The sequence below is a fragment of the Cupressus sempervirens genome, chromosome 5 (genome assembly GCF_028749045.1).
Source record: "Cupressus sempervirens isolate cs-2001-9-10 chromosome 5, ASM2874904v1, whole genome shotgun sequence".
In the NCBI taxonomy this organism is placed as follows: Eukaryota; Viridiplantae; Streptophyta; class Pinopsida; order Cupressales; family Cupressaceae; genus Cupressus; species Cupressus sempervirens.
The window spans coordinates 1,038,921,039-1,039,209,396 of NC_143122.1; the positions used below are offsets into that span (position 1 = coordinate 1,038,921,039).

The following is a 288,358-nucleotide window of genomic DNA, read 5'->3' on the forward strand; positions in this document are numbered from 1 at the left end:
TATTGAATGTTTGTAAATGTTGGAGGTTTTTCTTAGATCCTATTGCTGCATAAGCATCTTTGACATTTACATGGTGCACTTGTTATCTTCATGGTGTGTGAAGATGGTTAGATCTTGAGAACTCATAGGGTTCTTGGTTATCTTCATGGTGTGTGGAGATGGTTCTTCATGGTATGTGGAGGTGGTTGCATCTTGAGGACTAATAGGGCTCTTGGTAAAGGTGTAGTTTATGATTTCATTTGGCATAGTATCATTGGTGTGAGGATGGTTTAATTATTATGTCATGGTATACTCTTCATACATGTTTAGAGTTTTAACATGTTATATTATGTTCAAATGGAGCATGTTATCTATTTAGTTGAGATGGTTGGATCATGTTGCAATGTTATGTTTCTAAGGCCATGGTTGGAACTTTGACATTGATATTGGTTTAGTTTCTTGGTATTTAGTACATTGATCATAAGCTAAATAATTCATGATATTTCTATGTTGCATTTAGAGTTCGCATGGATTGATTGTCTATAGGTGCTCATGGATACTTAGAGATGGTGGTGATGTTGATTTCTCTTGGATTAGAGATGTATTTGTTGGAATGGTTGATGGTTTCAACAGGAAGTTCAAGGGACATTCACTTGATATGGACATGAGAGGAGATTGTTCTTAGATGAGTCTTGGTTGGAGACTTGGACATCTTAATGAGCATTCTCATTCCCCACTCTTGGTCTACTTAGTAGTTTTGCTACTTGAGAGGTATAGCCCATTGTTTCTCTTAGGTGCATTATATTTATGCTTATGGTACTTGAGTTAGTTCTAGAGGATTCATTTGAGAGATTGTTTACCATTGGTTATCTCCATTTGCATATATGTTATGCTGGCTGAGTTTGGGAGATGGTTTTATATTGGGCATATTCCTTGGATTAGGAATGGTTATTCCTTGATTTAGGAATGGATTATGAGTTTGATCTTCTTGTGAGAGGCTTACATCTATGATTAGTTATATGGTATTATTTAGGTGTTGTTGAGGCTTCTTGGTTGGGGTTTTATGGAGGAGATCATAGTTGCACAGTTTATATCTAGAGGTGTGTGTAGAAGGACATGATATAAGTTATGATTTGTATGGTTTCTCTTGGTTGGTGTCTTCTTGGATGTTCAATTTCTCTTCCATTGGATTTGAGATTGTAATCACTAGTTGGTGCCCATGTATTTCATGTGATAGATGACATGGTTATTCCTTTATCTATTTCCTTTGTTGGTTGTGGAGAACTTGGGGGAGTGTTGGAGATGTGTTATGAGAGTTGTTCTTGTAGATTATTGGTTTATGTATTGTGGATGTCCTTGATACTACATGGATTCACTTCTTTGAGATGTTGTGAGTGGATTGGTTATAGATTTGACATTATCTTTTACAGTGGAAGATTCTTGGTATATATGTGGCAGGTATTTCTCTTGAGGCTTGTGATTGCAAGTTACAAATTGGATATGTTGATGATGTGAGATTCACCTGGTATACTCTTGGAGGTATGGATAGTTGGATGGGTTTGGCACTTGATGTGGGTGTTGTTTCAACTATGGATATTTTAACACCTATGGATATATGTGATTACTTTTGGATTAGGTTTTTGTGCTTGGCATTTCAATTGGTACAGGATTTTATGATCTTCTGATGTGACAGGTTGGGTGGCTTTCTCTTTGGATAGTTTCTATGTATGTTTGGCAACAGTGGCATAATAGGAGGTGAGATCATTCATGTTTGAGATGCTAGATACTTTGATTTTGTTGCAAGTACCAAGATGGAGCACATGGTGTACTTGATCTTGCTGGGATAGATTATTCCCTTGTTTATTTATGTGGCTACATATTGACCCTATGCAATGTATACAAGTGGAAGACTATTGAGATAATGTGTGTTGCACACATTGCATAATATTGTTGTATAATTTTTTATTTTTTTTAATGTAATGTTGCACCTAGATGGACGTGCAACATGTAAATATTTCCATGGGATATACTTGATGAGTTCTATTGTAACATTGTGATAATATTTCATATAATTATTTAATATTGGGGAAAAGAATTAAATGCCCAATATTAAATGCGGGGTTAGTGGGTTAGGTAGCACATGGTTTATGTAATACCACTTGGTGGTTTTGTGGGACTTGCTACTATATAAGTATCCACAAAGGTAGTTGTTGGGATGAGAAGACATAAGGCAAAAAGGGAAAGAGTCAAGCGGGACAAGGCTTGATAGGTTAGCCAAGGGAGTATTTGTGAAGGTTGGAAACATGGCATGGGATGTGTGGATTCATGATTGTTCACATGGATTGCTTGGTTGTGGCTATGGCTTTGAAGGCTTCCATAGTTGTATTGCAATGGTGCTTTTTTCTGAATAATACATAGTAATGGATGCTTTTGGAGGCTAGATTTTTTTCCCTCAATGAGGGTTTCCCAAGGTATATCTTGTGTTACATATTTTGTGGGTATGTTGTCTATTCTCTTGAATGTGGATTTCAATTACATATTTATTTCAAATCAATTATGGGTTATGTGAAAATGGTTATATTCTTTGTTACAAGTTTTCTCACACAAACATCTAGGAACACCTTGGTTGCAAGCAAAGACAAAGGTTCAAAGACATCCTTAAAGGTGGATTGCAATGTATTGAAGCCTATAATGGTAATATGTAATGATCAATTTAATGTAAACATGAAAAATCCTAAAGTATCTAGAATGGTTAGAGGAATCAAATAGGTTCTAGCGGGGGGGTTTTAGAACAATTCCTAAGTGTTAGGAAGCAATAAAGTAAGAAATACCACCGTTAAATAAGGTTTCAAATTTAAATTTTGGATCCTAACGGCTATATCCTAGATTAGGAGGGAAACTATGTATTGAATGTTATAACCTTGTTAATTGATTCCAACCGATGGAATATGGTTGGAGAACTTGTAATATATCCATTATAGCATGGTAAAGGCATAGGATCATCAAGGAAGAGCATTGGTACATATTTACCAGCAAATGTACGAATTTGGCAATTAGAATGCAATAAGACTCCATTTTTTAGCATTTTTGTGTTCTCTTGATTGCATTGGTTCCTTAGTTATATAGTGATGTTTTGAATCTATTGGCATGATATCTAATCCATTTCTGGTGCATTAAGACAAGTAGGAATTCATTTTGCCAAAAGTGCTGATTTCAAACAACTTTTAGGCAATTTTTGCAAGTTTTGGGCACTTAGGAAGCAATTGGTTATTCCATGGATGTAGGAATCTGATTCCCATTGAATCAATCTATATTCTTATGTAAATAAATCTTCTAGAAATTATTGGACAAGAGTTTGCATGGTTGGAGGCCTCTAATGGAGTTTGGGTGGTTGTAGGTGTATGAAATGCATGCCTAAGGTGTAGCAGCAGAAGATCTATCCATTGGAGAGGGGTATTTTATGATAGACTATGTCTACATAGGCCTTAGAGATGGTGAATAGGCCTTCAATTGATTGATTTTTTCTTGGGAATTCACACATTGAGTAAGCCCTACGTTTAAGGGTTTGTAAGAGGCCAAATTGGGGGTTTCTTACTCGTAGAGGTTGGGAAATCAAATTGACCTAATTTTCCTTTGATTGGGTTCATTTGAGAAGATTTTTGAAATTATAGAGCATTGGAAGTATGGGAAGCATATACTTTCTTTGTAAAACCACCATATTTTATGCTTTAAAAGGGTGCCTAGCTTGGGGATCTTCTTGTTGGTCCAAAACAACCTATAGTGAGTTTGAGATATGTTAAAGGAGGATAAAATGGGTATCTGAAAACCTATTTTATTGGAGAATTCCTTTGGAGAGTTTGGGATAAAACTTGACATCTTTCTTGCTGGAGGCCTAGTTGGGGGCAATCAAACCTACTAGGCAATTTTGACCAATTTGAGTGCAAGGATTGGATTGAGGGTCTAAAACCACTTGAAACCTCTTGAATCCATCTTAGATAAGTGAAACACATCCACCATAGCCATTGGAAGGGTGTTGGAGTTGTAGAAAAGGTAATTGTTTTTTTGTGGGTTTGGGGAACCTTGCCTTTCTCTTACACATTTTCACATTGTGAACTTGGTTGGGCCCCATCACAATTTTGCATCACATCAATCTCATAACTAACTTCATCTTTATCCTTGAAAGTTCTTGAACATTCTTAATTTTCATCAGAAGTCAACCTCAAATTTAATCTTTTCTATAATTGTTCTTCATGTTCAAGGTCGGTGAACATTACAACTCACTCAGTTAGTACTAGACTCTATTAACGTTGAAATTGCTTGGTTAAAACTATGTTTCTTCATTTCTTTCTCAAGTACTCGGTGATAATTATAGTAGCTAGGTGACAATTGTGTTTGGTTGGTGTTACTTGACTAGCTCGGTGCAACATAACTTGAGCATACATGATTCCAACACTTAATCAAATCATGTAAAAAAACTAAACCAACATTATACTATCAGAGTCTAACTCATTCAAGTTCCCAGTGAATATCATACACTAGTCAACACTTACATCAACATAATTTCTTCAAATCCTCTTCATCAATCAAATGGTATGGCACACTACTGAATTAGCATAATGTCTAACCAATTAAGGCTTGAAATCATTGACAACATAACAACTAATATGAATCTTAAACATATATTGACAACATTATGATCTGGGGCTAACACATATTTTAATACTTAAAATCTTGGAATGTGACAAGGATTGTTACAATTGTATCACACACAATATTTGTCTAACTGTATATGTGATTGACTTGGTTTTCTTTTGATTTGTATTGTTCAACAATTTGTTGAAATGTGTTGCATTCAAAATATCTAACATTCCCTTTATGGAAATAAGAGTTCACAACACCTTTGTGTTCACTTGATTTATGATCATATTTATTGCATTTGAAGCACTGAACCAAAAATATGAACCATTCATTCCATGTCTACACTAAACATCTTCATGAAAAAATTTATTGCATATAAAGAATCTAGCATTGAATTTTTTACCATTAGGTTGTCTTACTAGAGACCTTTTAGGTTTTTCCTTACGATTGTCTACCATAGGATTATTTTGACTAGATTCAAAGCTCTCTTCTTTGTTAGATGCAATATCTTTCTTGTTATCCCCTGATCTTTGGATTTAAAGTAGCATATCAAGCATGGTTGAGCCACTATAGCAAGATTGTCTTTAGAATATCAACCTAGTTTTCAAAATGTTCCTCATTGAGTTTGGGTTCTTCGAGGTCGAGTTGTAATTGCCCAATCTCATAATTTATACTATTTCATTAGTATTACCTTCAAGGACTAATCAATATTTTCATCATTTATCTCTCTTCCTTCAATATCCTTGGTTAGATTCATCGTCTCAAATTTCATCTCATGCTTTAGGACTTCCTTCTCTTGTGTAAGTTTCTTACATTCTTTGGTCTTCTCCTTAAAAGATTGAACATCATCTATGCTTCCTTTCTATTTTAACTATTCAACAAGTTCCATTATTTTATCCATGGATTTTTTCAACTGCACTTTCAATGATTTATGATTTTTTTTAGCTTACTTAAGACTTCTCTTCAATTACAAAACTTCATCTTTAGATTGATCAGGATTTTCAAGTGCAACAAAGAGTTATTGTTGAACACTATCTAAATCTATTTGTCACCTATCTAGATCTTCCCTAAGCTGCTAAGATTCCTTTGAGGAACTATTCTCTGATACCAATTGTTGTAATTAAGACACACTAAGAGGAGAGGGGGTAAATCAATGTTTTCAAATTTTTAACTTCAGTGACTTGATTCTTTAATTACATACCACATTTAATGAAAACGAAGAAGCTAAAGAAAAACATAAACATCCACAAAACCATTTTTTTTAATCATAGAAACCCAATCAAGGGAAAAATAAGGGCGGAGATGATTCTACAAACATAAAATTCACTAAAGAAGTATTATACCCTATCAAGGGTTAACAAAATAGAATGCACATGCATTTAGACATGCTACTTGGAGCTCACTACTCAAATACAAAAAAGAAGAAGCTTACTATCTAAATGTCAAATATAATGTCACAATAGATAATCAACTAAGAAACATCCAATTAGGTACATTTAACTAATTTCATGAACTTCATAGCTTACTTCCCTATAGCTAGATCCTATTATTCAGACCTCAAATGATTATATTGTGCATATGTAATTATGCACAATTTCTATCTCCACATCATACATGCATCAAAATGACCAAAGATATTAATCTTGTATACCCATTAAAATGATTTCATCATCTACAAGTCATCTCAAGAATACTTAAAAAATAGTGAAACATGTATGATTAGTCGAATAGATCTGAGTGTAAATCTTAATGTGGACTAGAACAAGTTAACAATCACTATACCATAAATCGCCTAAACATCCTTGAAGATAAAAATAAATCATAAAAATTGATCTAATATATTTGCATAAGGATCTACTAAACTATATTATTGTCGATCGTTGTTAAACTAAAAATTGATATACAAATCTTTCTAACTCGCACACATGATAATGTCACACTACCAAAATACAAGATAAGATAGATTAGATATCCATGAATCTTCCCTATGATCCAAAATATGTTGCTTTGAGAGTGTGTATCAGACCAAAATTATGGATACAATCATATTCTCTCTTCTTCACCAGAATTAACCAAATCACTAGCCCAAGATTTGATCTAATGACATGTTTCAATGCAAATGGATGCAGTGAGATGGGCTTCTATCAATGATATGTAGTATCACTTTCACAAACACTCATGTCTCCTACTCAAAGCATTTTCAATAACATTCTCCTTACCTTTGATGTAATGAATATCGTACTCATATTTGCAAAGAAACTCCATCCAACAATGCTAAGATTACAAACTACAATGATCATTATGCAATTCAAATCAATAACTAAGAGGAAATGCCTTTAATGAACAAGTGTGTGGACAACTGTTGCTAACTCCAACTCAAGAGAGGGATACTTCAGTTCGTGGTCCTTAAGCTTACACAACCCATATGTAATTACTCATCCCTCCTCCATGAGAGTTGTCCTCAAATTTGCATGCAATGATTTGACCCTATTAAAATTAGTTCATGTGTCAAATGCACCTTAAGAGCCTGAAATACAACCTCACACCACTTTGATCACACAAACTTCTTCCCTTTCCTCTAGAATGAAGAGATAGGATGAAAAAACTTAGAAAAGTCTATAAAAATTTAACAATTAGAACTTGCTAAAGTCACAAAATTGCAAACCTCAAAGACATTAGTCATCCATGGTAAATAAAAAAGAATTTGAACCTTAGAGAAATCTATTGAGATATTCTCTCTTGAGATGATATGACCTAAATATCTCACCTCACATTAATGGAGTTCACACTCTGCCAAGTTTCCATGATGCTAATGGTCATGAAAACACTGTGAAACCTAACACAAGTGGACCTTATGCTCCCCCATTATCCTCAAATAAACTAAAGTATCATCATGGAATACAAGGACCATCAATCAAGGAAAACATGAACACTTTGTTCATCTAAGTATTGAATGTTGATGAAAAGGGACGACTATGAACTCATATTGCCCATAACAAGTGCCAAATGTCATTTGATGAATGTCAACCTTATGAATGTGAAGTTGATGATACTTTAGTTCCCCACATTTGGTTGAAAAAATCATCATTTCTCAACAAGGGATATTCAATTCATTATCAACTTATTCAATTGTCCATAATTAATACAAAGGCAAAGAGATTCATCCTTCTTCAAAAATATGACTTGTGCCTCACTAATGTGAAAAAATAGGACAAGTGTATCCCTTCTTCAAATCAATTGAAGTCACTCAATTCTTGAGTGGTCATATGATACAATACCCAAAGAATGGGTTTTGCTCAAGGAACAAGGTCAATGTGGAATTATTTGTCACTCTCAACCAACATGTCGAAAATCTTGCATGGAAACATATCTACAAACACAAAGAAATGGGTAATCATCAAGGACATAAGGAAAATAGACCGAGTGAAGGCAATTGTATCAAAGTGCAAAGATGTGTAGATCTTCATTTCCCACCATCAAACTTCACTTATAGTTTTTAGAAAATTTACCGTGGAGAGTATATATGTTAGCTAAATCATTTTGTTAGAAGATGCTTGATGTCAAAGAGGCTCTATAATCAATGATGATCAACATAGAGCAGGGTGCATGAGACAACAATATAGAGGTGTGAAATGAAAAATCCTTGATAACAAATGGTGATCAATAATGAGATTTTAAAAATTCTATTTTAATTATTTAATTTTAAAAATGTTAATTTAATCATTTGATATTAATTGTTGTTTGAAACTTGTGAAACATACCCACTCTTTTTGATAATTTTATTTTTTATAACTTGTTTGCATTATGAGATATGCTTGTTGCATCATTGAGCATATTGTGTGAGTGATTAGATATGTTGATACTAACTCTCCTAGCCTTGTTAAGATTTATGAAACCTTTGATAGGATGCTTGGACAAATCAAGCAATTCATGGCACAAACTTTGCTTCTAGATTTTATGAAGAGTGTCTTAGGCCAATTGTGATGTAACAATGAAACAATATTACCACGCCACTTCATATAGTAGTTCATATGGTCAATCCCAAATGGTAGTGCACATTCATCTCATGATGGAGAGATAACTAAAGGCTTCATAAAGGCCTTTATGAATATGTATACTAAAGATGAATCTACTTTACTTTGCACATTGTTGTCTACATTTGCCAATTTTCATGGTCCAACCTTCAACATATCGAGGCAAGGATGGATAGAGTTATATTGATCTAATCTATCCCATTGGATGGTTGGCATGGCATGACAAGGATGCACTAGAGTTGGGGTTACTTGTCATTCATCGTCTTTCATAAGTTGGTGTTTCCTCTATTGCAGAGAGGATTCGGTCCACATTAACTCCATCAAATCAGCCAAGAGGAAGGGCCTTACTTCTAGACAATCAAAGAAGTTGATGACTAGAAGTAGTGCTTTAATGTTGTATGATTACCAAAATCTTGAGTATCGTCAAAATCTGGTCTTACATTGGGATGTTGATTCTAAAGATCATATGCAAATCAATGAGGCTTTAATGTTGCAGGATCACTAGACTCATGTATCATCGGGCTCTATTTTTACATTAGGATGTCGATTTCAAAGATTCTATGCAAAGAGAGATTGGTTGGGGTTCCATTACCTAGGGAAGCCTCTTATATTTGCAGTGATTGAAGCTCAAGCTCCGATTTTGATGTAGACCTACCAACTACATCTTTTAATTAGGGAGACATATTTCATTAGTTCTATATTTATATCATTTCATAGTTGAGATTTGGAGATTTTGAGCATTTTTGCCAAAAAATATATATATGGATGCACATTGACAATGAAAGACTTTTACTTTTGTTAATTGTTTGAAAAATCCTAGTTAAATCTCAATTCAAATCTAATGCTATGTTAAGTTTTTACAATGTATATGATGAATCCTTTATCAATGTTACGATATTAATATTTAAATTTTCTTAATAGTTTTTGAAAAATCATTAATTCCCCAAAAGTAGCGTTGAACCATAAAACAAGTCTTCTCATCTCATGTTGCCCCTTCCCGGAAACTTGGGGGAGCATAAATTTACATTACATTTGTTTTGAAGTTACAATTTTAGGTTTAAATGCACTTAGCAATTCGTTAATTTTTTTGCCCATCTTTGCTTTATTTGTGCTTAATTCAAGTGTAGGGTCCTCGTTGCCTTTGTCCTGGCTATTGTAGCAATTGTACCTTTTAGTCCCTTGTGACCTATTCTTCGCCATTCATGCACAGCAATATACTCTCTCTCAGACCATTGTAACATACACGCAACTTTATTTTTCTTTGTATAACTACCAATTTGTAATCATCAAAACATGCCTACGAAATGGATGCTATTATATTTTCCAAAGAACTAACTGAAATTAAAACAAGTTCTTTTTGAAGACAATTTGTTACAAGATTTTTGCTTTGTTCTAACAACTCATGCGGTTGTCCATCTATTATTCTTGACAGACTTGAAACTACCAAGAAGGATATGGCACAAATGTCTTATACCAGTGACATTCTTCTACTCGAGTAAGCAAGGCCAAAAGTGCATATATATTACATTGTCCATCGAAATAGTTTTCCACCATCTCAGAGACTGAAGAGCTAAATCCAGCCAATTATGTTTGATCTCATTGAAGATCCATCACCCTGTTATAATCCAATTCAGCAACAAAACAGTTAACGGCATCATCATCGACGATAAGCTACCAGGATAAATGTAACCTGCACCATCCATTTCTAGTCAGCATCTGCTGGCGTATCAACATTTGCTCCATCTGTGTTAGTTTTTTTTGACTTGTCTCCCCATAGCTGAGATGATTGAATTATATCTTTTAGAACATGAAAAACTGTTTAACAAGAGCAGAAAAAGGTGTTTAAGAAGCATATTTAATGATATTATGAATAAAAAATGTCACTAGTGTAAGACAACTATATTTAGCACTACTAGAAGGAAACAGTGTCTTAATTAGCGGTTCAAAGCCTATATTTCATTCAAAAGCAACGGGGCGGTTCACAACATACCCCCCAGAATTAGCCTTTGAAGTGGACCTCTCAAAAATTGGATTTCACGTTGATGATTTCCCAGGAAATTATTCTGCAGAACGGACACCAGCAAACAGAATGAAGATTTTAGCAACTTCACATAGAAATGCATGTTGATATCCAGTGTGCCAAAGTGCACAGCCATATGCTGGTTCTGTACAGCCTTTCCCAAGTTAAATACTTGTGTTCCATCTTTCATTTTTCATAAGCACTATTTTGAAGAAACTATGTGAATATCATGACAATAAGATGGTTTTGCATGCTTATATCGAAATAAAAATTGAACACAGTAGTAAATTTCATACATCAGATACTGTTGCCACTTACCATCTCTCTGAAGGCTCCAGTCTCTATTAGATCAAGCCTGGGTTCATGTGTGGAAAGAAATGGCCGCAAATGTTTTTCATATACTTCCTTGGATCCCTGTTAATGCCTAAAAACAGTCATTATGGTACAAAAGACAATTCATATATTTCTTTGAATCCTTGTTAGTGTTTAGAAACTGTGATTACAGTAGAAGAGACAGTTTGAGAACGCAAATTGAACACCACAACAAGAGAAAAACATACTTGATTTGTACATGACTTTTTATGCAACTATTTGAAGAAAAATACTGCATATCTCAAGCATTTATGATGCAAATAGAAGAAAAAAATCATTTTTTGGGAAAAAACAAGGCTTATGACTTTATAATAAAGTGTACAGAAAACATTTTGTTCCAACAAGGGAGAAGCCATTAGTAGCCTAAAACCACACATAGTTCAAGAATTTAAAACATGACCAAGGATTGGAAAGCAAGAAGCATTATATGAAATTGAATTCAACTTAAATTTGAATTAAGTGTTTCCAGGAATAACAGATATACAGAACACAGCCAACCTGTTCATAAAGACAAAACTCTACATATATAGTTCCTCGAATGCCCTCTTTTACTTTTAATTCAAGTTATAATTAGTAGTAGCATGAAAAACAAGATCACATAGCCCCGGCATACATGAACACAGAAAACACCTGCATTTGGATGCATGGAGGCGGTGATATACTGAAAAGCACAGGTATCAGGGAATGTGTTCCTTCCAGAAGTTTTGAGTTAACTGTTTGTCAATAAATTCACTAGTTATTCTTGGAGACTACTTCTCGCCTTGGAAACTTGTTTGTGGGTTTACAAGTTCGATCATCAATTATCCTCACCAGATCCTATGATCAGTCACTTGAAGCGAATTATGGCATTTGATAATTTGCTAAATGTGATACATAATACCACTTCAGAAGACAATGAAAATGATTCATGAGATCTCATAAAAATTTATCATATTTGTAGATATTAAAAAGTGGTCTTTTGACATTTATTTCATTGTTAAAATTATTGCAATATAACCAATTCCATTCTAGAAACTGCAAATATTTCCCAACTTTCCAATAAAAGGATAGTATAAATTGATATGTACAATAGAGACAAAATGCTCTATTTATAAGAGATTACGTGACTATGTTTCTAAACGAAGAATTCATGAACAAAAACAAGAAATGTTAACTTGGTAAAGCAACTAAAATGATCCTTAAAAAAACATTACATTATTTTAATACCCTCTCTTAATGGCCATCGTTCTTACCCTACATAAGTCATAATCTCTAGGTCTTTTGGTCATGAATGCGTAGAAGGCTGCCCCCTTTTGGTCATGAATGCAGGAAGGGCTGCCCCCTTCTCTTCGAAATACTTTGCAAAATGAGTCTACTACTGAGAGCCTCTCTGATTCTGCAAAACTTCTGGATACAACCAAGATAGCCACAAAGTTACAAACCTTCCAACCTAATATTGGGAAACAAAATTGTCTCTCCTTGTAGCCAAAAATATCGAGTCCAGCATTGGAAACTGAAACTGCGATTATGAGGAGAAAATCATCAAACCCTTCACTACTTCAGAAAAGACAGTCACAATTTTGTTCAAAAAATCGTCAGAAACATTTGTAGATGAGCACAGCAACCAAAAAGAGACTGCAACAAACCATGATTTTTGGGGAAAAATTCGCCAAACTAATGGATTTTTTCAAAATAATTTAAAAAACCCTAGGACAAGCAACACAAGTCATAAAAAAAATGGAAAACCCAAAAAACATTCGAGAAGTTTGAAAAAACCCAACAATAGTTATTTAGAGAACAATAATAGAACTGAACAATAATTTTTTCATATTATAAGACTGAATAGTAATATTTTAGGAAAAGATTATAAAATCGAGAGGTAATTTCTTTAGGAAAAAAATTGTAAAATCCAGACATTGAAACAGTCAGAAAACCCTCCAACAAAGAATTAACCCATGATTTGTGTGAATAAGTCATGTAAAAAATGACAATGCGTGATCATGATTTTTGGGAAAAAACACACAACCCATATGTTGAAACAAACTGATGATCAGGCACTAAAAATGAAATCCACAAGAAGACAAAAAACCTTCGTTGAAATCATAAATCCTTGATTTTTGTGACAAAAACAAATTCTTCATGAAGCAGAAATACTGACCATTTTTCAAGAAAAAAAAAGTGAAATGTATTTCAAAACCCTAGGCTTGCAAAATATAAATATTTGCAGAGGTAGATTCTATGTCACAAACACTGCAAAGAAACCTTGGGCATGACAAACATAGGTGGCTCAATAAAGTTTCACTCACATTTCTGCAAAACATGCGAAGTAAACGCTGAAATGCAGTGTAATGTCCCCAAATTAATAGAGAGCAAATTAATTAAATGAATTTATTAAGTGGTCTCAAATTTAAATAATATCATATAAACTATTTAAATAATTAATTTAATTATATAATAAGGTAACAATAAATAAAGTAGTGTCGACAAATAAAGTAGTGTCAACCCATTGTAACTCTCCAAAAACTCCCTAGAGACCTTTACAAGGCATTGGTTGGCATTGTAGGTGGGGCAATGGAGTTTATTTTCGTGTGTATTTGCAATTCCAGTTGGAATTGAGTCTTTATTTGCAGTTTTGAAGGTGCAAGACCCTCCCTATTTTGTATTTGCAGTTTCAGTGAGAGTCATTCCTCACCCTAGTTTGATGTTGGAGATATCACTTCAGATATTTCACCTTGTACTTCATTGTCAATTTTGTGATGTTAGATTTATGAACATGCATGACAAAGGGCTCTGCTAGAGTTTATTTCTCCATACGGCTTTCCTTCTAAGTTTTCTCTGGCTGTGTCATACCGCATTTATTGCGGGATTTTTGCAGGCTTTATTATGGCTCCGGCTAGTTTTGGCACAATAGTTGATGTTGGTGTTGGAGTCACTGCTGCAGACATCAATGGCTCCTCTGAGCAAACGCCCTCGCAAGTTCTTCTTGAAGGCATTCCACGAGGTAATTCCTCCCCCGACATTGTTCTTAACATGGAAGATTTCGATAATGCCTATGTTTTGCTAGAGCAACATAACTTGATAGGTTATTTTGTGGGTCATACTCCTTCTGAAAGCATGCTTAAAGAGTGGGTCACCAATGCTTGGACTTTGCATGGAGTCAGGTTGGAAAGGTGTGCTAAACCTCACCAAGGGTTTCTTTTTGTTTCATTTTGGTATCCCTAGTCAGGCCGACCAAGTCTTATCTCGTGGTCCTTGGACGGTCAAGTCTTCCCTCCTAGTTTTCCAGAGGTGGTCTCAAGATTTTTCTATCTCGGATGATAATAAATTTTGTGTCCTTGTTTAGGTTGAGTTTGCCGGTCTTCTTGTGCCTTGTTGATCTTCCTGTGTCACCAAGGGTTTCATTTTGTTTTGTTTTGGTAACCCTAGTTAGGCCGACCAAGTCTTTTCTTGTGGTCCTTGGACAATTAGGTCTTTCCTCTTAGTTTTCCAATGGTGGTTTCGAAATTTTTCTATCTTGGATGTGTTGCCCGAATATTTTATTGTGAGAGTTAGCTAAATTAATTTCGGAAAGGGGGAGAGAGGCTAATTCCCAACTATTCAAAACCACCTCTCTCCCCATACTTTTCTCTCTCCCTGTACTCAAATCCATCTCACTACGTACTTTTCTCTATCCACGTCCTAAAAGCCATTCTCTCTCCATGTACTAAAAGGCATTCTCTCTCCATGTACTAGAAATACTCTCTTTCTACATACTAAAAACCTTTTCAAATGTTAAGGTTAGGAGGTTTGAGTTTGAATCCGAACTTCATCTAAAACTTTTCTTCCCTAACCCGAACCTCAATTGTATAACTACCTTGGAAGTGCCATTCTCAAACAAATCTAGTGCTTATTTGGAGGCATGTAATATTTTGACAAGGCAAGGAAAATGAACTGCTTGGCATTATATCTTCAAGCAAATGCAACGAAAAATGCAACTGGCAGGTGTAAAGTGTTGACATCCTTACAAACCCATGGTTTGATAGAAGGTAAGGAACATGAACTATTTTATGGTGATTTTAAGGGCTTAGACCACCGAATGTAAGTAGCAAGCGCAAGAGCCGAGTTTGATAACAGGTTCTATCAACACAAGACAAGGCACATGAACTGTTTGAATGAGTACCTTCATTCTTGTTACCTGTGAGCATCCAGAAGTTTAGCCGCCCTAAACTATTTGACTGAATATCTTGTTGGGAGCGATGCCTCGTATTCCAAATGTGGACAAGGCAATTGAGTTGTTTGGCTTTATGTCTCAACCGAACTGCAGCCTGATACTTCTCCTTGCATTGGGTAATGGGGGAGAACTTCGAGTCAATTACAAGAGAACCTTGGAGCATTGAGGCATACATATGAATATCCCATATAAGTTTTAAAGGAAATAATCATCGGTCCATCTAGTGATAGGACGCAATGTGCAAAGAATCGTGATAAAAACATTTCTCTCTCGGCTGGCAACGTGTCCATCTGATTTGGCTTAGTGAATATTGATTAAGTGAAGAAAAGTTGATCATTTTTAGAGAAGTAACTCATTCCAATCCCCATCCTATGGCATAATTCCATGGTAATGGAAGATTGATAACACTTTCAGAAATAAAATTGGTGAGATGGAAGGTTATAGCAAGGAAAATGCTTGTTAACTATTTGACATTAAGCCCAAAACCGAGCTGGAAATGCCTATGGATATACGCGTGTGCAGTCAACTACCACAGACCAAGCATATGAATAGTTTGATTGAATACTATGGAAGCTTTTCTCCTCCAACTCGTGCGTAGATGAATCGGTGTTGTATTCACATTCCTTGTCCTCTTCACTATGCAAGCTAAGTTGTAGATATGGTGAAGACTAGGCAGAATCAAGTTTGAAAGATGCAAGATGTTTGACAGAATGCCTAGCGTGCTTGAAGTCATTGCGAATAAATTTTATCATGCAGAGTCTCCCAATTTATACCCTTGTGGTCTGTTCAAGTGTGATGTGATTGTGCAATAACATTAGGAATACAATTTGAGTTCACCAAAGTGATTAGAAATCCAAATTAAGGCTTGCGATATCAATCTTCGAGGAAGGTGATGGAGCCCATTTTTGGCCAATTCATCAAGGAGCACACCTTGAATATGAAGTGCAAGTTGTTTCAGGATCATGTGATATCCTATGTTCAATAACAAATGAATGGGCTGTTAAACATCTTCAGAATTTCTGAGAATATGTGATAGTCGATATTCCTCGGCACACCAAACTGCTGATGATAGCAGTTAGATTTAAAGCTAAGAATGTAAGGGAGGTCTGTGAAGTTTTCAGTAAAAGTATGTGATCCTAGGATCATACACTTTATCCTGATAGGTGCAGGCAAATCTCAATGATCTATGATAGCAAGCAGTAATTATGAAATGTCCATTCCAGATGTCCTGTATCAATGATTCTTGATGATCTTTGTTATCATTTTGCAACATATACAAGTGAACGACATAAGCAGGAAGCTGCACTTTTTGAGGAGATATGGCAAGTGTCTGAAGCAATGAGGCCAGATCTTGTAATATTTGTAATTGATAGTAGTATTGGACAAGTGGCATTTGATCAAGCACAAGCATTTAAAACAGAGTGTTTCAGTGAGAGTTGTCATTATCACCAAAATGGACGGTCATGCAAAAGGTGGAGGTGCACTAAGTGCTGTTGCAGCAACCAAGAGTCCTGTTATATTCATAGGTACAGGAGAGCGCATGGATGAATTTGAAGTATTTGATGTCAAGCCATTTGTTAGCCGATTGCTAGGGATGGGAGATTGGTCTGGCTTTATGAACAAAATTCATGAAGCAATGCCCAAAGAAAAACAGTTTGAATTTCTGCAAAAGTTGTCAGAAGGCACCTTTACTCTGCGAATCTTGTATGAGCAGTATCAAAACTTCCTCCGAATGGGACCATTTAATCAGGTTTCTTCCATGATTCTTGGATTTAGTGCTGAGTTGAAACCTAAGGGCCACGAAAAGGGAAGTCAGCCTCACGCAAAATAGTTCATGACAATGATGGACTCCATGACCAGTGATGAACTGGATAGTACAAATCCAAAACTTGTGACAGAACCACGCATAATGCGTTTGGCATGGGAAGCAGGTTGCACTATAAAGAAAGCTAAGGAAATGCTTGAAGAGTATAAATGCTAAGATGGAAAAGTAATAAACTGCCCATATTCAGTAACAGCCATGCAGCCCAGCAGGTTACTATTTGCGAAGATTCAAAGTCTCTGCCCACCTATTGCTGGAAATATCTGCTGCACAGCTGACCAGTTTGACATTTTACGTGGACAAGTCCAGCAGGCCATCATTGAAGCCGCTTTTGCTCACTCAGAAAAAATGAGACAAAATTATCTCACGGGTTAAGACTGGTGAAATCTCTTTCTCGAGTGCATATGAATGCAGGTATCTTTACAGCGATAGGAGGAAGTGATGAGATTCAACAAGGGTGTATGCTGAAGGGGCCATCTTTGGAATCTTTGTAGAAAACGTGAAGCATATTTATAGCTGCACAGCGACTGATAATAGATTTACGGGCAAACCCTGAGTGTTTACGTTGGATAAACAGAGCGAATCTATAGCCATTATATTCCGCATCTGCACTGAAGATTATTTCTTTAATCGATATTTAATGTTTTCCTTTTTGTTGAAGATATGCAGAGAAGATAAGGCATTTGGCGTGAGGCGAGCAATCGGATGCTTCAGATCATCTCTACAGTCGCAGTTTTGAAAACGTTTGAAGGCCACTCGCGAGAGACGAAGACAAATTTCTGGATGCCCATACGCCGAGAATCATAAAGCCAAAGCATGATTAAATTCCCGACAGTGTTTGGAGATTTTGATAGCGGAAAGATCACCATGAAATGATGCGGCTTAATTATTTGTTTACTTCCAAAGAAATATATAGTTATAATTTAGTTATTCTTTATGAAGGGACACGATGCTTTGAAAAGGCACCCCCATGTCCTACGTAAAATTATAAATAGGGAATGTTTGATACAAGATAGATACAATTCATTATTCATATTTTAAATTTTGATGTATAATTTTTATTTTCGGCTCAATCTGTATGCGTATTGATTTTTATTTGCATTGGAGTTTTCTATTTATTTTTTATAAATATTTTAATATTGGGATAAGTGGATTAGGTCATTATTGCATTTCAAATTAGATAAATATAAATATTATAAAATATTTAATTATTTTCGTATTTATGTCTAATTTCTCTCTGCAAGAGTTAAAGTGCATCTTAAACTAATTTAAATTACGTTTATATAATTGATTCATCGCATCTGAATTATTAAAATTGTTTATAGTTTAATATATTGAACTTTATAAAGTTGTACGTTTCAACTAATAATATTGACTCTATTGCTCATTTAATTAAGCACTTGTCTTTTACTCCTGATTCATAATCCATATGCTAGCAATTGTTTCATTTCTTTCTATTGAAGAATTAGTATATTCATTTGTTGAAATCACTTGTAATAATCACTTTCATTTAAAAAACATTCATACAATTATTTACTTTTATTTTTAATTTACAATTTGCAATCTTAAAGCTTTCTATAATCCTTGTCATTTTGAAAGCTTTCATCGCATTCGCGTTCTAATTGATCTGTTTTAAGTGTCTTTGAGCTAAGTGTTTCATCTAGGATCAGGTACACCCACCTTGGTCTTGCAAAGCCAAAAGCGCACGGGATTTGGATTGCATCAATCAATCCCGTCAAGTTGGCTTTAACCAATTGGATATCCCAGCATTGAGCAAGCAAGGCTCGTAGGATTCCAATCTGCGGTTTTGGGAACCAACAAAAGGCACAAGATCATAAAACTTGGAATGCAATATACTTAACAAAGGATCAATTGGGAGCTTAATAACATGTTTAGCGATGAATTTGACATCCCAGGGATTTGAAAATTGTCCCTAGGAGTTCATATAACAACGGTGATGACGCATGATAAGTGTTTGATAGAATGCTCCAACTCCTAGTCTACGACATTTACATTGCAAAATTGATGAAGCTTGAGATATCACTGGGACTGGATTCAAGTGCTCAAGCCACTATGTAAATAATGGCCTTTCCTAGCTGTGGTATGTCACTTTTCAAATGTTTTAGATCCACCATGCCTAACAAAAAGAATCACCTTCACCATATTTACGAAGCAGTTTGAAACCTGGGCATTGCATGCAAATCAACTCATACATATCATTCTTCCCTTTTTGGTGAGCGCAGAAGGAGCATCCTCATTGGAGCAATGAACAGGTTGATAGAGAAAGGTGCACGTGGGGTTTCGGGTCACCACCTTGCGAGGCTAGCCATGTAGTGACATTTGGTTCAAGCACTTATTTTATGACAAGATGATTAGCCTCATGTTCATATTATAATTGTCAACCCAATTGAGTGGTAGAATACAATGTTAGCACGAGTTAAATGTGAAGGTTGCTTTGGTAGATCTGTGGCCATGAAGTGATCAAACAAGAGAGGTGACAAGTGTGAAGCTAACCTACTACCTTGCCACAATATGTGATTCTTTGAAATGAAATAACACAAGGACAAGTATTTAGATTTCAGATGCAGTGACTATGAATTCCATAAGGGACATGTATGGATGGAGAGTTGATGTTGGGATGATTATACAAGCACGAGAAAAGGATGTGAAGATAGAAGGCTACCTCTCAAAACCAATCACGTGAATATCTTTAAAATTGCATACTTTAAATTCATGACTTGCGTAACTTATTGTGACTCATAAGTTAAGATTTTCACTTTTGTTTTGTGAACATTGGAGTTGGTTGGAAAAAAGATTAATATCCTCCAACTCTAACGTTTTGAATGTTTACAAACCCAAAAAGTTAGTTAAGCTAGAATGATTATAAATTGTCAAATCTCATTGCAATAGGGGACTTTTTGGAATTTGGAAAAAGGGAATACTCACATTTTATTTTTTTATGATAAGACAATTTTTGAAAAGTATGTACAAATGTTGTCTTTGTAATCAAAGTTTCTTCTTATGTTCTTGGTGCAAGGAAATAAAAGAATGTGCATTTTGTATTCTCTTCTGTTCAAAGCCTGAACTATTTGGGTGTTGATTCTGGTTGTAATTAATGTTTTCATGGTATGGTATAGATGTTAGTGAACCACAGAATCATCACTAAGCTAATGCTAGCCTTCAAGCATAGTTCTTGATCATCTTATTAGCGGTTTAAGTTATTCAAGAAAGTTGTGAAGTCATGTGGTGCATTCGTCATCAATAGCTTTCTCTCTATCTTTAAAAGCTTTAATTCATTTTATTGAAAAATCAAATACACCCATCATATGAGGGAGCTACCCCTCTCAAATGCAGAGGAAGGTTGTGATATGATAGTGATTGTTTGCAATCTCTCCAACTGTTGGCATAGTTGTCACTATTAACAGGGCGAACAGGGTCATCTCTTAAAGATAATTTACAGTGACAAATTTGTTTACCAATAGGATGATAATAAACTTCATGTCCTTGTTTGGGTTGAGTTTCCCACTCTTCCTATGCCTTGTTAGTGCTTCATGCAGCCCATTGCTGAAACCCTCAGCAAGGTGGTGTGCATAGAGCCACCAAAGTTTTATAACTCTGGTCCTCAAAGAAGGGTTTGTGTTGAGGTAGACCTTTCTCGAGATCTCATGGAAACGGTTGAAATCTAGATCGGTAGTACCACCTTCACTAAGAAGGTTCTTTATTTAAACCTACCCAACACCTGTTATCGGTGTTCGTTTGCTGAGTACAAAATCAAGGATTGCCCTTTGAGCGCAACAAGCAGCTTCCTAAGGAGATCCGGCCGACTATAGCTTAGAAAAAAGAAGAATGGGCGATTGTTACCTGTAAGGTTAAAACCCTAACGGCTCCCAAGCAAGCAGCTACTGCCGCCACTCAAGATTCCACTCTGGTGGTTAACAGTGTGGTTCCAGTTTTCCAGCTAGCTCCTTGATCTTGCCCAGTTCAAACCTTGTCACTCAAGGGTATGGGAAAGCGTTTGCAAGTGCTCCCCAGATAGCTTGGGTCTACACGCCACAGGCAACTTCTATTGTTACATCCCAAAATTTTGACCTAATTTTAAATTTATTTATAGCCATTAGATTGATTGAACTTTCTTTCATAATCATGTGAAGAGGGTAGATACATATATCCATTGCAGTCATTATGTTAACGGTTTAATCAAGATGGTCATTATCCATTATCTGTAATGTGATGTTTAGTAGTTGCTTGATTTTGGAATTATGGTTAATAATTAAATACTTCTAAAAATGTTATTATGGAATTATTATGGAACTTGTCATTATCGTGGAAACAGTGCACGGGTGATTGCAAGAGAAGATGAAGGGGGGAAGCATTGCTAAATGGGATCAATGAAATGGGGTACTAGCTTAGTCCAATTATCAAGTTGACAGGTACGACCTTTAATTGCTTTGGTAAGGACCTAGCGACTTGAACATCAGGATAAAATCGATGGACCTATATGAGCTATTAAATAAACATTTAAAACATTAATTAATTTAATTAAAAATAATACTTACCTCAAATGGTTTTTTATTGATTTTTCCAAAAGATCGTTATAATGTATACCTATGTATGTGCACATAGATATAGGAATCAAGTGACACCATAATATTAATTTTATAAATAATATGATGCCATCTCATAAGTATATTTACGTGCAAACAAATGGATATAAATTATAATTATTCTCAATTTATAACATTCAAATCTTTTTCTATATTTATTCTTTTTCTTGCTAAAAAACCGAATGAACATTTGGCATATTTATTTGGCATCCAAGAGCCAAGTCTCTTCTTTAGGAGTTACGGCTTCTTGGAAGCCAAAGAGACTTAGAACATTCTTATATTATGAAGTCGAGTGAGATGGAAGGCATTAACTCATCACCTGACTTCCTTTTCTATCACCCGACCTCTGTTCTTTTTATTACCCGATACCTTTGCAGATATCACACGATATCTCTACATTATACCATTTGATAAACATTGTGAATCTCTTCCACATTCTGCCTTTTTATTAATATTTTACTGAAGATGTGATTATAAATCACACTAAGTTTGCGCCTAGAGATTTATCCCGAGGAAGAGCTGAATCATTAGCGTTTAGCAAGACTCCAATCTTTTCCAAATTATACCAGGTTATGTGGTTATCCATATTCCAAGTATTGCAATATATTTCATTATCAGTTATTATTGCATTTCGATTACTATAGTAGTAAGTTATAGTTTATATTAAGATGCAAATCATGTTACTTAAGTATCATTGGTTAGACTCTCTCTAGGAAGGAGTTGTGTATGACAAATAAAAGCCAAGTATCCATGACATGATCTCATAATTTGTTTATGGCATTGAAAGTCAAAATCAAATTATATTTTTTTGCAAGTCTAGAACACATTTTTCAAATCACAGATTGTGATAAGTTGGAAACATATAATATTCATGTATCAGTTGAGGATCAACGGACATAGTTGATTGCTTTGAGATTCGAGCACCTAGGAATCACCGATTGTATAGCCATGGAAAAGGTGAACAGGTGAGATGGAATCTACAATGACATAGAAATAAAAGTCAAACATGACACAACAAATCTAAATTAATTTCATTTAATAGCTCATGCTTGTTCATACTATTGTTTCCCTGTTGTTAAGTCGAGCGGTGGTGATTGAGTCATTGAACCCATTAGAAAACCTTGGCCAAAGTCATTTAAGGCATGTTTGAGATCTATGATCACTTGATGTCAATAGAGTCAGTTATTCAGACATGTCCATCCATAATTGTGCAGACATTCTAAACATCGGAATGCTCAGGTGGCTGGACTAATAAGTATCCCAAGCCTGATCTTGGGGTAGGGAGGGCCTTTCTATTCAATAGATTGTGTGGAGATAAATATGGTCTGAGGTTGGGAGGTTAAGCCAAAGTCAATGCTTCTCCTCTTACCGAAAGCTGAAGCTTGCACAACCAATTAAAAACTCATCGGATACTTGTCATATGTTCTTTCTTTTTCATGTTATACAATTACTTATATGCATGGAAAGATAGTAAATCATTATTTCAATTAATACAGTTATTATAATTGATCATTGTTACAGTTATTTCAGTTGAACATTATCATAGTTATTTCAGTTAATCGTTATTACAGTTGATCATTGTTACAGTTATTTCAGTTGAACTTTACCATAGTTATTTCAGTTAATCGTTATCACAGTTATTTCAGTTAATCATTGTTATAGTTATTTCAGTTGAGTTTTGTTAATTGTTGGTAGTTAAAAGTAGTTCATGTCTCATAAAAAGGAATTCAATATATTTGTTCGATAAATAGTTGAGGAAAACTCTTCCCAGATCATTTTTTATATTGTTATTAAAATTCATTTGTTACATCTATGATTACTACCTAGTCTCTCCGCCACTCTAGTAGTCTAGATGGATGGTCAGATGGCACAGATGGCGTGGGGAAACGGAGGCTATTCTCTTCTATGGATTATTCTCCTCAATTCAAATCCACACATCTTTCTTGGATAACAATTTCTCCTCCCTTAGTGATGAAGATAATATGCAAGAACTTTTATCATGAATTTCTATCTTGGAATGTCTGGGGTCTCAGAGACCTCCCCAGGAAATACTTGGTTCATGACACTAGAGAGTGGCTGGGTCACCTTGATATCCTTTGTTTGCAAGAAGTTAAATTTTTTGGGTTTCTCCTTAACTCAGGTTGCCATGTTATTTGGTCGGATAGTGCCATGTTTTCTTCCCAGCATGAAGCTGGTTGAGGTGGTGTAGTCACTCTTCTCTCTCCTCATTTACTTTCTTCTTTTATTTTTCATGACTCTAATCCCATGCGGAGATTCATTTGGATTTTGTTGTCTTTTCAAAATCATTCTTTTGCATAGTGTTTATGCGCCCAATGATGTGGAAAGGTCTTACCTCTGGCGTTGGATGGAAGATCAATTGCCTCCTGCCACCTAAGTTATGTGTGGGAATCTTAATATGGTGGAGTCAGCCGCTGACAAAGATGGGATTTTGCCATTTCACTAGACATATGGGGAAAGAGAAGCCTAGTTTCACATGTGTAATAAGTTGGACCTTTTTTATCCCAATGCTAAACACCGCCGCTCTGGTGGGGTTTGGTTACTTGGCGCAACTTTAGAGATGGCTCTAATAGAATTCTCAAAAGGCTCGATCGTGCTATGCTGTTAGCACAATCTTTTTACACCTTTTCTAAAGATCAAGACTTACCTGTTATTCCCCTTTTTGATGTGACCTTGTCAGACCACTATACCATTTTCTTTTCTATTGTTTGGTAGTCAATCGCCCTTCCAAAACACAATGTTTCCTAAATACGTCTCTCCTTCATCATGACTCCACTACAACTCATACTTTGCGTGTCCGGAACTTGGAGCCTTGGCCCCACACTCAACTTGGGTGGATTCAATGGTGGAATGACACTATCACCCGTACGACATGATCTCTTTGTATCTATGGTAGGCAACTTGACATCTACCACTGGAGATCCTATGAGACCACTACCAAAGAGCTTTGTACCGCTTTTGAAGCCCTGGCCATGAATCTGTTTGATGTTGAACTCCAACTCTGGATTGCCAAGGTTCGATATCAAGAGCAAATTGTTGATAGCTATGCTGCATAGGGAGCTCAAATCAAGGCTCACCTGCATTGGCTTAAGGTGGTTGATCAGGCCTTCAAAGAATTCTTTCAAGCTCTTTGGGTCCGTCATACTGCCGTAGGTATCAAGAGGATTAAGGAAGGTCAACTGACTCTCTATGAGCTTCCTGACATTCTCCAAGCCTTCATCCATCACTATATCAAAGAGTTCACTGCGAAGGTCCCCTCTGAGGTCAAAGATCAAGCCCTTCAAGCTTGCATTTCTGTTGTCCCCAATAGGCATCACAAGGAACATCATACCTTCTTTGAGCTGCTCATCATCAGTGACCTCAAAGAAGCCGTCTTTTCCATGGCCGATGACAAGGCTCCTAGGTGCGATGGATTCCCTTGTGAATTTTATAAGACCTTTCGAGAATTCATTGGCCCTAATTTACACAAAGTTTAACTGGAAGCTTTTTATTCTAATACGCTAGGCAATATTATCAACAAAGGAAATATTAAGTTCATACCTAAGGCTGGATATCTTGAAGATATTTGTAATTGGAGACCCATCATGCTGCTAAATGTCTCGTACAAAATCATTGCCAAGGCTCTAGCCCTCAAAATTTGCTACATCTTACCTTTGATTGTGCATCTTGAGAAGACTAGCTTCATTCAATCCAGATACATCTTGGATAATATCATTGGGCTCGACATTCCAAGTAGCCAACTCTCTTCCTCAAAATTGACTTTGCCAAAGCCTATGATTGGATTGAGTGGTACTTCATTCTTACAATTCTTAAAGCCCTTGGATTTGGGCCTGTTTTTCTCTAGTTTGTTCAAATGCTTTTTGGGGATGCCTCGGCCTACATCACCATTAATGGCAGACAATCTTTTGCTTTTGGTTTATTCAAATCCATTTGGCAAGGTTGTCCTCTTGTGCCGACCCTCTATGTCCTAGCGGTTGAAGGTTTTGGTTGCTTGCTAATGCCATCTCCTCTAGTTTGGTTCGTGGCATCTCCTTGCCAGAGTCTTCCTCGCAATTGGTTAATGGGCATTTTGCTAACAACTCCTTTCTCACCCTCGTTGAGGATGAAGAAAATGTTGCCAATGCACTTTAGTGTCTGGACACCTTCTGTCTTGCTTCTGGCTCAACTATCCAATGGCATAAAACCCTCTATTATAGGCAATCTTTTCTTTTGGATCCTCCCTAGTTTGACCAGTTTGAGTGGAAGAAAATTCAAAGTGGTGAGATTTTATGCTTTTTGGGTATTCGGTGCTAGCTAGAATTGAGAAAAAACTAGAATACTAGATTACCAAGCCTCTTTCCCTAGCTAGTTAGTTCCAAATTTGTTCCAAAATTTTGGTTGCTACCCATGTTTACTATTCTTCATATTGGGTTCCCTCTTAGGCTTCCTATTTAAAATTGGAATGCCTTCTGAGGGATTTCATTTGGGCCACGTATTCCGAGCATCATGGCTTTCACAAAGTGGCTTGGGAGTTTTACTATCTCCCTAAGGAGTCTAACGGCCTTGGACTCCTATCTACCTAGAAGAGGGAATTTCCTTATGTGGCAAATGGGTCATCCACACTCTCACTGGTAATGAGGCGTGGAAGATTTTTTCTCAGACATTATATCTCTTCAAGGTATCCTACCCATAGGCCAGCTTGGAAGGGGATTGGCTTTCAAACCCTTCTAATTTCCCTAGAACCTATGTAAATCACTAGCACATTTGTGGTCAAAGCATTTAGAAAGCCTTGGAAGCCCTCAAACCTTGGCTTTGCTAGGCTAGTGATGGCTTCAGGGATGGGCTTTCTATGAAACAACACAACATTTGGTGGTCCCCCTTGTTTACTATTGAAGGAATCCTGTTGGCTTAGGTTCATGGAGTTAGTGCTCTTCATATTTCTGAATGTTGCATTAGGACTCCTAAGGACCTTTTTTCCATAGCCACCATGAGTATTTTCTCTTGGGAAGACATGCACGTAAAGTTTTGGCTTGATTATCTAGATCGCTAGACATTTGATCTTCTAGTTTTTGTGATGCCTCCTCATATGCTTCACAAATTGGGAGTTTAGTCTGTTAAGCCATGGTGGAAGGATTGGATGTGGTGCCCTACCACTCCTATGACCAACTACAAACCCAAGTTGGGTTATCATTGGTTGGTTCCTCACCTGCCTATGGTTGATGTGCTCAATCAACGGTGGCATTTGCAGTCCTCTCACAAGAATTGGAGCCTTAGATTTACCACCATTTGGAGGGGCTATAACTGAGCCGAAGATTGCTAACTTTGGTAGGTGTATTCTTTTCCAGGGCTTGCCTCTAGGTTCTCGGCTCAAACATTTGGGCATCCCCAAACCCTAGGTGTCCTTTTTATGGCCAACCTCAAACTTTGCTTCACATCTTTTGGTTTTGTCAAAGGGCCCAACATTATTGGCTTTGGATTCATGATTTCTTCAAAACCTTTTGGCCAAACATTTCTCTTGGCATATGATCTTGTTAGGGGATTCGCCTAGAATGCCCTTCAAGTATACCCTGATAGAATGAAGATATTGTTTACTTTGTGGAAAGATAGAAGTGTTGATTTATTCACTCACAACTTCTTGGATATCAATGTATCTATGTACACTAAGGCTTGTACTTGTAATAATGTCATGATGCAGATTCAAGTACAAACTAACAAAGTTGCACTAGAGGTAGCCCACCTTCAAAAATTGCTCAACCATTGGGGGAACACGCCTTGTATGGTTGCCAAAGTGCCGCCGGATGCTATCTCCACAAAGCACACTCTGTCCCGTAGTCACAGCTCTTCTGCTCGTCGCTTGTAGACATCACATTCCCAGGTCCCTCGCTGCTCACCCTTTGGTGGATTTGCTAGTCGACATCACCGCTCTACTTCTTTGTGATGGGGTTCTGGTTGGTCCTTGGGTGCTCCTCCTACTACTCATACTGATGTTGGTTGGTCGTCTTCTAGTTGAGACCCCAAGTGGTCATTGCCCCGCCTAGACCTGGCTATTTCACCTCCTAGGATGGAGGGAGAAGATAAAGATAAGAATGATGTTGCTAAAAGATGGGTGGGCTCCTTCTAAGCCACCCACTAACCCCACTGATGTTTGGGTTTCTCATGATCGCCATGATCCTCGTCCCTTGGTTGGCACTGCTCTAGCCACCTAAGGCTTTACATTTTATTTATTTATTTTTGATGAATAGTTATTTTTCTTTCCAGCTTCGTTTTCAGGCCTTAGGCCGTGTAAAATCTTGCGGGGTGATCTTGTATCCCCTAGCCCATTTTTTGTGAATATGTAACTTTTGTATTTACATTAGTATATAAGGGACCTACTCATCAAAAATTTGTGAAGTCTATTATTTGAAATTCCAATAGTCCTATTAGTGTTCATTTATTGTTGTTATATTTCTTGTGGGTTCACTCATTGGCAATAACATATTCAATCTGTTAAAACGATAGTTAAATTCATCGTACGGTGTGAGTGAAAATCCTACCGTACAACATAGGGTGAAATTCATTGAGATGTATGCAAATCTTAGGTAGAATGTTGAGTCATTAATTAGAGAGTTGAGTTTTTTGTATTGGTGTATGAAGGTTGTTGTTGCATGCATTACTTGCATTGTCATTGGAAACATCACTCGCATTTCCGTCGAGCACCTCACTGTGTTTCTATTGAGAGAATCACTTGCATTGCCACTAAGCGCATCACCTAAGTTGTCATCGGGCACTTCATTGCGTTGTTGAGAACATCACTCGTGTTACCGTCGGGCACATCACTTGTGTTACCATTGGGCACTACTATTACCGTCAGACACATCACTTGCATTGTTGTTGGGCACATCACCCACATTGCCATCAGGCACATCACTAGCATTGCCATCAGGCACATCACTCGCATTGTCATTGAACACATCACCCATGTTGTCGTCAAGATCATTAACATTTGTGGTTGGGTACAATTGGTTGTTTGGTTACATTACATGCAAGCTTGAAAGGAGAAGAAAAAAGTGCAAGTAGAGAACACCCAAAAATTAGATGTACAGTCAGAAAAATGCCCCGAGGAACGCAAAACACGATGCTAAAAATCTCCTTCATGCAATATAAATTGTGAAAAGAAAATAACAAAGGAGCAATAAATTTTTTGAAATCATCATTGCGGCCCAACAAATGCAATTCTTCACCCTCGAAAAATACAAATTCCTTGATTTCAAACTCCACAAACTCACATGTAGAAGAATCAAGAAAATCTCTTAATTGTAGGGTGTGACTTTTCAAAGAAAATAAAAAATGGCTCTAGGAGAAAAACCCTAAAAATTTCCTTCATTTTAAAATTTAAAAAACTTTTGAATAAACTATTCAAGATTTCAACATTATTTTTTAGATCTGTGATGCTTTAGAAATAACCGTTGACCCCCTCAAATACCATGTATTATAAATTGAATATGCAGTAGAGTAGAGATAAATTTAAGAAACTCCCATTTGGAAAGAAGTATTAGATTTTGGCGTAGCAGACATTAGTGGAGGGGAAAATAATTAATTTCTATTGGCGAATTTTTTCTTTAAACTAGGATTTTGCTTAATTTGACTAACAATTTTTTTTCAATCGTATGAAAATTCTATAAAATCCTAGCAAATCTTTTATTATTGAAGAAAATCAAGGACATAAGTAAACATACCTAGAAAAAATGATTTTATTATTATTATTACTATTATTATATAAAGCCTAATAAATTATCAAACTTGAAAGTTAAATTTAGCCCACTTTTATCATTATAGTTTCCCTCCAAATTATTGAATGGTGGTTTGGAGGCAACACCTCTACTATTTATAACTTTTAGAACGAAACCAGGTTTTAAAGAAAGTCTTTGAAATAGAGGCATGTGTCCCCAATCCAATCTATTTTGGGCCAAAGTGAGAAAGGATAAAAAGTTTCATGGAAAATCTTAAGAATAGAGACATAAAATATACTACTTAACCTATAACCTAACTTAAATTCTTACCAAATATTGGCAAATATGACCATCAATTAAGACAAGCCTTGGGAATTTTAGGCGAAAATATTTAATTTAACATGTGCAAAAATTAGATTCCATTGGCGAAGTCATCACTAAAATACACATACTTCTATATTATTATTGGGATTCAGCCCAAGTATGGGACCCAACTTTTGTAAATTTTAGGTGACATAGCCACCCCAAAAGCACAAAAAAAAAAGCCAAATTTCGGATCCCTGATGAGTGATATCAGCCAATTGGCAAAGATTAGCCACTAAAGTTATCCTTGCAGTAGAGATGAGAGGCTCCATTTATAAGAGATTACATTACAATGTTCATAAATGAAAGGCCCGTGAAAAAAACAAGAAATAGTAACTTACCATTAAAGAAACATTACATTATTTTAATATAAAACTGATGATAAGATATGTTTGAAAAAATTGAATTATATAAATATCCTCAATGGAAATACTTAATACTGAATGTGGTCAAAAAGCATAATAGCATATGATTTACAACCAACAGAAAAATGTCTTAGAGCATGAGTGAGCTAATGCTTCCAAGCTAGAAAGGAATAATAATTAAAAACAGTTTGTCCTTATCATAGACAACTTTTCACACTTTATTGTGTACTATCATAGTAAGGTAAGAAAAGAGAGATCTTGCATATCTTGCCAATGATTCGATTCACCACAATATGATTGTAGGTTCCACCAGTAATGTTTCGAATGGTTTTGGTAATGTTCTTGAAAGTTTTGAAGATGCTCCCCAAAGGTTTTGGAGATGCTCCCGAACAGTTTCTGCTTTGATACCACTATAATGTTCCATTCTAGAGTTTCTTCATGAAGTCCTGTAGAGTTTCTTTAGGTAGTCTTGTCATGTGCTTCAGGTAGTCTTATCGTGTGTTTTAGATAGTCTGGTTGTGTGCTCCAAGTAGTATCCCTTAGTGCTTCGAGTGGCCAAGGCTTCAGGTCAGTGCTTCAGATAGTTCTCCCTTAGTGCTTCGGGTGGCCAATGCTTCAGGTTAGTGCTTTGGGTCAGTGCTTCGGGTGGCCAGTGCTTCAAGTCAGTGCTTCAAGTGGCTAGTGCTTCAGGTAGTTCTCCTTCAGTGCTTTGGGTGGCCAATGCTTTAGGTCAATGCTTCAGGTAGTATGGTATTATCTTGATGGTCGTACAATGAGTGTAATGATTTGTTCATCCTGAGTGCCTGATAGCGAGTTCGAGAATGCTAAATGTCCATACAAATGGGGTTGCAAGAAGACCATATGGTAGGAAGTATGGCCATACGATGTCTAGGGAAGGTGTACGGTAGGCAATTGCTGAAGCAAATGGTGTACAGATCTTCTGTTGTTTACCTTGGTGACCGTACAGGAAGGTAAGAAGTCCAAGCTAGAGGACCGTATAGTATATAAGGGAGTAGATAGGTACAGAGAGCAGCAGTGGATGAAGCCGTACGATAGAGATGGAGGCCATATGATAGGCTTGTGAGGTTGTATGATTGAACTTGAGGCCTTTCGAAATGTGGAGACCAAACTGTATTTGATAATCAAGACAACACATTTACCAAATATGCTATTAAATGATTCAATACAATTCCACACACACACACACACACATATATATGTATATGCATCAGCTACAGAGATTGTGCTCCGATGTGCCAAATATGAGCGAAGTGTTATAGGTGATGGAATAGGGTGAGGGTTGAATCCCACCAAAACCGAATAGGCCAAGTAGGGAAGATCTTTCACTTCCAAAATGGTGAACAACAGAGAATCCCAACGGGAATTTGCAATACAAAATCAATAATCAGAATGCCTACCTACAACTACCTACAAGCTGTGCTTAAATACCCGTTGGGGAAAACCTTTCCGAGGGTGTAGAAAGATAGCTGACAGCAACACTTACCAACAGAAACTAAAATAAAAATAGGTCCAAGATATATTAAACCAATCGGAACCACAAATAAAACTATTAAGGTGGGCCCCATATTAATTAATTAAAGTAACTAATTAAAGGTCCTTATATTATTTAATTTTTGGGACTAGTTAATTAATTAATTAAATTAAAAAATAACATTAAAATTTGGGGACATGACACCGCCTAGATTGTAAATAGGAATTTTCTACTATGTAAAACTTCATGTTTGGTGGGAGAAACAATAGCCACTTGATTTCTTTTGTTATTTCTATTAATTGAAATTCATCATATCCTTCGTTCTTGCTGCTATTATTGTTGAAAATGAATATCCTCTCACAACAACTATAAATGATGTTGACACCCCATGCTTGTTATATAAGTACCTAGTCATTAGGTATCGTGGGCTTCGGCTAGAGAGTTAATTATTATATTAATCTCATTAAAGTTTGCAAATGAGAGTCTCTAAGGACCTTAACTGCTAAATTATAACTGTATCGACCATACTTTGCATACCCAAAAACTTTTCACTTCGCAAGGCTCAACAACTTAAAACTAATAATTACATTTTTATTGATGACTTCCTTGCTATCATTCAACTGCATTTTACTTTTAGTTTGCATTTAGACCTCCCTTTCTATTTGAAACCCTTCAAACTATCGACATTCTATTATTGACACAATTCCATGCTGATAAATGTACATGTACTGAATTAGACAAATTTACTATTGTTTTTGGGGACCCTAATCACAAAATTCTCTGCCTAATGCCAACACAATGCCACCAGTCGCATGATTTTCATGTTTGTGAGAGTAAGAAAGTTTTTAACCATGCTCTACCATTTAAAACTATTATAGGCATGCAATTTGATGATATCGACTAACAAAATTGATGAATTGACACAATTCGAGTAATTATACCGCTATGTTTGTCTTTGAATGCACAATTATGTTTTCTTTTTCAGCACAACCCAAGTATTGTTCTTAGACTTGCTAACTTGTCACAAATACTTGCACAAGTTTAAATATAAAACTCACCAAATACTTGTAGAAAACTCAACAAGCAGTTTAGAGAACCTCATACCAAGTACCTTATAAGTATCTAGATTGTGGTATCAAGATGCCCAAAGGATCCTTAACTGTTTGAATATATATCAAAGAAAGACTTATAGAAATGAATAACTAAGCCTAGCTCAGATTCTCACAATGAATGTTAATGTTCTTGCCAAGATTTTATTAGAGTTAAATATCTCTATTTTTGTTTCTCTCTCTTCCATAGATTTACTTCTATTTCTAATGGTCCCTATTCTTCTATTTTTCAATATTCTCTCCCTATTCAATATGGACATTTCTATCTCTCTTTGTCCATTATAGAAACAATCTTGTTTATACCAATATATATAAATTATTTACGATCTCTGTTTAATAACACATTCATTATTTTTCCAATAACTTTGCGTAATATGGTATCAAAGCTTTTTTTTTCGAAAAGTAATAATTTCATTTTTGAAATTTCTTGAGTTATTTTTTCGAAATAGGATTTTGAAAATATTTAATTTCTTCATGAAAATTTTAGAATCCAAAGATTTTTAAAACCCTTTGGCTGGGTGTGTTAAAAAATCAATTAGACCTACGTCTCTTTGTAAAAACCCAACTAGGGTTTTTTTGCAAATTTTGTGGTCATTTTTTCTTTGCACAATCGCGTCCTTTATTAGCTTGTTTGTTGGTCTTCAATTAGCCTTTTGTTGTTGGCCATCATTTTTTCAAGAATTCACACCTCTTTGTTTGCAAATCATGGTTTTTTGAGGCCGTGATTTGTTTCTAACACCTGTGTTTGCTTCTGTCCTTCACAATAAACATACTTTGTTTGTGTCTTTTGTGATTTCTTAGTCCATTTTTTTCTTACCAATTTTTGCTTGCTGACGTTGCATTTTGTTCACATTTTCTATGATTTTCAACCCAAATTGTATTGTTCCCGTCATAAAATAATAAATAATCAAAGCATTGTTTATGGGCCGATTGATTTAGGATATCTCAAACCCATATTTATTTTAATTGTTTCTGTAGGTGTTGCCGTCAGCTATCTTTTTAAACCCTTGAGAGTTCCTCCGAAGGGTACTTAAGCACGACATGTAGGTAGTAGTTGGTATGAGATTTGGATTATTCTTCAACCCTCACCCTATTTTTGTCCTTGTATTACTTGCTCGAGTTTGGCGAATCTGCGCACTATCATTGTTTGTAATTATAAATATTGTTTGGTGAAGCTACATCAATTCCATTGGCAACTATCTTGGTTTACCAATTTACAAGGTTCTCATCTGTTCATTGGTGTAGGAGGAATCGGCAAACTGTGACCCACAACCTCCATCGTACAGACATCCACCTCAAGCTGTACAATAGACTTCCCTCTCCTCATCATACGCCTCTACAGTACGGTCAAAGAAAGCCCCTATGGTCAACCAACATCATCATACAGTCAGCCCATTCTCTACCATACAGTCATTCATCTCATGCTGTATGGCCCACATATCTGCCTTCCTCATCCCACCATATGGTCATCCATCTCAGGTCATACAGCCCACATATCTTCCTTCCTCATCCTACTGTACGATCAGCCTAAACACAACCTTATGGAAAACTTCGTGTTTTCAGAAACTTGCTTCGGGTTTGGGTACTAAGCCATGTGAAGCTGTGAACGAAACATTATAGTGGTATCAAAGTCAAAGATCTTGCCAGCGTATGGACAGGGAATGACAGTTTATAGCTAGAAAAGGAGATCACATTCAGTTTATAGAATGGCAGATCAAGAACCCACTCTTGCAGAAGTCATGCCACTATTGAGGGATATTTCGAGGAATCAAACATAGATCAATAACACTTAGCGACTTATGGAAAAAACTCTCTGGAAACTAGTAGAGAATGATATATCTGGGGAAAAAAATGGTCACAGTACCGACTTGGTTTTGAGAAAGGCGAATCCTCATTCAGCAAGCTCTCGACCTTCCATGCTGACTTTTCCTACACGGACGGTGGCACCACATGGAGGAAGGCAATCAACCTTTGAGGAAATTCAAGAACAGTTGAAAAAGATTGGAAGAATGCAAACTTGGAAGAAGATATCCTACAAAGATTACACAGAATTGAGAATGTGATATTTCGAACACGGAAACCAAGGGTATTTTATCGATGAACTCAGAAGAAAGTTGAGTAAAGTAAATCTGTCACCATTTGACAAATCCGGATCCATATCTGCCCAAGCATGGGTAATGAAGGCCGATACTTACTTCCAACTTAATCCAATGCCAAAAGAAGCAATTAAATTTGCAGCACTCCACTTGAAGGGAGTGGCGCATGAATGATGGCATCATGGAACCATTACACTAGGGCATGATCAAGTAAATACTTATGTAGAAATCACTAAAAGATTGATAGATTGGTTTGATGGTCAAAATCTGGAACTTAATTTCGAAAAGCAGGCACAATTGAGGAAAATTAGATCAGTTGACCAATACATCACAAAATATTAGAAACTATCTATTTTGGTTATGGGCATTTCCGAAAGGAGATGACAGTGCTCTTCATGGATGGATTGATAGAATCATTGAGGGGTTGGGTAAAAGATTTCATTCTTGCCACCCTTTCGGAGGCTATAAAGAAGGCATGAAGCATGGCATCATCATCAACATCATCTTGAGGTTACTCCCACTCCAAAGCGCCAATATTTCCAAGGGACAAAGATAACAAACCTTTACCGAAGAAGCCTTCATTGGACGAAGCTACCAAACAGGAGCAATGGTATCTCTCACTAATCTTCTATTGGAAGGCAGTCGTCGATTCAACAAAAAGAACTACAACGCCTAGAAACAAAGAATGATGATGATTTTTGAAAACCATTGCCTTGAGGTTATTGTTCTGGGCACCGAGTCTCATCCTACCACATTTGATACTGCTCAAGAGAAGTTTGATGAGCATAAGCATGAAGTTGTTATGTTCATTAAGCTTTTAATAACTGATTATCAACTCCCTTAAGTATCGTCCGACAAGACAGTTGCAGAGATTTCGACTACCCTGAAGGACCTCCACGAGACATTAGACAAAAGGAGACTTTTTTTCTAAAGAATCAACTATTCTCTATTATTATGGATGAGCACATGTCCTTATAAGAACATCTTTTGAAGCTTAAGGACATCATAGATCAGTTTGAAGCTATTGGACGTACAATGGAGGAAGAGGATATAGTAGTCGTTACTCTGAAAAGTCTACCATCATCCTATGAGCGCTATATTGACATGCTCAACATTAGTGCAACTAATGTTGACCTCAAATTTTCAGATTTGTACACCAAATTTCTGCAATAAGACCATTGGAAACAACAATTTGATAGTAGTGCTCCTTTGTCCTCCTCCTAACACGCATTTACAGCTCAATCCTTTTACACGGATAAAGGTCCATCTCATTCATCAACTAAATATAAGGATGCAAGCACAATCAGTGCAACTATTGCCACAAATTTGGTCATGCTATCCAAGATTGCAAGACATGCATTGCTTCTGAACAGTGGAAGTAGGGAGGGTCTTATCTACATGCCAATATTGCAGAACAAGCAAAGCTCACTAATCAGCCCAAGTCTATCTTTCATGCCTTCTAAGGATTCACTTGTAGTTTTTTGGTTTTGATGTTACATTGATCATTAAGTGAGGGTATTAGAGTAAAATCTCTCTATTTTCGTTTCTCTTCTATAGATTTACTTCTATTTCGAATGGTCACTCCTCTTCTATGTTTCTAGATTCTCTCGTTGTCCAATATGGAATCTTTCTCTTTCTCTCTTCAAAATGTTTCTATTTCTCTCTTTGTTCATTATAGAAACATTCTTGTGTATACTTGTATATATGAATCATTTTATGATCTCTAATAACACATTCATTATTCTACCAATTACTTTGTGTAATAGATATACCACAATAGGTTTAGTGATGGTTGTACTTCATTCCTCACCTTGAGGGTCTATTGACTCAATTATGGGTCTTCATACTCTTAGTGCTGAAGAGGCACTAATCATCATGATTAGTATCTAATTTCAATGCATGAAACTAAAGGTAAGAGGTCTGTAACAAGATGGAGCAACCTATTTTGTTTGCCAACTTTTGAAGGTGGTGAAATGGCTACTAACTACCAACTTATCTATCAAAACTCTTCAAATGTACTATTATGTCAACAACAATTGTGCTCTACTTTCAATCTAGCTTACCGGTGTGTAGCAGGCATGCCTGGAAACAGATGCTAGTGCATTCAGATGTTGGATGCAATATGGGTGCCCTGTGGATATGCGCAGGAAGTACTTCCAGACATGATTGCTATGCACCGGTAATTTAGGAGTTATCAAACTGTTATCATTGCAGATAATCGTGGTTCCTCTTACTCAAGATGCAGATTTACTGATTAGAATAACTTTCTTTTGCAGATAATATGGAATCGAAGTCTAGGGATGGGTGACATACCTTTCTTTCTTCAGATTAAGCAAATGATTAAGCATTACTCAACAGATGAAACAACTTTTTGAGCAAGTAGAGATTGAGCTCGATGATAGAAGGCTAGGGTGTTGTGACCATGCATTACAAACGAATGTCACTGACAACATCACAGATTCATAAATAAAATACAAATTCGTAGCTGTTATACAGATTCATAATTGCTATGCAAATTCATAATTGATGTTCAGATTTGCATCTGTCAATCTGATATGCAGACTCATTAATGATATGCTGATTCATCTATGAAGTGCAGATTCATTTATGATATATAGTTTCATATCTGAAATACAGAGTCGTAATGAGTATGCTGGATTTTGGACTTAATTCTCCGATTCAAAACATAGCATACGAGTATTACTGTAGATTATGTTTGATATGCAAGTCTGTGATTCTTAATTTTTATATTTTCATATGGTTTCCTATCTTGATTCCTATACTATGAAATGATTTACTTTTGTATATTTCTTGCTTCTCTTTGCATATATAAATAAACACATCCAAAATCCTAAAAAATAAATTGCTCATCCGTGCATCTGATTCTCACATCTGCATCCAAATCAGCAACTTAGCTTTCAATCAAATGAAAAATTATATTTACCTTAAAATAAAGAAAGACTACTTGATCATTTCTGATCTAATAGGACATCTAAACAATGTTACAATTTCATGAATTTAAAACTGAAATTTGCACAGTCCTCATATATACCAAATTAGCATTGCAGTAAATTGAGCATAATCTATAACTGTTTTGCACTAGTATGTTATACTAATCCAAGCATTAAGATGAGGCACAAGAATGTTACTATAGAAAAATAAAACATAATGAAAAGAAAATCCTAGGAAAAGAAAATAATTTACATTTGTAGATGGAAGTTGGAACCAAATAAGAAGCGCAAGCTTTATATGGTAATATAGAGGAATCCTGCAAATGTACGCCAAACAAGTGCAACATTAAAATTTTTGTAAACAAATAAAAAACAAGAAATAACACACCATTTGATGTTGAGCAGTAAACGTATAGAAGCTTTTCATAAATTCTTAGAAGACATCATTCCAAACAGATTTTGAAAATTTCTTCTAATCGAAGCTAGACTTTCCCAAGAAGACCCTTTACAACAAATATCATGAGATTGAGAAATCTAAGCATTGCTTTATCCCAAATGCTATTTCTACATTTTATTATTGATGAAGCAAATGCCAAATAGCCATAGTGGATCAAAAAGGATATTAAGCATGCTTGTGCAGGTAGACCTACTTAAATATCTTACTTTGACTATGAAACAAAGGCACAATTACAAGATATTGTGCCATGTTCCTACTAGTTTTGTCAATGTCCTATAGATATGATATCACTAGTGTAGATGCAATCTACCTCATCTGGATTGTGTTGGCAAAATGTTCAGTGCTCCCCTCAGGATTTATGACAAGGGCTTACCTGCCTCGTGTGTACTATAAATTGACTGGTTGTATTGAGCACTAACAGATTGGTCTTTTGGTGCAATGACAACCCCACTCTAACAAGTGGTATAAGAGCTTGGTCAAAGGTTCAAATCCTCAGACCCTTGGGTAACACCAAGGAGGAGATTGTTGGCAAAATGTTCAGCACTCCCCTTGGGATTCGTGACAAGGGCTTAACCGCCTCCTGTGTACTATAAATTGACCGGTTGTGTAAGCATGCTTTCAGCATCTGAGTTTTTAAACTTTGCAAATTGGTCCTATGGGGAAATTGTTTTAGTTCCTTCCAGTTTTTGTTACTAACCATGTCTTTTTAAGGTTTGATCTGCAAAAAGGCAGCGTCCTGATATTGTGTTGAACTCAAGCTTGAACCACAGGTTTCAAGTTCAAGTTCAAGTTCGAAGGTTCGAAGGTTCAAGTTTAAAGTTCAATTTGAGCCTGCAATTTTAGAGAGTTAGGATTCAAGGTTCGAATTCAATACAATTTAGGTTTGAAGTTTTGGAAGGTTCAAGGATACAACCTATTAGTTTAAATATGCAGGTCCATCACTGCAGAATCATGAGTTCAAGATGTAAGGTTTAGATTTGCAAGCCTGCAAGTACAAGATTGAAATTCAAGATCACGGCATGCATATTCAAAGACCAACATTCAAAGTTCAAGGATTGAAGTGCGAAAGCACAAGTTCATTGGTTCAAAAGGGTAGACTCGGACTCCATTATAGGTTCGATTGATTGGTTTATCAATATGAAGATTTGAAGCTATTGAATAGTGAGGTGACTTAAAGCATTTATAATCCATCTCATTACATGCCCAAAGTATAACGGTACATGTTCCCCAATTGTCGCTAATGCATCAAGATAGACTCAAGCTCAATCTTGAAATCTAAGTGCCCTGTGTTGTCAATCGGCAAGTCTATAAGGTAGTCAAACTTATCAAAAATTGGCATTCGATACATGTTTCATTGATCACACCTGAGACTCATGTGTCACAAAATGGAGTTCTTGTCACCATGGTAATGCAAGAAAAGATGGAATAGCCCACTAAAACTCTTCTAATATTTTGCTAAGGGAGTCGGCAACAATAAGAACTCATGAAATTATGTCATTCCCATTGCTCTCATGCGAGGTGACAATGATTCTCTACACCCCGAGTTTAGTCAACAACCTCATGAATGTGAAATAACATGGACTCCATCGGGATGTAAGAGGCAATGAGAAGAATATGCATTGAACTACATGGCTTTGTGCCTTAATTCAAAGATATAAGGGGCTCAAGTACCAAATGTGGAATCTTGTATGAGACTCACGATTGGGGCTGAAGCTTACAGATTGAAGTTTATTTCAGGCAACCCAATCTAGGGAATGGTTAGATTAATTGATGAGGTAGTTCATCTACATCATGCTCAGAGATCTCTATATTGCGGTAAAAGAATCAAGGAGCCAAATAAGACCATAACAAAGTATAAGGGAATCGACTACCAATCATTTGACAAAATGTCAATGCTTAGTAAATGCCAAGTGTGTGGTTGTGGACTGACAGAGGATACATTCCTAATCAAGAATTTGGGATCTATGGATATGCAAAGGACGCTTGTGAGTAGCTTATGAGCATGTGGCCTTCTCTAATTCTACTCAATCAACAATAATCATTGTCACTGATCAAGAATTACATCACAACTAGTGTGAAGACTGGCATATCATTATCTCTTTTGGTATTACAGTGGTTCCTTAGTTGAGAACCTATAAATTGAAGCCTTGAACGCCTTTGAATCAAACATGATGCTTCTTCCTTGTTTCACTTCCCATATGCATGGTGTCATAAGATAGTTGTCGTGAGTTCGCCTTGATTTATGGTATTAAAGATCATGTTGATTTCCTTACCTTTGAGTATGACAAAGCTAGAGGAGATTGTCTGATGGGATTTATAATGAGGTGTGTATGAGGCTAACAAAGAAACATGAAGGTATTTATATATGTGTTCGAAGGTGTCGAAAGGCCTTGAATAGTGTAGTGATACTCCAAAACCCAAGCATCTTGATGTTGGATGAGGCATATACGCATTGCACAAAAAATTGAAGCATTGGTGAAAGAAGCTCACATGATGCATTTTAATGATTTGACAAGTGCTAATAGGTGGGAATGCCAAGTTGATCTTTGGCTTGTGCATAGTTATTTATGTTGAAGTGGCACCAACTGTTTGACAAAATGCGGATATCACCAACCGCTTTGCGTGAACCCCTGTAAGAATTCAGAAAAGAACGAGGTGTTCAATCTTCAAGATGACTGATTTCCATAGATAAGATGCATGCCACTAAGCTTTGAAGCCCCTCTTTAATGTGTCAGATGATATTAGAAATGCAAAATGTCCAATCCATCCAGGCTATTTTCCAATGATGACTTGGTATAGAACAAGCCCGAGGTCAATGACAGTATAACTATCGGTTCCCACGAATGTGAACAAACAACAATAGAGGGATCAATACACTGGTCAGTAACTAAATTAAATAGATAGGTAACATTGGAAATGGGGGACAATATCAAGCCCATTAGGTATGTTTCAATAATGGCTCATAGTGTACAAATTGGGATTACCTTGCCTCCTAATCCTTTTTAGAGATGTGATACGATCATAATGGGTTAGTAAAAGCTGAAGATAAGGCATTGAAAGTAGCAGTGATAAAAGAAATAGGACACCTTGTTATAATCCCCTCCATAGATTCATTGAGATACAAATCGACCGTGTTGTGTCATGTCCCCATTTTGGAGGCAATTTGATTTAATTAATTTAATTAATTAGGTTGTACAAAATAATGAATATTTTATGAGGATGACTAATTAATTATTTTAATTAAATAAATAAGTGGTATTAAGTTAATTATTTATAAAGTTATCAAATAAATAAATATTAAAAGGTAACTTTATATTTAATTAATTTAATAAAGTGACTTGAATTATAAAATATTTTATAAAGTCACTTAATAGATAAAATAAAATAATGTTCTAGAAGTTTTTGGAGAAAGTGGAGAAAAAAGAATAAATAGGCACCCTGGGCTTCATTCTAATCATCCAGTTGTTTATTTCTCTTGACATCAAATTGTGATTTAGTCACATAGTCTATTGTGGAGCCAAGTGGTTTCAGATAGTCAGTTGATCTTTGGGAACGAAAACTCCCTTGTATTTGCATAACTGAGGAAGTGAAATATCTTTTAAAAGGTTGCACATTTGGAGGTGATACTTCAGTCACTTCAGCTAGGGCATCATTGGGCCTTAGGCCATTTTCAGCATTTCAGTAGGCATTTTTGGCAGGGCCGAAATTATTGGAGGTCATTTCTAGCAGGTCCGAAATTATAGGAAACCATTTTAAAGCAGAACCGAAAAAAAAAGCAGGCCGAAAAAGCAATCCGAAAAAAGCAGGCCGAAAAAGCAGAACCGAAAAAAAAAAGGCCAAAAAAGCAGCTCCGAAAAAAGCAATCCGAAAAAACAGTTCAAAAAAGTGGATCCGAAAAAGCAGTTAAAAAAAAAAGGATCTAAAAAAAGTAGTTCGAAAAAGCAAAACAAAAAAAGCAAATCCGGAAAAAGCAAGTGGAAAAAGTAGATCGGAAAAAAGCAAAGCAGAAGGGGCAGCATTGAAGAAAATTATTACAGCCATCTACAATCAGGTTCTTCACTTCTCATTTGGCATATTTTCTGAGAAATGTAGGTTTTCAGCTGAATACAAAATATAGCTTCAGCACTTCACTATTTCACATTGTACTTGTCTTTGTTTGCCATTTGGCATTATTGGTATCAAAGGAAGGCTAGGATTTGGCAATTGAAAGAGCGTTGTAATTTTTAGACTATCTATATTGCAACCCTAGAGTTGATGATCAGCTTATTAGTTTGCATTCCAATTGTTTGACAAAATATCAATTGGCTGTAAGTTCTCTTTTTGGCATAAATAATGTTATAATTTTGCATACTAAGTGTTTATATTAATGACACTTGGTTTTAAGTGCATTAATGCCATCTTAAGTTGCATCCAATGTATTTGTCATAATTACTAGCTGCTGTAGCTGCATATTGCAAGTAGTTAAGTCACATATTTGTATTGAATATTGTCAAAATTAGTTGCACATTCATGTTAGGTCATTATTTAGACAATCTGGAGTCTTTTTGTAAGCATTCTCTTTGATGCAAATCGAAACAAGAGTCATTGCAGCAATCTGAAAAGTTATATCAGTCATATGACCCCTTGTATGCAAAGTGTTTGACAAAATTCTTCGAGCCTTCAATCAGCATTTTAAGGTCGGAATTGAGCAGGACCATTACAGTGGTATCAGAGCTTGCTTGCAAAGTGTTTGACGAAATGTCAAACAATTGAAGTATAAAGATTTTTGGTGTTTGAAGGAGTTATAACCTATTGGGGTTATTACATGTTGCATTGCCTCACCCTTTCCATGAAAGGCACAATCGAGTTATCGAACTCAAAAAGAGATGTGAACAGTAGGAAACATATTGAAGGTTTCAGGCTGTGAAAATCAGAGGAATTGATCAAACTCAAATAGATTATTACATATTCTAAAGGTTTAAAGTTTCTTTATAGACAAATGTATCAAATCGGGGGGTGAAAATCAGAGAAATTGATCAAACTCGGATAGATTATTACATATTTTAAAGGTTTAAAGTTTCTTTATAGACAAATGTATTGAACATAGAAAACATAAGCTAGAGTGATACGTGGAATCTTCACCTCAACACAAATGTTGATCATTAAAGATGTATGACTCATTTCTCTAAGCAGTTGTACCTTCCAGTGGATCATCAGTTATAGGTTGAGAATAATTATCATTGGCCATCCTAAATTGTAGAAGTCGTGTTTCAATACGAACACAATGATCATTGGTAGAACATTTGAGAAGCCATGAAATAATGAAAGGATAATAATGAATCAATTTCAAGAAACAGTTACCATAACCGAAACACAACCCAGAGACATTATTTATTGCAAAAACTTAGATGTAAAATGGGGTTCTTCTTTTTCTGTTCTAGGAGTTCTGTAGCTGCAAGAGAAGGGGGAGAATAGTATTTTGATTGTAATAGAGGGGAAAGTAGGGGAGCTATTCTATTCTTTGCAAAGATTATGATAACAGAGATGAAATTAATGCTGTCATTTCATTATGTTTTTGAATTAAAGGGAAATATACATGCATGCCAGATCCTGAGGTCTGGGTACTTATTTTTCTGGTTGAATGTGATCTTATGATCTTTTTACCCTATTTCAAATGCAGTTTTGTCATATCATAGTTTGTAGAATGAGATATTTAACCCCTCTTTGTTTTTCTCTGCGTGCGGAAGGCTAAATAAGTGGTCCTATGCCCATCTGTTGATCTTTCCTTCTTTACCTTATTGTAAATCTATCATTCACATTCATTTCATGCTTATGAATGAATGTCAGAAAACCTTTGTGTCTTTAGGTTAAAGATACACATTGGTGTTTAACTCATTGAATATCTTCTAAGAGGGAGTTGTAGCTCTCAACTCCGAGTAAGATTATGAATGCAATGATAATCTATCCAACTGTTGGTAGAATTTGTGTCTTCATCCGGGCATTTTGAGTCATTATTTGTATTTCTTTTTTGAAGGACAAATCTGTTTACCAGTAGGTTCTATCAGGCACTGACGGATCAGTCTTTTGGTGCAATGAAAATGCCACCCTAGTAGATTGAAACCCAAACAAATATTGATTTTAAGGCTTCAACTATTCTGCAAGTCATATCTCTTCCTCTCAAAGACTTTTGTGCTTCAGATCCAGAAACATTTTTCAAATTTTGATCGCTCCAAAGTTGGAGACATAGGAAGAATCTGCCACATGCTAGCTTCCCACATTTACTAAGGGGTGAACAAATTGATTCTCCTTTGTGGTGCATGGGCATGCCGCTTGTCAATTTTTATAGAGAGAGGCATCATACAAGGAAGTGCAGCAGCCTTTTCTTGAAGCGATTTAAATTTTTGATGAGTGTCGGCTTAGCATATCTTCAAGGCTCAATCCAGAAGTAAGGCCCTCCTTGATGTGCTAGTGTTCTACATGTCTTCTTTTGGTTTTTATAAAGGAAACAGCATTTCCTTGTTTTTATGAGGTAAGAAGGGTCACGAACTATGCTACATGGCTTCTCCGTGCATGTTGAAACACTTCTTAAAGTTCAAAGAGCTTTGGGGAGTATTGTTCTGTGATTTTCATGTGTCTAATCCAAAGGCTCTGAACTTGGGCATTTTCAAGATTGCGCTTAGGTGGTTACAGTGGAGGGAGTGGACAGAATAGGTGTTGATGGCCTGCGTACACATGGAGAAGTAATAATGAACCAAGAATCATTAGTTGACAGGCATTTATACTGGCCATCATAATGGCATGGGCAAGCAAAGCAAGTGGGGGATCCTTTTCACTAAACCTCTTCCTACAATTTGGAGGTTGTGCATTGTATAAAAAGTAGTGGGGCTCTGCTTTTAGGTAGGTTCAAAAAAATTTCATCATGAGAACCAATTTGCAACACTACATTATAAAAACGTTTTATAACTATCAGAAACAGTAGCACATTTGGAGATCTTTGCATTGTACTTCGTTCTTAATGGAAACCAATTTATCAAATTCTGCTTCTTAGTCTTTGTTGTGTGCTATTTCTGTTATAAAATCATCTTAAGTCACTTTGCACTATATCATTTGGTGAATGTAGTTGGTTAATTGTTTTCAGCTTTTGTGAGGACTGGTATGAGTTTATAAGTAATGAAATCATGCTATACACTCTTGTCTTATCCTCTTATGCTACTGTTTTGAATCGCATTATGCTTTATAATATAAAAGAATTTAAAGTGATATAAAAGCTTTGTATCATAGCGCAATGCCTTAGCATAGGATTACTTCACATTCCCCTCTTCTTTTTCCATCTTCAAAAAATAGAAAGAGCTGGCTTCTAAAATCCCAGCTGTTGTTTCACACATCGCACCCAGGTCCCACATCGGTGAAGCTTTTAGATTTCCCTCAATTAAGCACAAATTTTGGAGGTCAACAGTTAGCATTTCAGATTTCAATCACCCTACAATCTTTCACTTTTTTTTTAATGTAGAAAAATATATTTTACTTCACTTGTAAAGGGCATTCAGAAAGTCCATGCAATTTCATCAGTTGAGATAGTTTCGAACTATGATGTGTTGGGTAACCATCAACTAGTAGAGCTGGTTGATTGTGAAGGGTTTAAGGTACAATGAAAAAGTAAAATTAATTGCAAAAAGCTATGGAAATGTACCACCGAAAATTACACTTAATGTGTGAGAATTAAAATAAAACAGTATGTTGTTGTCCAAAACTGATGTAGTCAGAGGCAGGTACCCAAATTAATGGTGGCCTTTTCCTGGTATCCAGAACTCAGATTTATTACATATATCCTTGACGCACAACAAGGAAAAAAAACTGTATGGTTTAAATTCAAGTTTAAAACATATAAAAAACCGTAAGTACAAAGATTTGAAAACTTATTACAGGCTTTAAAAAACTAGTGTCATTCACCTGATATCTTTTTACAAAATCTGAACTGAGTTTTTTCAAATCTCTTTCTTAGTTTTCAAATCCATTTATAGCAATCATTAGAAAACCAATGAAGCATTTGGTTTATCTTGACCCTCGACATTCTATAGTTTGACCATTTAACATTATTTTGTCTTTTATGTGAATGCTTCTAAAATTCAGAAAATAAAAAAGAAAATTTGAATTTTCTTATGGATGCTGATTGCCCTATTTTGAAGATGATTTTGTATCAAACTACTAAAATAAGTCAAAACAAAACCCCTGCTCACTAAGGGCTAAAATCTTGCAAGGTTATGGTTATACGTATCAGCCACATTTGATACGTATGTGACACTTCTTAATTAGTTGACTGTTCCTTATTTTAAATTTGTAGTGCTAGGGTTTATTTATTTAGTACTTTATTTCTGATTCTCAATCAATCTTGTAGGTGCTGCTGTGATATTTTCAATTTTTGGCTTTTCCTGTTTTGCCACAGTTTTATATCATCCTTTTAAAAAATCAAATGGCATCAACAAAGTATAAGAGATTTAGCAGTAAGCTACAACTTGCATTGAAAGGTAAGTACTGGAATCAAGGATGAGTCCGAGTTGACTATGCCAATTTTTGGTACTATATCTTTTTATAATGTGACTCCTCCATCAAAAGCAATTGATTAGTGCATTGACTGTGAGACACAAAGGTTTCAAGGCACATAGCCATTATTGGTATTAAAATAATAACTTTATATTTAGATTGTGATGGGCATGTTAACTGTTTAGTTTCTTTTTAGTAAGTTTCCTTTATCTGTTTCCGTTCTCAGTTTTTCCTGTTATGATAAGATCTTGTAATTTTCTTTATTTAAGTAGTTTTCATCTCCTTGTAAACTATTCATTACCATTTCTTGGTATCTAGGCCAACGAAACTTAGGAAAGAAATTTATCGAGAAAATTTGTGGTTACTTGAATTTTATTTCAGAAGTCTTTTGAAATAATTTAAAAAAAAAGAATGGGTTTCCTTAAATTTGGAAATCGTGTGTGTCATGTTTCTCTTGGCCAGTATTGGTCTGATGTTTGTGGATGCAACTGCAAGGGTTTTGAAGAATCATATTGGTGTTGTTTTCTGCAGAAACATGGCAGATGTTTGCACACAATGGAAGGTTTTAACTCACAGCATATGTGATCGGGGTTATCTCAAAATGCACAACCTTCAATCAAGGAACTCGTGCTATTCTCAGGCCGTGTGAACTATTATGTTTGTTTTCCTTAGAGTTGGCCAATATGACAGTAGGGTTTGCCATTTCATGAGCTTGCCTCAGAAGTTTTGTCATATTGTGTTTTCTGTTTACCTACATGCACGCCCTTTTGCACATTTTTTTCCAAAAATTATGGCATTATTTTGTGATGGATGGGTTTGTGGTGAATTTTTTTTCGCACCATTGGCTCTTAATCATGTAGGGTTGTGGTCACCAATTGATTTAAGTTTGTGAAGACAAATACGAGGCCATCCAAAAAGCACTAAGGTTGGAAGAACAAGTAGAGAGGAGGCGATAGCTACATAGAATTGTTCAAGGACTACCTAAAGGGAAAGAAGGGTTACCCGAAGGGAACCAAGAAAGTGTTTAAGGGTACAAAGCGAATGAGAGTACCAAAGGGGGGTCTGTTAAAGGTGATAAGGTAGTTGAATTGATTGAAAATACTCGACATCGGTTGGGACACCCGACCCTTAAATCACAAGGGAGTGGGAACTATAGAGGCATAGAACCAAAAACCGCATACTGCAGGGAGTCAAGCGAATCAAAGATTGGAAGAATATATAGTGCAGAGCATGTATATAAGAGAAGATAAGATAAAATAAATTTATTAATGTCAAACAAGAGACTACAAAAAGGGTCTAAGGGATTGAAAGCATACAACAAAGGAGACTAGCAACAATAGGACCACGAAACAGTATCCAGGAAAGAGCAGAACAAAAGAAAACAAGAAAGTGAAAGAGAAGCAAGAACAAGAACAAGAACACCACCAAGGTAGGGGCTACAGATCCTTCCTTGGTGCAAAGAAGTCTAGAATAAATGCATAGGAGATACAATCACAGTCGAGGGTATTGGGAAAACATAGTTGCATCGTAGTCAAAATGATATGTTCAGGTCAAGTGTACCGAATTCGAAAGTAATTCCAACCAGACCTAGTACTCAAGGTAGTACATAAAGAGCAACTAACATGTCTAAAAATCAGAAATTCTCAAAGTTTATGGGCAATGGATAAGGACTCTTGTACAACACTGTAAAACACGTGAAACGATTTGGTTGCCTAATGGGAAGACAATGATGATTTAGTATTACAATTTCCCGGCCACACTACGTGGGGTGGCAATTGACTGGTTGTTGAAAGTTGACAAAACCAAGGCGAGCACATTGGTGGAATTGAAGAAGCTATTAAGGCTGAGTTTAAATTACTTTAGGACATTAATGAGATTGTTCTTGAGATATATCACATGAAGCTGAGTAAACACGAATGTGTAAAAACCTACAACTAAAGGCTCAAGGAGCTATTTGAAAAGATGGAGAATCAACCAACAGATGGATTGAAGAAATGTTAGTTTGTGGAGGGGATGAAATCTTCCCCAAGAAAGAAGATGAAGGTTGTCCCTCCAATTTCAAAGAAAAACTCTTACAATAGAGTGATGGACATAAAAAGTGAGGACAAGACCTCATAGAAGAAGAAGAGTCGGTGAGAGCATGATGACTTATCTAAAGGGAGCAGTAGTGATGAGGAATTAAGAAGGTGCGAGCTTTACAAAAGGACATGCATCAAATGACAGAGGAGTTTAAAGCTATTAAGGGAAGTTGGAGCAATTTGAAGGGAAGTTGTAATGTGTATATTGTAAAGAAAAGGGTCATATAAAAGCTAGTGCCCTAAAAAGGCATTATATGACATTTGATACATACTAGGACACTCTGCCAGGGAGTTCCCATACAACATGAAGACATGGAATGCACAAGTTCTCTTCACATAAAAAAAAACTATCCACAATCACAACGGCCGCTGACACTACACAATATCTGACCAATACAACTGTGTCGTCTGGTGGTTGCAGAAATAATAGAAGGGGAGGAAAAAGCAATAATAATAACAACACTCGGAGTCAGATATATTATTACACCAAGGATCGACCATTCATTCAATGTCGGGCCTATAACCAATGGAGACACTTCGCTTGAGATTGCCTAAAGGAGGAGAGCCCCCAACATCTCTGTAGATAGTGCGGTCCTAACAACCATTGGGATGCAAGTTGCCCAAAGTCGAGAGTAAACTTGCTGAAATCAATAGATTGGGTGAATAAGGGGCATTGGCACTTAGGAGGGCACAAGGAAAGAAGGCCACATACCTAGACCCTCGTACGATACAAGAGAGGTTACGGGAGGCTAAGGCTGATTTTGAGAGGGAAATGATGACAAAGCAAAAAGAAACAAATGACATTGCAAGCACTTTGTTGTGTACGGAGTTTGAACAAGATATCTTAAGACAAGTGTTGTAGACAAAAGTGCCAATAAAACTTAAGGACCTCTTCGATAATATGCCTTGAAGGTTCAGGGGTAAACGTGTGTTGCGAGGTTTTCACACCACCGCCCCATTGCAAATGGGGGCCCCCTCTTTTGTTCATAGTCTTAAGGGTAGAGCAATTTTGGCAACAATTCAAACATTTTGCAAGCCTTCCAAGAATCAACTTGAAAAGGGAACAATTTGGACCAAGTGTCAAAAAATGGAAAAAAGGGAAAAATCCGATTGTGTGGACAATTTGAAATTTGATAAAATAAGACTAAAGTATTTAAAAAGGGGGGTAAAGGTTTTATTTGGCAAAGTGTAAAGAATTGAGAAATAAAAATAAAATTGAGCAACACAATGCATGTACTTGGTTAAGTGCATGGTGGTGTGCACTTCACTTTACGTGTACATGCCAAACTGCATGGTGACTACTATGTGTTGGTTCTCAAAACTGCAGATTGGAAATCCAAGAACCTGTCACTTCTTCAATAGGACTCTACAATCAGTTCTGGCCAACAAACGAGAATCACTTTGATTCCCCTGCACTTCAAGCTCCGCTACATCCAAGTAGGTAGACCTTCACCTCAAACATTGACTGCTTGGTTCAAGGCCTTTATATAGCGAATTTAAGCTTTGGAGTTCTTCGGTTGACAAGGTCTTTGAACTCAATTAATATGTAATTATGTGATAGTGAAATGAATGTTTTTGTATGAGGTTTTTAACAATGGTTTTGAAGTTTGTAAGAAGGAAGTTACAGATATTCTGACTTCAATTATAAATCCAATACTTCAATGATAAAAAGACTAGTGCTTTAATTTATTTGGGCAATAGAGTCAACTACAATGAAGATTATAATGTACAACTTTATAATGTTTTATGCACATAAACTATAAACAGTTTAATAATCAAGATGCAATAGATCAAATATAAATACGCAATTCTATACTAGTCCTGAATGCATTTTAACTTTTAACTCATATGGTCGGAGAGACAAACTGGGCATAGCTTTGAAAACAACTAAATATTACACAACACCTGCAATGATCAAGTTTAAAATTCCATAGATGACCTTGTCTACTTATCTGACCAAAATTCTTTACAATATTTTTTAAAAATGATCATAAAGGACGAATCAACTACAGTTTAATTCTCCATGCCGCAAATAAGAATAAACAACAAACATTTTGTTTTATTATTATAATAAAAAAATTGAATTTACATTATAAAGTCATATTTAAGTTCCTTATCCCACCTTCCAAATGTTCTTATAAAATGCTTGTCCAAGATGTCTTCTTGCAAATAATATAACTTCCTTTAAATTGTAATATAGCTTCTATAATTGTTCTATTCTTCCTTTCTGCTACCCCATTTTGTTGCGGGTTATAAGGAATAGTATACTCCCTGTTAATTCCTATTTCTTTACAAAACCTTTTAAACAAATCTGAGGTGTATTCCCCCCCATTATTAGTCCTAGGAGTTTCAAATTTATGTCTAGATAAGTTTTCAGTTAAGATTTTAAATTCTTTAAATCTCTTCAAGATTTCTCTTGACTCTTTGCATTTTAAGAAGTAAATCCAAGTTTTCCTAGAGAAGTCATCTATAAAATGTATATAGTACTAGAATCCTCTAAGAGAAGGAATGGATATAGGTCTACATAAATCTGAGTGGATTAATTCCAAAACATTGTTAATTTTTCTAGTGCTATCATGAAATGGACTTTTGGTGTTCTTACCCAGAGCGCATCCTTTGCATATGCTCGAGTGATCTTTATTTAGTTTAGGTAAATCAGTAACCATCTTCTCATAGTTGATAAAGTTTTGAAATTTAGATGTTCTAACCTTCTATGTCATATTTCATTTATATCCGCAGTTTCATGAATTAAGGCTTGAATACCTCGACTAGGTTCTGAATTTAATTCATACAAATACTCTTTTCTTTGACCAATCAATTTTTCTTTCTTAATTGAGGAGTTCTTAACCCAAGTTATGACTTTACCGTCCATGGATGCAACATTATGTCCATCATCTTCAAGTGTTGTAATCGAGATTAGATTCCTTTTTATTCCTGGTATATAAAGTACTCCTTTGAGATGAAGAGAACTACCTGACATTAGTTTCAAGGTGCAATTTCCAATTCCTTTCACGGAATATGTTGAATTATCACTGATGGTTACTTTTCCATTAACCTTCTCTAATATAGAGTCTAGTGCTTCTTTGCATTGTGCAATATGTCAAGAAGATCCACTATCAATCACCCATGCTTTACTTGAGACTTCATTTCATAGTGCCAAATACAATACACAATTCTCTAGATCATAGTTATCTTCTTCCCTAGTGATGTTTGTACAGTTCACTTGCTGTTTAGAATTCTCAGGGCAATTAGATCTGAAGTGTCCAAAGTTTTTGCATCTAAAGCATTTTTATTTTTGATAGATCCTTCTTAGATTTGTCATTCTTTTGGCTACCCCTTTTCTTCTTTAAGTGCTTCTTCTTGCCTTTATAGGAATTTGTATTAAGAACATGAAGTTCTTCATCTTCCGTTTTCAATTTCCCTCAAGTTTTTTGGATTCTTCTTGAAGACAATCCCCCTTAAGTCAATTGAAGTCAAGAAGATTATCTCTGGCACTTACTGCTTGTGCGAATGTTTCCAATGATTCTGGTAATTCATCTATAGCCATCCATGTTAGTTCTGTGTCATTTATAATGGTTCCTATACTTGCAAGTTCATCTCTTAGGCTGGCCACCCTTAGAAAGTAAGAATTCATCAATTCTCCCTTCTTTATATGTATGTGATTTAGTTGCCTTTTTAGAGCAAGAACTCTAGTTGCATTGTTACTGTCATATGCATTTAGCAATGCATTCATCATATCAAATGTTTGATGTTTCGTTAGCATGGGTACTATATCATTTTTCACTCCATCTAATATGATCTGAATGGCTTTCCTATTTCCTTTTCTCCATATAGTTTTATGAGGTTCAACAGTAAGTTGTCTGGTTGCTAAATCAACAAATTGTTTTACATCATTTTCTTCAAGAATCATCATGACTATGAATTTCAAAGCATCAAAGTGGTCTTTCCCATCAAACCTATCCTCGAGTTTGATTGTGTATGCCATTGAAGATGGGAGAATGATGCTAGATATGTATCAAGTCTCATTATTTAATTTGCAGAGCCCAGGTTCAACTACCAAAGCTCTAATGTCACGTAAAGTTTCTACAAATTCTGAAGTGAATCAAACTTAGATTTTATCTTTCTTCGTCTGTTGTAGATGATTTTCAATAAATAGTCTTGTTTGAATGAAATAATATAATTCTGGAAATGCTTATAATTCTTGCAATTTGTCTAGGGGCAGTATTGATTTAAGGAGCAGACTTCAATGTGTTGTGTGTCCTTAAACTTCAACCACACCCACCTCGTATATCATGACCAAAGCGTATGTCCCTTAAAGGGACATGACCCTCTCTAGGTTGGCCCACACTTCATTTATAGAAATCGGCACTCAAAGGAGATAACAAATGAAATTAACTAACATAACTAAATAGTTATAATTAGTGCATAACAAAGTTATTGCCAAGGATCGCTGCCCATTCTATTGCCAAGTGTAATGTATTTAATGCCTTAGAATGGTATACAAGGAGAGAAGAGTAATGTGTGGTCTGTACACTCATACCAGTACGAATATCAATGTTAGAAATTTAACAACAGGTACTTTACACATGCTACCAAATATTGTGCATACTCAATTTTATGATAGTAGCTCCAAAGATGTTGATGATCAAGATGGATAAAGTGAGGCTCTTGAAGCAAATATCTTTGATGATTGAGATCCTTCTACATTAAGAGGGAGTATGACACTTCTTCTAAGACAATGCAGGAGCTTAGAAGATTAATACTCAGAGGGAGTCTAGAAATACATATCTATGACTGCATGATTTTATTGGGCCTACTCTTGAGTACATCATGAGGAAGTATTGACTTATCACTAGAAATTGGAAGACTAATATAAGATTCAGAGTTAGTTTGACAAGAATCCTTGGGGGAAGAGATCCTCTAAGGAAGTAACTATTGGACCTAACTTCCCAGGATCATTGTTTAGAGGGAGAATTTTTGAGTTTCAATCCTTTGTGAATGATATCTTCTCTATGAGGAGAAGTTCTAAGTGAGACTCCTTACAATGCATTCTTCTCAGTGAGAGAAAATTAAGGTGAAAGCCTTTGTACCATCCTCTGACTAGGTTTATGGTGGTTACTATTTCACATATGATATGTAATGAAAGGTGGCGATCTTTCATTAACATATATAAACAAAAGGTAACCACTGTAAGGTGACGATCTTATAAAGACCTGTTATCATAATAGACTTCATTAAGTTGTCCCAGAGAGCTGGAAGTCATGATAACAAATGTATCAACCAGAAGGTAACTATTGTAAGGTGATGACCTTATCAGTAGTTGATCTATCTCCTAACACCAACATTGTTTTGGAGCAAGTGTTATAATGGTTCTTCAGGCTGGATTTTGCCAAACACCTTGATAACCAGCTCATCATGGTTCTTCCGACTGGATTTTGCCGGACACCATGAAGATCATTTTTTTATGGTTCTTCGAGCTAGATTTTGCCAGACACCATAAATTAAATCTATCATAGACCACACTTAAGGTGGTGTTCAAATCTTGTATTATAATTGTTTTAATTCTCTCTTTGCTAAAGAGGGAGTGTTGAGATATTTAGCCTTGTAGTGAATTGAATATCATACTGAGATAATATCTCTTCATATTTCTTGAGAGCATAATGTGTTCTATAAATCCTCCTTAGCTAAGAGGGAGTATTAAGTTGTAGCTTTAGTCGGATTAATTTGATCATAGATACATTGTTGTTATTGGTAAATCATCATTTTCTATATATACATATTCATGTAATAATATATATATTATAGTATATAATATATATTATATTATACATACATACATACATACATACATACATACATATATATATATATATATATGTATGTATGTATAATATATACTATAAATCAATTTAGATATCACCTAGCTTGAGATATCAAGGAGAATAGAGAACATCAAGTCACCTGACATTCTTATATCCTAGTTATGGTATGTGCATTGACATCATGTCCCATGATATCTACCATAACATATCATGCCATGTCCATAGATATTACGTCACATAATATCCACCATGATTATCTCATAAGGAGCATAATGACACAACAAATATCACGTCTCATGATATCTATCAAAATGTCCAAGAGATATTAACTATCATGACATGTATACAAATATTAAGTCACATGATATTCATCATGATAGTGAATATTGTAAAGTCATCACTTGTACAATGATAAATATAAGTGTATATTATCAGAAAGATTGTCACCTTTCAATAATGTACACAGGAGAGCCCATAAAGCCATAGAGTCACGCATATGACAAAAGAGTTTACACATTAAACATATAGATTAGTACAAAAACAATTTTGAGACTTAAGTCTCAATAACTTAAAATTCAACCACATCAGCTTTCTTTCTTAAGTGTTCAATTTTAATGTTGGAGAGAGGCTTGGTGAGAATGTGTGTTGTTTGATCACTTGTACCAATATACTCCAACTAAATCACAATCTTTCTACCATATCTCTCACATAGTGGTAAAGAATCTTTCTATGCTTAGATCGTTCATGGAACACTAGATTCACTAAGAGCTTAATACAACTTTGATTGTCACAATGGATAGTAGTAGGTTCCAAAGCCTCGCAAATAGTCCCACAATCAGCTTTTGAAGTCATACTACTTCTCTAGCTCCCGTAGAGGCTGCAATGTATTTGGCTTCTATAGAAATTTGTGCTACTGAGGACCATTTCCTGCTTATCAAAGAAATCGTGGCTGATCCCAAACTCAAACAACATCCTAAGGTTCCTTTTTCAACCAATCACTTCCAACCCAATCTAAATCTGAGTAACCATGTAGATCTACATCAACTTTTCCATATTTGAGACCATATCCAATAGTACCTTGAAGGTACCTCAATATATGTTTTGCAGCAACGAGGTGTATTTCTCATGGTTCACACATAAACTGACTCAAGGTATTCACTACATAGAGAATATATGGTCGAGTTTTAACTAAGTAGATCAGTGATCCAATATTTTGTCTGTAAAAAGTATATCTACAAATTTGGATTTTGTTGCACCTCTTTAACAATGTAGGCTAATTTCCATGGGAGTGGACATCGGTCTACAATTTAACATACCAAAGCTTTTCAAAATATCAATAGTGTATTTTCCTTGATTTAGAATAATACCATCAAGTTTTTCTCAGACTTCCAAACCTAGGAATTAGTGTAAAATACCCAAGTCCTTGATGTCAAATTTTAATGCCAAGTCCTTTTTATATTGAACAATAAGACAATCCTCTCCTGCAATTAGCAGGTCATCAACATATAGAATTAGTATTAGCATATTACTTTTAATAATTTCAAAATAGAGATTTGGATCTGCAACATTCTTTGCAAACCCTAGACCCATGTGAGATAATTGTCAATCCTTTCATACCACGCTCAGGGAGCATGCTTATGTCCATATAGGGCTTTCTTCAGTTTGCATGCATGAGATGTTACATTATGTATCACAAACCCTTTAGGTTGTTCTAGATAGACTTCTTCGATGGTCTTGTTCAAGAATACAATTTTGACATCTATCTAGTAATTCTTCCAACCTTTGGTTGCTGCAATAGCTATGATTTCTCTAATAGAAGTGTATCTGGCAATAGGTGCAAATTTCTCTTCATAATCAATACCTTGTTTTTGAGAGAACCCTTTGGCAACAACACGTGCTTTGTGTTTCTCTATATTGTCATCTACAACATGTTTAATTTTGAAGAGCCATTTGGAAGAGACTAACAAATTTCTCGAGTCCTGGGTACTATATCCCATACATCATTTTTCAAAATGGATTGATAGTCTTCTTTCATGGCATCTTTCCATTATTAATTTTTAAGAGCCTCTATTACACTAGTAGGTTCTGATTTTATGATTTCGCTCATTAAGGCCACATAGCTTGAGAATTTGTTTGGCCTCTTACTTTCTCTTGAGGTTCCTTTGAGTGCTGCAAAGTTTTCAGCTTCCTCAATCATTTTTCTAGCCCAAAGTGGTCTTTTCTTGTTGTTGTTATTGTTTTGACTTTCTTCTTGATGCTCCTAATAATTCTCAAGGTTTTTATTTGAGGTTTCTTCTAGGAACTCCCTTTGAAATGCAGGAGTTTTCTCTTTCTCTATGTTTGTGGCTGAGTTCTGAATTTCCAACTTATTTGAGTTCTTTGCCCTTTTGAAGGCAACATTTTCCTCAAATATGACATCTCTGCTCATTTCTATTTGTCTTTGTCCAAGTATGTAGATTTTGTAGGCTTTCAAGATTTCATAATAGCCTACAAAATTCATTTCCTGCTAGAAGGTTCTAGTTTTGACCTCTTCTCTTTAGGCACATGAATATACACAAGACAATCAAATATCGTCAAATTCTATATCTGGTTTTAGGCCAGTAAAAGCCTCTTTGGGAGTTTTGTTATCAAGATGTTAATGGGGACATATGTTTTGGATGTAAATGGTTGTTTTAGAAGCTTCTACCCAAAATGAGGTATCTAGGTTTTGATCATACATAATTGATTTTGTAGCCTCCACAATAGTTTTGTTATTCCTCTCAGCTATGTCATTCAGTTCAGGATTATAAGGTACAGTGAACTCCCTCTTAATCCTGACATTAACACGATTCTTTTTAAGATTTTTTTAGTGTATTTTTCCCATTGTCTGTTAGATTTTAAATTTTCTTTCGAGAAGAGTTTTTGATCAGGACTTTGAACTCCTTGAGCCTTCTAAGGATTTCTTCTGACTTTTTATGCTTAAGGAAGTAGATCAAGTCTTTCTGGAAAAACCATCCACAAAAATTACATAATATAGGGAACCTCCCAAGGGCGTAGACATGGGTACACATAGGTCAGAGTGGACTAATTCCAATATATTTTTAGTTCTACTCCAACTATTTTAAAAAGAACCCTTAGTGTTTTTTCCTGAGGCACATCCTTTACATGTTGCACTATGAGTTAGATTTAGTTTGGCCGGTCTTGTTACCAATGTTTTCATGGAGGTTAGGGTGCGAATGTAGTGTCTGCCCCTAAGTTACATTTTTGCTATCATTGCTAAACTCTTTTAGGCCAGTTTTATGATTGATTACTAGTAGTGTTGTTTTGAGATTATTAGATATTGATTTACATTCAGTTGATTATATGATGAGACTACTTGGTACTCTATATTTCATGTATGCATGATGGTTATTACAGTGCTTTCAGTTATTGATGATGATTAGTTAGATGGTTTATTATCCTGTGTTTTCTTATGGATACTTACCCCATACTGCATGTGTATGGTGTGCGTGTATGTTTTCTTTATGTATGGCATTTCTGATGTGGTTAAGGAAGGGAGTCGTAGTCACCTACTAGTTGGAATCTACACGATGCACCACTTCCTACCATTGCCTGTTTAGCTTAGAATATTGTGTTTGTACATGTGTGGATTTTATGTAGGTTACAAGTACCGGATATCGACTTCTCTGAATTGCCAAGATGAGCATACCCTATCGCATTATCTCAATGGTAAGAGAGGGGAGATAAATTCTTAAGTCCAAATCCTAAACTTTTAAGCCATTTGTCCTAGATGATTAGGACAAGTATCCGAGTTGAGTACCCTCCAAATGCGTCGAATGACATTAATTCGTGATTATGACCCTTTAGTTTGATTTTGTATGTGTTTTTCTTTGATGGATTTTCATATGTTGTTTTATGAGTCTTTGGTAAATTTTCTATTAATTAAATCAAATAAAAAGATTAAATTAATGATTTGATTTAATGAAAAATTATTATGATATTTTAATATTTAATTATATTTAATTAATTGGAAAATTAATTAAATAAAAAAATTAAATTTGAAGATAAAAGTTATAAGTTTAATTTTAGAACGTGATAATATTTATTTAATTTACTAATAATATATTTAGAGTTCATTTTTAAATAAATGCTAAATATTATTATTATTTAAGTTACTAAGTATTTTATCAATTAAGTTTCGAAAATAAATTTAAAAGTGAAAATATATTAATTTATTAAAAGTTTTAAGTTCGTATGAGATTAAAATATAAGAAACTAATAAAACAAGTGAATTTAATAAAGATATTTTAATTGCATAAAGTGCGCATGAGATTAAAAATTAATAAATTAATTCAAAAGAGAAGTCAAGTGAAAATTAAATAAAGTTATTTAATAATTTAATAAATGTGCAAAAGAAAAGATAAAAGAAAGATTAAGAAATGTTAATGAAGAGTTGAAGTTAGGTGAGCAGACTGTTCTCTCAGGTGAATGTACAATTAGTGCCCCTATTTTAGGAGAGAATTTCTTATCAATATTTGAGAGTTCATTTTCAAAGGACGGAAGTTTTTGGAAAGGGACCACGAATTTTGGAGAAGGAAGGAATTTTCGAAAAGGAAGGTTTTGTGAGGAGGGGTTTCTCTTCAATCTTTTTGGGCATAGCGATTAGCATCAGTGTAAAGGTAGATGCTTGTGATTATTCGCACAATATAATTACACAATTTCCTTTCCTGTCTTCTTCGTGCATGTGGATTGTGAATTCGAATTTCTCTGTGATGAATCCTTGAACATTTCAATATTGTAATTATTGAATGCATGCCAATACCTTCTGTATACGTGGAGATTAGAAAAGTAATCAAAGACCCTCGTTTCGTAGATTAAAGAATTTATTATTTTAAACCGGGGAGGGTTTTGAGATTTTAGAAAATAAATTAGAAATTAGAAATTTGATTGGTTAATTGGATTTTTCCTATCACACTAAAATTGCAAAGGTTTTAAAATATATATATATATATATAAATTATTATATTTGATTGGGGATTTGTGTAATAACCCTCCTCGAATCTGCCCTAAAAAATGCTAATGAAAGCTCAAAGAATTTCATCAAACAATTCACATGCAAGGGACGTTTGACTGATATAGTATTTCAGCAGCTTCAAATGACCTTTTTACAATGTGCATCAATGAAAATCTTGTGCTAGAAGACTACAATGGACTACACAAATGACCTAACATGAGTGTGCTACTAAATTTGACAATATTCAGTGCATATATATGATCTAAGCATGAGAAATGAACACCTACAGCCAACTGGCATTTTTACAAACAGTTGGTATGCAAACTAACTAGCTGATAAATAATGATATTAAATTGCTTAAATGACACCAATAACTATTATCTTCTTAATTGCAATGAAAATTACAATGCTCATGAAATATGGCCAAAACTTTGGCATTTACACGGATTACAAAATGATAATGCTGGTATAATGCACACTTATAGCTGAAAGCTTATAACACCCCTAAAACAATACTAACAAACGAACCTGCTTGTAGATAGCTGAAATAATTTCCTTCTATGCTGCCCCTTTTGCTTTATTTTTTTCGAACTGCTTTTTCGTATCCGCTTTTTCAGCCTGCTTTTTCGGTTCCGCTTTTTGAACTGCTTTTACGGATTGCTTTTTCCGCCTGCTTTTTCGGTTCCACTTTTTTCGGGCTGCTTTTTCGTATCTTCTTTTTTTAGACTGCTACCATGTTGAATCTCAAGACCATATCTTTCAATGGCGTCAAGATTTCTAGCTTGAAGGGATTTCGTCCTTCAAACTATTGAGATATAATCTCCAGAAAATTCTCCAATTTCTTTGATATTTTCAAGCCTGAATAAATGAGAGCTATCCTCTTCCTTTTAATCCCTTCCTCGCTCCACGCTTCCGTCTTGCCAATGTAGGATAATACATGACTTTTAATATTACTTCTTTTTTTCTTTTTACAAAGTCCATGTATGTACTCAAAAGAGGGACTCTTGATTTTTATAAAGTGACTTTATGAAACATTATAATATTTAATTTAAATAGTCACTTTACCGTTGTAACTTCAAACATTAAAATAATATACCAAATAAACTCGAAATCCCACATATAATAGCTCATTAGAAAGAGCCCAACAAAACGCATCTCATCCTGTCACTGAAAATTGAAGGCACTGCATCCCCCTATTGGCTTGCTAAAAATAGTAAGTCTTCCTGACGACCCAACAAACGAACTCCGTTTGGCCTGTAATTAAATTTGACTAGGCCAAATAACCTCAAGATCCCTTTTGAAGCCCTGGTTAGCCCTCGGGACCATACAAGAATGAGCTAACGACAACATACCTCCAAACTGGCTAAGTGGGGGACATTACAATCCGCCCCTCTTGAAATTGCTTGTCCCCAAGCAATCTCAACTCAGGATGCTGAATAATCTCCTCTGCCTCCCATGTCGCATCCTCAACTGGTAGGTTCCTCCACTTTACTAGGTACTCCCTGATAGTCCGCCTGCGAAGCACCCTCTCCCTGGAGTCAAGTATAGCCTCAAGAATCATGATAAGTTTTCCCTCATCATCAAGAGGTGGCAATACTACTGAAGGCACCACATTATGCCCCAATGCCTTCTTAAGGCGTGACACATGGAACACGTTATGTACTTTACTGTCTGCAGGCAGCTCCAACTCATAAGCTACCTCACCCACTCTCCTGATTACTTTGAATGGTCCATAGTAGTGTGGTTTCAATTTCTCTGCTCCACTCCTCTTGAGAGAGGACTGTCTATACAGCTGTAACATGAGGTACACCATGTCTCCTACCTCGAAATATCTCTCAACCCTGTGCTGATCAGCATATTGCTTCTGCTGATTTTGTGCCCTTTGCAAATTTTCTTTCAAGGATCACATAATGTCCTGACGCTCCTGCAATATATCCTTGGCCTTAGGCACCCTACTATCCCCAAATAACAAATCCAGAAAATTAGGAGCATCATACCCGTACAGTGCCATGAAAGGGGACATTTGAATAGACATATGGAAAGAGGTATTATAGCAGTACTCCCCTAGATGCAGCCACTTCACCCAAGACTTCTGCTCTCCTGCAATGTAGTTTCGAAGGTACCCGTCAACCCATTTATTCACTATCTCTATCTGCCCATCAGTTTGGGGGTGGTAACTGGTACTCGGAATTAGCTCTGTTCCACACAACCTGAACAACTCCTGCCAAAACTGGCTCATAAACCTACTATCCCTGTCGCTGACTATGTTCCATGGCATCCCATGTAATTTAAATACCTCTCGAAAGAATAGCTCTGCTATCTGTACTGCTGAATATGTGGACGAAATCGCAAAGAAATGTGCGAATTTCGTCAATCTGTCTACCACAACAAAAATACAATCCTGACCCTGTACCTTGGGGAGGCCTGTAATGAAATCCATGAAAATGTTATCCCACTTCTTCTCTGGTATGGGTAGGGGCTGTAGTAAACCACCTGGAAAGGAATGTTCCTGTTTGTTCTGCTAACATACTGGGCACTCCCTAACAAACTGAAGCACCTCTGTTTTGAGTCCTTTCCAAGTGAAGCACTCTCTCACCTGCCGATATGTCTTAAAGAATCTGGGATATCCTGCCAATGGTGAATCATGAAATGCCCTCAGAATCTTCTGCTTCATAGCAAACCCGGGTACTAAATAAATCCTTTCCTTGTAGATGATCAAATCATTTACAACAATGTATCGACTATCCTGAATAGTTCCTTCAATAACACTAGATGCCCAACTATCCTTGGCATACTTTGCCAAGATCAACTCTCTCCAATCGTCCATGACGATCCCAACAGCAAGCAAATGAGGCCTTCTAGATAAAGCATCTGCGACGATATTTTTCTTCCCTTTGACATAGACTATGTCAAAATCATAAGCCTGTAAGTTACTCACCCATTTCTATTGCCTGTCATTGAGATCCTTTTGTCCAAGGAAATGTTTCAAGCTGTTATGATCTGTTTTTACTGTGAATCGGCTCCCTGCTAAGTATTGACTGAACTTAGGTAGCGCGTGCATGATTGCTAGCATTTCTTTGTCATAGATGCTATAAGTTCTCTCAACACCTCGTAATTTCCTGCTCTCATATGCGATGGGATGTTTGTCCTGCATGAGGACAGCTCCTACGCCCTCTCCTGAGGCATCACACTGCAGCTCAAAAAGCCTGGTGAAATCTGAAATGACTAAAACAGGGCATGTACTCATCAGCTCCTTGAACCTGTCAAAACAATCCTGAGCCTTCTCTGACCACTTGAAATTGTCTCTCCGTGTCAAATCTGTAAGTGGTGCTGCTATCTGTGAAAATCCCTTCACAAATCTGCGGTAGAACCCGCAAAGCTCAAGAAATCCCTTGAGTTGCGAAATGTTCCTCGGCGGTGGCCAATCCAAAATGGCCCTGATCTTGTCTGGGTCAACCCGAACACTTCCTGCACTAATACTATGCCCAAGATAGAGCAACTTTGTCATCCCGAACTCGCATTTACTCATCTTAGCATATAATGACTCCCTCTCTAGAATGTTGAGCACTGCATCAATATGCTTCAAATGTTCCTCCCAAGTATGGCTGTATATCAGTATATCATCAAAAAAAATCAACACAAACTTCCTCAACTGATCTCTGAATACTCTATTCATACAGGACTGGAAAGTGGCGGGGGCATTAGTCAACCCAAAGGGCATGACTAAGAACTCAAAATGTCCATAGTGGCATCTAAAAGCTGTCTTCTCCACATCCACCTCTCTAACCCGTATTTGGTGGTAGCCGGATCTCAAATCAATCTTAGAGAAGTAGCAGGTACCGTGCAATTCATCAATAAGCTCATCAATGCGCAGAATAGGGTATCGGTTCTTGATTGTCTTCTTGTTTAGTTCCGTATAATCAATGCACATCCTCATTGTACCATCCTTCTTCTTCACCAATACTACTGAAGAAGCGAAAGGACTCTTGCTTGGTCATATGTGCCCCATGTCAATCAACTCCTTGATTGCCTTTTCTATTTCATCTTTATATCTCTTTGGATGGCAGTAGGGTGTGATGATGACTGGCTTAGCCCCTTCCTCTAACTCAATAACATGCTCAATTCCCCTATCCGGGGGTCTCCCTGGAGGTATCTCACCAAACACCTTAATATGTTTGGTTATTATTTTTTGTACATCAGGGGGATACTCCTGTTTATGTTGCTCTGTCACCTCAGGCATTACTCTGAACTCTTTTGTCCACTGCACCTGGTTGTGTCTGAAGAAACTCTACATCCACTTGAGTGACACCACTCGTAGTCTCCCATCTGACAAACCTCTGAGTACTATCTTCTTACCATTTGCCTGAAACCTCATTTCCATTTTCTGGAGGTTAAATGTAAACTCTTCCAGAGATTTCATCCAATTCATCCGAAGCACCATATCTTGATCACCAATGTTGACAACAAAGAAATCTCCCACCATGTCATAATCTCCCAAACGAAGCTGCAAGTTGAGACTTTCTTGGTACAGTCGATTTTGAAGCTGTCGGCAACCATCACCTTAAATCCCCTATGCTCTTCTATATGTAGCCCTCTACGTGTCACAAACTTTTCATCAATGAAGTTATGTGTTGCCCCTGTATCAATGAGTGCCACAAATCTTTGTCCATCCAAAGTTCCCCTAACTCTGAAAGTGACGGCCTCCTGTATACTGGACAACTGAGCTATCGTGCTATCACTGTGTGCTTCCTCATGTGACGAATTATCATCTCCATCTGATTCTGATGACTGCTCTGAATCTCCATCCACTGACTCTTCGGCTGAAAAGTACTCCATCTGCTTGGCTTTTGTTTTCAGTGGACACTTATGTGACAAATCCCAAGGCTCCCTGCAATGAAAACAAAGCTTCTTCTTCCTGAGATCATTAAATGTCTAATTGTCCAACCTCTTACTTTCCTCCTTAGGTGGCTGACCCTCTCTACGAAAAGGTTTACTGTCCTTATCTTTCCTCGAAGGGAAACTCTTTGCCTGGAATTTATTTTTAGAAGCTGAAGAGGAATCCATGTCACGAGCTTTCTTAATGGCTTCTTGCAAAGTGGGAGGGTTGAGAGCTTTAATCCACCCTCTCAACAGATCAGCTAACCCATCCATAAATAGAACCAGTATCCTCCGTTCAGATACATCTGTTACTAACACTGCAAGTTTCTGAAATTCTGAAATGTATGTTTCCAATGATCCCCATTGTTTAAGCTGAGCTAACTCCTTGAAATGTAGTTCTGGATCCTTCCTATCAAAACGTTCAATTAGTCTCTCCGTAAACTCCACATATGAGGTAATGTGTACATGACCCATAGACCATACCATGATGCCACCACTCGTGTGCTAACCCATCCAGATGAATTGCTGCATACTTAATAGCTTCTTCCTCAGGCATAGGGTTCAATTGAAAGTATGTATCAAGCTTTTGAACCCAAGCTCTTGCTGTAGACTTCCTCGAGCCATCATAATATGGTAACTGAAGTTTCCCTACTTTCTTCCGTAGCTCATAGCTCTGGTTCCTGTCATGTCCACGTGGCATATGTTTCATCCGCACATCCATATACTCCCTAAAGGTAATTGCAGCAGTAAAATCTGGACCTCCGGCTTCCCAATCTCTCCTCAACTGGTCCTGTATATCAGTGATCTGGGGCTCTGGTACGGGCTGCTCTGGAGCTCTAGGAGGAAATGTGGGAATCATGGGCCTCGAACTCACTGTCCTAGCTTGCTGGGGTGCATGACCGAAATTGTTCCCGACTTGTTCACCTCCATTATGTGTCCCATCTTGATTATTCACATTTTGATTGTCACCATTCTGATTATTACCATTCTGATTATTTCCTCCACCTATGTTAGCGTTCAACCCCATTTGACGAGACATCATCTGCATCATAACCTCCATTCTCTGATTTTGTTCCTGTGCCCTCTGCTCTGCTAATCGCTGTCCCTGTGCCAAGATCTCTAATAACTGTAAGAATCTTTCCTCTCCAGGATCCCGAGCATTCCTGTCATCTCGGTCACCCATATTGATGTCTTGATGAAAAAATACCTCCTCTGTGTCTGTATGACTGGATTCTATGTCCACCTGCATGGATGAACTAGACTGTTTGCTCTGCAGGTCTAAAGTCCTATTTTGTCTTGCTCTGGTATTGCGAAAATTATAAGGCCCCTATCGCATGCTCAAACAAAAAATGCTCTGATTTTAGTATTTTAACATTTCGTCAAACACTTTCCCCTCTATCTGGCTGTTCCAAATTCCCTATAAGACCTCCACAGGATGGCAAGACTTATAGCTCTGATACCACTATAATAACCCTCCTCAAATCTGTCCTCAAAAATGCTGATGAAAGCTCAAGGAATTTCATCAAACAATTCACATGCAAGGGACGTTTGACTAATATAGTATTTCAGCTAGCTTCAAATGACCTTTTTACAATTTGCATCAATGAAAATCTTGTGCTAGAAGACTACAATGGACTACACAAATGACCTAACATGAGTGTGCTACTAAATTTGACAATATTCAGTGCATATATATGATCTAAGCATGAGAAATGAACACCTACAACCAACTGGCATTTTTACAAACAGTTGGTATGCAAACTAACTAGCTGATAAATAATGATATTAAATTGCTTAAATGACACCAGCAACTATTATCTTCTTAATTGCAATGAAAATTACAATGCTCATGAAATATGGCCAAGACTTTGGCATTTACATGGATTACAAAATGATAATGCTGGTATAATGCACACTTACAGCTGAAAGCTTATAACACCCCTAAAACAATACTAACAAAAGAACCTGCTTGTAGATAGCTGAAATAATTTCCTTCTATGCTGCCCCTTCTGCTTTATTTTTTTCGAACTGCTTTTTTGTACCCGCTTTTTCAGCCTGCTTTTTCGGTTCCGCTTTTTGAACTGCTTTTACGGATTGCTTTTTTCGCCTGCTTTTTCGGTTCCACTTTTTTCGGGCTGCTTTTTCGTATCTTCTTTTTTCAGACTGCTACCATGTTGAATCTCAAGACCATATCTTTCAATGGCATCAAGATTTCCAACTTGAAGGGATTTCGTCCTTCAAACTATTGAGATATAATCTCCAGAAAATTCTCCAATTTCTTTGATATTTTCAAGCCTGAATAAATGAGAGCTATCCTCTTCCTTTTAATACCTTCCTCACTTGCTCCATGCTTTCGTCTTGCCAATGTGGGATAATACATGACTTTTAATATTACTTCTTTTTTTCTTTTTACAAAGTCCATGTATGTACTCAAAAGGGGGACTCTTGATTTTTATAAAGTGACTTTATGAAACATTATAATATTTAATTTAAATAGTCACTTTACCGTTGTAACTTCAAACATTAAAATAATATACCAAATAAACTCGAAATCCCACATATAATAGCTCATTAGAAAGAGCTCAACAAAACGCATCTCATCCTGTCACTGAAAATTGAAGGCACTGCATCCCCCTAATGGCTTACTAAAAATAGTAAGTCTTCCTGACAACCCAACAAACGAACTCCGTTTGGCCTGTAATTAAATTTGACTAGGCAAAATAACCTCAGGATCCCTTTTGAAGTCCTGGTTAGCCCTCGGGACCATACAAGAATGGGCTAACGACAACATACCTCCAAACTGGCTAAGTGGGCGACATTACAATTTGTTTTATTGAAATTTTATAATTGATAAAACTTAATAAAGCAAATTTAATTAAAATCGATTTAAAAAATAATAATAATTTAAATTTACATGTGGGAGGGTGTTTGAAACAATTTAATAAAATTTATATTAAAAAGAAATATAATGTATACAAAGGGGGAGGTTTTGTTTTAAAAATTTAATATAAAATATATATATATATATATATATATAACTTACCCCCAATGTTGGCATCATATGCTACTGACGCAGGCTGCGACAGTAGTGGTACAACGTACCACTGCTAGCGCAGACCCTGCAGTAGCAAGGTACATCGTGCGGCAACCCCTTTATGTGGAGGCTAGCAGCCTGTTAAAATAATAGTTATGTTTAAAGTTTTTTTTTTTAATAAAAAATTTTATTATTATTTTTTATTAATAATAATTGTTAATAGTTTTGTTTATTAATTTTTAATTAATTATTATTATTAACCAATTTAAATATTATTGTTAATTAATATTAATAATATTTATTAATAAGATTTTAATATTACTTATTATTATTTAGTGTTATTTATTAACAAGTTTTATTATTATTTATTAATTTGAATATTAATGCATTTTAATATAGTTAATTTTTAATTAATGAAATTTTTGATAATTTTATTAATTATTAAGATATTAATATAAATATTTATGTAATTATTAATTAATTAAGTTTAATTGGTAATTAAAGTTATTTGATGGGGTTTTAACTTATTTAATTATTGATAATATTGATTTTAATAAAATTGTAATTATTTTATTTAAAATCAATAATTGTTACTTTTATAATTTAGATAAATAAATGATTATCCTTCGATTATTTTTAGGGTAATTGTACAATCATTTAAAAATAAAAATCGGTTAATTGTAAGGGTTAACTGCGAAAACTTATTACTTGAAACATATATGAAACTAGAACTTAAACCCTACTATATAACTCATCTATGTGTTTAAAACTCAAGCCAAACTATTAGACTACTCTGTTTCTATGTGTTGTCTATGTTTGGGGTTTGGGGTTGACTAGAGTGTTGACCAGTTTAGGACATTTACCAAAGGCTTGGGAGTTATGTGATTGTGATGTTATGATGTCTTGATCTTGATTTTTTAACCCAACCATGGTAATATGATGGCATGCTCTATGATATGTTTGTATTTACTATTCATTATTGCTTTCTAGTGATCTTGTGCGACACTGAGGTGAATGTATGACTTACTTGACTTAACCATTTATGCGTCCTCGATCAGTTATATTTGGGTTGCTTTCTAGTTGCTTTGATAGGACTGAGGTGTTTGGTTTCTTTGTTCTTGGTAATGTCATGTTATGACATGTTGGACTTAACCATTATGAGTCTTCGATCAGTATTAGTTTTGGGATGCTTTCCAGTTGCTCGTGTAGAACTGATGTGATTATTATGATTATCTTTTGATGCTTTCCAGTCACTTGTACAGGGCTGAGGTGATTTTATATGATTATTGATTTGTGCTTTTATGTGCCTAGGGTAAGTTATCTATATGTAGTGTCGGGAAGTGGCTTGCAATGGGGGTCAGGGCCCTAAGTGGTTCCCAGAGTAACTCATTGTAAGTTGTTTAATAAGTGAAAACATTACACTAAATGAGAGTAAAATGAACCTAATAAGAGTCTTTGTATGTTCTCGCCCATGCCTCGAGTGCTAGTACAGACTAGGATGGGAGTAGAGAGAACGTTTGGTTGCGACCTTGTATTTCGTAGTATGCCTTGTTAGTACGAGAGGATACTAGTGGCCACGTAGGGATCACTAGGGACCTGGGGTCCTAAGAGACTGCCGCGGTAACTCCAGCGTGATTCATGCGATGACACTTGCCCACCTACATAGTAGGTTTCCTACATGTTTTGTGTGCCTCTGGGAATTAGATTTCGATCTATCTTAGAACCTTTGAGATAGAATACTTTAGGATTTCTTGGAATTAGAGAGTATTTTGATATTTGGTTTGATATCCTGTTTGGAACTTGAGACTATCTCCTCGGTGCGGTGGGAGTGGGTCATTTAGGTTCCACGCGGTCGGGTGGTAGTGCTTTTTACTCTAACCATTGAGATCCGTCCGTAGTCACCGTGGTTGGAGCTTTCTTCTCTGCATTTCTTTTCATTCTATCTACGTATCTTTACGATGGATGGTTATATTTTATGATGGATGTTTATATCTTTTATGATAGATGGATATATCATGTATGATGGATGATTCATTTATTTTATTGTACTTTATATCATGGATCCGAGGAGAAGGATGTATTTCTAGTTCATATATGTATATTCTTTTAGTCTTTCATACCCTGTGACATGTACAGTGGATGACTGAGCATTCTGAATTTCATTTGCTAAGAGGCATTTGGAAAAAATGTATATTATTTAAATGGACATTGGACTTTTCATTATTCTTTCATGTGGATGTGGTATTTATTAGACTTAGTATTAATTAAATTCAAATGTGACTCAATGTCTTGGGATCCTTAAGGAATGTAACCTATTATGTATGCTTTTAGTTGATTGTATGTTATTGCTTCCGCTACTATGTGTTTGATGTGTATGTTATTCTTCTTATTCAAAAAAAAAAAAAAAATGTTGGCAAACATAGTCAAACTTTAGGTTATTTCTTTTGGATCCCCTGGCAGGGCGTTACAACGAAAGTGTATATGCCCTAATCTTTGATGCTAGATCTCATTGGAGTTAAAAGTTTCATTAATGAGTGCTTGTTTAGATTTAGTGCATTGTTTGTATAGTTATCCTTGTCTTATACCACTAAGTCTTAGCTTTCTTATATGTTGAATTCTCTGGCCATGCCAGAACTTTCCCATCCATAAAGGTGACCCAATATCCATTATCTTCTAGGGAAAAGATTAATACTGAGTTTCTCTTAATTGTACATCTTTTAGTTGGATAGTGATACCTGATTCTTATTTGATGGTACAAGTTCCCACCCCTTTTACAGGACATGGAAAAATCCCCAATAGTTACCTTTTCATTAGTTTCTTCCACCATAGTATCTAGATGTTCTTAGAATCTAGTGATATGTCTTGATGACCCACTATCAATCACCCAAGTGTTGAATTTATTTGATAAATGATTTGATAGTGCTAAGTAGAATAAGAACTTCTCAAAATCATCCTCTGTATTTTTTTTCCAATTTTCGCATAGGATGCTTGCTTCTTTGTCCTGTCAAGGCTTTTTATAGCATAGTGTCCATATTGATTACATGTAAAGCATTGAACTTGAGAGACATCTCTTCTCTGCTTGGATGAACCCCTTCCATGAAAATTTCTTTTCCTTTCTAAGTTCTTCTTTCCTTTTTTATGTGAATTTTTGTTTAGGACTTGAAAAATCCTCATCTATAGGTTTTTGTTTATTTCCTTATAACATTTGTCTAGCTTTTTCTTGAAGGCAGTCAGATCTTAATCGATCCAATTTTGAAAGTTATGATCTTATATTTATGCCTCATATGAATGACTCCCATGAATTTCATAGGCCACCTAAAGCTATTAGGGATAACTCTTTTCTATCAATTTCATACCCAATAGTTGACAGTTGATCCCTCAGTTCGGTTATTCTCATGAGGAATGCATTGACTGATTCTCCTTTCTTCATGGTTATGTGATCATTTGTCTTTTTAGTGCGTTATTTATTTCAAACATCCTCTCAAGGGATTTGAACATAGGGTACACATTGTCCTATTTTTCCAGTATAGCTACTATGTGATCCCTAACTGCATCTACTATTAGTTTCATGGCCTTTTCGTTATTCACAATCCATTCAGATTTTTCTGGTTCATTCTCATGTTTTTATTCTTATTTTTCAAAAGTTAGCCTAATTTATTTTCTTTTAATATCATCATTATCCTTAATTTCTAAGAGGTGAAATTATTTGCACCCTCAAGGCAATCCTCAAATTTTATGATATTTGAAATTTTGAAGGATGGAATGTAACTGCAATATCAAGGTGAGTAATCTGTGTTTACCGTATAGGTAAAGAAATCAACGCATACAGACAATAGACACGAACAGCAAAATTATATTCGCAATAGTAAGTGATTGATGCTTTACAATGATCCCAGACGGGATATAAATACTACTGCCGAACCTTCCCGAAGGAGTCCGTCGGCCACAATTATTCTATCCGTTACAAACTATTTACCGCCGGACCATCAGCTACAGAATACAGAAACACCACCGGACCGTCGGCTACAGAATACAGAAACACCGCCGGACCGTCTACAGAATACAGAAACACCGCCGAACCGTCGGTTACAGAATACAAAAACACCGCTGGACCGTCGATTACAGAATACAGAAACACCGTCGGACCGTCGGCTACAGAATACAGAAACACCGCCGGTCCGTCGGCTAGAAAATACAAAATACCGCCAAAACCATTCAGTCGGCTAACACCATCCCCCCCAAAAAGAAAAGTCGTCTCCTGACAACTGACAATATCTGAGACAATTTAACAAAAAATACATTTACAGAGTGACTACAACAAGAGAAATCTGCTTCCGACACATCACTATCACCTTCGTCCCATGCCTATAGCCTCTGCTAACACAACACTGTCTCCTCAAGCTGACCTTGATAGCCACCTGTGCTGCTTTCTCTGTTTTCAATTCCTCGGTACCCTGAGCCAAGTGTCGCTGCACTGCCTCCAACTGGATGATCAGCTCCTCCCGAGCTCTCTACGCATCCACCAAGACAACCTCACAGCCAACACCTGCTCCCACTGCCTCTAGTACACAGAAAGTCCATGCCTGTAGCAACTTCAACTCTTCTCAACTGGTCAGACTCCCACGAAACACACCATTTCTGTCATTATCTGTCGATTCTGCACTCTTTCTGGCAACCACGGATGTGTCCCCTTCCCTTTGGCATCATCTGTCACTCATTCTGAAGAACTTGATTCTGTCGTCGTTTGTTTTTTTTTTTTTCCTTCTTTTTACTGCTTCCTCTACAATCCACCACAAATCCCTCTGCACAGACTCCTTCTGGCAGAACAAGAACTCTTCTTTATGTCTTTGTTTCCCCGCGGAAGTCTTTTCCCTTGCAGTGCGGAGGAGAAACTCTAACTACGGCCTGTGTGACGAAGACGTGATCGCTTGGGAGCCCGCGGGGCTTTATCTTCTTCTCTCGCAGACCGTTTGTTGCCCGCAGGGCTTCCAACTTCTACGCCCGCAAAGAAATTTTCAAACTGATTGCTTGATGCAAAGAAATTTGAAATAATACTTTGATCAGGACGTGCTGCTGAATCATTCAAATACTAGATAATACTATGGGGAGGAAGTTGGCCCTTGCGAAGGAGAGAAAGTGTAAAGTAGGCAGCGTCCATGAGATCAGCAATATTATGCAGAGAATCTTGTTCTGAACCGAGCTTGAAAATGGCTCGAGCTTCTGCCTTCTTCAGGTGCCTGGCAGACAATGATAAAGGCAAATCTCCAGAGTTCAATGTCCTCAAAATGTGACAGAACGGCAGGCTTATTGCGCACTAAATCCTCTGCAGTCGCCCATACTAGTCCCTTTGCCCTTTACTATTTCACATCCTCCTTGTCACGCCCCCGGTTGCAGAATTGCAAACCACCACAGCTACTCTTCAGTCTGCTATTTTACTCCATGTTTTTTGTTGCAAAAAAATATTAACCCGGCCCAGCTATTGCCTGCGGGGCTTTCAACTTCGACACTCACGGTTAGACTTGCCCGCAGGGCCTTTCTTTTGCTGGCCGCGGACAGTTGTTGCCCGCGGGGCCTCCAACTTCAACGCCCGCGGGTATACTTGCCCGCGGGGGCTTTCTTTCGTCGGCCACGGACAGCTGTTGCCCACGGGGCCTTTCTGTCCGCAGCTCTTTTTTTTTTTTTTTTTTAAAAGAAATCAACTAACAGAGGTACCTCCATTTTGCCTCCAGGCATCGCCATTCTGCAACAACGACGGAGTCAGCTGGCCGTCCTGTGACAGCGACGAAGTCTTCCTGGCACCATATATTTTGAATTTGGATCTGTTGACTACCGGAGGTATCTTCTGCCCGTCCAAAGTTGATAATCTGATCGCTCCATTGTTGCCGACCTTCCGAATCCGATATGGTCCAACCCATCTGCCCTTAAACTTTTTCACTTTGATTTTATTCTGACCGTCGTATGCCTTACGTTTGTTCTGTGCCACCCCCGTCACCCACCGTGCCTGCGGTTGTCGCGCAACTAGATTATTTCCTTGCTTTCGGTGCCCTTCTACTAATTTTATGCTGCGGTGTAACCTTTTCTTTCCGCGCGGTCCATTCACCATGTACTAGACAGTGGGATTTTTCATTTTTCTGTATTCAGACTGTATGTTCTTCCCCTCAGCTTCAGCCATGGCATCTTTTCCTTCTTCCACTTCCTTGCATTCCTCCGAACATTCGTTTTCCTCTTTTTTCTCATCTTCGTCGACCCTTAGCATATTACAACTCGGAAAGAGTTTGTAGTCTTCTATCTGCCAGTGGTAAAGGCCATTCACCGAGTCCAAGTCGTCGTCATTCGATCCTCCGTCAAGTCTCAATACTCCTTCATCCGGTTCCATTCTCCTCTTTCCTTCGTCATCACTCTCGCCTTCACTGTCAAAATCTGACAATGCTGCCTCCTCGCCAACCATTTGCGTGTGCAGGTCAATTATGAATCTTTTGCCTCCGCGCTCCATTGATAGGGTATTGCGTTTCCAATCATGTTTTACTTTTGCTTGCACCAACCAATCCCGTCCCAGAATAGCATCATAGCCTTTTCTTTTTAATGGAATGACCACAAAGTCCAATAAAAATGGTTGCGTACCAATTGTTACCGATTGCGCTTTCAGAATTCCCAACGGTTTGATTCCATGTTGGTCTGCCGTGAGCAACTGAAATGCAGGTGGCCACAGCGTCGGCTTTCCCAACTTCTTCCAAGTATCCTCCGGTAAGACATTCACGTCGGACCCTCCGTCAACAATTGTCTCTGTCAAAACATTTCCCAAAATCCCCATCTTGACGACCGCCGGATGCCGTCCGGAGGTGAGTGCCAGCAGCATTGGGTCTGTTGTCATCATTTCCCTACTATTCCTTCCTGTGTCCTCCGGTGCTTTCGAAAATGGTGTATGATTCAGAATGGCCGTCCGTAACTGGGGCATTGTGAGGTCACTTATCTTGACTGGTATCTCCGTTTGTAAGATCTGTCGTACAATGTTTTGTTCTGCAAAGTTCCTTGCCAAGGTGCCGGTGATATCTTTCAACTGAGATGTCCCCGCCAACGATGCCTTTGCAATGTCCGCCTGCGCTTCCCCCACTTTTCTCTTTTCCTCCACTTGCCTCCGTGTAATTGCCAGAATCTCCTCTACATCCATGCCAACAGTGATCAAGTTTACTCCAGCCTTTGGACACTTGGAATCTTCGTGATCGCCAGGTCCGCACCATCTACATAATAATTTCGGTGTGTGTGCCGCTGTACAATCCCACGCAAAATGACCCCACAAATTACATGCTCGGCATTGAACGATCGGCCGTCCGCTTGCATCATACTGAGTTCGACTTCGGCTCCCATTATTATTGTTATTATTGTTATTAATTTGCCCTCTGTTATTATTCCTGTATCCTCCGGATGTAGCACCGGCAGTATTCGTGTTTCTGCTACTACCCAACGGGGAAGCCTCCTGTGTGAGAAACACCTGCGGAGATCCTCTAGTCTTCATGTTAAGGGGACAGTCCTTTGTCGAATGGCCCATGACCTGACAGATGTCACAGAATTGGTTCTTCGGACACGATCCCTTAGTATGACTGTCAGTCTTACATTCCGTGCACCACAGTTCACTACCTTTTGGCTCCTTCTGCATGTTTTTGAACTCCTTCATTATTCGAACCATATCCTTCTGTAAGGCACGAAACTTTTTGCTACTACCTTCATCGTCACTACTATCATCTCCGGTAGGCTCGTCGTCATCAAAATCAGAGGAGCTAGTTTTCTTCTTCTTTGTCTTCTGTTCACTTTCAAGGTCCAGTGCTCTGTTATACGCATCCACATATGATGACGGTGGAACAATTTTCATTTTCCTCCGCAACTTCGAGCGTAGGCCATCTACAAACCATCTTTTCTACAATCTGTCCACTGGCTTGCTTTCCATTTTGTTTGTTAAGTCTTTCAATCTCCTGGCGTAGACACGAATAGTTTCGTGCTTCCCTTGCTTGGTATTGAAAATTTCCGCTACGATTTCATTATCATCCCGCAAGAGTTTAAATTCCGCCAAGAACTCCTTTTTAATGTTATCCCATGTATCCAGCTTCTGCGGATCCATATCCGAAAACCAATCAATCGCGACACCCCGTAGGGTTGCCGAAAATTGCCTGACCCATTCATCGGTATCTGTGATTCCATTTGCCCGCCAGATCGTCTCACATGTCTTACAATGTCGAAGGGGGTCGGCTGTACCATTGCCTTCAAATTTCGGCAGCTTTTCTTTGGGTCCCGCCATAACTCTGGAGTTCTGCACTCCTACACTGGTCAGCACTCCCACACCGGCGGTCGGCACTCCCACACCGACAGTCTGTACTCCCACACCGGCGGACTGGTCTCCCACACCGAAGGTTTGCACTCCCACATCGGCGGTCTGCACTCCCACACTGGAGGTGTCGACAGCTGCGAACCTTGGTGAAAACGAAGGATCCTCCGAAATTGTTTCCCGCGGAAGTCTATCCTGGACGAAGAGGTCACTCCACACTCGTGCTCCGTCGGCACTGCAAGCCATGCGAGTTGATGCTGTCCCGTCTAAATTTTCTTCCCTCGACGAACACAAATTCAAGAACTCCTCCCGTGCTTCTTCCACCAATTCCACCCGCTGCCGAGTCTCCTCCAACAATTCCTCCGCACTTCGGTTTCCGTCGGCAATCGTCTGAAATCTTCGTCAGCGTTCAGCTTGCTATGCCAGAATTAAATTCTCTTGCGCAGTACGGATGCCATCTTTTCCCTTCGCCTTATTTCGATCTTTGTTAAGCTGATTTGGCATTAATCTACATTCCTCCCACCTTCCAAATTCATAAGGCAACGGCGCCAAATGTTTACCATACAGGTAAAGAAATCAACGCATATAAACAATAGACACGAACAGCAGAATTATATTCGCAATAGTAAGTGATTGATGCTTTACAATGATCCCAGACGGGATATAAATACTACTGCCGAACCTTACCGAAGGAGTCCGTCGGCCACAATTATTCTATCCGTTACAAACTATTTACCGCCGGTCCATCGGCTACAAAATACAAAATACCACCGAAACCATCCAGTCGGCTAACAATCTGATTTCTCATGTTTAAGTTTTGATCCTCCTTAGACTGGCTCTGATACCATGCAAATGTAAATTAAACTTATGTCAGACCGGTGTACTTTTAGCACTTTTCAGTTTGGAGAATACTAATTCTTTTGACTTGAAGATAAAGATCAGATTATTCTAGTATGGATCAGAATTGCATTTACAATAAGGACTATATGTTAAATCTGGATATTAATTTTGCTTCCTAATCTGAAGTCGCTGATCTGTATGAGAAACATAGTTATTGATTTCAATACTTCTCTTGGTTTGATCAGTTATATGTAAGTATTGTTCAAAAAGGCACAAAGCCAATAGTCATGTCATGAGAGGACATGTCTCATGTCCTCGCATGACATGACTGTTAGTATAAACAATAGTTACCATAATTCAAACCAATTTAGTTAACCAAAACATGATCAAGACAAATCATCGGTCAATATAGCCATAGATAGATCATCTTGCTCGATTCTATTATGTTTTAATGGAATGCATCTGATCATTTTCTGGTCATACTATGCAAGGTATCATTACTTGATCATCAAGAGAAAATATAATCTAGAAGTACAGATTTTTACATACTTAGTTTGATATGAATAATTTTGATAATTGCTTGTGTGAATTCAAGGCATGGTAATTCTTGTATCTAACCGAAGCTTTAATATATCAACATTAAGAGTGCCTTCCTCAATGGTGAGTTGCAGGAAGAAACCTACATGTTGCAGCCTTGTGGTTTCAAGGTTGCTAGCAAAGAACACCAGCTATGTCAACTCATGAAAGCACTCTATGGGCTCAACCAAGCCCCTCATGCATGGTATATCAAGATTGATCGATAACTGATTGCTTATGGTTTTTAGTGTAGGCCTTCTAACAGTAAGCTGTATATCAAACACTTTGGTAATGATGTTCTCTTTCTTGTTGTCTATGTCAATGACTTGACCATTATTGGTAGTTTGACACTTTTGATTGTTGAAATGAAACAAGACTTATGCAAGGATTTTGATATGATAGATTTGGGGCTTATCCATTATTTTTTAGGTTTTAATGTTTGGCATACTGATGATAGCATTTTTATTTCCCAATCAAAGTATGCCAGGAACTTTCTTGACAAGTTTCGAATGCGAGATAAAAAACCTACTTCCACACCTATGGAGAAAGGACTAAAGTTGTCAGCCAAGTCTAGTTCTCCTCCTGTTGATGAAACCTCTTTTAAGCAACTAGTAGGCAGTCTCATCTATCTCACTGCCACTAGACCTGATCTCGGACTTGTAGCAAGCTAAATTTCCCGCTTCAAGGAAGCTCCCAAGGTTGATCATTGGGTAGCAACGAAGCATGTGTTGTGTTATGTGAAGGGCAACCCTGATTAAGGACTTATTTACACTAGGAGTCATGATCCTAGATTCAGTGAGTACAAAGGTTCAGATTGGGCAGATTTGGTTTGATGATAGGAAATCAACCTCTGGATATGCGTTCAATTTGAGATTTGGTGTAATTCCATGAACTAGTAAAAAGCAATAGATAGCACATATCTCCTTGACAGAAGCAAAGTATCAAGGAATAGTTAAAGCAGCTTGTTAGGTAGTTTGGATTCACCAGGTACTTGCAGTTATGCAAATGTCTCAAGCAGATCTGACTACTTTGTCTTGTCAAAATGAGGGAGTTCTCAAACTTGCCAGGAATCTGATCTTCCATAAAAGAACAAAACATGTGGAAGTTCATTGTCATTACATTTGACAATTGGTTGAAGATGAAACAATTCAGCTGCAATATGTTCCAACTATGGATCAGAGTACAAACATTCTCAACAAGCCTCTCAGCCCAAACAAGTTTGCTAAATTCAGGGGGTGGCTTGGTGTTGTTGACAGATTGACCATTAAGGGAGGGTATTAGAATATTATTAAATTACCTTAATGGTCATCTCTTGTAAATTATGTAAATTAGGTAGATAAGTTGTTCCTAAGATCATTAGTTTCTTATTACAAACTTTCTATTTTGTATATTTGTAAATTCTTTATTATGACCGTTTTGATCATTTGTTAATACCATCAACATTTTACCAATTAATTATTAGTAATAAGGAAGAATACATAGCCCTTTCACTTTGGATCTAAGATGAAAGTGTAAATATTTTTTGTGGCACGGTCCCTCAAAACCGTGTTTCACATAACAATCTAATGAAAAGAAAGAAACAACACAAGAAACTATTAACAAGGATTAAGTTTAGAAAGCACTTCACATTGCATGATGAATGTTCTTCTATGAAAACTTTTCTCTGATCATAATAACCATTCATTGAACTAGTTAATAAGTGAAGATGAATAACAGTTGTGCATGAGAATGTCTAGCAAAACAAAAAGCATTTATATACCTTATAATTTAATCAAAAGCCCCTAAATAGCTTTGGAAGTACCATATTGGTCAAGTTAATGGAGTACCAAATAATTGCACAAATCACACAGATTTGCAGTTGAACAAATTTCAAACCGCATACAAAATACTAACACCCCAAAGGGTAAAACTAATTATCTCATTGGACATAGCTAGCCCTCTATTGAGAACATAGAAGTAGAGTAAAAATTTTCTCATAATTAATCTAAAAAAATAATAGTTTGTTGATCCATGTCAAATACATAATTAAATGCTAGCCTACCAAAAGATTATTTTTCAAATGCCTTTGAAAGTTTATTTGAAAATAGTTATCTTCTCTTTGTTCATTATTTCCTTAATCAAGAAGCAAAACGCCAAATAAGATAATAAATTTTCTCTATCAAAAGAATTTCAACATTCCTATGCAAAGAAGAAGATAAGAATAACTCTTCTAGTATTTCATGTTTATTGTTAGTGTGCAAGGTACAAGTGATGAATACAAATATAGAGTGGGTTCTACGTATTTTCATGGGACACTAACAAAACAACTTCCCAAATATAAGCAATGAAATAAATGATACTCATTTTCGTATTCAGCTAAAATTACAATTGGAACGACTTGTTATGCACCATACACTCGTGTGTGTGTGTCTAAGGAACCACATTGCTCAAGCTAGGATGTCGATGTAGTCTATATTTTGTATATAAGCATTTGCAAAAATCAATGTTTTCCAATATTTTAGGTTTATATCCAGATGGTCTCATAGTTTCATGGACTCTAAGTAGCTTTATAATCTTCAATTGATACATAAAGTGGGTCTATGTTACATGATCATGAAATAGAAAAGGGGTAAAATATTACCATGATAGGAGCGTATCAGTAAACACCTCTGCATATAGAAAACATCCATAAACTGCAATAGAATACATGATACCCGTATTGAGACAGATTCTTTGGTAAATCCAACCATACTATGAAATAATTAATTAAACTAAAACCATATGTTGCAATTGAACCACTTCACAGTTGTAAGACTCGTCCTGAGTTTGTTTACAACCCTACATCATAGAAAAACCAACACTAAAGGAAAAAAATCAAAATAAATAATCCTAGATTAAAACAACAAATAAGATATATGAAGGAAAGAAAAAGAGAAATTAAAAAACAAGTCAAATAGACAAGCTACATCAACAAACTCTCATGAAAGTGCCAGAACATGCATAAATAAATGAAAGTATTTATTTATAAGCTATATCATATGATAGAGCATAGTTATAAGACTTGTTGAGGACCCAACAAGACCGACAAATTTGGATCAGGGGCACCGTAGACATGTCAGTGTATCAGATTCAGGAACACGGTGATTTCAGAGTCTGGGCTGCCCAAGTCTGTCAGCAGGTGGGTAAAAGAATAGTATTTTCTTTTCACGAACACAATTCATAGAAAGACATCCTTGTCTACCCTAAAAATCCACTAACACTTTACTCTTGCTCATTTTATGATTATTGTCAATAGCCCAATTGCTTTCAAAATATTTTCATAATAATTGCATAGAAAAGAATATGGCCAATTTTCAGAATCTCCTATATTGTGGGTAAACATTGCTTTTTATTATTAATTATATATGTGCATAATATTACAAATACTTGTACATATATCTATACACACACACAAATACATATATATATATGTATGTATGTATGTATGTGTGTATGCATGTTTGTATGTATATGTATGCATGCATGCATATATAAATGTATATATGTGTGTATACATACACACAATAATATGCATGCCTGCATGTATATGTATATACATAAATGCATAAATATTATGTACAAGTACACGTGTGCACATAAAATATGTGTTTATTATTTTAGATTATATTTATATATGTAAATATATATCATTTTTTATTATTTTAGAATATATGTACAGAATATAGATTTGTTTTTTTATTATTTTAGTTCAGTTACATCTATATTTATTTTAATTATTCTATTTAAGGTCTATGACACTTCTATAACCTTAATTTAGATTTGGTGGAAGAGGCTCCACATCTTGAACCTTCCTTGTATCATGTCAAGTTCTAGCTAAAGGTGTCAAACTGCCCACCAACAATAAGAGGGGGTACCACTTTAAAAAAAATTAAAAATAAAAATGAAAGTTGTGTTAAGAATGAATAAAGACCAAGTTCTGCAGGAGCTCAGCACTAGAAGCTGGTGAGAAGAAGAGACCAGGAGGCTGGTATGAGCAAGGGAATGAGTGCAGAGGCATTTCAAGATGAGATTGGATAAAAGGCATAACCATGGTCCAGGGCAACAAGAAGGCTGGAAAACATAGAACACTTAGATCCCCCAGATTGAAAACCAAGGGATGCCTACCCAATCCAAGCAGGGACAAAGACTGCTCGTCAAATCAATCAATGGCGATGCAGGTGAACAAACTTCTGAGAAACCAGAAGCGGCCTGCAATATGTGTGAGTTTCCACATTGACAATAGCACCCTCACAGACAACACTCAGTATCCGAAAGAAGATGGCATGTTCGTCACATGGCAGGAGAATGGCTAGCTAAAGATAGGCTTTTCCATTGGTCAGAGAAACAGCTTATAAAGACATAAAATAAAGACACTTCTGAGAGGGTTTCTCCTTATTGAATGTTCAAAGCAAGGGAAAAACGAACATATTCCAAATGGTGGGTCATATCTCATGGATGGTACAGTTTTTTTGGTCAAAGATTGGATCCTAGGGTTCAATCGTCCTTTACAATAAATGGAGATTAACCCAATGTGGTGTAACCTTTACAATCTCCCACTAGATGTAACGTCCCTATAATGTTCCCCTCATATAATAAATAAATAATCAAAGCATTGTTTATGTACTAATTGATTTAGTATATCTCAGAGCCATTTTTATTTTAGTTGTTTTCGTGGGTGTTGTTGTCGGCCATCTTTGTAAACCCTTAGGAGTTCCTCCCAAAGGTATTTAAGCACAACATGTAGGTAGTAGTTGTTGTGCGATTTGGATTATGTTTTCTTTATACTACAAATTCCAATTGGGATTCTCTGTTGTTCACCATTTCGGAAGTGAAGGATCTTCCCTACTTGGCTATTCCAGTTTCGATGGGATTCAACCCCCACCCCATTCCGTCTTTGTATTACTTGCTTGGATCTGGCAAATCCGCGCACCATCTTTGTTTGCAATTATAAATATTGTTTAGTAAAAACTTCATCAATTCTATTGACATCCATCTTGTTCTAACTATTTACAACATTTTTCGTCTATTCATTGGCGTAGGAGGAATTGGCAAACTGACAACTTGAGTAGTTTTTATAGACATTCCTTCTGGCATACCTCCCTATCATAGTTTTGGTCATACCATCGAGTTGGAAGATGGCACCAAACCAGTTATCACCATGCCATACCACCATCCCAAAAAGTTCATGAATGAGATCGAGAAGACGATTCAAGAGCTTTTTGACAAAGGATGGATCCGTCCTAGCTCTAGCCCTTTTGCATCATTAGTAGTATTAGTAAAAAAAGGATGGGACATTGCGCATGTGTGTGGACTACAGTGAGTTGAACAAGTAGACAATAAAAAATAGATCCCCTATTCCAAGGATCGATGAATTGTTGGATGAGTTGCATAGTGCGGTTTATTTTTCTAAAATAAATCTGCGTTCTGGATACCATCAAATCCACATGCAAAAAGATGTGGAGAAGATGACTTTTCGTTGTCACTACAGGCATTATGAGTTCCTAGTCATGTCATTCGAATTAACGAATGCACCAGCTACTTTTCAATCTTGCATGAATCACATCTTCAACAAACAATTGCATAAGTACTTGGTGGTATTCTTTGATGATATCCTTATTTACAGCAAAACTTGGGAAGAACACCTGAGACATTTGGATGAAGTCCTAGGGATCATGAAGGCTCAGTCCTTGGTCACCAAGCAATCCAGGTATGAATTCAGAATGACAGAAATATTATACCTAAGGCACGTTTTCAATAAATATGGAGCATAGGTCCACCAAGAAAAGATTCAAGCTATCCTTGATTAGCCCCCACCAAAATCTCTCTCTAAGTTGCGAGGGTTCTTTGGGTTGTGCAGCTATTACCCAAGGTTTGTAAAAGGATTTTCTTAGCTCAGTGCACCGTTAACAAATCTGACTAAGAAAGGCTCCTTCCAATGGAATGAAAAAGCACAAAACACTTTTGATAAGTTAAAAGAAGCAATGGGCACTTGCCCAATTCTCGTCTTACCTGACTTCACTCAACCATTCATTGTGGAGTGTGATGCATCTGGAGAGGGCATTGGTGCGGTATTGATGCAAGAAAGATTACACAAGTCAAGTGCCTATATTCCATTTATGATAAAGAGAGGTTGGCCATTGTGCATGCCCTGACGAAGTTCTAACAATATCTGGTGGGTGCCAAGTTTTTCGTCCATAGCGATCATAATAGTTTGACATACTTTTTGGACCAACGAGATCTGAACAAGAAGCAACAAGAATGGGTAAGTAAGATTCAAGCTTTTAATTTCAACATTGAATATGTGAAGGGAACGAACAATGTGGTTGCAAGTGCTTCAAGAAACCCACCATCTACTTACTATCTCAAATTTCAGCTAACTAGTAAGCACACTTATTGGTGAAATATTCCAAAAACACATTTGCATGTAAGCAAATGGACAGCGACACTCAAGACGACCAATACAAGGTGATGGATGACATCATTTACTATAAGGATCAGATTTACTTAGTGCCTGAATCCAAAGAAGCAGAAAATCCTAAAGGAAATACATGCCTCACCCTTGGCCGGACACCCAAGGCTTCTCAAAATTATAGACAGCTCAGGGAAAGGTTCTCGTAGAAAGGAATTAAAGATGATATTTTGTAGTACGTGCGGGAATGTGTAGTCTGCCAACAAAACAAATCTAAACATACCTTACCTACCAGGCTAATGCAACCCTTGCCAATACCAGAACAAAATTGGGAATGTATCTCTATGGACTGCATCACTAGACTTCCTAAGGTAAATGGAAAAGATTATAGCTTTGTGGTGGTTGATAGATTAATGAAGTACGCACACTTCTTCACCATCTCCTTAGATTTTGAGGTGCATAAGTCACCAACTTATTTTTTAGAGAAGTTTTCTGTCTGCACGAGTTACCCAAAACATTGTTAGTGACTGGGATGGTCAGTTTCTCATTATTTTCTAGACAGAACTGTTTCGGTTGGCAGGAATAGAATTTTTGCCAACTACTAGCTACCACCCTCAGACAGACAAACAGATGGAGATTGTGAACAAGTCGCCGGAAGGCTACTTCTAAAACTACATTTCAACACAATACCGGGGATGGGTCAAATGGATGTATCTAGGGGAATACTATTGCAATACAACTTATCACATGTCTATTAGGATGACACCCTTCAAAGCTTTGTATGGGTATGAACCCCTTTCATTATCGACATGGTCCTAGGTGACAACTGTGCACCTAGGGCAAGGGATTTGCTTCAAGAAGGGCAAGACATCTTAACATTCTTGAAAGAAAAATTAAAAAGGACACAGAATCAACAAAAGATCTACGCCCACAAACACCGAATCGAGAGAATTTTCAAAGTGGGAGACTTGGTCTATCTCAGGCTCTAGCCATACAGGCTATCCTCAGTGAAGGCAAAAGGGAAATAAAAATTGAAACCACGTTTTTATGGTCCCTATCATGTAACTTGCCGAATCGATGCAATTGCCTATGAACTGGAAATTCTGGAAGGCAACCACATCCATAACGTCAGGACAAGAAAATTTTGGAACAAAAGGACTGTAATTTTCCCGTCATTAAATAAATAAATAATCAAAGCATTGTTTATGAGCCGGTTGATTTAGTATATCTCAGACCCATTTTTATTTTAATTGTTTCAGTAGGTGTTGCCATTGGTTCTCTTTGTAAACCCTCGAACATTCTTCCAAAGGGTATTTAAGCATAGTATGTAGGTAGTAGTTGTTATGCAATTTGGATTTTGTTTTCTTTATAATGTGAATTCCAATTGGGACTCTCTGTTGTTAGCCATTTTGGAAGTGAAAGATCTCCCCTACTTGGCTATTCTAGTTTCAGTGGGATTCAACCCTCACCCTATTCCGTCTTTGTATTACTTGCTTGAATTTGGCAAATCTGCGTACCAGCTTTGTTTGCAATTATAAATATTGTTCAGTGAAAACTTCAGCAATTCTATTGGCATCCATCTTTTTCTAGTGATTTACAACATTTTCATCTATTCATTGGCGTAGGAGGAATTAGCAAATTGACACCCTAAGTAGTTGTATAGCATCCACCATACGGTCTCACTACACAACAATCTAGTCTCACCACACTCTCAAGCAGCACGTCCACCCAACATCGCAGTCTTGGCTACCGTTCAAACATCGTTCTTAGGTCGTACAACAAACTTATTCTCTCCTCACCATAACCCTCCACAGTACAGTCAAATAGTCCTAGCTACCATACGGACATCCTTCTCAGGCCATACAACAAACTTATTCTCTCCTCACCATACACCCTCCACCGTATAGTCAAATAGTCTTGGCTACCATATGGACATCCTTCTTAGGCCATACAGAAAACTTATTCTCTCCTCATTGTACACCCTCCACCATACGATCAAACAATCTCCCTGGTCCAACCATACAATCAACCTAAACATCACTATATGGCCAACACATCTCATACTGTACAGACATCATTTGATTTGTGTTTCATGGTTTCTGAAGTTTACTTCCGAGTTTGGGTACTAAGCAACGTGCAGCCAGGAACAGAACATTACAGTCCCTTTCTAAGAAGTAGTTTCAACTCTTGAGTCACTATTAGCCTATTTGATGGCCATAGGCTAACATTAGGATTAACGGGATTGATTTAATTTAATTATTTAAGATTATCCAACAAAGCGCACTTTATGGGTAATATTACTTAATTAATATAATAATTCATTAAAAAGTTACATAAGTGAGAGTATTTATAGGAGATCAAACAAGTCACTTTGTTCATAGGATTTAAATGAAGTACTAGAAAAGTGCAGGAAATTTAAAGGCATTTCCGAAAGCTTCCTAGGGTTAATATAAAAATATGTTTGAGGCTCATTTTATATGCTTGGATTATTTTCTTCCTTTTAGTTTTTGGGGAGCCTCTTTGGAATTGGAAACACTAACTAATTGCTAGTTTCCATAGAGCAAGATTTTTTCGTAGCTAGTTGCTGGAGAGATTACTCAAATTTCTAACAATGAACTTAACAATTTGGTTAGAAATTTGTGAAGTTTTTCAAAAGACAAATTTTGAGGTCCCCCCTAGCCAAATGGGCTCGCCCCCCCCGCCCCCCCGCCCCCCTATATAATTGAGGTAGATTAGTCGGATCGATCGATAATACCCAGCAATTAAGGATGGAACTCCCTACTATTCTATTTCAGAGTTGAATTACAGACATCCAAGTAACGTTTTGGGAGACCATGAAGAGTTTAAACTTATTACTTTGGGTGACTAGAATTACTATTTGCTGGAGATAGTTGTTTGGTTACTAGAAAGGAGAACTACTTGGGTAAGTGTGAGCCTTAGAGCAGGTTGAACCGCAGAATAAACATTGGTTGCTTCCTTTTTATTTATTTTCCTTGGGCCAATCATATTTTGGCATTAAACTACAAGAGAGCATTCAAGGTGTTGGAATTTACATTTGACCATATTCTTGCTAAGGTGCATTGTGCAGTGGGACATGTCTTTTGCTAGCTTCTCATGGAGGTCATTGTTGGTGGCATAAGGACATTCTAGATTGTAATATAGACAAGACATGGCTGGACCCTAGCATAGGCGTGTGAGTTTGCGAACTGGGTGTGATAATCACCACTGCAAAATGTAATGTCCGCAATTTTTAATGTAACAATTTAATTTAACTAATTAATTAACTGATCCCAAAATTTAAATAATATAATAAAAGGACTTTTAATTAGTTACTTTAATTAATAAATATGGGGCCCAAGTTAATATTTATATTTGTGGTTCCGATTGATTTAATATATCTTGGACCTAATTTTTATTTTAGTTTCCATTGGTAAGTGTTGTCATTGGCTATCTTTAGAACACCCTCAGAAAGGTTTTCCCCAATGGGTATTTAAGCACGGCTTGTAGGTAGTCATAGGTAGGCATTTTTGGTTATTGCTTTGTACTGTGAATTCCTGTTGGGATTCTTTGTTGTTCACCATTTTGGAAGTGAAAGATCTTCCCTACTTGGCTTGTTCAGTTTCGGTGGGATTCAACCCTCACCCTATTCTATTGCATGTAATACTTTGCTCGGATCTGGCAAATCGGAGCATCATCTTTTTGCAATTATTATTTGAAGGATTATTTGTGTTCAATCTCTTGTTTGACTTTATTTCATAAATTTGAATCTGTAAGTTTTTGTTATATGATTGAATCCACCTTCTATCAGTACACCATTCACTACCCTTGGTTTGGTGCAACACACAATACATCTGTCTGTGCTGCAACATTACCATTCTACATGGTCATCTCTACTCGTGCTATAACATTACCATATCATACGGACATCTTTGTCCATACTGCAACATCTCCGTACCATATGGCTCTCCAAGCTACCGTGCGGCCAATCAACACCACCATTCGTACTCCATTCCAAGCTACCGTACGACCCACCCCAAATAGTTTGTACATCGTTGTTCACTCCATTCAGCTATACTGTACGGCCATCAGGTAACTGGTCATCAGGCACACAGGACCAACAGGTAACAAGCCATCAGACACACGAGACCAACAGGTAACTGGCCATCAGGCACATGGGACCAACAGGTACCGCCCATTAGGCACACGAGACCAATAGGTAACTAGCCATTAGGCACACGGGACTAGCGGATAACTAGCCATCAGGCTCACGGGACCAATGGGTAGCTGGCCATCAAGCACATGGGACCAACGAGTAACTGCTATCAAGCACACAGGACCAACAGATCATTACAGTGATATTAGAGCCGGTGATTCTGCCAGACTGTTGGGCGAATTTAGAGCTTTGACTTGGATGACACTATGGCTTAATTTCAAGCCAATTGGAGAGCACATTTGTTAGTGGAATACTCCAAGAATACTTTTGCGTGCCAACTATTGGATGGACAAGTGCAGGATGACAGATATAGGGTGGTTGGCAATATCATTTACCACAAAGACAAAATCTATTTGGTACCTGAATCGAAAATGAAGAAATGGATTCTAGAGGAAGATACCGACACAAATATTGTCAAATCAACATCCAATGATCATCTTGATGAAAATTTGGATTCTATCAGCGGCCCTCCAAATGAGAAGGTTTCATCAATGGTTGTTCAACTTCCTGGAGATGCTGTGGGTGATTCCTTGTAGGAGCAACCACAGTGGATTTAATATGGAGTTTACCCTTCAATTATGCCAAGTTGTGCATTACTGCAATTTTTCCATGTAAAGTGTTTCCTCATAAAAATAATAGAATCTACATGTGTTGTGAAGTTCTTGAGGAGATCGATGATTCATGAAGATTATGGATCTGGACATCAATGTGTTTAATGATTGGCGCCCTTGGGATCCTGGTGGTTTTGGATATATTAATGTTTACATCAGAGTCACGCACCAAAGCCCAAATGGCGGTCTACTCATCTCAATTGAAACTGTGATCCTAAAGAAGCATGGAGCTTTTAGCCGATATGGCAATCTGCATCCGCGCATGGTTTGGGATCCTGGAGTTTGTGTATTGCTTGAGGACAAGCAATCTTTGGCCAGTGAGGATTTGTAGTGTCCCCAATTTTTAATGTAATAATTTAATTTAATTAATTAATTAACAGATCCCAAAATTTAAATAATATAATAAAAGGACCTTTAATTAGTTACTTTAATTAATTAATATGGGGCCCAAGTTAATATTCGTATTTGTGGTTCCAATTAATTTAATATATCTTGGACCTATTTTTTATTTTAATTTCCGCTGGCAAGTGTTGTTGTCAGCTATCTTTGTACACCCTTGGAAAGGTTTTCCCCGACGGATATTTAAGCATGGCTTGTAGATAGTTGTAGGTAGGCATTTTGAATTATTTCTTTGTACTGCGAATTCCCGTTGGGATTCTCCATTGTTCGCCATTTTGGAAGTGAACGATCTTCCCTACTTGGCTTGTTCAGTTTCGATGGGATTCAACCCTCACCCTATTCTGTTGCATGTAATACTTCCCTCAGATCTGGTAAATCAGAGCACCATCTTTTGGCAATTATTACTTGAAGGATTATTCGTATTCCATCTCTTATTTGACTTTATTTCATGAATTTGAATCTGTAAGTTTTTTTTGCATAATTGAATCCATCTTCTATCGGTACACCATCCACTACCCTTGGTTTGGCATGACATGCAATGCATCTGGCTATGCTGCAGCAATACCATTTCGCATGGCCATCTCTTCCTGTGCTAGAACATTACCAGACCGTACGGCCATCTCTGTCCGTACTGCAACATCTCCATATGGTATAGCTCTCCAGGCTACCATACGACCAATCAACACCACCGTTCGTACTCCATTCCAAGCTACCATATGGCCCACCCAAACAGTCCGTACATCACTGTTCACTTCATTCAGCTATACTATACAGCCATCAGGTAATTGGCCATCAGGCACACGAGACTATAGGGTAACTAGCCATCAGGCACACGGGACCAACGGGTACCTGCCCATCAAGCACACGAGACCAACAGGAAACTGGCCATCAGGCACACGGGACCAACGGGTAACTAGCCATCAGGCACACAGGACCAGTGGGTAACTAGCCATCAGGCACACAGGACCAACGGATCATTACACAAAAATTGAAAAGTACAATTTTTCTAATATGCAAATCAACTTCATGTTTCTCTTCTATTTGGACAATTTAAAGAGTTTACATTTCAATCTCCGTAACTTTGTCATAGTTCCACTTGGGACATAAATGCACAATAATCAGATTTCTTTTCAGTAGTATGGTACTTTCAATCATCTCTTAATCAGCAGAGGTCTGTTATAATTTCCTATTTATTGCAAATATCATGTTCTATGCTAAACTTGCACACTTTCACTACTAACAGATACACCAAAACAACATGCAAGTCTGAAATACATATCCCTGCAAACAATGATAACAAGATCGGATGCTTCAAAAAGGTTGATAACAAAAAGGGAAAAGGAGATTTCGGCATCCATGCATGAATCTGAGTTATGATGGATCCAAACGAGCCACCTTTAGACAAAACTGAAATTCATTCTGAATGCGAGACTTGAAGACAAAAAGTGGAGAAAGACCTAATGCAAATAAGTTGTACGATTGCCATGCCATTGGCCACCTAGAAGAGGGTTGTTGGGCTCAAATGGATGGGGCAAATAAGGGTTCATCTAACAGGGTAGGTCAAGGTCTTGCCTGGACCAAGATGACTTCTCAAGAAGTGAAGCAAAACAATTGAAATGGAGGGATTTGGAACTGAGCAAACTGAGAAGATCCTAAATGTGGTTGAGGTCACCGATCAGTATAGGCCCAATAGAGTGTAGGAGATATGCCCCAATAAATTCACTATCAGAGCCTTAGAAACAGGTTTCAGAAAGTAACACCTTGCAGGGCTGCCCTTGTTAACAAAGGAACACAGGCCAGTGTACAGAACAGTAATAACAACATAGAAGACCAACTTTCTAAGAGGGAACAAGATGCAGAAAGCAAGGAAGATGGCATATCTTCCCTAGAAGATAGATTCATAGGTCAAATGTGTTAATGTTATTGTAGCTATGGTCGGATTCCTTCAGACCTACATAGATAATATAAAGGTTGTGATACAATAATTATATTGATACTATTATTGTGATAATATAATAATCATATTATTGTGATAATATAAATTATAATAAATTATATTATTACTGATAATATAATTAATGGGGCCACATGTGAAGAGTGCTAACCCTTGGTGAAGGGGCAGCACCAATTGGTATAAATGAAGATTAAATCTTCCCTTTTTGGTAATTGGAAATATACAATACCACAGCAGATAAAATAATAAGTTAATCTGTAATGCTTGGGGTAAACAATAGCCATTTGTCTATGGTTGGGAGGCCAATGTCATTGCCCATTGTTAAACAAGCACAAAAAAAACATGGTATCATAACAGGCCCTCCTCCCAAGACTCTGAGGTTTCAAAAATATTCTACAAGTTATCTAATTTGCAAGAACTGGCAGGAGTTTGAGCAAGCAATGTGAATGGAGTTCTGCATGAGGAAACACTTGCACTTATGCACGTGAAAAGGATCGAGGGGGGAATTTTGGCAGGATACGTGGGGACCATGCATCCCTTCCATTTTATTCTAATCTTTCCCATCACCGCACTGGAAGGCAAGGAGAAAGGGTGTGTTCCCCCTATTTTGGCACTAACACAGAAATGGCAATCTCCAAGTATGTTGTAGGGCATAGGATATGCCCAAAATGTGTTTATCATTAATGATCCTTCTCGCAGATGGCACACAAGGTTGGCAGTTTCAAAGCAGGGTATTGATGTCCACCAAGCCCAACTATCGTAGGTAAATATTGTGTAGCCGACGGGTCTCGTCGGGAAGGTTCTTGTATGTAGCCGACGGGTCCCTTCAGGAAGGTTATTGTCATGTAGCCGACGGACCCCTTCGGGAAGGTTCTTCGGAAAGTATTTATACACCCTTCGAGATTATTGTAAATCATCATTCAATCATAATGTAATGTCTTTGGCATATGCGAATAATAATAAGAAGTTCTGCTATTCATATCTATTGTCTGTGCATTGATTTATTTTACCTGTACAATAAACATGCTTCACCCAAATCAAAGTGATCATTAACTCAAATATTTTGATTTCTCCCTTATAGAATCTATTTTGTTCATTTCCTATATGCACTGCAAACATTGCAAATTTTATAAGCTGTCAAATCTTGTGGGCACTTTGTTAAATAGTATAGTGGTTGGTGTCGGTTGTCTCAAGCTTTTCCAGGTGTCTTCAGGCAACACATTGACACCGGATCCTCCGTCCACAATCGTTTCTGTTAATACAGTCCCGAGGATTCCCATTTCGACGACTGTCAGATGGCGTCCAGATGAGAGGGCTAAGAGCATCGGATCTTCTACACTTGCGCCCCTTTCCTTCTCCTTTTTGTCCACTGTACTTGCTCCACTTTCTTGCTTCCTTCCATGTTCTCCTGGTAGTTGAGCAGCGGGAACAATGTTTGTGAGTGCTAATTGGAGCTGAGGCATAGTGAGCAATAGATCATTTATCTTGACGGGTATCTCGGCTTGCAATATTTGTCGTACGATGTTCCTTTCTGTGCAGTTCCGTACGGAGGTACCAAGCGTGTCCTTCAGGTGTGTCGTTTCTATCTACGTTGCTCTTTGAATCTCTGCTCATGCTTCCTCCAGTCTCTTCTTTTCCTCCGTCGGATCGGGGTATAGCTTCGCTTGCTTCCGAGTGATTGCCAGAAGAACACCTTATCACTGGAAGGTAAAGGCCGTCGATTCGTCATTGATCTGCATACCCAAATGGTAGGGGAAGAGGCCCTATCGTCAGATTCTGAGGGAGAGGAGGACGAAGGCAGACAACGGATGGAACCGGATCAGGAAGGCGTCCTCCGATTGGACGGGGGAACAACGGATGACGACTTGGATTCTGTCAACGGTCTCTACCACTGGCAAATGGAGGACTATGAATTATTTTACAGCTGCAATGTTCTGTCAATTGAGAACGTATATCCAAAGGAGTTTAGTGAAGTAAAGGAGGGGGAGGCACCGTTGGATGTTACACCCACCCATGCATTCAGTGAAGGGGAGACAATCAAGTATAATGAAGCTACGCTGCAAACGATGAATTTGGGGGATGAGGCAGAGCCGAAGAACATACTAGTCGAAGATAATTGGGATCCAGTACTCAACGCCGCGGCATTCAAGATATTTATGGACTACAAGGATGTGTTTGCATGGACATACAAGGACCTCAAGGGAGTACCGCCAGATGTGTGTGTGCACCGCATCCCACTGGTGGAGGGAGTTGTACCTGTACGAAAGCAACCCTACAGGATGAACAAGACTATGCGGCCTGGGTTACGGAGGAAATCAATCGGATGCTGGAAGCTGGCATTATCTTCAAGGTGCAGACCAGCAAATGGGTGTCGCCGATAGTCATTTCATTAAAGAACGATACTACTCAGATCCGGATATGCGTCGATTTTAGATGCCTCAATGCAGTAACAATCAAAGATCCTTTTTCGATTCCATTCACAGACAGCATTCTGGAGGAGGTTGCGGGACATGAAATTTACTCCTTTATGGACGGGCTCTCCGGATACAATCAGATTTCTATAGCGGAGGAGGATAAGTTGAAGACAACATTTGTCGTTGAAGATGGGGTCTACGCGTACAACCGGATGCCATTTGGGTTGTGTAACGCGCCGGCCACATTCCAACGGATTATACTGCATATCTTCGACAAGATGTCCGTAGGAAACTTCAAAGCCTTCCTCGATGATTGGTCAATATTTAGCACAGAGGACGGACACTTGGCAGCACTTGGTGAATGCATGGAGAGATTTCGCAGAGCCCAGCTAGCGTTGAATCCCAAGAAGTGCAGATTCATGGTTACGCACGGCAGACTGCTCGGACACATTGTCTGTAAGGAAGGATTAAAGACGAATCTCGACGAGGTGAGAGTCATTCTTGAAATGCAGCCATCTACTAATGTGATGGAGGTAAAATCTTTTCTCGAGCATATAGGTTATTATCGGAGATTTATTAAAAATTTTGCAAGGTGTCCCACCCGTTAGATAAGTTAACCTGCAAGGAAGAATCATTTAGATGGGATAAAGCGCAGGACGAGGCATTTGAAGGGCTAAAGGTACGACTGGCTATGGCACCCATCCTGGCATATCCGGACTAGAATAAGGAGTTTCATGTTCATGTGAATGCCTCCAACTATGCAATCGGCACGACCTTGGCACAGACTGGTAATCACGGACTGGATCATCCAATATACTTTGCCAGCCGGTTGCTATCAAAGGCCGAGCAGAACTACAACACAACTGAAAGAGAAGCGTTGGGAATGGTTTATGCTGTGCAAAAATTCTGTCATTATTTGCTTGCTACACCGTTTGTGTTCTATGTTGATCACCAGGCCCTATTGTACATGATTAAAAAACCCGTCATCCAGGGGAGGATCAGTAGATGGCTACTCCTGTTGCAGGAATTCACCTTCAAAATCATTGTCCGGCTAGGAAAGAAACATGTCAGTGCCGACCACCTATCGCGGATCAAAATAGGGGAACCAGCGAAGGGTGTGAATGATGACTTCCCTGACGCGCAGCTGTTTCAGATTGGGGTACTGCCGGAATGGTACAGGAGTATTGGCGAGTACCTGTCAACAAGATAGTTTTCCACGGGAATGTCACCGAATGATAGGCGCAAGTTGATAATCAGGAGTCGTACGTTTCAATTGATCAGTGGATTGCTCTACAAAATGGGGCCGGATCATATTCTTCGGCGGTGTGTGTTGGAAGAGGAGATACCGCAGGTGTTAAAAGAAGCACATGAGGGTCCCGCGGGAGGACATATGGGGCCCGACACCACTGCACGGAAGATATTACTGGCAGGTCTCTGATGGCCAATGGTGTACAATGACGCGCAGGAATGGGTGGTTGGATGTGACACTTGCCAATGGGCCGAGAAGCCGCTGAAGAGAGATTTCATGCCACTTCACCCCTCACACGCGTAGGAACTTTTTGAGAGATGGGGACTAGATTTCATTGGACCACTGAGGGTGAGCAAGACTCAACGGTGCTGGTACATCATTGTTGCAATGGAGTACCTGACCAAGTGGGTGGAGGCACGTGCGTTACCAAATAACTCGGCCATCAACACTACGAAATTTATTTATGAACAGATCATCACCAGGTATGGAATCCTGTTACAATTAACAAGTGATAGGGGAGGTCATTTTGTTAATCATGTTATTCAACTGCTCACCACTCAGTTTAAGATTTATCATTCACTGTCGAGTCTGTACTATCCAAGAGCAAATGGATAGGCGGAGGCCACTAATAAAATCCTAGTATCCATCATCTACAAATCCTGCGTGGTGGAAAGTGCTAATTGGGAGGAAAACTTACCCGCTGCCCTGTGGGCTTACCGCAAGGCATACAAGGTGACGACAGGGCACACACCATTCCAGTTAATGTTTGGACAGGAAGCAGTGGTCCCAGCGGAATTCATGATTCTGAGTATCCGAATAGCGTTGGAAAACAAATTGGATGACGATGGAAGCTTACAAGAGCGGTTGAATAATTTGAATAAGCTGGAGGAGAAACGGTTGTTGGCACAGTGGGCAACGGAAGTGGCACAGAACAAATGCAAGCTCTGGCGATAAGTATCTGAAACGTAGCAGATTCCAGCCAGGACAATTAGTATTGAAGTATGATGGTCGGAATGAAATCAAGTCGGGAAAATTCAAGGTGAGGTGGGTTGGACCATACTAGATCTGGGAGGTTGGCGACAATGGAGCAATCAAACCAGCAACCTTGGACGGACAGGAGATGGCTCAGTCAGTTAACGGATCTAAATTGAAACTATATCGCACAAGAAAGTTGTCGTCGTCTTTGAATCCTCCGTCGTCGTCATTAAAGGACTCTCTGGCGGCGACGCCATGTGGAGGGACCTCTGTTATTTGATTTGAAAAAAATATATATAAAAAGATAAAATAAAATAAAATAAATTATTAAAAAAAAAAAAAAAAAACCGTGGACAGAAAGGCCCCGCAAGCAACAGCCTGTCCACAGGCGTGAAAGGGAATGGCCCCGCGGACAATCTGTCCGCGGTTTAATAAAAGCCCCTCGAGCAGCCTGTCCGCGGGCATAAAACTTCTAAGTTCCTCCGCCAGAAAGGCCGTGGGTCAAAAACATTTCCGCCAGACTCCATTCCCTCCTCCAACCAGACTTCTCCGTGGGCAAACAGAGACATAAAGAAGAGTGCTTGTTTTGCCAAAAGGAAATTATATCGTGCAAGGGAAAGAAACAAAGAAGTCCGCATGGAGGGAGATCGCACAGGACTTTTAGACGGATCTGTCGGGATGAGGAGGCACTTGAACCCAAGCATCTGAGGCATAATCTTTATAATCTGAATGCAAGCATCTGAACACAAGTCTCAAAGAGGACTCTTCTTGAATGCACCGAGTCCCACCAGCACTGCAGCAGGCCATTTATGGAACTGAATGAAGGAGAGGCACATTTGAATGAAGGAGAGGCACATCTGTGACCTTCCCCAGACTAGTAGCAACACTTGCATCGACGAGATCGAGTTTTCCAAGGAATGAATCAGTGTTGTAGCGTATGAAGCATTTCTCCATTTGTGCAACTACTGAGCATGGAGGCAATTGCTTCCTGCGAGCAACTCATGCATTCCTCTACAGTTGTATCTGCCCAACACTGGAGGAGACCATAAGCTCTGTCTGGATCTCATCCGTAGGATGTGTTTCACCGGTTGAAGCAGGGAGGAAATTCGGAGGAGACGTTTTAATTGTTCTCATCTGGGTCGGACTCCTCCAGTGGTTATCTCGGCTACCGTAACGGTCCGTGGGAAAGGTGACTTCGACACATCCAGAGTGATATTTTGTGTAACGGACGGAGGAAACAAATATAAGGAGAAATAAACAATTTTTGCATGGAGTCAGCGGGCAAGCAGAAGCCGTGGAAGAGTCAGTTGGCAGCTAATATGGAAAAGAATTCAAGAGTTTTGGCATCAGGGATTCGAGTTGCAGGCCCCTCCGGTTCCAGTAGCAAGAAACAGAAGACCAAGGAGGAACTCACTTATCTCACCATCCAGTTTGAGAGTCTCAGTGGGAGCGAATGTCGAAAGTGGTGGCAGGAGACCTCGGATGCAGACCAGATTAAACAAATTTTGATGCAAGCACAGGTGCATTAGGCCATCTAGCTTCCTATCTTTCCATCCGGTTGTTCGAATCAGTATTGCGCACCATGATAAAGACATATAGCGCTCGAAGCAGAACAAGCACATTCCTATACAAGCAGCAACAGATGACGGTGTCCTTTAAACCTAGGGATTTCACTAGGGTTTTCGGCATCCTTAGCCCCGATGGGAGGAAAGTGGAAATCAAGAATCATAAACTCTCACGAGAACGGAAGGAGCATTGGATAGATCTAGTGTGCAGGGACCTTATAACCGTGGAGAGGGAGGCCGCAGTTCAGGGGACAAAATGCAGAGGACTTCACAGGGACTTTATTCGGGAGGGTCATTGGCGGTGTATCATGGACGTCATCAAGAGCGGGATGACAAGCACCACTCGAGCTTTGGATATAGCATTGCCGCAAATTGTGTTTATGAATGGTATCATACAGGGAGTGGTATATGATTGGGCCTCAGTGCTTGCCAACAGGATGGAGGAATTCATGATGCTCCAGTACCGAACATTTTTTATGCCGCACCATGCCATCGAGCTGTTTCTCGAGGCTGCAGCTAGCCAAATTCAATTAGATGATTTCGAGGCTCCTCCAAGGGCAAGTTGGCAGACGGGGAGCCTCCCATATTCTATTGGCGACACTTGGATACAGGAGGATCAGCAGCAGGTCACAAGAAAGTACTCCGTCAACTGGCTTCTTCCGGAGAGACAGATAGCGGACGGGAGGGCACTTCGATGAGTGACGGGGCTAAGTTCGTGGAAGAAGAGGTGAGCACATCGGCAGAAGTTGACAGTGAGGCAGCGAGTAGTGGGCCCACATTCTTTACCCCTCCTCAGCTGTCAACTTCGGCGCACTTGACTACCTTTTCGACAGTCATTTCGGCATTTGGTCAGCGCCATGCCCCGGTCCTTATGACTCCCCCAGCGGAGGCAGATGTCCCACGGACAATGACGGAGATGGTTCCACAGACAGCGGCAGCTGTTGTCCCACGGACAATCGCCGAGATATTGCTAACAGCTGTAGCGGAGGTGATTCCAGTTGTACCAGCAGATGTCACCGTCGTAGTCTCACAGAAGGCACAATTACAGTTGCCGTCGCCGGAGCCTGAGCCACAGGTTTGGTTGGAGGTCATTGATTGTGATGCAGTTGTCACTGTTTCGTCATCCTTTTTAGCAGAGGCCGAGTCAGCTCAGCCAGTACCGAAAGAGAACATGGAGCTCGCACAGTCAGACCAACCGGAGGTGATGGATACAGCTAGTGAGTTTCTGAGGCAGCAGTTCCGACTCACTCCTGCGAAGCGGGGTCCATCCATTCAGTCTCCTAGGCGTTTAGGAACATCACCAGCAGTACTAGAGCCTCAACTTTAGGAGGGAATGCCACATGCCGTAGTTGTGCCAACAGCAGAGAAGGCGACACCAAATGTGGGCATGGCTCTCGCTGATGAGGAGGAGAACAGTGATGCGGAATGGTCATTGGAGGACTTTGCCAAGGAGGATTACGGGTCGGATGAGGACAGGTGCCGGGATTACCTCAGGACTATGAAGTCTGCGTTGAAGAAGGGACACGATGTGGCAATTCAGGCCTTGACTCGGTAGAGGGAGTGGCATTTGATCAGAGCATATATCCGTGGGATTTGTCCTAGGCGATTTTAGACTTGTTTTGTAGACAGGGGCTGTCCGGCGGTGGAGACAGCTGAGATGTTGGCAGATTGGGCTACTGAGCCAGAGTTGGGACCCAGTGACACCCCTATGATGAAGCTGGCACATGAGATTATGGTACTATACAAGGATGTTTACTATGGTCGTCGGCGTGCAGAGGCGGACAAAGTTGCAGTAGAGAGATCATTGGCAGCTGAGAGCGAGGCTAGATAGAAGATAGCCGCCGACTTGGCCGACCAGCAGGCAGTATGGGCCGCAGAGCGGGCAGCACTACTGGCAGATATGGCAGCAGCAATACAGGAGAGGGACGTGGCTCGACAAGGTACAGAGGCGGCGGTTCGAGATAAAGATGCGGCTGAGCACGAGATGCACTTAGCTAGGAGGCAGGCTATGGATGTGGCGCTTCTTCTAAAGGAGGCCATCGAGGTTAATTCTCAGATTCAGATAGATCTCCACATCCGAACAGAGCAGGTGTATGAGTTACGTCGCCAGCAGCACACTTCTGGGATGCTCCCTTATCTCTAGTATTTCTTCTGTGGTCTGTAAGTTGTCTCCTAATTTTGTTAGTCGTCAGCAGACGATTGTTTTTTTGGGGGGGATGGTGTCAGCCAACTGGATGGTTCCGGCAGTGTTTCTGTAGCCGACGGTTTGGCTATCGTCGGTGTTTTATATTTTGTAGCCGACGGGTAAATAGTTTGTAGCGGATGTAATGTTCTGGCCGACCGACTCCTTCGGGAAGGTTCGGCGGTAGTATTTATATCCCGTCTGGGATCAGTGTAAATTATTATCATCTTTTATCACGGATATTATGAAGCATAATGTATGTCTGGCATATGCGAATATAATTCTGCTATTTGTGTTTGTGTTCCATTGTTTGTATATGTTGAATTCTTTACCAGTACGGTAAACAAGCTTTCTAGAAAGAAAATAAAAGTCTTAAGAACAGACAATGGTAAAGAGTACACCTTTCAGATATCTTTATAAATTATTGTAAAACTGTTGGGATCAAGAGGGAGTGTTATGTTCCTTATAATCCTCAACAGAATGGGATAGCTGAGAGAAAGAATAGATCCATACTTCATTTTGCTAAAGCAATGCTTCATGATCAAAATCTTGAAACTTTTCTTTGGGGAGAAGCTTCAAATACTGTTGTTTTCCTTCAAAATAGATGTCCTCACTCTGATCTTGAATTCAAGACCCCCGAAGAGGTATTTACCAAGAAGAAACCTGATCTTAAATACCTGAGAATTTTTTGTTGTCTTGTCTATGTACATATTCTTAAAGAAAAGAGAACCAAACTATAATCCTCGGGAAAAAAAGGAATCTTTGTAGGTTATAGTGAAACTTCCAAAGCTTATCGTACCTATATCCCTAGACAAAGAAATATTGAACTAAGTTGAGATGTAATATTTGATGAAAATTTGGCCTACAAAAGATCTAAAGATGAAAATGAATCAAATTCAGAAGAAACTCTAGAAGAACAAAACTCTGATAATGAGAGGGAGTCTCTAATGGAGGAAGATAAATCAAATGAACCCATGGACATTACTCACACCTCTAAGGAAAAGAAAAGACCACTATGGGCCAGAAAGCTAATTGAAGAAAACAACTCCATTCCCTCAGATTTCATTAGGGAAAAAAAAGTCCTAATATATACTCAAGTTACATTGCATTAATCAGTGAAATCTCCAAATCTGAACCATCTGATGTAAAAGAAGCTATAAAACATCAACATTGGAAAGATGCTATGACAGAAGAATATAACTCCATAAATGATGTTTGGGGTATTGTTCCTAGACCCAAAAATAAATCAGTTGTCTCCTCAAAATGCCTATTTAAAATTAAGCATGCTGCAGATTGAAGAATTGACAAGTACAAAGCAAGGTTTGTAGCAAGAGGATTTTCTCAAAAGGAAGGAATAGACTATGAGGAAACTTTCACTCTAGTAGCCAAATATACTTCAGTCAGAACTATTTTAGCCATTGCTACATCCAAGATATGGAAAAATCATCAAATGGATGTAAAGACTACATTTTTGAATGGTATCATAGAAGAGGAATTTTATCATGAACAACCAGAAGGATTTGAAGTACACAATAAACAATCTCATGTATGCAAATTAAAAAAGGCTTTACGTGGATTGAAACAAGCTCCCTGAGCTTGATATGAACGGATAGATCAGCATTTAATTAAACTTGACTTCTCTAAAAACATTGCATATCCAAATTTACATATATTACAAGGTAATATAGAGGGATGTGTTAATTAAATGCCCATATCAAGAGAAGATCATCTAATTGAAAAATGTAAAAAAGATCTCATAGCTGGATTTGAAATGAAAGATCTAGGAATACTACACTACTTCTTGGGACTAGAAGTATGGCAACATTCAAAAGGAATCTTCTTAAATCAAGGAAAGTACACTCTAGATCTACTCAACAAATTTGGCATGTTGGATAGCAAGACAATGAAAACTCCTATGGAAACAAACCTCCAGAAGCTAAAAGAAGCAACTGAAGATTCTGAAAGTGTTGATCCTACTCTATATCGATAGATAATTGGTTCTTTAATGTATTTGGTAAACACAAGACCTAACATTTGTTATACTGTAAATGTTCTTAGTCAATTAATGTTCAAACCTAAACAAACTCATTTAGTAGCAGCAAAACACATTCTTGGGTATCTTAGTGGTACAATTGGATATAGTCTCAAATACACTAAAATTGAACTAAATCTAAGAAGATATACAAAATCTGATTGGTGTCGTCGGTCAAAATTGTGTATCGGCCGACAGGTCCCTTCGAAAAGGTTCTTGTTATGTAGCCGACGGGTCCCTTCGAAAAGATTTTTGTTATGTAGCAGCATGTTGTATGTGGCTGACAGACTCCTTCGGGAAAGTTCTTCGGAAAGTATTTATAACCCCTTCGAGAAGCATTGTAAGGGGAGGATCAGATCATATCATTCAAGCATAATGTAATGTTCTGGCATATGCGAATAATAATAATAAGAGTTCTGCTATTCATGTTCGTGTTCATTATCTGTGTGCAATTCTTAATTAACCTATGCGGTCAACATTTGGTGCCGTTGCCCGATGGACCTGGTACGCAGGCAGGCGGATATGAATTAAATGCCGAATCAGTTGAACAAGAATAAGAATAAGTTGAAGGAAAAGGATGACATACGCATTGTGCAGGAAGATTTAATTTTGGCTCAGCAAACAGAGCGTCGAACAAGATTTCAAAAGATTGCCGACGAAAACAAGAGCGCGAAAGGATTGTTGAAGGAGACTCGACAGCGGCTCGTTTTGGTGGAAGAAGCGAAGGAGGAGTTTTTGAACCTGCATATGCCACGGGAAGAGAATCCTGATGGAAGGAGATCGACTCGCACAGCTCGGAGTGCCAAAAGAGCACAAGCGTGGAGTGACCTCTTCGTCCGAGATATACTTCCGGAATGAACAGCTTCGGTTGACGAACCCTCTTCTTCACCAAACAGCGCGGAAGCAGAGAACAGCGCGGGTGTTGGAAATAGCGCAAGTGTGCAGAACAGCGTGGGTGTCCAGAACAGCACGGGTGTTAGAAATAGCACGGGTGTCCAAAACAGCGTGGGTGTGCAGAACAGCGCGGGTGCTCAAAACAGCGCGAGAGTGCAAAACATCGCAAGTACACAACAAAACCCTCAGCATACAGTAATAATGGCAGGTCCGAAGGAAAAGTTGCCTAAATTTGATGGTGATGAAGCAGCTGATCCCATTCGACATTGTAAAACATGTGAAACCATCTGGAGGACAAATGGCATAACAGATACAAATGAATGGATCCGACAATTTCCCGCTACCCTACGGGGTGTTCCAATTGATTGGTTTACTGATACTGATCCACAAAAGTTAAACAGTTGGGATAACATTAAGGAGGAGTTCATCGCAGAATTTCAACTTTTGCGTGATGATAATGAAATTGTAGCGGAGATATTCAATACCAAGTAAAAGAAGAATGAAACAGTACGGGTCTTTGCCAGGAGATCGAAGGACTTAATCAGTAAAATGGAGAATAAGCCAGCAGATGGGCTCCAGAAAAGATGGTTCATTGAAGGCCTTCACCCGAAGCTACGGAAAAAGATGAAGATCGTGCCACCATCGACATACATTGAAGCATACAATCGGGCAATGAACCTCGAAAGTGACCAGAAGACAAAGAAGAAGAAGACCACCTCATCGGATTCAGATGACGATGAGCCTTCAAGAGAAGATAGCAACGACCATGATGAGGGAACTAGCAAGAAGGTTCGTGCCCTTCAAAAAGACATGATTCGGATGATGAAGGAATTCAAGAACATGAACAAGGAAACTAAGGGCAATGACCTATGGTGCACGGAGTGCAAGAAAGAAGGCCATACGAAGGGATCATGCCCAAAAGATCAATTTTGTGAGATTTGCCAGATTATGGGACACTCGGTAAAGGAATGCCCTTTCAACTTGAAAACAAGAACACCGCAGCAAGTGTTCCTGACATAGGAGGCATCCCCGTCAGGAGGGAACGAGAACACTAGTACGGAAGGTGCCACATCGGGCGGATACAGAAACAATCGGCGCGGTCAAAACAACAGCAATAACAACAATGGCGGCAGCAACAATACAGGCGGAAGGAATCGAATTCAGTATGATGCGAATGGTCGACCGATTGTTCAATGTCGGGCATGCAATCTGTGGGGTCACTTCGCCGGAGAGTGCACAACGACGAACACACCGAAGTTGCTATGCTGATGGTGTGGACCTGGCGATCATGATGATACTAAGTGCCCGAAGTCCAGAGTAAACTTGACTGCCGTTGGGACGGACGAGGAAGAAGTTCTGACTATCACACGGAAGCAGGCAAAGCTCTACCCTGATTCGGCAGAAGGAAAAAAGAGACTGGAGGAAGCACGGGCAGAGATCCAAAAAGCACCACAGGCAGAAATGGCACACCTGAAGGACCTGCCAAGTACCTCCGTCCGGAACTGTGCAGAACAGAATATTGTACGGCAAATATTGCAAGCTAAGATACCCGTCAAGATAAATGATCTGTTGCTCACTATGCCTCAACTCCGTACGGCCCTCACAAATATAGTCCCAAGTGCTCAGCAACCCGTAGAGCAAGACAAGGAGAAACATGGGGGTACAAGTGCAGAAGACCCGATATTGTTAGCTCTTTCATCTGGACGCTATCCGGGGGTTGTTGAAATGGGCATTCTCGGGACTATGCTAACGGACACGATCGTCGACGGAGGATCCGGTGTCAATGTGCTACCAGAAGATACTTGGAAAAAGTTGGGACAGCCGACATTCTGGCCACCTACCTTCCAGCTGTTAACAGCCGATCAACACGGAATCAAGCCATTGGGAATACTCACAGCACAACCAGTGACAATTGGAACACAACCATTCCTGTTGGACTTCGTTGTGATTCCTCTCAGGCGGAAGGGGTATGATGCTATTCTGGGTGGGGGGTGGTTGATACAAGCAAAAGCGAAGCACGATTGGAAGAAAAATACTTTCACTCGAAAGCAAGGGCCGGAAGTATGTCATCGATCTACACACCCAGATGGTCGGGGAAGAAGCCCTATCATCAGACTCTGAAGGAGAAGAGGATGAAAAGGGGCAAAGTATGGAACCAGATCAGGAGGGAGTTCTACGACTGGAAGGAGATGACGATTTGGATTCAGTAAATGGTCTTTACCATTGGCAAATAGAGGATTATGAATTGTTTCCAACCTGCAACGTACTGACAATAGAAGAACACAATACTGATGAATTTCCAAAGGAGTTTACTGAAATGAAGGAAGGGGATGTGTCACTCGATGTGACCCCGGCACATAAGTTCACTAAAGGGGAACCCATCAAATACAATGAAGTAGCGTTGCAGACCATGAATCTGGGAGACGAAGCGGAACCACGGAACATACTGGTAGGAGACAATTGGGACTCAGTACTAAAGACAGCAGCATTCAAGATATTTTTAGAGTATAAGGATGTCTTCGCATGGACGTACAAGGACCTGAAGGGCGTACCACCTGAATTATGTGTGCACCGCATTCAATTGATTGAAGGAGCAATACCCGTACAGAAGAGGCCCTACAGAATGAACAAAAATTATACGGCCCGGGTTATGGAGGAAATCAATCGGATGCTAGAAGCCGGCATTATTTTCAAGGTGCAGACCACTGAATGGGTATCCCCGATCGTGATCTCACTGAAGGACTCCATTCAAATCCGAATATGTGTTGATTTCCGATGCCTGAATGCAGTCACCATCAAGGATCCGTTCCCAATCCCATTCACGGACAGCATCCTGGAGGAGGTAGCGCGACACGAGATCTACTCATTTATGGATGGTTTTTCCAGTTACAATCAAATCTCAATCGCAGAGGAAGATAAACTGAAGACGACATTTGTCGTAGATGGGGTCTATGCCTGTAATCGGATGCTGTTCGGTCTGTGCAATGCGCCTGCGACATTTCAGCAAATCATACTACACATTTTTGACAAGATGTCCGTCAGAAACTTCGAGGCATTTATGGATGATTGGTCAGTGTTCAGTGCGGAGGACAAACATCTAGCAGCCTTAGGCGAGTGTATGGAAAGGTGTCGCCGTGCACATTTGGCCCTGAACCCGAAGAAGTGCAGATTTATGGTCCCACAGGGAAGGTTGCTCGAACACATAGTCTGTAAGGAGGGACTGAAGACGGATCCGAACAAAGTGCGGATCATATTGGAGATGCAGCCGTCCACCAATGTGACAGAGGTAAAATCTTTCCTTGGGCATATAGGGTATTACAGGCGTTTCATCAAAAATTTTGCCAAGATAGCATATCCGTTGGATAGGTTAACTTACAAGATAGAATCGTTCTGATGGGACAAGGAACAGGATGAAGCATTTGAAGGACTCAAGGTACGACTGGCTACAGCACCTATTTTGGCATATCCGGATTGGAATAAGGAGTTTCATGTGCATGTGGATGCATCGAACTATGCGATCGGAGCAACTCTCGTGCAGACAGGAAGCCACGGGTTGGATCATCCGATCTACTTCGCCAGTCGGTTGCTATCAAAAGCTGAACAAAATTATAGTACAACCGAACGGGAAGCATTGGGGATGGTCTATGTTGTGCAGAAATTTCGACATTACTTGCTGGCTACTCCATTTGTGTTCTATGTCGATCATCAGGCCCTGTTGTATATGATCAACAAACCAGTCATTCAAGGAAGAATCAGCCGATGGTTACTCCTGTTGCAGGAGTTTACCTTCAAGATCATTGTACGGCCAAAAAAGAAACATGTAAGCTCGGATCATTTGTCACATATCAGAACAGAACCGACAGACGGTGTAAATGATGACTTTCCTGACGCACAATTGTTTCAGATTGCTGCACTACCGGAGTGGTATACAAGCATCGGCGAATACTTGTGAACAGGACAGTTTCCAAATACCATGCCACCGAATGAGAAATGGAAGTTGGTGATATGGAGTGGAACATTTCAGCTGATTAATGGATTGTTGTATAAAATGGGACCCGATCAAATCCTGAGGCGTTGTGTTCTGAAGGAAGAAATTCCACCGGTATTTCAGGAAGCACATGAAGGACCGGCAAGAGGACACAACTGCACGAAAAATACTTCTAGCAGGATTATGGTGGCCAACAGTATAGAATGATGCAAGGGAATGGGTGGTTGCATGCGATACATGTCAACGAGCTGGAAAACCTTTGAAGAGAAATTTCATGCCTCTGAATCCTTCTCATGCTCAGGAGCTCTTTGAACGGTGGGGTTTGGACTTCATAGGACCGCTGAAGACAAGTAGAATCAGAAGAAGCCGTTACATTGTTGTCGCGACGGAATATTTGACTAAATGGGTGGAGGCGCGTGCACTACCGGACAACTCAACGGTAAGTACAGTAAAGTTTATTTATGAACAAATAATTACTAGATATGGCATTCTGTTACAATTAACAAGTGATAGAGGCAGACATTTTGTAAATCATGTGATCCGACTGCTTACCACGGAGTTCAAAATTTATCATTCGCTATCAAGTCCGTACTACCCAAGGGCAAACGGACAGGCCGAAGCTACCAACAAAATCTTGGTATCAATTATATACAAATCCTGCGCAGTTGAAGGGGAGGATTGGGAGGAGAAATTACCTTTTGCTCTGTGGGCTTACCTCATGGCGTATAAAGTTACAATAGGACACACGCCGTTTCAACTGATGTTCGGACAGGAGGCCGTAGTACCAGCGGAATTTATGATACCAAACTTGCGGATAGCACTAGAAAACAAGTTGGGCGACATGGAAAGCTTAAGGGAGCGGCTGTATAAACTGAACAAGTTAGAGAAGCGATTATTAGCACAATGGGCGACTGAAGTAACGCAGAATAGGCGAACGGCATGGCACGATAAGCACCTGAAGCTAAACAGGTTTCAGCCCGGACAGTGGGTATTGAAGTACAATGGTCGGAATGAGATCAAACCGGCCAAGTTCAAAGTTAAGTGGGTCGGGCCGTATCAAATCCGGGAAGTAGGGGACAATGGAGCAATAAAACTATAGACTCTGGATGGATAGGAAGTGCCTTAGGCGGTGAATGGCTCGAAGCTGAAGATATACCATGGCCGGAAGACTTCTGCATCACAGAATGGCCTTCAGGAGACCCCTTCGTCATTGCAGACCGATGGTGACGACGATCAAAGGGAAAACTGACTACTATTTTTTCTTTAAAAAAAAAAAAAGAAGGTACCATATGGTACCTTACGATTTCATATTTAAAGGAATTCATAGCCGAAGGGAAGTGCCGTACAGATTTCACACTGAAGGAAAGAGTACCGTACGGCTTCCATAAGCACCGTACGGATTTTTTAGTGAATGGAAGAATACTGTACGACTTCCATATGTACCGTACGATTTTCAGGGAAAGGGGTGCCGTACGGTTTTCAAGAAAAGTGTCATACGGCTTCATACTTGAAGGGGAGAAGGTAGTACCGTACGATTTTTCATAATTGAAGGCTTTGTACGGTTTTAGCACGATTTTTAAGACAATTTCATATTTGCAGTACGATTTTAAGACAATGTACGATTTCCATTTTGAAAGTTGTACGGTTTTTTCTTGCAATGTACGGTTTTTTTAAGAATTGCATATTGTAACACTAAGACCACCGTACGGATTTCAATAGCCTGAGAAGGTTAACATACGGAATTTGCAGCCAAAATTTGTTAATTTCTATAGTACGGATTTTCAAGACTTGGTGGGATATTGCAATACGGCTTTTCCAGAAGATTGAAATAGTGAAGACACCTTCAGAATTGTTTCATCAAAACCTGTGTGCGTGGCAGCTCCAAGAAGGAGGCATCCATATGCAATCAACAGACAGTGTCAAGTTTGAAGCCGTATGGATTTCATCACAGAAGAGTCAAGTTACCATATGCACCTCTGTAGGGCACTGTACGGTTTGTTAAATCATCACCCATACAAAAGACTTCCAGCATTTGAAGCGTACGGATTCCTTTTGAAGAGCAGGGTACGAATTTCATTGTACGGATTATTGAATGCAAGGTTCTCAAGGTTGAGGTACGGAATTCAACAGTAAGCAAGGCGGTATATCACTTCTAATCAGATTCGGCATACCATGATCAGTGAAGGGCATTAAAAATAAAACCGTACGAATTTGGGGAGGGAAACTATTGTACGGAATTGTGGTCTTCTGGTGGTACGGCTTTCTTATTTGATTTTCTTTCCAACTTTTCCAGAGTACGGATTTTCATTCCAAAGGTTGCAATTCACCGTACGTATTTGGAAGAATTCTTCACTGTACGGATTTGGGAGACCATTAGGAAAAGACAAAGATATAATTAATGGAGTCTGCAGGTAAACGGCAATGGAAAAAACAATTAGCACAGTCTAAAGTTGTGGAAGGCAAGAGCATGGCAAGTACAGGTAATCTGAATGAAGGCTCCAGCAGCAGCAAGGAGAAGCGTAAGACTACAACAGCTGAAGTCACACCACAGACTATACAATTTGAAGGATTGAATGGAATGGATTGCCGGAAATGGTGGCAAGAAACCCCTGATGACCATCCAATTAAAGCAAGCATCAGAAGAGCACAAGTTGAATGGGCCATTCAGATGCCTATTTTTTGCATTCGAGATTATGAAGGGTATCTGCGTACCATGATTAAGACATATGGCAAAGCTTCTCGGAGGAGCACATTTCAGTATTTGGGAAGGAACTTAGTGGTATCATTCAAGGCAGCTGATTTCACACATGTTTTTGGCATTCCAGGTCAGCAGAGCAAAAAGATTCAGCCGAAGAAAATTCCAAAGGATGGGAAGCTATTTTTAATCAGATTAGTATGTGGAGATTTGACTGAAGCAGAGCAGGCGGCATTAGCTGAGACATCGAAGGGAAGAGGTTTAAAGAAAACCGACATTCAGGAGGGGCCATGGCGGTGTCTAATGGACTTGGTCAAGAGTAGGCTCACGGGATCCTCTAAGGCATCGGATATCACATTTCCGCAGGTATCCATGATGAATGGCATAATGACTGGGAAAGTGTACGATTGGGCGTCTATGCTGGCTGAACGAATGCATGAGTTTATGACTCTCCAGCACAAGACCTTCTATATGCCCCATTACGCCATTGGTCTCTTCCTTGATGCAGCGGCACGGATGATTCCAACGGATGAGTTAGAGGCAAAGCCTAGACCACTGGCTCCGGGAGAACCTCCTATCATGCGATGGAAGCACTTGGACACAATCTCTGGGCAGAAGGGTTCGGCAGGCCAAAAGAGGCCCCGGATGGACATGGCAGGTGATACTGACAGCGGCCGACAGGAGACATCTTCTGAGCAGGACAGTGTGGAGGAAGGGGAAGGCGAGGATGATGAGGAGGTTCAGATTGTCACGGCTACCCCCTTGCTATTTCCGCGTGCTACAGTTCCTGTGACCTCCGAGTTGGTACCCCGAGGTCTACACATGGCTCACATTCCGGGGTTTGGACAGACTCGGTGACCGATATTGATGACTGGAGGATCCCACCAGGCAGTCACTCTAGCCGCACCATGGCAACACGGGGTACGGCCTTCTCCTGTCCGGCCGGGAGTTGGATTTGCGGTCGGCTTTGCCCACCTGACAATACCCGTCACCCAGAGACTTCTTCAGCCCTTGAAGCACTTCCGGTAGCAGCACCCGTGGCACCTGCCATAAGTCAGCCAGCAGCAGTTGTTACCGTAGCACAGTCAGCAAAAGCTCAAGCACTTCCAGTAGAGAACGTACCAGACGGAGGAATGTAGGAGTGTACGGACCCAGCGCAGCCCGAACAACCAGAGGTCATGGATAGAGCAAGTGTTTTCTGAGGCAACAGTTCCGACTCGTTCCTGATAGGCATGGCCCGTCCATTCAGTCCCCCAGCTATTCTGGAGTAGCACCTGTACCAGAGCCTCAGTCTCAGGAGGAGGGAATGCCACATGCCGTGATTGCGCCGATAGCAGAAGAGGCGGCACTGAATGTGGGCATGGCTCCCGCTGATGAGGAGGACAATAGTGATGCAGAATGGTCATTGGAGGAATTCGCCAAGGAGGATTACGGGTCGGATGAGGATAGTGCAGGGACTACCTCAGGACTATGAAGTCTGCATTGAAGAAGGGGCATGATGTGGCAATTCAGGCTCACTCGGCGAAGGGAGTGGCATTTGATCCGAGCGTATATTCGTGGAATTTTTCCTAAGCGATTTCAAACTTGTTTTGTGGATAGAGGTTGGCCGGCAGTTGAGACACCAGAGATGTTGGCAGATTGGGCCATTGAGCCAGAATTGGGACCGAGTGACACTCCGATGATGAAGTTGGCACATGAGATCGTGGGACTGTACAAAGAGGTTTACTATGTGCAGTAGCGCGCGGAGGCAGATAGGGCAGCAGACAGTGTTGCAGCCCAGAGATCTCTAGCAGTTGAAAAAGAGGCAAGAAAGAAGTTAGCCACTAATTTGGCCGACAAGCAGGCAACATGGGCAGCAGAGCGGGCAACACTATTAAAGGATATGGCAGCAGTGGTACAGGAGAAGGACGCGGCTATCAGGGATAAAGATGCGGCAGAACAGGAGTTGCAGTTGGCCAAGAGATGGGCTATGGATGTTGCGCTTCTACTGAAGGAGGCCGTAGAGGTTAATTCACAGATTCAGACAGATCTGCGCATCCGGACTGACCAGGTGTATGAGTTACATCGTCAACAGCACTCTTCTGGCACAACTCCTTTTTAGTATTTCTTTTTCTTGTTTGTGGGTTGTGTCCTAATTTTGCTAGTCGTGAGGAGACGACTTTTCTTTTTGGGGGGGATGATGTCGTCGGTAGAAATTGTGTATTGGCCGACAGGTCCCTTCGGAAAGGAAATTGTGTATCAGCCGACAAGTCCCTTCGGAAAGGTTCTTGTTATGTAGCCGACGGGTCTCTTCGGAAAGGTTTTTGTTATGTAGCCGCATGTTGTATGTGGCCGACGGACTCCTTCGGGAAAGTTCTTCAGAAAGTATTTATAACCCCTTCGAGAAGCATTGTAAGGGGAGGATCAGATCATATCATTCAAGCATAATGTAATGTTCTGGCATATGCGAATAATAATAAGAAGAGTTCTGCTGTTCATGTTCGTGTTCATTATCTGTGTGCAATTCTTAATTAACCTATGCGGTAAACAATTGGGCAGGAAATTCAAAAAATCGTAAAAGAACTTCAAGATGTTGTTTTACCTTGGGTTCTGCAATGATATCTTGGTTTAGTCGGAAGTAGTCTTCAATAGCACAGAGTTCTACACAAGCCGAGTCAGAGCTACATCTATGGGAGCAAGAGAAGCTGTATGGTTGAGGAAACTTCTATTTGGATTATTTGGGAAGCCACTTCCACCTACTACTATTTGTTGTGATAACTAGGGCTGCATCAAGCTATCTCTTAATCCAGTGTTTCATAATAGATCAAAACAGATTGAGATACCATACCACTATGTTCAAGACATGGTTGAGAAGGATGTAATCAAGTTAGAATATATTAGTACAGAGGATCAAATTGCAGACACTCTTACCAAACCACTTGCTAAGACAAAAGTGAAGCATTTTCGTAAAGAACTCGGTATGATTGTAAAATCTAAGGAAATGTCTTAGAGAAATTGATTATTGTACATTTTTTTTATATTATAAATAAACCTGTGTTAATCATTAAGAAGTGATGACTTCAAAATGATTTCACTTGTATCAGGAGAAGTTGTTGTAAAGTGACGTCCTTACAATAACTTGTAGCATGATTCATTTTTGAGAAATTGTTTCATGTAAAGGCTTTATCTTATAAATCAACAACTACACGTTTGATATCATTAACTTGATTATCTACAAGTTGCTTGTACACATATATTTTCAATACTTGGTGAATATCTTGCCCTGATATTCTGATAGGCCATTACCACACTGAGTAATTGGTGATCATCATTCAATTGATGATTCTGATAGGCCATTGCCCTAGAGAGCTTGGTGAATATCATGTGATTGATATTCTAATAGGCCAACTCTCATATTACATGATGTCAAATATAAGTTGATTAAATTAATGAATCAACAGTTATATTTAACATTGTATAAAAGAAGTCTTTTGATCAAAGACCTCTTATGTGTGTTTATTTTACTAATCTAAGAGGGAGTGTTAATGTATAGATTAGTTGAAGAGTTATTAATAACTCTTATATTCATATTTATGTTATTCGATATGTATAAGATATTTAATATACTCATATATGTGTGTGTGTGTGTGTGTGTGCAGATATCCTAATATACAAATACGAATACATAAATAAGTTATGAATAAATCTATTCACATCGATATATTATTAACTCATTCCATCAATTTATAATAATTTGATGTCAACATATAATCGGGCATCGATATATCATTATTGGGTGTTAGCATATAAACTGGTAACGACATTAGTCAGTCTATCGTTTATATTAGTCATGCCTAATAGACGTGACTCAAGTATAAGTCACGGCTATCGGTCATGACTCTTGAATATGACGCCCACATATAAGATATCACTCCTCTCTGTCTTTGTAATACAGCGAACAGATAAATAAGTCTCTAGCATATTACAGAGCAGAGAATGCTTCATATCATCTTCCAGTACATATATATATATATATATATATATTGCAAAGCAGCAGATACTTCATACCATCTTCAATACTATATTATATCCTTGTCTTGAGTAGTTATTCTAAATATTATAAGTCTTCAGTCTAATACTTTAACATATTGTAAATAAAAATATCATCAAATAAAACAAGCAAAAACGTTCTCAAGTGCTCATTAAAAATATAGTTCATACAGGATTGAAATGTGGCAAGTGTGTTAGTTAAACCAAAAGGCATAACTAAAAATCATAATGACAACGAAAAGTTATTTTATGCACATCTTGTTCCTGTAATCTAATCTAAAGATATCTTGATCTCAAACCGATTTTTAAAAAAATAAATTCTACCATGTAATTCATTTAAAAATTCATCAATTGGGGGAATCATATACCTGGTTTTAATAGAGTTCTTATTGAGATCACGATAATCAATGCATATTTGGAGAGGCCAATCCTTTTTTTTCCAGTAGCACTATTAACAATGAAAATAGACTCAAGCTTAGTCTGATATGTCCCATGTCTAACAAAGGGAGTATTTGAATCACTTGATTTGGATGTCCTATATTATTATTACCAATCTCTCGTAAGGTTGAATTGGCCATCCTTTTATTTGTGCAAGTTGTGGTTTATCTATTAAAATGTTTATAGTTTGTCCAATTGATGTGATGATACACAAGTAGGCTTTGGTATCTCAATTTGAATGTGCTGGACAAGTTTATGTCTTCGTATGTTTATTCACCATCCTTATTTCATTACCATTGACTTTCCAAAAATATTCTTGTGCTAAGACCGCTTTGCATTTATAGTCAGATATGAAATCCTATTTGACCTTTATATTTCTTCCAATAGCACTTTTGTTATTCATTCTATTTCAGTTTTATGCTTCTTCTTTTATGTACTTTCAGGTTAGAAGTACTCAAAAAAAACCCATCATATGAGGGATCTGCACCTCTCAAACACGAAGGAAAGTTGTGGTTTATCGCAATTCTCCAAATATTGGCACGATTGTCACTACTCACAAGGAAAACAAGGTCAATTTAAGATAAACAATTGATGAGACCAATCTGTTTACCAACAATATTCTGCTAAACAAGCTTAGATAAGGAAGGGTAGTCATTTTATGTACCTATTTACTGGTAAGTGTACACTGTTGAATAAAAGAGAAGTGATTGTGCTTGTGTAATTACACTTTGCCAAATAAGCAAGAAGTATTTGTTCTGAATGTAAATGCACACTCCACAACACAAGCTTAGAAGAGTTTTCTTTCAAGTCTTGAATCAAGCAGAATCCATCAAATAAGCATAAGATTAAGGATGGTTTTCCGCCTTATGCGCTTTGGTCGCTTCATGTTGCTGCATGTTATATAATTTGCTGCATGTTATATAATTGATGTGATGATACACAAGTAGGCTTTGGTATCTCAATTTGAATGTGCTGGACAGTTTATATCTTCGTATGTTTATTCACCATCCTGATTTCATTACCATTGAATTTCCAAAAATATTCTTGTGCTAAGACCCCTTTGCATTTGTAGTCAGATATGAAATCCTATTCGACCTTTATATTTCTTCCAATAGCACTTTTGTTATTCATTCTATTTCAGTTTTATGCTTCTTCTTTTATGTACTTTCAGGTTAGAAGTACTCAAAAAAACCCATCATATGAGGGATCTGCACCTCTCAAACACAAAGGAAAGTTGTGGTTTATCGCAATTCTCCAAATATTGGCACGATTGTCACTACTCACAAGGAAAACAAGGTCAATTTAAGATAAACAATTGATGAGACCAATCTGTTTACCAACAATACTCTGCTAAACAAGTGTAGATAAGGAAGGGTAGTCATCTTATGTACCTATTTACTGGTAAGTGTACTCTGTTGAATAAAAGAGAAGTGATTGTGCTTGCGTAATTACACTTTGCCAAATAAGCAAGAAGTATTTGTTCTTAATGTAAATGCACACTCCACAACACAAGCTTAGAAGAGTTTTCTTTCAAGTCTTGCATCAAGCAGAATCCATCAAATAAGCATAAGATTAAGGATGGCTTTCCGCCTTATGCACTTTGATCGCTTCATGTTGCTGCATGTTATATAATTTGGTGTGGTCCTATACACCTATTGCTCTCACCTTGACCATTTTGAAACTAGGTGATCAAAAAGTGAAAGTGCATTGCATTGTAGTTTCATATAAATTGAAATTTTCAAAAATAAAATAAAAAGGTTATTACAACTTCCCCATGCTACCCACTACAAAACCTTTCTAGTTATAGCAGATATAGATATGTGCAACATCACACAAAAGCAAGCAGACTCTTAACACAGCAAAAATTAAAAAGCAACAATACAGATAACCAAAAGCAAAATTTGCTCAATTTAAGAGAAAATATAAAACTGAAAATTAAGAATAAGTTTACAAAAGCAAATGCAATCAAATAAAAATGAAATCTCCAAAAATCAATTTTCCTTATATATATATACTGCAAATATTTAGAAATGGAAATGCAAAAGCAATTGAGGGAAAATAAGTATCTATGAAAAGTTTTACAGCATAGGATTGATAAGAATTCCATCAACATATAATGACACTAGGCAAGAAATTCATGGATATTTTATTTGTAATTATTCTAATAGACACATATGCTATACCTTCTTAATGCTGACGTATATTGTAGCAAGTAAATCTGGCTTTAAAGGTAAGAAATATTATTTTAATAAATCCAAAGCAGTATGTTATATTCAGTAAATTTTTACAAACATATTTATGTTAAAAAGATCAAGGAAAATGAATCACCTGCCCAATAAATCAGCATATGTTCTTGTTCTTCAATGTCTTTCTTCTCAATGGCCTTGAAAGAGGAGTATACAGGATAACCAATACCTACAACACAGCTGTAAAATGGAAAACATAAGTTTTGCAAAGTAAATATTCTCCATACAATAAGATATTGGGGTTTGCACACTTGCATAAAACATCTATGATGTGAACACGAAAAGCATACCATTTATTTCCTTCTTCAAAGCAGCCAACAATAATGTTAATCTTATATTATATCTACAGTTGTATGCTTGCTCTCAAGAAGACAGAACCAGATACAATCATTTGAATAAGTTGAGAAGATAATTTGTGTTGAATTTCTGTCCACCAATCTGTGGTTGTTTCTTTTACTGCAGAGGATTATTTTTAAAGATATTCTAAATGAAATAATTTAAGGAATATTCAGCACATAAAGCACAAACTCTCACATATACACAATGGAGTGCTTTTTTGCTCCATGCTTTGGAACAAATGCAATATCAGGACAAATTAAGAATAAGATACTGAAAGTATAAAACAATAAAAGTGAATGTTTACCGTATGGATTAATTAAGCAACGCACACAGGAAATAGATATGAACACCGAACAGCAAATAGCAAAACTATTATTATTATTCGCATATGCCAACAGTACATCATGCTTTTCCAATAAGATATGATCCTTACAATGCTTCCCAAAGGGGTTATAAATACTTTCCGACGAACCTTCCCGAAGGTATCCGTCGGCTAGATACATCATGTCCACTACCAACTATTTACCGTCGGCTACATAACAAGAACTTTTACCGAAGGGACCCGTCGGCCGAGGCACAATTTCTGCCGACGACATTATCCCCCCCAAAAAAGAAAAGTCGTCTCCTGACGACTACAGAACAAAACTCAAACAACTAATACAACAATATTGATTTGCCATATTACTTCCACATTCATCCCGTTGCATCTATAACCTTTGCTAACACAATACTGACTCCTCAAGCTGACCTTGATAGCACTTGTGCTGCTTCCTCTGCTTCCAACTCCTCGGTACCTTGAGCCAAGTGTCGCTGCACTGCCTCCAACTGGATGATCAGCTCCTCCTGAGCTCTCTACGCATCCACCAAGACAGCCTCCCGGCCAACACCTACTCTCAGTGCCTCTGATACACAGACAATGCATGTCGCAGCTCCAAGTCTTCTCAACTGGTCAGACTCCTACGACTGATATCCGCAACGACTGGGGGTCCAAGGGGCAACGCCCCCACGGGGTCCTGGGGCAGCTCGCAGTATAGGGCGGGGTCGAGGGGCATTGCCCCTCGTCGCCAAGACCAAATTAGCACTTCGTAACCCACACAGAAATGCACAGAACACACCATTTCTGTCATTATCTGCCGATTCTGCACTCTTTTTGGCAACCACGGATACATCCCCTTCCCTTTGGCATCATTTGTCACTCATTCTGAACAATTTGATTCTGTCGTCGTTTTTTTTTTTTAGAAAACCTCCTGTCATCCTTCTGTGATGAAATCCATACGGCTTCCAACTTGACACAATCTAGATTCCAATCTACTTTAAAAAACCGTACTACACTATCCCACCATCTGTACTTTGAAGGTGGAAACCGTACATTGCCTTAAAACCGTACTTCAAATTTGAAACCCGTACCTTGTCTGAAAAAAACCGTACTACACAAACCTTACACCATTCTTCAAATGTTAAAACCGTACGGTATTCCTCCTTTATTGTGAAATCCGTACGGTGGTGCTCCTTCCTGCATATATTGCATACCGTACAATGCCTTTTACTATAAAATCTGTACGGTATCACTAAAATCCGTACTTTTAACAATGAAAACCCATACGGTACTATGCAATCCGTACCTTACAAATGGAAAACCGTACGATGCTGAAAAATCCGTACGGCGCCAAATGTTTACCGTATGGATTAATTAAGCAACGCACACAGGAAATAGACACGAACACCGAACAGCAAATAGAAGAACTATTATTATTATTCGCATATGCCAACAGTACATCATGCTTTTCCGATAAGATATGATCCTTACAATGCTTCCCGAAGGGGTTATAAATACTTTCCGACGAACCTTCCCGAAGGTATCCGTCGGCTAGATACATCATGTCCACTACCAACTATTTACCGTCGGCTACATAACAAGAACTTTTACCGAAGGGACCCGTCGGCCGAGGCACAATTTCTGCCGACGACAGTGAACATAAAAACTATAATTATGTATCAGCAACACTAAAATAGATAGAATATTTTTAGTAAACTACAGTAGAAAGAAACATACTTGTAGCAAGAAAACTGCATCTGCACTAATTAATTGCAAAGCACAAAAATGATTGAATTCTACTTGTAGATAATCGATTTAGTGATATCTAACACCTAGTTGTTGATTTATAAGATAAAGCCTTTACAAGAATGAATCATGCTACAAGTTATTGTAAAATCGTCACCTTACAATAACTTCTCCTAATACAAGTGAAATCATTTTTAAAGTTGTCACTTCTCAATGATCAACACAGGTTCCATTAATTTCATATAATATATATAAAGTACAATAATCAATTTTTTTGAGACATTTCCTCAGATTTTACAATCATACCAAGTTCTTTACGAAATCGCTCCACCTTTGTTTTAGCAAGTGGTTTGGTAAGAGTGTCTGCAATTTGATTCTCTGTACTAATATATTTCAACTCAATTACATCCTTCTCAACCATATATCGAACATGGTGGTATGGTATCTTGATGTGTTCTGATCTATTATGAAACACTGGATTAAGAGATAGTTTAATGCAACTCTAGTTATCACAATAGATAGTAGTAGGTGGTAGATAATCCAAATAGAAGTTTTCTTAACCATATAGCTTCTCTTGCTCGCTTAGATGCAACTATGTACTCGGCTTCTGTAGAACTCTAGGCTACTAAAGACTGCTTCCGACTAAACCAAGATATCATCGCTGACCCCAAAGTAAAACAACATCCTAAAGTGCTCTTACAATTCTCTGAATTTCCGCCTAGTCAAAGTTTGTATATCCACTTAAATTAAGTTCAGTTTTAGTGCATTTTAGACCATATCCAATTATACCACTAAGGTACCTGAGAATGTGTTTTGCTGCTACTAAATGGGTTTGTTTGGGTTCACACATGAATTGACTAAAAGAATTTACAGCATAACAGATGTCAGGCCTTGTGTTTACCAAATACATTAGATAACCAATCATTTCTCAAAATAGAGTAGAATCAACATTTTCAGAATCTTTTGTTGCTTCTTTTAGTTTCTTGAGATTTGTTTCCATAGGAGTCTTCATCGCCTTGCTCTCCAACATGCCAAATCTTTTGAGTATGTCCAAAGTATACTTCCCTTGATTTAAGAAGATTCCATTTGAATGTTGCCATACTTCCAGTCCCAAGAAATAGTGCAATATTCCTAAGTCCTTCATTTCCCAATCAAACGTAAGATCTTATTTACATTTGTTAATAAGATGATCTTCTCCTGTAATCAAAAGATTGTCAACATATAAAACCATAATCAACATATCCCCCTATATTACCTTGCAATATAGATCACTGTCTACAATGTTTTTAGAGAAACCAAGTTTAGTCAAGTGATGATCTATCCATTCATACCAAGCTCGGGGAGCTTGTTTCAATCCATATAATGCCTTTTTTAGTTTATTGTTGGTACACATATGGACCCAGAATTTTAAACTTTCAGTTTCAAGTCTTGAACCTTTCAGTTTCAGGTTTTGAACCTCTTTGAACTACTTTGAACTTGGTTCAAAGTGGTTTGAAGCGGTTCGAATGGGTTCAAATGATTCCACAAACTCGATGGTTCAATGTGGCATAACAGATGTGTTCAAAGAATAGTTATCAAAAATGCAAGGTTATGGTCGGAATCTTCAATGCAATATTTCAGTGGTTCAAATGGTCCATCTTACAAGCTCAGTTCAAGCAAAGTTCAGAATTCATTGTTCAAAATGTAGATTCATTGACTCGAAAAGTTTATGATCTATAATCAGATTAAAATTTGAATTCAGTCGCATTTCATAATTGAAGGTCAGTGCAGAAGTTCGGAGGTCATAGTTTGGAGATGCACCTCAGTCAAGGAACAAAAATACCTTCATGGTGGATCTTCAAAGTTCCTAATTCAAAGGTTCAATGTTCAAACTCAAAGATCTAGCTCAAAGAAATCCAAGCTTCTTAAGATTGGTTAAATTTGGATCAAATAAAGTCGGTTGCACCAAATCTTAATCATGCACAAAAGCATTGGGAGAAGCTGAAACTCATCTTTATATTGGAAAGAGACCCGAGCACATGGAGGGATAAGAAGGAAGTTGTAGAGTGTTTGCAAAATATGTAATGATCATGGCACGATGCCCGACTCCCAAATAACATGCATAAGAATATCGAGGTAATTGCAAGTTGTTTACCGTACTGGTAAAGAAATCAACGCATACAGACAATAGAACACGAACAACAAAATTATATTTGCATACGCCAAACATTCATTATGCTTCATAATATTCGCAATAGTAGATGATTGATGCTTTACAATGATCCCAGACGGGATATAAATACTACCACCGAACCTTCCCAAAGGAGTCCATCAGCCACAATATTCTATCCGCTACAAACTATTACCGACAATGTCGGCTACAGAATACAGAAACACTGCCGGACATCACCCCGTCGGCTACAGAAACACCGCAGAACACCGACGACAATCATTCCGTCGGCTACAAGAACACCAACGACAATCATTCCGTCAGCTACAAAAACATCGCTGAAACCATCCAGTCGACCGACACCATCCCCCCCAAAAAGAAAAGTCGTCTCCGGACGACAATTACAAAATATCTAAGACATATTAATAAACAAAATATATTATCAGAGTGACTACAACAAGAAAATTCTGCTTCTGTCACATCACTTCCACATTCATCCCGTTACATCTGGAGCCTCTGCTAACACAATACTGTCTCCTCAAGCTGACCTTGATAGCCACCTATGCTGCTTTCTCTGTTTTCAATTCCTCGGTACCCTAAGCCAAGTGTCGCTGCACTGCCTCCAACTGGATGATCAGCTCCTCCCGAGCTCTCTACACATCCACCAAGACAACCTCACAGCCAACACCTGCTCCCACTGCCTCTGGTACACAGAAAGTCCATGCCTGCAGCAACTTCAACTCTTCTCAACTGGTCAGACTCCCATGACTGATATTCGCAACGACTGGGGGTCCAGGGGGCAGCGCCCCCGCGGGGTCCAGGGGCAGTGCCCTCGCGGGGTCCTAGGGCATCGCAGTACAGGGCGGGGTCGAGGGGCGTTGCCCCTCGCCGCCAAGACCAAATTAACACTTCGCAACCCACACAGAAATGCACGGAACACACCATTTCTGTCATTATCTGCCGATTCTGCACTCTTTCTGGCAACCACGGATGCGTCCCCTTCCCTTTGGCATCATCTGTCACTCATTCTGAACAACTTGATTCTATCGTCGTTTTTCTTTTTTTTTTTAATAGCAATTTCTCCTTCCTAACGAAATTAGTGTGCCTCTTGAAACTCTTGGTGGAAATCCTAATCCTCTGGATGGAAACTACCGAGCGCACAAATTGAGAACCGCCAATCGGCAAAAGAATGATGGCCAACTGCCCGAGAACAGCCTTCCCCTGTATGCCGACGCCAGTTACGTTGTTCAACTGAAGCACAGAGAAAACCCAAGAAAGTGCATCGAAATCTTGTATTCCTGCAGAGAAGTCTGCTGGCCGGAGGAGTTTTCTAAGTTCTATGCCCGTGGTCCTCTTCCTTTTACCGGCGGAGACTTCTGGTGAGACTGTTTTCTTTTAAGCCCGCGGCCTTCCTATTTACTGGCAAAGACTGCCTGCGCAGGAGAGGTTTTAGGAGGTTTCGAAGGAAAAAACAACAAAAAAAAATGTTAAGCCCGCAGGGCCTGCTTCGACGGAGGGCGTCAAGTTTTGAGAGCCCGCGGACAGGCTACCCGCGGGGTTTTTATTAACCCGCAGACAGGCTGTCCGCGGGGTCTTCCCTTTGTCGCCCGCGGACAGCTGTTGCCCGCGGGGCCTTTCTGTCTGCGGGGCCCTCGATTTTTTTTATTTTTTTTTTTATTATTATTTTTTTTCAATGTTTTTTTAATTTTTTTTTATTAAAGAAATCAAATAACAGAGGTACCTCCATTTTGCCTCCAGGCGTTGCCATTCTGCAACGACGACGGAGTCAGCTGGCCATCCTGTGAGAGCGACGGAGTCTTCCTGGCACCATATATTTTGAATTTGGATCTGTTGACTGCCGGAGGTACCTTTTGCCCGTCCAAAGTTGATAATTTGATCGCTCCATTGTCGCCGACCTTCCGAATCTGATATGGTCCAACCCATCTGCCCTTAAACTTTTCCACTTTGATTTCATTCTGATCGTCGTACGCCTTACGTTTGTTCTGTGCCACCTTCGTCGCCCATTGTGCCTGCGGTCATCGCACAACTGGATTATTTCCTTGCTGTCGGTGCCCTTCCACTAATTTTATGTTGCGGTGTAACCTTTTCTTTTCGTGTGGTCTATTCACCATGTACCGGACAGTGGGATCTTTCATTTTTCTGTGTTCAAACTGTATGTTCTTCCCCTCAACTTCAGCCATGGTAGCTTTTCCTTCTTCCGCTTCCCTGCATTCCTCCGGACATTCATTTTCCTGTGTTTTGTCACGTTCGTCAACCGTTAACATATTGCAACTCGGAAACAGTTCGTAGTCTTCTATCTCCCAGTGGAACAGGCCATTCACCGAGTCCAGGTCGTCGTCATTCGATCCTCCATCAAGTCTCAATACTCCCTCTTCGTCTGGTTCCATTCTCCTCTTTGCTTCGTCATCACTTTCACCGTCACTCTCTGAATCTCACGATGTTGCCTCCTCACCGACCATTTTTGTATGCAGGTCAATTGTGAATCTTTTTCCTCCGTGCTCCATTGATAGGGTATTTCGTTTCCAATCATGTTTTACTTTTGCTTGCACCAACCAATCCCATCCCAAAATAGCATCATATCCTTTTCTTTTTAATGGAATGACCACAAAATCCAATAAAAATGGTTGCGTACCAATTGTTACCGGTTGCGCTTTCAAGATTCCCAACAGTTTGATTCCATGTTGGTCTGCCGTGAGCAACTAAAATGCAAGTGGCCACAATGTCGGCTTTCCCAACTTCTTCCAAGTATCCTCCGGCAACACATTCACGCCGGACCCTCCGTCGACAATTGTGTCTATCAAAACATTTCCCAAAATTCTCGTCTTGACGACCACCGAGTGCCATCCGGATGTGAGTGCCAGCAGCATTGGGTTTATTCTCATCACTTCCCTACTATCCCTTCCTGTGTCCTCTAGTGCTTTCGAAAACGGTGTATGATTCAAAATGGCCGTCCGTAACTGGGGCATTGTGAGAAGGAGGTCACTTATCTTGACCGGTATCTCCGTTTGTAAGATCTACCGTATAATGTTTTGTTCTGCGAAGTTCTTTGCCAAGGTGCCGGTGATGTCCTTCAACAGAGGTGTCCCTGCCGACGATGCCTTTGCAATTTCCGCCTGCGCTTCCCCCAATTTTCTCTTTTCCTCCGCTTGCCTCCATGTAATTGCCAGAACCTCCTCTACATCCGTGCCGACAATGATTAAGTTTACTCCAGACTTTGGACACTTGGAATCTTCGTGATCGCCGGGTCCGCACCATCTGCATAATAATTTCAATGTGTTTGCCATTGTACAATCCCGCACAAAATGACCCCACAAATTACACGCTCGGCATTGAACGATCGGCCGTCCGTTTGCATCATACTGAGTTCAACTTCGACTCCCATTATTATTGTTATTATTTGTATTCTTGTTATTTTGCCCTCTGCTATTATTCCTATACCCTCCGGATGTAGCACCAGCGGTATTCGTGTTTCCGCTACTACCCGACGGGGAAGCCTTCTGTGTGAGAAACACCTGCAGAGATCCTCTTGTCTTCATGTTAAAGGGACAATCCTTTGTCGAATGGCCCATGATCTGACAAATGTCACAGAATTGGTTCTTTGGACACGATCCTTTAGTATGACCGTCGCTCTTACATTTCGTGCACCACAATTCACTACCTTTTGGCTCCTTCTGCATATTTTTTAACTCCATCATGCGAACCATATCCTTCTATAGGGCACGAACCTTCTTGCTACTACCTTCGTCGTCGCTGCTATTATCTCCGACAGACTCGTCGTCATCGGAATCAGAGGAGCTAGTTTTCTTCTTCTTTGTCTTCTGCTCGCTTTCAAGGTCCAGTGCTCTATTATACGCGTCCACATATAACGACAGTGGCACAATTTTCATTTTCCTTAGCAATTCCGATCGTAAGCCGTCCATGAACCATCTTTTCTGCAATCCGTCCGCCGGCTTGCTTTCCATTTTGTTTATTAAGTCTTTTAATCTCCTGGCGTAGATGCGGACAATTTCGTGCTTCCCCTGTTTCGTATTGAAAATCTCTGCTACGATTTCATTATCATCCCGCAAGAGTTTAAATTCCGCCAAGAACTCCTTTTTAATGTTATCCCAGCTATTTAGCTTCTGTGGATCCGTATCCGAAAACCAATCAATTGCCGCACCCCGTAGGGTTGCCGAAAATTGTCTCATCCAGTCGTCTTCATCAATTATGCCATTTGCCCTCCAGATCGTTTCACATGTTTTGCAATGTCGAATGGGATCGGTCGTACCATCGCTGTTGAACTTCGACAGTTTCTCTTTTGGTCCCGCCATCACAATTGGTTTCTGTAAACAAGCGTTGCTTGGTCCTACCACACTGGCGCTCTTCACTCCCACACCGACGATCTGCACTCCCACACCGACGATCTGCACTCACACCGACAATGTGTACTACCACACCGGCGGACTGGTCTCCCACACCGGCAGTCTACACTCCCACACCGACGGACTAGTCTCCCACACCGGAGGTCTGCACTCCCACACCGGCGGTCTGCACTCCCACACCGGCGGACAGCTCTCCTACACCGGCGGACTGCTCTCCCACACCGGAGGTCTCGACAGCTGCGAACCTTGGTGAAGAAGAAGGATCTTCTGAAGTTGTTTCCCGCAGAAGTCTATCCCGAACGAAGAGGTCACTCCACGCTCATGCTCCCTTGGCACTGCGAGTCGTGCGAGTTGATGCTCTTCCGTCTGAATTTTCTTCCCTCGGCGAACACAAATTCAAGAACTCCTCCCGTGCTTCTTCCACCAATTCCACCCGCTGCCGAGTCTCCTCCAACAATTCCTCCGCACTTCGGTTTCCGTCGACAATCTTTTGAAATCTCCGTCGGCGTTCGGCTTGCTGTGCCAGAATTGAATTCTCTTGCGCAGTACGGATTCCATCTTTTCCCTTGACCTTATTCCGATCCTTGTTAAGTTGATTTGGCATTAATCTTCATTCCTCCCACCTTCCAGGTTCATAAGGCAACGGCGCCAAATGTTTACCGTACTGGTAAAGAAATCAACGCATACAGACAATAGAACACGAATAGTAGAATTATATTCGCATACGCCAGACATACATTATGCTTCATAATATTCGCAATAGTAGATGATTGATGCTTTACAATGATCCCAGACGGGATATAAATACTACCACCGAACCTTCCCAAAGGAGTCCGTCGGCCACAAATATTCTATCCGCTACAAACTATTACCAACAACGTCGGCTACAGAATATAGAAACACTGCCGGACATCACCCCGTCGACTACAGAAACACCGCCAAACACCGACGACAATCATTCTGTCGGCTACAAAAACACCGCCGGAACCATCCAGTTGGCTGACACAAGTCGAGTGTGTGGTAATAGTGTGATAATCATCTAATAGAATATCCAAACCCACTTCCGAGTTGCTATGAAGTAAAAAAATGAAGTTTTCGCACTTGCCAAATCATAAGCCGCGATGATGGGTCAAACTAAGCATTCAAAATCATACTAAAATGACCCAGTTATATGAGTATTCGTCAACAACCTCCATAGAAGGCTAGCACCGAGCTCGATAAACTTGAAGCTCGCAGGTCAGCAGGATGTATTATTAATTGAAATTCCATTTATCTTAAACAGCCCATGCAAGTTCATTGGAGGGTCTCCTAGAAGAATTTTTTCGCCTTCAATGGCTGGAGCACCTGCAATTACAGGGTTGTCAAAAGCTAACATCATTACATGACAGTTTCGACAGTTTGAAAAGCCTGTGACGTTTAAATTTAGAGGTATGCCAGGAATTGAGGACATTGAGCATGATGAAGAAAAAACATAGTGCTCGAAGAGAGAATGTACAAGCTCGGGTTGTTGTTATAACCATTCATTTGAAAGTACACAATAATTGTGATGTTATAACCGAACGTATTCAATAATGCCATCAACAGGTGTACGTAGCCGTGAGTCCTCCATGAACATGGAAACTATTAAAAAAACACATGTATAGTTATATCAAAATCAGTCAAGCTCAATAATGATGAAAATATAAAGGATGGGCACTATGGCGAGGTTACTTCTTTGTGCGTGTCCTCCATAAATGATAGCTTTATGTCAAAATCAATGGACTACAGTGCGCGATTATGGGACCTCTGTGTTAATGCTTGCCAAGGATTGTTGCAACTACGTGGTAGGCCAACTGTAGCATATAATCAACAAAATCTTGTTTTTGCTATGGTTATGGAAGAGGCAGCGGTTTAGAGGTCACAAGTACGAGAAAGGAAAAAGCATGGACGTCGTCTGCACATGGTATCAACCATGTGGCAATCCTATTCTGCCCATCGTACTCCCACAGTCTTCCATGATTGCACATGAAACATCTGATGAAGTGCCTAGGATCTGGAGGTGAGTTATATATCGAGGAACTCGATGCTAAGTTATATGCAATTCTCATGTACAATGCAGCGCCCAAGATATACGCTTTCCATTTTTATTGTGGATGCATTTCGAGTGAGCTTGATGGAACACAAGCAGCAAGAAAAGGATAAAGACGACAGATCATCAAATGATGAAACATCATAAATATCGGCATCCTCATATATATCGACTTGCTGGCCCCCAATCCTCTAGAATATATACTCCATTATTCAAAGCTTGGAAAATCATAGTGTGGAGTATGCCATAGAGAATTCACAAGATCACCTTCCTTATTCACGGAGAGTCTCAAAGGCTGAAGCCTCTCGCATGTCTTCATAGAAGGTTGGTTTGATTGTGAGAGTTGAAGAGGTGTCAAATGAGCTCTAGTCATGATCAGCTCCAATCCATTCTTAATTGGAGTAGATAAAGATGAATACATGAACATCATTTAGTATGCAGAATCACAAACAGAATACTCTGAATTCCTAGAGCAATATTCTTTTAATTATGCCATAGTCCCTTATTGCAATGTGCATAACAATGGATACATTCAGAATGTTTAAATAAATGCCTTAATACAAACATTTGAACGCAACTAGCAATCCTTCCCAATAAAAGTTCTTACAAAATAATAAGAACAATGGTGCGTACATATCTAAAGGATAAAAGAGAAATGCAGACTTTCAGTTTCCAAGAATCAGTTATTAGAACTGACAGATGGGGGTTACAGAAATTGAAAGAGGACTTCCAAAATTCTATAAAAGAGGGAAGGTGTGATGTAGGTAAATAATGACATGTGGAGGCTCCTTTAAATAGGTGTTATTTCCTATTTCCTAACCGAATACAAATCTGAAGATGACTATCCATTCCTTATAAAAGAAGCTAATGCAATGCTAAAAGGGAATCATAATAAAAATTTTAATTATAAATTAAACATTACGCACATATGAAAGTATAGGAGAAAAGAGGGGGATGGTTTTCTTTCAAGAATCAGTTACCCAAACTGAACAGGAACCAACAACAGGAAAAGATAAATATGCCTCAGCAAGTATGAGAGGGGGTTCCACTTCTATTCTTTCCCAGAGGCTGCAGACTTGGTGCTACAGCAGAGGGAGATTTCAGTGTTTTCGGTTTTCCATTTTTTCATCCAAAGGGAAAGGAAATCAGACTTTGTGCTATGAGGAGCAGGGCTGTTATTTTTCTGAACTTTGTATCAAGGACAGGGGAAATCTTGTTTTCAAAATGTAATACAGGGAAGGGAATTTCAATTTTCTTTAGATAGTAATTTTTATGCAACTATGTAACAAGATCTTTGTATCTTTTGCACTTCAGAGAACAGAGGTCTTGGAAGATAAATTGCACATCAAAACTTGGAGTTTGGGCAATTTTTTTTCCACTAATAGTGATCTTTGTATCGCTTTAGTTTTCTCTAAATGCATTTTAATGTCACTGTTTCTTGAATACGTTTGATTGCAAGATATCTTCAGAGCTTTGTTTCTTCACTTTCTCAAGAGGATGGAAAATATGTTTCTTGTTTTCGTCCTTTGTAATCTGTCTAGGTAAATGGACTTTGTGTCATTTACTGTTTATATTCTTGTAGTCATCTAGTGTTTCTGCATCTACTTTGTGTTTATAGGTAGATGTTTGTAATTCTTTCGTGCTTTCTGGTTAAAAGCATCCATATTCAAATTCATTGCAAATCATTTATTGGGAGCTATATCCGTATAAATTCAGAGGGCGCTTACACTCTTCCAATAGTGAAATGACCCAACTATTAGTGCTGATTAGTCTTCCTACTTGGGCATTTAGAGTTAATTTGTATTTATTTCTTCAGAGGACAATCTATTCACTAACATTTACATACATAGGACTATTTATCTTTTACTTCAAAACCTTCAAGTTGTTCAGGATAAACTTCATCATCTATAACACCATTCAAATATTCAATCTTTAGATCCATTTGATGAATTTTCCATCCCTTGGATGCAGCAATTGCTATAACATTTCTGACAAAAGTATATCTTGCTACTGAAGCAAAGGTTTCCTTATAGTCTATTCCTTCCTTTTGAGAAAATCCTCTTGCCACAAACCTTGCTTTGTACTTGTCGATACTTCCATCTACAACATGTTTAACTTTAAATAACCATTTTGAAGAGACAAGTGATTTATTTTTGGCTCTAGGAACAATATCCCAAACATCATTTTTTAAGTATGGAATTATATTCTTTTGTCATGGCGCCTTTCCAGTTTTGATGTTTCATTGCTTCTTTTACATTGAATGGTTCAGATTTGGAAATTTCACTCAATAATGCAATATAACTAGAATATATGTTCAGATGTTTTCTTTCCCTAATAAAATCTAAGGAAATGGAATTATTTTCTTCAATTAGTTTTCTGGCTCATAGTGGTCTTTTATTTTCCTCAGAAGTGTGAGTAACATCCATAGGTTCAACAAAGTTATCTTCTTCCATTAGAAACTCCCTCTCATTGTCAGAGATTTGTTCTTTTGGTGTCTCTTCTGAATTTGATTCAGTTTCATCCTTGGATCTTTTGAAAGCTAAATCTTCATCAAATATTACATCTCGGCTTAGTTCAATATTTCTTTGTCTAGGGATATAGACATGATAAGCTTTAGAAGTTTCACTGTATCCTACAAAGATTCCCTTCTTTCCTGATGGATCTAGTTTTGTTCTCTTCTCATTAGGAATGTGCACATAGACAGGGCAATCAAAAAATTCTTAGGAATTTAAGATCAAGTTTCTTCTCAGAGAATGCTTCTTCAAGGGTCTTGAATTCAAGATGAGAATGTGGTCATCTATTTTGAATGAAAACAGCAGTGTTGGTAGCTTCTCCCCAAAGAAAAGTTTCAAGATTTTGATCATGAAGCATTGCTTAGCAGCTTCAACTATGGTTCTATTATTTTTCTCATCTATTCCATTTTGTTGAGGATTATAGGGAACAGAGCACTCCCTCTTGATTTTCGACAGTTTTACAATAATTTATAAAGATCTCTGAAATGTACTCTTAACCATTATCAATTCTCAAAACTTTTATTTTCTTCCCAGATAGATTTTCTAAAATGGCTCTAAATTCTTTAAATTTTGTCAAGATTTCTTCAAACTCTTTACTCTTTTAGAAATAGATCCAAGTTTTCCTCGAGAAATCATCCACAAATATAATGCAATATAGAAGACCCCTAATTGGAGAAACTGACATTGGCCCGGACAAATCTGAGTGAATAAGCTCTAGAATTTCTTTGGATTTACTTTGACTATTTACAAATGTGGTTTTAATATTCTTCCCTAGTGCACAACCTTTACAAGTTCCTTCATGGTAAGGATAAAGTTTTAATAGACCAGTTACCATTTTCCGTAGAGAGGGTATTCCTCAAAAATGAAGATGACCTAGTCTCTTGTGCCGTATCTCATTTTCTTTGAAAGAATCATGAAGGAGAGTTGAATGCATGAGGGAGTTTAGTTGGTAAAGACACCCATGTTTGGAGCCAATTTCGCAAGCATTTTTTATGTTAGTATTCTTAGGCCAGGCTAAGACTTTTCCCTCCATAAATATGACTCTATATCCTTCATCTTCAAGAGTGGAGATGGAGACCAAGTTTCTTTTTATACTAGGTACATATAGTACCTTAGTAAGTTCAATTGATTTTCCTATTTTCAGATGTATGGTACATGTCCCTATTCCTTTTACTAGATTGCTAGTATCATCCCCAAAAGTTACTTCGTCAACATAGTCTTCCTTGATTGAATCCAACTGTTCTTTAAAACCTGTAATATGTCGAGAGGCTCCACTATCAATTACCCAAGTACTTGATTTGGTTGAAGCTTCACTGGAGAGGGCTGAATAGAACGCATTGTTTTCAGAATTTCCATTTGTGTTTTGGGTAGTCACAAATGATGGTTGTTGCTTAATTCTATCAGGACATTTAGATGTTGGACGCCCAATTTTATCACATCTAAAGCATTGCATTTTAAAGAAATATGGTAGCTTTCTCTTTCCTTTGAACTTATGTTTTCTATTCTTCTTATTTACTTGACTAGAAAGAATTTGTAATTCTTCCTTAGATGAGGAGAGATTTTGACCTCGAGCTACTTGCATGCACTCTTCTTGTATACAATCAGCTTTTAGTCTTTCGAATTTAGGAAATTTAGATCGAGAGCACACTCCTTGTCTAAAGGTATCCCAAGAAGAAGGAAGGCCTTTTAAGGCCATTATTGTTAGCTCTTTTCTATCACAAACATGTCCTATAGAAGAAAGTTGATTTCGTAGTTCAGTTATTCTCATAAAGTAAGAAGAAATTGTCTCTCCCTTAGTCATTTTTATATTCAAGATTCTGTCCCTTAATGTAATGATTCAAACAGCATTATTTCTCTCAAACATATTTACAAGAGCATTGTACATCCCATGTACAGTGTCTAGTTCTGAGATTACTGGAAGTAGCTGAGTTTTTACACCATCCACAATAAGCTTCATGGTTTTGTTGTTATCATTCTCCCATTTTTTCAGTTTCTCATTTCCTTTGGGACTGGGTCAGAATTTTCAATGAATTTATTTAGGCAATGTTCTTTCAATATGAGTTTTAACCAAAGTTTTCATCCTGCAAAGTCAGAATCCCCTTCTAAGCTGTCTTCTAGTTTCATGCCGTTGACCATTATGAATAGTATTTAGAATAATATCTGATATAGAACCACTTCTCAAACCTGCTTATGAATAATATCTGATATAGGATCACTTCTCAAGCCTGCTCTGATACCATGTTAAAGTAATCATATATATATACTGTTTGATTGCTTCTACAGATAATATTGTCACAGCATTAGGATCAGAACTTGTAACTATTTTATCAATCACAAATTTGCACTGATATATATAAGGCAGATATATATAAATCAAACCTGTTATTTGTACACACTTGAAGACTCGAATATGTATGTGTTTGCTGTGTGTTTCAGTCAGGCAGAGATCCATATATGTATAAAGGTTGATAGAGTGATTACGGATCACGCCCGATAGACATGACTCATGCTTGAGTCATGTTTATCATGCGTGACTCAATAGTCACCACTGATAGACTACATTAATCTCCAATACATGCCATAACTAATTCATGCATACGATATATGATTTGATCACCTTTATTAATTCATATATATATCATAATATATCTGCAGGAGTAAATATATGTATATAAAATGACATAAGGAACAAAAGGTAGTATTGAAATATAATATCAATATTAGTTCCAATTAATCTATACTATAACAACCTGCAACTGCATTAGAGGGGTTCGTTCTGGGCATTTATTGCTATCATCTTCATTTGGGATATCAAATTTAATTGCAATACTCAGGTCTGAAAATGTCATTTTGAAGTCCAACAATCACTCCTCAAGGTTGTCTTCATTCCAGGGCTGCCATTTGCTGAATTGGGAGCTAGCATTAATTTCAAGAAGTGTTGCATTTCATCTGCAGGCAAGGCACATTCATATCTCAGCCTGCAATAAGTATTCATGCCCATGTGTTGGGAGTTTTCTATTTTCTAGGAGCTTGACAAGCAGTTGAGTAGCTGCAATATTTATCTGGAAGGCTGCATTAATAATTAAGGGTCTGCAAATTAGTTACAGGTGCGTGCACTTGGGAATTTAATTCTGTAAATTGGTTTTAGTATTGGCAATCAAGCTGGAAATATACTACAAACAGCATTGGAGGCATACAAACAGGCATAATCATCTATATTGAGGCACAATTGTACAATCATCATGTTTGAGGTAGATAGCAGGTTCCTCTCAAATCATATTTGAAATTTGGAAAACTATTCTTTTAATAGTTTTTATGGTCATTTTGAATTATGAAGTAAAAGTATTACTGTTGTGAATTCTTGGCATTTAGTTTCAGTAATTTTATATGAACTCATTTAGATATGTTATATATCATAAAGCCATAAAAGCAAATGTATTCCAAAACCATAATTGAAGCATTCCTTGGGTGGGTGTCAAGTATCAAGTGCCACATCTCTGAATTGCCAAGAAATTAGAGTTGTTAAAGTTATAATCCAAGCAGGGTTATTACACATCATTCACTTGCTATAAATAGTAAGTCCCTGAAACTGAGGCAACTGGTGAATGAGTTAATCGCTATGCATACCATGACTCTGGGTGCTCCTGCCAAAAATAGCTCTTATCATTATTTGACTTAGTATAAATAGTAAGTTCCAAAATGGAAAATCCATCAATGTCACAACAACTCCATACTGCTTGCAAACTATCCAAGTGCCCTGCTAAAGATGAGAACTCTCACTTACCCAAAATAGACAGTATTGATGGCAAAAGTGTCAATCTGACTCAAACAAAAAGCAATCCTGAACATTCCTGACCCCTAGAGTGGGAATTGGTCTCCAACTCTACCAATTGGACCATCTGAACAACTCCATTAGCTACGAGGGTCTAGAAATAGGTTAATCCTCTAAATGATGTCACTCTCGAAAAAGGGGACATTACAAGCTAGGTAAAGATTGAAAATTAAAGGAACCAAGGCAACATGTATGCAAAATAATAAAGAGACAATTTTAACATTCAATGCTTTATGAATTACTACGCAGAGGAGAAATGGTCAGAATACACCTTTAGAGGGTGAGATGATGGTCAAAAGTCACAAGGATTTCATCCTCATTCAAAACTCTCCAATTTCAGTTAAACACCTCAGTGTTAGTCATATATGTAACAATTCTCATAAAGGAGCTTGGACATATTATTAAAAGTAGTATCAATTGTATCTATAATCATGCTCACTCATGTCAATTAAATGAATAAGTATCTATTACATCTATAATCAACTTGCTATGCCGGCATTGGCATGGTGTCATGGTCAAATTGTGGTGTTGGTCTTGTCATCAATTTCAAACCCTGTGATGCAGAGGGTATGAGATTTTCTCAAATTTCAAAAGTTATCATAGAGTTCTTTCAAATTCGAAACTTTTGCTCTTAGGTCCCTTATAGTGCTCTCAAGGCATCAATTAGCCAACTTCAAGGTTTCCATTCCACAAATGAATTCTGATGTGTAGAATATATTTAGGATACCTAAATACACTTGACCCAACAGTTTCCCAAACCCCAACACTCTGACTTTATACTGATCCCACAAATTACCCTTCAACAGGCCTAATCACCAATTAGGACTCCAGAGACTGTTTATTGACCTTTTCTCCAAGATTCTCCAAAGCACTTGACAAAGTGAAAACTGATTTAGATACCCTTTTCAGCCTACAATAACGTACTCAAGAATCAGACACTGTTGTTTTGGACTCACAATGTGAAATCTGCCAAACTCTCTTTTTTTAGGAGCAAATTAGCCCTATTTTCCAAAGTAATTACCCTTCAATCTTAACCAAACTCCTCCAAACACTACATAGTGTATTAAAATGTCTCAAAACTAAGCATTTTTCCAGTTTATAGGGTTAGCCACCCTTCAGAAGACTCCAAACAATGAAACCGTCACCAAATGTGATCAAATTCTAGGGCTTTCTAGACAACCCACCAAAACTCACTTCCACAAACTACAACTTGCCTTTTCACCTTTCACTCAACATATTCAAATATAATCCAACATAAAAACATTACCTTATTAAGGCCAAACCTCTGCTGCTACATGATTGGCATCAAATTCACTAGTTTCCCACAGTCAACTTTGCTCCAACTTTGGTGTACACCCTTCAACTTAACGCTGCATCCTAATATGTTAGTACCATAATGTACATGTTGCTTGGAGCGCATTCTATGAGAAACAGTGATACATTCATAGAATGCCTCCTTGCTTCATGGGTCTGTCAAATAGTGACAGCAATTTTGACAAACACTTGCCTCCTATCAAACCTTCTTGTATATTTGTTTGAAATGGAATTTAAACAATCACAGACCAATGAAAATAAACAGATAAAATATATCCCTATCTCATCAATATTTCATGTAATGATCCAAAGGACTTGAACAATGAAATTGCAGGGAATTGTATTTTATTGCTTACTTCTGCACAGTCCATTGACTCCTTATGCCTCGGCGAGGCTTTATAGACTCAATACTAACTTCCCTCAACTGATTATGGTCAGCTTTCCTTATTACATAATGAAAACAATCCTAACTAGACTAAGCCTGCTAAGTCCTAACTAGCTGTTAGGAATTTGAAATTCAAATTCTTAAATTTTAAGATTTAACTTTCTAGACTCCTGATTCCTTTTTAGTTCATCCTTGCAGTCTAGGTAACCCATTTGGTGGTTGTCCTTCTGATGGAAACCATTTGTATGATCATTTACACCTTTTTTATTAGGAGATGATGTGTCTACATTTAGGGTTGTTTCTATTGCATCCTGTAAAGTAGTTGGTTTCAAAGCAGCCACCAATCCTTTTATTCATTCTTTTAGCCCATCCAAGAATAGATAGGTTAGTCTCTTCTCATCTAACCCTATGAAACCTGTTGAAGTTATTTGGAATCTATGGATGTATTTATCCACTATCCCTGTTTGTTTTTGCTGAGTTAATTCTTTAAAATTCTTTTGGGGATGATTACGATCATACCTTTTAACCAATTTTTGTGAGAACTATTCATAAGAGGTTATGTTTCTGTATCCTTGGGTGTGGACACTATAGTGCCACCAATTGTGGGTTGTGTCTTCCAAGTGTGGGATGGAAAACTGAATTGCATATTCTTCTATCATGAGATTGGGTTTCAAGAAAGTGTTTAACTTTTGCAACCATCCATGAGCTGCGATATTGCAACATCCATCAAAATTTGGAATGGTTACCTTATTTTCCTTGTATTTCAAGTCCTTATTAGACTGTTCCCTTTCTCTCCTGGGAGCTTCTAATTGTAAAGTTTCTGAAAATTCTATAGGTTCAGATCTGAGATAATACTTTCTTATTTGTTGCTGTTCTGATCTTCTTCTTCTTCAGAATATAGGAGGTAATTTTCAGAATATTAAATGCTATTTTGAAACTTGTTTGTCTCTGCAATAATTCGTATAGGGCAGTATTGTTTAAGGAGCAGACTTAAATGTATTGTGTGTTCTTAAACTACAATAACACCCACCTCTTATACCATGACCAAAGGGCATGTCCCTTAAAGGGACATGACCCTCTCTAGGTCGGCCCATACTTCACTTATAGAAATCGGCACCCAAGAAGGAGATAACACATGTATTAATTAACATAACTATTTAGTTATAGTTAGTGCATAACAAGGTTATTGCCAAGGATCGCCACCCATCCTATTTGCCAAGTGTAATGTATATAATGCTTTCGAAAGGTATACAAGTGGAGAAGATTAATGTGTGGTCCGCACTCTCAAACCAATATGAATATCACTGTTAGAAATGTAACACTCCCTCTTAACTTGATAATCATATTGAGAGATAACATATCTAGCATCATCAATTACGATGAATAAGCATAGATTGGTACTCTATATCTATCTGAATCTTTTGAGCAAATGGTATCATGGAACACATTATACTGAGTCATATAACCATCTTGCGATATGACTTATCACTTATACTAGTGATGCCAGTATTGCATGTAATGCAATACACACAGGATGAAATCCAAAGACTGATTAAATCCTTCATGTATCCAAGTTGTGACTCATAGGAACTGGCAATCCTATATCACAACTTGCTCTTGAGTTAAAATCTACCAGAACACAGGATAAAGTCTGAAGAATAAATTCTTCCTTTATGCAAGTTGTGATTCATAGGCATTGAAATGCTTATGTCACAACTGATCTTGAACTCACCTAGATCTAACAGTACTTCTCTATTGTTCAACACATTATCTGAGAGATCGTCATCTCTCCTAATGTCTTTTATACAAGTATTCATTACCTCAGAGATCGTCACCTCTAAAATAATGAATACAAATGGTGAAGCCCATAACAGTCAATAGCCTGACAATAAAATTATTTTATTGATAATTTAAAGAATACAAATGAATTACAATTCAACCATACCAAGTTTTTTCCTGAAGTGATCTATCTTCACTCTAGAGAGAGGTTTGGTGAGAACATCTACTGTCTAATCTGCAATGCAATTGTATTCTAATTTTATAGTATTTATGTCTAACATATTTCTTACATAATAGTAAGAAATTTTGATATGCTTGGACCTTTAATGAAAAACTAGATTCACTGAAAGCTTGACAGAACTCTGATTATCACAATGAATAATCATAGGATTCATGGCTTGACCAAATAAACCCACAAGTAACTTTCTAAGCCAAATTGCTTCCCGCAAGGCCATCATTGCTGCAATGTATTCGGCTTCTGTGGAACTTTGTGCTATTGAAGACTACATATCCAAGATATCATTCCTGATCCTAAACTGAAATAGCATCCTGAAGTACTTTTTCTATCTTTAACACTTCCACCCCAATCTAAGTCAGTGAATCCGTATAACTCTAAGTCAACTTTCTCATATTTGAGCCCAAGATTAAGAGTGCCTTGTAAGTATCTCATAATGTGTTTGACTGCAACTAGGTAAATCTCCTTTGGCTCACACATAAACTGACTTAAGGCATTAATAGCATAGCAAATATCAGGTCTTGTATTTACCAAGTACATAAGGGACCCAATAATCTATTTGTAGATAGTAGAATCTATGGAAGGTGATTCTGCTACGACTTCTTTAAGTTTATGTAGATTAGTCTCCATTGGAGAAGACATAGACTTGCAGTTCCACATACCAAATCTCTTCAAGATATCTAATGTATACTTCCCTTGATTGAGTATAATGCTGTCAAAATTTTGCCGTACTTCCAGTCCTAGGAAGTAATGAAGGAGTCCCAAATCTTTCATCTCGAATTCTCTGATTAGATCTTTCTTGCATTGATCTATGAGATAATCATCACCTGTTATTAGTAAATCATCAACATACAGTATCAAAATTACCATATCATCTTTATCTTTTTTATAATATAGATTTGGATCAGCTTCGTTCTTGGAGAATCCTAAGCTGATGAGATAATTATCAATTCTTTCGTACCAAGCCCTTGAGGCCTATTTAAGCCCATAGAGAGCTTTCTTGAGCCTGCAAACAAAAACTTTACGATCATGAGTTTCAAAACCTTCAAGTTGCTCCAAATATACCTCTTCTATAATCTTTCCATTCAAGAATGTTGCTTTTACATCCATCTGATGTACTTTCCATCCCTTCGATGCTGCAATGGCTAGGACTACTCTTACAAAGGTGTATCTAGCAACAAGAGAAAAGGTTTCTTCATAATCAATCCCCTCTTTCTAAGAGAATCCCCTGGCTACAAATTTGGCTTTATATTTTTCAGTGCTACCATTAGCAGCATGCTTTATTTTAAATATCCACTTGGAAGAAACAACATATTTCCTTTCAGGTCTTGGAACAATTTCTCAAACATCATTTTTCATAATAGATTGGTATTCTTCTATCATAGCATCTTTTCAAGCTGTATGTTTAATAGCATTTGAAACATTGGTTGGTTTTGATTTAGAGAAATCATTCATGTTTGTTATATAACTAGAAAATATTTTGGGTCTTTTGCTTTCTTTGATTGTTCCGGATGGTGCAGCGATCTTGTGCTTCCTCTATTGTCTTAATGGCCCAAAGTGGTCTTTTCTTAGAATTTTGAGTTTCTTCAAGATTAAGATTTTGAATTTCATCTTCAATTTCTTCAATGTTCTCCCTCTGAGACTCAATTTCAGTATTTCTTTTAGAACTAGGTAAAGAAGAGGGTTCATCAGAACTTAAGGCTCTTTTGAATGCCAAATCTTCTTCAAAAATTACATCACTACTAAGTCCAATATTTTTCTGACCAGGTATGAAAATCTTATATGCTTTAGATGTTTCACTATACCCTACAAAAATACCTATCCTCTCGAAGGATTTTAACTTAGTTCTCTATTCTTTTGGAACATGGATATATACAAGGCACCCAAAAATCCGAAGATGACTTATATTGGATTTAACCTTAGTAAAGACTTCTTCAGGAGTTTTATCTCTAAGGTAGGAATGAGGACTTCTATTTTGAATATAGACAACAGTACAAGAGGCTTCTGCCCAAAGATAATATTCTAGATTTTGATCAAATATCATAGCTCTTGCAACTTCTATAATTGTTCTATTCTTCCTTTCTGCTACCCCGTTTTGTTGCGGGTTATAAGGAATGATATAGTCCCTCTTAATTCATGTTTCTTTACAAAACCTTTTAAACAAATATGAGGTATATTATGGTGCAAAGCACCAAGGCACATGGTTTATATTTTGGTTTTCATGTTTGTTTTCACCTACTTAGGCTAAAATAAACAAACCTTGGATGAAAAGCCCATGGTTGTCAAAGACAGACACCATTTTGTATGCTTAAGGCACTTTATGCAATTTATAAACAAAAGTTGCTCATTAGGCAAATTTGGGATTTTTAATGTTTTTGGTCTAGAAAGCCTAGGATTAGGTGTTTTTAGTTGGTTTTAGGTATGTTGGAACATTTTCCAAGGCCAAGAAGTGGAATCAAATGAAAAATGTAAAAATTGCACTTTTTGTACAAAGTTGCATTGTTGAAAGTTGTAAAAGTTGCTCAAATTTGCGACTTAGTAGGAAAAAGGTTATAACTATTAAAATATTGGTTGTAACCATTAAAATGGACATAGGAGATAGATATACCCCATTTTTGAGGTCTAGAAGGCATTAATGTACGGATTGGAAGAAGTTGCAAAGAAGAAAATTCAGTTTTGGAGTCATTTCTACTGTTGTTTGCACGCTACACGAACTCTACAAACTATCAAACCAGATCTGACGGATGGTTGAGATAGAGTTTTGAATCAGCTTTCTTTTTCTTCTAGTCTCATCATTCTACGTGTTTTCTAACTCAAGTTATTGCATTTTTAGTGAAATTAGGTTTTTAGGACAGCATTTTGGTGCGCACAACAAAAATGGGCCTCTAACTACAATTTCCTTGGTTGAAATTTCATGGCCACTTGGGAAATGGTAGTTAGTAGGGTCCTTTTGAATATTCTAGTGTTTCAAAGCTGGAGGATTTTTTTGTGATTTTTCCAATCAAGCCCTAGGTCAAGTTCCATGAAGGATTTGACCTCTTGTAGTGTGTTGATTTGTGAATGGCAGGAGTTTGGGACTTGGTGAAGGGCTCATCATTTGGAAATAAGTTATTTTAGTGTTGCCAAACCTTCTTGAGCACTGAATTCATTTCCACGACACCGTTTCCTACTAGTTGCTTTGTAAACCAAGCCTAACTTGATCACTTAGGTCTGTGTTGCTTTGTGAAGGAAAGGGAATGCTGGAGTGGGGCTAGAACTTGATGCTTTGGGGTTTGAAGTAACTTTGAAAAGGGTATTCAAAAACCTAATTTTTTTTTGGGTCTTGTTTGAAACTTTGTGAAGTTAGATCCAAAAAACCATTTCAGGAGGGCTAAAAGGGGCTCACAGAACTACTAGGCCAAATTGGGGTTTGAAGCTTTGTGCAAGCATATGATTCAAACTAGCGGTGTAGTCTGTGGTAAATAGGTGCCCTAAGATCATTTAACCTCTTAGAACCCTTGGGACAGACTTCTTGGGTGTTTTCCTAGTATTGACCTATTTGTGGGAGATTGGTGCAAAACCCATAAAGTTGGCAAGTTTGGTTCTTTGTCATTGGATTCTTAGTGAAGTTTGAGAGTATGTTTCTTTAATCCATTGGAGGTTTGGAGTTTGTTGAAACCTTTTAATAAGGTTAAAGATTTGATAGCCAATTGGTTGATATAAAGAGTGGGAAACCCATTTGAAGCTTCTTAGTTGTGCTCTTTGCATCATATACCCCTCCATTATGAGTTCTAAGAGTTTTAATTTTATGTCTTGATAAGTTTTTAGTTAAGGTTTTAAATTTTTATATCTCTTCAGGATTTCTTTTGATTCTTTGCATTTTAAGAAGTAAATCCAAGTTTTCCTAGAGAAGTCATCTATGAACAGAATATAGTACCAAAATCTTCCAAGAGAAGGAATAAACATAGGTCCACATAAATCTGAGTGGATTAATTCCAAAACATTGTTTGTTTTTTTAGTGCTATCATGAAATGGACTTTTGGTGTTCTTACCCACAGCGCATCCTTTGCATATGCTTGAGTGATCTTTATTCAATTTAGGTAAGCTAGTAACCATCTTCTCCATGGTTGATAAAGTTTTGAAATTTAGATGTCTTAACTTTCTATGCCATATCTCATTTATGTCTGCAGCTTCATGAATTTAGGCTTGAATAGGTCGACTAGGTTCTGAATTTAATTCATAAAAATACCCTTTTCTTTGACCAATCAATTTTGCTTTCTTAATTGAAGAGTTCTTAGCCCAAGTTATGACTTTACCATCAATGAATGCAACATTATGTCCATCATCTTACAATGTTGTAACTAAGATTAGATTCCTTTTTATTCTTGGTACATAGAGTACTCCTTTGAGAAGTAGAGAACTACCTAAATTTAGTTTCAAGGTGCAATTTTCAATTCCTTTGATGGAATGTGATGAATTATCACTGATGGTGACTTCGCCATTAACCTTTTCTAACACAAAGTCTAGTGCTTCTTTGTATTCTATAATATGTTGAGAAGATCCACTATCAATCACCCATGCTTTACTTGAAACTTCATTTGATAGTGCCGAATACAATATGCAATTCTCAGGATCATAGTTATTTTCTTCCAAAGTGATGTTTGTACAGTTCACTTGTTTAGAATTCTCAGGGAAATTAGATTTGTAGTGTCCAAATTTTTCACATCTGAAGCATTTTATTTTGGATAGATCTTTCTTAGGTCTATCATTCTTTTGATTACCCATTTTTCTTCTTGAAACACTTATTTTTGCCTTTATAGGAATTTGTATTAAGAACATGAAGTTCTTCGTCTTTCATTTTCAATTTTCCTCCTTTCTTTAGTTTTTTGGATTCTTCCTGAAGACAGTCTCCCTTAACTCTATTGAAGTTAGGAAGATTATCTCTCGCACTTACTCCTTGTGCGAATGTTTCCCATGAATTTGGTAATCCATCTATAGCCATCAGTGTTAGTTTTGTATCATTAATGATGGTTCCTATACTTGCAAGTTCATCTCTTAGGCTGGCAAACCTTGAGAAGTAAGAATTCATCGTTTCTCCCTTCTTTATTTGTATGTGATTTAATTGTCTTTTTAATGCGAGAACTCTAGTTGCATTGTTAACCTCATATGCATTTAGTAATGCATTCATCATATTAAATGTTGTTTAATGTTTCGTTAGCATGGGTACTATATCCTTTTTCACTCCATCTAATATGATCTTAATGGCTTTACTATTTCCTTTATTCCAAATAGATTTATGAGGTTCAACAATAGGTTGTCTGGATGTTGAGTCAACAAATTGTTTTACATCATTTTCTTCAAGAATCATCATGATTCTGAATTTCCAGGCATCAAAGTGTTCTTTCCCATCAAACCTATCCTTGAGTCTGATTGTGTATGCCATTGAAGATAGGAGAATGATGCTAGATATATATGAAATCTCATTTAATTTGTAGAGCCTAGGTTTGACTACCAGAGCTCTGATACCATGTAAAGTTTCTGCAAATTCTATGGGTTCAAATCTGAGATAATACCTTTCTTATTTGTTGTTGTTCTGATCTTCTTATTCTTTAGAATATAGGAGGTAATTTTCAGAATATTAAATGCTATTCTAAAACTTGTTTGTCTCTACAATAATTCATATAAGGCGGTATTGTTTAAGGAGCAGGCTTCAATGTATTGTGTGTTCTTAAACTACAATAACACCCACCTCTTATACCATGACCAAAGGGCATGTCCCTTAAAGGGACGTGACCCTCTCTAGGTCAGCCCATACTTCACTTATAGAAGTCAGCGCCCAAGAAGGAGATAACACATGTATTAACTAACATAACTATTTAGTTATAGTTAGTGCATAACATGGTTATTGCCAAGGATTGCTGCCCATCCTATTTGCCAAGTCTAATGTATATAATGCTTTTGAATGGTATACAAGGGGAGAAGATTAATGTGCGGTCGGCACTCTCAGACCAGCATGAATATCACTGTTAGAAATTTAACACTAATTAGTTTGCTTCACAATAATCTCTCAAGGATGCACTTCTCCTTATTTCAGGATTTAAAGAGTAGGCCTCTACTAATTCTTTTGTGGTGCTAGGAAGGTGATTGTTTCCCTCTTCCTCCCTTAGAATATTCTATCTGGGTAGGAAAGATGGTTTCATAACTTTGGGTGTGGTTGTTTGGCTGTTATTTTGTGAATGATTCAACTAATGTACTTCCCACTAGGGTTCCTAAGGTCATTCATTGAATTGTTCATGTTTTACAAGGCTTTCATGAAGGCCTGGGCTCTTTCACATTGCTCCATTAATATTTTGGCCATTATGTCCATGAAGGTTCTCAATTCATCACTTATTGGTTCATCCATTACAATGTTTTTTTGTTGTTTTGTTTTTTTCCCTTTCTAAGGCTCTTTGTGGCATTTGTCTTCGCTGTATCAACAGGATGGCAGGACGAAAGCACTGATACCAAATGTAATGTCCCCTAGTAATTTAAGTTCAATTATTATTTAAATTAATTTCAATTCTTAAATCCCATATTGAATGACTAGGGAATGCATTGATTTCCATAATATATGATACAAGTAGGTACAATCATCCACTCCTATTTCATATTAAGTTAATTTCATATGCTATCTATATTTCATGTTGCTACCCTTGATGCATATTACTTTGTGAGAGAGGAGCTCTGAATACAATCCAAGGAACATAGAGACCATTTGATAAATTCCCTCAAAGTTTACATGTCCGAGTCCTTAATCTCGGGACTATGCCCACAAGGTGCTCAAGGTCATTGATCCCTACCCTATCTTGGGAACTAACCTTCTGGGATTTAGATTGTCATTCCTTGTTTTGCTTCAGCCTTCCTTCTTAATTACTAAAGCAATACAAAGATCTTAGCTATACTTCTATTATTATTATTATATTCAAATATATATTAATCACTTATTTAATCATGTTTCCAAGTTTCGGTATTACCTGATACAGTAGGATACATATATAACAGTCTGATCTTATTTGCTGTCAGGACTGCCAACTGTACTCAATGTAGAATCTTTGTTTCCTATTTCTCTCTAATATGGTTTGATGTTCATTCCTCACTGCAGATTGATATATACTGTCTTGTGTCTCAAGAGCTTCCTTTTAAATTTCTGTCATGATCTCTCTTCCTTAGTACTAATGCTCTGGTCTTTTATCAATTCATATATGCTCCATAAAATGCTGATATATATCAGACAGTAAATCTGAATGTGCGTGTGTGTATGTATTTTATTTTTCTTTACTCTTAGTACACACTCACTTTTGTTCCTTCTTCAAATCTTCAAAATAAATTCCTTATATATAGCTTTCATTTCTAAAGATCATGCCCTTTCAGAATGAAAAGAAATATCCCCTGTATATCTCAATTCTCTTAACCATAATTTTTATTTAATTGCACTGTTTCAAATATTATTCCACTTTGTTACCTGCTTAAAATATTATTACTCACACTTTATCTTGTACCATCTTCGTAACAAGTTATATTTTGTTATTATGATTCGCTCCCTTTTTTGCTTGAATCCTGACATTCAATAATGACTTCTTCTTTTACTAAATTAATTAATGATCAATTTAGGCCCATTAATGGGCTTCCAAGAGTTAATCCTTCAAACTCAAATCAAGTAATCAAGGAGCAGGAGTTGAGGGTGGAGGATGGATGGTTTAGAGTACACTTTGATGGGGCCTCAAAAGGCAATCCAAGACGAAGTGGTGCAGGGTGTGCTATCTTATATGTAGTTAATAATGTTTTGGTCTTAGGACTGAAGGCATCATCTGAGGGGACGGATAATGTGGCTGAATGCCAAGCAGCAATCTTTACTCTCAAAGTTGCCAAGAAATATGGGGGCAAGAAGATTCACCTCTATGGTGACTCACAAATTGCAATCAATGGAACTATGAAAGGAAAGATGGATGCTTGGAACCTAGATAAGTTTATTAGAAGGATACGAAGGTTACAAGATGGATTTGATTGTTTTTGAGTCTCCCAAACTAGATGGGAAGGGAATGAGTTGGCCGATAAAATGGCTAATGTTGGTGTTAACTTAAGTGAGCACCAAGAGGTGATAGAGGACTTAAGAAACATTTCTTTATTAGAAAATTGAATCATCTTTCCCTTAGTCAATCAGTTGAATGAAGCGACACCAATAATGATGGAGAGGAGTGGAAACTAGTTGGCGGCAATAGAACATCTATATGCACATGTTAAGGCTATGGGAAGAAGTGTGCACGAGTCATAATGAGTAGGCGTCACTCTTAGTGATGTAGGAGACAAAAGAACTTTCTAGATAAAGGCAAAAGTTAAATAGCTCCAAATTACAGATGTCATTGTCTTTCCACGGTGAACAGAGGGTAAAGTATAAGGGAAAAATGCAGGTAAACTTTTTCCTGATGCTGCCAAAGAAAAAACAAATGCTTGGTTGCTACAGTGAGATTTCGCCATCCTGTCTTGGAGAGGTGTTTCGCACCAATGAAGATTATTACGATAATAGATAATGATTATCTATATGTAATCTATTGTGAATATTTGAATGTCTCTAATATTAGTTAGTCTATAGTTATCTATTAGCTTTCTTTTAGCTAGAATAAAATGTTTCTATTATTTACGATCGTTTCCTAAGAAAACATAATTTTTTTCTTTTGTATATATTGGTCTCTCAGTCTGTTAATATCAAGAAAATATTTACCAGTAACTTCGTAATATGGTATCAGAGCCAATTCTTTGAATTTTTTTGAAAGTATTATAATTTCTTGTTTGAAATTATCAAAGCATTATTTTTCGAAATTATATTATGTGATATCAGCTTCTTACGGCCATTTTTCTGCAAATGTTGTCTATTTTTTCTACACATTTCTGCCATTTTTTGTGGTTTTTTGCAGCAGGGCCTTTTTTGTTCAAAAACATAGTTTTTTGTACCAGATCAAAAAAATATTTAAAGATTCTTCGTGGGTTTTTCGAGATCTCAACTGGGTTGTCTATTTTTTTGGGTGCCTCAATTTTTGTGCCTTGACTTTGAGCCAATGAATCCAAAAACTGACAACATATTCTTTCTAGGTTTCTCAAGCTCTCTTCTGGGTACCCTTTCAAATTTTCTCGGTCTTCCATTTTTCCTCAAAGTACAGGTCTTCACAGATTTTCATGTTTTTCATTGAAAAATGTGTTATGGCATCTTTGACTAATATTTTGTTCGAGAGCAATTCAAAATTCAATGGTCAAAATTATGGTACTTGGAAGCTACGGATAATTGCAATTTTTGAATACTAGAATACTGATCAGATTGTTCTAGGCGTTATATAGCGTCCAACTGCCCTTGGTACTGATCAAGATACATGGGATCTAAATAATCAAGAGGCACTAATGCTTCTCAAATTATCCATAGCTGATGATCATCTCTCTCAGATTCCATCCGGCAAGACAGCTATCGAGATATGGGCACATCTCAAAAATCTTCATGAGACTTCTGACAAAAGCAGAGTTTTCTTCTTGAAGAACACTCGGTTTTCTATTATCACTGATGAGCAAACATTGCTCCAGGCTAACCTGAATAGGATTCAGGAAATTTGTGATCAGGTGCTTGCCATTGGTCGCAAGATAGAGGAAAAGGGCATTGTGGTTAGCACTCTCCAGAGTTTACCCCAAGTCCTACGAGCATTAACATCACGTCTTCTGGTGTTGATCTAAAGTTCATTGATCTCTGCACACTTCTGCTTCAACAAGATCGGTGAATAAATCAATTTGGTAGCAGTTCCAACTCCACCTCCACAGAGCAAGTCTTTGATGTTGAATCCTTTCAAAAGGATAAAGGCAAGTCTCAACAATCTTCTTTGTAGAAATCCTCTATTTTAGATTGAGAAGGCTCTCAGAAGAACATTCAATGCAACTATTGCCACAAGTTTCGTCACATGAAGGTTGAATGTCGAAAACGCTTAACTACCCAATCTAAGAAATCAAGTTCACAACCCAATGGGAACAATGCAGAGCACATTGAGTAAACGAAATCTTCCTTTTATGTCTTATCTCCAAAATCTGCACCTTGAAAATTTGTCTTAAGTTCTAAAACTCGCAGGGATTTTGGGGAAACATGGGATCAGCCAAAAGGTGTGGGTAACTTATAACTTGGCTGAACCTTCGGATTCTAGGCCGGTTCCTATATGATATATCTTATACCTTACTTGTACTAATGGAGAAATGAAAAATTTAGATGGAAAAGGGTAAAAAGATAACCTTAAACACGAAAAACTTAAAGAAATAAGGTGATACACCAAGATTGATAACGCAAAGCACTGCTATACCTGAGACACAATGAAAGTTTTTGACAAGACAATCACAAGAAACCTTATTTGAAGGTCCGCTAATTCATATCAATAATTTAAGAGAAGGTTTATGAACTTGAAAATATACGAAAGGAATTTGATCACAATCGAATACATCAATAATGGAAACACAACTCAAAACCTATGAACAGCATTTTAGAAAAAGAAGATACAAGATAAGACATCATTCAGAAAGGTCTATTATTAAAACACAATTTGAACAATATCAATCACCTTAATGCATACAACTAAATCTGTCAACTCCAAAACTGGTTCCAATGAAAACTTTATTTCAATCAAAGGCCCCAAAAACAGTACATCTGCATAATGGATAAGAATCATGGAGAAAAAGGCACTAAGAATGAAATCACATAAGCGTCCTCTCTCAAAATCTGAACCCCTTCTTCAAAAATAAGAGGAGTATATATCAACAATACAACTGTCTCAAAACAGGAAAGCTGGGTCGAAATGATGAGTTAACTTATTATTAAGAACCTCTGAAAACTCCAAAAACATGCTCAAAATATCCCGAACTGAAGTTCCACCAACCATGCATAAGAAAAGTCTCAAAAAGACTCCCAAACCGCCATAAATAACTCCATAATGCACTCTGAAGTCTTTAGTCTGAACTCTGCCTCTAAAAATAATCACTAAAGTTGTCCCTTGAAATTTGGCATTTTAAAATATCAACTCCTCCTGTAACTCATTTTGACTCTTGACTTATTATTATTTTTCTTAATTGCATGAATATTATTATTTTAATAATTGATTTATAGAACATCAATTATAAAATAATAATTACAATTTTTTAATACTTATGCAATTAAGAAAAGTAAAATAAAGTGACATTTAAACATGAGTTTTTCCCCTTTTACTTGCATTATTTTATTTTATCTTACTCATTTTAAAAATGCATTTAAAATTTATTAACTTTGAGTCAATTATAATATAAATCAACTGAAGAGTAATAATAAATTTTAACAAATGTGCATTTAAAAAAAAAAACTAACACATTATGCAAATGCGTTATTTCAAATATATGAAAATAATGCAATCTCTTTAGCATGTGACCGGACCCGAAATTTTCTAAAATATGATAAAGGGTGAGTTTATGAAAATATGTAATGCAAAGAAAAGGCAAGTTATTTGTCTTTTATCTTTATCTTGGAGTTTTGCCTTCTACGTAAGAGAGAATGAGGGTTTCTTTCAACCCTAGCTGCCTGCATATCATGTGATTTTCCTCTGCTGAAGGACACAATTTGTTATCAGATCTTTGCTGTTTGGACGCCATGTATATTTCTGAGACTGGTGGCATGAAAAATGGAGGTTTTTTGGCTGCTGACTGGTATCTTCCATTATTTTGAAAGCCAAATTCGCATATTTGTTGTGGGTTCTCTTGTAGTTGGGCTTTACCGACCGTCTTCTTCATTTTTGCTGCTGTAGCCGACCCCCATGAAGTTTATATTCTGGTAATGTATGAAGGGTTTTTTACTGAGAAGCCGGCTGGTGTTATGGATGCCCTTCCTTGTTTTTGCTATAGGTTCAGTCACAGACTCATGGGCTGCTATTTCTTTTCTCTTGCTAGGTTCACACCATTGTGACACTGATATGATGCCTAGAGATTCACGGCTCATGGTATGCAATATGGAGGTTTTCCTTCAAATGTCGACTTTCCCATGGATTTTCTTTTGCTGTATATAAAGTTTTCATTAAGATATTTGCAAAAATAACTCTTAGAAGTAGTGATTCCTTGCTGAAAGTTGTCATAAATTGATCTCTGTTATTGCCTCTTAGTGGGTTTGAATCTTGGACGCCATCATCACTTATGACCTGTGAATTTCCTTGGACATCATTCACTAAGTTTTAAAGAGAATTTTTTAACTCAATGATGCAATATCTAGGCACCATATTTATTGATGTATTTGTAAATTTTTTCTATATAAAACTCCATGTTGTATACGAATCTTTGTCAAGATATTTGCAAAACTGTTGTAGACAATGATTGCTTTGCTGAAAGTAACTATAAACTGCTAAATTTCTCTGTTACCAGTTCTTCGCTGGAAGTTGTTATGGCGTCATATCTATCTCTTATCTGCTGCATATTTCCATGTTGGGCTCTATATTTTGCAAATTTAGGCTTGCTCCTCCATTTTATTTTTTTTCTAACTGTGGTTATGAATTTTGAGTATGTGAAACCCATGAATCTAATCTGTTTGTCTTTATGCTGTGAGTTTCTTGCATATAAAAAAAAAATGACTCCATATTTGAAGTGGTTCAAACACTGTTCAGCAAATGTCAAAATCTTTGTTTGCCTTCTTTAGAACTGTGAATGTCGTTCTATATATATCCTAGATACCAATATAAGCTCATGCACCTTCAGTTTACTAGACTGTCTCATCTCTTAAAATGGTCATTGCATATTGTCTGATCAATCCCTTGGCATGGCATATTGAATTAGGACAACTTTTCTTTCCCAGTTTACATGTTTGGAGCTACCTGGAAATAAACTCACACATTTTTTTTTTGTGGTTCCAATATTGATCTGAAATGATGCTTCTATTATGATGACTGAAGTGAGAAACAAAATGCTGATAACACCTTCATCAGTATCATTTCTGCATCCTCATATCACTTCTTGCTATTGCATCATACTAATTATATGTTGTGCTTTCCTTATTGGCTGAAAATGGTTATTTTTATTACGATAGATAACCTCTTACTGTAGCTTTCATTCTTGCTGTATGAGCGAAACAAAAGGTTTCAAAACTTTGAAAGTTCGTCCCTTTAATGTTTCATCTGCTGTTATTTGTATGCAAACCAATTCCATCTGCTACGCCTATCCTGTTTTCACCAGATTTTATAAGTAAAAGGTTTCAAAACAAAAAATGAATTGTCCCTTTAATACTTTTGTACTTCATGATCAACCTCTCTATCTGCTGATGTATGTCTGTATTTTACTGAGATGAATACTGTGTAGGATGATGAAAGTGAGATGAAGTGACCTATTAGCATTGCTTAGATCCATTTGATCTAACCCATTCTCTTTTATGGACGCAGGAATTGGAAGCACGGGAAGGGCGATATTCGGAACAGCAAGACTGTGGATGCAGATGGATGCTACTTCACCAGTCATTATAGGCAATGACTGGTGCCCATGACCTTTTCCTCCCTTTTCTCCCCTTTTACGTTACTGATTTCAGTATAGTATAGGTATATATCAATATGTAGGGACTACTCTCACAGTCAAATGTGTGGGAGAAATTTACTTTCAGCATTTAATTGCTGTCATGATTTGCTCCATCATGCAAATATTTTACATTATTTTCAAAATGAACAAAATACTTTTCTTTGATGCATTTCTTAAAATTATTTGAAACTAATAAGCATGTATTTTCCTTCATTTGAACATGTGTGAAAAATAAACAACAATGCCTTCATGGCTAAAAGACCAATAGATCAGGTAAAGTCATCTGCCTAGTACAATGATTTAGGTGCCTCTCATCATTTCACTCACCACTGAGACTGGATCACTGACTACCAGCCTTACTCAAATTCAGTTATTTTTGGTCGCAGAGAAGAGTACACCGTTGTCGGGAAAGGCAACATTTAGATTCAGTCTGCTAGGAGGAATCTCATTTTCCTTGATGTGTACTACGTTCTAGGGATGGAACTAAATCTACTCTCAATCAGTCAATTGCTATGACATTCTCCACAGTTCAATGTCACCTTCAGTTCACATCAGTGTACCATCACTAATAGGACGACTCAATCTATTGTTGCAATGGGTCTTCAGGATCGTGGTCTTTTCCGACTTACTGATTCTGGTGATTCTCGAGACTTAGCTATGGCTGCTCGGCAGTCTTTTATTAGCACATGGCATCAACAATATGGGCACTTAAATGTGCATTCTCTCTCTTAGCTTGTTCGGGAAGAGCTTGTCCTCCATTTGCCAGAGATTCAGACTCAACAGCTTGTGATGCATGTCATGTTGTGAAACAACATTGCACACCTTTCACCAGTGGTGATTCATGGCGAGCTTCTCAGGTACTTCAGCTTGTTCATGCCGATATTTGCGGCCCTATGGCCACTCCTTTTGTTCTTGGGTCCAAGTATTTTCTATTGTTCGTTGATGATTTCATTAGAAAAATGTGGGTATATTTTCTCAAAAAGAAATCAGATGTATTTCCTGTATTTCAGAGTTTAAACCTTTAGTTGAAAGAGTCTGGGAAATCTATTATTACTCTTAGATCAAACAATGGGTGGGGAAGGGGGGGGGAGGGAGGGGTGATTTCATTCTAATGCATTCTCTAGCTTCTTGGGTAATCATGGCATCAAACGCTAGTTAACCACACCCAACACACCACAACAAAACAATGTAGTTGAACATCAAAAACAAAACAATCACCAAGATGGCTCGATCCATGCTCAAACATGAACATGTTCCAAAGACATTATGGGCAGAAGCAATTAACAATGTAGTCTATCTTTTGAACGAATCACCCACAGTAGTGGTCAAAGGTAAAACTCCGAAAGAGGCCTGATCAGGTCACAAGCCCAGAATCAGTCACTTGAAGGTTTTTGGCTCGCTTTTGTTTGGATCCATGATGCATTCTACACCAAGTTGGATGTCAAGAGTCAGGAACTCGTGCTTGCTGGATATAGTAGTCTTCATAAAGCCTACTACTTGATTGACACTAAGACATCTCGTCTCCTGTACAGTCATAATGTAGTCTTTGATGAGCAGCAAGGACCATTCATGCATGTTTCTCCTGTTCCTAATCTAGTAGATCAGCCTATGAAGACTCATGATTTGGGAGTTAGGCTCCCATTAGGTCCATTGTTTACCATATAGGTTAATTAAGAAATGCACACAGAAAATAAACAGGAACAGCAGAACTCCTTTATTCGCATATGTCAACAGATTACATAACTGGTGATCAAAAGATCAGATATCATAAGATGATTTACAATGATCCCAGACGAGGTATAAATACTTTTCGCCGAACCTTCCCGAAGGAGTCCGTCGACCACATAATATGTCCGCTACAGACTTTACCGACGACGTTAGCTACAAAGTACAAAATCACCGACAACAACCAAGTCAGCTACACAGTTTCTACCGACGACATCATCCCCCCCCAAAAGGAAAAGTCATCTCCGGACGACAATTACAACATATCCAAGACAGATTAACAAAATAGAATACACTAACTGGTCTCCAAAATGCGTTGCATCTTCAGCTTCTGTGAACACCATACTGTATCCTTAATCAAGCTAACCTTGATAGCCACCTGTGCCGCTTTCTCTGCTTTCAACTGCTGGGTACCCTGAGTCAAGCGTCACTAAACTGCCTTCAACTGGATGATCAACTCCTCCTGAGCTCTCTATGCATCCACCAAGACAGCCTCACGTCCAACACCTACTACAAGTGCCTCTGCACACAGACACTCCATGCCTGCAGTAGCTCCAGGTCTCATCAACTAGTCACACTTCCCACAACTGATATCCACAATGACTAGGGGTCCAAGGGGCAGCGCCCCCAAGGGGTCCTAGGGCAACGCCCCTCGCCGCCAAGACCAAATTAGCACTCCAAAACCCACACAAAACTGCATGGAACAAACCATTTTTGTGATTTTCTTCCGATTCCACACTCTTTCTGGCAACCACTAATGCTTCCTCTTCCCTTTGGCATCATCCGTTATTCATTTTGAACAATTTGAATCTGTCGACTTTTTTTTTTTTTGAAAACCTCCTGTCACCCTTCTGCATCTACCGGTGTACTGCAATCTTCTTCTCCCTCTCTAGTTCCTAACCGTATGAAATGGCTCCCTTCCTGCTGCTTTAAGACCTATCCGTGGGAGAAATCTTCAAAAGTTGGAGCCACTAGCAGTAGGGAAACAAAGACAAGTCGTAGAAAGAGTTAGCCGCAGAGAAAGCAAGAAGAACCTAGTCACAACCACGCGAGAGGTAATCGCCAATACCCAACTGCTCCAGAGTCCCTCCAACACAATCTACTCCTTGACGCTGTGATCTTCTCGTGCAAATGGCCCAAATGCCAAAATGCTTTTTTTTTTTATCGTGGAAGGAGAACACATCCGCGGAAGGATTAAAATTCCACGGGGAACCACCAGCATCCGCGGGGACCAAGGCTTTACCGTGGGAGAAAGAAAAGAAACCTACAGAAGATGAAAGGCCCCACGCGGAAAAATAAAGAAGTCTGCGGAAGCAATAAAAGACCACAGAAATATGAAAACATGCTCTGCGGAAAGGAAGAACTCTGCGGGAAAAGACACGCGGGGAAGGACCTCTACGGACAATTGCCCGCGGGACAATCTGTCCACAAAACACAGTCCGCAAGGCAAGCTGTCCGTGGGACAGGCTGTTCGTGGGCTTGCTTTTTTTTTTCAATTTTTTTTTTTTTTTTTCCATTTTTTTTTTGAACAAGTACAATAACTCAATTTTGCCTCCTGACTTTGCCATCTTGCAACGACGAGGGAGATGTTTGGACTTGGCCATGTAGGGTCGACGATGGAGTCTTCCTGGCATGGTACATCTTCAGCTTCGACCCGTTGACTGTCTCAAGCACTTCTTGCCCGTCCAAGGTTGACAATTTAATTGCTCTGTTTTCGCCGACCTCCTAGATTTGGTATGGTCTGACCCATCTGACTTTAAACTTTCCTGGCTTAATCTCATTCTACCCACCATACTTCAGTACCAACTACCCTGGCTGAAACCTGTTGAGTTTGAGATGCTTGTCATGCCACGCCTTACGTCTGTTCTGTGTCACCTCCGTGGCCCACTGTTCCTGCAGTCATCACTCATCTAAATTATTTCCTTGCTGTCGGCACCCTTCAACTAATTTTATGGTGCGGTGTATTCTTTTCTTTCTGTGCAGTCCGTTCACCATGAACCGGACAATGCGATCTTTCTTTTTTCTAGGTTCGGACTATATGTTTTTCCCCTCAGCTTCAACCGCAACCGCCATTCCTTCTTCCGCTTCTCTATATTCCTTCGGACACTCATTTTCCTCTTTTTTCTCACCTTCGTCAACCTTTAGCATATTACAACTCGGAAAGAGTTTGTAGTCTTCTATCTGCCAGTGGTAAAGACCATTGACAGAATCCATATCGTCGTTTGTTGATCCTCCTTCCAACCGTAGGACTCCCTCCTGATCTAGTTCCATACACTGCTTCCCTTCATCTTCTGCTTCAAAATCTGAGGACAAAGCTTCTTCCCCCACCATCTGGGTGTGCAAATCAATGACAAATTTCCTCCCTTTTCTTTCAAGTGATAAAGTGTTTTTCTTCTGGTCATGTTTAACGCTAGTAAGCCATCCACGGCCCAGAATGGTGTTGTATCCTTTTCTCTTCAGCAGGATCACAACAAAGTCAAGCAGGAATGGTTGTGTGCCATTCGTCACCAATTGTGCCATCAAAACGCCAAGAGGTTTAATGCCCTGTTGGTCCGCTGTCAACAACTGGAATGTAGGTGGCCATAACGTCAATTGTCCCAACTTCCTCCAGGTCTCCTCAAGTAAGACATTTACGTCGGACCCTCCGTCGACTATTGTGTCTATGAGAACATGTTCAAGGATCCCCATCTCGACGATTGTCGAATGCCGTCTAGATGTGAGGGCTAGCAACATTTGGTCTTCTCCACTTGCAGCAATTTCTTTCTCTCTACCTTGTTCTTTGGGTATCCTCGGAGCTGGCACAATATTGTGAGAGCGGATCAGAGCTGGGGCATCATAAGAAGCAAATCATTTATCTTGACAAGTATCTCTGTTTGCAAAAAAATTCGTACAATGTTTTGTTCCGCAGAATTCCTTGTCGAAGTGCTAGTGGTATCCCTCAACTGAGATGTTTCCACCTGCGATGCCTTTTCAATCTCCGCCCATGCTTCCCCAAATTTCTTCTTTTCTTCCGCTGGGTCCAGGTACTCTTTTGCTTGCCTCTGTGTAACTGCCAACACCTCTTCTTCAACTGTCCCAACAATGATCAAGTTGACTCCAGATTTTGGACATTTGGCATCTTCATGATCGCCAAGTCCGCACCATCTGCATAATAATTTCGGTGTGTTTGCCATTGTACAATCCCACACAAAATGACCCCACAAATTACATGTTCGACATTGAACGATCAGTCGTTCATTCGTATCTTACTGAATTCGACTCCTCCCGCCATTATTATTGTTATTGTTCACATTGTTATTGTTGTTTTGCCCTCTGCTATTATTCCAGTATCCTCCCGACGTAGCACCAGCATTATTGGTATTTTCGCTACTACCTGACCGGGACGCCTCCTATGTAAGTACCTGCGGAGATCCTCTCGTCTTCATGTTAAAGGGACATTCCTTGGTCGAACGGCCCATGATCTGACAAATGTTGCAGAATTGGTTCTTTGGACAGGATCCTTTAGTATGACCATCGATCTTACACTCCGTGCACCATGGCTCACTGCCCTTTGTCTCCTTCTGCATATTTTTAAACTCCATCATGCGGATCATGTCCTTCTGTAGGGCACCGACCTTCTTGCTACTGCCTTCATCGTCGGTACTATCTTCTGTGAAAGGCTCATCATCATTAGAATCAGATGAGCTAGTCTTCTTCTTCTTTGTCTTTTGCTCACTTTCGAGGTTCAATGCTTTGTTATAGGCTTCCGTGTATGACGACGGTGGCACAATTTTCATTTTCTTCCGCAAGTTTGGGCGTAGACCTTCCACGAACCACCTTTTCTAAAGTCCGTCTACCGGCTTATTTTCCATTTTGTTTATCAAATCTTTTAATTTCCTAGCGTAGACACGGACAGTTTCGTTCTTCCCTTGCTTAGTATTGAAGATCTCTGCTACAATTTTATTATCGTCGCGCAACAATTGAAATTCGGCCAAAAACTCCTTTTTGATGTTATTCCAACTATCTAGCTTCTATGGATCTGTACTAGTAAACCAATCAATTGCCACGCCCCGTAGGGTGGCCGAAAATTGCCTCATCCAATCATCTTCATCAGTTATCCCATTTGCCCTCCAGATCGTTTCACATGTTTTGCAAAGTCAAATGGGATCGGCCATACCATTGCCATCAAACTTTGGCAATTTTTCTTTTGGTCCCGCCATCACAATTGGTTTTTGTAAATAGGCATTGTTCACTCCCACATCGTGGCTTTGCACTCCCACACCGGTGGTCTACACTCCCGCACCGACGAACTGGTCTCCCACACTGGCGGACTATTCTCCGACACCGACGGACTGCAATCCCGGACTATTCTCCCACACTGGCGGACTGTTCTCCCACACCGGCGATCTGCAATCCCACACTGGCAGACTGTTCTCCCACACCGGTGATCTCAACAGCTGCGAACCTTGGTGAAGAAGGACCTTCTGAAGTTGTCCCCTGCGGAAGTGTATCCTGGATGAAGAGTTCGCTACACGCTCGTGCTCCCTCGGCACTTTGAGCCGTGCGAGTCGATGCTCTTCAGTCTGGATTCTCTTTCCTCAGCGAACACAAATTCAAAAACTCCTCCCATGCTTCTTCCACCAATTCCACCCGTTGTCAAGTTTCCTCCAATAATTCTGATGTCGGTACACTCTGATACCACTGACGAAGGGCCACACCACCCTTACCAACTCACAACCAAGAATGCAACAATATGAAGACAATTTTATTATACTTGAAAATCCAATAGTAATTACAATAACATTTTTACAAGATCTCTCAAGATCCAATCCAAAACCCAAGCTAGTCCAGATCCACACTCTGGTAGAAACCTCTGAGATCTCAACTTGTGCTCACAAGTCACCAAGCAACCTCCTTATTTCTAAACCGCAACCACTAGCTCTTCTCACAAACTTAATCCAAGATCCAAGTGTAAACTGCCTCACATTCGGCGCTCTATCTACACACTCACAACTCTATCACAATCCTGCTGTAAGCTGCCTCACATTCGGCGCTCTGTCCACAGACTCAGGAAAAATCACTCTTCACTTCCTCTTTCTCTTTCACACCTTGAAGACTTCACACCTTCCAACTTTCCTTCCAATGCTTCTCCTTCTCGAGCTTCTCCTTCTCAAGCTTCCACTTCTCGAGCTTCTCCTTGAGCTTGATTAGAAATGCTCATATGCCTTGCTTAAATAGGCACTTACCACCCCATGCATGACTTATCCACAAGCTTCTAGAATTCCTCCACAACCTTCTATAACTTCCACAACCTTCTACAATATCCACAACTTTCTACAATATTCATAACTTTCTAGAATTCTACCCACACACCTTGATAAATGAAATGACAACCATTTATTTTTTTATTTTTTCTATTATGCCACCTATGCACCTCGAAAATAGAAATCCTCTTTTCCTTTCTTTTCTCATTTTTCCCTTTTTTTATTTTATTATTATTTTTCCTCTAATTTTCGTCACTTTCTCTCTCCACAATTTTTTTTTTTCAATTTTTTTTTTTTTTTTTCAATAATTTTCTCATGCAAGATGCTCCTACATCAGACTCCTCCGGTAGATAAAAAAGTGTGTCCCACACTTTGACGCCAAAAAGAAAGGTCTACAACCATCTTCATCTTCACCAAAGGTTTCCACCTCAACGGGGACAAGAAAACCAACGTGCAAATCTTCCACATCTACATTACTCTATCAAACACTAGAATCTCAACCATCCAATCAACATGCTCATTCCCAGGAACAAACTGAACATAATGCTTCATTACCAAACTCCCATTCACATCAGCAACTAGTGAATTCACACCCATAGCAACAAACCCCACATCAACAGCCACATGTAGATCTCCATCAACACATGCCAAACTCTCAACACCAACAACCTCATTGCTCACAACAAGATGCTCTACAATACATAACTCATCTCCAACAACCGGATCATCCATGACCAAGTGCTCTGCAACATTCAAGTCACCACCAACATCAACTAGATCATCCATGACCAAATGCTCTACAGTCTCCATATCAGACTCAACCAACTGATCATGAAAACCAATCTCCATCCCAACATCAACAACATTAGGAATATCTTCAGCAACAACCTCTAGTTGCTCTGCAGGTTCTGCATCAGACTCCACAAACTGATCAACAAAACCATCCTCTTCCACCTTGACCTTCTTAGCTTGATCAGCCAATCTAGCATCCAACCGAGCAAACATCTTAGAAAAATTCCTCTCCACTATATCATGGATTTTCGCAATCATCTTAGGGTCCAATCCTCTTGGAGCAATCTCCCAAGATCTTCGTAAACCCTCTGCAACAAATCCTTCCCACGCTCTTTGTGACAACCAAATTGTTTGCAAGTTAGATCACAACCTGCCACCTCGCACGAACAATCAGGAACCACATCACAAGTCTAGGACAACGAATTTGCAATCCACCAGCTCTGATAAACTTTGCCCAACCAAGGTCCTGGTACAAACTGCCTCACACTTCGGTGATCTGCTTGTACACTCGGGAACTCCTGCTCTGATACCACTTGATGAAGGTACGCTTTGATACCACTGACAAAGGGCCACACCACCCTTACCAACTCACAACCAAGAATGCAACAATATAAAGACAATTTTATTATACTTGAAAATCCAATAGTAATTACAATAACATTTTTACAAGATCTCTCAAGATCTAATCCAAAACCCAAGCTAGTCCAGATCCACACTCTGGTAGAAACCTCTGAGATCTCAACTTGTGCTCGCAAGCCACCAAGCAACCTCCTTATTTCTAAACCGCAACCACTAGCTCTTCTCACAAACTTAATCCAAGATCCAAGTGTAAACTGCCTCACATTCGGCGCTCTGTCTACACACTCACAACTCTATCACAATCCTGCTGTAAGCTGCCTCACATTCGGCGCTCTGTCCACAGACTCAGGAAAAATCACTCTTCACTTCCTCTTTCTCTTTCACACCTTGAAGACTTCACACCTTCCAACTTTCCTTCCAATGCTTCTCCTTCTCGAGCTTCTCCTTCTCAAGCTTTCACTTCTCAAACTTCTCTTTGAGCTTGATTAGAAATGCTCATATGCCTTGCTTAAATAGGCACTTACCACCCCATGCATGACTTATCCACAAGCTTCTAGAATTCCTCCACAACCTTCTACAACTTCCACAACCTTCTACAATTTTCACAACTTTCTACAATATTCATAACTTTCTAGAATTCTACCCACACACCTTGATAAATGAAATGACAACCATTTATTTTTTTATTTTTTTTATTAAGCCACCTATGCACCTCGAAAATAGAAATCCTCTTTTCCTTTCTTTTCTCCTTTTTCCCTTTTTTTTATTTTTTTATTATTTCTCCTCTAATTTTCGTCACTTTCTCTCTCCTCCACAATTTTTTTTTTTTCCAATTTTTTTTTTCAATTTTTTTTTTTTTTTTCAATAATTTTCCCATGCAAGATGCTCCTGCATCAAATTCTTCCGTGCTACAGTTCTCGTCGGCAATCTTCTGGAATCTCCTTCGGCGTTCGGCTTACTGTGCCAGAATTAAATTTTCTTGCACAATACGAATTCCATCTTTTCCCTTAACCTTATTTCGATCCTTGTTAAACTGATTTGGCATTAATCTTTATTCCTCCCACCTTCCAGGTTCATAGGGCAACGGCGCCAAATGTTTACCGAATAGGTTAATTAAGAAATGCACAAAGACAATAAACACGAACAGCAGAACTCCTTTATTCACATATGCCAACAGATTACATAACTGGTGATCAGATAAGATCAAATATCATAAGATGATTTACAATGATCCTAGACGGGGTATAAATACTTTTCGCTGAACCTTCCCGAAGGAGTTCGTCGGCCACATAATATGTCCGCTACAGACTATTTATCGACGACATCGGCTACAAAGTACAAAATCATCGACGACAACCAAGTCGGCTACACAGTTTCTACCAACGACATCCACTTGATGGGAGGGCTCCTACAGCTCCATTTATACCAATGATCCTTGTACAAACACCTCCAACTTCTCTTGCAGGATCACCCAAATTTGTCAATGCTTCACCTAAGTTTGATCTAGACTCTTCAAATGAGGAACTTGATCATAGAGCATCTCGTGATAGTAATGTTGGTCATTCTCCTCTCCAGCCTAAGTGGTGAGCTAAGACGCTGATCTTTGTGACAATGAGCTCATTCATTGGATAACTGCTCGGAAAAAGAGAAAACCTACAGAGTTTGTTCTCATGGCCAACGTTCACAGTGTTTGAACCTCAAACATATTCCGAGGCTAAAGAAATTCCAGAGTGGGAACAGGCCATGACATCTGTATTGCCCTACTTTTGTTTTCAAATCTATTGGCAAAAGTGAGTTATGTGTTTTAGATGAAGTCGATCTCTTTCCCAAAATGTTTGAGCCTAAGTCTAGATTCCTATAGGCTAGGCGATCTCTATCAGATTTTCCCAATACGCCTTCTTTTTCTCCATAGTCAGCGGGTGGTTGTTTTTATCTTGTAATTTGTCAGGTAAGTTAGTATCCAATTCAATAGAGATCAAATTTCACTCATTACAAATGAAGTATGTTCACTATTTGTTCACGACATATTAATGGTTGAGAAAATAAACATTGGTGGAAAATTTCATATTGCCTTCTCCTCAGCAGGTTTCCAACCCATGAAGGCAAGTTTCCATAAAGGCTCACTTGGAGGCGTGTTTAGGTTAAAAAGGTTCAAAGAAGGTACATTTTTAAAGTCAAATGATGTTTGAGTCTAAGATGAGACTCCTAAACATGATTTGGATTCATTATCGCTCAAATACTACGCCTTGGCGGAAAACATGAAATTGTCTTCTCCTCGGTGGGTTTCCAACCCACAAAGATGATTTTCCACAAAAGAGATAAAAGTGAAAAACAAGATGTTAAGTGACACCCAAGCAGATTTGTACACCTTAACTAAACATCCTTAATAGCCAGAAATACAGTTGTCAAAGATTCAACTAATAAAGGCGCGTCTGCCCAATCCTCCCCAGATTTAACAGCAACTCCATCTTCTCACAACGGTGTTTTAGGCACAATCCACCTCTCACTCAAGGAACCGCTCAACCAGTTGGTGGAGGTGATCAACCTCCTGACAAGAACATCCCACTTGATAAAACTTGTCAAGATGGTTCAATGGTAGTGATCAGGACGGAGACAGATGTCGAGAAGAAGAAAGCCGAAGAATTAAAAGATAGTGCAGTCATGGTGGCTCTCTCACCCTGCAACAGTCCAATCCCATCTATAAGTGCCACATTACTCCTACCAAGTAGCTCCCAAATACAAGTGGTTGACCTTGGGTATGGTGGGAGTAGAGAAAGTGAATCTACGGAGTCAAATGAAGCAGCAAAGAAAACATCTGAAGTGGAGAAAGTATCTGAAGCTCCAAAGCTCATTTCCTTGGCTCCAAAGAATCCTTTCTCTTCAGCTTCAAAGGCATTGACTCCTGTTAAGAGGAAAATATATAGTGTGGATACACTAGGGACTGCATCTAAGGTAATTGGCACTAAGTCATGACGCGAGAATACCTTAGACAGAAAGACGAAAAGGAAAGAAGAGGGAGCTCCAAACAAAGAGACTTTGTCCCTAGCCATCCATTTTGGGTCGGCATTGAGAAAAGTGAAGAAGCAAAAGGCTTTATCATCCTCAGTCGAGACCCAGATACCAGGCACCTAACTATGGAGATAGCCAAGCCTAAAAAAGAAGGTAGGATTGAAGACCCAACCACAGATGACTTCACATTACAGTCTCTGGGTCTTGGAGAAGTTAGGCACAACACCAAAGTGGGTCTGTGGAAATCAACAAATGAAGTGATAGAGAGACAGCTCGAAGGTCTCAAGCTTGCCAAAGTCAAGATGAAGGCAAAGATCCATGAACTTAACTGCTTCATCAGGCAACTAATTGCCCCGCTAGCAAGTATTTTGGGAGTGGCACCTACCAGTGACCCTACAGCCACAGATATTCAAGCTATCATCTCCCAGCTGCAAGAAGACAAACACTTTGGGCAAATTGGTAGGGAGTGGAGTGAAAAACTCAGTTCTAAAGGACTTGTAGTCATAGAGCAACTTGGTAATGCAGTGCTGAAGCTTGAAACAGAAAAGGATAACATCTTGGCCAACCGGGCTACTCTGTCAACAGAAAAGGAAAAGAGTGAAGATTGCATCTCCCTCTTGAATATGGTCATCCAAATGAAGACTAAAGAAGCAGTAGAAGCCAAGATCCTGCAGAAGGGCAACAAGCCCTTGTTTGAATGGCAACAAAGCTTGCAATTCAAAGCTGAGATAATCTTGATGGCAGAGGATAGACTACAAAAGACGGGGATCAAAGTTAAAGAAGAACAGGATAAGGATTATGAGTTGCTGAAAGGATTGCACACTGACTCCCAAACAAGTGGGCAAGCGAAAGGAGTAGTAGGAATTGCTCTTATGCAAAAGAATTTTTCTAGTTATCTGGATTACCTAACAGAGAAATCTACTGATCATCAAAACAGAGTGTCAGATCTCCAATGGCTCGGTGGGGATGTATACACGTGGCAATGGAGGAAATGCAAGAATGGTTGAGTGTCATCAAACACTTAGCTAGAGAGCAGTCCAAGTGGCTCTTGAGATACACCAACGTTCATGTCCACAGACATAGAGCTTATTCCGATCATCGTTGTTGCCAAGGCCTATAAAGCAAAGTTGGAAAAGGGAAAGCAGGCGAAGTGATCTTTGTCTTGCCCTTTTGTATTTTGATGTGAAATTGTAACTAATAATTGGCTTCTTGCCATTTGTCATTTTTGAGGAGATAAACTAGTTTATTTCCATTTTGTAATGGTCATCTCGGAATCCTATATGTACCCAGTTGAAAGATTAATGAAAGGTCGGCTAATTTTTGGTGTGAAATACTTCATGTTGCAAAGAAAAATTAGTGTTTTGTATCAATTATTTACTGTTCCATTGTTTATCATAGTTGAAGATATCTCTTTGAGTTGAATTGAGTTAATGAGCAAGCAGAGTTCTGTTCCTCTATTCAATACAGAAAACCGAAGATAATCATAGTATTATTAGAGGCTAAAAGAAATTATTTCCTGCATTATTTCTTTAACTTTTCTTTGCATGTCAGAGTTGAAAGCTTTCTATTAAGTATTTAATCCATAAATAGAATTCATTACTACATCATCAAATTCTACAGGTTCATAGGAAGTATGAGTTCACAAATTTGATTAGTGTAAAGACCCAAATCCAAGCTTGAGTTACTTCCTTGTTTAGGCCTAACTTGGTTTTCCTCTCCTGTTCTTTGGTCAAGAACAAACCCCGTTTTAGAATTAGGAACAAACAAATTCATTGCAAATCACAAACTCAAGGGAGTTGTACCTACAAATTCAGAGGGAAATCAGTCTCTTAGTGTCGTTTCCCAACTGTTGTAATCAGTTATTGTTCACAAGTTTTGGGCATTTAAGAGTTAGATTGAAAAGAACAATCTGAACACCAGAGCCTACTGAAGAATAACACATGGGTCCTTTCTGATCTTCCACTAGGTAAGAAACCCATTGGCTGCAAATGGGTTTACAAAATCAAACACAAATCTGATCATACTTTGGATAACTACAAAGCTCATTTAGTTGCGAAGGGCTTTTCTCAGCGTTAGGGCATTGATTATGAAGACACCTTTGCTCCTACTGTAAAGATGAGAACAATCAGACTAGTCCTAGCCATGGCAGCACAATTTGGGATCCTGTAACATAAAAGAATGAATGAACTGCAACATAAAGTTTGGGATCCTAGAAACTTCACTCATCAACCATGACCACGGGGTCATGAAGATTTTCTAGTTTGGGAGTCTCATGCAAGAGCATCATGCTTCCAAAGACATCAGACTTTTGGAGCCCAGAGTCCAGCAGAGAGGTCTAGTCATTCAAAGAAGTTCAAAATTCTTAGTATAAGCAAATTATGTTTTTGTGTTTCTAGAAAGGATAAGTCATAATCTAAAATATTTGAATGGATAGAGTTGGTTGGGTGAGAATCTACCTTTCATAGGCATAAGATTGCAGGAAGAACTCTTGGAGATATTCTAGGATCAGTTAGCAAGATGATGGGATCTAAGATAAATCTGCTTTGTTCCTAAATTCTATTTATTATTGTAAGCCTATGAGCATTAGGGAAGAAAAGAAAGGCGTAGATGAGATAATAGAAGGCAGAGGTCAGGTGTGAGAAGAAAAAAGAGGCAGGGCTGTGTATTCTTGTATTCTACATCAGGCCAAATGTTGTCTACTTAGTAGAGATTGATGAATATAAAGCATTTTACATGCTCTTAGTTATGAATGTTTGTCTCTGTATTAAATATCTGATGTGTGGATCAGGAAATTATGTGTAGTTCATGATAAATTAATTATATATCTAATAGAGCTGATTTCAGGTATTGGAAATTTCTATAGAGAAAATTTTTGTGCTCTCTGCTGCTGCACTGTCTCTGCACCAATATATATTAAATATTTATTACATACAAGGGCTATTACAGACCCATCGTGCTTGGAAAGTATGAGGAAGTCTTTCAATTTCTGAGGGGCATCAATTCAGACCAGAAAGGTGATAATAGCAATAAATATAACAGTCAATATCGAATCAGGAAATAAGGAAGATAGAAATCAACAGAGTTCTTTTGAATGTCCGTATAACAAGTGAACAAGAGGAAGGACAGGCATAATTAGAGGGGAGGTCTCAATAGAAAAAAAATACATAATGACCCATTATTGATGTGAGAGTAAATACTCATCTCCGAATTGCTGTTCCATCTATAGATTATGAAGATGAGAATAGCAGAGATAGATTACTATTGTGAATGGCATGAAGTATAGATCAAATCATTGAGCATTTACCTAACAGCTCAACCAGATCCATTAACAAATTGTTTTGCATAATATTATTATTATATATACATATCTATCTATCAATTACATAACTCGGACACTTAAGGATGCATAATAGATTGTCATTGGAAGTAATCACGATTTCAAAGAAGGGATTCTATTGCCGCATGGTGATCTTTGTAAATTCACAAGTTACATTAGGAAGAGACATTACATATAAAATGCTGAAATAACAGATCTGGGAAGAGCATACGTCTTCTGCTCTTAATCTGATCTGAATGTGGATGATAACTGATATGTTTGCTCATAGACATATGAAGGTTTGAATCTGAAGTCTGCTGCTTCCTTAACTTGGAATGCCTGCTTATTCGATCTGCTCTGAGAATGATTGTTTATTCATTTGATATTTTTCTGCCTGAATGATCCAATGCCCTCGATGTGCCCTGGCTGTCTCCTCCATTGTGGCTTTAGCATCCTCCTCGAGATATGTGAATTTCGGATTGATCACCCTTCTATGGTAGATTGGGTCTCTTCGTTAATGCTCCTTTGTTAATCGCTAATTAACATAATTGATTTCTTGCACCTGCACCCCTTCAAAGTCACTTGTCTGTAACCAAACACTTAGTGCTGTGTTAGTCAAGATCAAGCTATGTTTTAATCGCTGTTTTTTATGGATCCCTTCACTGTTTTATTATCAATGTTTTCTTGTTTTACTATTTGAAATTGACATACACAAATCAATTGCTGCTGTTTTTAACAGCAGAATCATTGCTTAATGAGGTCACTGTCCTGTAGCCTCTGAAATCATCTCCTATCTTTGTTATTCTTCTGATCCCCTTAGATAATTGCCTCTTTCTTCTTAAATATGCATCCTTAGTTTCTATTAAAGGGAGTCAACCCAAAAGGGCTTCATTCCCAATAGCCGAGATAGGGCCCTCCATCCTCCATAGAATTGATAGGTCATCCGGATTCCTTGCTTCGAGTCTAATTTAAATTTCATTTTTTTTAATCATGATGGGTCAGCTATCCTAGATAAACCCAATCGGACCTTGTGACTCTTCAACAATTTTTTTTCTGTATATATGGCAGGAGTGTGACTTTCAAGTCAATTTGAACACTTGGTGTTTTTGTCTTCTCATGTTTGGGAAATCGTGGGAAGGTGTTATCTCATTCTCCATGTTTGGGAGGGGGTTAGCTTCAATCTTTGGTGAAGAATTCCACAGCTGGACTACGCAAATATGAACAACTGGAAACCTTCTGCATGTGTAATTGAGTTGCAGTAAGCGTATCGGGGCTCTTCGTCGCTGCATAGAATTGTATACTTGTATAACAAGTTTTCATATTGAAATTGTGACAGTTATAGCAATTGAATTGTTTTGTGAACAACTCTAGAACATTAAATTGAGATGAAATCAAATCACTGTGGTAGCATTAATCAAAGTTTGTATAACTAGCACAGAGTATACAGTCATCCACATTGTTAATTATTGCATCACTGTTTACACAATCCAAAATTTAACTCAATGTTTTCCTGCTTATTAAACCAGGTTTGGGACATACCAAGCTATTCGAAGCACAATATTGGAACTCACAGGGCTCAGAAGCAGCCTGATCCCAATCTGTCAATATGGTAAAAATGATTAGGAACATTTAAAGAATCATTGAGATGAGACATAAGGCAGAATTTATTATTCCAACTAATATAGAATCTAATATTTTTAACAAAAATTACTAAACATAATAGTAACTTAGTGCCCAAAAAATTGTTTCTGGCTTTTCATTATAAGTTTATAATGACCAAAATGATGTATGTGAGTTAAGGTGGGCTATTACACAAACCTAAGCACATTTGCAGACTAAGATGACCACCAAATTTGTACAAATGCATGAGTAATTTTACCCAAAAGTTTATTTTAAGTGTATTAGTAGGAGAAAATATTCAAATTCGTTACTTTTCTTTAATCCATAAATTGATGAAAAGAGCTTCTAGATTTGATTGTGTATTATTTAACATCAAGGTTTCATATCACACTCTACGATCCATCACTGGAATGAAGTAGTGCAAGCACAAAAAACGAGTTAATAGCAGAATAGGAAAGCTTAAAAAGATGTGGGTGGTGAGAAAGTGGTGAAAGAAGGCACGGAATCTAAGTAAAGAAATTGAAAAGGAAAAAAAAATAATTAAAGGAGAAATGGTACAAAAAGAAGACAAAGAAAGCTACTAATAAGCAAACAAGAAAATAAATGAAAAAGAAACAATACTCAAATCCAAACAAAAATGTAAAATATTCAACAATCCTAAACCAAAAATTACAATAAAACACACACATATAATAAAATGTATATAATACATTAAAACATTATATATATATATATATATATATATATATATATATATATATATAGCCAAGGTCCCCATCTCAATTCCATTGAGATCATTGAGAGCAACATCAATTATGAAGTTGCTATTAGGATAATATAATGTTTCATTAATGGTCATCTAGTCATCTTTAGTTTGTTTAGTTAAATTTTGTATTGTCTTTTGTTAACGATTATTTCTTTTAGTAACATCCTCTTTGTAAATCTATATAAGGAGCCTTAATCTCCTCTGTTTAATACAACAATATGACATCAATTAACCATTACATGGTATCAAAGTGGGTCAATGAGATTTCATAAAATTTGGCGATTTTTTCAAGAAAAATTCAAGCCACTTTTGATCTAAAATTTGTTTCCAAAAAAAAGAAGTGCTTTTTTAAAACAAAAGTCATTGGAGGTATTTATGAAAATTTTGTGGTTCATCTTTGAATGATTTTGCTGAAATTCACAAGCTTGGTCAAGGGTTTTGATATTGTGATTCCCTAATTTGAGTAAAGGTCTTTGATTGTCAAAGGTTGCATGTTGCTTGCATGGGCATTTTGTGAGTTGCATTACTTGCATGTTCTTGCATGTACTATTTTACTGCACAAAGTCTTCCGTTTTGCACATTAAGGTTTCTCTTATTGGTTTTTAGAATTTTTCCCCTAAAAGATTATGTGTTGGGTTTTAACAATGCTTTCCTCAAAAATTATCTATTGGTTTTTAATAATTTTTCTGTAAATATTATCTATTGGGTTTTAATAGTTTTTTACTCAAAAATTATATGTTGGGTTTTAACTTTTTTTCCTTAAAAGAAAAGTCTTGTATTCTCTTATCCATTTCTCGGGTTCTGTGTTTGGTTTTGATCAACTTTTTAACCTCAAGAATCATGTCTAATTTTTCTGATTTTTTTTGAAATTTTTGCAGTTTGTAGTGAGTTGTAGTACTCATCTGCAAAAGGTTTTGGCAATTTTCCTTAAAATTGTGGTTTCAATTTCATCTCGGTGTCTCTAGCTGCAAGGACTAATACCTTTGATACCGAACATGAAGTTGGATGTCTTCTTGGTTATTAACATTTTGCAGATCCAAGGAGAGTCTTAGAAGCAGCAAAATGTTTTGATGAGAAGGGGGCAGCCCTTTTTGTATTTGCAACCAAAAGACATTGTCTCTTCTGCAGGGTGGTTAGCACAATGACCATTATGGGAGGGTATTAGGATAATAGAAAGTTTCTTTAATAGTCATCTAGTCATCTTTAGTTTGTTTAAGAAAGTTTCCTATTCTATATTTTGTTCATCTTCTTTGTTTAATACAACAATACATTCCCTCCTAGGTAGAGTTGTGCTTGAGATAGACTTTTTTCTCTTTCCAAGGGTCAATCTATGAACAAGTTGATAAAATAGCCATCAGTTCCCCCCCTCTCCTATTCTTGCAAACATTTACATGGAGAAATTCAAAGAAATAAACCTTTTCTCCTTTCCACTCAAACCTAAATAGTGAAAAAGGTATGTTGATGATACCAATGCTTGTTGGCCTTATAGTTAAGATAAACTAGAAAAATTACATACCCATCTTTACAGCCTCGCCCACAATAGCTCTTTTACTAAAATATTGAGTCAAATAACCAAATACAAATCTTCGAGATTCTGCTTATAAAAAGACTAGATGGCTCCCTAGCTTGTCACATCCATCACAAAGTGACTCCCACTGACCTACATCTCAACTCTCCCTCCAATCAAAATCCCACCCAAAAGATGAGTACCCTCAAAACCTTGGTCATCAAAGCCTTTTGTATCTATGATGAAGATAACATCGAGCAATAGTTTACCCACCTTCATAAAGTTCTAAAGTTAAATGGGTCCAACAATAAGTAAATTGCAAGGGCCCTTAACAAATCTATAACTCGTGTCCTTCCAACCTTAATTAGATCCAACATCCTCCCAATCGAACCCAAAACCCTCGCCTATCCTAAAGTTCCTAAGATATTCCATGAAAAGGGTTTCATTGTGCTTTCAAGCCAAAGTCCACCTTTAGGAATTGCATCCCACCTTGACGCAGTGCAATGCAAGAGAATCCCCAAAGGAGATGTTGTAGCCCCCAGCAATTAATCACACAGTGGAAACACAACACAAAATGCACAAGCTAATACCAAACTCAACTCTTTATTATGAATCAACTGATTACATACAATGTGTCAGGTTGTAAGGTCTTTCTAATTACGGCCAAATACAAAGCAAGTAATAGTTCTACAAGATCCCTCAAGATCCAATCCAAAACCCTAGCTAGTTCAGATTTGTAACAAAACAACACTCTAGTAGAAACCTGCAACAAGATCTAAACTTGTGCTCACAATCCACCAAGCAATCTCCTTGTTTCCCAAGCTGCAGCTACTAGCTCTACTCAAACTTCATCCAACGTCATGGTGTAAACTGCCTCACATTCAGCGATTTGTCCACACACTCAAGAAAACATTGCTCACTCAGCTACTCCATCTTCTCCATGTTGGACCCCACGCTGAATAATGATTCAAGACTCCCCCTAAACCCCCTACTTATACCCAACTAGGCCACAAGTAGGCCTAGTAAGTTACAAATTAAATAAACCCTTGCATTAAATGCATATTTAAGCCACAAGTCGGCTCATAGCAAACATTAAATACAAAATGTTAACCCTCGTGTTAACCTATAATAACCACACGAAAAATACTTAGGACAAGCCCCCAAGTTTACAACACTGATTAAATGCACATAGGAGAGATGACCAAGACCACACATAGGTCCTCACACACCCCCAGATCAATCCACGTCACAATGACACACTACATGCATTAAATGTACCAAGTCGGCCAACCAAAACCTCAAGAACTCCAATCGGCATCATCGCCCTACTAAGTGTCAGAAAAACAACCGAGCATTCCTGCCAAGCTCCCACAAGCATTGCCGAGAACAGGTTCTACCAAGCAACAGAAACTATGTCAAGTTCCTTCAGCAACCGAGCACCACAACGATTGAGCACCTCAATCAACACCATGCCCAGTAATGACCGAACACCAACCCTTCTTCAACCAAGCACCAAGGTTCTCCACTTAGCGCATTCAATCAAGCCTCCAGCTGAGAAATACCACAGAGATGGCTGAGCACCTTTTTTCTTCCACCAAAATGCCAAAATCTTCAGGAACCTCAGATGCCCCTACATCACACCTCTTCAAGAATCTAGAGACATCCTTTTAGACACAATAGTTTATGAGGTAGTTGGCTCCTATGGCGCTCCTTACATTGTTGAAATAGGTTGAGCTTTTAGCGCCAGGATCAAAGAGCCTATTGTAGTCATTAGGCATGACCGTGTCTCAAAATCAGCCTTAACCTGGAGCATTCCTCATCCACAAAGCACCACATATGTCTTGAAAACACCCAAATCTTGTTTAAAGAAGAGAACATCTTCAAGAGGAATCCCAAAGCAGCTATTGAAATCCACAACCTTCCCTCTAACCTCAACTACAATAAAGGTTGGCGGCTTAGCTCTTCACAGAAACCTCTTCTTTCCAACCTTAGGTGCCACCACAACCTTCTAGCCTAAGCTCTTCCCCCCATGTTAAACTCCCCCACTTTGGTTTTTGGTCTTTCTTCCACCTTTATGCTTCTTCTCCCTCTCTTACGCCCCTCCTTTCTCCCTCTGCCCTTCTTGCTCCTTGTCAAGGCTTCTAATTTGATTTTTCTCTCTTTCCTTTCCCTCCTCTTGTCATCTCATCTCCTTTAGTTTCTCCCCCCTCCCTTTTGTCTCACTAGGGCTCCTTGACTGTGCTCATATACTTGTTAGGCTCTTTTATCTTCTTTGGTTTACTTTGTTCTTTTTCCAATTCCTTTTCTCTGGTTTTCTATGTCTTAGTTTACTCTCTTGATAGTTAGTTTGAATTACGTTTTTGGGTAATTTTGGGGCTTATGCTTTTGGGTTGGTCTCTTTCTTCTAGTTCAGGCTCTTTGTTTTTCTCACTTGTGCACACATACACTTACTCCTTTTGATTAGTTTTTGTTGTGTTCCTATTCATTTTTTTCTCTAGTAGTTGCTCTCTCTTTGGTTCCTTTTTTCTCTCTTTTCGTTGGTCCTTCCAGCATTTATTTTAGCTTTTGTGTGTGTTGTGTGTATACATCCATATAGATTTGCACATACATTCATACATATACAGACATAAATATATACATTATATATGGATGTAGGTACGTAAATATGTGTGTGTGTGTGTATACACGTAGTAAAATGTATCCAATAATAATATTATTAGATGCATTTTGTTGGAGCTACACACACACACACACACACACACACACACACATATAATTAATCAGTTATACATATTTATTATATATATTGCAATGTCGTGAATTTCCAACCTTGTGCAATTTGCCATTACCCCATGTCCCTACCTTAGTATGAAACATGAAATTCCACATCACCCTTCACATCCCTCTATTTTGCCTTGTCAACCATCCACTAATATTCTAAGCCACATGGCCTAGTCTGTAATGTCCCCTCTTTAGTTCGACATGGCATTGATCATGGATTTGCCTATTACAGACTCTCGTAGGCAAATGGTGTGGAAAGAGAGTCAATTCTGCGGATCAGATAGTTATATCTTGCTCTTGAAGAAGTGTTAAGAGGATATATTTTATCATTATGTGATATTGGGGCCCACATGTTATAATTTTAATTTGAGTTGCACTTTTTATTTTATAAAATTACTTTATTATAAAAAAGTGCATTATAATGAGAAATTATAAAGGATGTTTCTAGAAGTTCTAGCAACTTCTTAGAAAAGTGAATAAATAGAGGGCTGGGCCTCTCATTTGGACATGCTTGGATTGGAGAACTCTTCTACTTTTTCATTGTGAAGACATTTGTGGACTTTGGATCTGCAAATTATTCGATCTTTGGGAACGAATCACTCCCTTGGATTGGCGACTTTGAGGGTGTGAAATATCACCTGAATTGTTGCATAATTGGAGTTGGTATTCAGCCATCTCATTGGAGCTTATTGAGAATTCGTTGTTAGGGTTTGTTTTTGGTTGGAATAAGGATTTCAGATTTGCCCTATTATTGGAGAAGCATTTGACAAGAGTTTGAAGACAGAATAAGTGCATTTTCAGAATTGGCAAAGCAGGGTTCGGAACCACATAATTGCTCATATCTCCTCAACCCCTTGGAGTTATTTTTTATGGTTTTACAGGGTTACTACCTAACCCTAGGCGCCCATTTTCCTTGCATTTGGGGGTCCCAAAACCCTAATATTATTTTATTTCAGCAGCCGTACAGGTACGGCCTGGTACGGCCCTGCTAGTTTGGGCAGCAGCAGCAAATTAAGGATAGTTTGGGGGTGCGGTTGGAGGTCTTCATCAACGATCTGCAGCAAAACGTGGTGTTCTTCCATAGTTCTTCAAACCAGGTTCTTGCATTCTGAAATATATGTCAATTTTTGGGTAAATTTGCTGTCATACAGTCATTGTAATAATCAGACCAGAATTGGTAATAAAATAATTTCAGAATTTATGGCATTGTAATTGAAATATAGTTCAATGGCTTTATATATATTGTAATTCTGTGATTATATTCTGAAAGTATCAAATCTGAAATTACCATATTCTGAATATTGTTACTGTTACACGCCAAGTGTTTGACAAAATTCCTAAGTTCAGTTTGAGGGTTTCTGTGGCCTTTATAGAGAGGGTCATTACAGTGGTATCAGAGCTATAAGTCCTGCCATCCTGTGGAGGTCTTATAGGGAATTTGGAACAGCTGGATAGGAGGGAAAGTGTTTGACGAAATGTCAAAACACTAAAATCAGAGCATGCGACAAAGGCCTTATAATTTCCGCAATACCAAAGCAAGACAAGATAGGATTTCTGACCTGCAGAGCGAACAGTCTAGCTCATCTATCCAGGTGGACATAGAATCCAGTCATACAGACACAGGGGAGGTATTTTTTGATCAAGACTACGACTACAATATGGATAGAGGCGGGAATGCCGGTCCAGATCCGCAAGAGGAAAGATTTTTACAGTTATTAGACACCCTGGCACAGGGACAGCGATTAGCCGAACAAAGAGCACAAGAACAGAATCAGAGAATGGAGCTTATGATGCAGATGACGGCTCGACAAATGGGGTTGAACGCTAACATAGGAGGAGGAAATAATCAGAATGGTCACAATCAGAATGGGAATAATCAGGATGAGAGACATAATGGAGGCGAACAAATTGGGAACAATTTCGGTCATGCCCCCCAGCAAGCTCGGACAGTAAGTTCGAGGCCTATGATTCCTACGTTCCTTCCTAGAGCTCCAGAGCAGCCGGTACCAGAACCCCAGATCACTGACATACAGGATCAGCTGAGGAGAGATTGGGAAGCAGGAGGACCAGATTTTACAGCTGCAATCACCTTTAGAGAATATATGGATGTGCGGATGAAGCATATGCCCCCTGGACAAGACAGGACTCAGAACTATGAGCTACGAAAGAAAGTAGGAAAACTACAGTTACCATATTATGATGGCTCGGGGAAGTCTACAGCAAGAGCTTGGGTTCAAAAGCTTGACACATACTTTCAATTGAATCCTATGTCTGAGGAAGAAGCTATTAAGTATGCAGCAATTCACCTGGATGGGTTAGCACACGAATGGTGGCATCATGGTATGATCACTATGGGTCATGCACACATTACCTCATATGTGGAGTTTACGGAGAGACTGATTGAACGTTTTGATAAGAAAGATCCAGAACTCCATTTCAAGGAATTAGCCCAGCTTAAACAGTGGGGCTCACTGGAAACATACATTTCAGAGTTTCAGAAACTTGCAGTGTTAGTAACAGATGTATCTGAACGAAGGCTATTGGTTTTATTTATGGATGGGTTAGTTGATCCGTTGAGAGGGTGGATTAAAGCCCTCAACCCTCCCACTTTGCAGGAAGCCATTAAGAAAGCTCGTGACATGGATTCCTCTTCAGCTTCTAAAAATAAATTTCAGGCAAAGAGTTTCCCTTCAGGAAAAGATAAGGACAGGAAACCCTTTCATAGAGAGGCACAGCTACCTAAGGAAGAAAGTAAGAGGCTGGACAAGGAGACACTTAATGACTTGCGTAGGAAGAAGCTATGCTTCTATTGCAAAGGCCCGTATGAGTACGGCCATGACTGTCCTATGAGGCCAAAAGGGAAGGCCAACCGGGCAATGTGGGCTTATTACGAAGGCTCAGATTCAGATGGTTCAGAACATCATGATGAGGATCCTGATGAAGCAGAGGGAGAGCAGGAGATAGACAGTGCAGGGCAAAGGCAGGAAACAGAGCTACATTTACAGGAAGCACGACTGTCTAGTATCCAGAGAGAGGGATCTTTCAGACTTCGGGGAGTCTTGGCTGGACAGAAGGTTATTACATTGTTGGACACAGGTGCCACGCATAATTTCATTGATGCACGATTTGTAGAGAAGCGTGGACTCATTACTGAGGAGTTCGAAGGACTAAGAGTCAAGGTAGCTGATGGATACACTCTTCGTTGTGACAGGATGGTACGAGACTTACCTTTGCGCTTGAACAACTATGAGTTTAAGGCGGATTATCATGTGGTCAACATGGGTGACATGGACATAGTACTTGGGATGCAGTGGCTACATTCCTTGAAGGTGGCTACCCTGAGATTAGAGGATATGGAGATACAATTCGAAATGAATGGTAGGATTCATGTGTTAAAGGCTATCCGTAATGGAGACATCAGGACTATCTCATTTAGGCGGCCGGAGAGATTAACTAGGCATAATGATATAGAGTGGGCAGCAGTTTGTACTTTGATACCTACACAGGAGGAGCAACATAAGGTGGAATATCATCCTGATATTCAGAAGTTGAGGATTAAGTACGAAAAGGTATTCAGTGAGATTCCACCAGGCAGGCCACCGGACAGAGGTATTGAGCATATTATTGAACTAGAGGAAGGTGCTAAACCTATCATGATCACACCATATCGACATCCAAAGCGACTCAAGGATGATATCGAAAGGACCATTGAGGAGTTGCTAGCTATGGGGCACATCCAACCTAGTAAGTCACCTTTTGCATCTTCTGTTGTTTTGGTAAAAAAGAAGGATGGAACGCTTCGGATGTGTATTGATTACAGGGCATTAAATAAGAGAACCATTAAGAACAGGTATCCTATTCCTCGCATTGATGAGTTGATAGATGAATTGCATGGGGCCTGTTATTTCACGAAAATTGATTTGAGATCAGGATATCACCAGATTAGAGTCCGTGAACAGGATATTGAGAAAACTGCTTTCAGATGTCATTGTGGGCACTTTGAGTTTGTAGTCATGCCTTTCGGCCTGACCAATGCACCTGCCACTTTCCAGTCCACTATGAACAGAGTTTTCCACCATCAGTTGAGGAAATTCGTGCTGGTGTTTTTTGATGACATTTTGATCTATAGCCGATCATGGCAGGAGCATCTAGAGCATTTGGAGACGGTGTTGAGCATTCTACAGAAGGAGTCCTTGTATGCAAAGGAGTCCAAATGTGACTTAGGGATGACCGAGCTGTTATATTTAGGACACATCATTAGTGCAGAGGGAGTGCGGATGGATCCTGAAAAGATACGCGCTATTGTTGATTGGCCTCCACCAGAGAACCTTACACAGTTAAGGGGGTTCCTTGGTTTATGTGGTTTTTATCGCAGGTTTGTCAGTGGCTACTCACGACATGCAGCTCCCATGATAGATTTACTGAAAAAAGGGGAATTTGTGTGGACTCAAAAGGCACAGGACTGTTTTATGAGATTTAAGGAGATAATGACTACGTGCCCAGTTCTAGCATTACCTGATTTCACGAAGCCATTTGAGCTTCAATGTGATGCATCTAGAGAGGGAGTAGGTGCTGTACTTATGCAGAATAAGCACCCCATAGCTTATGAGAGCAGGAAGCTCAGAGGCCCTGAGCGTTCATTCAGTATATATGATAAGGAGATGTTGGCCATCATGCATGCTTTGGCCAAATTCAGACAATATCTTGTGGGTAGCAAGTTTTGTATTAAAACTGATCATAACAGTCTGAGGCATTTCTTGGGACAGCAGGACCTGAATGATCGCCAACAAAAGTGGGTAAGTAAGTTACAGGCATATGATTTTGACATCTCATATGTCAAGGGAACTCAGAATGTTGTTGCAGATGCTCTATCTCGAAGGCCACACCTCACTCTTATGGTTCAGATATCAGAGGATTGGCGACACTTGATTATAGCAGAGTATGCCAGGGATACATGGGCCTCCGATATAGTAGAGGGAACAGTGATTGATACCAGATACACACTTGTGGATGATTTGATCATTTACAAGAACAGGATTTACCTAGTCCCAGGATCGAAGGTTAAGCAACTGATTATGAGAGCACTTCACGACTCACCGACAGCAGGCCATCCCAGGTACTTCAAGACTTACAAGTCAGTTCGAGAGCGGTTCACTTGGAAAGGGCTGAAAGCTGATGTTTTGCGGTATGTTCGAGAGTGTCTTGTTTGCCAGCAAAACAAACAAGAACACAGCTATCCGGCAGGGCTCCTACAGCCACTTCCGATTCCCGACAGGAAGTGGGAATGCATCTCCATGGACTTTATCACAGGTTTGCCCAAGGTACAAGGACGAGATTGTATTTATGTGGTGGTAGATAGATTAACGAAATATGCTCATTTCTTTCCTATCACCACTACACATTCAGCAGCTCAGGTGGCAGAGGTTTTCTTTCGGGAGGTTTTCAGATTGCACGGCTTGCCTCAGAACATTGTGAGTGATAGGGATAGCCGTTTCATGAGTCACTTTTGGCAGGAGGTATTCCGGTTATGTGGCACGGAGCTTACACCCAGCACTAGCTATCACCCACAAACCGATGGTCAGACAGAAATTGTGAACAAATGGGTGGAAGGGTATTTAAGGAATTATGTGGCAGCTCAGCAGCGAGCTTGGGTCAGATGGATATATCTCTGCGAGTATTGTTACAATACTACATATCATATGACTATACAGATGACACCCTTCATGGCACTTTACGGTTATGAAGCACCTAGTTTCTTGGATTTGTTGTTGAGCGACAGCCGGGTACCCAGTGCAGGTGAATTATTACAGGAGAGTAAGGATATAGTTGCTACCCTCAAAGACAATATTGCAAGAGCTCAGAACCAGCAGAAGCAGTATGCAGACCAGAAGAGAACTGAGCGTAGTTTTGAGGTAGATGATATGGTTTACCTCATGTTGCAGCCATACAGGCAATCTACTCTTGAGAAGAGTGGGGCAGAGAAACTTAAGCCACGCTATTATGGACCATTTAGGATTATCAGGCGAGTTGGTGAAGTGGCTTATGAGTTGGAGCTTCCCGCAGACAGCAGAGTGCACAATGTGTTTCATGTGTCACGCCTCAAGAAGGCGTTGGGTCAGAATGTGGTGCCTTCTGCAGTATTACCTCCTTTAGACGATGAGGGAAAATTGATTTTAGTACCCGAATCCATCCTGGAGAGCAGAGAAAAGCAGCTTTGTAGAAGGGTGATCAGAGAATACTTGGTTAAGTGGAAAGATTTACCTGTTGAGGATGCTACTTGGGAGGGGGAGGCTATTTTGCAGCACCCGGCGTTGAGATTGCTTGAGGCCAAGCAATTTCAGGAGAGGCGGACTGTAATGTCCCCTCTTTAGTTCGACATGGCATTGATCATGGATTTGCCTATTACAGACTCTCGTAGGCAAATGGTGTGGAAAGAGAGTCAATTCTGCGGATCAGATAGTTATATCTTGCTCTTGAAGAAGTGTTAAGAGGTTATATTTTATCATTATGTGATATTGGGGCCCACATGTTATAATTTTAATTTGAGTTGCACTTTTTATTTTATAAAATTACTTTATTATAAAAAAGTGCATTATAATGAGAAATTATAAAGGATGTTTCTAGAAGTTCTAGCAACTTCTTAGAAAAGTGAATAAATAGAGGGCTGGGCCTCTCATTTGGACATGCTTGGATTGGAGAACTCTTCTACTTTTTCATTGTGAAGACATTTGTGGACTTTGGATCTGCAAATTATTCGATCTTTGGGAACGAATCACTCCCTTGGATTGGCGACTTTGAGGGTGTGAAATATCACCTGAATTGTTGCATAATTGGAGTTGGTATTCAGCCATCTCATTGGAGCTTATTGAGAATTCGTTGTTAGGGTTTGTTTTTGGTTGGAATAAGGATTTCAGATTTGCCCTATTATTGGAGAAGCATTTGACAAGAGTTTGAAGACAGAATAAGTGCATTTTCAGAATTGGCAAAGCAGGGTTCGGAACCACATAATTGCTCATATCTCCTCAACCCCTTGGAGTTATTTTTTATGGTTTTACAGGGTTACTACCTAACCCTAGGCGCCCATTTTCCTTGCATTTGGGGGTCCCAAAACCCTAATATTATTTTATTTCAGCAGCTGTACAGGTACGGCCTGGTACGGCCCTGCTAGTTTGGGCAGCAGCAGCAAATTAAGGATAGTTTGGGGGTGCGGTTGGAGGTCTTCATCAACGATCTGCAGCAAAACGTGGTGTTCTTCCATAGTTCTTCAAACCAGGTTCTTGCATTCTGAAATATATGTCAATTTTTGGGTAGATTTGCTGTCATACAGTCATTGTAATAATCAGACCAGAATTGGTAATAAAATAATTTCAGAATTTATGGCATTGTAATTGAAATATAGTTCAATGGTTTTATATATATTGTAATTCTGTGATTATATTCTGAAAGTATCAAATCTGAAATTACCATATTTTGAATATTGTTACTGTTACACGCCAAGTGTTTGACAAAATTCCTAAGTTCAGTTTGAGGGTTTCTGTGGCCTTTATAGAGAGAGTCATTACATAGTCAACCTAGGATGCGTGCATGCTATGGAGACATGTGCAATGCACACTCATCCCACAAGTCTGAAGAAATGGAGTGAGTCATTGAAGCATTACAAAACGCAATCATTGAAGTGTAATGCCTCATACCACCACCTACCAACGCCAAGATTCATTACTCGGCCCTTATTCCATTGGCCTGTAGTTTCAAGGTTTTAAAGGGGGTCACTTCATCTCACTCATTTTTGTATTTTAATAGCATACCATAGTTCATCTTTCAATATCGTTTTTTCTATTATCTTTATCTCATCTATTCAACTATTGTGGATGTGGAGACACCAAAACTGGGACCTGACTAAGGCAGGTCTCCAAACAGCCACCCAATATTTCCCTTTTCTTTTATGTGTGCAAGTTCGTTGGAAGTAGAACTGCTTATCAATCCCATTGGTCTTCTTCATTTGTAAGCTTCCTTCACCTTACATCTCTTCATTTCATCTTATTTTTTATTAGTCTAGTTGTTCTTTCTACTTCCCACTACTTTACTTATTTTTATGTCTGCAATTTTTAGTTAGTATATTTATTTCAATTTTCTTCAAATTCATGCTTTGAAATCTATATTGTCCATATAGAATGAATGCATGATGCGTTGATGTCGTTGCAACCCATGTTGGTGTGCATGTAAGTGAGCTCATTGGTTTCAGTGTTCAATCTCTATGATCTGCATTTTCATTTTCCATAGTTAAATTATATTCATCTTCTATAGCATAAGTTATCTAGGTTTCCTACATTCTATGTCTTATGTTAAATATTTTATCATTTAGTTTTCTTGATCTCTTACCTCACTAGAGCACCAGTTAAGTTAGGTGACGCAAGGGAAAGTTCATCCTTCAAGACTTAAATAGTTACACCACCCTGGGGGACGGGGGGACGGCGAAACGGGGGGACAAGTTTCCGGGACGGGGGGACAGAGGGGCCTTAATTTGGGGACGGCGGGGGGACGGTGGGGGGACGGCTGTAGGGGACAAGAGGGGTGTATATATCTATGCATATGGTATTTAAAAATGTTAGTTATGAAAATATGTATTGCAATATAGGATGTAAAGGTGTAAAAGAGTGAATACTTGAAACATTGCATTGAATTGGAACATCGAACATTAAACATAAATAGTTGAATTTGCAAATAGTGAATAGTAGGATGTCCCCCATCCTCGGTGGAGGTGGTGGAATCTAGTGGCACCGCTGGGGACGGGGAGACGGAGTCCCCAAGTCTCCGGTGCGTTGAAGTCTCCGAGACGTCGGGCAAAAAGGGGGGGGACGCGTCCCCATGTTACTATGCAGTTAAAACAGTCTCGAGGTCGGTGAACTTTTCCTTCTCCACATATGTATTAGATAAATATATAATGTCATATATATATCTGATTAGAAATTCTATTTATTTGTAAACACAGCAAATATATATATATATATATATATATATATATATATATATATATATATATATTCATTTTGCTGTGTTTACAAATAAATAGAATTTCTATTATATATATGATTAGAAATTCTATTTATTTATAAACACAGCAAAATGAATATATATATCTATATTTGCTGTGTTTATAAATAAATAGAATTTCTAATCAGATATATATATATATATATATATATATATATATATTGATTTTTCTGTGTTTATAAATAAATAGAATTTCTAATCATATATTATGTTTTAATGTATTATATAGATTTTATACTATTATTAGATACTTTTTGTTGTGTGTGTGTGTGTCTCTATAGTTTCTAATCACACACACACACAAACACACACACACACATATATATATTAGATGTATGTTTTGTTTTATTTTTGGGTTTATGACTTTCGCATTTTTTACCTTTTTGTTTGGATTTGTGTATTATTTCTTTTTCATTTATTTTTAATTTTCTTATTATTGTGTTTTTTCATTTATCTTCATTTTGTACCATTTCTCCTTTACTTAATTTTTTCTTTTCAACTTCTCTACTTGGACTCGCACCAACTTTCATCTCTTTCTCAACACCCACATCTTTCATAGCTTTCCTAATCTACTTTTCACTCATCTTCTCTATTTGCACTACATGTTGATGATGGATCAAAGAGTGTCATCCAAAACTTTAATGCAATAATAGTAACAGAAACGAATCCAGAAGCTCTTTTCATCAAGAAAAAATATATCTACTGAAAGGAAAAGAATATCTCCTTAATTAGTAAAATGTCATTATTTATTATATTCCTTAGAACGAATTCTATAAAAAAATACAAAATGTAAACTCTTAGCTCCTAGTCGGTACTAGCTCAAACAATCCAATCCAAAATATCATGCTATAAAAATGATAAACCAGAAATTTTATGTCTATGGTCTCCATAAATAGAGTTCAATGACAAGTCTTGAAAATTCCATTTTGCCAAAACACATGAATAGTTTTGTTGTCGGTATAACAGTAACTGTTGGGAATGGTTAACTATGTTGTTAGGGAGTCGTTAGTATCCAAAGGGTAAGCCATTATGTTGCGACAGTTGAGTCGCATCCCTTTAGATGATATATGTACACTCGCCATAGACGAGAGACATCATCAGTACTGTGTCATATGTTATGGATGTACTTGAAGAACAGTAATGAAATATATGGTGGTTTCCTGACAAACATTTGCATTTACATTCTCTATTTTATTTCCATATTGCAGTAGCATGTATCAAACCATTTTACCATAGGTGGAAAACATTTGGTGTCGTTACTTTCAAGATTCTAGGAAAGAGTGAATGACGAAGAAAATCCAATGGGGCAACCAATAAATGTTTGCATTCTTTCTAGGATCAAGAGATTCTAGAAATATTTACACAACTGATCCCAGAAAGAATATATACATCGTTATGGATTGTGGAAATCTGATAGAATCAACCAATAGATTACAGCACTAGCAGTCAAGAAGACGAGAATCCTAAGTTGTTCGAAGGATAAAGAAAATTGACAACAGATTTCATCTCTATACTCCAAGCATCTATTGAGACACACATGCGAAGAGAAGTCACACGGGAAGGGATCCCCAAAGGTGTCGTCTGGAGCGCTCTCAAATTTAGTTCGACAATTGACCGCTTGATGTGTCATGTCCCACGACTGCTAGCACAAACATATCTTGCACTACAAAACCGTCAATAGAAATCAACTATGAGAACCGATGACAACAAGTTCTCAAGAATTTCTAATATGAAAGGGACGAATGTCGTCATCATGATAAAGAAGATGAATCTCGTCATAGGGGAGATATGAAGTGAACCCTGAAAGAGAAGATGAAGAAAGGAGAACATGTGTTATAACTATGTCCCTATAGTTGCATAAATTGTAGACAAACAATAAATGAATAAAATTGTTCTTTGACTTTATCATGTGTCATTTTATTGTGGGTATTTTAAAAAAACATGTATGCGAAATCAATTAAATAAAAATAGGAATACAAAAAATGAGATAGAGAAGCGAGAGGCTACTCAAAAAGTAATATTATTGCAGCAGCAACCCAAAAGAAGGAAAAGGTTCAAGAGAACTGTCGAGGGACTACCAAAGGAGGGGGCTATTGAAGGTGAGCTTGTAAGTATTGAACACGGGAAGGAATTTTGCCACGACGAAGAGCAGAACAGCAAGGTGAATAGAGAAGAGGAATTTATTGAGGAAACAAGAAGCTTACTTGGAAACTTAACGTTAGCCCCACATATGAAGGCAAGGGAGCCCCGAAGAAGGGACAGAGAAGAAGCTGAAGGAAGAGAAGTTGACGATACCAATGCTGCCATAAGTGTTAGATTAACAGAGGGGCATGTAATCAAAGCAGCCTACTAGGCTTAAACACTTCTAGTAGTTCGGGGACACCAAGTACAAGGGGCCAAATACTTTCAATTCTAGCACACCGAGTTCAACAATCCCAACACAACCTACACTACTGATACAACCCGTGGTAACAACACAACCAAATATAGAGACCAATCACAATAGCATAGAAGCAAAAACTACCCAAGTTCATAGGTGAGGGGAAGGAAGATCTCGTTTGACACTGCAAAACGTGCAAGATGATTTGGAGAGCCAATAGTGTAATAGACCAAGACAATAGGATAAAGTAATTTCTAGTGACCTTGCGGAGAGTAGTTATCGACTAGTTCTCCAATATAGATAAAACGAAAATGGCCACATGGGAAGACCTAAAGAAGGAGTTTCACATAGAGTTTCAACTGCTCAGAGATTATAATGAAATTGTGGCCGAAATCTATAACACCAAACAAGCAAAGGACAAGACCGTCTGAGGGTACGGACATATTGAAAGAATTAGTGGGGAAGATGGAAAGCTCACCAACAGATGGATTGAAGAAACGTTGGTTCATCAAGGGATTGAAGCCTACCCTTCGGAGGAAAATGAAGATTGTGCCACCAGCATCGTACGTTGATGCTTACAATAGAGAAATAAACTTGGACGGCAAAAGAAAAACAACAAAGAAAAAGAAAAAGAAATCATCTAATGATGATGATGAGGATTCTTCTAGAAAAAGAAGAAATGAAGAATCAAACAAGAAAATCCAAGCTCTCCAGAAAGATATGTTTTGAATTATGAAAGATTTCAAAATGATGAAAAGCAGCTCTAGCCGAAGTAACGAAGGGGACCTATAGTGCACAGACTACAAAGGTCACACTAAGGGCTCTTGCCCAAAGAAACAATTGTGTGACATCTGCCAAATAACTAGTCAGTCCACCAAGGAATGTCCATACAATATGAAAACTCAGAGCCATTAACAAGCCTTGTTGACGTAGGAAACATCTACCTCAACAGCAACGAGCACGAGGAATGGAAACACCAATGCAGCATCATGTGGCGGTTATAGGAATAACCAACGAGTAGATAGAGGCAATTGTAATGGACACCCCTGGATGTCCCAAAAAACTAAACCAAATTGCTGAAAGGAATTATGTCAAACAGTTTGCATTCAACTTCTTAAAACCCCTTATAACTTAATTACTTTAGCAATATTGTCATAATACTCCAGCCCATGCTTACGAACTTGCTGCTACAATAATTTGTCCTTCAATCAGTCCACTACCTTCATAATACCATTCCCTCCAAGCGGCATAAGCGTCGGACAAGTAGTGAAGAAGATATGAGCAAAATATCAAATCTGCCTATAGCCGGAAATGCAACTAAACTGCCTAATAATGAAGCCAATAAGAAAGAATTCCAAAGGCCAAACCCCAAGGGAATGACGTCTAGAATGTTACAAGAGAGGATAGACGTCCTCAAATGCCAAGAACAAAGCTGCAACTCACACACCAATTTCTTCTCATATTCAACCTGTCTAATGAAGCCACAAATGCTTCCTTTTATTCTATTCCCACGGGTCCCCTCAACTCGTATGGGCAATGTGGGATAAAAGATGTGTAATATAAAACATATATTAAAATACCCCTTATGTCTCCCTTGGGTACACATCACCATAAAATAAAAAATAAAGTAACTTTAATATTTTACAATTAAATTAGACGTTACTTTAATAAAACTTCGGGCATTAAAATGTATTAGCAATCGAACTCCGAATAATGTGAGTGATAGCTCATCGGAAAGCTCTCACCGAGGAGTATCGAATCCAATCACCAAAATTGACCTGCACTGTGTCCTGCCGACTTACTAAAAATAGTAAGTATGCCTGAAACTGAGTAAATCAACTTCGTTTTGGCCCAAATTGGAAATGACTAGGCCAAAACACTCCAAGATCCCATTAAACCCTTCGTTAGCCCTCGGGACCATGTAGAACAAGGCTAACGCACACACACTTGGTCAACTGCTAAAATGGGGACATTACAGTCCGCCCCCCTTGAAATTGCTTGTCCTCAAGCAATCTCAGTCCAGCCTGCTGAATAACCTACTCACTCTCCCATGTAGAATCTTCCTCCGGCAGGTCTTTCCATTTGACCAAATACTCCTTCACTGTCCTGTTTCTAAGCTTCCTCTCTCTGGTATCCACAATAGCCTCAGGTACTAACACAAGCTTCCCCTCCTCATCCAAAGGGGGTAAATCTGCAGAAGGCACTACACTCTGACCAATGGCTTTCTTAAGCCTAGACACATGAAACACATTGTGCACTCGATTGCCCTCTGGAAGATCAAGCTCATAGGCGACTTTGCCCACTTTGCGAATCACCCTGTAGGGACCATAAAATCTAGGTTTCAACTTTTCAGCTCTGCTCTTCTTGAGCGATGACTGTCTATATGGTTGTAGCCTCAAGTAAACCATATCCCCTACCTCGAAGCTACGCTCTATTCGGTGTTGATCAGCATACAATTTCTGTTGATTCTGGGCCTGTTGTATATTCTCTTTGAGCACTTTTAGGATGTCCTGACTATCCTGCAATAAGTTTTTGGCTTTGGGCACTCTACTGTCCCCCAAAACTAAATCCATGAAGCTAGGTGCTTCATAACCATAGAGTGCCATGAAAGGAGTCATCTTGATGGACATATGATAAGTGGTGTTATAACAATACTCTCCCATATGCAACCATTTGATCCAAGCCTTTTGTTGTGTAGTTACATAGTTCCTCAAATATCCTTCCGCCCATTTATTCACAATCTCTGTCTGCCCATCTGTTTGCGGATGATAACTAGTGCTAGGTGTAAGATCTGTACCACACAACTTAAACAACTCTTGCCAAAAAACACTCATAAACTTACTATCCCGGTCGCTGACAATGAATCTGGGCAGCCCATGTAACCTGAATATCTCTTTAAAGAAAAGATCTGCCACCTGTGCTGCTGTGTAAGTGGACGGAATAGCAAAGAAGTGAGCAAACTTCATCAAGCGGTCCACCACCACATAGATGCAATCCCTTCCCTGCACTCGTGGTAAACCAGTGATGAAGTCCATCGAAATACTTTCCCATTTCCTATCAGGAATGGGCAAGGGCTGTAATAAACCTGCAGGAAACGTGTGTTCTCCCTTATTCTGTTGACAAACCATACACTCCCTGACATACCTCTGAACATCATCCTTGAGCCCTTTCCATGAAAACCGCTCTCGGATCTGCCTGTAGGTCTTGAAGACCCCCGGATGTCCTGCTGTGGGTGCATCATGGAATGCCTTCAGTATCGCCTCTCTCAAATGTGATGACGGAATCAAATAAACCCTGTCCTGAACTCTGATCAATCCATCTATCACCTCATAGCGATCATCCTGTATGGTACCTGAAATCAATCCAGAAGCCCAAGCATCTCCGACATACTCTGCTATAATCCGATCTCTCCAATCTCCTGAAATCTCTGCCAAAGCACATAAATGAGGTCTCCGAGATAAGGCATCAGCCACCACATTTTTCTTACCTTTGACAAACTCTATGTCAAAGTCATAAGCCTGCAATTTAGTCACCCATTTTTGTTGCCGGTCATTAAGATCACGCTGGCTCATGAAGTATTTAATACTGTTGTGATCAGTCTTGATCACAAAACGTCCACCTACCAAATATGATCGAAATTTGGCCAATGCATGCATTATGGCCAACATCTCCCGGTCATAGACAGAATAACTTTTCTCAACTCCTCGGAGCTTCCTACTCTCGAATGCAATGGGATGCTTCTCCTGCATCAATACTGCTCCAATCCCATCACCTGATGCATCACAATGAAGCTCAAAAGGCTTCATGAAATCCGGTAGAGCTAGAACTGGACATGAAGACATTACCTGCTTGAAATGCTCAAAACACCTCTGTGCTGCCCCTGTCCACACGAAGGCTCCTTTCCTGGTAAGATCCGTCAAGGGTGTAGCAATCTGTGAGAATCCCTTAACAAACCTTCTATAAAAACCACATAAACCAAAGAATCCCTTAAGCTGTGTAAGGTTTGTGGGAGTAGGCCACTCTACAATAGCTCTAATCTTTTCGGGATCAACCCGAACGCCATCTGCACTAATGATATGCCCCAGGTAAAGGAGCTCAGTCATGCCAAACTCACATTTAGATTCCTTGGCATACAATGACTCTCTCTCCAGAATAGATAACACCTCCTCCAAATGATGTAAGTGCTCCTCCCAGGTCTTACTGAAGACCAAGATGTCATCAAAGAAGATCAAGACAAATCTCCTCAGCTGCTTCCTGAATACCTGGTTCATACAACTTTGAAATGTAGCAGGTGCATTGGTTAGACCAAATGGCATAACCATGAACTCAAAGTGGCCATAGTGACATCGGAAGGCTGTTTTCTCAATGTCCTTTGCTCTCATCCTGATCTGATGGTATCCGGATCGCAAATCAATTTTGGTGAAGAAGCATGCCCCATGCAACTCATCAATCAGCTCATCAATCCTAGGAATGGGATACCTGTTTTTAATTTTTTTCTTATTCAGTGCCCTGTAATCGATGCACATGCGCATCGTCCCATCCTTCTTCTTTACCAATACTACTGCTGAAGCAAAAGGGCTCTTACTGGGCCTGATATGCCCCATCTCCAACAAATCCTTAATCGCCTTCTCTATCTCATCCTTGTGTTTCTTAGGATGACGATAGGGAGTAATCATAACTGGTTTGGCTCCCTCCTCGAGCTCAATAACATGTTCCATCCCTCTGTCAGGAGGAACCCCATGAGGAATATCGCTAAATACTTTAGCGTGTCTATCAAGTATCTTCTGGACATCTAGTGGATGACTCTTTTCTTGTGGCTCTGGTGAAGTTGGCATAATGTGGCACTCTGCCGCCCACTCTATGTCATCATGACGAAAAAGTCTCTGCATTCTCCTCAAGGACACTATTCTGCAACCTCCATCTGAAAGCCCTCTAAGTACCACAATTCTCCCCTCATGCTGGAATCTCATCTCCAATTTCGCTAGATTGAGTGTGAACTCAACTAGTGAAGCCATCCATGTCATGCCGAGGATGACATCATAATCTCCCATGTCCACAACATAGAACTCATCCTCCAACTCGTAGCCATCTCCAAACCTGATGCGAAGATTAGATATCTTCCGAGTGCATAATAACTTATCACCGTTAGCAACCATGACTCTAAACCCATCATGCTCCTCTGTCTGTAACCCTCTCCTGGCTACCAACTGTGCATCTATGAAGTTATGTGTAGCCCCAGTGTCAATAAGAGATATCACTTTCTGCCCCTGGATAGTACCCCTGACCTTAAATGTGATTGCCTTTTGGGCCCCTGTCAAGCGTGCCAACGATCTATCATCCTTAGGAATGTTGCTCTCCTCTATAGTGTTACCCTCATCTGAATCGGAGTGCTGATCCTCCCCTTCTGACTCTGACTCTTCTGCTGAAAAATACTCCATTTGATTTGCCTTAGCCTTGAGAGAACATTTATGAGATAAGTCCCAAGGCTCTCTACAATGGAAGCACAGCTTCTTCTTTCGAAGTTCATTCAAGGTTTCATTGTCTAGTCCTTTTGATCCTTCTTTGGGTTTGCTATACTCTTTCTGAAATGATTTTTTGTCTTTGTCCTTGCGGTAGGAAGAATCTGTTGAATGGTTTTTTCCTTTGTATACCGAAGGGGCTAAATCTCGTGCCTTTTTAGTTGCTTCAGCTAACGTGAGTGGATCATGTCCCTTCACCCAACCTCGTAATGGATCAGCAAGACCATCACAAAATAACACCACCAATCTCCTAGGAGAGATATCAGTAACAAGTACAGACAAGCGCTGAAACTCGGCAATGTAAGCATCCACAGAACCTGACTGTTTTAACTGTGCTAGCTCCTTGAAATGTAACTCGGGATCCTTAGTGTCAAATCTCCCGATCAATGTTTCGGTGAATTCCTCATAGGATGTAATTTGATCATGCCCCAAAGTCACCATGCCATGATGCCACCATTCATGTGCAACGCCATCCAAGTGCATAGCCGCATACTTGATAGCCTCCTCCTCAGACATAGGATTTAGCTGCAAGTATGTATCTACCTTCTGCACCCAAGCTCATGCAGTCATCTTCCCTGAAGCATCATAATAAGGTAAAGAAAGTTTTCCAACTTTCTTCCTCAGCTCAAAGTTTTGATTCCTCCCTCCTGCTTTAGGCATGTGTCTCATCCTCAAGTCCATATAATCTCTAAGAGAAATATCCGCCTGAAACTCTGGTCCACTAGCCTCCCAGTCCCTCCTGAACTGATCCTGTAACTCGGTAATCTGCGGTTCGTTTACTGGATGAACCGGATCTCTGGGTGGAAAAGTGGGTAGAAGAGGTCTCGAGCTCACAGTCCGTGCTGGGCGTGCAACGTGTCTAAAGTTATCAGCCTCATTCCCATTGTTGTCGTGTCCATTATTACCATTAATGTTATTCTCAGGACCATTGTTGTTGCCTTGGCCTTCATGGTTATTGTTTCCCCCGTTGTTATTGTTTCCCTCGTTGTTATTGTTTCTGTTGTTGGCATCACCTAGATTAATATTGACACCCATCTGTCTAGCCATGAGCTGCAACATCATGTCCATTCGCCTATTCTGCTCCTGCTACATACGCTGCCCCTGCTCTAATGTATCCAGTAACTGTCGGAACAGTACCTCCCCTTGATCTGGACCAGCATTTCTGCCTCCGCCTAATCCTGTATTCCTGTCATCTCGATCACCCATATTATTGTCCTGATCACAGAATATCTCCTCTGTGTCTGTATGGTTGAATTCAATGTCCCCCTGCACGGATGTACTAGACTGTTTGCTTTGCAAGTCTGAAATCCTATTTTGTCTTGCTCTGGTATCGCGGAAATTATAAGACCCCTGTCGCATGCTCAAACATAAATGCTTAGCCTCTGTTTTTTACTTACTTTTTCCCTCTATCCGGCTGTTCCAAATTCCCTATAAGACCTCCACAGGATGGCAGGACTTATAGCTCTGATACCACTGTAATGGACACCCCTGGATGTCCCAAAAAACTAAACCAAATTGCTGAAAGGAATTATGTCAAACAGTTTGCATTCAACTTCTTAAAACCCCTTATAACTTAATTACTTCAGCAATATTGTCATAATACTCCAGCCCATGCTTACGAACTTGCTGCTACAATACTTTGTCCTCCAATTAGTCCACTACCTTCATAATACCATTCCCTCCAAGCGGCATAAGCGTCGGACAAGTAGTGAAGAAGATATAAGCAAAATATCAAATCTGCCTATAGCCGGAAATGCAACTAAACTGCCTAATAATGAAGCCAATAAGAAAGAATTCCAAAGGCCAAACCCCAAGGGAATGACGTCTAGAATGTTACAAGAGAGGATAGACGTCCTCAAATGCCAAGAACAAAGCTGCAACTCACACACCAATTTCTTCTCATATTCAACCTGTCTAATGAAGCCACAAATGCTTCCTTTTATTCTATTCCCACGGGTCCCCTCAACTCATATGGGCAATGTGGGATAAAAGATGTGTAATATAAAACATATATTAAAATACCCCTTATGTCTCCCTTGGGTACACATCACCATAAAATAAATATTAAAGTAACTTTAATATTTTACAATTAAATTAGACGTTACTTTAATAAAACTTCGGGCATTAAAATGTATTAGCAATCGGACTCCGAATAATGTGAGTGATAGCTCATCGGAAAGCTCTCACCGAGGAGTATCGAATCCAATCACCAAAATTGACCTGCACTGTGTCTTGCCGACTTACTAAAAATAGTAAGTATGCCTGAAACTGAGTAAATCAACTTCGTTTTGGCCCAAACTGGAAATGACTAGGCCAAAACACTCCAAGATCCCATTAAACCCTTCGTTAGCCCTCGGGACCATGTAGAACAAGGCTAACGCACACACACTTGGTCAACTGCTAAAATGGGGACATTACAGCAATGGAAATAAAAACAACAATAATGGAGACCGTAGTCACATTCAATATGACATAAGTGGATGACCAATGATAAAATGTTGTACGTGTAACCATTGAGGCCATTTTGCGAGAGACTACATAAGGGGAGAAGCACTGTAGTTACTTTGCAAGTGTGGTACAAGAGAACCCAATGACGCAAAATGTCAAAAGCCTAGGGTGAGCCTCCATAACATCGAAGGGAATAGAGAAGAGGTTCATGCTATCACCTAAAGGCAAGCGAAGAAAATGACTTACCCGAGTCCAAAGGCTGAGAAGAGGAAGAAAAGGAAGACATAGAAAAAGAGATGATGGCAGGAAGAAGAGAAACACATAACACCTCCAACACCTGGTTAAGAGGCTAGGTGGAACAAAATACAATACTACAGGTGATGCAAATGAAAATACCAATAAAGTTGAAAGACCTTGTAGCCATGCCCCAACTAAGAACAAACTTATTAAATTTGACACTATCCACAAAGGCGTCAAGTGGAACGATACTGTAGGGAGCCTACGGTGAAAGAGAAAACTCCCTTAGGAAGGAGAATACTCTCGGGAGGGGAACACTCTCGAGACTATCAAGGACCCGATGCTACTAGTGGAAAATATGGGTAAACGCCCAACTATGGTGGAGATGGGTATTCTGGAACCATCTTGACGGACACCATAGTCGATGGAGCATCTTGTGTCAATAGACTATCGAAGAAAACATAGAAGAGATTGGGGTGACTGTCATTGTCGCCGCCAACCTTCCAACTTGTAGGTGTCAATCAGCATGGGATCAAACCCATCAGGATATTCATGGCACAATAGGTAATGATTGGTGCCCGGCCCTTCATCTTGGATTTTGTGGTCATTCCACTAAAAAGAAAAGGCTACGATGCCATCCTCGAAAAGGGTTGGCTAGTGCAAGTGAGGGTCAACCATGATTGGAAAAGAAAAGCTTTATCTATGGAAAGAAGCAGTTGAAAGTTCACAATCGACCTACGAACACTAATGGACAGCGAAGACTTCACATCTTCATTGAAGTTTGAAGCCAAGGAGGAAGTAGATGAAGGAAAGCGGTGGATAGAGCCGAATAAAGAAGGAATTCTCGAAGTAGAAGGATATTCTAAAGAGGACCTAGACTTGTTAAATGGACTCTTCCATTAGCAAATGGAAGATTACGAGTTGTTCCACTATAACATGTTGCAAGTAGATGAAGGGGAAGAAAAACATTCATTCCCAATGGAGTACGGAGAATACAAAGCGGGGATGCTTCGATGATTGAAACTCCTGCACACCAATTCAATAGGGAGAAACCAATTAGGTACAAGGAGCCTTCCCAATTTGGGGAAGGAAATCAACCCAAAGAAAATCCTTCTAGGCAATGACTAGAACTGTGTCCTGTAAGTGAGGACATTTAAAAGTTAAATGGAATACAAGGATGTATTCACCTGGACCTACAAAGACTTGAAGGGGGTCTGGCCGGAGCTATGTCCATCAGATCGCATTGGTACAAGGAGTTGTACCTATACGAAAGTGGCCATACAAGATGAACAAGAACTATGTTGCACGGGTGAATGATGAAATTGAACAAGTGCTAGATGCAGGCATCATATTCTAGGTTCAAACGAGTGAGTGGGCATCCCCAATTGTTATCTCATTGAAAAAGGAAGCGAACCAAATCAAGATATGTGTGGACTCCAAGTGCTTGAATGCAATCACCATTAAGGATCCATTTTTAATACCCTTTATAGATAGCATTTTGGAGGAAGTCACGGGACACGAAATTTACTCATTTATGGATGGATTCTCTAGGAACAACCAAATATCCATCGTTGAAGAGGAAAAACTCAAGACAACCTACATGGAGTATGTTTACAATCGAATGTCGTCCAGACTATAATGCTTCGGCAACATTTTGAAGGATCATCCTACGTATCTTTGATAAAATGTCAGTGCAGAACTTTAAGGCCTTCCTAGACGATTGGTCCATCTTCAATGCTAAAGACACACACCTATGGGAGAGACTAGCACTTAACCCTAAAAAGTGTAGATTCATGGTACTATAGGGAAAACTAATGGGACATATTGTACACAAGGCTGGACTAAAGATGGATCCATATAAGGTATGGTTGATTCTTGAGATGGAACCTCCTACACATGTGACTAGAGTGAAATCACTTCTAGGGCACATTGGGTACTACCGGCGATTCATAAAAAACTTTTCCCAGGTGTCTTACCCACCAAATAGGCTAACCTGGAAGAGGGAGCCATAGACATGGGGAACAGAGCAGGAAAAGGCATTCGAGGAACTCAAGTCACGACTAGTGGGAGCAACTATCCTTGCACACCCCAACTAGGACAAGGAATTTCATGTCGATGTAGATGCATCAAATTTTTTCATTGGGGCAATACTAGCACAAATGGGTGACCATGGGCTACACCATCCCATCTACTTCATGAAAAGACTTTTGTCAAAGGCAAAGAAGAATTATAGTACAAAAGAAATGGAAGCCCTTTGGATGGTCTATATTGTACAAAAGTATTGGCATTATTTATTGGCAACCCTATTTGTTTTATATGTGGACCATCAAGCTTTAATGTGCTTGGTAAATACGCCAATCATTCAATGAAGGGTAAGCAAATGGTTGCTTCTATTGCAAGAGTTCATATTCTATATTATAGTATGACCTAGGAAAAGCCATGTTAGGGTAGACCACCTATCCAGAATCAATTCGGGGAGCCACCAGAAGGTGTCAATAATGACTTCTCGGATGCAAACCTATTCAAAATTCCAATTCTACTTTCCTGGTACGAGTATTGGAGAGTACCTTTCAACAGGACAATTCCCTTGGGAGATGCAATCAAGTGAGAGAAGGAAGTTGGTCTTGAGTAGTAGGACATTTCAGTTAATCAATAGATTGCTATATAAGATGGGGCCTAATCAAGTACTTCAACAATGCATCATGGAGGTAGAAGTTCCAAGCGTGTGGAGAGAAGCCCATGAAGGTCCGACAGGAGGGCATATGGGACCTGACACAACCACATCGAAGGTGTTACTAGCAAGGTTGTGGTGGCAAACTATATACAATGATGTAAGGGAATGGGTGGTGTACTATGACACATGTCAGAGAGTAGGGAAGCCCTTGAAAAGAGACTTCATGCCTCTAAACCCCTTTAATGCATAGGAGTTGTTTGAGACATGGGGACTCGATTTTGTGGGGCCACTTGTGAGTAGAGTACATCAGCGTAGGTATATCATGGTAGTGATGGCATACCTCACCAAGTAGGTCGAGGCATGAGCCCTTCCCAATAACTCAGCATTAAGTATGGCGAGATTCATATATCAACAAATAATTACAAGATGCATACCCATTCTGATTAAGAGTGACATTGGGGGACATTTCGTCAATCATGTTATAAAATTGCTCACTATTGAGTTCAAGATTTTTCACTTGTTCTCAAGTCCCTACTACCCAAGAGCCAATGGCCAAGCTGAAGGTACCAATAAGATATTGCTGTTTGTAATCTACAAGTCATGCAAAGTTGAGGAAGAAGATTGGGAAGAAAGTTTTTGTCAGTCTCAACCAGTATTGAGAGAGGGATGAATCAATACCATCAGTTGAACCGATTAAATTCTTCACAACTTTAAATATACTAGTTAACAGACACTTGAGAGCTAGCACAATTATGAATGTAGTGAAGTAAAAGCATATGAACTCATACACAAAAGCATTCATCAATGAACACGCAAATTTCGTACGTTGAAACCCTCGATGAGAGCATGAAAACCATGGTGAGGATAATATACACACTAGCCTTTTACTGTAGATGAAAGGTTTCTTAGTTAAGAGCTACAACTTGTTCCTTCTGATAACACATCCTGTTAGGAATGTTTGTAAACTGTTAGATTTACAATTAACCTGTTAAGGTTACCTTGTTAAAGGATTTAGCACTCTTTCTAAGAGGCACCTGATTGAAGGATTTAACATATGCTTATAGCTGAAGCATGTTGTGTTAGGAGCTTACAACTTGATTACAATAGTTAAAAAGAAAGAAAATGTGATATAAACATATAGCACTTCTCTGCTTAGTAGATCTCCAATGAATACCTTTGAGATGTCGTGATCACCCTTTGTTGATAGGCATCCTTAGTGATCTCCTTCGCATCACTCTGCCTTTCTCCCCTTTACTTGCCCTCACAGTATACTCAATTGCCTTTGGTTAGGTGTGGGTTTTCGTTCTACAGCTTCTGATTTTACTTGTGCAGTATCCTTCATATATGCGTACTTGTCCACACACACTTCTTTCACCCTTCAGCTCTATCTTTTCTCTGAATGCGTGAAGTAACCCTTTTAATCTATGGGTGTCAAAATCCTAGGGAAGTATCTCGCTCAGACCAATGAATTCAAAATTTGAATTCGAATTATTGGGTGGTTTCATGAGTGACCCGTAACACTTATGCTATAAGTTCTAGACTAGTAGCACTGTCAGTTTAACATGGGTCTCGTCTTAATTCATCCATCCTTTCTCTATTTCATCATTCTTGTCAAAGCATAAACTTAATTCAAATCCTTGTCATGCCTGTTCTGCCATGTCACTTCGATGACTCCTCATGCTGACTGGGTTAGTCTTTAGCCTGGTCTTATTCTTCCAAGCAGACCGGTAAAGATATCTACCATTACTCAAGAGGTAAGCATTCCTTGACCAATTGCCAATCAATGACAACATACTTATACCAACTTTACTTTGTAATCTGGATGTGACTAGTTGCTCAACAATCTCCCCCTTTGGCATTGATGGCAAAACATATACCTAGATGGGTTGGATGTTGATAGAATCTTTACCAATGATCTAACTTAACCATTTTCTTGCGCCATTGTGCAAGTTACTATGTTGTGATCCCTCTATGATGTGCTTACTTCTCTCGATTGTCTTGAGGACCAATTTTTGTTTTCATTGTCTTCTTTGCGGATGCTTCATCTCCCCTGTTCTTGTTTACATTAATCAACTCCCCTTTTCTTTGATCTTCCTCTTTTTGTTTTGTCAACTCCTCCTTTCATCATTTCCCTCATCACCTTCATCACTATTCATCTCCCACTTTCATTGTTCATTGTTCGTCTCCCCTTTACACTTCATCTCCCTCTTCACTATTCATCTCCCCCTTTTTGTCATCAATGGCCAAGAGTATGTAGCCTCTACAGTGTCCAACCATGTGTTCCAAGAGTCTGGAAGTTTGCAGAGTGCATGGGTCAAGCCAATGATCACTAGTAGGCATTGTTCCATTTCTTCAATTGTATCTCAGGGATTGGAGAATATCAACTCATCTGCTTCTACAATATGTTCTTGAATAATCCCTATTATGGGGAATAAGAAACATTGTAATTCAAATAAGGTGGACTTCCTTTGGTGTTGTAGTAACCTAGTTGACTAGAGGATGCTTCTTTTAAAAATTTGACCGTTGTATGCACTTTCTGAACTGTTCAATGCATCGAATGACGTTTGAGTGAACCTAGAGTGCCTGATGATTTTTCATTGAGTCATTCAGATCTATCAAAACATTTTGTGAATCTGAGATTTGTTGAAGGATTGGAGAGATGTCCTTCAATAATTCAACTGTAGTGATCTTGACTTCTACAAGTAGTTGTAAGTGATGCTCAATCAATTGCTCGAGCTTCTCTTTCTCTATCTACTTGTTGAGTGAACCTGTTCCATCACTGATGTTTTCTTGCTTCAAGATGTGGCTTAGTTGATCAATAAGATCAGTGGTAGTGTCAATTTGCACATCACTAAGTATACCTGTGATTATCTCCTTTGCTTTGATTATGTATGGGCACATGCTTTGCGTTGACTTGCTTTCTTTGCCTTAGCTAGCTTTCTCATAAAAGAATGTGCTGATTCCATTCTCCATTACTTAGTTCCTTCATTCTGTCAGCATACATGTCCAATGTACTTTAAGTTGTTTCAGGATTCTCTACTGCCTAATTGTGTCATTCAAACAATTCTCCTTCATCTTCAGAACTTGAAGATGAAGATGATGAGGATGTTGTTCTTCTCCTCGTCATTCATTTCCCTTTGGATTGTTCGGACTCTGTACTTCCCAGTTGTAGCATTATTTTCATGAGTTGGGGCTTTATAGTGCTCCCGGATTGCTCTAGTGCTTTACGCTGAACCAGTTAGTCGGCACCCTTCAGTGTATCCTTTTTCTCTTGTGTGAATGTTGTGGCTTTGTCCTCTTTTGGACTTCCTTGGCCTTTGCATCCTTCCTTTATGACCTCAGATGATGAAACTTTCTCCTTGTGTTAGATTTCTACTATTTTTCTTGGCTGAGTGTCACTTTCTTCTTGCCTCTCCTTGTGTTTAGTTGTGTGGGATTCCTTCATGTGTGCTACCAGTTGGTCCTTGGCTACCTTGGAGGCATCAACTGTCACATGTGTGATTGATGTTGCTTGTGACATCCTTTTTCTTTCTATGACTGTTGCACTGCACGCTTTAGCATATTTTGATTTTCTTGGTGACGTTAGAGGATTGAAGTTGACAGGTTCTTCATCTAGCTCCTCAACATATCCTTCAACTTCTACTGCTCGATTGGTTCCAACGGATGCAATTGTATTTTGCTTGCCCTTGTTGTTTTGATTTGGTCTGGTTACAGCTTTTAACTGTTCTGCCGACTTCCTTACACACAATATCTCTTCTTGCTCAGTTATCCGTTTCTAGTTTTTTATTGCTTTTTCAAACATTTCTCTTTCCCTTCTTATTGTGACTAGTACAACGTTGTCTTGTCTTATATGCCTCCATTTAGGTTTGTCTATCTACTGCTGCATATTCCAGTCTGACCTTTGTCAACGCATCATCAAGTATTCCCTGTAGCTGCGCAACTCTGGTTCGCCATTTCTTGACTATAACCTCTACCAATTCCTTTGATAGATCCTTCTTTACCATTTCTAGCTTCATGTTGTAGACCCTCATACTGACTAGTACTGCACTTATGACACTCTTTTGATCTTTCTCACTCTTAAGAGCATATTTGTACCTTATGGTGTTGCAGTTGTCGTTGTTCATAATGTCACTTATTATGTCATCAATTGAAAGTGGAGGAGTGGGTTACCCCTTCCTACCGGTTTGTCAATTTTTGGATTTGGTTTCTATTGTGCAAGTGCAAGCTTCTTCTTCAGTACTTCTTCCTTCTTCTTCTTCATGCTCTCATCATTTCAATGGACTCTGGTTCAGGTGAGGTTGTTTCTCTTCCTAAGTCATCATTTCCCTTGCCACCTTTCTGTTTCCTAGGGTTTGTGGTCTTGATACCGGTTTTTTGCTTCCTCTTGCTTGTTCTTTTAGCTTCTCTTATGTTCTCTTCCTTATCCTTTTCAATTCAAGTTTTAGTTCTCTTGCTTGTTCTTTTAGAAAGAGTTCACTTTCTAATAAAGATGATGAATTTAAAGCAAGTATGGAAAAATTCTTGAATGACTGTAATAATGAGCCTAAATTGGTTAATGGAGAGGAAGTAGTAGAAGAGATAGCTTTGGTAACTACTGTGGAAAGTGCAAATGTAAGAATTGATGAGAGATTCAGGATACAAGAAAGAGTGGTTGATTACAATTCTGATGATGAAAATGTTGTTACTAAACCAAGGAATGATGAAGTATTCTTTGACACTAACAATGATTTGCAGAATGAAGGAGAGCAAAGGCATGAACAAAACTTGGAACCTTCAACAAAGCTAAGAGTTGAGATAACAACTCCTACTTCTAGTAAGAATATGACAAAGAATCATCCACTAGAGCACATCATCGGAAGTAGAGATAAAGGTATGATAAAAAGAAGCAGAATCAATGAAGAACTATGTTTGATATCTCAAGTTGAACCAAAGAATGCAGATGAAGCATGTAAAGATGACTATTGGAAGCATGCTATGAAAGAGAATTGAATCAGATAGTGAAGAATTAGACATGGGAATTGGTCCCCAGACTAGCAGGCAAGAATGTGATAGGAACAAAATGGGTATTCAGGAACGAGGTGAATGAACAAGGTGAAGTTGTAAGGAACAAAGCAAGATTGGTATGTAAGGGTTACTCATAGCAAGAAGGAATAGACTATGACGAAACCTATGCTCCTATGGCAAGAATAGAAGCAGTAAGGTTATTCTTAGCCTATGCAGCACATAAGAAATTCAAAGTGTACTAAATGGATGTCAAGTCAGCATTTCTGAATGGAGAACTTGAAGAAGAGGTATACATAGTATGGCCTGAAGGTTTTCCTTTAACAAATGACAAGAACACAGTATGCAAATTGAAGAAAGTATTGTATGGCTTGAAGCAAGCACCCAAAACTTGGCATGCAAGGTTGGACAAGCATTTATCAGAGCTTGGATTTAGCAAAGGTATAGTAGACTATAATCTATACTGGAAAGAAATAGAGGATGGATTGATGATTTTGGTAATATTTTTTGATGATATCATATTTGGAGGAAATGATGATGAAAGTGACAAGTTTGCAAAAGAAATGAAGAAAGAATTTAAAATGAGCATAATAGGAGAAATGAAATACTTCCTAGGATTACAGATTGTGCAGGACAAAGAAGGAATCTTTATTTCTCAGACTAAGTATTTGAAAGATCTTCTAAAAAGATTTGGTTTGGAAACATGTAAACCAGTTGGAACACCTACGGTAACTGGACAAAAGTTATCTACAAAGGATGAGACACCTATTGTTGAGCAAAAGAAGTACAGATCTATGATTTGAGGGTTGCAATATTTGACTCACACAAGGCCGAATATAGAAAATGCAATTGGAATTGTTGCAAGATTTCAAGCTGATCCCAAAGAAGCACATTATGCAGCAGTCAAAAGGATATTTAGATACCTTAAAGGAACACCAGAGTTCGGATTGTGGTATGACAGATCTAATGATTTCACGTTATATGCTTTATTGGGCAGGCAGTATGGATGACAAAAGAGCACTATTGGTGGAGCCTTCTTTCTTGGAGGAAGATTGGTTTCTTGGTTAAGAAAGAAGCAGGACTATATCTCACAAAGTACACCAGAAGCAGAATATGTTGCAACAGCAAACAATTGTAATCAAGTTGTTTGGATGAACCAGATGCTGAAGGATATAAGGATAGAATTCAGTGAACTTGTTGTCATACATTGTGATAACACAAGCACAGTGAATATGTCTAAGAATCTAGTGTTGCATTCAATGAATAAGCACATTTCTATCAAATATCACATGTTGAGAGAGAAAGTTGCAGAAAAAGGAAATTAGATTGGAGTATGTAAGCACCAAAGAGTAGATTGCAGATATTTTCACCAAGCGTCTTCCCAAAGAGACTTTTGAGTATTTGCGAGGTATGCTAGGGTTTATGCCCCTTCCTACATCAAAGTAGATGATGCAAGAGTGCATCAGTCCAGTGTAACAGAGCACTATTGTTTATCTGGACTGAATGCTTATGCTTCCTATATGGGGAGTATCTGTGATTAATAGAGTCATCTAGGACTCTTGTTGGATGTTATTTTGGATAGTGTCTTTGGACACTTGAGCAACTCAAAGACAATTGTTGAGAGATTGATAGTTGCTGAAACATTTGACATTGATGCCAATGGGGGAGAAATTACAACATGAAAAACAGTTTGACATAGAGCACATTGTCATGTCCCCTTTCTAGCAACATAACTTCTACCGGGGATTTGCCTATCATTGACTCTCGTAGGCAAATGAGTTTAGAAAGAGAGTCATTCTGTTGACAGATGATTACATTCTTGCTCTCAGAAAGTTATTATCCAGTAAGTGGGGCCTACTTGTTTAATGTCGAATTGAGATTGTACTTTAACTTTATAAAGTTATTTATTTAATTTTATAAAGTTAATTAATAATAAAATACATTATAATAAGTTGTTCTGGAAGTTTCCAGCGACTTCTCAAAAAGTGAATAAATAGAGGACAAGAGGCACCCATTTGCACAAGCGGTTTTGTGGACTCTACTTCTTCTTCAGTTGGAGCAATTTGTAGTCATTTGGTCTGCAAATTCTCAATTTATCTTTGGGAACGAAAACTCCCATTGATAAGCAATTTTGAGGGTGTGAGATATCACCCGAATTATTGCAAAACGGGAGGTGGCGTTACAATCATCTCATCAGGGCTTAAATCTGCGGCCTAAGGCCAAGTAGGAGATTTCTTGACTTAGAGGAATAAATCGCCATCCTTCAAGTAATTGTAAGATGGGTGAAATTCGTAGTGAAAGCCAGAATATCGATTAGAACCAGACAAGAGTCTGATATGCATTTCAAATCAAGGGGTGGAATTACAGTCCATAGACGGAATTACAAACAGATTTCTTCTGCTAACAAATGAGTGCGAGCCAACTGATTTCCGGCGTCTCATGATTATCCAAGTCGCAGGTCTGTGGGTTAATTTGAAGGGTCGAAGATCGGCGGGTGCTTAAATCGTTCCTTGCAAAGGATTATAGGCAAGTTCTAGGCCAGATAGGAGATACTTTGCCACGCGACTTAAGACTCAAGACGTTATAATGTGCAAGACGGCAACCACGACCCTAGTCGGGATCAATATCGACGGGTGATCGAGGGCATTTTTGCGGGTCTGGACATTTTCACAACGGGTTACACATTATATAATACGTCTGTTAAAATTCCGCGGCAGGAACCAGACATTGCTTGATTCAATATCTACTGTCGACTCCATGCAAATTCGGCACTTCTATCTGTCCAGGTTCCAAATGTTTATTATGTGTTTTTGCTAATGTAATGTCAGGATTATATATATTGATGAATGAAGAAAATATTGCAGACTGCTTATTACATGCATTTGCCTTGATTATTAAATTATTTTTCCATGCATAACAGAGTTAGACTTTAATCCCAATTTCACAGATTTACTTATTTAGTCAAAGTATTTAACAAAATTCCCTAGTATAATATCAGATTTGATTCGCAAGGGTCACTACAGTGGTATCAGAGCAGTATTCCTGCCATCCTGTTGGGTAGAACATTTTTATGCAACCATATTCCAGATATTATATTCGCAGGAGAACAATACTTAAGGGTAGAGATATGGGTGAAAGACAGTCACAGAGTCCACCGAGATTTCCCAGAGTTGATGACGATGAAACCAAAGAGTTTTAAAGAATCATGAGTACCGGACAGCAAGAAATAGCTCAGTCACTACAAGTTTTGACTACCATAATGGAGAGAGTTGTTCAGCCCAGGATTCAGGAACAAGGTAGAGGTACACCTGATCATGATAATAGAAGTGTGGCAGGCTCACAGGGTGCTCCTAGGCGCAGATCATGGACAGCAAATAGGCCTACTCGTCCCACCTTCCTAAGGGAAGAGGCTCAGGAGATAGGAGAAGACGATTTGCCGGATGATTTTCAGGATGATCTCAGAGCTGCTACCGCAGAATGGCAGGCATTACCCCCACATGTGCGTGAACTATTGAACTTTGATCGCTATCTGAACCAAAGGAGAGAGCATATGAGGAGCAGCCGTCAGAATAGGAGATCTAGAGGAGGTCCTAATAGTGAATTGCAACGAGCTGTTAGCAAACTCACTTTACCATCTTTCGATGGTAGTGGTCAGATGACAGCACAGGCTTGGGTTCATAAGTTGGATACATTCCTGGCATTGAGGCCTATGTCAGAGATAGATGCCATCAAATATGCCACTTTGCATTTGGAGGGAGCAGCTCATGATTGGTGGTCACACGGGATGGTTACGTTGCAGCACAACCAGGTGACATCTTACCAGGACTTTGTGGATAGATTGGTTGAGTGTTTTGATAAGAAGGATCCAGAGATTAATTTCCGCGACCTCACATAGTTGAGACAGTCAGGCAATTTGGAGGTTTATATCAGTGAATTCCAGAGGTTGTCAGTTATGGTACAAGATGTCTCTGAGAGACGATTGGTTATATTATTTACAGAAGGATTGTCTGAACCCCTCAAGGGGTGGATTAAGGCATTTGACCCACCAACACTGCAGGAAGCTATGAGGAAAGCACGAAGTATGGAGCTTACAGCACCTTCTAGCAAGTTCACTACCGGGAGTACTACTTCTTTCAGAGACAAAAGGAAGTTTGATAAGAATAAAGGGAAGAGTATTGATACCAAAGGAAAATCTACTACACCCCTGGATGCAGAAGCATTAAACGACTTGCGCAGAAAGAAACTATGCTTTTATTGCAAAGGCCCATATGAGAAGGACCATGATTGTCCTTTGAGACCTAAGGGAAAGGCCAATAGAGTTATGTGGGCATATTATGAAGGATCAAATTTTGACAGTACGGCGAAAGAAGATGAACACAGTAGTTCAGAACCTGAAGGAGAAACAGGAAATTCAGAACAAAAGGAAGAAATTGAGTTACATTTACAGCAAGGGCGTTTGTCTAGTATTCAGCAGGAGGGACCTTTTAGGTTACGTGGTGTTCTAGCGGGACAGAAGGTGATCACATTGGTTGATACAGGTGCCACACACAACTTCATTGATGCACGTCTGGTTGAGCGCCAGGGAATCAAGACAGAGGAGTTTGAGGGTCTCCGAGTACAGGTTGCCGATGGATACACTCTTAAGTGCAATAGAATGGTCAGAGACATGCCTTTACGTCTGAATAATTATGAGTTTAAAGCAGATTACCATGTGGTCAATATGGGTGACTTGGATATCGTTTTAGGTATGACATGGTTACGTTTATTGGGTGAAGTCACTTTCCATCTCAAGGACATGGAGATCAAGTTTGAGGTAGATGGGAAGCAACATGTGTTGAGAGCTATCAAGAATAGTGACATTCGAACCATTTCTCTCAGGCAATTGGAAAGATTGGTGAGGCATAATGATATTGAATGGGCAGCCACATGTACTCTCATGCCCACAAAGGAGGAACAACAAAAGACAAAATATCATCCAGACATCCAGATATTGAGGGAAAAGTATAGTAAGGTATTCAGTGATATTCCACCTGGTACACCACCTGATAGAGGGATTGAGCACATCATCGAATTAGAAGAGGGTGCCAAACCAGTTATGATCACTCCATACAGGCATCCAAAGAGGCTCAAAGATGAAATAGAAAAAAACATCAAGGAGCTTCTCGCAATGGGACACATTAGACCTAGTAAGTCTCCTTTTGCTTCTTCAGTAGTTTTGGTAAAGAAGAAAGATGGTTCTCTTCGGATGTGCATTGATTACAGAATGCTGAATAAGAAGACCATTAAGAATAGATATCCTATTCCACGGATTGATGAATTGATAGATGAACTACATGGGGCATGCTACTTCAATAAGATAGACTTGAGATCGGGTTACCACCAGATTAGAGTCAGAGAACAAGACATAGAGAAGACTGCCTTCAGATGTCATTGTGGACACTTTGAGTTTGTAGTGATGCCATTCGGGTTGACCAATGCACCAGCTACTTTCCAGTCCACCATGAATAAGGTCTTCCATCATCAGCTGAGGAAATTTGTGTTGGTTTTCTTTGATGATATCTTGGTATACAGTCGGACATGGCATGAGCATATGGAGCATTTAGAGACAGTATTGAATACCTTGCAGGCAAAGTCCTTGTATGCCAAAGAGTCCAAATGTGATTTGGGCATGACCGAGTTGTTATACTTAGGTCATATTATCAGTAGAGAAGGAGTACGGATGGATCTTGATAAGATTTGTGCTATTGTGGAGTGGCCTATTCCTGAGAACCTAACCCAGCTGAGAGGATTCCTTGGTTTATGTGGCTTCTATCGCAGATTTGTTTGCGGATATTCGCGACATGCGGCTCCTATGACAAATTTGCTCAAAAGGGGAGCTTTTGTTTGGACAGCGAAGGCACGGGCTTGTTTTGACAGATTTAAGGAGATCATGACTTCATGCCCGGTACTAGCATTGCCCGATTTCTCGAAACCATTTGAACTTCAGTGTGATGCCTCAGGAGATGGTATTAGGGCTGTTTTGATGCAGGACAAACACCCTATTGCATATGAGAGCAGGAAACTCCGTGGGCCAAAGAAATCATTCAGCATTTACGACAAGGAGATGTTAGCTATCATGCATGCATTAGCTAAGTTCAGGCAGTATTTAGTAGGTGGTAAGTTTTGTATAAAAACTGACCACAACAGTTTGAGACATTTTCTTGGGCAGAGAGATCTCAATGATAGATAGCAAAAATGGGTAAGCTGCAGGCATAAGACTTTGATATATCATACGTTAAAGGCACTCAGAATGTTGTAGCAGACGCCTTGTCACGCAGGCCACATCTTAATGCGATGATTGAGATCTCTGAGGATTGGAAGCATTTGATTGTTGCAGAATATGTTAGAGACTCTTGGGCATCTGGGATAGCTGATGGGACAATTGTTAACACTAGGTATTCACTTGTGGATGACTTGATCATTTACAAGAGCAGGATCTTTTTAGTCCCAGGATCGAAGGTGAAACGGTCTATTATGCGGGCTCTTCATGATTCACCCATAGCTGGTCATCCCGGGTACTTTAAAACATATAGACAGGTGCGGGAACGGTTTACATGGAAAGGACTCAAGAAGGATGTATTGCAGTATGTTCATGAGTGTTCTGTTTGTCAACAGAATAAACAGGAGCACACCTTCCCAGCAGGACTCCTACAGCCACTTCCCATCCCGAGACAGAAGTGGGAATGCATATCCATGGATTTCATTACAAGGTTGCCCAAGGCTCAGGGATGCGATTGCATTTATGTGGTGGTGGATAGACTAACGAAATATGCTCACTTCTTTCCCATCACCACGACTTATACAATAGTACAGGTAGCTAAGGTATTCTTCAGAGAGGTTCTCAGGTTACATGGGATACCCCGTAGTATTGTCAGTGACAGAGATAGTAGATTCTTGAGTCATTTCTGGAGGGAGGTGTTTCGATTATGTGGCACTGAGCTCACGCCCAGTACTAGTTATCACCCACAGACTGATGGACAGATGGAGATAGTAAACAAGTGGGTGGAAGGCTACTTGAGGAATTACGTGGCTGATCAGCAGAAGGCATGGGTAAGATGGATTTATTTGTGTGAATATTGTTACAATACCACTTTTCACATGTCAATTCAGATGACACCTTTCCGAGCATTATACGGGTATGATGCACCGAGCTTTATTGACTTGCTATTGGGGGATGTCCGGGTTCCACGTGCCGGGAATTTGATTCAAGAGAGTAAAGACATTATTAGCACTCTTCGAGATAATATCGCTCGGGCACAGAATCAATATAAGCAATATGCAGATCAGAAGAGAACTGAGAGAAGCTTTGAGGTTGGTGACATGGTTTACCTCATGCTTCAGCCTTTTCGGCAATCCACTCTTAAAAGAAGTGGGTCAGAAAAGCTTAAGCCTAGATATTATGGGCCTTTCAAGATCACCAGACGAATAGGGGAATTGGCTTATGAGCTTGAGCTTCCAGCAGATAGCAAAGTGTGTAATGTGTTCCATGTGTCGCGCCTCAAAAAGGCGCTGGGACAGAATGTGGTACCTTCTACAGTATTACCTCCTTTGGATGATGAAGGGAAATTGATCTTAGTGCCGGAATTCATTTTGGAAAGTAGGGAAAAGCAGCTCCGCAGAAGGGTAATCAAAGAATATTTGGTTAAATGGAAAGATCTACCAGTTGAAGATGCCACTTGGGAAAATGAAACAATTTTGCAGCATCCAGCTTTGAGATTGCTTGAGGACAAGCAATTTCAGGAAGGGTGGACTGTCATGTCCCCTTTCTAGCAACATAACTTCTACCGGGGATTTGCCTATCATTGACTCTCGTAGGCAAATGAGTTTGGAAAGAGAGTCATTCTGTTGACAGATGATTACATTCTTGCTCTCAGAAAGTTATTATCCAGTAAGTGGGGCCTACTTGTTTAATGTCGAATTGAGATTGTACTTTAACTTTATAAAGTTATTTATTTAATTTTATAAAGTTAATTAATAATAAAATACATTATAATAAGTTATTATAATAAGTTGTTCTGGAAGTTTCCAGCGACTTCTCAAAAAGTGAATAAATAGAGGACAAGAGGCACCCATTTGCACAAGCGGTTTTGTGGACTCTACTTCTTCTTCAGTTGGAGCAATTTGTAGTCATTTGGTCTGCAAATTCTCAATTTATCTTTGGGAACGAAAACTCCCATTGATAAGCAATTTTGAGGGTGTGAGATATCACCCGAATTATTGCAAAACGGGAGGTGGCGTTACAGTCATCTCATCAGGGCTTAAATCTGCGACCTAAGGCCAAGTAGGAGATTTCTTGACTTGAAGGAATAAATCGCCATCCTTCAAGTAATTGTAAGATGGGTAAAATTCGTAGTGGAAGCCAAAATATCGATTAGAACCAGACAAGAGTCTGATATGCATTTCAAATCAAGGGGTGGAATTACAGTCCATAGACGGAATTACAAACAGATTTCTTCTGCTAACAAATGAGTGCGGGCCAACTGATTTCCGGCGTTTCATGATTATCCAAGTCGCAGGTCCGTGGGTTAATTTGAAGGGTCGAAGATCGGCGGGTGCTTAAATCGTTCCTTGCAAAGGATTATAGGCGAGTTCCGGGCCAGACAGGAGATACTTTGCCATGCGACTTAAGACTCAAGACGTTATAATGTGCAAGACAGCAACCACGACCCCAGTCAGGATCAATATTGACGGGTGATCGAGGGCATTTTTGCAAGTCTGGACATTTTCACAGCGGGTTACACATTATATAATACGTCTATTAAAATTCCGCCGCAGGAACCAGACATTGCTTGATTCAATATCTACTGTCGACTCCATGCAAATTCGGCACTTATATCTGTCCAAGTTCCAAATGTCTATTATGTGTTTTTGCTAATGTAATGTCAGGATTATATATATTGATGAATGAAGAAAATATTGCAGACTGCTTATTACATGCATTTGCCTTGATTATTAAATTATTTTTCTATGTATAACAGAGTTAGACTTTAATCCCAATTTCATAGATTTGCTTATTTAGTCAAAGTATTTAACAAAATTCCCTAGTATAATATCAGATTTGATTCGCAAGGGTCACTACACACATTGAAGGGAGAGATTGCAGCTGATAGAGAGCACATTGAGATATATCAATGGGGGAGAATGATTGATGAAGAGGATTTGAAAAGAAAGGTTAACAGTCTTTTACTGTTGATATTTTTGGAACTAGACGTTTTTCATCTATGTTGCCATCAACGCCAAAGGGGGAGATTGTTGGAAGCATGAATGCTGATGATACTTCTATGGGGGAGTATTATAAAAACATGATTAGATCATTATCATGATGATATGTTACATTCATGACTTAGTTTGTCATTGATGCCAACATAGCAATTTTTTGTGCTATCTGACTGAAGAACAGCAGTAAAGATCAAGTTGGTAGGGATAGATAGTTGAGCATTTTCACTAAGAGAGGTTAAAGGAAGACAATACTAAGTGTCTAGTATACGCAACTAACCTCGGAAACATAAGATAGTAAGTCTAGAAGAAGTTATGCAAGTTTCGGTGAAGACTGTTCTAAAATAGAGTTTACAGAAGTATGCTCTGGTAAACTTGTTATATCTCTTAGCAAAGTTGTTATTCTAAGAAGCCAAAGTTAAAGATGTGAAGAAGACATTCTAGAGATGATGTAGCTAAGCTTGCTCATCATAATGTTATGCATATGGAAAGTTATTCAAGTTACAAGGTGAAAAATTAATGTTATCGCTAAGTGTAACGTGTTCTTAATGAGGTCCTATAATAATGAATTGAGGTGTAATAGCCGACTCAGGGAATTGTTCTATGGATTTGGTATAAAGGAAGGACATTTTCCTTTATCATGTATAGAATGGATGAATGATTGTAAGAAGCACGAAGAGCAGAATGGGAAGATAAGCAAAGCGGAGCGATGGTGAGGAAAACTTCGTTGTTGAGCTTTTATTTTGAGATTCGAAGTTTGATATTTGGATTCAAGGTTCGTGACCTAGTCTTCAAGGTCTAACAGTGATTGGTTTAATTGACAAGATAGGGGAAAGATGTTAAAGTACAGTACAAACAATTATTCTGCAAGGAATGGTCGAAAGATCAGTTGGACAATGAATTCAGTAGTCTTGCCCCAGAAGCCGTTTAGACAGTGGGTCCTTTTGCCTTCTACAACTCCTAACAGGGTTGGAATCTCCTAACAGGGATTTAAAGTCTCCTAACAGGGACTCATATGTACTAAATGTTGTAATAGACTCCTAACAGGGTCCATCCTCTAAAAAGTAATATTTATATTAGTACATCATCTTGTGGGCATCATTCCCACCTAGGTTTTCCCTCTGATCAAGGGTTTCCCTAGTTAACAAATCTGGTGTAATTGTGTATGTGCATCTTTGTATGATTGTTGTTTACTTTCATTGAATGGTTAAGATTATTTAAGGTTGATAATTATTGGATAATTGATTCAACCGCCCCCTCTCTCAGTTATCTTGGCGGACTATTATTTCTAACATGTTTCTCTTCCTGAGTCATCATTTCCTTTGCCACCTTTCTGTTTCTTAGGGTTTGTGGTCTTGATACTAGTTGTTTGCTTCCTCTTGCTTGCTCTTTTAGCTTCTCTTATGTTCTCTTCCTTATCCTTTTCAATTCAAGTTGTTGTGCTTCTTCTCATTGTGTTGTTGCCACACACTGGTAGTGTGTTATCAATAGGCATAGACAATATTAGCTCTACAACTGCTCATGCCTCTTCATTAGTTACCTCATACTAGAATGTGGTGAACCAGTGAGTTTTGGGCTTCACTGTTTCTATCATGTAGTAGTCATTACTGGCTAGAAAACATAATTCATTCTTGTATTCTTCCACTAGGACAAATGGTATTTTGTTTCTTTTTCTCATTATATCCCTAAATCTATCAAAATATCTCTTGAAGTGAATATCTTTATCACTACCTAACATCATGTATGCTTTATGAATTTGTCCACAAATGGGCTTATCAATTAGCCACATAACTTGACCTTGTCCTAGAATTTCTCTCATAAAATAGAAGAATATACATGCCAAGAGAGCCCCGAATTCGAATGGAAGTACCTTAGGATTTTCTTTAATCTTTGTCAGGTTTATTATCAGTTGTTCATGCAACCATCTGCTTAAGTCAAGTGGTGCTCCCTCGTGAATGATTTGGTAGGCTGTGTACAACTCCATAGGCACACTGTTGAATTTGCTTGAAAAGTAAAGTTTGTAAACAATTTCCATTGCAACGAATCTCATTTTAGGGTCGAGGATTTCTTCTATAGCTAATGTTCGTCCTTTTTTCTTTGTTCCTGTCTTCCTGGCCACTTCATCAAGTGTTGCCTTTCCTGAATTCACCTTTGCTACTGTGCCATTAAGTCCTGTTACCCTAAGTATAACCCTCTTTGTGATTTCATAGGGTACCCAATCTTCTTGGATGAAGTCAGAAAATTCTAACACTTAGTGCAGAGTAGTGTTTAATGGGTATCGTTTCTCCTTCATTATTCTTCCATCTTTTAGAAATGTGGAGAATATTTCATAGATTTTATCCACTTGTAGTTCCACAATTCTCACATTTGGGTATACGCTTACATCCTTTACTAGTAGAACATTTGCAGGCAATGAGGATAGTGTTGTTACCTAGTTCCTTGCATTTCCTTTCAATGAGGCGACTGTATATGTTGGTTCTAACATTTCTTCGTTGCTAACAAGCATGGGCTTGTGAATGTTGTCCACCATGATACCCTTTTGAATTTCGCTGATTTTGTTGAGTATGATCTTGTGTACTTTGCAAGTTTGGACCTAGTCTTATTCTTATGTGCGGATCGGTAAAGATATCCGCTAGTACTCAAGAGGTGAGCATTCCTTGATCAATTGCCAATCAATGAAAACATACTTATACCAAGTTTACTTTGTAATGTCAATGTGACTAGTTGGTCAACAAGGTTGTCATCGGTACTATAGGCCTATTGCACCACATATAAAGCCACTACAAGACAGACCCTTTTTCAGTTCATGAACGAACAGGAGGTTGTCGTATCTATTGAGTTCATGGTGCCAAGTCTCTGAAGAGCTATTGATAATAGGTTGGGAAATATGGAGAGTCTAAGAGAGAGACTATATAATCTCAACAAGTTGGATGAACGATGTCTGACAACACAGTGGGCAACCCAGATAGTCCAACAATGACAGAAGGTGTGGCATGACAAACACCTCAAGTGAACAAGATTTACACTCACGCAACTAGTTTTGAAATACAATGGAAAAAATGAAATTAAGTTGGACAAGTTCAAAGTGAAGTGGCAGGGGTCATATATGGTGTGAGAGGTTGGAGATAACAGAGCAATCAAATTGTGGACTTTGGACAAGAAGTGACAGACCCTGTCAATGGTTCAAAATTGAAGATCTACCACAACAGGCAAGAACTTTGGAGAGACAATCACTCATGCCCAGGTAAACAGAACAACTTAGGTAAAAATTAATAAAAAGAAAAAGGAAAAAAAAAAGAAACAACCATACCGTACATTGTGCAAGCACAATATGGATAGAAGCACAGCTTGGGAGGAAACTAAATTGTCATGCAGACCCCTCGAAACACATATTAATGTATGGTGATAGGAGGGAAAAAAAATGCCATATGAAAACACATATCCGCAACTTTTCTACGATACAAGAGTATGCAAAGGCTGTATAACAAGTGAAAAAACATTGCACATGAGATTGGAAGGAGAAAGTAAAGTCCATATGGCAAGTAACAGGTATATTCTACGACGGAGAAAGGACATAAGGGGCATACAGCAAGTTTGTTCCACTCAGTGAAGGGAACAAAGTTATGGAGTTTGCAAACAACAAAGGGGAACACTGACACTAAGACCATTCATCTCCATACTACATGGAGTCCAAAAAACTTGTGGAGAGAAGCAATTAGTATCGTCTGAGGACATCGTACAATGTGATTGTGATTGATCAAGATTATTGCTTGTTTGATATACATAACTGTACAGGGATGGCCTAGCAAAATTGAAGTCTGCTACGTTAGATGATCACCTATAGAATAGCAAGAAAAGTAACTTATAGAGAAAACAAGGTATTGCATTGGCTTGAACAAATCACAAGTATTTGGAGGGAAGTTGTAACAATTGAGATATGTAGCACCCACGCTATTGGAAAACACAAAGAGGGAATATGCAACCAATCTTCCAAACAATGTACGAGCATAGGCAACGACACAAGAGTGTGGAATGGATGTTGAAGCAAAGAGCTTGCTAGCAAAAATTATGATGGTAGCAAATGACATACCTGTTGGAAAGGATTGAAAAGATCATGAGGGAGATTGTTGGAAACGATTGAAGAGATTATACATAAAAAGTAATGAAACTGGTAAAGAATGTTCTCAATCATTGTTTTGTCATTGATGTCAAACTTGCTACTTGCAGGAATGACAATTGCTTTAGTGATCCAAATACTATCAATTGGTTGATTGACAAGGAGGAGGCAATCAATAAGATGTAACTAGTACACCTAGAGAAAGGTTGAAGTTATGATGTTGTAATAAAGTACAAGGATCAACTAAGCCATTGATGAAAAAGTGTATTGACGACATACTCTAAGACACAGAGAATGGGCACACTGGAACATATCAAAGATGTAAGGTTTTAGCTAAGTCATTTGTAAAGCCTAACTACGTCTATTAGAGAGGGAGCCAAGCAAGCTAGTAAGTGCTGAACAGATTCCTACTTGAAGCCGAGCAAGTGATCTTCAGATGCCGAGTGATCTTCAAGTGTCGAGCAGGATACAAGTGCCGAGTAACATAGAGGTGCCAAGCATCAGTAAACCAATAATGCCCAATTGCTGCATTATTTCTAGGATCGAAGATTCGTCAGATCTAAGCCGACAAGGTTGTTATCTAGAATTCTGTGAATTAAATAGAAGATAAGAGTGATGAGCTGGTGGCACAGAACACCATGTAAAACGTTTTTGGAGAATACAACTGGACTCTAGACAAAGTTTCTAGATAAGAGCAAGATATGGGGTAGATACATTGTATCCTACCTAATCCATTTGAAACCCTAAAGTTGGAGAGGGAGAATCGAGCGGCAAAGGCAATCCAGATTTCTATTTAAGGAGTAACAAGGTCACGAAGCAGAAGAGAGGAGGTCAAGCATGAAAGCATAAAGTGTTGAAGGAGGTGCTAAGGAGTAAGAGAGCACAGATACTCTGCTTCAATAGATGACCACAGATATGGTTGCATTGGTATGATGAGTAAGAAGACTTAAGGAGACGAAGCTTGAGATGACAAGCTGTCAAAGCTGAAGTGATTAAAGCCAAGCAAAAACACTGAACTGAAATGTGATCTGAAATTTGCAAAATATGTTGTAAGTTGTATCAGATCAAAAAGCTATTATTGTTACTCTCTAACAGTTGTAACAGATAGTTTAAATCCTATGAACTTAGGTTGGTTTAATAGCCATGTTATAAATCCTTTAACAGGGTGACATTCCAAGTGAATGTTCAAAAGTCCTTTGACAAGGCCCATCCCTAACAGTATGGTGAAATCCTCTAACAAGGTCACATTTAACAGTGTGTTGTAAGCCTTTAACAGTGCAGGCTTTTAATAGGGCATCACTTTAGAAGAGTGAAAATTAAGTAGCATGTTACTGGTGGTTTTTCCCAAATTGGGTTTCCACATAAATCACTGTGTCATGTGTTGATCTTGCATGTTTTATCCCTGCATATTGATTTGTTGTAATTTGCTAAAATGATTGATTTAAGTTTGGATGGATGAAAAGTTTATGGGCTCACTATAATTAGAGAAAAAGTATTATTAGGGCATTTAGACCTTGAATAACTGATTCACCCCCCCTCTCAATTATTCTAAAGAATTCTAACAATACCTCCACCCTAACCTACCCCGATGATAGAGCAATAGGAGGAAGAAGCCAGATAGGGCCACCTAGATATTGCAAGAATGGACAAAGTGAGTCAGCACATGGGCAAACAAGAGATAGGGGCCACCAAAGGTGGCAGTGCGAAGAGTCACATCCCTCCATTTAGGGACTCAATTCAGCATTTCCTAGGGGAGTTAGAGACCATGGCATCAGCAACTCAAGACATGGAAAATCGAGCTAGAGAGTTGGATACGGGATCTCTAGTTTTAGCAGTAGAGGCATTATTGAGATTCATGACTGAGGAATGCCATACAGAATTTAGTGAGTTCCTCTCAAGGCAAAGGATGGCCCAACAAAGAGATGGAGAAAAAACTGTGAGCATGGAGTAATCCACAGACTGTGATAGGACATAAGGGGCATACAATCATGATGGCAGTCTCATCAAACTGGAGCAAACTTTCAAAGACACATACTTGTAACTACAAGAAGTTACATGGTGGGCTCACAGAGTAGAAGGAGAATAGGGTACCTTACAGAAGAAAGCGTAGGAGCTTGACACTGAGTTGGCACAAGAGAAGTTTGTACGGGTAGAATGGGAAGAGAAGTTGGCCACTATGAAGAAGAACCTCATGAATGCTTTGAGTATACCTAAGGCAACTAGGGAGAAGCAGCTTATGGTGTTTTTTGTCATTTGGAAGATGATAAGTTTTGGAGGGTGATGTAGGTGACTAGTAATACTTTTGTTAGTTAAGGGAAATATAATAAATTAATTGTCTTGAAATAATGCGATGGTTGTTATCCTTAATCAACTTGGAGCACTATTTGTAGGGGAATCAAGACAATTTTGGGTGTCAATGTTGGAATTATTATATTATGAATAGAATATCATTTTGCCTAGTTAATCTTTGCTTATTCATGTTATCGATTAAAATGTAGATTGTGGCATTGTTGAATGGCTAATATTGGATGCATTGCATTATCTAATTCAAGCTAGGCATCTAACAAGGGCCAAAATCACCTTCGGGATAGAAATATCACCTTGAAAACAAAAATTACCTTTGGGACATTACATGACTTTCTCAAAATGATTACTTTCAACCTATGCTCCCCAAGTTTCTAGGACAAGGATGATAGGGGACAAGGAGATGTGTTTCCGAGACAAATTTCTTTAAGGCCATCTTTTAGGGGAGAGCAAAGGATGACTATTAAAGAATAAGGAAATGTTTTAAATAAGGAAATCTCAAATATTCATATGATAGCATTGACCAAGCACTAACAGGAACATGATAGAACCTTTGTGAGGATGGGTAATTGAATAGGAAACACAATTATATGTACATGAGCATGAGTTAATAAAGACATGCTTGACTAGTGTGTCTATTCAATTGGGATTTGTTATGGAAGTTTTCTAGAAGACTTCAAGACTACATCTTATGTTGAAAAACTAATTAACAAAGAGGAGTAATTATATAACTACTAAAAGATAACTATTTAAACATTTGATGTCCTAAAACCAGCTGCATACTTTATCAAACCAAAAAATTGGCTTAACAACCAACCTTTTGAATGATGAACACAATAATATGTATCGATCTCCATCTTAGACATGTGACCCTAGAGAAGAAGCGTGATTGCTTTCCAATAGAGGGATCCCCCATGCCCTGACATGATCATCATCAGTGCCCTCATATAGAAATGACCCCATCAGGATGGGATGTGTTCCATGTGCAAGGTGACAAGAGCTTGCAAACACCACTAAAAGTTGCAAATAAGAGATGGTGTGAGAATCAATGGGGCTTGAAAAGTTTTAACAACTACGATAAAAGCAACATGGGTTGCCTTCCATTTTCCATCACTAGAAGTAAATGTAAAACTAGAGCCTTCAGATAAATAGTTGTTTTAGGGTGAGAAAACCTTTTTGAAGTTGTACAAGGTCAAATTGAGTCAATAGTGCTACTTGGGTTATCTAGAGAGGTAGGTGGAAATGAAAAATACAAAACGATGGAGTTTCAAAGTATTGAGGATTGAGGACCAAGAATACCTAAAAAGATCATAACCAATACCATTGTCATGGAATCAAGAATTGGCAATAGGGTATACTTCATGCTTAATGAAGATAGGCAAGGGTAACTTCGCATCCCCATCTCCAAAGGGAAATATAAAGTCAGTTATGAAAAATTTAGGATAAAGATGCCAAGGATTCTTCACTTTAAGTATAAAGACAATGTAAGATATTGAGGATTAGGGATTGGTAGTACCTCTTACAAGGTAACCAAATAAGTCATGTCCAAACCTACAATCCCAATCACATAATGTGTAAATGTAAAGCATCGATTTCTGGGCATAATGTGTATCTCGTACCACATTAGCAATATTCTTGCATCTCTACCTTTAATAAAAATATGTATAGAACGTGTTACCCCCCTACTTTTTCACAATGTGCAATATTGTTGGCCAAGAGTCCTTTTAGTAAATTGAAGTTGAACTTGAAGTTTTAATCTACTTCAAGTTCAGCTCCACCCACTTTTCGTCACCCTAGCAAAGTCTTTATCCATCGGCCCGAGTCCATACTCTCGAAGTTGAAGTTGAAGTAGGAGTTGATTCAAAACTTCAAATTCAACTTCGACTTCGTGATTTTTTGACGATTGCTAGTTTTCTCGCAGGTAATGTACTAGAAATCATGAAATCATTTACGAGGCAAGAATTGGGTCCCACCCAATGGCAATCTTGAAGACGTGAAAGGCAATAATTATGACAGCTATGAAAAATCGTGCCGAAGTACGGCTGGTGTTATGGGAAAAGGTGGCGTTGAGATTTTGTGATATCATGAGATGTAAATCTACGTGCAGATTTGATGGGCATTAATTGCAAACAACCTTGCAAGTCTTGTCAGGTACAGATGACATGCTTGTTATAAATAATTTCACCCACTAATATCTATCCTGAGATTTTCAAGAAATCATTTCCTAAAATTACCCATCCAACTAGTATAATTGCTCATTTAATCATTTTCAGCTCTTGATGTCAACTGGTAAGCAAAAGAGGTGGAAGGTTAAGCTCTACCAAGAATTGTAAGTGCATTATCCTCTACTCTATCATTTTTATTGTGCCTAGTTTTTGTTTAAAGTACTTCAGTTTATCTCTATCAATCTTCCTCTTTCAAATTAAATCATGACACTTTTCCGCCCTAAGATGCCTAAGCTAGAAAAGCCATGCCTCTTGAGTTCCCTCCCCGAAATTCAGGATACTTTCCTAGAAAATAAAAACCCAATTGATATAGTCGAGCGGGCAAAAAATGTTCAGTCTGGACCCATATACCAGAAATTGGCTAGTAGTAAGCTACTCGAAGCTACCACCTTCCCATCAGCCATAGTGTCCGAAATTGATTGTTGAATGTGTAAATCATTATGACCCCAACACCAAGTGCATAAAGAAGGTTTTTGGAGAGGTGTTGATCAGGATAAACAAGGCTAGTGTCAGTTCGGCTCTACGAATTTCTCACAAAGAACCTTATGAGCCCTGGACATTTGAGGAAGCAAAACACTTGTCTAGTGATAGAAAGAAAGACTATGATTCTATTATAGCTCAAACCTGGCTTTTAAAACTGGTTAAAGGAGGCTCTAGATTGCCCAAACCCTTGACTATTGAGCATTTCATTAGAGAAATTGCAGACATTGTGCTACCCTTAAACAAAACCAAGGGTAATGACCACGCCTTCCACTGGGAGAGCTGGATGTACCTCTTTATTCAAAAAATTGTCGAAGGTGAAAAATTCATTGATTGGGCTGATTTAATAGCTGAAAATTTACATAAGTCCTGATAGTTGTGAGTAGTTTCAGCTCATTCTTTCTGTATTCCTTCTTAATCTACATTTTAGAGGCATCTAAAGAATGGGAGGGATTTCCACACATGCCCTGGACCGATGAAATGACTATCTATCAGTACTACAAAGATCTCTAGGCAACTGAATTTTCCAAATAATTCAGGAGGGTGTCGTCGGTAGATTCTGCATTCTGTAGCCCACTAGGTTATGCCGTCAGAGATTTTGTATTTGGTAGCCAACGGGTTCATGTTGTCGGTAAAGACTTTGTAGCTAACGGGTAGATTAGGATTGTTATGTAGCCAATGGACCCCTTAGGGAAGGTTTGGCGAAAAGTATTTATACCCCGTCTGGGATCATTGTAAATCATCTTATCTCATCTTATCATCAGTTATGTAATCTCTTGGCATATGCAAATAAAAGAGTACTGTTGTTGCTATTCTTGTTCATTGTCTGTGTGCATTGATTTAATTATCTATGAGGTAAACATTTGCTACCGTTGGCCTATGAACCTGGAAGGAGGAAGGAATGAAGTTTAATGCCAAATTACCTTAACAAGGATCAAAATAAGGTAAAGGGAAAAGATGGAATAAGTACTGCGCAAGAAAATTTAATTTTGGCACAGCAAGCCGAACGCAAGAGGAGGTTCCAAAAGCTTACCGACGGACACAGAAGCGCAGAAGAATTGTTGGAGGAGACTCGATAGCTGGTGGAGTTGGTGGAAGAAGCAAGGGAGGAGTTTTTGAATTTGTATTCGCCAAGGGAAGAGAATCCAGACGGAAGAGAATCGACTCGCACGGCTCAAAGTGCCGAGGGAGCACAAGCGTGGAGTGAACTCTTCGTCTGGGATACACTTCCGGAAGGGACAACTTCAGAAGATCCTTCTTCACCAAAGTTCGCAGCTGTTGAGACTGCCAGTGTGGGAGAGCAGACCATCGGTGTGGGAGTGCAGACTGTTGGTGTGGGAGAGCAGACCGCTAGTGTGAGAGTGCAAACCACCGATGTGGGAGTGAACAGTGCCAGTGTTGCAAGACCGAACAGCACCTGTGCACAAAATCCAATAGTGATGGCAAGACCAAAGTAAAAGTTGCCGAAGTTTGATGGCGATGGTACAGCCGATCCAATCTGATATTGTAAAACATGCGAAACAATTTGGAGGGCAAATGGCATAACTAATACAAACGAATGAGTTCAGCAATTTCTGGACACCTTACGAGGTGTTGCAATCAATTGGTTCACCAATGGAGATCCCCAAAACTTAACCACTTGGGACAACCTTAAGGAGTTTACTGTCGAATTCCAACTATTGCGCGATGACAATGAAATTGTCGCAGAGATATACAATACAAAATAGGGGAAGAATGAAATAGTCCGAGTCTATGCCAGGAAGCTGAAGGACTTGATCAATAAAATGGAGAATAAGTTGGCTAATGGGCTACAGGAAAGATGGTTCATTGAAGGCCTTCACCTGAAGCTGCGAAAGAAAATGAAGATCATGCCGCCATCATCATACATTGAGGTGTACAATCGGGCAATGAACTTGGAAAGTGAACAAAAGACAAAAAAAAAAGAAGAAAAGTAGCTCATCAGATTCAGATGACAACACATCTTCAGCAGAAGATAGCAATGATGATGAAAGTAGCAACAAGAAGGTCCGAGCCCTGCAAAAGGACATGATTCGTATGATGAAGGAATATAAGAACATGCAGAAAGAAACAAAGGGCAGTAAGCTATGGTGTACGGAGTATAAGACAGAAGGTCACACCAAAGGGTCCTGTCCAAAGAACCAGTTCTGCAATATTTGTCAGATCATGGGACATTCCACAAAAGAATGTCCCTTCAACATGAAAACCGAAGGACCTCAACAGGTGTTCCTGGCACAGGAGGCTTCTGCATCTAGAGGGAGCAAGAACACAAGCACGGAGGGTGCCACGTCCAAAGGATATAGGAATAATAGACGCAGGTAGAACAACAACAATGCAAACAATAACAATAACAATGGCAGCTGAAGTCGAATTCAGTATGATGCGAACGGACGGCCAATAGTTCAGTGCCAAGCATGTAATTTGTGGGGCCACTTTGCCATGATTGTACAATGGCAAACACACCAAAATTGTTATGCAGATGGTGCGGACCCGACGATCATGAAGATGCCAAGTGCATGAAGTCTGGAGCAAATTCAATCACCGTCAGGACGAACGAAGAGGAGGTGTTGGCAATCACACGGAAACAAGCAAAACTATACCCCAACCCCGTGGAAGAGAAGAAGAGGTTGGAGGAAGTACGGAAGGAAATCGTGAAAGCAACACACACGGAAACATCTCAGTTGAAAGACATTACAGGCACCTCACCAAGGAACTATGCCGAATAGAACATCGTACGACAGATACTGCAAACTAAGGTACCCATCAAAATAAGCAATCTGTTTCTCACAATGCCTCAGCTCCGATCGACACTCACAAATATCGCGCCAACTGCCAAGTTACCAGGAGAACCAAGAAGAGGGAAGGAAATTCCCGCCCGTGGAGAAGACCTAATGTTGTTAGCCCTCACATCTGGACAGCATCCGACGGTCATCGAGATGGGGATTCTCGAAAGTGTGCTGACGAACACGATTGTCGATGGAGGGTCCGGCATGAATGTCTTACTCGAGGATACCTGGAAAAGGTTGGGATAGCCGACATTGTGGCCACCTACACTCCAGTTGTTGACAGTGGACCAACATGGCATTAAACCTCTCGACGCCCTAATGGCACAACCGATGACGATTGGCACACAACCGTTCCTGCTTGACTTTGTCGTGATCCCACTAAAGAGAAAAAGATACGACACCATTCTGGGCTATAGATGGCTTATTCAAGCTAGGGTTAAACATGACTGGAAGAAAAACACTTTATCACTTGAAAGCAAAGGGAGGAAATTTGTCATTGATTTGCACACCCAAATGGTGGGGGAAGAAGCTTTGTCCTCAGATTCTGAAGCAGAAGATGAAGGGAGGCAGCGTATGAAACCAAATCAGGAGGGAGTCCTGCGGTTGGAAGGATGATCAACAGACGACGATTTGGATTCTGTCAACAGTCTTTACCACTAGCAGATAAAGGACTATGAACTCTTTCCGAGCTGTAATATGTTAACGGTGAATGAAGGTGAGAAAGAAGAGGAAAATGAATGTTTGAAGGAATATAGAGAAGTGAAAGAAGGAAAGGCGGCTATGGCTGAAGTTGAGGGGAAGAACATATGGTACGAACCCAAAAAAAGGAAAGATCCCACCGTACGACTACGCAGAAAGAAAATGTTATGACGAACCATTGATATATTAGAAAGGTGCTGGTAGCAAGGAAAACATCGCACGATCTACACAAGAAACAAAGAGAACAGGCTTAATAAAAACTTCCGCAATACAGAGTAAAGGTTCTAAAATCAAGAATACAGTTATTGACAGCAAGGGATGGCAGTTGACGAAATTGCAGGCACAATGGGCCATAGAGGTGACACAGAACAGACGCAAGGCGTGGCATGATAAACATCTGAAGCTAAACAGGTTTCAGTCGGGCCAATTGGTGTTGAAGTATGATGGACAGAATGAGATCAAACCAGGAAATTTTAAGGTCAGATGGGTTGGGCCATACCAGATTCGGGAGGTAGGCGACAATGGAGCAATAAAATTGTGGACCTTGGACGGACAAGAAGTGCCTCAGCCAGTCAATGAATCGAAGCTGAAGAGGTACCATGCTAGGAAGATTCCCTCGTCGTCGCAAGATGGCGAGTCTAGAGGAAAAATTGAGTTGTATTTTTTTATCAAAACAACAACAAAAAAAAAAAAAAAAAAAAAGTTGGAAAGAACGAAAGTGTGCCCACGGGCACACCCGTGGGCAGCGGTTGGCTTTAAGTCCCTGCGGACAAACTCCTTCGTTTGCGGCTTCACTTTCTAATCTCCCGCAGCTATCTTTTTCCTCTTCCATGGCTTTGCTTCCTCCAGGTCCGCGGACATCCTACGGCGCATCTTCTTATTCCCCGTGGATTGTCCTTTGTGCCGCAGCTTAGTCCTTTTCCGTCTGCGGATTGACTGTAAGAGCCAGTGGTTGCCGGTTATAATTCTAAAGTACTCTTGTGGATAGTCTTTTTTCCCGCAGACAGTCTTATTGTCGCTCGGATGGTCCTACTCTTCCACGGCAAGCCTTATTCCCCCACGGGTTGCCTTTGTTGCTCGCACCCCTTCAGCATTAAAAGAGAATCAACGGGAAAGGAAATAAAGTGACAGAAACCCGTATGAAAAAAGGAAATCCATATGTCAAAATAGTGGGAACATCTTCAATGCAGGGAGCCATTCCAAATTGCAGTACACCGGTGGATGCAGAGGGAGGGTGTCAAAAGGTTTTCAAAAAAAAAAATGACGACAAATTGAAGCAGTTCGGAATGAGTAACAAAGGATGCCAAAGGGAAGGGAAAACATCAGCGGTTGCTAGAAAGAGTGTGGGATCAAAAGAAAATCACAAAAATGGTGTATTCCATGCAGTTTTGTGTGGGTTTCAGAGTGCTAATTTGGTCTTGGTGGCGAGGGGCGCTGCCCTTCGACCCTGCCCTATATCGCGACAGGGAGCGCGCCCGAGGCATTGCCCCGAGACTCCGCGAGGGCGCTGCCCCTCGACCTCGTTGGGGGCAATGCCCCCTAGACCCCCAGTTGTTGCAATTATCAGTCGTGGGAAGTGTGACCAATTGATGAGACCTAGAACTACTGCAGGCATGGAGTGTCTGTGTACCAGAGGCACTTGGAGTAGGTGTTGGACGTGAAATTGTATTGGTGGATGCATAGAGAGCTCGGGAGGAGCTGATCATCGAGTTGAAGGCAGTACAACAACACTTAGCTCAAGGTACCTAGGAGTTGGAAGCAGAGAAAGCAGCACGGGTGGCTATCAAGGTCAGTGAAGGAACCAGTATTGTGTTAGCAGAGGCTACAGATGCAACGTGGGTTGAAGACCAATTTGGTGTAGGCACAGGATGAATGTGGAAGTGATCTATCTTGTTGTAGTTAGTCGATTACTATATTTTGTTTGTTAATTTGCTCAGATGTTTTGTAATTGTCGTCCGGAGATGACTTTTTCTTTTTGGGAGGGATGATGTTGTCGGTAGATTTTGCATTCTGTAGCCGACTGGGTTATGCCATCGAAGATTTTGTATTTGGTAGCCGACGGGTTCGTGTTGTCGGTAAAGACTTTGTAGCCGACGGGTAGATTAGGATTGTTATGTAGCCGACGGAACCCTTCGGGAAGGTTCGGCAAAAAGTATTTATACCCCGTCTGGGATCATTGTAAATCATCTTATCTCATCTTATAGGGAAAATGATGTTTTCCTCGGAAGGTTAGTATTTGAGCTCCAAGGACATGAAAATCACAAGTTATCAGAAGAATCAATGCAAGCCATCAAGATTTATGGCTATTTCTATATCCAGTTCCCCAAATTTACGTATCTCAGAGTTGAAGGTTTTTCTGGTGAGCCTCTCAGGTTACCACGCAATTGTGTAGACAACATTGTCTTATCTAAGATATGTAGGCAGTTTGTTTCTGTGATAGAGTCTCTTCAAAGCACCAAAAAGCCATCTTCTTTCATATTTCCCATAGAAATTGGCCATTACAGATGCTCAAACTTCAAGCAAGTTGTGTTAACAAAAACTACATTGTCATGCTTATGCCTCAGACCCTACTCTCCTAGAGAAAATTTTGATTATACGGATTTTGCTGGGGATAATTTCAAGCATGCAACTTCACTAGTTAGTCCATATTCCACATTTGGAAGATTACTAGGCTAATTGTCCTGATGAATTTGAAGTTAGAAAAAGATTGTGGTCTAGGTTGACAGTTAGCCAGATTAATATGTTTAAAGTTAATCTCAGCACCCATGGGATAACAGAAGATGAAGTTGAAACTCAAGTAACCTTGCAGCCACTTCAACTTCAAGTTCATAAGTTGGTACCAAAGGTCAGAAGGGTAACTCGCTCAAGTACTAAAAAAGCAATGCCAAGCAAAGGAAAGGACATAGTGACAGTTGATCTAGATCCTACTGAAACAAAGTCAAATCCAGAGTAGTCTCCCAATTCTCCCATGGCCGATAATACATCAAAGCCTCAAAAGTTACCTGAAAGCATTGGTATTCAATTAGGTACCCTTGCCTTAACTAAGGTTTCTCCCATGACAGGCAAAGACCCTGCCACGCCGAAGTGGCTGGAGACTTCCATCAAGAAGAAAAGAAGCTTGGTGCCCTTGTTGATACCTATTGATGACCTGGTTAGCAAGTGTTTGGGAAAGCCTTTGAAAACCAAAAAGGCTAGAATTGAATCTAGGATTAAGTTCGATAAAAGCTCAAGGCATTGGTCAGCTGAGATTGCCAAGCCACCAGAAGGCAACTCACACGAGGATCTCACTCCTCAAGATTATCAAGTATCAAGGACTGATCTTGGGAAGGGGATTCGTGCAATGGATATGAAGATTTTTGAAGCTTCAAACAAAAATATTGGAGACAGAGTCTGGAAAGATGCTCAGGATAAGCAAGATATGAAAGAAGCAATGAGGAGCATGGCACAATACATCAATGCTATCTTGTACCTAGAACCTAAGCCTCTAAATGAAATATCTGCAATTGTGGATGTATCTTATTCGGCCAATTAGCAGTTTCTCAATAATTTGCAGAAATGTAAAGTTGTTGCAAGGACATTTGAAGAATGGTTACAATATGTCTTGAGTGAAACCATGAAACAGATAAGCCTTTTGGACAAAGCTTCAAAGGAAACTGCTGCCATCATCAAAAAGGTGGAGTCCAATAACGAAGGCTTTGAAAAAGAAAGAAACAATTGGGTAAAAGTGGTGCTCTAGATAGAGGAAATCCAAGGATTTGGATTGCAAAGGTTCCAAGTTGAATGCCCTGTGGCTGGCCTGGATGATAAGACTTTATATGTGATCAAAGATTGTATCGAATGGCGGAATGAGGCACTGGTGCAGGTAGTAACTAAGATTAAAGAAATCTTAGATGGTCTCAAGCTTGTGGATGAAATAATCCAAATTGATATAAAGTGGTTCAGCAAGCATTGCACGGGTAAGGAAAATGACTCCGTAGCCCCACTGGAAGAATTAATAAATGAAGTCTAGAATAAGTTTCAAGAGATTCTAGAGAAGAAAATGATATGTAGACAGTATTTTTCAAATGTCGCTCATACTGAAGCTATGTTGATAATAAACCTGAAACATTTGGAGATGTCTGAAGAAAATGTAACAAAACTGAAGAGGGAAAAGGAAGTCTGGAAGCACAGAATTGCATATATCGGCTTACCTCATCAGTCAATTATCTCTACATTTACCACTACATATGAGACATGGAAGGCCACAAGAATCGTGACTAGTGCAGACAATTCCTCTTGAAATGGCACGTGTTCATTGGGCAGCTACATTTTGTTTCCTCCTATTTATTTCTTTTTATGCATTTCAGTTAGCACAGTGGTGTTAACTAAGAGACAATTTACTCCTGGTGGGGTAATTTTGGATAGTTATCCAGCCCTATGCCGTATAAATATGTAATAGATAATATCTAATAGGGTCCATCTCTCCGTAGACTGAGATAGAAATACTTTTGTTTTAAGGTTCTGCACTTTGAATTTTGAATAGAATATTTCTTGGATTAGCAACAAGTTGAAGTAAAATTCTATAGTTTTATGTGCTGAAGCTTTCTGATGTAGATACTATTGTCTGCTTTATGATAATTTGCATTCTTGAGGGTGTATATTATATGTGGAAGTGGAGTTATATTTTCTCTGTATTTTGGAATTATTTGTTTTAAATCTTGAAGGTTGTGGGAGGTGGAATCTATATTATTTCACTATCTATTCTTTATTTTAACATTCGACCATGTGGATGATACTGATTGTTAAAATTAAATGATTTTTCAGTATTCACATTTATCTCGTATTCATAGGATGACTTAAAGCTTTTAAGTATTTTAAGTAAAATACGCATTGGGAAGATTTTCCCTCAATAGAGAACTTGAAGATTATTTTTTCATAAAAGGTTAGTTGGACCTACAACACAAAGCAAATCTCAAGTAGAGAATTCCTTATCTGTAATTAGGAATTCAATTTGTTAGATTACAAGTATCTTCCCTTCTAAAATTGTCAAAATCTTGGAAGAAATTGTTTACTAACAGAATGAAAATTTGGAAGTTGGGGATTGTGGATGTTACAGAAAAGGTACCCAAGTAAAGGGATGATCGCAACTCGGCCCTTAAAGGTAATTTACTGTAAAGGACAAGGAGCGAGGGTTTTGGGGAAAATGATGTAGGAGCATCCAGTGGTGTAAGGGCAATCCTATATCACCAAAAAATATGCTTAGTGTTGGTTTATGTTTAATGTGTTTGTATTTATGGATACCCATTTGGGCCAAATAGAGATTTCAACTCTCCTAGTTCCACTATTAGTTTTCTAAGTTAGTGTTTTTGAGCACCTCAGGATACGTTCAGTGTAGAAAATGGGTTATTTTGTAATTGAGCCATAATTATGATGATTCAAAGAGTGTAAGTTGAAGGGATGATTGTACTTGTAATTTCAAGCACTCCAAAAAAAGAATTAGGTCAAGACACTTTACTGTTTGAAAGTTATTACAAATTAAGTTGCTCGGAGACCTCCTAAGAATGCTTCAAAGTCAGATTTGAGGAACTAAACGGCCTCAAATGGGCCCAAAAAATGGGGGATGAGTGAATCTAATCCTCAAGAATTTAGAGCAATCATAGAGCTTTTAGGAAATGTAAACGGTTCGTCAATCGGAGCCAAGGATCAAAAGTTATGCCTCCCGGAAGTTGGACTACCATTTTTGGATACTTCTAATTTTGCACCAACTTTTGATGTGTCTTCTAGAACCTTCTGCTTTGGTGGTGGATGCCAAATGGCATATTCTAAAATGTATTCCTAACCCTAAACCTAATTCGGGTTACTTAAGGTCATTTCTTGCATTGCAAAGGCAATCTTCTGGAGTTTGGGAGAAGGTACTGTGAGAAGGGTTTTTTTCCTCCAGAACCTGATTATGTTGTAAGCCCGTAGAGCATATAGTTGAGTCTGTTTTTGCTGTAATGAATGTACTAGCATATCATTTCTGATAATAAAAGTCTCATTTCCTATTGTGTTAACTTTGTCTTGGCTTGTGCCCTCATCAAAAAAGCATGATGGCAAACAATAGTCCATACCCCAACAAAGGCATATGAAAAGAGCAAGGATTGGAAGAAATGGAAATCAAGAAGAAAAACTCTGAAATTCGGACAAAGAAAAGGAATGAAGGCAGAGGAATAGATTAGAAGTATGCCTGGATGACAAACTTTGTGTAATGTTCCCGTCATAAAATAAATTATTAATTAAACTTTTGTCAATGGGCCGATTGATGTAGTATATCTCGGACCCATTTTTTTTTTAGTTTCCATACGTAAGTGTAGCTGTCGGCTATCATTGTACACCCTCGGAAAGGTTTCCCCGATGGGTATTTAAGCACGGCTTGTAGGTAGTCATTGGTATGCGATTTGGATTATTTCTTGGTACTACAAATTCCCGTTGGGATTCTCTATTGTTTGCCATTTCAGAAGTGAAAGATCTTCCCTACTTGGCTCATGCGGTTTCGGTGCGACTCAACCCTTACCCTATTCCATTGCATGTAATACTTTGCTCGGATCAGGCAAATCGGAGCACCATCTTGTGGGAAATATAAATTAAAGCATTATATGTGTTCAAATCTTCATTCTTGTTTGTATTTATTTCATGAATTCGGATCTATAAGCTTTTGGTTGCAGGACTTAGCATTCCCCTTCGATCCACACATCATCCATCGTCATGGCTTAGCACAACTTGCTGTATGTATGCCCATCACCATACCGTACAGCCATCTCGGCCTACTATACAGCCATCCACCCTTCTTGTCTCCACCAAACGACAGACACTCTACTTCACCCGCTGTACGGACTGCCACAACAACCATATCGCCCACTCCACTAGCCGTACGGCCTTCCTGTGTGCCTAATGTCTGACACCGTACGGCCTAGTGCCTCATCACGCACAATCTTATCATTCCTTTCACCCAAGGACACGTTTTCACTTCTAGGATCATCAGACTCGATTTCTAAGGTGATTACTAGATAGGTACATTACACTTTGATACCAAATAGGAATGAAGAAAATGGTGAAGTTGGGCAGAAAGGCATGCTAGGAAGGGAAACTTGGACATTCAACATGTTCCCTTATTAATTTGAACATAAAACACCACACATTTAAAAACATTTGAAACCTTTCAACTTTGAACACATGGTTGGCACATGGAGGACATCAAAGTACAACACTTAGGGTAAATTGACTAATGGAAACCCATATGGAAATTTCTCAAATCTGTTATATGTGAAGGGCAAAATGGGGTCTAAGTGCACAAATGAGTTGGAACTGAAACCAAAACTGGCCCTACAGATTTGAGTCTGAACAGAGCATATGGAAAGAATTTAATTGATTAGGGATTTATGTACGTGCCAGCATGAGGAAATCATTTCTAGCTTCTATTAAGTAATAGCCTATTATCATAACTTGTAGTAATAAATAAATTGCAAAACATGTCACTTAAATTTTGAATTCATTTCTGATACAATCACTTGGGAAACTTATACTCTAGGAAATAGACAATTGATCTAGACAATAGAGAAAATATAGGTGAAAAATGTCAAACAGTTAAACTGAATTTAGAAACTTAATATAGCAATGACTAGGAGTGGATATTAGTATCCTGACCATCTAAGAAAAAAAGGCCAAAGTGACGAATCAATTTTAGTCCAGAATTCAACAAAGTCCTCCAAAACAATGAATTCAAAAAAGGATCATGAAGAGAAGCATCCAGAATTTGTCTAATAAGCCCTTGGAAACATTGAATTCAGACGGCAATCATGAGGAACAGAGTCTGCAAATAGATACCAAGGTTAGGCTGCCTAAGAAGCTAGAGCAGCAAGCTGGACTTTATGGATAAATAATATAAGTGAAAAACAATACGATTTAGAGAAATGAGATTATCACTCTCTAGTGTTTCAATAAGAACTTTTCCTGTTTAGGGGAATAGAGAGGTTTCAGACTAGCATCTTGTTATCAACACGAATCACAATATCCAACAGACTAATATTGATACCCGTCTCAGTGGCAAGAGCAAAAGTAAGAATGCATTGTTTTATAAGAATTTGCAAAGAAGTAGGTCTGTGCAGGTTATGACGCCCTTACTTATGCTGGGGTTGCTCAAGAATGGCATAGTTGCCTTGCAGGTTGAATACAATTGGACTGAGTTGATAATTTATAACTTACATACATATCAGGTTTATGCTTCAGAATAGATTTCAAGTAAGAGTATGTCTTGAAAATCCTTAAGATGTAATTGGTTTTCACAATGGAAACAATTTCAGTGGAATTTACACTACCACAAACGGAATAGTTGTTTTAAATGACCAGCAAAACGGAATAGCAAACAAGATAGCAAACAGGGAGCAATAAGTTTTGTAGATTGTAATAGAGGTCTCAGAAGATTAGATATTTAAAATGGGTGCTTTCTCATGACAATGGTAAAAGTGCGTTATGCTGAAAAGTTTAAGTAATACAAAATTGTGCATCTAAGATTTACAACTAGATCAAATTCTCCTAATTATTTATGAGCTAAATATTTATATTGACCTCCCATAGATGTTATTATACATTCAGATCCTTCCCATAAATCCAAATTATTCCCATTGTGTACAAGATTCAAGCTGCATAAAGAGGCCTCTCAAGCAGCTGCAGATAATTAGCAAGGGACGTTGTATATATTGAAAGATGACATTAGATATTTCTAATTTTAATTAGAACCAAACACAACGAACTAATGGCAAGAGATTATGCTGCATGCGAGTTCACTATTTTGAATCAAAAGGCGCGGAGATACTCACCAGGGCAGAATGGGCTGTAAGAAATGGTACAATCCTTAACCACAGTTGCCACAGCATATCAGGACTCCATAGTGATGGAGGTGTTGTGCTAAGTTCCCAAATCATACGAGGCAATGTGAAGTTCCCAAAATTAGACATGCTAAAAATTTGTAAAATCTAAAAATGCAATCCTGCCAAATTCAATGCCTGTTTACAGAACCACTATCTAAAAATGCAATTACTATAAATATGGGTTTTAAGCCAAAATTACTTGGATTACAAGGATTGCATAGATGCTCTTAAACATTTTGAATACTAATAAAGGCTTTTACAAACGGGTGACGTTGGATTTTATCAAATTAGAAGAACAAATGAGCTACAAAGGTTTAAAAATGCGTATACCCTTAAGCAGAGTTTTTTCCCGGAAGACTCAAACTGATTTGCATATTTGAAAGTGGGTATCGAAAACGTTTTCGGATTTTTTTAACTTGCTGGGAACAAAAGTTTTCGGCGCACTCTAGACCAAAAGAAACCCGCCATGATCGAAGTGTTTCGAATATACAAAACTTCGAGTGCTTTGCTTCCTCTGCAGTTTTTGTAACTGCATGCATTCTGCAGAGAATTTGAGGTGGCATCAAGTTCAATCTTTAATCCTTGCTTTCAAGTTAAAAATACGTGGGCTATGTGCTTTATTTCAGAAAGGGGTGTCATAGCATCTTTACATTATGGTACCAGTAGCATATCTAAATTTTAATTGATTTTTTTTTGTAAAATAAGCTAAGAGATAGAACATATATATAATTTTCATAATTGACATTATAAAATTTAAAATATTAGTAAAAAGATAAATTATTGTAAAATTGAGACCATAGTTGATTTTATTTTTTGATGAATAGTGACCACAATTGATTTTGACAAATTTTCTTTTTTTTTAAAAAATTTCAAAACAAGACTTATTTATTATGCACATTCTATATTTCTTTGAAGAAATGTAAATTAAATTTAAAAAATAATAAAGAAGAATTTTTATAAATCCTCAATAGTTCAGCCCCTGCCCGTCTTGCCCCCTGCTCCTGCAAAAAAAAAAGGCTTCTAATGTCTAAACAAAATGTCAAAGGAAAGTCTAAATCAACCCATATCCACATTGTTAGCAAAGGAAGGTTTCCATTTGAGCCCAAAAATGGAAGCTAGATTTGAAAAATAAATTAGGAAATTAGTTTAAGAGTTGAACAACCTACCAGATTCTTCAAAAAAAAATTAGTTTATCTAAAACAAAAATTGATATATTAGTGACAACTCTCATTTACTCAAAACAAAAAATCCATCTATGAAATAATGAGGAGTCATCATTTATTCAAAACAAGAAACCCATATATGAGATAATTAGGAGTCATGCGATAAATTTTTGAGTGTAGCTATTTATGTTCATTGTGTTCAGTATTAATTCTGCTACGCATGTATGGAAAGTTTTTGAATTTTTTTTCCAAAATGCAAGTTATGCTTCATTATGGAGAACGATATTTTTGGAATAAAATAGAAAATGTGAAAGATGATTTGAACCACCTTGAGTAAGTGAAATATATATATGTGTGTGTGTGTGTGTGTGTGTGTGTGTGTGTGTGTGTGTGTGTGTGTGTGTGTCAAAGGTTGCATGAACTATAGAGAATTTGGAGAGAATATAAGTGAAAACGAGAATTTGAAAAGTGTTTTGTGCAGTGATTTTTGAGTGTAGGATGTGTTCTTTAATTTAATATAATCACAAGTCTTTACTTGCAACCCCTTATTTGGAATGATAAAACATAGATAAAATGTTACAGTTAAAAATGTGGAAGCTCAAGAAAGGTACATAAAATTAAACGTTTTTAATCTACCAAAATCTGATCCCATTGTGCATAAGGAAAACATTCTATCTATTTATAACTCTCAAAATCTATAAAATAATACCTATGGATCCATTAAATTAACTAGGAGAAAACATACTATGGACAATACAAAGAAGCATTTCAATAGAAAATATTTGGCAATGCTTGCAGAGGAGGTGATGAAAACTAAACCTCTAGAAAAAATTGGATGATGTCGAAAGCTCGTCATGTACAACACTAATAGTTGAATCTCTTTACAAATCTACTATATATTTTGGATCAATCAGAAAACTCATAGGTTGTTAGTTCCATTCATTACCATTAAGTGGTCTCTTTAATTGCTCTGCCCATTATTATGCCAAAATCATTAAGTGGTAATAAATATGTCGATGTATTGTAGAGCAACATTTGGCATGTTTAATGTGGCATGGCATAGAAGTTTATTCAATATGAAATGTTTAATTTAATTTAATTTATTAAATCTAGCTCAATTAATTAATGAAAATTGTTGAACATAGGGGTTACTATTCTAAAAGTAGCATGTGACTCTTCAATGTTTGCGATTACAATTTGACATATCACAACAGGTGACTCTTCAATGTTTGCACTTATAGTTTGATAGATAGTAGCAGACAACTCTTCAATATTTGCACTTACTATTTAAGGAATCACTTGAAATATCTTGCTTTTATTAGACTATTAAACTTCCTTCTGCATCAATTAGTATTAGTTACATTCACAATGAACATATTTAAAAAGAATTATAAGATTCATGATTCTTAAATGAACGTCAAATTATTTTAAAGTGTTGAAATGTTTACAACTATGAATGATGTCATTGTAGAAAGCCTCTTGGCCTGATGAAGGGGTCTTACCTAATAAAAAATTAGGGATGGCATTCTAAAATATTTAGATTGGCATTCAAAAAAATTTAGAAGCCTTTTATTATTGGGTTGTTTTAGCATAAATAAATTTTGTCGACAAAATAATGGGACTCATTAATAGCAGACAACCAGCAACAACTAATTCACATTCCCCACATTTAATACCGAAAACATATCCCCACAAAATCTACAAAGCCATCTAAAGTACTTATCTAACTTAACACTAATATTATTCATAGCAGTAACCATCATGACAACCATACTAACAAAAGTAATCATATAGCTACCATAAAAAAATTTAAAACCATAATGGTTCATGCAGGGCTAATTTAGAGCATTCATAGCTAGATTATCCCAACAGATCCACAACATTAAAAACAAAACATAGTAAATAAAAGAACTAGTTTTTTTGCCAAATCCTTCATCGGGCTCTATAGGAGGATCTGTGTCCAATCATCTATCAAAAATTCATAAAGCTTCTTAAAATATACACCTTCTAGTGTTTCCTCCTATTTATCATGTTCTGGAGTTGCAATGTAGTTGTTGTCACATGCATAACCTTACCAACAAATTTTGTGAGTGTGTTGGATCTCTCATCTAAGGAGGTGACATTGACCTATAGGGAGTTAATATCCTTTAATATCATTTATTACTTTCTCCATAGTGTTCTCCAAATCCAAACAACCAACACACTTGCCCTTAGGCTTATAAGAATCATTGACATGTAAAGAAATAGAGTTAGAATCATTGACACTCAAAAGTGTCCCACTCTAAACCCTTCTATCCAAACAATTCCATGAGTTTGGAATTCTTGGATGCTGGCTTAGAGCTCCCTATCCACGGAGTGCAAGAGAGTGTATTTCAAGTTCAAGGGCTCTCAGCTGAGCCTTAGGAATACTCTTCTTTCTAGTAAATCATGCAATGGGAGGTTCCAAAGACAAGATGCAAGAATGCAAATGTCTCAAGGAGTTCCTCAAGAATGCAATGCAAGTATGGAAACTAAGCTAAGATGAGAATGCAAAATGCAGCTATGCTAAAACATGTATGAGAGTGTTACAATCCAAATATTAAGCTATGTGAGATAGATTATTGCAAAATAGAAGCTAAACTAACATGCAACATGAATCTAAGCTAGAAATGCTATGGTATGAGAGAATGTAGACAAGAAATAGAAGTTCTCCACAAAGCTCCCAAGAAACCTGTTAGAAAACCTGCAACATAACAATACTCAAAAGATGGATGGATTGAGGGAGAAAATTCTCTCCCTTTTAAAGTTGTACAGACGGTAGAGATCAAGATGAAGATGGTGGATGATCAACAATGAAATTTGAAAAGAGGACTGATCCATGTGTACACACAAGTCAACCAATAGAATATAAGTTGACTTGTCATATAAGACAAAATTCACAAAGCCTTTTCTTTTAATTGCAAAATAGAAAAAGGACTTTATTTGTGCACTTTAAGTGAGTTAGAAGAATGGGGTCTTTTATTTAATTAAAAGGGGACATGTTCTTTTAATCAAATAATGAACTTAGGATAGCATAGTTAAACTATAGGTTATAATCAAATAAATTGATTATTAGCAATTTGGTCTAGGTAAATGATTAAATTAATTTAGCTAAAATGTTGAAAAGGGGGCTAATAGTCTAGATGACCATTTTTAGGTGATTACATTTGCCCCTCTTTGACTAATGCATGATCGATCTAGGAACACATTATGTCAAAGAAAATAGAAAGCCAAGTAGGCGATGATAGATATAGATATCTGATTTTGAAGAACGAAATGTAGAAAAAGATAGCAAGTCCTAAATATAAAGCTTGATACTAGAAGTACTAAACACTAGGAAAAGATGATGTCAGAATTCAAGAAGAATGCTAACACTTAGCAAAGTAGATGAATCGAGAACAAGTGAGAAGATCAAGCAAATGCTCCTAAGAACTAGATAGTTGTAGAAATCAGTGATAGAGTATGTTTGCCCCCTCGGGATCGAAATTAAAATGAGCTAAGGGGATGCAGAAACTGGCTAGACATGAGAAAATTAGAATATAGAAATTTCCAAAATGACAGATAGATGATTAGAACCCAAGAATGACTATAAGAAATTGATAAAATGCCCCAGTTTGACTAGAGTTGACCTTGAAGGATATAGCATAAAAATTAGGTCGAAACAAGTAGAAAGGTGATTTTAGACATGAAATAGTGAATTGAAGTAGATATGAAGTATGGAAATGATGAAGACATGGAGAAATAAAGATGCCCTAGTGATGATTCGGAGATTAGACCTCAAAAGGTTAGCTAACTGCTCAGAAGAAAGTAGAATTTTAAAAGACAATTTTGACCATCAAGATGAACTCGAATTTGGATTTTGATCCCAAAAATGAATCCAGGACATCAAAATTATTTAAGAGGTCAAAACTTTATATAATGTGATGATAAGATAGAAAAGAGACGAAGCGAAAAATTAAGAAGGCGAAAAGACATGAACAAGAAGAAAGTAAAGAAATATATGAAAGGAGTTAGCCGATATGTCTACAAAAAGATGAAGAGAGAGCTCTCCCCATATGCAATAATGCAAGACTAAGCTAGAAAATGAACCTAAAATGCAAGCTAATATGAAAAGTGGTTTACCAACAAGAAGTGCATAATATTTAGACTCTTAATTTCATCATTGAGCATTTATTAGGGACATCATGAGATAATACAACCATCACTAATATAACTATGAGGATATGAATATGATCGATATCAAATAGGTATGTGGAAATCCAATCTAAGCATCAAAGACATGTAAGTCAAGATAACTACCCGATTAGATTCCCTAAGTTTAATTTAGCAAGATTACACCTGTATCAAGGCATAAGCGCTAGGATAAACCCCAAGTGTGGTCTTGCGAAATAGTCAAGGATGATACATTTGTAAGTCAAAATGTTAAATAGGTCAAGCATGAATGCTTACAACACTATAGACAAACTAAGTATACCCACAAGCAGAAATCAAGCAAACATGCCCCATGCCCCCAGTCTTCTAGTCAATGACATCCTTGAAAGACTATTAGGGATGGAACATATAGTAAAGAAATCATCATAGACAACACAAAAAGTAGATAAAGATCAGCATAGCTCATTTGTTTAAGTGTTAAAGTGCGTGTGTGTAAGTCACTTGGCCATTTCTTCAAGAATTGATTTTGATAGTGAGAAATATCGCGACATCGGAGACCGTAGGTAAACTATCTAAAAAGTGTTAAAAAAACACTTGATGTCAAGGTGGGGGAAGTGTTGAGAAACACTATTTTGTGAGTTGTAAAAGAAACCCTAATGCACAAGAATACCTCAATAGGCTAAGTAGCTATGCCCCCGAAACAAGGACAAGAAACAATTCCAAGCCAGGAAATGTGTAGCGAAGTAGGTGATTGAGACTGATAGACATAGGTGCAAGGGTTTCAAGTAGTGCCTATTTCTAGGTTTTCACCCCTTGACAAATTTTATTTCAAGACTTCTTTCAATTTTTTTGTATTTTTTTGTATTTTTTATTTTTTTCTGGTGATACATCAAAGTGCCTATTGCTAGGTTTTCACTAAGATGATCTTTTTTCAGGACTTTTTTTGATTTTTTAAGTATTTTTTTAGATTCATATATGATTTTTTGGATTTTTAAAAATAATTTAGAGATCACTAGTTCTTAAGAAAGATCACATCATTTTCTCCCAATGTCTAGCAAGGTATAGGACACGATGAAGAAACAAGCCGATGGATAAGCAAAGATGTATAAGAAAGGAATATGAAACAAGTGAAAGTGATCCTCAAGAACTAACTCCTCAAGAGTACCCAAGCTAGGGAAAAAGGTGAAATAGTCATATGAAGCATATTTTGGATAAGCAATGGAAGTAATGATAAAGATAGCATGTAGGATAAGCAATGAAGCCAATAAGTGAGATAGCATGAAGTGTGTAGTAAAAAAGAGTAGCCATGTCAAGAGACCTATGAGAACCATGTTTCATTTATTATGATCAAGACCAAGGGGTCAACTAGATAGGATAGCAATGGGATAGAGAAATAAAAATAAAGCTCAAGATGGAGGCTATGAGGGAATGAGAAAGCACAAAATAGAGAATCTCATGGATAAGATAGCCAATATGCAAAGATAGCTTAACATTGTGAAGATCAAAGAGAGAAGAGGGGATAGATGGATGATGGAAGAATTATGCATGACGCTTGTTTGCTAGGTTTTCATCATGGTACTTATTCAAGGTGTCACAAGAAGTAGTTTTCACCATAGGATAGATTTATTTCTCTTTACTTTTGCTACCAAGGTGCCAGAAGAAGTAGTTTTCACCAAGGCACATTTTCATTTTTATTTTATTTTGCATTTTTTCGTTTTCTTTTTTTAATTTTGAATTTTTAGAAAGAGCTCAAGCTTTTTGAATGTAGATAGTGCTCCTATAGGAAAGATAAGTCATGAAAAGCCAAGACCATAGAAAGGTATGCTCAAAGATGTTGATAGGGTGATGAAAGAGAAATGGTAGTAGGAAGAGTATATGGAGGATAAGAGTTCATGTATAGAAAGTAAGTGTAATCTTTAGAGGATTTCATGAGGGTAGTTGAAATATTGGACAAGATCAACGTTGACACACACCTTGAAGGGTATTGTAATGATGAAGGAATCATGGATGAAGTAACTTGAGGTTTAGATGTATGAGGTGATAGAAGAGATTTGGAAAAAAGTGGAGTGGAAGGATTTGGAATATTTTTAGAAAAAAAATTGGAAGAAGATGGAATGGAAGCCTTTGGAAGCTTGAATGTCAACTTTGAAGTATTTTCAATACTCAAGTCTTTTAAAAGAGACTTGGGAATCCATATAGCTTTAGATTTTCCTTTGGATACTTCAAAACACATTTCTTCAATAATAGGTTTAGGAACCCATATTTTCTTTGATTTAGCTTTTTTAATAGTGGACCTTTGCGGTCTCTTTTGTGCATTCTCCTTCTTAGTATTCACATGTCGATTAGATGGGACATAGTGATCTTTCTTTTTCAATGGATTTTTATGTTTATTCTCACTTCCAAAGGACTTTGGATTTGTGGATAAATAAGGATGATATGACTGGTTTAGATGTATAGATGGGTGAAAAGTCATCAAGGATGAGTGTCTTTGTTGATCTTGAGGTATGATGGGAGAGCTAGGGAATGAGCTAGGAGTGAATGTAGGAGATGGAGGAACATAAGGCCCCAATATGGATGGAAGGTTTGAATGCTTTAGCTTAGATGGATAAGGACCAAGGATAGATTTAGAAGATGCAAAGGGATAGTGGGAAGGGATATCAACATCTTTAGAGTGAGCAACATGGTCAAAGCCATCAATAATAGACTCATGAGTGCCTTTGATAGGAACAACATTTTTAATAGAAGTAGTTGAAGCTTGAGCACAATTTTGAAGTGGATATGGACAAGTAGAACATGAGGGGATGCTTTGATCTTGACAAGTAGCTTTGGATAGCATATGAAGAGAACTTTTCTCATAATTTTCAGTAAGCTCAAGGGAGATAATGGAAGTGGTATCCTCATCATACTTGGGAGGTCGACAAGATATAGGATATGGAGGGGAAAAATCTTGCTCGATCTTGATCTTTCTTGACATTTATAACTTTTTCTTTTTAAGGGTCCTCTTGACATGGAGCTCCTTTTGAGGACAAGGGAGAATGAAGAGTGAATGAAGTAGTGCATGGATTAAGCATAGTAGTGCATGAAGGTTGAGGATATTTAGGATTAGTAGCATGGAAAAGGTTTGCAGCCAAGTGAAGGTTAGCTTGAGTTTCTTTTAGAGGTAGCCCTTGAGGATACACGTAGTCAATGTGGAAAGCACTAGGTTCTTTATTTGATGGAGGAATGTTGGAAAGCTTTGAAGTGTTGGGAGATGCATGAGTGTTTGAAGAAGTGGAGGTATCAAGGAAACCATTACTAGACATAGGTTCATTAATATGATCTTTCTCAAGAAAAGTATCCTCATCACATGAATCATTAGAGGTATCAATAATTCCATCATCAATAAGATCTTGGATTTTATGTTTTAGCTTAGTGCAATCCAAAGTACTATGCTCATTATGTTGATGATAAGTACAATAGATATCCAAGAATGGGTTTCCATATGAGCTAGACTTAGGTAACATGATGATCTTATTGCCAAGAAGTTTTTGCAAAGTGTCATCTTAAGAATCTTCCAAGGGAGCAAAAGTTCTATTAGAAGTATGTCTAGAGTCCTTTTGTTGTTTCTCAAGTGAATGGTATGCATCCATGTCTTCATCATTTTCTTGGTCAAAGATAGGTCCATCATGATATCTTGGAATAGGCTCAAAGTAGGTATTACTTTCTTTCTTTCTAAGGAGGTCTTTAGATCTAGAAGATGAAGACATTTGATGTCTTGAAGTAGAGCGTGTAGAACTAGAAGAAGAGGATGACCTCAAAGAAGGTGACTCACATGCATGTAAAGACCTTAAGGAAGATTCATGTAATGATGCAATCTTCTCCTCTAACCTTTTCTCAAGTTTGGACTTCATTTCTGTCATGTGCTTAGAGAGATGAAGGTAAGAAAGATCATTTGTCTCTTCTAGTTCTTCGTATTGCACATATATATCTTGAAACTCTTTAGTGACATGGAGGATATCATGATCATCTAGATTTGGTTGAGTTTTGGAAGCACAAGCTTTGAATTCCATAGTGGTAGATAGATAATCAAGCATGAAGGAGACTAGAGGAGACTAACAAGGTGACACAAGATAACTTGATGTCCAAACTAGAGAGGTAGATTATTCACTTGCCAATATAGTAAAGATAGAGTAAAGTGGCTTGTCAAGAAAGTGTCCAAGTTACTTATGACACTAGTGACTCAAGTCAAGAGCTAGGCAAGAAGCCAAATAGCCAAGTAGATAGAGCAAGTGGGGTAAAAAGTGAACAACTTTCTCAACCCAAGAGTGTAGTCAAGAAATCAAGGTAACCATATCAGCAAAAGGATAATTAGCAAGCGGACATAGACCATGAAGACAAAATGACCAAGAGCACTAAGACCAAAGAGCCACTTTAAGCATGTTGAAGAACTAGAGACATAGAAAATAAAAATCAAATGATGAGACCCCCCTTAGCAAGCAACACAATAAAAATGTTAAGACTTGATGCTTTGACTTGGTTGAAAAAGTTTGACAATAGTTGATAGCATAGCAAATTTGATGTTCAAAAGCAATTTATTTCCAAGCAAGATAGTGACACATGGAGTAGTCTTCAAACAATCAAGCAAGGGACAAAGCAACCTTGCATGATACAAGCATATGTGAGGTCTTAAAAGAAATCCCTAGAAATATTGTCATGTGTATGTTCAAAAGATTTTCACAGGTCTAGCACATTCAAGAACACATCAAGAAATATCTACCTAGAAGTCATGGTTCATTACTCAACAACTTGGCCCACGCTTGATGCTCCTTCACCTCACACCAATTGGTTTCCCACAAGAGATATTGGCTTTGTCATGGAAGTTACATAAGCACAACCAAGGGAACACATATGGTGAGTGTAAATCTTGGGGTGATCTGGGTAGTCCACTAGGATCAATCCTTGCACCAAGAAGTTGAGTGGAAAAATAGGGTAGCTACTAACCTAGGGTGATTAGAAAGGGCTTCTGTTCATAGTGTTCCTCTTTCTCCCAATTATGGGACACCTCACCTTGCGATGAGTAACTGATCTTGTGACTACAAGAGTACCTTAAGCATTCTTGCCTAGTGATCTCCCTATGGTCAAAATCGCATAAGCGATCACACTAGGCGAAAAAAATACTACGTCTACCAAGGTTTTGTGTCCTTGATAGCCTTGATTTTATAGTGGGTTGGAAGAGCTGGGTAATCTTCTTGTCCCCACGTGGGTCGTTCCTCTTAGGTTGTCTGAGAGCAAGCCCTCTAAAGGATTCTAACACACCAAAAAGATTCAGTTGCCTCTTACTCTTGAAACCAAATGGTAAGTCAAGATTTCTAATTCACCACAAGGGTGAAGAGCATACTCTTCTATCACCAAAAGATTCCAATCGTAAGTTTTAATGTGCCTAAAAACAAATAAGATAGTATATGTTGCACATGTAAAAATTAAAAAACAAGAAAAATTAGGTTTTATGTGTTAGGCAGCTCTGCAAACAATCGTTAGTAGCCCTTGTGCATTTGAAGCTTTGACATGCATTCTTTTTATGCAATGTTTCAATTTTTTCACAAGGATGGCAACTTGAAATCACAACTTGTTAGCACAAAAAGTTAGTGTGAAATAACATAAAAATATTCAATAAAAAGTGGTTAGTTCTCTCAAAAATCCAATTTATCTTCCAACCAAGTGCATGCAAAGAAAGTGCAAGTTAATCACAAATGCTCTTATTTTTACTCTTTGATTTTGACCTAGTCAACAAGATTGGACTTGTTTGCTATGATTTTGGACCCAAAAATAGAAATGGAAAGTAAATACCCCTACTAAAAACTAGAGAGCTTTCCAAAAATGCAAGAAATTCAAAAAAATCTCTTCATTTGTGCCCTAGGGACCCATTTTGTCAAAAAAGGCCAGATTTATCAAATCGGGTTTTTGATCCCTAATACAACCTCAAAAGTCAAAACACAAAGAAAGTACCCCCCTTAGAATTCAAAAAAAAATTTGAAAATGTAATTTTTTCAAAAAAATACGTTGATTTGCAATCAGAAACAACTTTTTATGAAAAATAAAGAAAAAATCATAACTTTCACAAATCACATCAAAATGCTCTAAAAATTGGATTGAAACATGTTGGACACATAAGCAACTTGAAAAAAAAATTTCAGAACCAAAATACTAGTGGTTTAAAAGATATGATCAAATCTTTAAAGCAACTAAATTTTTGGTCTTCAAACCAATCTACTTATGGGTTGGCCTTAAAACCAAAGTGATAATTCTAAAAAAGCACTTTATTAGGTCCAATATATTGTTGTAAAAAGCCAAAGATGACAAATAAAAGAAAATGGAGCTAGAAACTTGATTCAAGCCCCATGGTGGGTGCCAAAAATGTACACTCAAAAGTGTCCCACTCTAAACCCTTCTATCCAAACGATTCCATGAATTTGGAATGTTTGGATGCCGGCTTAGAGCTCCCTATCCAAAGAGTGCAAGAGAGTGTATTTCAAGTTCAAAGGCTCTCAGTTGAGCCTCAGGAATACTCTTCTTGCTAGTAAACCATGCAATGGGAGGTTCCAAAGACAAGATGCAAGAATGCAAATGTCTCAAGGAGTTCCTCAAGAATGCAATGCAAGTATGGAAACTAAGCTAAGATGAGAATGCAAAATGCAGCTATGCTAAAACATGTATGAGAGTGTTACAATCCAAATATTAAGCTATGTGAGATAGATTATTGCAAAATAGAAGCTAAACTAACATGCAACATGAATCTAAGCTAAAATGCTATGGTATGAGAGAATGTAGACAAGAAATAGAAGTTCTCCACAAAGCTCCCAAGAAACTTGTTAGAAAACATACAACATAACAATACTCAAAAGATGGATGGATTGAGGGGGAAAGATCTCTCCCTTTTAAAGTCCTACAGATGGTAGAAATCAAGATGAAGATGGTGGATGATCAACAATGGAATTTGAAAAGAGGAGTGATTCATGTGCACACACAAGTCAACCAATAGAATATAAGTTGACTTGTCATATAAGAAAAAAGTCACAAAGCCTTTTCTTTAAATTGCAAAATAGAAAAAGGACTTTATTTGTGCACTTTAAGTGGGTTAGAAGAATGGGGTCTTTTATTTAATTAAAAGGGGACATGTTCTTTTAATCAAATAATGAACTTAGGATAGCATAATCAAACTATAGATTATAATCAAATAAATTGATTATTAGCAATTTGGTCTAGGTAAATGATTAAATTAATTTAGCCAAAATGTTGAAAAGGGGGTTAATAGTCTAGATGACCTTTTTAGGTGATTACAAATATCATTTATTACTTTCTCCATAGTGTTCTCCAAATCCAGAAAACCAACACACTTGCCCTTAGGCTTATAAGAATCATTGACATGTAAAGAAATAGAGTTAGAAAAATTCTTTTCTTTTTTTAATTTTCCATGGAAGCCATCAGGGGAGTAATAGTCATCAAGGAAGTATCATTTATAGTGGGAATGGCAAGGGGTGAAGGGGAAGTGAAATCAGCAGTATTAATGATAAACCTGGAAGAAACATGGGTGGAGTCAAGGTTGGGATCCTTCTTCTCCACTTCACCTTGATCAAAGTATGGGATCTCCTCTTCCACCTCATTTTCCTCAACATATTTTTACCTAAAATATTTATAATTCTTTCTTGGTTTTTTTTCTTTTCACTTAAAGTTTTGACCCAGACTCCTCTTCCTCCATTTCCATTATCTTATTAGCCATCTTCTTCCACCTCACTTTTCTTTTTTCTAGTCTATTAGACCTCTTACGACCACCCTCATCATCATCTTTAGGCTCCACTAGCTCAACATTTAATGGAGCTTTAGTTTTGGGTTTCTTCATCGAGACCTCAATTTTTGGTTTTTTAACATTCACTTGGGCCCTAACTGTGTCTTGTTTTTGATGCAGGAGCATCTTGGGTTGCCTTGTAATCTTGCACTTTTTTGTTCATTCTGCTAGTTACTTTTGAGTTCTAATTGCTATCGAGTTCCAGTTATTGATGAGTTCTAGTTACTGTCAAGTGCCAGTTGTTGCCAAGCTCTTGTTGCTGCCAGGTTCCAGTTCCTGTTGAGTTCCAGTTGTCAAGCTCTAGTTGTTGTTGACTTCCAGTTGCTATTGAGTTCCAGTTTCTAGTTACTGTCAAGTTCTAGTTGTTGTTAAGTTCTAGTTGCTACCGAGTTCCATACTATCAAGTTTTGGTTGCAACTAAGGTGTCCAGTGTTGGTTGAGTGTTCCTTCATGTGTTGAGTGAACATGATATTTGTTGATGGTCAGGTCCTTCTTTGACCAACTTGTCTATGTTTTGGTTCTTATTTGGAGCTGACTTTTGTATTTAATTTGGATCATGAATTTAATGATAGGATTTTACTTAGGGTTGAGTGTTGACTATTATGGGGTTGGCCTCTCTTTGATGTAATGTTCTAAAATCTTTTGTAAGTCATTTTGGAAAGTTTAAATAGAATGCTTAGGCTTAGGTTAAAGGTAAAACTTAGAGGGTTTCAAAAGTGAAATGCATGTGTCTGGAAATGTGAATTTGAAGCTAAATTATGGATCTTAAATGTATTTTGTACATGGTCGTAACCTAGAAAGCCTTACAGCTGGGTATGTATGTTGATTACTTAATGAATCAATAAAGTATTTTGTTCTCTCGCTCTCCTTGGTGTTGTTCTCAATTGTTTTCTTTCATTGTGTTTACTCTGTAAGGTGGTTTGGATAGCTAGGTGTGCCTTTGGACCTAGTTATTTATTCCCTCCTTGCACCAAGTGGTATTAGAGCTTGAGGTTCATCCTTGTGGAGATTGGATTGTATAGAACCCTAAGTAAATTTGGTTGTAGGGTTGTAGATCTGTGAAGTTGACCTATAACTTGTAGAGGGTTACGATCTTGCAGGAACCTAATTTGTAAAGATGGTTCAAGGTAGAGGAAATGTTGATAATGCAATATTAGATACATTGAGATGGATTGCAGCTAGATTAGATGTTGTAGAGATATCCCAAAGGAGAGGAGCACATCTTGATGATGTGAGTGATGATAAAGTAGTAGCACCAAACCATAATCCAAAACCTGAAGAAAATTAAGATGAGGCAAGATTGGTGAGAGTATTGTCTAGGGCACATTCAAATCCTAATGTAGAAATTGTTCCTTATGATGGAAAATTGGACACCAATGTTGTGTTGGATTGGATCTCTAATATGGAGAAGTTCTTTGAGTATGAAAATACTCCTAATAACAAAAAAGTGAAAATTGTAGTTACTAGGTTGAGAGGTCATGCTTCACTGTGGTGGGAGAATTTGCAAACTGATAGACAAAGGAAAGGAAAGAAGAAGATCAGAACTTGGGTAAAGATGGTGAACAAGGTAAAGAAAAAATTCCTTCTTATTGATTACCAAGTTAGCTTGTTGAGAAAGATGCAAAATTTAAGACAAAGAGACATGAATGTGAAAGAGTATACTAGGGAATTCTATAGATTCAACATTATAGATCTAGACATGTGGATGATGATGTTGAGAAAATTGCTAGGCATCTAAATGGATTGAGATTTGGAATTCAAGATGAGATAAGTTTTGTGAAATTGGAAAATGTGGAAGAAGCATATCAATATGCCTTGAAAGCTAAGGAGATCTTGGCAAAGAAGCATGAACGAAGACAAAGATGTAGAGGTGGTAGAATCCAGAGAGATAGAGGTAGGTCTTATGGAGAAAGTGGTAGATATGATAGTTATATACAAGATAAGGGAAAATATGAATGGAAAATTGATGAAAAAAACAAGACTAAATGGAAATGTGGTAATTCTTATCGAGGAGGCACTAGTTCTTACCGAGGAAGAGATCATTCTTATTCTAGAGGTGGTTTTCATGGTAATTGTTTTAGATGTGGTAAAGAATGGCAAAGATCCTTTGAATATAGATCCTCTGAAAGTGGGAAAGGTAATAGAAATGTTGTGATTCAAGGAGACATTGAGGGTTCATCAAGTGGACTTAAGGCTGGAGAAAATCTGATGGTGAGAAGAACCTTATGTAATAAGGGAAGCGATGAGGAACCTATCCTAAGGAGAAGTCTTTTCAAAACTAGATGTAAGATGGCTAAAAAATGTTGCAAGGTAATCATTGATAGTGGAAGTTCAATAAATTTTGCATTAGAAGAGTTGGTTACAAAGTTGCATTTGCAAACGCTGAAGCATCCGAAACCCTATCATGTTTCATGGATCAAGGATGAGCATACGATATTGGTAAGTGAGCAAAGTATTGTGAAGTTCAAGATTGGACATTACTTTGATGAAGCTCAATGTGATATTATGCCTATGGATTGTTGTCATATTCTGTTGGGTAGACCTTGGCAATATGATAGATATGATATACATGATGGAAGATTGAATCAATATACTCTTTGGGTGAATGAGAGAAAAGAAATATTATTTCCTTTGATTGAAAGTCCAGATGCAGTTAATTGTACTATGTGAGAGTTTGCATGGTTAATGGGAAGGAATTTGAAAAGGGTGAAGAAGAATAAAAAATGTTTTTCCATAATTCCTAGAGGATCGAGTTCTGGTAGTAATGATCGAGTGACAACAAAAGCTAGTAGCGACCGAGTGACAACAGAAGCTAGTAATGACCAAGTGATAGAAGAAACTAGTAGAGGTCAAGTACCAGCAGAAACTAAAAACTTGTTGAATGTGTATAAAGAGATTTTTATAGAGGATATACCTTATGGTTTACCACCAGTAAGGAGTATAAGTCATTGTATGGATCTGATTCCTAGAGCTAGTTTCTGAATAAATCACCATATAGATTGATACCTATAGAGAATGAAGAACTTAATAGACAAGCGCATGAATTGTTGCAAAAGGGATTAATCAGAGAAATTTTGAGTCTGTGTATTGTACCTATTGTATCAACACCTAAAAAGAATGAATAATGGAGAATGTGTACTAATTCCAGAGCTATTAACATGATCATAGTGAAATATAGGTTTCCTATGCTGAGAATGGATGACATAATCGATTGTTTGAGTGGAGAAAAGTATTTTACGAAGATTTATTTGAAGAGTGGTTATCATCACATCAGAATTAAATAAGGTGGTGAACAAGAGACTACTTTTAAGACAAAAGATGGTTTATATGAATGGTTGGTTATGCCTTTTGGTTTGACTAATGCACCTAGTACTTTCATGAGGTTAATGAATGAAGTTCTCAAAAGATTCTTGGGTAAGTTTGGGATTGTTTATTTCGATGATGTTTAGATATTTAGTAAGACTAAGGAAGAACATCTTGAGCATGTAAGAAAAGTATTGCAAAGATTGAAAGAGGAGAAGTTGGTGATTAACTTGAAAAAGTGTTCTTTTATGCAAGAAGAGATTGTGTATTTGGGATTTCAGATTTCATCTAATCGTTTGAGAATGGATCCTGAGAAGGTTAAAGCAATTTTAGAATGGCCTACATCTGAGAATGTGGGTGAGGTAAGATCACTTCATGGTTTAGCTAGTTTTTACAGGAAGTTTATAAAGAACTTTAGTTATGTTTATAATGTTAGGACTGAGACAATGAGAGGAGATAAAAAGGAATTGAAGTGGACAAATGGAGCTGATAAGAGTTTTGAGACTTTGAAACAAAATTTTGTTGAGTTACCTAAATTGGCTTTACCTTATTTCAATAAGGTATTTCAAGTTGAATGTGATGCAAGTGGTAGTACAATAGGAGCTGTGTTGAGTGAAGAAGGTAAACCTATTGCTTTCTTTAGTGAGAAATTGAATGGTGCTAAAAGGAAGTATTTTGTGTATGATCAAGAGTTTTATGCTATTGTTTAAGCCTTGAAGAAGTGGAGACATTATTTGATTCTGAAGGAGTTTGTGTTGCATTGTGATCATAAAGCTTTACAATACTTGGGAAGTCAACATAAATTGAATCAAAGACATATGAAATGGGTTGAGTATTTCACATTTGTGATTAAGCATAAGAGTGGAGTTACTAATAGACTTCTTGATTCATTGAGAAAAAGATGTTCTTTATTAATTGAGATGAAGGTTGAAGTTCTTGGTTTTAATGAAATGAAAGAGTTGTATGATACTAGCCTTGATTTTTCTGAGGCATGGAGAGAGTGTAGAGCACCAAATCCTTCAAATCACATATGTAAGTATGATGAATATTTTATTCTAGAAGGTATGTTGTTTAAAGGAATTCAACTATGTATCCCTAGCAGTTCTATGAGAGTTAATTTGATTAAAGAAAAGCATAGTGGTGGATTGGCTAGACATTTTGGAATTGATAAGATATTGAGTTTGCTAAAGGATAAGTATTATTGGTCACAAATGTATAAGGATGTTTAGAATTTTGTGAAGAGTTGTGGAGTTTGTCAAGTTGCAAAAGGAGTGAGTAAGAATGTTGGTTTGTATACACTTATTACTATTCCTGAGAAACCTTGGAGTGACATTAGTTTGGATTTTTGTTCTTGGATTGCCTAAGATAGTGAAGGGATATGATTCTATATTTGTTATTGTGGATAGATTTTCTAAATTGGCTCATTTCATACCATGTAAGAAGACATCAGATTCTGAGCATGTTTTTGAACTTTTCTTTAAAGAGATTGTGAGATTGCATGGATTACCAAGAAATATTATTTTTGATAGAGACAATAAGTTTGGTGGTTATTTTTGGAAGACTTTGTGGAAGAAGATGGGTACTGAGTTGAATTTTAGTTCTACATTTCATCCATAGATAGATGGCTAGATAGAGGTTGTGAATAGAAGCTTAGGTAATTTCCTGAGATGTTTAGTTGGAGACAAACCACATAATTGGGAGATGGTATTAGCACAAGCTAAGTTTGTAAATAATAATTCTATGAATAGGAGTACAAGAAAACACCTGTTGAGATTGTTATAGGAATGTAGCCTAGAGGAGTATCAGATTTGAGGGATGTTGCTGGTGAAGAAAAGAGAAGTGTTAAAAGGGAAGAGTTTTCTAATTTTATGGATTCTTTGCATAAGGAAGTAAAGTTGATTTTGGAACAAAGAATCAAAAGTATAAAGAGAATGTTGGTAAGTCTAGAAGACATCATATTTTTGAAGTTGGTAATGAGGTGATTATTCATTTGAAGAAAGAAAGATTTCTTGTTGGAACATATAGTAAGATGAATATAAAGAAGTTTGGACCTTATAAGATCTTGAGGAAGTTTGATAGTGGTAATGCTTATGAAGTGGAGTTACCAAATGACATGGATATATCTCCTATATTCAATATTTTTGATTTGTATAAGTATCATGTTTCAGATGATGAATTTATTGTATCAGATGATTATCCTAAGAAGTAGATTGAAGAAGTTGAATAGGTATTGGATCAAAGAGTTGGTAAAAGCACAAGACAAAAAGATTACTATGAGTATTTGGTGAAGTGGAAGAATAGACCAGTTGAAGATGTTACATGGATTTCTCAATCTGAGTTGGATTCACTTAGGTTGTAACACTTGCATGATTTAGAAGAATCATTTCTTTCAACCTTGGTTGTTTGATGTAGGAGCATCCCAAGTTTCCTTGTAATCCTGCACTTTTTTGTTCATTCCACCAGTTACTAACAAGTTCCAAGTGTTGTTGAGTTCTAGTTATTTTTTAGTTTGAGTTATTGTCAAGTGCCAATTGTTGTCGAGTTCTAGTTGTTTTCAAGCTCTAGTTGTTGTTGGGTTTTAGTTGCTCTCAAGTTCTAGTTTCCAGTTATTGTCAAGTTCCAGTTGTTGTCGAGTTTCAGTTACTATCAAGTTCTAGTTGCTGCTGAGTTTTAGTTTCTAGTTACTATTGAGTTCCATTTGCTACCAAGTTTCAGTTACTACTGAGTTCCAATTGCTGCCAAGTTGTCTAGTGTTGATTGAGTGTTCCTTCATGTGCTGAGTGAACATGATATTTTTTGATGCTTGGGTCCTTCTTTGATTGATTTGTCTGTGTTTTGGTTCTTAATTGGAGCCGACTTTTGTATTTAATTTGGATCATGAATTTAATGATAGGATCTTGTTTAGGGTTGGGATTTGACCATTTTGGGGTCGACCTTTCTTTGATGTAATATTCTAGAATCTTCTATAAGTCATTTTGGCAAGTATACATAGAGTGCTTAGGCTTAGGTTAAAGGTAGAACTTAGAGGGTTTCAAAAGTGGAATGCACATGTGTCTGGAAATTTGAATTTGAATTTAGATCGTGGATCTTGAATGTATTTTGTATCTGGTTGTAACATACAAGGCCTTATAATTGGGCATGCATATTGATTACTTGATGAATCAATAAAGTATTTTGTTCTCTCTCTCTCTCCTTGGTGTTGTTCTTAGTTATTTTCTTCCATTTTGTTTACTCTACAAGGTCATTTGGATAGTTGGTTATGCCTTTGGCCCTAGTTATTTCTTCCCTCCTTGCACTAGTTTTCTATTTTTTAGAGGTCGTAGGGGGAGTGGATGAAGGGAATAGCTGAAGAGTAGGGGTTGTATAAAGGGAATAGCTGAAGAGTAGGGGTTGTATGAAGGGAATAGTTGAAGAGTAGGGGTTGTAGAAAAAATTCCACCAATAGGACTCAAAGGATTAGGCAGGCCCTAAGAATCATGTATGGCAACACAACAGGGAGAACACAAGGCAAGATGAAAATTATAAAGGCAAAGAATGAGCCCTTGGTGAAAAATCACATTTGTTTCCTTTTTTCTTCCTATTCCTAACATCCAACATTGTGGCCTCTAAAATCATGCAACCAAAAAAAAGGGATAGAGATTTCATCATGGTGCCTAAAGTGGTTAAGTAATGGGTGTATCACCTACAAATTGTTTGTGTCAATGGAATACAATGGTTACAAAAATCACTCAACAAAAACAATATGGTTAACACCTATGAATGGAAAAAAGGAAACAAGGTAAAAGAGAATTCAAACCACGTGAATGACATTCCAAGCCTCCTTTGATGATTAGATGCATCCAAGATGGTGATATGTGTGCTCTGAGCTTGCTTCAAGCCTTCAATAGATGTGAACCTTCAAGGGATCAAGCATGGTTATGAGGTGAGTATGGATTTTTGCATGGTAGTAGTGAGGTTTAGTGATTCATTCTCCAAAAGGGCATTATAAGATTGCATAGGAAGTGGATGATGAATTGTGAAGGGATAGGGGTTCATTTATAGGCCAAGTATATGAGGATGGAGGGCCAAGGTGCAAGGATGGATGAGGGATGAGGGAAGGGTAGGATTCAAGGAGAGGGAAGCACATGGATTGTGCTTTCTCAAATCCATATCATTGTGACAAGTTTCATAGCGAGATTAGATGAGAGAGGATGGGTAAAATGGAGGGAAATTGGATGGCCAAAGGAATTATGAGGGAGATGGAGCATGTAAGAGAGATGTAAGAGGCTTTAAATGTTTATGTAAGAGCATTTAAGTCCATGTAAAATCCTTTAATGCATTTGGATAGGAATGTAAGAGGGATGGGATCAGAGTTTGACTTTCTTTTGGCTTAGGAATTCTTAACCCTTGCTTAAAGTTGTGCATATGTTTAGGGAGATGATTAGGCTTATCTTAGGAGGGGATATAGGATGCAAGTGGCATGTTAGTAAGATGCAAGTGGGTGACATTAAAGAGGTGGATTAAATAGGTTTCTAAGTTAGGTTAGCATGGGTGAATAGGTTGGGTTTAGCTAATGATAGGGATTTAGGAATAGTTATAGGTTGGGGATTGATTTATTAAATAATTTATTTAATAAAAGGGGATGTGGAATTAAATTAAATAGGCATAGTGCAATTATTTAATTTAATAGGAGGATAGGGATGTAATTGATAATTTAGACTTTTGTCTTTTTTAAATTTGTCAATTGGACTATAGTTAATTAAATGAATTAATTAACTAGGGGATGTTAATAAATTAATTAAATATTTTAATAATTTATTTATGATGTCTTGGGAGATGACTAAATAGGATTAATTAAATGTTGTAATCAGATTTAGGTGTCTACACTTTTCCCCTCTTTGACATAGTGTTGGGACAACACTATTTCAAAGAAGTTTGAAGACAGAGGACACAAAGAAGATTTTAAAAGCAACAAAGTTGCCCCAATCTTGAAAGGAAAGAGGAGAGACTAGATGGTGTGATGCTCCCTCAAGAAAGTGATAGGGAGAGAAGATGATTCTCAACAACTTCTTGAGAAATACAAGAAATTGAGGTGAACAGAGGAACTTAGATTGACTAAGAGGATGGGGGGAGGCATCTCATACTCACACAATGGGAGTACAACATAGGGGAAACCAGGTGGAAAAATATAACCATGGATTAAGAACTTGGGTAGGGGGAGGATAAGGGGGAGGACTATCTAAAATTGAACCCAGGGGGGTAGTGATGGTGGGATAAAGGGAGTGTGAAAACTTTGGATATTTTAGGGATGGATAGAGTTGTTGGGTCATGATTGTAGGACTGATTGGATTGGATGCTTGGATAGGATTATATTGTGGGATTATAAAAAGTGTCTTTTTTTTTGGTGGAATGGAGGGGAGATGGAATCCATTAAAGCTTGAGTGTGGGGTACTCCCAAGGATAGCACAACCATGTATTGGAGCACCAAGTTTGATACAGGAATATTGGAGACATGCCAAGGTTATGACGAAAATCAAGGCCTTTTCACCAATATTACATAGGAATGACTCAAAAAAAACATGCAAGGATTGCCCCAACATCACTCATGAATCCCAGAGGAATTAGAGTGGAAATGGCATGGGGTAACCCACATGCAAACAATATTTCCCAAGTGCACCATGTAACTGGAAATAATCACATGCTTGGAATATGCAAGCATCACATTGACTGACTCACAAGCATAAAATAAAAAAGAAGACTTGATCAAGACCTTTCTCTCGAATTGCACCATTCACAAAACACCATGATACAAAGGATCATGGTAACTTTGAGGAGGGAACAACCGAATCACTTGGAAAAGATACTTTAAGAACCAAACTTGAAATCCTAAAAAGAAAATAAATCAAAAGAAAATGTAAATCCATAAAATGGAACCTATTGGCCTAGTTTTTCATGTGTTAAAATATTTGAAATATTTTGCTAAAAATTAAGTTTACTTTCAAAAAAAGGGTTGTGTGCCATTGCATATTTGTTTTCCCTATATTAATCCATTATTTTGTGTTGTTGTTCCAATAATGGTTTTTCCCTAAATCCCTAAGCGATGTTTACGTGGTATGCATTTTAAAGAAATGCACAAGAAATTTTTGAAAATCATTTGAAAACCCCTTTTTATTTTCCTGGGTGCCTTTCAAATTCATTTGCATTACCTTACTTTACCCAAATCCTTACATGGGTTAGCCTTTTATACTATAAAATAACTAAGTCATAGAAGCCCTAAAGATCAAGGGTTGTCACTTTCTCGCCAACCAAAGTTGCAAGGTTTTTATCCTTGGTGACATAGAAATGAAGTGACATTTGTCCATAAGACCTTGTAAAAGGAAATGTTCAAAAGCAAGATCATCATTGTTAGATCTTTTCAAGATTGACGGATGTCACTTTGTCGCCAACAAAATTTGCAAGGCTTTTATTCTTGGTGACATAGAAACATGTAGACACGTGGAATATGGTGGGACCAGCCATTGTAGGAAGTTACCATAGGTTCCAGTCATGAATGGGTTTCCAGTTGTAAGAATTTCATTTGCCACAGAGTTGAACCTTATGTAGAAAAGGTATCTGGTCAAAATTGTCAAATCTTTTCAAGATTGATGGATGTCACTTTATTGCCAATGAAAGTTGCATGGCTTTTATTCTTGGTGACATATGTCTGGTGGTCCCATCTTAGTTGTAATGTGGTCATTTTGTTCCTACTATTAGATTGAGAGTTAATCGACAAATGTTGCTATGTCATTGTCCAGAGTTTCAAGGTCTTTACCTTTGGCAACATAGTGAGAGATTGACACATGGAATGGTGGCCCACTTTCATAGGGTTTTATAGTATCATCCATGATCATCTAATGCATAGAAGATCAAAGGTTGTCATTATGTTTCTAAAGGATACTTCTTGACCTTTATCCATAGTGACATAGCGAGAGCTTGACACGTGTCTAGTTACATATATGAGTGATATGTAAGTTGCCAACAAGGTGGAGAAAGGTACCTATGTCAAGTTTTTATTGGGTTGACTACCAAGTTAAAAGTTTGAAGCTAAGTTAGACTACATTTTATTTCCTGATCGTTGGAGTTTTATGAATCGGTGCCCCATTTTCAAACTTAAAAGGGAATGCCACTCTATTTCTTCTCTGCATCCATTTATGGGAATTAAAAGCTTCTCGTGCAAACTGATCCAAGGAATGTAGTGAATAAGGTCAAGAATTTTATTCTAAAAATAGATTTTCTAAAATCTTGGAGCTTGGTACCTATTGAAAAACCTATTATTTTGCTTTGCTGAGTTGAGAATTTTTTTGTGTCAACAATCCATTGCAGTGTTTAAAATAGAATTGAAAAAGGCCGAGTAAGTTTCTTCCTCTACATATAAATAAGAATTCTAGTATTTTCCTCATTATTGTTCATTATGCCTCCAAAGAAGGGTTTTTCTAGAGGTTGATTATGCCAGTAGAAATATTCATGATGATTTCTTAGAATGATTAAATGAATCTACCAATGATTCTACCCAAATAAAGAAATTAGTCTTCACAAACCCTAGGTTGCAAGTTGCAGGTGGTTTATATGATAAAGGGAATTTGACTCAGGATGCAACAATATCTAAAAATGAATTACAATTATTCAAAAAGTGGTTTTTAGAGAGAAAATTGTTCGCTTCCCATGGAAATATTTGGATTTTTGACCTAGGTAAATTGGTAGTTCCTAGAGTTTTCATGGATTTAGACCTCTTCACTATTGTATCCAAAAATTATGATACAGTACTAGGATGGTGAGAGAGATAAATGGAGAATGTTTGGTAAAGATTATCGCTAAAGAAATCTAGGAAGTTTTTGGGATGGATCTTGTTTCAGAATATCATGAGATCATTGATTTTTAGGGTTTGGAAAAGGAATATGAATCTTACAAAGATCAAATCAAGCAAGGGGCATTGAGAGGGCATTTAGCCACAATTGGAAATCTAGAATTTGTCACATCTTCAATCAAGGAACCTTTTAAGAAACAAAATTTCAATTCCAGAGCTATAGACATATACATGACTTTGTGTAAGGTTTTCGGTGATGACGAGCGTGAGTTTATACCCATAACATTCATGTATATGATGATACAAATCTCACCTTATGGTGTTGATATTGTTTTTGACTTTGCTTCATTAATATCTGAAGAAATTCATATTGGTATGATAGGGATTGCAAAAGGAAAGATTGAGAAGACCTTTGGTTTTTACTCTTTGTTGATGCATATATTTCTATATAAGGGAGTTACATATTTTGAGAGAGAAATGGTGTTAACAAGAGAGAATGATCGAGAGTCTCTACCAATTTAATTATGGAGTGTAGACATGACTTGGGATGTAGAGAAGGTGACATGTGTAAGATTTGATAGGTATGTTGCATCTAGGTTGAGAAGCTTGTTATTAAAAGATAATCCTAGGATACCTAAAGAATTGTTAGATTTCATTAGGCCTATGGATAACCCTAGAAATTTAAAAGTTTCCCATAATTGGGAAGATATTATACCATATCTAGTGTCAATCATTTTTAGAATATATGAATTTCAAGGTACTCCACATGTACTCCCCTATGAAGTACCTCTTAAGGTAGGGCTAACTGAGATGTTATGGTAGATAGGTGGTTTGAAGGAGACATAATTAACTAGTAGATCAAGGGGCTCCATTTTGCCATCTTGCACTGTGGCTCACCAATTCATAATTACAAAGAGTGGTTGGTTATTCTTGTACAAAGTTTTAAGCCCATACAAAATGGTAGTCTCCCATGCTAGATTTAATGATAGTGAGGGGTTTTTTTAAAGATTCAGATAGAGGGCTAGGACTAGTGCTCACAAGCATCAATTATATGTCCCTAAGGATGTAATAAGGAATGAATTTTCTCTCAAGAATAAGAAATCAAGAAAGAAAAGTGGAGAGTCTATTCTAGGGTTTTAGAATTCATTAATTATTTTGAGAAGGATTACAACCCATTGAAAGATGCAAAAACATCAGTAGACAAAGTGAACAAATTAATAATGACCTTCTCATAAATCATGGATGCAATGAATGAAAACAAGGCTCTTCTTATCAATACTTATCTTGATAAAGTAAGAGAGGTAACGAAGAGGTTGTCTTTTACTCCTATAGTAGGATCCAGACAATTGGTTATCCAAAAGAAGTATGGTTATAGCATAATCAAGAACAAAGAGCATGCAACTGATAAAGGAACGCAATTGGTTGGGGGTCAACCAATGTTGTTTTGACAAGGGGATTACAATTGGAAGAAAAGCCTGAAGAGCCAAGGACTAAGAGGCAGAATATAGAAGAGAAGAAGGTGTCACAAGAAAAAGATTACATAGCTTCTCAATCTCCTTTGCATACAGGAGAAGAATAGCTCACCAAAGAGAAAATTGAGAAAATGGGTCCCAAGGGGAAGTATTCATTACTACTTCAAAGTTGGAAGAAGGAAATCCACAAGAGCCTCCTATGCCTAGCCTTGAATTGAGTGTGGTAGATTTCAAAGGAAGAGACTTAGATCCTATGGTAGAACAAGCTAGCCAAGAATTTCTATCAGATGATAACTTTGTGAAATCAAGGGATTTCTATCAATTTGCTTGGAGGACAAACATGCCAAATTTTGAAGAAAGATGTAATAAAGGAAAGGTTGATCAGCCGAAAAAGGAAGATACAGTTATACAAGATGAAATGATGCAAGATTTCAAAAGCTTGACTCTTGAAGAAGGAAGAAAAATGATCAAATCATCTGGAGTTCTACTTTTTTCAAATTGGGATATTGCAAATGCAATGGTTTTCAACACTGTCACCAAGAAATTGAATGTCGATGAGAAAACAAAGAAAAGACTCAAAGGTGCCAAGTTTAGTGAAGACCATGCTACTCTAGTAATCTGGTCTCTAAAAAGAGGATCTAGAGCCAACTTTTCCCAATCTGATGATATTGAATTAAGGGGAAAATTGATTGTCTATAGAGTTGAAGACACTCAACATGATGAAGCAACAAAATTCAATATTGAAATGGCTACCCCTACTTTAGCCACTGCCTAGAAAGAGAAAAGACATAAAATGGAAAGACATAGAGGCTAGACAAGTAAACCCAAAATTACTTATCCTCATCCTCCAATGCCACCTTTCAACACAACAACAATTGTGGAAATGCCAGCTGCTCCACAAAGACCTCAATTCTATACAAATGAAGAGTTTGAGGAAGAAAATAATAAAATATGGGCCCTAAATGTAGAATTGGACATTTAATATGAAAATAATATTAGAAAAATAATTATATATCTAGTGGACATGATTAATTGGCCTGAATTTTATGCATAATTGTCAAAATTAATGGATATATGGAATGAGGTAATCTTGAAACCAATTATGAAAAATGGAATAGTAGGGACAGTGATGTCACAATTTTATGTTGTTTGGTCATTAGTCTTTCTTGTGAGAAAGTAGAGAGAATATTCGACATGAATAATGGCCTCTTAGATTTTGATAACAAGAGAATTATGTTGCAAAGGAAGATTATAAATTACTTTTCAAAATATCTTGGTGAAAGTTTTGGGTTGTTCCCCCATGCACTAAAGAATATGGATAGATTGAAAGACAAAGAAGAGTGGGCTAAAGAATTGGATGATCTAATATGTGTCAAACTAAATAATGTCATAAATGAAAAGAATCACATACGGTTTGCAAAAAATTCTAAGAAAATTGTCAGGGTGTAGATATTCTCTTGATTATTTTAAAAAGGATTTTGCTGAAATTGAGGAGTTAGGAGAAGAATTCCTAGAGAAGCAACAAGAAATTTTGAACTTTAACTGGCCAAATGATACACTTTTTAACAAGTGGATAGTAGATCTTTCTCAGAAAAATTAGTTGGTATCTGAAGAAAATGATGAAGATGAGGTGGACCCAGATGAGTTGCAAATAATTGATGCATCAGTTAAGGAAATAGAAGAGAAAGAGGAACAACCAACTGTAGTAAAAAATATGGAAGTTCAAACTGATGACATAACAAAAAGGAAACCATTTCTAACTATTAATTTGGTAGTCTAGCCTAATGATCTGTAGGGAGAGCCAAGAGTCAAAATTAGTTTACAAGTAATAGAACCTGATACAAATTAATTGGTTCCAAAGTAAGAAGAATAATGACTACATCTAGGCCAATCATCACATGAAGTCTCTTAAAAACCAATGGTCCCACAACAAGATGGAGGGCTTCATGATGTAGACATTCTATTTCAAGAAGGTAAGAGAGCACATTTTTGTCTTATTTTGACAATGACCTTTATTTGTAAAACCTTTTTTCTTAAGGACAACTATCCTTCTGTTAGAAATGATTTAGAATAACTGAGAGGGAGGGTGAATCAGTTATTGAAGGTCCAAATGTCCTAATAAAACTTTTTCACTAAGTGAGCCCATTAAATTATTCATGCATCCAAGCTTAAGCTTTCCTACTTAGCAAGTTACTATAAAATCAACATGCAAGAATAACACATGAAGAATCAACACATAGCACAGTGATTTACGTGGAAACCCAATTTGGGAAAAACCACCAGTAACATGCTACTCAATTCTCACTCTTATGAAGTGATGCCCTATTAAAGGCTATAGCACACTATTAAATGTGACCTAGTTAAAGGATTTAACCACCTTGTTAGAAGTGGGCCTAGTTAGAGGACTTTAGAGCATTCACTTGGAATGCCACCCTGTTAAATGATTTAAAAATGGTTGTTAAACCAACCTAAGTCCATAGGATTTTACCCTAATTGATACAATTGTTAGAGAGTAACAATAAGGGCTTTTGATCTGATACAACTCACAACATGACTTGTAGATTTCAGATATTGATTTAGTTCTCAAATTTGCTTGGCTTTCAGTCACTGGAGCTTTGACAGCTTGTCCTCCTTTCAAGCTTCATCTTCTTGAGTCTCCATGCTCAATTTACAAGTGCAATATCCTTTGTGGTCACCTATCAAAGCAGAGTCTCTGTACTCTGTTCCTTCCTCTCTCTTGATGCCTTCACCTTGACATCCTTCCAACCACTTCAAAAACTTGGCAACTTAGCAGCTCTTGCTTCTTCATCTATAACTCCTTAAATAGAAGCTTGGAATACTTTTCCTGCTCTTAATCCTTCCACTTTTAATTTTGGTTTGAATGGATTAGGTAAGATTGAACGAATTTACCCCATATTTTGTTCCTTTTAGAAACATCAAAAAGAATCCTCCTAAATTTTCCCAAAAATGGTTTATCTAAAATTTTGTGCCACCAGATCATCATCCTTATCCTCCATCTGGCTCACAAAATTCAAGGTAACAAACTTGTTGGTTTAGATTTGGCGAATTTTTGACTTTTCAAATAATGTAGCAACTCAACACTATTGAAATTCTCATGCTTAGCACATACTATGTTACTCGACACCTACTATGTTTTACTGATGCTCGACACTTACTGTGGAATCACTTGACATCAACTAAATTTTACTAATGCTCAGAACTTATTACATGCTTAGCTCCTTCTATTTCACTTGGCACATGCTAGATTTTGCATTTTCTCGACACTTACTAAAAATATGCTCAGCATGAATTAGTTTTCTTGACTCTCACTTGAAACTCACTAATGAACTTAGTCAAGCTTTGCAGATAGCTTTGTTACAACTTATTCTTCCAGAGTTTCTAAGTGTAGCCAACATCTGTATCTTCAACTATACTATCAATTCATCATTGTCTTAACTGATCCTTGCACTTCATTACAAAACCATAACTCAACCTTTCCCTTAGGTGCTTTTGTTACATCTTATTGATTAAATCCTCTTCAGCAATCAACTAAGTGATAGTACTTGGATCTTATAAGCAATTGTCATTTTAGCAAATAGCAGGTTTGATATCAATGACAAAACATTGATTGAAAACATTCTTTATCAACAACCACATCTCCCTCTTTGCAAACAATCTCTCTTCTTCAATAATGATTTCAATCAGATCCTAACACCTTCTTCTCTAGGCTTGAAGCTTGTTGCATCTCATACTATATAAATGAGATCCCAAGGCTAGAGAAAAGTTCTGAATTTTGTATAATTTAGTCTTAGGATATTTTGCATTCAGTCTAGTAGTCTCTATGTGAACTTTGTGATGTATGGACCTTTTGCATATCTGAGAGCAATTAGAACATGGAAGGATTAAGTGTCTAATCTTGAGTTATTTTGAATTTGATGCTAGTAATGTATTATTTTTCAAAAAAAAAATACAAAGGAGGGTTCTACAAATATTTGTGTCTCAGAATTTTGTCTCCTATAAATTTCATATATCTGAAGATTTGAGAATGAATGAATAATGTTCTTTCATTTTAATGCAACTTGGATAGGTTGTATGCTTGTTAATTGATTTCTCTTGATTCAAGGAATTAAATAAATGATTTCATTGAAATGATAGGTTTTTTAGGTGTGTGGGAGTATATTCATAAGAAGAGAATTTAGAGTTAACTGCTTATAGTTTCAATTATAAGGCAATTGAATAGATCAAGTTTTACTGGTGTGATTTTCTTTGTACCAATGGATAAGGCACTAATTACTACTTAGAATACAAATTTTTGAGTTCCTGGAGTTTCATAGAGCACAAATAAAAATCAAATCAATTTTTACTTTGTTGTATGAAGAGTTAAACTATTGGTCAATACTTGTTTGTAATAATCTCTTATATGTCATTTTTAGCTACTATTGTCAAGGATTATTTTCAAAGCATAGAAGAATTATGACCATTTTCTATTATAAGAGATGGAAGTGAAGAAGAAAGATTATTTGACTAAGTATATGTTGAACAAAAGAACCATAAACTAGTTATATATCCATATATCCCTCAGGTGCACCCAACTTGGTTTTGCACAACCTAAAGAGTAGAGAATTCTTGTGATTATGTTGAAGTTGGATCCAGTTCTAAAGTATTCTTAGTTGATTATAAGAGGTTGCTAGCCCTTAGACCAAGTTTTATCTTCAAAACTCTGGTATCAAGTATTTTTTTGCTTGGTAGTTTTAAAACACCAACAAAACCTTTTGCCAAAGAGATTAGTAGGATTGGATACTGACAAAATAAGGTTGGACATGAGGAAGGATGTATCCTACAAGGACCTATCAATAATATCAAGGACTATGGTGATATGAGATGGAAAATTAGAACCTTTAGGATAACACTTCGATGACAAGGGATCTCACTTAAGGATTCAACAAAATACCTAACCAAGAGAACTACAATTTGGGACCAGAAATGAACTGGTACGCAAGACCAAGATACATAATACATGGTTATGATACACAGATATGATACATAGTATGATACAGAGATATGATACATGGGTATGATAAAGGGATATGATACAAGGATATGGTACATGTGTTGAGTGATTATAATTCAGTGTGAAACTAACATGCTATAATATACTACTATGATGTTGATTCCAAGCTTAGGAATTGGGATAATGATGCGTACTTTGCTACAATGTGATGCTAGAACATTGTGGGAACATGGGGAAATGGATGATTGGATCGAGTGAGAGGGTGGGAGAGTGTAGAGTACTAATAGATAATGGGAAGTTTGGCACCTATTTCTAGGTTTTAACCAAGGTACCTATCCAAGGTGCTTGAATTGCCAAGTTTCCACCATTGATGCTTATTTTTCTTTACTATTTTTGTGCTCTTTTTGGATATTTTGATTTTTTGGTTCTTTTTTCAGGATTAGCAAGGTATACTGAGTTGCTCAGGCACAAAACTTCTTGAGGTGAATGATGTTGGTGGGATCATTTAGATGTTTTCCTTCAAGGCTTTATAGTTGATATGCTTCTGAGCCAAATTATGTGGTGATAACATAGGGTCCCAACTAGGTAGGCTCAAATCTTCCCTTCTCTTGATCTGGTTGAAATTTCATGTTTTCTTTGAGGAACATGTCACCTACTTGAAATTTTCATGGCTAAACCTTTTTGTTGAAGTTGTACTTGAGTCAATTTTGATAGACTATGATGTGTTCATAGGCTTTTTGCTTTCTTTCATCTAGTAGATCCAACTATGTGAGTCTGGCGGCTTTGTAGTCCTCATCATATATTTGTCCTCATAAAGATATGTACAATGATGGGAGTGCAACCTCAATAGGAAGGACCTCTTTAGAATCATACACCAGGGACTATGGAGTTGTGCCCATGGATGTGCAAAATGAGGTGTGGTAAGCCCATAAGGATGGGCTAATTTGCAAATGCCAATTGCAGTCGGAGTCATTGATAACTTTCTTTAGGATTTTAAGTAAGGTTTTGTTAGTTGTCTTAGTCTGACCATTATCTTGTGGAAATTATGGCCTAGAGAAATGGTGATGAATGTAGAGTGAGGTTTTCAAAGTTACTTTCATGTTCTATGAAAATGGTAGCAGGGATACCGAAGTGACATATAATATGATAGAGGATGAATTTAGAAACTTGAACTATTGTGGTGGTGACAAGTGGGATTACGTGAAATAATTTGTAGTAGTAATGATCCATTTGTGGCCAACTAAAGATACGGGTGCAATGATACCAACAAGGTCAAAACCCTAACATGCAAATGTCCATGGTGGTGTGATAGGTTGGAGATCTTGAGCTGGAGCTCATATCAAATTTGCATGTTATTGACTAGGTAGACACTTTTTGACAAATTCATAAACATCATGTTCAATAGTAGGCCAATAGTAACCCACTCTCAAGATTTGTCATGCTAGGACTATATCGCTTGTGTGAGCACTGCAAATTCTAGAATGCACCTCTTTTAATGCCATGATGGCCTCACTTTGGTCTAAATACCTAGAGAGAGTATCATGATAACCTCGATGATATAGGGTGTTGGCTATGATAGTTGAGTAGGATGCTCTATGAATAAGGTTTTGGCATTAGGTTCATGTGAGATGAAGGGATATGATACCATTTTTTAGATAAGCATGAATTTTGTGGTACCACAAAAATTGGGAACCAACCAAAATGCATAGTTGTGTTGATTCATCATTCTTGTATGCTAGCTCATGTAATTTCTCAACTAATAATTCATATTGCGAATCTTCTCAAGGGATTTCTAGGAGTGAGACAATAGTGGCCATGGCATCTACAACTTTTTTTTGTAACCTTGGGACTCTGTGAACTGAATTTTGATAAAGTGCTCTTTCATGTGATCAACTAATTCTTTGTACAAGATCACCTTGTCATCCTTTATTTGGTATTCATTGAGGACCTTCTTGATGATGAGTTGTGAGTCACCAAATAGCTTTCTGGGAGGTTTCCAGAGAGCACTAGCAACATTTTGGAGACATTGGATGAATCTCCTAATTTTTAGGAAGAACTCCTATTTTATTGACACACTTTGAAGATGCACACAACATAGGAGATTCATTAGAACTGAATTTTAGAGTGATAGAATCAATCTCCTAATTTTTAGGAGGTGGTTGCTTGATTGTAGGAGGAGATTCCTACCCTTTAGGAGGTTGTGACATTTTTTAGAGTTGAGGTTCTATGAGATCACCCCCTAGTCTCAATTTTAGGAGATTTGGGCACATTCCCTATTTTTAGGAGTATCCCTAGATTTGATGGTGAGACTCCCAATTGGCCTGAGTTGTCCGACATTAGTCACAAGCAGGTGACAAAATCAGTTTAATGTTTTGGAGCTGTTTGGGTTGTTCTTTGGCCACTTGGGAATTATTTTAATATATTTAAATATTCTCCTAATTTAGCATTTTAATAATTTAAATAAGGCTAAGTGTTTAGCCATTTTGGAGTAATAAGGAGTTTTTTGGCTCCATTTAGATCTATTTACCTATGTGTGATAGCTCGTTGGAAAGAGATTAGTCTCTACTATTTGATTATCACTTATTGGGACCTATTTGATGCTTGGAACTATTTTTCATTATAAATAAAGTAATTATTTCTTTCTATTTAGATGACTTTATTGGGGAAAATAATGTTATATTATAAAGTTCAAATGAATTCCACTTTAGGGTTCTTTTAGGGTTCGAATTTCCTAGAGAGGGGATATAAGGAGAAGGAAACCTAAAGGTGAAGATCTTTATCATTTTTTCAACCTATTTTGGATGTCATTACTTTGGAAGAGCATTCCTCACATAGGATGCAAACCTTAGTGTTGAGAGTAGATTTGTTGATACGTAGCCCTCAACAAGATCAAATTTGAAGGTTCTTATACATATAGTTTGATCACGACAGAGGATCAATTTCTAGTATTATAGTCACACTTTGCAAGTAGTGGATTTATAGGGAAGGTGGCCACTTTGGTTCAGCTTGGCTTTTCCTTATAACAACTCGCAGGTGAAATTTTGGAGTGATTATTTGCAATAGATTGGATTTGTTTTATTGCAGCAGCCTGGGTTCTATTATTTGAACTTGTTTGGCTATAGTTGGTTCCCATCTTCAGTTAGCATCAATCTTGTTTGAAGTACATCTGTAGTGGTACTATTCTAAAATAAATAAGACTTTGCTGGTATAATTTTAGAATCATTTCCAGAATAGTAAGTATTGCTACATATGATTTTTATCACTTCTATTCTATCAATTATTGTTATTTATTCACTATAATATCTATATTTTGAAAAATTCAAAAAGAAACAACCTTCTTCTACAACTTCTATCTAGCTCTATAAGATCAAAGAAAAATTTATAGGAAAATATAATTTATATAATTAAACAAATAGCAACAACAGAGTAAATATCCATGTGGGATATTTTTGTTGTTGTTGGAATGTCTATTGATGAGAGTTATTTGATGTGTTGGGTGTGGTACTAACCATATGGACATATTGGGTTTTAGTGGCACCATCTGTTACAATTTTCTTGTTTTTGTTCCAATCTTGTGGTTTATCATTAGAGTGTCCTCACTCTTGTTTATTTTATTTATGGAGCTTTATGATTCCATCATTAATAAGACCTTGCTTGAGGCCCATGCCTTTCTCCATGATCTCTTTCTATGTTTTTAGGTATTTTATGACCATGTCATGGGAGAGTCTAGGATGTGCATTGTTAATGAACATTTGGACAAGGTCATAATCTAGTAGTTTGAAAGAGATTTGTATTGTGAGATTTTTGCACCTTTTCAAGTAATCAGTGATGCTTTCACCCTCTCTTTTTTTGGTGTGGACTAAATCAACCACATATGACTCAATTTCAACAAGATGGGCATATTGTGCCACAAAGGCTTCTAAAAGATCAACAAAGGTGTTAATTGTGCCTTTAGGCATTGGACAAAACCATTCAAGAGCAGGACCTCTCAAAATTTTAGGAAAGAGGTGCGCACGAAATGCATCATTGCAGGCCACTTCTTGGAAATGCATGTAAAATTATTTGACATGTGTGATTGGATCTCCTTTCCCCATGAATTTATCAAATTTGGGGATCTCAAAGTACTTAAGGAAGGGTGGATAGGTGTGGGATTATATTCCAAATGGATAATTCTTCATGGGTGCTTACACATACTTTTGTTATGGTGGTTATTGCTAGAGGGATGATGGTGGATATGTTGGCGCTATGCTTTGAGATTGTACATTCTGCCCAATGTATGTTGGTTGCGCTCCTCCTTGAGAGGGAAATTGGGTGTTGAGGGGTCCCGAATAGTTGATGTAGGGAATTGTCCCCATTGCTAGTTTTTTTTTTTTGTGATATCATTTGGCTACTTCCTAAGGGTGACATAGAAAAGTAATTAGTGATGGGTGGTAGTGGATTGGTTGGTGGCAGTGGTGGTTGATGTGCTTAGAAGGTCAACACGAACTAATAATTGATTGAGAGGCTTGTGGTCAGCCCTTGTGATTGTCCAAAACTCCATGGACTAAGTGGGAATGAAGTGGTGGTGCTTGACATAGATGCAAATGGACTAAGGGTGATGAGAGGCTGGCTCTTAGGCCCTATTAGTGATATCCCTATAGTGAATTGCAATATTGATTAGGCATTCTACTGGAATGTGTTGGGTGCACTACTAGTGGATATGTATGAGGTGGAAGCAACAATTTGGGAGGTGGAAGGTCCTGCAATGTTTAATGGAATGGATGTGAGTTGTGAAGTGGCAACAACAACAGTGATGGAAGTGGTTGTAGGTGTAGGTTGTATGAAGGTAGGTTGTTGAGGTGTTGTGTGGACCAATGATTGTGCAATGGTGGGTTGGTTACTTTTTTGGATGGGAGCACTGAGTCAAGTGGAGGGTATATTTGGATCCATGAGTTTTGGTGTAACTATTTAATGTCCTCTTCCAAGTATAAAAAATGGGTCATTGGGATCAAAGAGACCAATGGGTGGTGGGAGCTTTCCAAAAAATGCATGTGCATGAATATGTCCAAGGGTGGTGGTCTCCCAAAGCCAAAGGCACTAATATTATCTCTCTAAAAAATTTCCATGATGGTTTTTGTTCTTTTGTCTATAATAAAATTGAGAGGGGTCACATGCCCAAGTTGATTCATAAAGGCATCTATGTATACTAGTGAAGGACCCAAATCTTTTGGATTTTTTGGTGGTGGGTCATGTGTGATAATGGATACCATCAGGTCTAGTTGTGTTAGTAAAAAAAATTTCCAAAAGATTTTAACACTTTTGATTAGAGAAATGTTTTTACATTGATAGGTTGAATTCCTAATTGCAGATAAGGAATTCTTTTCTTGAAATTTGCTTTATGTTATATAAGGTGCAGCCAACCTTTTATGAAAAGATAATCATTAAGTCCTCTATTGGGGGAAAATCTTCTCAATGAGTATTTTACTTAAAGTACTAAAAAGCTTAAGCTATCTCATGAATATAAGATAAATGCAAATACTAATTGAATTTTAATAATAAATATCATCCACATGATTGAATGTTAAAATTAAGTGGTTTTTTAGTATTGGCATTTATCTTATATTCATGAGATACCTTAAGCTTTTTAGTATTTTCAGTAAAATACTCATTGAGAAGATTTTTCCTCAATAGAGGACTTAATGTTTAACTTTTCATAAGAGGTTAGTTGCACCTTATATAACATAAAGAAAATTTCAAGCAAAGAATTCCTTATCTGCAATTAGGAATTAAACTTGTTAGTGTACAAACATTTCCCTAATCAAAAGTGTTAAAATCTTTGGGAAAAACTGTTTACTAAAAATTTTGGGTGGCTCTATTGGGGACTTAAAAGACAAAGTTTCTTTTCTTTAAGGTTCCTACTAAATTACATGGTTTTGGAAATGGTACTTCCTAACCACAATCAAGATACACAAGATACACAAGATACACAAGAGGATATTGTTTCTTATCTCAATGCTTGTGCCTAGGTTAACCAAGTCAATAATAATAGTATCTCCAAGTACAATTTGTACTAGAAAGAGAAGAAATAGTTGAGAGGATTAGACGGATTCCAGTGCTGCAAGAAAGAGCCATGGTAGAAAGAGATTCTTGTGCAAACAATTGATTAGATCAAATTGAACTTTCACCCTGTTTGTGAAAAGGTATACATGGATTGACAGATTTTAAGTCTTATTGGATGAAGATTTTGAAGACTTAGCTAGAATTGAATTCAAGCCTAGCCTTTCTTTAAAAAGGAACAAAGCTAAAACCATTAACAAACTATCATCTCCTACTAAAAGTGGTAGTCATTTTCTTTTTGTGCAATCCCTAATCATCCTTGGAACATTGATCCCTTATGCTACTACAATCCTCCCTATCAGTTTTAGATTACTAGGAATGGCTCAAAATCAGCCCTGGGGTGTCGCGATAGGACCTTTGCAACTTGCAAGGAATTTGGGTAGATTACTTAAAGGGGCATGAGAAATCCTCCCTAAATTTAGTAGAGATGGGAAAAAGTCACCTGATGAACATTTAAATGTTTTTAATACAATGGGTGGGGTTTTGGCTATAGCAACAGAGGATGTTTCTGTAAGGTTTTTCATTTAGACCTTGACAGACTCAGTGGTTGATTGGTTTCACCATCTTCCAAATGCATCTATTACCTCTTGGACTACTATGAAAAATACTTTTGAGGCTAGATTCAAAGTAGCTAAAGATGCAAATTCTTTGCTCCTACAATTGAGCCAAATGAAAAAGCAAATACATGTACCCATGCATGAATTTGTAGCTTGATTTAATAAAGCTCTACACCAAATAACTATAGCTAGTATGTCAAATGGTGAGAACCAAAAAGCTTTCCTTTTAAATGCAATGCCCACAGACATTTCTTTTCCAATGAAAAGAGCTAATCCTCCAACACTTGTAGCATCTCAAACTCTTGCCATAGAGTAGGAAGATGATCTTATTATATCTGGCAAGTGGAAGAAAGGTGTAGAATACCAAATTCTCAACCCTCAACATCATCTTCTTCCAATGATGCACTTGTTTAGAAGTTGGCTAATAATCTTCTAGCAGTGAAGAAATAACTCCCTAAGGCCTCTTTTCCCTATCAAGATATTCCAAGGAAATATCCTAATTAGAATACTTCTCAAGGGAAACAATTTACCTTACCTCCTAGCCAACAAAGATTGAAAATTGAGCCTCCTCCCAACAAAACCAACATATATGTATATTTTTCACCTCACTAATGATCATTAAGGGGCCATGTGAGACATGAGTAGCTTGAAGCTAAGAAATCAACCACAATGAATGTAATAGTAGAAGAAGAGTCTTCTGAAGGACCTGTGACTTCGTAAGTTACTACCTTGAGTACGAATTTGAATTTGATAGAGGTGATAACATTCTTTTAGCTTTGGAAGAAGCTTCATGTTTGGTATTAACTAGAGGAAAAAAGGTGGCTAAAGCTATTTCTCAATCCAAAAATAGTGCAAGCCCTAATCAAGTAAAGGACTCCAAAAATAGAGGAGAAGGTGAGAGTAAGTCATCATAAATGCAAGCTCCTATTGCTCAAATTTTGAAAAGGTCTGATCTTGACTCTGCATTTGATATAGTTGAGTTTTTTAAAGCATCTAGAATTCAAATATCCCCTATTGAGTACTTGAGAATAAATCATAGTGAACTCAATAAGTTAATTGAATATGTTCACCAATCTTCACCTAATGTATTTGCTAAATAGATAAATAAAGTCTCCATCAATAAAGAAGTATTTGCTAAGCAGACAAACAAAGTCCCTATCAATGAAGAAACCAAATCTCAAAAGCCTAAGCACCATAAAGACCTGATCTAGCCTTATAAAGTTAGCCTGGAGTTATCCTACCATGAAAAACCTAGCCCCTTTTATGTATCCCTTTTTCTTCATGGCTTTAAATTTAGCAATTGTATTATAGATTTTGGTGAATTTGATAATATAATGCCAGCAATAGTAGCAAAAGCTCTTGATATCCCTCTGACCAAGACTTTTGGCAAGCGCTATTTAATGGATTCCAAGAAGGTACCCTTAATAGGTCAAATCAAGGATGCCCAAGTTTCTTTAACAACCTTCCCATAGAAAATAATAAAGCTTACTATTCTAGTAGCAGACATTCCTACCAGATATGGCATGCACCTCAGCCAAACTCTCTATCGAGACTTGGGAGGAGAAGTCAAAATGGATTGGTCCAAAGCCATCATATCCATAGGGAAAGAGAAAGTAACCCTGCTACCTAAAGTGGTGCAGGAGCACCCTTCCAAGGTTCCCACCCTTTCATTTTTGGTGTGATAAACTTCTCTTAAGAAGTATCTGAATGTAATAAGAGCATATAGCTCATGCTTGTGTGTCTAAGCTAAGATAGGTTTTAAAAGTTTCCTTTTTGGTCTTTGTTGAGAATGATATCTTGGCCTTAGGTTGGAATTATTCTGAGTTCATTATGTTTCCATGTTGGTGAAAGGTTGAGTTAGGATTTTTTATTAGATTTTGGGCATATGTATTCATTAGAAGACCTCCAAAGGTGGATAAATTGCTTGAAAGGCCAAAATGCTTAGACAATATAATATTTTGCAAAAGTTGTCATCATATGCTATAGATGGCATCAAGAGCTTGGAGGTCTTAGATGAGGCAAGTTGGTGACATTTAAACTCCCAAGGATGTTTGGAAAGGCTTAGAAATGGTCTCTAAATGTGGAAACAAGTAATGTAACTCTGACAATAAAAAAAATTGCAGCAACTTTTAAAAGTTGCTCAACAACTTTTAAAAGTTGCTCAACAACTTTTTCATTTTGTAAAAGAAAAGGTCTAATTTGTAAAATGGAGTAACATAAAGCCTAAAATATATTCATACATGAAAGGGGAGATTATTTGAGGCTGGAAAAACCCTAAAAATGGGCTAGAAGTCATTTTTTTGTATGACATTGTACTGCTACAATAGATTGTGGCTGATTTTTATACATTTTTATTGATTTTTGGTGTTGTTTGGTAGAAAATCACATTGTTAATATCATTTTGTTACATTTTGTAGTTTTTATCTTGTATATTATCCATTATCCATGCATTAGATTAGATCTATAATCACATTTTAGAAGGCTTTTATAAATTTCTTTAAAGTTCACTGTTTGCTGTCTAGTTTTGAGTTCTTTACAATCAAAGGTCTGTAGCTATTGTTTCCACCATGGGATTTCCATGGACTCTTGGATTATAAGAATAAAAAAAATAAGGTGTAACATAATGCAAGAAAGGGCCTGAAAAAATTTTCCAAGCATTTTTTTGACAAAGCCCTAGGCGAGCTAGGCAATGCCCGGCTACGAGCAAACAACAAAGAAGTAGTTTTGAAGAGAAAAGTATGAGGATTAAAGGCTTTCCATTTGGAGGGATTCAAGAGGGATATAATAAGGTTATTTCTTGAATAGGAGAAGTTTTTATGAGTTGAATAAGGTGTTTGAAAGTTGAGCACAACAGGCAGTCTTCAAAACCCTCATTTTTTTGCATTATTGTTGTACAGTCTTTTGGTGGCCTAAAAACTCAACAATATTTGAGTATGGAATATGTAAAAAAAATGTTCTTCAGGCCAGGTCTGATGAATCTCTAAAGGTAAGAAGTTATTAGCCATAAAATTCTGGGTGGCTCTTCTAGTAGCCTATTGTGAAGGAATTTGGATATTGGGTAGGAACCCATTGTTACCATCAATTCAAGCATGCTAAAAGTGTTCCAATAAAACCTTAAAATTCATAAAAAATTTGGTTGGACGAGGGAGTGTTGTAGAACCCTGGTAGACCTACATTTTCCTTTTGGAAGAATTGCATTCCTAGGAGAATGAGAGAGTCATGGAGCAAGATTTGATCATTTCACTTGGTAGGAAGGTTAGGGCAAGTCAGAGGATGTTCTAAGTTGTAAGAAATCCTATAGACCAAGTTAGGGAGAATATCAAGATCCTAGTATGGGTTAATGGCATAAACTAGGTAGTCTACCCTAAATGCTTCCCATCATGAAGCCAAATATAAATATACAATTTCCCATCTGATGACCCAAAATCTCAAATCCTCTATCAAGAAATTGATTTTGCTAATTACTTGATTATGTCTAAAAATGAAGAAGTAGGTATGTAGTTAGAAGATGCAAATTCACCTTGGATGTTGGAGTTTGATTGAAGCTGTTGCTCAAGTGGGTCTGGGGCTGGTGTTGTATTGGTATCACCTATAGGTCAAACTTTTCCCTCTTCTTTGAAGTTAGCTTTTGAAAATATGAATAATACAATAGAGTATGAAGCTTTGCTCCTGGGACTAGAAGAGGCAAAGAAGAAAAATATCAAGTTGCTAAAGGAAAAAGGAGATGTGGAATTGATAGTAAAGTAGGTCAGAAATTTTTTTTTAGTGAAAAATGAAAGATTGAAGCACTATAGAAACTAGGGATGGGATGAAATTGAAGATTTTGAAGCTTTTTCAATAGAATCAATTCCTAGAGAGCTAAATGCTAGAATAGATTCCTTGGTAGTATCAACTTCCTTGTTAATCTCTCACCCTGATTTTGTAATTGATAAGTATTCTTTAGAGATCATTCATAGACCAAGTGTCCCAGACAACAATAACTCATGGAAGATATTCAAAGATGATGCACATATTAATTATTTCCTACAAAGTATGGAAAAATTCTCCACTAATTATTTTGAAGGCTTTGAGTTAGAATGTAGGAAGTTTTGTCCTCACTCATTAAGTGAATAGATAGAAGGTATTATGCAATTAAAAGGAAATGTAATACCTAAAGGCTTAGTTTAACTTGAGAAACTTTTCCATAGACAAGATTCTTTCTTGGCTTAAAGTTTATTTCCTAAAGAGGTTGAGAATGGTGAGTATAAGAAGGCCAACTTAGCAGATAAATGCAATCCTAAGATGGTAAATCTAGGAACTTGTTGTGAGGTAGATGAAAAGGAAAGATTCATTAAACTACTAAAATAATACATTGATGTATTTTCCTAGTCATATAAGGATTTGAAGACCTTCAGGGGAGGGCAATTCAAGCATCATATTACCCTAAAGCCATGTACTTCCCTTTTTAGACAGAAGTTAAGAACCTATAACCCAAAAGTTTTAGATTCAATATTCAAGGAGATCGATAAGATGCTCAAAGCTCATATACTCTTCCTTATACACCACTCCACGTGGGTGGAAAACATAGTGCTAGTAAGAAAAAAGAGTGGAGAGATAAGGATTTGTGTAAGCTTTAGGAACTTGAATCAAGCGAGCTTAAAGGATAATTTTTCTTTTCCGATTATGGATCAGATTCTCTAGACAATGGTTGGCTCAGAGATGATGTCATTCCTTGATGGGTTCTCAGGTTATAATCAAATAGGAGTTGTTAAAGAAGATCAACATAAAATAATGTTCACAAATCTATGGGGTACCTTTTCTTATAAGAGAATTCTGTTTGGTTTGATAAATGCGGGCACGACTTTCCAACATGCAATGAGTTCAACTTTCAGGCATCTTCTAAATAAAAGCATCCTAGTTTATCTTGATGATATGACTATATTCTCTAGGAGATGGTAAAAGAATCTAAAAGATTTGAGGAAAGTGCTCGAAAAGTGTAAAGAACATGGGATCTCATTAAATCTCAAAAAGTCAATCTTTTTTGTAATAGAAGGAAAACTACTCAGGCATATAGTTTCCAAGGAAGGGATCAATATTGACCCTAAGAGAGTGAAATCAATTCAACAATTATGTCTCTCTGTTAATTGTAATGGTGTCAGATCTTTCTTCAGACAGATCAACTTTCTCTGAAAGTTTGTTCCTAACTTTGCTAAAACCATAAAACCTATGGCAAAACTTTTAAGTGAGAAACAAAATTTCAAGTGGGATGACTCAGTAGTTAGAGCATTTGAAGAGGTAAAGAAGCTATTACAAAGGTGCCCACTCTTTTTCATCCTAATTTTAAGAAGGAATTTATAATGTATTGCTATGCATCAGATCATACTATGTCTAGTATCCTACTTCAGAAAAATGAAAAGGGAGAAGAAGTGCCTATTTCTTTTATGAGTGTTCCTCTAAAGAAACACTTAATGGTGATGATTTACCCCTGTCCTATAATGGATAGGATCTCAAGCTTTTTAATTTTTAAGTCTGCTTGTCACTTTCATTGTAAATACACATCTTCCCCTGCTTTGTTTCCTTTCTAGTCATGTTGTTGTGACTTTCCTATTTTGTGTCTCTTTAGTTTAGGTTTTTTCAAAGTTGGTCTATGAAACTAGAGATCTTAATTTTGTATATGATCCTTTTCAATATCATTCATCAATTAGAGCCAATTGTTACCCCACCTTTTATGCAATATGTAATGTTGTTGGCCAAGAGCTCTTTTCATAACTTGAAGTCAAACTTGAAGTTTTAACCTACTTCAACTTCAAGTTTAGGTCCACCCACTTTTCATCACCCGAGAAAGTCTTTATTCATCGGCCTGAGTTCACACCCTCGAAGTTGAAGTTGAAGTCAAAGTTGATTCAAACAAACTTCAACTTCAACCTTGACTTCATGATTTTCTAATGATTTCTTGTTTTCTTGTGGGTGACATACTAGAAATGATGAATGCAATTCTTGAAATGGAAAATGGGTCCCACCCAATGGGGATCTTGAAGGCATGGAAAGAAATAAATGTGACAGCTAAAAAAATTCATGCCTAAGTGCAATTGGTTTTATGGGAAAAGGTGGAGTCAAGATCTCATGATATCATGAGGAGTTTATCTGCATGCAGATTTGATGGGTATTAACTACAAATAACCTTGTAGGTCTTGTCAAGTATAGGTGACACACCTGTTATTAATGATTATGCCCACTCATATCTATCTTAAGATTTCGTAGAAATCATTTCTTAAATTTACCTTTCTGGCTAGTATAATTGCTCATTTGATCATTTTGAGCTCTTGGCGTCAACTAGAAAGCAAAAGAGATGAAAAGTTAAGCTCTGTTAAGAATTGTAAGTGCATTATACTATTTTCCTCTATAATTTTTATTGTGCCTAGTTTTGGTTTAAGGTGTTTTGGTTTATCTCTGTAAATCCTTCTTTTTCAAACCAAACCATGATGCTCTTTTTCCCTAAGATGCCTAACCTAGAAAAGCCATGCCTCTTAAGCTCCCTCCTAGAAATTTGGGATACTTTCCCAGTAAATAAAAACCTAACTAATATAGTAGAGTGGGTGAAAAATGTTCAATCTAGATCCATATAGCAGAAATTGGCCAGTAGTGGATTGCTTGAAGCTGTCACCTTTCCATCAACCATTAGTTGTCTAGAATTGGTTGTTGAATGTGCAAATCATTATGACCCCAACACTAGCTGCATAAAGAAGGTTTTTAGAGAGGTGTTGATTAGGAGAAACATGGCTAGTATTAGTTTAGCTCTAAGTATTCTTCACAAAGAACCTTATGAGCCCTGGACATTTGAGGAAGTGGAATGTCTATATGGTGATAGAAAGAAGGACTATGATTCTATTGTAGCTCAAACCTAGCTTTTAAAACTAGCTAAAGGAGGCTCTAGATTGACCAAACCCTTGACTATTGAGCATTTCATTAGAGAAATTGTAGATATTGTGCTGCTCTTAAACAGAGTTAAGGGTGATGACCACACCTTTCACTGGGAGAGGTAGAGGTACTTCTTTATTTAGAAGATTGTCAAAGGTGAAAAATTCATTCATTGGGTTGATTTGATCACTAAAAATTTACATAAGGGCCTAATAGCTGTGAGTAGTTTTAGCTCATTCTTTCTATCCTCTTTCTTGATCTACATTTTAGCAGCATCTAAGGAGTGGAAAGGTCTTCCACACATGCCCTAGACTGATGAAATGACTATTTATCAGTACTACAAGGATCTCCAGGCAATCAAATTTTGCAAAGAATTCAGGAGGGTGAATGATGTATTTCTCAGAAGGTTGGTGTGTGAACTCCAAGGACATGAAAATCATAGATTACCTGAAGAATCAATGTAATTCATCAAGATTTATGGTTGTTTCTACATCTAGTTTCCCAAATTCATGTATCTCAAAGTTGGAGGTTTTTCGTTGAACCTCTAAGGTTACTATGTTATTATTTAGACAACATTATCTTATTTGAGATATGTAGGAAGTTAGTTTCTATGATAGAATCTCCTGAAAACACCAAAAATTCATATTTTTTCATATTTCCCATAGAAATTGGCTATTATAGATGCTCAAATTTCAAGCAAGTTATATTAACAAAAATAGCATTGTCAAACTTATGCTTCAAACCCTACTCTCCCAGAGAAGATTTTGATTAAACGGGTTCTGCTAGAGATAATTTCAAACATTTAGTTTCACTAGTCCATGTCCCACATTTGGAAGATTACTGGACTAATTGCTATGATGAATTTGAAGTTAGAAAATGAATTTGAAGTTAGAAAAAGGTTGTGGTCTAGGTTAACAGTTAGCCAAATTAATATGTTTAAAGTTGACCTCAACACTAATGGGATAAAAGAAGATGAAGTTGAAGAAGTGATTGACCCATTTTATGTTAATCAAATTGAATGTATGCCAATTCCTAAAATTGATTAGAGTAGAAGGGAAGAAGATGATGATTTACTTTCCCATACCTCAAAATTGTTGAAAAGAACTAAAAAATGGTTGAAATCAAAGACTGTTAAATCAGCTATCCCTAGTGCCCCAGAGAAATACTCAAGAGCCAAACATAAAAAGGCACACCCAAAGCTAAAGGCCATCACTAACCCTAGTATTAATGATCCTATTGTAGGTCCACTCAAAGTTGAAGCTGAAGTAACTTCACAACCACTTCAACTTCATGTTCATAAAGAGGTGCTAAAGGTCAGAATGGTAACTCACTCAAGTACTAAGAAAACAACACCAAACAAAGGGGAAGATACAGTGACAATTGATCTAGATCCCGTGGAAGAAAAGTCAAATCTAGAGAAACCTCCTAGTTCTGCCATGGCTGATAATGCATCAGATCCTCAAAAGTTACCTAAAAGCATTGATACCCAATCAAGTACCCTCACTTTAGCTAAGGTTTCTCCCATGACTAGCAAATACCCTATCATGTCCAACTGGCTGGAGACTTCCATTGAGAAGAAAAGAAGTATGGTGCCCCTGTCTATGCCTATTGATGACTTGGTTAGAAAGTGCCTGAGAAAATCTTTGAAAACCAAAAAGGCCAGAACTAATTCTAGAATAAAGTTTGATAAAAGTTTGAGGGCATTGGTCAACCGAGATTGCCAAGCCACTAGAAGGTAGCTCACATGAGGATCTCACTCCTCAAGAATATCAAGTGTCAAGGATTAACCTTGGGAAGGGAAGTTGCACAGTGGATATGAAGATCTTTGAAGTTTCAAACAAAAATATTATGGATAGAGTCTAGAAAGATGCTCAGGATAAACAAGATATGAAAGAAGCAACGAGGAGCATGGTGCAATAAATCAATGCTATCCTGCACCCAGAACCTAAGCCTTTAAATGAGATATTTGCAACTGTGGATGTATCTTCTTTGGCCAATCAATAGTTTCATGATAATTTGCAAAAATATAAAGCTGTTGAAAGGACATCTGAAGAAAGGTTGCAGTTCGTCCTGAGTGAAACTATGAAACAGATAAGTCTTTTAGACAAAGATTCAAAGGAAACTGCTACCATCATCAAAAAAGTGGAGTCAAATAATGAAGGCTTTGAAAAGGAAAGGAAAAATTGGGTAAAAGTGGTGCTTTGGATAGAAGAAATTCAAGGATTTAGGTTGTAAAGGTTCCAAGATGAATGCCCTATGGCTGACCTTGATGATAAGACTCTGTATGTGATTAAAGATTGTATTTAATGGAAAAATGAGGCACTGGATCAGGGGGCAAATAAGATCAAAGAAATCCTAGATGGTATCAAGCTTGTAAATGAGATAATCTAAGGGGATCTAAAGTGGTTCAACAAGCATTGGGCAGGTAAGGAAAATGACTTTGTAGCCTAGGTGGAGGAAATAATAAATGAAGTGCAGAAGAAGTTTCAAGAAATTCAAGAGAATAAAATCTCGTCTAGATAGGATTTTTCAAATGTCACTCACACTGAGGCTATGTTGATAATAAACCTAAAACATTTGGAAATGCATGAAGAAAAAGTAACATTGTTGAAGATGCAAAAGGAAGTCTAGAAATAGAGAATTACCTACATCAGTTTACACCATCAGTTAGTTATTTCTACATTTACCACTACTTACAAGACATGGAAGGCCACAAGAATTGTGACTGGTGTGGACAACTCGTCTTGATGTAGCATGTGGTCATTGGATAGTTGCATTTTATTTTATCCTGGTTATTTCGTTTTATGCATTTTAGTTAACATGGTTGTGCTAACTAAAAGGAAATTTACTCCTAGCGGGGTAATTTTGGATTGTTATCCAGCTCTATGCTATATAAATATGTAATAGATATTATCTAATAGGGTTCATCTCTCTATAGACACTAATACAAAAATATTTTTATTTTAAAGTTCTATATTTTGGATTTTAAAGGCAGTCTTTTTTGAATTATGAATGAACTTAATAATTTTTTATAGTTTTATGCGTCGAAGCTTTTCCAAAATAGATACTATTATTTGCTTTACTGTAATTTGCATTCTTGAGAATGTTAGTTATTTGTGGAAGTTAAGCTATGTTTTGCTGTGTATTATGAAATTATTTCCTTTGAAGTTTGAAGGTTGTGGGAGGTGAAATCCATATTATTCACTTGCTTATCTACTTAAACATTCAATTATGTTGATGATATTGATTGTTAAAATTAACTGGTTTTATAGTATTGAATTTATGTTATATTCATGAGATAGCTTAAGATTTTTAGTATTATTAGTAAAATACTCATTGAGAAGATTTTCCCTCAATAGAGGACTTAATGATTATCTTTTCATAAAATTTTAGCTGCACCATATATAATATAAAGCAAATTCCAAGCAGAGAATTCCTTATCTTCAATTAGGAATTCAACTAGTTAGTGTACAAACATTTCCCTAATCAAAAGTGTTAAAATCTTTGGGAAAAATTGTTTACTAATGAGTTTGTATTCTAGTCAAGCCATCACTAAACTATGATCCATGTCCTCCTTCATGTTTTTCTTTCCTAAACATGTAGTAGGTGGCATGAAATTATAATGCTCTCAAGGGTGAGATGCAAGATGGTATGAAAATGGGTGAAAATATGCAAGGGGGTGGTTTTCTAAGCTTCCCAAGGATGTGACAACTATGATGCAAGGATAATATAGGATGTAGAGATGTATGCTTGATGCAAAGGAGGAGGATGGAGGATCTTACTTCTAATGATATGATATCTAGGGGGCCTAAAGGATTAGTGGTGTGATATCAAAGTAAAAGAGATGTTTCCCTATGTGTAAGCTCAAGATATGATGATAATGTCAACTCTAGGATAGACTTACGAATTTTTGAAAGAAAAATGTTGATCAAATGTGGAACCCAACCTTTAGCTCAAGGTGATGAGGGACACAAGTGATGAAGATAGACTACCCTAGAAAATGCTTAGTCAAAGGGATGATCATGATAGTATGATGGATGTAGGATGTAGGATAGAAAACTCTAACAAAGTGATACCAAATGCTTAAGTATGATGAGGATGATAGAGGATTTTGATCTATGATAGGATTTGGATCAAGAAGGGTTTCTAAAGTATGATCAATGATGAGTCTAAAAATGACTAAGGGGGATAATAACATATACGACAACCCTAAGGGACAAATCTATGATGTGATAAGTGCAAAGTGTGTGTGGAAGAAGAGGGACTTAATCAAAGTGGGTGTAGCTAGTGTAGTTGATGAGGCTTTGATTGATTCCATGTCTTAAGGTTATCTTTTGAATTTTTTGATCCCACTCAGATTGTATGGAAAATTCAATACCTTCATTCTCAATTATATCTAGTTGAGCAAGTCTTGGATTAGGTGTGTGTTTCTTGCATTATGTTTCTATTTCTTAATATACTACTAGTTGCTTGAGTTTGACTTTTTTAAACTTGGGTTTTAGTTTTTCTGACATGAGGTTTCCACTAATTGTCCCTAGGTTTATCTTAACTTTAGTTTAAGGTACTGAGTATGCTAAGCATGCCTTTTATTTAGGTTAGAAAACATGAATCTTTGGATAACAAATGAATTTAAGTGGGCAATTTTTTTTCTTAGTGGATGATGTAATGAGTTAGTTTAGAAGTAAGAGGTAAAATGAAACAAAATAGCCCTAGGGTTTCTGCAAATAGAAATGCTAACAACCTTTTGGAAAATGGTGGTAAGACTCTCTGATAATAGATAGGATAAGTGACAAAACAATCTTTCCAAGGACAAATCAACTTTGAAAGAGAGAAGGAGATGATCTCTTTAGCAAAAGGATTTTGATAGAACCAAATGTGTATGTTTTGACAAATATTTTTCATGTAGTATTTTCAAAAAAAAGATAGTTCAATCACATTTTATCCCTGTTGGTGTAATTAAATATTCACTAATTACACTTACTTAAGCTTACTTAGGATAATGCATTGCATAGTAGTTTGAGATCGAGATACTTGGGAGTTTGTACCTCAGTTAAACACATGGTGTAGGAGAATTCCACTCTAGGTGGTCATAGTTGTTATCTCATTCCACCTTTAGTGCACTTATCAAATTATCATCCTCATCATTACACATACTTCATTGTATAATAGAGGATGATCCACCTTTGGTTGACATGTGATTCCACCTTGTTTGGGTGATAGCTTATCTTCTCCTTATCATTGTCTCTTATCACCTCTCCTATATAAGTGTACATTTCAAGTCAATTCATTAGATTTCAATTAATTCCATTATCAATAATAGCATTCTCGCATCTTCATGCAATTGTCTTGCCAATCTCTTGTGGAAGTTATCTTGGTCTTTCATTTGATCCTGGGGGTGTTGTAGAATCACCTAAAACTCTAACATGGTATGATAGCTCTCATAGTGTGAAGACTTCTTCTCAAGAAGTGCAATCTTGGCTTGACTTATTGTTTGTGCAACATTGGCAATTTGGACATCACAATTTGGAGGAGATTTTAGGAGTCCTATTTTGTGACCTTCTATTACAGGTGAAAATTGGAGCTTGCTGGTGCAAATAAGAGGTTGGCATCATATAGAGGAGGTCCAAAAACCCCTAAATCAAATTTTGTTCAATCCAAATTGGACATCTAAGGCCAAATCTAGAGCCATTTGATTTTTGAAGATGTGGTGGTGGTGATTCAAAAAATATAATTTTAGAGGCAATTTTCAAACAATGATATCTCCCTCATATGGACTCCTTTTTCTAAGTTTTTTTTTTTTGTTTTGCGGTAGAATTTCACAATCTATACAGTGGTGTAGGTGATTTTGGATGTTTGTCTCTAAATTTTTCTGAAAATCATAAATCCCATTTTTTGTAACTTTCAAGGCTCTATTTGGGCACATTTGTTAACATTTTTAGGTGCAATTTTTTTTGAAAGTGCATGATTTTTCCTCTACTTCCCAAATGTATAATTAGATTTTAGTAATTTGGAGTGGGAATATCACTTTTAGAAATAGGTCTTTTTTGGCTATATTTGCACTTGGTGAATACTTGGATTGCAATTTGCTTAATTGAATTAGTTATTTGAAGGAGTTCTCAGTTTATTTCAGTCATCATTTGATTTCATTATAGATTTTTCAAAAGTTCCATTAATCACTACATATAACTATCATGAATGAAAACAAGCAGTTTCTAATCAGTTGATGAGTATTGGATTTCTTAGAATGATTCTTAGATAGGATCTAGAACTAGCTACAGGTGTTGTAGAAAGAATGAAATGGTTTGATGAAAGGGATAAAGCACTTGGCTCTCTTAGATCTACCATTTCCAATGATTTTCTATATCATATTACATCCTGCAACCACATCTTCATGATGTCTAGACAACATTGGAAGGAATCTTTGGTAAACTTGATAGAATAAGAAAATTCAAATTGGAGAATGAGCTTATAGGTCTAAGTCCATGTGATTTTAAAATATTCAAGACTTTTTCTCTAAGTTCAATTCCATTAGATTAGAGCTTTCTAATTGTGGTATTACTAAAGATGATGCGTAATTGATATTATCTATTCTTTCCAAGCTAGGTCCTGAATATTCAATCTTTGTTTCCATATTTTATGCTACTATGGATGCTCTTGGTAGTGCATAAAAAATACCTTCTCTTGATGAATTTGTAGCTCAGCTCACAAGGGAACAAGAAAAGTTAGAACACATGGGTCAATTGAAACCTTCAAAGCATCAAGAATTGGTTGTAAATGACTCCTTGCTAAAGGCTCCCAAATGAAATGGAAACAAACAACACAAGGATCTTAAGCAACATGAAAAAGGTGATGAATCTCCTTCAGAACACAATATTGAATCGAAGTCCTCTTCAAGAGAGGAAACATCTAGAAGAAAGAGAGATAAATGTACTTATTGCAAAAAGTTAGCACATGGTGAGCATAAATGTTTCCATAAGAAGATTGATGAGCTTATTCACATTCTTCCAAAGAACAATATCCAATTTCCCCCATCAGTGTCTTCTCCTTCTTCTCAATATTAGGTAGTTTCTACATCTACACCATCATCTAGAGGCAAAGGACAAATACTCATTGCTTACACACTTGACCACTAATATCCTTTCCATTTACCAAATTACTCATGGGGCACAAGGTAAAATTGTTGAATTCACTCCTAATTATGTCTATATTAGGGACATGGAGACTAGAGATTTCATAGCAATGGGAGTTGTTGATCATACATCATGCTTGTATTCTCTTGCACATTTTGTTGATAATGATGATGATATTCATGATGTACCTAACCCTTTATCAAGGGTTAATAATTCATGTGAGGAGAACATTGGACACTTAAATCATTTTGTTCTTGAGACAAGTGTTGAACTTTCTACTCCTCCACTTCCTACTTCTTCAGACATGAGTTCTACTATTCAGTAGGATGATCTTTATGCTTCAAATCTTGTAGTGTAGGATGAATTCTTGGGTACTCTTTTAGATGAGTCTCATAATGAAGATTTGGTTAATACATCTAAGGGCACTAATACATTTGGTACCAAATTGCAACGATAGTGCCATTGCAATTTGGTACCAAATATATTAGTGGGGAGTTTCTCTTCAAGATACTTCTTCACCTTCTTTGGAGATTGGATTTCCTAACTCTTCATGTTCTCTTAGTTTTTCACATCTCATAGGTCAACTTGATGGTATGACATAATCTTTGAGCTTGGAGACACCTATTCAGTCTTCAAAGATGCATACATGGAGAACTTCTTCCTCCTTCCTCAATTTTTACATGGAGTGACCTCTTCATCTTTTGATGTATTTATGTCTTCCTAAGGAGAGACATGTTTCTTATAGGCATTATATTATATTTTTCTTGCAGGTACTCTTCATATACATTGGAGCTTCTTCATTATGGGGGGGATTTCATGTCTCCTTATTTCCTTCCTATGGGGGGATCATTTTTTGTATATACATAATGTATGCAATTTTTGGGGGGTCTTGAGTACTCCATCCATCCATGCATCTTGTTTTCGTCTCTCTTTTTGGAGGAGGATTTTTCCCATAAGGTTTTCTCTCTTTCTCCACTTTATGAAAGATTGCATTTCATGTATTGCATTGTATATAGTACATGGGTACCTAGAATGGTCTAGTAGTAGGGACCCATCTTGCATTGTGAGTTTAAGTGCATTCTCCTAAGTTACACTTAGGGGGGGTGTTGGTGTAACTAAATATTCACTAATTACACTTACTTAAGCTTACTTAGGATAATGCATTGCATAATAGTTTGTGATTGAGAAACTTGGGAGTTTGCACCTCAATTAAACACATTGTGTAAGAGAATTCCACTCTAGGTGGTCATAGTTGTTATCTCATTCCACCTTTAGTGCACTTATCACATTATCATCCTCATCATTGTACATACTTCATTGCACAATAGAGGATGATCCACCTTTGGTGGACATGTGATTCCACTTTGTGTGGGGTGATATCTTATCTTCTCCTTATCATTGTCTCTTATCACCTCAACTATATAAGGAGGCCTATTATGTACATTCAAATCAATCCATTGGGTGTCAACCAAGTCTATTATCAATAATAGAATTCTTGCATCTTCATGCAATTGTCTTTCCAACCTCTTGTGGAAGTTATCTTGGTCTTTCATTTGATCATGAGGGTGTTGTAGAGTCACCTAAAACTCTAGCAATCCCTACATTAGGCCTGTCAGGAGGAGCCCATCCTAATTTTTTTGAATCTAATGTGATATTTCCTTCTAAATCAAAAAGGTAAGTTGATACAAGAGTTGATAAAAAAACTTACACATCAATGATCCTTCAAGATATAAAAAATAGAAGCCCCCCTTATATGGGGACGATGAATCTTGGGGATGAAGACTAAATAGCCTTATGCCTCTACTAGAGAAAACACATATGTCAAGTAACTTCAGAGAAGCCTTATATTCTCTTGCACCATAAGTAACACACCAAGGATAAAAGGGTAGCTAATAGGTGGTTCATAATAAGATCCATGGAGTCAGGTCAAATGGTTTTTATATGTGTGACTCATTTAAGAGTCTATTCTGACCATGCTGAAATCATGGGAAAGTTCTCCCACCTCACACTACCATAAAAAAATGCATCGCCCAAACTTGTCTAGATGGAAAAAAATATTACCTTGCTTCTCATTTATATACCGTTTAGAAGGGTTTACCAGTTTGAGATTCTATCCAAGAGGGAGATGCTTCCCAAAGGATGATGAACTTGCTAGAAGCACTCCTAGGTTGTTGTGAATGATCTTGCTAACAACTTTCATTACATGCATCACATAATTTAAGGGGTCTACCTTACAAAAATGAAAGATAGCTTTAAGGAACACAAAAAATATGGTTCATTCCAATCTTTGAAGCTTTTATATTTTCTATCTATTTTGAAGACACTTCTGATTAACATAAAATGTTTATTCCAACTTGACAATGAACTATCAACATAATAAATTGAGTCAACATAATAAATCACGCGTGAAAGATTTGAAAAGGATAGGAATAAGAGCAATTTTATTTAAAGCATTCAAGACTTTGTGATTTCTTTGTAAGCCCCAAATTCAAATTTGTGGATTTGCAATGTTCTTTTTAAGCCCAAAAATAAAATGTTTGATTTTGCAATGTTCTTTTTAAGCCCAAAATGACATGTTTGATTTTAAGCATTCATTCCATAGAAGACATTTGTCAAAATAGTAAAGCATTTAAGATGGTTTGTTTTATTTTAGCACCCAAATTGAAATATGATTTTTAAATTTTATCCTTTGCATTCAAGATTTTGTTTGGCAATTTATTAAGTCCAAACTAAAATGTGATTTCATAAAACTATGATTAAGCACGCAAGTTAATTCCAAAAATGATTCAATGCTTTTGGTAGACAATCTATAGGCAACAATTAGTGAAAATAATAGCTTCCTAAGATCCTTCACCTACAAAAAAGATGAAATCCACAATTAGATCCTTTGAATTTTATAGTTAAGTAAATGCACTATAGAAAATTGCATATACACTACAGAAAATCGCATATGTGCTACAAAAAATTGCATATGCACTATAGAAATAGACAAATGTGCTAAAAGAATATATAAATGAGCTACAAGAATAGGAAAATGTGCTACAGGAATAGGAAAATACATTGCAAAACCTAACGAATGTGCTACAGGAATAGGAAAATGCACTGCAAAACTTAACGAATGTGCTAAAAGATAGCTCAAATGTGCTAAACCATTTTTAGGTTTTTTGATGCAGCAGTAAGAGAAAAAATTGTAGAATATGCAGATGGGCTACAACATTAAACATATGCGCTATAGAAATGCATGAATGCACTACAGAAGCATACATATGCACTAAAAGACTGGATGAATGCATTGAACAAAGTTTTAAATGCGTAGAAACTGTGATTTAAATGTGTTATTTAAATTGATAAATATGTTATGGAAATGTTCACCAGGCACTATAGAAATATGTAAATGTGCTAAAGAAGATACAAATGCGCTATAAGAAGTTGTATATGCATCAAAATGACCCAAAATAAATCTGTTTAGGTTGTTTGAAGGGTTTTGAAGAACCTTTTAAAATGTAAGAGGGATGTAAGAGGCTTTAAATATTTATGTAAGAGCCTTTAAGTCCATGTAAGAGCCTTTAACACATTTGGATAGGACTGTAAGAGGGATGAGATGGGAGTTTGAATTTGCTTTGGCTTAGGAATTCTTAACCCTTGCTGAAATTTGTGCACATGTTTAGGGAGAGGATTAGGCTTAGCTTAGGAGGGGATTTATGAGGCAAGTGGCATGTTAGTAAAGTGGCAAGTGGGTGACATTAATGAGGTGGGTTAATTAGTTGGCTAAGCGAGGTTAGCATGGATAAATGGGTTGGATTTAGCTAATGATAGGGATTTATGAATAGTTAAAGGTTGGGGATTTAGTTATTAAATAATTTATTTAATAAAAGGGGATGAGGAATTAAATTAAATAGGCATAGTGCAATTATTTTATTTAATAGGAGAATATGGATTTAATTGATAATAGACTTTTGATTGTATTTTTTAAATTTATCAATTGGACTATAATTAATTAAATGAATTAATTAACTAGGGGATGACTATAAATTAATGTCTTTGGAGATGACTAAATAGGATTACTTAAATGATGTAATTAGATTTAGGTGTCTTCAATGGGAAGTGATAGTAATAACAAACATTAAATCTACCCTCAAGAGAGATACTTCATTATCAAGAGACATACCTCATCCCATGGCTCATGCAACTCTTTCTGATTAAACCCACCTCTCTGCTTGAATGGGGCTTCGTCCTTCTTGAAAAATCTATTAAGATTAGTTTCATCCAAGACCTTGGTCACCTTTTGGCCTTTTTTCCCTCCAAGGAAAAACTAGTAGCCATGGCAATAATCTCCTCGTTGACTTGGAAAATAATACCATTTATTGTATCTTTTCTATCACTCCAAGAGTTGACAAATTGGGTCAAAAAAATTCATCATGCCCTTTCATCATCTCCATGAAAGGGAGAAGACCACATTCCTTAATTGTCATCCATGTGCGAGGATTTTTCTGCATTTAGTCCTTAATTTTAGGAGGCTCCACCCTCACCATGACAACACCCATCTCAATTTCTTGCTAGAATTACAAAAAAAAGTTTTCCCAAGTGCCAACTGTAACGAATACCCCTTACCATATTCAATCATCATTCTCACCATTCTTTTTAAATTGTGGATATAGTCCATGCCAAAAGTTAGGTAGGATGAAAATAAATTTTGAAATTTGATCTAACTCTAACATAATCCCCATAGATCATATCTGCAATCTATATGGATTGATTAGTTATGACTCCATAACTATTATAAAAAGCAACTTTAGCTATTTTCATGTGACTCCATCTTTTCATAGTGACACTTAAATTTAAATTTGAAATAACAAAGGTGTCATGTTTAGTGTTTATCATTGTCTTTGAACTTCAAAAGGACTTTCAATTGAACAAGTGAATCATCATCTCATGTATAGAGATTCATTCCCTTTAAATTAGGGATTGGTTATGCATTGGTAGTGATTAGGTCATTTGTGTTAGCGATGAACTCCCTATATTCCCAAGTTGGTCAACAAGTTTGCTACAATATTTCCCTCTTTGTAAGTGTGTTGTATAATGTATCTATCGTGGCTTGTGAGGAGCATCCATATGCCACCAAAAATACTTGAAATTGACTAGCATGGATCCATATTTCCCTTCACCATCTCCACAATTATTTTAGAATCACCCTCAATACAGAGGTTTTTTCATCCCATATTAATATCCAACTTCATACCCCAAAACAAAGCCAAGGCTTCAACCAAATTGCTAGATGCATGGCTAAATTTTATATCACAAAGCATATGTGGACTACCAATAGAGTTTTTGACATCACAACCACCCGCAACACAACACCTCTTGTAGCAACATAAAAGTTTAGTTTTAGCAAGTCAAGGGGGGAACTCATTTAGTGTTACTTTGAACTATGGATTATGAGAGATTCCAAGTTAAAGAAATTTTTTGGTCTCCAATAGATGGAGAATCAGAGGGAGTTTTCTAATTACAAAAAAGTAAGTTCTCCTTTTAGAGACTAATTATAATAGAATTCATCACATCAATTGAGAAAACTACCTCTTTGAAAACCAAATTGTTCCTCTCTTTCCAAATTCCCCAACAAACATTAGGTCGGGTCATTTTCCATAATAATCTAAACCAAGGCTGGAAGAAAGGACAATCCTAGTTCAGGATAAATTGTTGCAAGTATTTCAAAGAGACCCTTGTAAGAAAGAAATTTTAGAGAACCAACACCAAAACCTCCCTAGAAAATGGACAAGAGAGAAAGATATGGTTAATATCCTCTTCATCCTCCATGCACAAATAACATCTTTTTAGAATTTTAAAGTTGCTTTTCCTTAAATTATAAATAGTGATCATCTTCCCATGCAAGGTAGTCCACCAAAAGAACTTTATTTTGGGAATTAACTGGCCATTCCAAATATTATTCCACCATTGGGGGGTTAAATATCTCTCAAAAAGAAGAAGGTAAGAAGATTTAACTATGAATCTACTAGAAGGATTTATGTCCCAAACAAATTTTTCTTCCTTAAGGAATTGCATAATATGATTCCCCTCCAAGATACTTTTCATCTCCACAACAAGTGGTATGAGGTTAAAGGGTATTCCACCATTAGTAAGATTCCTCCACTTTCTTCCTAGGGTCAAAAAATCATTGACTTTTTCCCTAGATTGTAATTTTAGGATATTTGTGAGCTGAAGAAATTTTCTCATTATTAATGGCTTATTGTAATGTCCTGCCTAGAGATCCTTGGGAACAAGGATTCAAATCAAGCAAAGATTTTTTTTTTCCAAGTATGAATGCACATGACAACATCATATAGGGATCATGAAGATCGCAATAGAAGACTTCACCATAATCCTGGCAACCAATAGATCTTCGAACACCACTATCAACGGACACATGCGAACAAAAGCCAACAACCACCACAACAAGATGAGGGCTCAAGAAATGACCACTCAACAAAAAAAAAACCAAGTTGGGGTGAAATGTAGAATCCTAAAATTTGGTTAAGCTTGAAACCCTGAAGCCCTAAAATTTCCTAGAATCTTTAACTTATCTTCGAGAGGTCTGAAACCTATCTCAAGAGATTCATCACATATATTAAAATATATCTTAAGTATAAGTTGAATTAAATATATGTCAAATTATACTTAAATGATATATTTTAAACCCCAAGCGACTACAACAGAACACAAAAAAATGCATTGAATGGAAACCACTAGAATTCAAAATGCAACAACATAAGGTCGAAGAATGCCCAAAAGGGTATCCAAAACAACTCTTAGAAAGATTGGAACACGACGAAAAGTTCTCGCTGTCGGCCCAAGTAGGTTTTTACAAAAAATCGTGCAACACTTCTTACTAAGGGGGGCAACACTTCTCCCTAAGGCGTGCGACACTCTTCTAGTGTTGCACGACATTTCTCAAGAAGGTGTGCAACACTCTATAGTATTGTACGACATTTCTCAAGAAGGCATGCGACACTCTTCCAGTGTCATACGACATTTTTCAAGAAGGCGTGCGATACTTTACAGTGTCATATGACATAGTTTGCATGGGCGTGCGATACTTTTCTAATGTTGCACCATGCTGAACAAAAATCTCCCAAAGAACACGAAACCACTTCAAGAAACACAAAAGACCAAAATAGAGCAGAGGACCTCCACACCAGCGAGTGCTAGATCCACAAAGGCTCGAGGAATGAATACTCGAGTGCAAGACCAACACAGAACAAAGAACATCTATCCATCTAAACTACAGTAGCAAAGAGCACACTGAAATAAACATCACAGTGGACAAAA

At 37.8% G+C, this 288,358-nt stretch overlaps 1 protein-coding gene and 1 pseudogene across 3 annotated transcripts; one reads left to right on the forward strand and one right to left on the reverse strand.

Annotated features, from left to right (window-relative positions):
• Positions 1 to 9,987: 9,987 nt before the first annotated feature.
• LOC149559489 (HVA22-like protein k) lies at positions 9,988 to 230,182 on the reverse strand. Of its 3 annotated transcripts, none has more exons than XM_089828407.1 (9): positions 229,923 to 230,182; positions 229,542 to 229,629; positions 166,379 to 166,437; positions 115,649 to 115,746; positions 79,876 to 79,927; positions 37,994 to 38,057; positions 10,990 to 11,085; positions 10,642 to 10,714; positions 9,988 to 10,466 (listed from the first exon to the last, which is right to left on the reverse strand). In XM_089828407.1, exons 2-9 carry the CDS (start codon positions 229,596 to 229,598, stop codon positions 10,357 to 10,359), a joined length of 609 nt encoding a protein of 202 aa, XP_089684533.1. In that variant the 5' UTR covers positions 229,599 to 229,629; positions 229,923 to 230,182; the 3' UTR covers positions 9,988 to 10,356. The 3 variants fall into 3 exon arrangements, with proteins under 3 accessions (XP_089684533.1, XP_089684532.1, XP_089684534.1); XM_089828408.1 differs by lacking the exon at positions 229,923 to 230,182 and adding an exon at positions 229,792 to 229,836 and having other exon boundaries at positions 10,227 to 10,466; XM_089828406.1 differs by lacking the exon at positions 229,923 to 230,182 and having other exon boundaries at positions 229,542 to 229,750.
• LOC149559490 (signal recognition particle subunit SRP54 2 pseudogene) lies at positions 16,336 to 17,298 on the forward strand (annotated as a pseudogene).
• Positions 230,183 to 288,358: the final 58,176 nt, after the last annotated feature.

Bases quoted from the DNA above. Each gene is read 5' to 3' on its own strand.
- LOC149559489 (XM_089828406.1), bottom strand. From the start codon at position 229,679: ATGTCTAATTTTGGGAACTTCACATTGCCTCGTATGATTTGGGAACTT. The intron at 166,438-229,541 runs GTGAGTATCTCC...CCATATTGACAG, and splicing joins TTACAGCCCATTCTGCCCTG to ATTGGGATCAGGCTGCTTCT. The intron at 79,928-115,648 runs GTGATTCATTTT...ATTCTATTGCAG, and splicing joins TATGCTGATTTATTGGGCAG to TTTATGGATGTTTTCTATAT.